Raw genomic sequence first — 288358 nt, forward strand, 5'->3', positions numbered from 1 at the left:
CTTAGAACTGTAAACTTGCAACTTAATAAATTCCCCCTTTTAAAGACCATTCTGTTTGTTATATTGCATTTTGGCAGCTAGTAAGCTAGAACACCATCGTAAGTGTACAGTCAATGGCTCTTGGTTTAAGCACAAAGTTATACAATTCACCATTATAGTTAATATGAGAACATTCTCATTTCTTCTGAAAAACAGTCCCATACCCCTTAAATCCCCCATTATTGACATTTAGCTCTTGTATAGTACCTTTGTTACAAGTAATGAAAGAATATTGCAATGCTACTGTTAATTATAGACCGTAGATTATACTAATTATATTTTCCCATAAACACCCTATTATTAGCACCTTGTAATAGTGACGTGTGTTTGTTCTAGTTCATGTAAGAACTTTCTTATATTTGTAGAGTTAACCACCATCATTGTCCACTCTAAGTTTCGCTAAGTTATGCAATCCTAGTTTTTATCCTCTACCTGTCCTTCTGGTGACATACACAGTCCCAGCCTTCCTCTTTTAATCATACTCAGACTCAGCTTTGTTAATTACATTTAGAGTATTGTGCTACCATCACACAGTATTGTGTTCTCCATTTCTGAATCTTTACAATCAAGCTTATTGAATATTCTGTACTCCTTAGGCATTGATTGCCCAATCTCTGTCCTCTTTCTATTGCCTAATAACCTATGCTCTCGAGTTTAACTCTCAGAGTTTGCTCATTATAGTTAGTTCAGGTAAGTGAGACCACACAATATCGACTCTTTTGTTTTTGGCTTATTTCACTCAATATAATGTACTCAAGTATCATTTTCATCATTGCATGCCTCATGACTTCATTTCTTTCTGCAGTCACAATATTCCATCGTATGTATGGGCTACAGTTTGTTTTTCCACTCATCAGTCTATAGACCCTTAGGATACCTCCATCTGCTGACAATTGTGAATAATGCCATGATAAACAAAATGTGTAAATGTCTATTCATGTAACTGCTTTCAATTCTTCTGGGTATATATCTAGCAACAGGGTTGCAGGATCATATGGCAACCCCACCCTTAGCCTTGGGTGGAACCACCATACTGTCCTCCAGAGGGGCTGCACAGTTCAGTTCTATTTCCCTACCAACAGAGAATAGGTGTACCTCTTTCTCCACATTTTCCCCAGCAATTTTAGTTTTGTGTTTATTTTTTTTAAGTTTTACTTACATACTATATGTTCTAGTTTACTAGCTGCTGGAATGCAATATACCAGAAACAGAACAGCTTTTATAAAGGGGAATTTAATCAGGTGCTAGTTTACAGTTCTGAGGCCCAGAAAATGTCCCAATTAAAACAAGTCTATAGAAATATTCAATCAAAGGTATCCAGGGAAAGATACTTTCGTTCAAGAAGGCCGATGAAGTTCAGGGTTTCTCTCTCAAGTGAGAAGGCACATGGTGAACACAGTCAAGGCTTCTCTCTAGGCTGAAAGGGCACATGGGAACACGGCATCATCTGCTAGCTTTCTCTACTGGCTTCCTGTTTCATGAAGCTCCCGGGGAGGCATTTTCCTTCTTCATCTCCAAGGTCACTTGCCGGATATAATTTCGGCCCCGTTCCTCTAGCTCTCTGCCTAGCAACCCCTAACATCATATTCAAGCCATCCCATTAGGCCCTCTGCTCTCACCACACCCAATCCCTCGCTGCCACCCCTGGCCTCTTCACCAATCACGTGGCTCCCCTAGCCCCCACCAAATCCCCCCTCCCCCCCCCCAAGCTCCCTCTCTAGCGGCCTAATAAGGTCATAATTACCCCGCAGCCAATCAGCAAACCCCATCTGAATTCTCGCCCCTAACTCCGCCCTCCTAAACCTCTGTATATAAGCCTATGCACTTCCTCTAATAAACGTTCTGGTGCGCATGCCTTGCCAGCTCCGCCAGTACCCGCGAGTTGTCTTTTGTCTCGCGCGCCCTCCACACCTCTGAGCCCCCCCCCCCGGGAAACCGGCACGTTTTCCCCCCCATACCGCCATACCGCTGGAAAGAAGACCCCAGGCGGGAGACCCCATACGCAGGACTCCCGCAGTCACTGGCTTGTAGGCTCTCTGCTTCATGCTACTGCAGCATTCTCTGCTCTCTCCAAATCTTTTATTCTCCAAAATGTTTCCTGTTTTATAGGACTCCAGAAACTTATCAAGACCCACCCAAATGGGTAGAGACATGTTGTCACCTAATCCATCTTAACAACCACTCTTGATCAAATCACATCTCCAGGGAGATGATCTGATTACAGTTTCAAACATACAATATTGAATAGGAATTTTTCTGCCTTTATGAAATGGGATTTAGATTAAAACATGGCTTTTCCAGGGGACATACATCCTTTCAAACCAGCGCACCATATAACCCATCCTAAGTGTACAATCAATGGCCCCAGGTAAAATCATATAGTTTTGCATCCACCACTACAATCTATATGAGAATATTCCCATTTCTTCTGAAAAGAACAAAAAATTTCCATACCCTTCCCTTATAATCTCCTTTTATTGACATTTAACTTTGGTATAGTCTTTTGTTGCAATTAATGAAAGCATATTACAATGTTACTGTGAACTAGACCATAATTTACATTAATTGTATTTTTCCCATATAATACCTTATTATTAATACCTTGTAATAGTGATTTATGTTTGTTCTAGTTCATATAAGAACTTTGTTATATTTTTACAATTAATCACCATCATTGTTCCACTCTAGGTTTCACTCAGTTGTACAGTCCCAGTTTTTATCCTCTAGCTTTTCTTCTGGTGAAATATATGCACCTAGCCTTCCACAAAATTTCCCATTTTATCCATATTTAGAATAAATTTAACTAAAGAGACAAAAGACCTATACAAAGAAAACTACAAGAAATTGTCAAAAGAAATCACAGAAGACCTAAATAGATGGAAGGGCATACCGTGTTCATGGATTGGGAGACTAAATATAGTGAAGATGTCAATTCTACCTAAATTGATTTACAGATTCAATGCAATACCAATTAAAATCCCAAGAAACTTACTTTTCAGAACTAGAAAAATCAATAACCAAATTTATCTGGAAGGGCAGGGTGGCCTGAATTGCTAAAAGTATCCTGAGAAAAATAAATGAAGTCAGAGGTCTCATGCTACCTGACTTTAAGGCATATTGTGAAGCTACAGTGGTCAAAACAGCATGGTATAGGCATAAAGATAGATATATTGACCAATGGACTCGAATGGAGTGTTCAAATATAGACCCTCTCATCTATGGACAATTGATCTTTGATAAGGCAGTCAAGCCAACTCACCTGGGACAGAACAGTCTCTTCAATAAATGGTGCCTAGAGAACTGTATATCCATATGCAAAAGAATGAAAGAGGACCCATATCTCACACCCTATACAAAAGTTAACTCAAAATGGATCAAAGACCTAAACATTAGATCTAAGACTAAAAACTGTTAGAAGAAAATGTAGGGAAATATCTTATACTGGCAGGCAGTTTTCTAGATCTTACACCCAAAGCAAGAACATTGAAGAAAGAAAGAAAGAAATGGGAACTCCTCAAAATTAAACACTTTTGTACATCAAGGAACTTCGTCAAGAAAGTAAGAAGACAGCCTACACAATGGGGGACAATATTTGGAAATGACATATCAGATAAAGGTCTAGTATCCAGAATTTATAAAGAAATTGTTCAATTCAATAACAAAAAGACAAACAACTCTATTACAAAAGGTGCAAAAGAATTGAACAGACACTTCTCAGAAGAGGAAATACAAATGTCCAAAAGGCACATGAAGAGATGCTCAACTTCCCTGGCTATTAGAGAATGCAAATCCAAACCACAATGAGATATCATGTCATACCCACCAGAATGACCATTATCAAAAAACAGAAAATGACAAGTGCTGGAGAGGATGTGGAGAAAGAGGTATACTTATCCACTGTTGGTGGGAATGTCAAAGGATACCGCTGTGGAAAGCAGTTTGGCAGTTCCTCAAAAAGCTAAATATAGAATTGCCATATGACCCAGCAATACCATTGTCAGGTTGTCAGGTATCTACTCAGAGGACATGAGGGCAAGAACACAAACAGACATTTGCACACCAATGTTTATAGTAGCATTATTTACAATTGTGAAGAGATGGAAACAGCCAAAATGTCCGTCAACAGACGAGTGGCTAAACAAACTGTGGTATATACATACGATGGAATATTATGCAGCCATAAGGCAGAATAAAGTTATGAAGTATGTAACAACATGGATGGACCTTAAGGACATTATACTGAGTGAGATTAGCCAGAAATAAAAGGACAAATACTGTATGGTCTCACTGATATGAACTGATATTAGTGAATAGACTTGGAGAATTTCATTGGTAACAGAGACCATCTGGAGATAGAAATAGGGTAAGATATTGGGTAATTGGAGCTGAAGAGATACAGATTGTGCAACAGGAATGTAAAATGTAAAAACTCAGAAATGGATAGCACAATACTATGTAACTGTAATATAATTATGTTAAAACACTGAATGAAGCTGAATGTGAGAATGATAGAGGGTGGAGGGCTGGGGGCACAAATGAAATCAGAAAGAAAGATAGACAATAAAGACTGAGATGGTATAATCTAGGAATGCCTAGAGTGCATAATGATAGTGACTAAATGTACAAATTTTAAAAACGTCATTGCATGAGGAAGAACAAAAGAATGTCATTACTATAGGGTGCTGAAATTAGGTGGTAATTAATATTTAAAAATTTCAACTTATATGTGAGACTAAAGCAAAAAATGTCTATTTGGTACAAAATTTATATTTTGACTAGTAATTTCCTAATATAACTTATGTAGACAGCTTAATTGAACATCATAAGTACATGAAAACTTGAGTAGGACATGAGATTTTGTGGATTTGTCCAGACTGATGCCCCAATAAATCCCAGAGTGATTTGAACAGTGAATAAAAAAGTATTTGCAAAGTCCCCTTCAGGGAATGCTGAGAAAGGGGAAAAATTCAACTTCCCCAAGATGAATTCTTGATATTATCACAAGCAGTGTGGACAACCAAAGCTATAGGCTGAGCCCCCAGTCCTGGGGTTTGTTCACATGAAACTTAACCCAACAATGGATAGGTGAAGCCTACTTAAAATTAGGCCTAAGAGTCACCCCCAAGAGAACCTCTTTTGTTGCTCAGATGTGGCCTCTCTCTCCAACGAATACAACAAGCAAACTCACCACCCTCCCCCTGTCTCCATGGGACATGACTTTCAGGGGTGTGGACCTTCCTGATAACGTGGGACAGAAATGCTAGAATGAGCTGAGACTCAGCATCAAGGGGTTGTGAAAAACCTTAGAATGAGCTGAGACTCAGCATCAAGGGATTCAGAAAACCTTCTCGACCAAAAGGGAGATGAGCGAAATGAGACAAATAAACTGTCAATGGCTGAGAGATTCCAAACAGAGTCGAGAGGTTATCCTCGAGGTTGTTACGCATTAAGTAGATATCACCTTGTTAGTCAAGATGTAATGGAGAGGGTGGTGGGAACTGCCTGAAAATGTAGAGTTGTGTTCCAGTAGCCATGTTTCTTGAAGATGATTGTATATGATATAGCTTTCACAATGTGACTGTGTGATTGTGAAAACCTTGTGTCTGATGCTCCTTTTATCTACCTTGTCAACAGACGAGTAGAACATTTGGAATAAAAATGAATAATAGGGGGAACAAATGTTAAAATAAATTTAATTTGAAATGCTAGTGATCAATGAAAGGAAGGGATAAGGGGTATTGTATGTATAATTTTTTTTCTGTTTTATTTTTATTTCTTTTTCTGAATAGATGCAAATGTTCCAAGAAATGGTCACGATGGTATGTATGCAACTATGTGATGATATTGTGAATTACTGATTATATATGTAGAATGGAATGATCAAAAGTTAAGAATGTTTGCGTTTGTTTGGTATTTTTTGGTATTAATAAAATAATTAAATTTTTTTTTTTAAATTTCCCATTTTATCCACTTTCAAATACACAATTCAGTGGCATTAGTTACATTCATAATGCGCTACTATCACCACCATCCATTACCAAAACTTTTCTATCACCTCAAAGAGAAACTCTGTACCCATTAAGTATGACATCCATTTCCCTTCATTGACCCCTTGGTAACTGCTAATCTACTTTCTGTTGTTATTAATTTGCATATTCTAGTTATTTCATATAAGTGGAATCATATCATATCTGTCCTTTTGTGTCTGGATTATTTCACTCAACATGATGTCTTCAAGATTCATCCATTGTTCTAGCATGCATCAGAACTTCAGACCTTTTTATTGAGGAATAATATTCCATCATGTGCATATTCCACATTTTGTTTATCCATTCGTCTGTTGATGGATACCTGGATTGCTTCCACCTTTTGGCTATGGTGAATAATGCTGCCATGAATATTGGTGTATGAATATCTGTTTGCATCCTTGCTTTCATTTCTTTGAGGTATATACCTAGAAGTTGATTACTAAGACATATGGTAATTGTATACTTTCTGAGTAACTGTGAAACTGTTTTTCTCGATGGCTATACCATTTGACATTCCCATCAACAATATATAAGTTTTCCTATTTCTTTACATCCTCACCAGCACTGCTATTTTCTGCTTCTTTAAAATAATTGACATTCTAATGTATGTGAGTTGGTATCACCATGCGCTTATGGTTTGCATTTCCCTGATGGCTAATGATGTTGAGCATGTTTTCATATGTTTATTGGTCATTGGTATATCTTCTTTGGAGAAATGTCTATTCAAGTATTTTGCAAATTTTTTTAATGGGTTGTTTCTTTGTGTTGCCTTTTTACTTTCATAATGTTCTTTGAGGCACAAAAACTTTAATTTTGATGAAGTATGATTTATTTTATTTTTATTTTGTTGCCTGTTCTTTTGTTGTAAAGCCAAGAATATAGTTTTAAAAAGTGTTAACAGTCACATGCATTTCTTCATCTTTGAATCTTATTAGAGTCCTACAAGTTTGGCTAATGGGAATCAGGCCTAGAAGCCTGAATGAGTCTGGATATGCTGCCAAGATGGAATTTCCAAAGCTCAGTGTTGAGGCTGAGTTTCCTGATCCAGGATCATTGCACAGAGGCACTGCTACCCAGAAGGCCCTTCTTTTTGATATTTCTATCCTTCCATCTCAGTCCATCAGCTGGGTATAGAATTCCCCTATTCATCTAGTGGTTGGAATCTACCTTCTACTCAGGTGTGCTTTCCCAAAACATCCCCAGGGACTGGAAAACAAGATTATCCTCTTTTGGGTGGTTGAATGATTTACTCAGTCTCCTGTAATCTTGTTCTGTGTAGGTTCTAGAACATGTTAGAGTCTCTGTGAGCCATTCAGTACAAATACTTTTTTAAAAGAGCCTCAGACATCACAGAATTCTAACAGTAATTTGAGGTAATGTTTTGTAAAAAAGGGAAAGCATTTCAATTAGTAAACATTTAGAAAATATTTATTAATTGGTAATATGGAATTTGGAGTCACAAGTGTGGAATTTGAGAAGAGAGTTTGGGATATCAGAGAATTGATATAGACTAAGAGTGGGTGCCTCTTGGTTATTGGGAGTTTTTTGTTTTTTTTTAAAAAAAGAGGCTTTCTCTCCAGAACATCAGCTAGTTCCACCCCCCCATCCCATTGTATTGACAGCCCCTTCCAACATGAAAAAGTTAGAATGGGCATAGCTCAAATAACCCTAAAGATTGGGAGAAAGATCAAGGAGAGGGTGGAGTTATGCAGAGAAAGTAGGGTTTAACAAAATATGTATGATTGCTGAATCATTATATTGACACATCTTTGAGTCTTCAGTATCTTGGAGCAGCTATAAGCAAAAACCTAAAATTGTATAATTGTAACCCATACCAAACTGAAACCTGTTCTATGATTAACTGATGCGATGTGCTTTGAAATGTATTGCTTTTTTTGTACATATGTTACTTTTCACAATTAAAATAATAATAATAAAATAATAAAAAGAGGCCTTGTAAACTAAACTAAATATGCCCTTTGGGGTGTGAAAGTGCCTCTTGGGGAGCCGAGAAGGCTCCTGATGCCCTGTTCTCCAGCAAGACTGTCTCAAGTGGCCAGAGGGATACCTGGCCATGGAACTAAGCAAAGGGATTTATTATTTTTATTTTGAGAGTTCCTGGTACCGCAGGAAAAAGGAAAAACTACTTCCTGAAGTCTACAGGTCACGGGTCAGATGTCCTTGAGTATTTGTCCTTCTGGCTTCACACCAACTTGACCTCCTCCCAGCTGCACCACAATGGCAGATCTGGATCTCCCACTCCCCAGATCCTGCCCCATCCACTTTGAGCTCCTGAGGCTTGCTCTTTGATTTATTTTCAAATTCAGGCTGAAAGGGGCTGCTAAAAGCCAGGGTGTTGACTCTCAATGATTCCAGGGCCAGCTACTCTAGTTTGGGAGAAATCGTACTGGAGATTATTTTTTATAATATTTTTATTACAGAGTTGATTTTTATACTCTCATAAAATGGGGTAAGAATTAAGCCACTGAGAACTCATGCTTGTGCTTTCAGATTAACTCGGAATCCAAATTTCAATGAGAACAATGAGAAATGTCCTTATCTCCATGCTGGAAAGCATCCCATCCATTTCTCCAGGCTTAACAGAATCTGAGAAATGCTGGGATCACCAACTATTGCCAATCATGCAAGTTCCTAAAAAGTGTGAAAATTGAAAACTTAAAGATAATTCTTCCTACTGGTTGGTTTAGGCCTCATCAATAGTGCCTTCTGAAAGCATTCCTGCACGTCTGCTTTTGACCAATTCTCAATCCTAAACTGCACTTTTTTGTTAAAGTTGTTAGATGACAAAATTCTTTACAGTGATTTGGTATATTTGGCATTCTTCCCAGGTCTTTTTCAGGGTCTGGTTTTAGGTTGACGTTCAGGACTGTATAAATATGACCTCAGCCCATGAGTTAGTTTATCTCCAGCTAGATACCAAATAAATTCTGGGCCTGATCACACTATTTACTCACTGTTCCTTCCCTTTCTGAGATCCCAGTTGAATTGATAACGATCTTTAAGAACACTGGAGCACAGCTTCTCAAAGTCTGGTTTCCTGACCAGCTGTGTCAGCAGCATCAGGGAATTTGCTAAAAATGCAAACTCTTAGGCCCCACCCCAGACCTATTCAATTAGAAACTCTGGGGGTGGCACCCAGCAACACCTGTTTTTAAAAGCCTTCCAGGTGATTCTGATTCACCCTGAACCACTGACAAGAAATGTGAGAGAAGGGCCTGGATCAAAAAATATTCTCTTCATTTTAAAAAAAAGAGTAAAATAATCATAACCATAAGAAATATTATTATGCCAGATGCGTCTTGCTTTAATTTTACAAGGTAATAGGTCGATAGGCCAGGAGAATGGCACAGAAATAGAGTACCAAAATTGAAGCATTTAAGTAGCTGATCCTTGTGTTTGTTGAACTGGTTAAACACAGTTTGAATGGCAGTTAAAGTGGACTGACAGCTCTTTGAACGAACTTAGCTGGAAACAGTGATGTCAACTTGGAGAAGTGTTTCTCAGAATAGGGTGTAAGCAAACAATGAACTCTAAGTTAAACCATGAACTATAGATAATAGTGCAATTACAAAAATGTGCTTTCATCAATTGTAACAAATGTACCACACCAATGCTAAGTGTTAATAACAGGGTGGTATATGAGAATCCTGTATGTTATGCATGACGGTTCTGTACATTCACAATTTCTTTAATAATAAAAAAATTTAACTGCACGCATTAAAAAGAATGAGTAGTTGTATATGTATTCATATGGAAATACATTCACAATAATCATTGAAAGAAACAGACAAGATAAATTACAATATATATAGCATTATCCTGATTTTGGCCAAGACCAAACCGTTCAAACTGTATAGCATATGCAAATATGTTTGTGTGTTTATAAATGCATGGAGAAAAGCCTCAAAAGATAACACACGATATTGCTGACGGCTGTTACATCTAGGGTACAGGAAGGGAACTGTGACACTTCACCACTGTTTGTATGTTTTGCTATGAGCATTTATTATTTCAAAAACTGCTAACAGTTTTAAACAGGTAAAATGCCTGGCAGTTAGGTGGGCAATAGATGTCAGATTTGTTTTATAAATATGTAAGTAGCAAGCATGAACTATTACTAGGAAAAACAGGTACTCTAGTTCAGTATCATGCATACGAAGACTTTAGAAAAGTCAATTTGGTGATGATAGTGATAATATCAGTAACTCCGAAAAAACTTATAAACTTTAGGGAGAAAAATGTGACTTAACTTATTATTCCCTACCCAAAATGTTGCCCTTTTTATAAATTATAAACAAGACTCAGAATTATCTCTTTTGGCAGATAGTCTACTGCCGAGCTTGAGTGTTGGCCAGGCACCTTCTGAGTCAAAATCACCTGATATGTGCATCAGAGAAATTACTATCAGCATTTTGGTGCAGTCATTTCTTTCCAGGTTTCTTTCTGTGCATGCATATATACTTTCTATTATTGATTTGGGATCATATTGCTTTTTTTTTTCACTTATGCTTGGGTTATAAAGATATATTATTTCTTCAAATATTCTTTGAAAATAATTATTAATGACTACCTAATAGCCTATCACAGGGATGGCCATAACAAAATTTATTTGATACTCCCCATATTGTAAGGTCAAGGTTATTTTCAAATTTCACTATTAAAAATGAAAATGTGACAATTATCTTACAGTATATTCTTCTTAGAATTATCAGTCTATGAACTCCATCCAATTTTTCTAACGTGGTGTGTTGCTCTTACCGATTCGATCTGTCTTACATCAAATTTTTAACACTTACTAGAGCCTGTTTCTAGACTGCTATAGTAATCAGAACATTGTTTCACTTATTCCTTATAATATAGTTTTATGTTAGATTACTTTCCTTTTTAAAAATTTTCTTCTCTTGCTTTTTTATTATTCTAAATATATTTTAGAATAGTTTAATAATGATACTCCCCAAGAAGAAAGCTCATGGAATTTTGATTGGCTATAGGGTTTAAAGCCTTGATATAGAAAGAGCTCTTAGAAATCAGGAAGTTTGCTTTGTCACTTTAAGATTCTGAACCCATTGTATGACATATATATTATAAATATTTTTACCAGTTTGTCATTTCTCTTTTTTTATGGTGTTTTCTATTTTTGTAAATTCAAATATACAAATATGTATTTATCTTTTTAGTACTTGGTGTTTGCAACATTGTTAGAAATGCTTAGCCCATCCAAAGATTATACAAGTATTGCCTATATTTTTTAGTACACTTATGGTTTCATTTTAAAAATATAATTCTCTAATATACCTAGAATTTATTTTTATAAAAGGTGTGAGTAAGGGATCAATTTTATTTTTTATGATTTACCAGTTATTTGAATGGAGTATCCCATATTCTTGTAACTAATTTGAAATGCTGCATTAATTATAAAAGAAGAAGAAGAAGAAGAAGAATGGGGTGTAAGACCAAATGAGAGTCTTGAGATTCTGAGCTTTCATTTTCATAATTAAAAATTTTACTTATTGTGAAGATAAAACTCTTTCGCAATGTTCATTTACCACTAAAAGAGAGCATCATAGTGTTTCTGAGATTGGCTTTTGTGGACCTTTGGGAAACCATAGAAAAATTCTTGGGGTTCTAGGAGAATTTTTTCCTTTAAAAACAATGTTTGCTTTGTTCAAATTTGAGAAACCTTGGCAAGGGAGGAAGTCTGTTCTTCCCAAGGTGTTGTCAATACAGTTATTTTTCAATCACTTAGACTTTGACTATCTGTACATCAGATCAATGGATGTCATAAAGACGGGAGGGATAATTCACAAAATAGATGAGAAATATTTTAAATTTTGAGGATTTAGAGTACAGGGGTTGAAAGGTTTAAGATGAAACCTAATAAGGACAATTTAAATACTATATTAAAGTTAAAAAATAAAATCTGTTCAATAGTATAAAAAGGAAGAATCCTGAATTGGTAGCTGTTTCTATGGGAAAAAACCCAACACTCATAAACTCACTTGCAGGCTGTGGTTGCTTGTCTTCATGTGTTAGCAGAGGTAGAGGTCAGAATCCAGTTTCCTTGAGCTCTTTTTAGGCCCAAATAATATTGTATCATTTTGTTCAAATCTCAGGAAAAACAGCAAAGCAAAACAGCAGTATTTCCCAATGTGTGTTTCTCGAAACCTTCATTTTAGAAGCTGTTAATTCATGTCACAAGAACAGCTAGTAAGGTTTGAAATGCTTTATCTAAATGTTTGATAATTCAGAATAACGAGAGGAAATATGCCCTAACACAGAGTAAAACATACAAGTCTTTTACACATTGTGTGGGATATAGGCAGCCTAGACAGATACATAACGGAACAACCTAGAATCAAGACATACATCCAGGCCTGTCTCTCTAAGCCAATTTAGCAGGTGAACTCACTGCCCTACCTCCTACATGAGACATGACTTCCAGGGGTATAAATCTCCCTGGCAACGTGGGACAGAAATCGTGGGATAAGCTGGGACATGGCATCAAGAGACTGAGAAGGCCTATTGACCAAAAGAGGGAAGAGAGAAATGAGACCAAGTTTCAGTGGCTAAGAAATTTCAGAGTCGAGAGGTTATCCTGGAGGTTATTCTTATGCTATATAGATATCCCTCTAAGTACCTGAAACTGCTGAGCTGTGTTCTAGTAGCCATATTTCTTGAAGATGATTGTATAATGATATAGCTTTTACAGTGTGACTGTGTGATTGTGAAAACCTTGTGTCCGATGCTCCTTTTATCTAAGGTATGGACAGATGAGTAAAAATATGGATAAAAAATCAATAAATGGGCGGGCCACGGTGGCTCAGCAGGCAAGAATGCTTGCCTGCCATGCCAGAGGACCTGGGTTCGATTCCTGGTGCCTGCCCATGTTAAAAATAAATAAATAAATAAATAAATAATAGGGGGACAAAGGTTAAAATATATTGGGTAGATGGAAATACTAGTGGTCAATGAGAGGGAGGGGTAAGGAGTATGGTATATATGAATATTTTCTTTTTTCTTTTTATTTCTTTTTCTGGAGTGATGCAAATGTTCAAAAAATGATCATGGGATGAATACACAACTATGTGATGATGTTATGAGCCATTGATTGTACACCATGTATGGAATATTTCTATATTAAGAATGCTTGTATGTTAAAATTTAGCAATAAAAATAAAAATAAAAAAGAAATACACCCAAATTCACATAGGAATTTCACATATGATAAGTGCAGCATTTTAAATTAGTGAAAGAAAAATATTGAGATAAGTAGCTAACCATTTAGAAAAGAATAAAACTGACTCTGTGACTCCCTCCTTACTTTAAAATAAATTCCAGATTGAGCAACACTTTAAATAAAGACTTAAAGCCATGAAAACATAGTGTATATTTTAATCATCTTCAGGTAGATTTTTCTAAGAGTTACATGAAAATTAGAATCATTAAGAAAAAACTTGATGAATTTGACTACTTAACTTAAAAATTAAGAACTTCTCCATGGAGACAGGTGGTGGGGAATTGATATGAAAAGAAAAGAAAAAAACTGATGGGAACCAGCAAAGTGTTAATATTTGTTATAGAAAAAGAGCTCTTGTAAATGTTACAGAGAAAGAACACTTGCTTATTATGAAATGAATATCCCAATTGACAAAGGAGCAAAGGAACTCACCACCAAGTACAAAAATATATAGGTAATAAACATGTGAAAAAATGTTTAATCTCACTAAATATAAAACAAATATAGTAAAACAACCCAAGTGATTTTTTTTTCACCTCTCAAATTGACAGAGATTAAAGTCAACATAATTGAATATTGACAAGGGTGAGAGGTCATAAGTTTTTCCACCCACTGTTTTGTATGTTTAAATTAGATAAATTTGGGGGAGAAGGTAATCTGACAGTATGTATTAAAATAGAAAATATGTATATTTTTGCTCCCAGCTTTAGGAATTTATCCTAAGGCAACAGACGGTAGATAAAAGATAGTTTTTAAAAGGGATATAATTATGGTTCTCATAAAGACATAAAATGAACACATCTTAGATTTTATTTAACTCATTAATTAATGAAGCAACCAGTAAAATGTTAAAATTGATTCAAAAAAGAACCGCATGCATTATTGGAGTAAGGAATTCTAAAATTTACCAATAGAGACAAATAAGTCTATCCACAGCACAGTATTCAATTGCCTTCCACTGGGCATAATTTGCATTTGGAAGGGTGAGAATCATTTGCGTTGTCATTGTCTTACAATCACAGAGTTGTAAAATTGTTCAACAAGGAAATAACTTTGATGTAAGCTACAGAGAACACTCAATAATTTTTTTTTACCCATTAAAAGTTTACTGTAAGATCCAACCAAGCTTGCCATGCCGGAGAACGTGGCTCCCCGGAGTGGGGCGCCTGCTGGGGCTGCCGGCGGCCGCGGGAAGGGCGCCTATCAAGACCGCGACAAACCGGCCCAGATACGTTTCAGCAACATTTCCGCGGCCAAAGCTGTTGCTGATGCTATTAGAACAAGCCTTGGACCAAAAGGAATGGATAAAATGATTCAAGATGGAAAAGGTGATGTGACCATTACAAATGATGGTGCCACGATTCTGAAACAAATGCAAGTTTTACATCCAGCAGCCAGAATGCTGGTGGAGCTAAGGCTCAAGATATAGAAGCAGGAGATGGCACTACATCAGTTGTCATCATTGCTGGCTCTCTCTTGGATTCCTGTACCAAGCTTCTTCAGAAAGGGATTCATCCAACCATCATTTTGGAGTCATTCCAGAAGGCTTTGGAAAAGGGTATTGAGATCCTGACTGACATGTCTCGACCTGTGGAACTGAGTGACAGAGAAACTTTGTTAAATAGTGCAACCACTTCATTGAACTCAAAGGTTGTCTCTCAGTATTCAAGTCTCCTTTCTCCAATGAGTGTAAATGCAGTGATGAAAGTGATTGACCTAGCCACAGCTTCTAGTGTAGATCTTAGAGATATTAAAATAGTTAAGAAACTTGGTGGAACAATTGACGACTGTGAATTGGTGGAAGGGCTGGTTCTTACCCAAAAAGTGGCAAATTCTGGCATAACTAGAGTTGAAAAGGCTAAAATTGGGCTTATTCAGTTTTGCTTATCTGCTCCAAAAACAGACATGGATAACCAAATAGTGGTTTCTGACTATGCCCAGATGGACCGAGTACTGCGAGAGGAAAGATCCTATATTTTAAATTTAGTGAAGCAAATTAAAAAAACAGGCTGTAATGTTCTTCTCATACAGAAATCTATTCTCAGAGATGCGCTTAGTGATCTTGCATTACATTTCCTCAATAAAATGAAAATTATGGTGGTTAAAGATATTGAAAGAGAAGACATTGAATTCATTTGTAAGACAATTGGAACCAAGCCAGTTGCTCATATTGACCAGTTCACTACTGACATGCTGGGTTCTGCTGAGCTAGCAGAGGAAGTCAATTTAAATGGTTCTGGCAAACTGCTAAAGATTACAGGTTGTGCAAGCCCCGGAAAAACAGTTACAATTGTTGTTCGTGGTTCTAACAAATTAGTGATTGAAGAAGCTGAGCGCTCCATTCATGATGCCCTATGTGTTATTCGCTGTTTAGTGAAGAAGAGAGCTCTTATTGCAGGAGGTGGTGCTCCAGAAATAGAGTTGGCCCTGCGGTTAACTGAATATTCATGAACTTTGAGTGGTATGGAGTCCTACTGTGTTTGGGCTTTTGCAGATGCTATGGAGGTCATTCCATCTACACTAGCTGAAAATGCAGGCCTGAATCCCATTTCTACAGTAACAGAACTAAGAAACCGGCATGCTCAAGGAGAAAAAACTACAGGCATTAATGTCCGAAAGGGTGGAATCTCCAACATTTTGGAGGAACTGGTTGTCCAGCCTCTGTTGGTATCAGTCAGTGCCCTGACCCTAGCAACTGAAACTGTCCGGAGCATTCTGAAGATTGACGATGTGGTGAACACTCGATAATCTGGATAAACTGGCTGACTGGCCAGTGTTAGTAGAGCTGGAGTGGAAGAAGATGACCTTGATCTTCCTTGTTATTTGAAAGATTGTTTCCTCTATGAAATCCTGGGCTTGGGCTTCCAGTTGACATTTGGTTTTGGAATTGTATTGACACATTTAATGAAAATATTAAATATTTGGTTTCAAACGGAAAAAAAAAGTTTACTGTATTTTTTTTTACATATCCTCATAAGCTTAGAAGGCTGGATATAGAACATATTGAAATAGGAAGAATTTAGAAACAACTTTAATACCCTGGTTTAATAAATTTTAGTTTGTACAAGCAATCGAATACTCTGCAGCCATTAAAATACATGATGTCATAAAAGCAATTGCTATTAGTTATTGAGCATTTGCTATGTGCTAGGTATGTTCCTATATTATCTCATTTAATCTTCATGACAAACTGTGAGGTTCCGTATTTGCAATTTTGAAACCCAAAAGCTATGAAAAGCACAAGTGTTTTTCATAACTTATTGGCTGTTAAAACCGATCCAAACTGACCAGAGAATAATTATAGTCAGTGTGGGATGTTCATACATTTTATTGCAGAAATATTATAGGGTAACCCTTCCGGGCTATGATGTAACATATTGAAATTAGGATTAAGGGATAATTTTGATTACTGAATCATTATATAGATATTCCTTTTTGCTTTCTGGTATATTGGAGTACACAGATGGAAATTCCTGAAATCTCTAAATTGTAATCCAGCTGCCTTGATCTCTGATAATGATCGTATAACCCTTATCTTCAGCCCCTGAGATTGTAAACCTAGTGACTAATCTTCATTTGTACCCAGGTATCCAGTCTTGTAATCACTAAAGACAGCCCCTAATGTTTATTAATGAAAGGTCTGGGGTCAGCCCAGAACTAACCCACCCCCAAATCCAAAGCTTATCTTGATAACTGGGACTGGATCTAACCCAAGTGGGCCTGCCTGACATGCCCAGTAGCTTAGTCTTTAACCTACAAGTCACTAGCGCATCATTCTGCCATTTTCTTACATACCTTCTCTAAGAATGTAATCAATCTGCACATGCTCAGTAATCAGATCACCTCTAATTATATATTCTGGGGCCATTGTGCTCATTATCCTAAAACCTGCCCATCTTTTTCTCTAATAAAACTATAAGAATTATTGCAGTTCGAGGGGACAGATTTTGGGCCGGTAAGCAGTCTGCTTTCCTACTACGCACCTAGCAATAAACTATTTCTCTCTTTGAAACCCCAGTATCTCAGGAATTGGTTATTGAACACATCAGGCAAAAGAACCCTCAACTTTTGTCCAATAACAAAAGCATATTATGGCGCATCATAGAACTTATAGCTCATGTGTATGGAGAGGAACTGGGAGGATTGTGCACCAGGAGGTTATGGTAGTTATCTTTGGTATGATTTTAGATAAATGTTTGTTTTCCTCTTTGTATTGTTTTGTGTTTGAATTTTTAAAATTAAATGTCCTAAGTGAAGGGAAATTTTAGTCCTTGGAGATGAGAATATGTCAGGAGGTTTCTGAAGACATTTAAATGAAGTTGACAAAGGTCAATTCGAAGATGAAGTAGAGCAGGTTTGTGAAGATGACCTTGGTGGAATTTGGCTGTTACTTCAGAATTAGTTAAATAAAGCTATTTTTATGTAGCCTTATAATTTGTTTCATGGATAGCCTTAAAGCATGTGTTATTTAAAGTTTGGACTTTTTTTTAACTCATTCTTGAAATTTCAACACTTTATTAGGTTGCATCACATAATATTGCCAACTTTTGACCTCTAAAATAGCAAATTTACAGATTTTGACTAATATTTCACAGTTTCTGATCTACAAAAATGACAATTGCATGTGGTTTAAATGTGCCTGTTATAAAAATCTTGAGCCTGTGTTTATATCTCAGCAGGGGAGTTTTATTTTTTGTATTTTTTTGCAGATTTTATTTATATATTCACATATCATATATTCCATTCAACGTATACAATCGCAGTATCACTCCTCAGTTGTGCAATCATCATTACACTCAATTTTATACCCTTTTCATTGCTCCAAAGAGAAAAATAACAAATAGACACACAAAAAGAAAACCCAAACACCCTTTATCCCAATCCCCCCTCCCATTACTGAACCCTAATATTGCTGTGGTGATCTGTTACTGTTAAGGAAAGACATCAAGGTATTATTGTTAACTATAGTACATAGCTTGCAATAGGTAATTTTACCCATATACCACTCTGTTATGAACTCTTTTGTAGAAGTGTTGTACCTTTCATGTAAGAACTTATTTATATTTGTAGTGTTAATCAGTGACTCATGTGACTTTAAACAATCCCTTTCAACTAAATGCAGCTACAATATGGCACTATTTACTTATAATCCCAATAATGAGCTACCCTCACCTCTATTCATTCCCGAACATTTAAGTTCAACTTCATTAACTATTTGTACATATTAGGTAGCTACTCCCCTTTCTCTAGCTTCTCTAGGTACCCCATATTCTATGTTTTAAGACTCTGAGTTCATATATTTTAGTTCACATTAGCAAAATCAGACAATATCTGTCCTTTTGTGTCTGACTTACTTCACTCACTATTATTCATCCATGTTGTCATATGCTTCAGGACCTTCTTACTGCCACATAATATTCTATTGTATGTATATGCCACACTTTATCCACTTATCTGTTGATGAATTTCTTCCATCTTTTGGCAATTATGAATATGCCGCTCTGAACATCGGTGTGTGTGCCAGTTTGAAACTGTGTACTCCAGAAAAGCCATGTTTCTTGATCCTCATTCAATCTTGTTGAGTGGCATCTTTTTGATTAAGTTATTTCCATGGAGTTGTGACTCACTGTGTTAGTTTGCAAGCCGACGGAACGCGATATACCAGACCTGGAATGGCTTTTCCGAAGGGAAATTTAATAAGTTACAAATTTACAGTTCAAAGGAAGTGAAAGTGTCCAAACTAAGGCACCAACAAGAGGTTAGCTTCACTCAAGAAAGACTGATGGATCTGGAACACCTCTGTCAGCTGGGAAGTCACATGGCTGCTATCTGCTGGTCCTTTGCTTCTAGGCTCTGATGCTTTCAGCCTCTGTTCCTGTGGGGGTTCCTCACTTTGCTTCCGTATGGCTGGCTTTCATCTCTTGGCTTCCCGTGGCTCTCTCCAGGTTCTGGCTTGCTTAACATCTCATGGGAGGGCACTCAGCTATGTCTGCTAGGCTCTAAGCATCTCTGAACATCCCTGTCTCTGCTCTCTTTGTCAGCTCTGTCATTTCTGGCTCCCTCCAAAATGTTTCCTCTTTTAAAGGATTCCAGTAAACTAATCAAGACCCACCTGGAACAGGTGGAATCACACCTCCATCTAATCAAAGATCACACCCACAAAATTGGGCATGCCACATCTCTGGGGAGACAGTCTAATCAAGTTTCCAGCCTATGCGGATTAAAAGAAATGCTGCCTCCACAAGATTGGATCAGGATTCAAACATGGCTTTTCTGGGGTAATAATACTTCACACTGGCACACCTACCCAATTGTGCGTGGTACCTTTTGATTAGGTGGTTTCCATGAAGATGTATCTCCACCTATTCAAGGGGGTTTGCTTATTGGGGCACTTTAAGAGGGAACCATTTTGGAAAAAGCCTCAGAATCAACAGAGCCCACACAGCCAGAGACCTTTGGAGATGCAGGAAAAAAACACCCCTAGGGAAGCCATTTTGAAATGAGAGAAAGCTAGCAGACATCACCATGTGCCTTCCCAGCAGAACAAAGAAAGCCAAGACATGAAACCCAGCCCCAGAGAAGCCAAATGAAGCACCTCCACAGGAAACAGAGGCTGAAAGCAATGGATCCCAGGAGCAAGGGACCAACCAATGCCAGCCACGTGCCTTCCCCGCTGATAGAGGTGTTCCAAATGACATCAGTCTTCCTTGAGGGAAGGTACTGTCTTGCTGGTGCCTTAATTTGGACTTTTTCATGGCCTTAGAACAGTAAACTTGCAACTTAATAAATTCCTTTTTTAAAAACCGTTCCATTTCTGGTATACTGCATTCCAGCAACTTTGACAAACTAAAACAGTGTGCAAATGTCTCTTTGTGTCCCTGCTTTCAGATCTTCTGGATATATACCAAGTAGTGTGTGCTGGTTTGAAAGGAAGCATGTCCCCTAAGAAAAGCCATGTTTTAATATAAATCCCATTTCATAAAGGTAGAATAATCTCTATTAAATACTGTATATTTGAAACTGTAATGAGATCATCTCCCTGGGTGATGTGATTTAGTCAAGAGTGGTTGTTAAATTGGATTAGGTGACGTCATGTCTCCACCCATTTGGGTGGGTCTTGATTGGTTTATTGGAGTCCTATAAAAGAGGAAATATTTTGGAGAATGAGAGATTCAGAGAGAGCAGAGAATGCTGCAGCACCACGAAGCAGAGAGTCCATTGGAGATGGAGAAGGAAAACGCCTCCCGGGGAGCTTCATGAAACCAGAAGCCAGGAGAGTAAACTAGCAGATGATGCCGTATTCGCCATATGCCCTTCCAGACGAGAGAGAAGCCCTGACTGTGTTCGCCATGTGCCTTCTCATTTGAAAGAGAAACCCTGAACTTCATTGGCCTTCTTGAACCAAGGTATCTTTCCCTGGATGCCTTTGATTGGACTTTTCTATAGACTTGTTTTCATTCTTGGCCTTAGAACTGTAAACTAGCAACTCATTAAATTCCCCTTGTTAAAAGCCATTCCGTTTCTGGTATATTGCATTCCAGCAGCTAGCAAACTAGAACATAGTGTGTTCCAGTTTGCTAGCTGTCTATACCAGATGCAATATACCAGAAACGGAATGGCTTAAATGGGGGAATTTATTAAGTTGCAAGTCCACAGTTCTAAGGCTGTGAAAATGTCCCAACTAAAGTTAAGCTATAGAAATGTCCAATCTAAGACATCCAGGGAGAGATACCTTGGTTCAAGATGGCCAATGATGCTCAGGGTTTCTGTCTCATCTGTCCATCCTTTTGACTATTCCAACTGAGGTTGGATATTAAGATAAGTGGAAAGTCCATAAAATATCATGTTCTGTTGCCCAAGCCTGAGTCAACATCCAGGGGTCCCACTATCACTGTCCACATAGGCAGAGACCCCTAAGAAGGCACTTATTTGCTCTAGGTTTCATATCATAGCCATTTGGTTAGTCTTTCCAACTGGGAAGGCCAGCAGTATCCCTGTAGCTGTATCGATTGCTGTGAAGGTGTATGCTGCCCCTTCAAACAGAGGCAGAGGTCCTAGATAGTCTACTTGCCACTAGGTGACTAGAAGCTGCTCCTGTCCAATGCAACCAAATTGATACAGAAGCATCCTAGGCTGCTGTAGCAAGCACTAATGGCAAGCATCTACTACCTCTTCTATCTGCTATCATGGTATAGGCAGCTGTATTTTGGGGCAGTTGCCAGAAGGTCTGATACCCTTGATGTCCTGTTTTCTGGTGCAGCCACTCAGCAGCCTCGTGTGTTGCAGGCACTAAACTGCAGATTCTTGCCAAAGCATCCACCTCAACATTGCCTGGTAATAATTAGCATTATGGGCAGAAACATGGAAAAGAGTTACCTTGCATTTATGGCATGCTGTCCAGATATCTTCCCTCATCTCTTTCTCTCATAGAGGACAACCAACCACTCTCCATTGCTCTTGTTTCCATGTGGACATCCATACTGTTAAGCCTCAGTATACAGCCCAATGTCTGTGTAAATTGTCAGTGCATCCCTGGCTTCATGGAACATGACCATCCACACAGTTCTTAGTTTAGCCCACAGCCTGCTTTGCATAGTACCAGTCTCCCACCAGATGGTATTAGTGCTAGGTTGAACAGCCACAGCTGTCCAAGTGGCAGGCTGCCCATGTGCCAACCCATCAGTGTACCAGGTAGAGTCAGGAATCCTCCCACTCCCACCAATTGTGGACATGGGAACAGCCATTTCCAGGAGGCCAGTGGAAGAGTGCAGCACTGTTCTTACACTGTGCCATTTGGAATCTGTAGTGGAACCCAGAAAAGCCATGTCCTTTAATCCTCATTCAATATTGCTGGGTGGGAGCATTTTGATTGTTCCCATGGAGACGTGACCCACTCAATTGTGGGTGGTAACTTTTGATAAGATGATTTCCTTGGAGGTGTGTCTCCACCCACTGAAGGTGGAGTTGCTTACTGGAATCCTTTAAAAGAGGAAACATTTTGGAGAGAGTTCCTTTTGTAGAGCCATAAGAAAGCCAGCAGATGCTGCCGTGTTCACCACGTGCCCTTCCAGCTGAGAGAAATGTTGAACACCATCGGCTTTCTTGTACCAAGGTATCTTTCCCTGGATGCCCTAAGTTGGACATTTCTATAGACTTGTTTTAATTGTGACATTTTCTCAGCATTAGAACTGTAAACTAGCAACTTATTCAATTCCTCTTTTTAAAAGCCATTTTGTTTCTGGTATATTGCATTCTGGCAGCTAGCAAACTGGAACATCCACAAAGAGACTGGTCCCAAGATGTCATGCATCGCTGCACTTAACAGGCTGTTTCTTACAGTGTATTTCTACACTGTAAGAAATAGGCCTTCCACTTTGTCAGTGTGCTAAGCTGAGCACTCCTGGAACAACAGTTATTGGTGTCACATACCCACCCCTGTATGGGGATGGTGGTTCGCAGAGTCACTGGTCATTTTTGAGTTAGTCCTTCCATTTGCAGCAAGGACTTATAGGCTGCTCACAACTGTTTTTCTAAAGAATTGTATCTCAACTCTGCTCCTTTCCACAATTGAGAGAAGAATATAATAGGTAAATGTTTTGTCTGCTGCTGTCACCACAAGCCACACCAAAAGCCAACATCAGTACTGGCCACGTCCAATTCACAAGGCACATCTGGATTCACTCCCCTTAGGGCTTATGCCTGTGGTACAGCCCATTAGGACTTTTCAAAGACAGCCTGCTGAGTGATATCCCATTCCCAAGCTTTCCCCTTTCGAACTAATGCATATAGAGGTTTTAGGATTTGCGCTAAGTGTGGTATGAATGGGCCTCCAATATCCTAACAAACCCAGGAATGTCATTGATTACTTGGGAGTACAGGGATGGGATAATTTTGTCCTCTGTCAACAACAGCGGAGGAAATAATTTTAGTCTTTTCTAGTAAAACAACACTCCAAATTTTTTTTTTTAACCAAAGAGTTCTCAATTTTATTTGATCAACAATATACTCTTGCACAGCCATTTAAAAGAGGGTTAGTTAAGTCATTTAATTGTCAACTCTTAGTTCTATCAATTTCTTTCTTTTATTTTTTATTAATTAAAAAAATTACAAGAAACACAAATATTCCCAACACATACACTCAGCAATTTACAATATCATCACATAGTTGCATATTCATCATCATGATCATTTCCCAGAACATTAGCATCAATTCCGAAAAAGAAATAAAAAGACAACAGAAAAATATAACAAATAGAAAAAAAAAATTTTACAGGCCATACCCCTTACTGATCCCTTTCATTGATCACTAGCATTTCAAACTAAATCTATTTTAATATTTGTTCCCCCTATTATTTATTTTTATTCCATATGTTCCTCTCATCTGTTGACAAGGTAGATAAAAGGAGCATCAGACACAAGGTTTTCACAATCACACAGTCACATTGTGAAAGCTATATCATTATACAATCATCATCAAGAAACATGGCTACTGGAACACAGCTCTACATTTTCAGGCAGTTCCCTCCAGCCTCTCCATTACATCTTGGATAACAAGGTGATATCTACTTAATGCATAAGAATAACCTCCTCAGGATAACCTCTCGACTCTGGAATCTCTCAGTCATTGACACTTTGTCTCATTTCACTCTTCCCCCTTTTGGTCGAGAAGGTTTTCTCAATCCCTTGATGCTGGGTCTCAACACTCCAAAATTTGACAGAGCATCCAGGTCCTTGCAATTTGTCTCAATTTATTTGCCATCCTCAGCTTTCCAGGTGGGTCACCATGGCATTAGCAGCAGTTTCTAATTCTGGAAGAGAATTACTGGTTAGCATGACATCTTCAATGTAATGAAACAGTAACGTTTTCAGATGTTTTCTATGCCATTAGGTCTTGTGCCACCAGTCCATGGTAAATAGTGGGACTGTGAAGATACTCCTGGAGTAGCAAGATAAATGTCCATTGCTGTCCTCCTCATGTGAATGTGAATGCAGGCTGGCTGGAGGGATCTAAAGAAATAATGAAGAAAGCATTAACGAAGTCCAATACACAAAGAAATTGGCCTAAACTTAGAATTTATGTCTTGTAACAGAGTGGCAATATTTGGCACAGCTACAAACAAAGGAGGAGTCACTTTATTTTAGTTCTCTATAGCCAACTGTCATCTACCAAATTCCATCTGGTTTCTTTACTGGCCGAACAGGGTGAGAGGACTTTGAGTTGGGATAATAATGCCTAGTTTTTCTGGCTTTTGAATGGTGGCAGTGATTTCCTGATGGCCTCTGGGTAGTTTGTGTTGGCGTACTGCTGCTATGTGTCTAGGAGAAGTTACTTACACTGGTGACCATTTAGCATGGCCTCTCATGCCACCCAGCACCAGAGGCAGAATTCACCTATAGTAGTTTGCAAAGTAATGTTTTGTGATATATCAATACCTTAACATATACCAGATCTGGGATGGGGGGCAACTGACCAATCTATATTAACAGCTGATGTTATCTGGCTTTAATTCCCTGGTACCCATATCCTGCTATGGACAATGTGGGGTCTCTGGTCCATGGCTGTGTTCCACATAATAAGGTGCATTCTGATCTGGTATCTACCAATGCTAAAACCCTACGTTCATTGTTGGGGACCAAAAGATGGTTAGCTTTATATGTGGCCTTCAATCCCTAGGGTCCCCCCAAACTGCTTTTATATGGGTATCTTGACCTGTCCTCTATTCAAGGGGAAATGGGGTTTCCCAGATCTCCTCAATCAGTGGAACAGAGGGCTCATTCTGGTGCATCAGTCGAGCTTTCTGGCCCATATCATCATTCTCCTCTAATGCCCTGGTCTGAAGCTTAATAAACCTTTGTTTTTGGGAAGCTTACTCCATAATTTGACCAGCACTGCATTTGGCTAACCATCAATATCCTCAGTCTTAGTCCCTGTGGCTCCCAGATCTGCTCACATCTGCCAATGTGACACCCAGTTTGAGCCATTGTGTCCCTTTGGCACATGTCCCATGCCCCTAAATCCTACCCAGTTGTGCCATAGGCAGTCTATCTTTCCCAGATGAGCTATTATCTGAGCAACAACTGAGATGGGTTGCTAAAAGGTGGTAATAAAGCCCCTTACCACTGATTAGGGTGGTCTACAGGATTGCATCACATATTCCTGCAGTGAAATTTACACTATTGGGTCCAGCAAAGTTTGGTGCATAAATTGCTTGCTTCATACCTAATCCCTGTAGCATATCTTGGAGCTTGTTAACAGTGCTCCACTGAGGGACTGGGTGTAGTAAATCTCTCTTGCTGGGCCTTCCTCACATAGGAGTACAAGCCAATACAGTAATGAGCATGCTTCCTGGTTATCATCTGCCACATGCAAGCACTGATGCAGCATGGGGTGAGTAGTGAGAGAAGCTAATTTGCTTAATCATACCCTGAGAACAATATGCCAACAGCACCCATGCCCCATAATTGCAACAGCCAATTTGCTAAAGTTTTGTTGGGCTTTTGCCTATATTGAAAGCCCATTTCTCTCAATTCAGAGGTAGTGAAGTCTTATGAGGTAATATGTACCTTGTGTTTGGCCTGGAAGTCCTCATTGCCTCCCCCTGGGACAGCAGCAGGTTCATACTTGACCTTCTTTCATACTAAAGGGAAAACTAACGTGCACTTTCCCACTTTCTGTTCCCAGTCCTATTGTTGAGCTTCCTCAACTGAAGAAAAGTCCGCGGTGTCCCATACCTTGGGATACCACTTAGGGGAAGCAAGGATGGGCCTTTCTTGGAATTTATGCAATTTTTGCCCCTTTATTCTAGTATAAAGACATGCCAAAGTCTCCAAGTTTTCATCCACTTGCTTTAAACTCACATTCAAGACATCTTTCAGTTCTGTTTGTGCTATTGACATATCTCTTTCTAACTTAAGCTCCTCTTCTAGGCAGTGGGCCATTGCTTCAGTCTTCAATGCCTTCTCAGGAGTGGTGCGTGCCACTTCCAGCAATGTGTGCCACTTCTCCTTATGATATTCTAACTGTCCTGTGGCCTGTTGTAGGAGGGCTATTAGTACAGCAGGGGAGTGACAGGCATCTCCATATTTTCTCAATGGACCCCATTTATCTAGAAGGGTAGCCACCCTTCCTGAAATAGGCCACCCCACTATCCCCCCCAGGGAATCTCCCTTTCCCAAATTCAGGCCATCAGAGCTAGGGGCTTCTTTGGCCTCCTAGCTGGCTTGTCAATTGACCTAGCCCACAGGCGATTTTCCAGCCAAGAGACTAATGAAAGTGCTAGGTACAGATTGAGACATGAACTTTATTATAGGAATTTACTTACAAGAGTAAAGAAGAAAGCTAATCAGGGACTTATGCTCCTCAAAAGGGCAGTCAATTCATACTGATAATATATGTAGAGTGGAATGATCAAAAGTTAGAATTTTGTGTTTGTTTGTTTGTTTTTTTGGTATTTTAAAAAAATTAATAAAAAAACAAAGGCAGTCAATTCAGAGCTCAGGTGAAGGCACTATGCACTTAGGTAGGAATCAACAAGGCTAGTTAAAGGAGCCCTGAAACAAAGACATTCCACTGAATTTGAGAATGTGGGTACAGCAGAGGGGTCTCATGACACTACGGTAGGATTGATTATAGTTTGCATACAATGGTAGGATTGATTATAGTTTGTGTGCACAAGGAAAGGATTATAGGTTACTTTGTAGATGACAGTAAATACGATAACTTCACAAGGACTTCAGGAAGGAGGCAGGATATAGATTAACATCCTATGCAGAGAAAAGTCTGGTCTCTTACATACGTTGACCTTCTGCATATTCCTCCTTCCATAGGGAGGTTAGCTTAAACCCTAACCGACCCAGGTCATACAAGTGGCTGTTTGCTTTCAAGTTTTACAACTTGAATTGCTCAGTCCCTAGGTCCCCACACCTTCCTTTGCCAACATGCTGGCCTTCTTTGATGCATGGTGGAAACAGAGCTGTAGTTTCCCTCTGATACCTGGCACCCTTCAGCCAGTAATAGCACTCCTGCAATCGCTGTCATATTCACCCTTTAGGGGCAAATTCTCACCTATCATTGGAAGCCAAAGGCCTAAGAAACTGATCACTTTTTATCCAGAACCACCATGTAATTTTGCTGCCCAGGAACTGAACTCAACCCAGATCTCATGTTAGGGTCAGTGCCAGGATCCACTGTTCTACCCCACACTCCACATCATTTGGGCTGTATCCCACCCTCAGTTGGGGTCTATCAGGTTAACTGCTGGGCAATTTCTGCCACAGACTATGGCCCTGCTTGCCTGTCTCTATAGCCTTGGACTCAAGAACAAATTCCTGGGAATCAGCAGCAGTGCTCTCTTCTCCTCTTTCTTCTTCTCTGTGTTGTCCCCTGACATCCCTGGGAGTCCTCTGCTCTACATAACCACAATACAACCTTGCTATAATCTCTATACATTTGTTGAATCAAACAAAATGGAAGTGAACAGATTTGAATTAAGCTTACTTATTTCTGCAAGTTTCAGTCACATTATATAGCCTTGTGGGGAAACTGACCTTTTATAAAGGAATCCTTATATTTTTAATGCCACGAAAATGATAAAGTTTTATTCTGGGACGCACATTGTTTGTCTACATATTTTCTATGACAGCTTTCCTGCTACAGTGGCAGAGTTGAGTAGTTGTAACAGAGGCTCTATAGCTCACAAATGTTTGCTAAATAGCACTTTACAGAAAAAGTTTTCTGACCCTGGAGTAAAGGTTAAGGTAAATAGTTAAGGATTGTGGAGCCAGACTGCTGGACTCAAATCCTGCAGTGGACTTGTGTGGTCCTGGGCAGGATGCAGCTCTCTGTTTCCTCATCTGTAAAATGGGAATAGTAATAATGCTGATTATTAGGGTGGTTGTGAGGGTGAAGTAAGCTAATATGTAATTGTGTGTGAAATATTTTAAGGGCTGTAAGCTTCTGTTGTTATTGTCATTACAGTAAAAGGCATTTAATGCCACTTTTAAAAGAGATTTATCTACACATTTAGATTGTAGGACTAATCTTGAAATAAGTACATTTGTATAGTATTTTTCATTAAAGAGGAGAATTTATTTTTCAGAACAATCAATGAGTAGTCATAGAAATTTCAGCTTAAATGATGTGAATCTAAGAAGAATTTACTAGCTCTCTGGAAAGTAAAGATCATCTGTGGAAATGGAAGATTTCAGAAGATTTACTGAATGATAGGTTTTGATGAGCTGGATGTGAAAGGAGCTTCTATTCTGGAGTTAAGAGTGAATATATACCTAAGCGGCTATGCCTTTGTCAAAAAAACAAATTTGCCTACAGAAAGCAAAGGACTTGTGTGTTCTGGGGAATAGCTTTCAGAGGATGGCGTCTTCGACAGTGGGGAAGCATTCTGAGCCAATAAAGAGTATGTAGGTCAACTATGATTCTCACTAGCCAAACTCAGTCAATTCTTCTCTATCTTTGTTTTTTTTCACTTCTCAGCAGCATTTAACAGGGTTGCCCATTGCCTCCGTAGAACACCCTCCTTTCTTGGCTTCCAGGACCCCAGAACCTCCTACTTTAGTAGCTGCTATTCTCAGTCTTCTTTCTTGGCTTCTTTTTTGACCCCATCTTAATGGGGTGCATAAGAGCTCATATGAGGGCCGTTCATCTCCATCTCTAATTAGACGAAAATTATCCAGCCCCAAGGTTTTAAACAGCTTCAAAATGGTGAGGATTTCCAAAATATATGCGTCTAGTTCCAGAGTCCTATATCTAATTGCCTACTTGACATTTCTACTCGGGTACATTAAAATATTCCCAATACAACTTGTCCAAAACAGATCTCTTGAATTCCCCTTCTTCTCCCATGCCCCAGTTTTTTCCATCTCAGTAATAAGCACAACTGAATTTCAAGCCCAAAACTTAGAAGTCGTGGTTTATTCTTTCATTTCCCTTGCTATCAGCCAATCTCTTCTAATACTACCCAATCCTGTGTATACTCTTCAGTTCTGTATGTTTTACCCCAGTCTCAACAACCCTCATCATCTTATCTCTCTTTTGAACTACTGCAATGACCTCATTACCTGTGCCCCAACAGCATTCACAGATTCGAGTTATTTTATCACTTCTATTCTTAATCCTAACTTTTCTTGAAATTACTTTATTAATTAGGATTGAGTCAGTGGTGAGTAATAGAAACTCATAATAACAGTGATTTAAACAGGGTAGCAGTGTCTCACTCATGCAGAAGTCTGGGTATAGGCAGACTTCTAGTGAGGTGGCTCCATTCCCTTAAGATCCATGGACTCAGGCTCTTCCAGGTCATTGCTGTATAATTCCCAAAATATACAACAATAGAGGCTAGAGCTTCAGTCATAAAGTCTATAATCCAGGTGGCCAGATAGGAAAGAACCAACGAAGAAAAAGGGAGCTATGTCTATACACAACTATCTTTTTAAAAATCCTGGAAATCTGCCACATTACACTTCCATTACACAAAGTGGCCTAAGCTCCATTACATGGTCATACCTCACTGCAAGAAATGCTGGAATGTAGTATTTATTTTGAATGGCCAAGAGCCTACACCTAGGGGATTTAGTCCTTTGGAACAAAGGGAAAATGGACATGGAGGGACACTGATAGTTTATATTACAGTCACAATGAAAACAGTTATGTCTTCCTACTCAAGTAAGTTGACGTTTCTATCCCAGGGCCCTGAGTTCTTTAATGACCAGAAAAATTCTTGGTCAGAACACAGAAGCATCTCAATGGGGCACATTAATGAAGATTTCAATTCTCCCAATTATTCCTGGAATTCTAATTCTGCAGTCACCACAAAGATTATAGTTGACTTCCTTCACAGCTTTAGCTGTATTTGTAACTCTTTGGCTCTTAAGTTATTTAAATATCTTCCAGTAGGATTTTGCATCTTTCTCCCATTTCCATATGACTCTATTGTCATGACCTTTAAGCTATGCTAATGAATAAATATTTGCCAAATGAATGAGGTGAGGCATTTAGGAAACCTGAGGATGTTATAGCTAGTGTAGGAGAAGGCTGAGACTCACACAGAAAATTATAATTATAGACATGAAAGAAAAGGAATGTAGAATTAGTCCAAGGGTCAAAATTCTGTAACTTGGCATAATGAGAGCAAAACAATGACATTGGTTTTCTGGCTGGCTGGTACTTAATAATGACGTTGTCACCCCAGGCCAAGTAGAATGGGAGCCATTGTTACATTTTCATTAACCAGAAAAAAAGAAACATGTGGCGCCATTGGCAAAATAACAGTGAGAACATTATGATTTCATTTCTTATGAATGAGAAACATAATTGCTGTGACTTTCCAACTTTAAAACTATTTTTCACTCTGAAGTTTTAAAAAAGTGCCAGATTAAAAAAAATAAGTTTTGTTAATTTTCAGTCTTACTTTAAAATGCAGCCATCCTAAATGGTAATATATTTTGTTCAACAATGTCAGTTTTTGATATAATGTTTTCTGATGAACTATCAGTGAAATTAATTTATTATGCCGGGATAATAATTTGATTAAAAGATTCTTTTCAGAATTGCTCTACAAGTTCCACAATATTCTAAATAATGAAAACAATGTTGATAAGTACTTTCCATACCCTTTCTATTTCTAGAAATAACAAGCCCTTGGAAATAAATATCTAATACATTTTATATTAAGCACAACAAAATGTCTATCAAGCTAACAGAGTATGTTAAGTAATACTTCGTAAGTAAGTTTTTCCCTAGTATGTGTCTTGATTGCTTGCACCATGAGTGGGGTTTATGCAACCCCAACTAGTGAAGCCATTTGTTAAACATCTCTGAGGAAGCCGATTGTCAATTCCCCCCCCCCCCCAACCCACCCGAATAGGAGCATCTTTAGCATTCTTCCACAAGGATAAAACAACCAAAGGCTACTGGGAAGGTTGCAATTACTGGTATTTGAATTCTTTGAATTAGAAAATGAATAGGAGGAAAGTTGAAAGGAGAGAATAGAAAAAAACAAAGCACTCCTGGAAGTGGGTCCTCAAGGAAAATGTCTGTGCTTTGTCTGCTGTCTACTGGCACTCAGCTTTTTCTGTTCATATTACAGACACTGGTGCCAAGGAGCCAATGGGGATTCAGGACTGCAGAACACTGTGCCATTCTGGGGCAACATAACTGTTGGAAAATGACTTTTTATATCGAATTCACACTAGCATCCCTAGGACCTTCACCCAGGGATCAAGTTCTGCCTGTACAGCCCCACGGGACCATCATCTCCCTCTCACGTAGGCTGCCCGTGGGATATTTGAAGTTTTGTTACCCAAGTCTTCTTTTCCAGGTTAAACAAACTGAATCCCTCCCCCATCCGGGCCTTCTTTCCTATCACAGTGTTCTAGAACCCATCCTAGGACACATGCTATTAGTGTTTCTTAGGTTCTAGAACACTGGTAGGAAGGAAGCCTGGGGCAGGAGGTACCAAGCAGTCAGGGGAGTACCATGCCTTCGGTACTTGTCTAAAAAAAATCATTCTAGTGTATCCAAATTGAGCTAAGCCACTGTCCAAAAATATATTAGTTCATTCAATCATTCCCTTTTTTATCTCATAAATATTTTTTGAGCACCTATTATGTGTCTAAGATTGTGATGAGCATTGAAATTTCAATAGTGAACCAAGTGGATATGCTCTCTTAAAGAGTTTTAACTTTGCTGGGTAGATGATTGGAAAGCACTGTGTAGGGTTAGTGCCATAGGATACAAAAGAAGCACCCGATATCAGTCAGAGTCTCATAAGGAAATAGCACACTCAAATCAGGATAATCTGAAGAGGATTATTTAGAATAGTACTAATTACTAAATTTTAGGCTGGGTACAGGAGTAATGCAGAAATCCAGAGTTAGCAGCAGCTCAGCTGTTACACTCTCTGGCCCACAGAGACAAAGAAATGGAGAAGGAACTGGCACCCTGAAGAGCAACCACTCTGATGAGGGTAGTGATATTTTACCAAGGGACACAGTCAACTTGAGGTGACCTTATTCAAGAAGGGACTAAGAAAGTGAATATCCTGCCTTTCTCTTCTCTTTCAATACACATCCCACCACCACCACCACCACTGACTGGATCCAGGGGGTTCATCTTCCTTTTCCTCCACTTTGTCCTCTTCTTCCTCCTTTCTTGTCTTGTTGAAGAATTTTAAGCTTTTTTTCAAACTATAAAACAATACATATTCATTGCTGAAGGTCTAGAAAATACCATTTAAAAAAAGCAAGAAAGGAAATAAAATCAGCTGTAATCTCACCACTCAAAACTTTCAACAGTTAGTACTATGGTACAGATCCTTTCCGTCTTTCTCTAGACATCTTTCATGTATATTTACTTTTTAATTTTCATATTATAGACTAAAAACTCCATGAGCTACCACTTTCAATCAACAATCCTACCGATATGTATTTCAAATGCTTTGCTGTTATTTCAACATGTTACCTCTCTGATTGCTTATTTATTACAAAGGCAAAGATAAACGTTTACAATTGAAAAAATCTGGCAGTCATCACCCTAACCAAGGGATAACACTTAGGGTCATTAGTAATGGCAGAGCCAAATATATGCCCCCTGATGTGATGCAATACTATACAACGTAATCTATATACTCTTTTTGCCAAACAATGTAAATGGGACATTCTTCAAGATGACTTATCTGGATCCTTGGGAAAAGTCAATGTCATGAAAAACAAGGGTGTAGGGTATGGGAGGGTGGTGGTGGTGGTGGACTAATGTAGAAAAGGAAGGAAGAAAGGAAAGGGAGGGAAGGAGGGAAGAAAGGAAGGAAGGGAGGAAGGAAGGAAGGAAGGAAAGAAGGAAGGAAGGAAGGAAGGAAGGAAAGAAGGAAGGAAGGAAGGAAGGAAGGAAGACACAGATGAGTTCAGGGAGTCTGAAGCTTAACTTTAACAAACAACAGACAACTTTATTCTTAACCAGATACTGCTTATATTCTGCAGGGTGACAAAAGGTATGCATGCATTTCCTGAGGGAACAAAGTTCTCATCTTTCAGGGCTCTTCCTTCATACTTAAAATAACCATTTGGGGTAAACAAATATTCTCTTCCTCCCAGACTGATCTACATAAATCAGATAACATAAAGCAGTTTACTGCCACCACCACCCCAATGCCATCTACTCCCAACTAGTTCCGCAGGTCTTATGTTAATCCTATCTCCTACAGTTTTGTTTTCAGAATTTGCATGTACTTTGCTTGGCTTATTCTCAAGGGTCAAAAACTAATGCAATAGTTAACTGTTTACTAAGACCAGTAGATTCCACTTTCTTTCTTATTCTCAGGTGAATATTCTTTGTAAAATTAGCTGGCATCTTAAACTCTGAAGAGACAGAACAAAAGAACTCTTACTCTTTTGGGTAGAAAGTAATTTTCTGATGAAGTCCTCACTTGCATGCCTCTTCACCTCTACTCTACATCGTTCCAATTCTGAGAGAGAGTTGAGAAGAAACCACCTACAGATTCCCTTTGTCTATATCCTTGAACTTCAGTTTCCTCATCTATAAAATGAAATATCTGGATTTGATGCTCTCTAAGGCCCCTTCTTGCTTAAAATCTGATTGATGCTGTGTCAGGTTGGGCCAATGGGAAGAAAGTGAAAGGAGCAGTTTAGGAACTTGGTATGCTTGTAGCACTCTTATTAATATTATGTTATAGGTATTTGTAAATAAATTTCCTTCAGAAATATTTCCAAAGATATAGAGAAGACAACTTATTCAGAGACAACTTTAGCACATGATATATAGGGGAGAGTCAGAAGAGAAATCCTACTTAGTATATGGTCCTTAAGCATGGTGACTTGGTAGGGGTACATAAAATTAATATAAAAACTGAGGATTTTCCATAAATGCTAGAGATATCTTCCCAAAAGTTAAATCTGAGCAATTTGTTTAAACAAAGCCCTTAAAATACTTCTGTGATTACCATCATTTGTAGAATGACTTGCAAATTCTTCATATTGTATAAAGGTCCTTTATGATCTGTTCAAATCTGTCATTCATTGGTTCTGAATTTCTTGGCAAACAATAAATGCTCAATAAATGTTGATTGAATAAAGAAATGAATAAATGACCGAAAGGAAAGGCAATCAAATTCACTGTCTCTTGGATTTATCTGAATACATCATTGATATTTAGAGACACATACAATTTTTTAAATTGATTTTTTAAATTAATTAATTTATTTTTTTAAATACCAAAAAACACCAAACAAATGCAAACATTCATAGTTTTTGATCATTCCGTTCTACATATATAATCAGTAATTCACAATATCATCACATAGTTGCATATTCATCATCATGATCATTTCTTGGAACATTTGCATCTATTCAGAAAAAGAAACAAAAAGAAAACAGAAAAAAATTTATATATACCATACCCCTTCCTCTTCCCCTCACCAATCACCAGCATTTCACTCTAAATTTATTTTAACATTTGTTCCCCTTGTTATTTATTTTTATTCCATATGTTTTACTCGTCTGTTGATAAGGTAGATAAAAGGAGCTTCAGACACAAGGTTTTCACAATCACACAGTCACATTGTGAAAGTTATATCATTATACAATCATCTTCAAGAAACATGACTACTGGAACACAGCTCCACATTTTGAGGCAGTTTCCTCCAGCCTCTCTACTATATCTTGACTAACAAGGTGATATCTATTTAATGCGTAATAATAACCTCCAGGATAATCTCTCAACTCTGTTTGGAATCTCTCAGCCATTGACACTTTATTTTGCCTCACTTCACTCGAGAAAGTTTTCTCAATCCCTTGATGCTGAGTCTCAGCTCATTCTAGGAGTTTTCTCAATCTCTTGATGCTGAGTCTCAGCTCATTCCAGGATTTCTGTCCCACATTGCCAGGAAGGTCCACACCCCTGGGAGTCATGTCCCACATAGACAAGGGGAGGGTGGTGAGTTTGCTTGTTGTATTGGCTGGAGAGAGGCCACATCTGAGCAACAAAAGAGGTTCTCTTGGGGGTGACTCTTAGGCCTAATTTTAAGTAGGCTTGACCTATCCTTTATGGGGTTAAGTTTCATATGAACAAACCCCACAATAGGGGGCTCAGCCTATAGCTTTGATTGTCCACACTGCTAGTGAGAATATCAAGAATTCAACTTGGGGAAGTTGAATTTTCCCCCTTTTTCACCATTCCCCGAAGGGGACTTTGTAAATACTTTTTTATTCACTGTTCAAATCACTCTGGGATTTTTTTTGGCATTACTCTGGACAAACCAACAAAATCTCATGTCCTACTCAAGGTTCCATGTACTTATGGTGTTCAATTAAGCTGTCTACATAAGTTATATTAGGAAATGCACTAGTCAAAATATAAATTTTGTACCAAATAAGCATTTTTTGCTTTAGTCTCACACACAAGGTAAAATTTTAAAATACTATTTTAAATTTTTTTTAAAAAATTGCAGTAATGACATTCCTTTGTTCTTCCTCATGCAAAAACATTTTTTAAATTTGTACATTTAGTCACTATCATTATATACTCTAGGCATTCCTAGATTATACTATCTCAGTCTTTATCGTCTATCTTTCTTTCTGATTTCATTTGTGGACCCAACCCTCTTCCCTCTATCATTCTCACATTCAGCTTCATTCAGTGTTCTAACATTATTGACATATGATTTTTTAATTGGCAGGATGTAATTGTAGGGTCAGTAATGACTGTCAGAGATAACACTTCCTGAGACTTGGAACAGATAACAGGTTCCTAAACTTGGAACCTGTAAATGTTACCTTGTTTTGAAAAAAGGGTCTTTATAGATATGATTAAGTTAAGGATCTGGAGTTGGGGAGATTATCCCAGATTTTCCAGGTGGACACCATATGCCATCACAAATGTCCTTATAAGAGAGCGGCAGAGAGAGATTTGACACAGAGAGAAGGATATGTGAAGTCATGGGCAGAAATCAAAACCATTTGGTCACAGCCAAGGGAAGCAACAGGTCACCAGAAGTTGGAAAAGGCAAGGAATAGATTCTCTGCTAGATGTCAAGAGGGAAAGAGGGAAAGCAGGTGTGCTTTCCATGATTTTGGCACAATGAAACTGATTTCAGACTTCTGGACTCAAGACCTGTGAGAAACTAAAATTTTGTTGTTTTAAGCTATGGAGTTTGTGGTAATTTGTTATAGCAACCACAGGAAACGAATACAACAGTCCTCTAGTGCAAAACACTTTGCTAGAATTTCCTCTAAAATATCACTGACAAACATTAGTTCACTCTTTGCCTGAACAGCTCCAGTGATAGGGATCTCATTACCTCATAAGCCAACCCATTTCATTTTGGGGAGGTTTTGACAGTATTTGCTAGAATGTCTAAAAATTAGTTTGTTCCAATAGCTTAGTTTTTTGTTAAAACGCCCTACCTATTTTTGTTATGGTTGCTAATTTCTAATGGACTAAAATTTTAAAATATTTCCTATCCTTTTCTGGAATATCTTTGACCAAATCATGATTTTGTTGAGAAGTAAATAAATATATTCTTTAAGCTCAAGGCCATGCTGGGATTTTTCTTTTGCCAATTGAAAACTCAATTGATCATGCCTATAAATAATTTTATATTTCACATGTTTTCAAAATTGGTATTCAATGTGACTTCAATAGTCATTAATGATAGTAATAGTGTTACTAAGATTATAAAGAGGTTGAGTGCATTTTTTTAAAACTAATTTCAATGAAATTAATTAGGATTTAAACAAAAATTATATTTCATTTTTAAAAACTAAATATGTAATTAAAGTTGAAGATCTAACAAAGGTAAGGCATTCAATATATTTCTAGTGAGGATAAAGGTTTTCAAGAAACAACGACCTTGAAAGAGATTTTGTCTACAAAAGGAACGATAAGAAGCCTTGTATGGTTTTACTTGGCTCCATTTGCAATTTTTGTTTTCTTTCATGTCTTAAATTCCAGGTTCTCTTCTATTTATAAATGAGTATTGCACCAGAAATGAATGTATTATTCAGGGGGTTGTAAGTAGACTTCTTTCCTTTTCTCTTTTAAGAAAGCCTGGTTCCTAAAAATAATTGTTAGAAATCAATGCAGAAAACAAATAAACCCTACTTGAAATGGAACTTTGTTCTAAAGTTTTAGGAACAGTTCATTACCCTAGAGTGTTTCTTTTAACAACAACAACAACAATAATAGTGATATTCTTATTATTCTCATTTGGCATATGATGAAAAAGAGGTAGGTAACTTCCAGAAGGACATCAAGCTAGTACACGGCACAACTACTGGAAATATGAAAAACTATATGTAAAATTTAAAAAGGCAACAACAACAATTTTCCTCACTGAACTAGTTTCTATAATTGGGGTTTTAGGCATAAGCAAATATGGGTCTACCTGGGTTTTCCCAAGTACAAGGCAGAATTTAATAGTGAGTTTTGTTATAATGTTTATATCATACTGTATGGTATCTATATTTGATGTCATTACTTCTTGAGAACATCGTAACAGAAGCAAATAATCCATGGTTATCTTGGGGAGTATCACATATAGATGATATAAGGGAAATAATAATCTCTGTGATGTGAAGAAGCACCAATCAGAGAAGAGCCCAGTAAGCAAGCAAGCAAAAAAAAAACACAAATTATAAATGAAACATTCACCATGAACATGAAAAATCATCAATGGATCAAGCTGGTGGATTGAGAAGCTCTAGGGTTCTTCTCCTTCTCACCCACAGAAATTTTAAACAATAAGCAAAACCAGGCAGAACATCTTCCTCAAAGCTCTGGAAAATGGGTAAAGGGTCTCAGTGACTGGAAGAGCACTGAATCAACAAAAAAGGCAACTTAAAAGTGGCAGAAAACCTTGTAGCACCTTAGCTGGCCTAGATTCTCAGTGTAGGGCCCTGGCAGCAGAGTAACCATTATGTACATACTAGGGTGTCTGTATGTTCATACCAATCTGTCTTGTGGCAGCCTGAAAGATTGAATGAGGACATTTGTCACAGGATAGCCATCTCAAACTTGTCCAGCACATAGAAGCAGCTGCTGTACTACAAGAAAACAATCAAATTGCAGATGATTGAGGCAAAGGATTGTGAACTTTAATACACAACATAACACTAGTGACTTGGAGGAAAGCCTTTCCCAGGGGAAATGGATAGAGGAAAGACTATTTTTTTAGGGGAAAAGAGGTATTTGGAACCCTCTAATTGGGGGGATCTTGAAGCCATGCACATATGCCGAGGACAAGATGCATGCTCAGAATGAAAAGAGACCAGAAGAACTCCAAGCTTTTACCATGGGCTGTTCTTTAGATCCATTATTAGGATGGCTAAACTCTAAAGGGAACATTCATACAGGTTAATCTGTAAAGACAGGTAAAGGTATTTCCTTCTTTCCTTCTTTGTTTCCTTCATTTTTTTCTTTCTTTTTTTTCTCCTCCTTTTTCTTCTTTTTGTTTAACTCCTGGCATTCAAGGAAATTTCTGTCATAAGCTTAGACATAAACCTAAGGAAAAGAACCCCAGTGACTAAATTTCAAAAATAATACATGAAAATATTAAAATATTCTGTTAGTTTCTCAGCTGCTAAAACAAATAACATACAGTGGATTCGCTTAACAATAGAAATTTATTAGTACACTTTTTTATTCAGAGACTAGAAGGCTTGCTTCCTCCCAGGGTCAGTATCTTTTGTGTTTCCTAGGTTTTCCTGTCACATGATAATTCATGTGGTGGCATCTTCTCCTTTCCCTTCAGGCTGCTTGCTGTGGTTTCTCTTCTGTGTCCAATTTCCTTTGCTTATATGATCTTCAGCCATCTTAGATTAAGGGTCATTTTCATTCAGTTTGGCACACCTTAATAATAACACAACATAAAAAGGTCATATTTACAAATGGGTTCAGATTCACAGGACCAGGGATTGGAATCTGAACATGCCTTTGGTGGAGGACATGAGTCAATCTTCAATAAATATCTAGTGTGCAACAAAGATTATAAGGAATGTGAAGAAACAGGAAATGATGGCCCTTGCAAAAAGCAAGATAAGGCATTAGAAACCATCAATGGGGAAGAACAGACTATGACCATACCAACCAAATACTTAGAAAAAATGATCTTAAATATGCTCAAAGAGCTAAAGGAAAATATGGACAAAAACTAAACGAAATCAGGAAAATGATACATAAATACAAAGAAAATATCAATAGAGAGATAAAATTATGAAAAAGAATCAAACACAGACGAAGACCACAACAAAATTCTCTAGAGGGGTTCAAAAGCAGATTGAAGCTTGCAGGATAAAGAATCAGTGAACTTGAAGATAAGACTCTTGAAATCATGCATTCTGGGGTGCAGATAGAGAAAAGAATAAAGAAAAGTCAATAGAGCCTGAGGAAATCATGGGACACCGTTAAGCTTACCAATATAAGCAATATGGGAGTCCCAGAAAGAGAAGAAAGAAAGAAAGAAAGGGTAGTAAAGAAAATTTGAAGAAATAATGGCTGAAATTTTCCCAAATTTAAATGAAGACATTAATATATAATCTTAACCAAACGATTCTTGCCAATCCTGGTGTATTAGTTAGGATTTTCTAGAGAAAAAGAACTGTGCTGGTTTAAAAGGATGTATGCCCCCTAGAAAAGCCATATTTTAATCAAAATCCCATTTCATAAAGGTAGAATAACCCCTATTCAATACTGCATGTTTGAAACTGTAATCAGATCATCTCCCTTGATGATGTGATTTAGTCAAGAGTGGTTGCTAAGCTGGATTAGGTGACAACATGTCTCCACCCATTTGGGTGGGTCTTGATTGGTTTGGTTTATTGGGGTCCTATAGAAGAGAAAACATTTTGGAGAAGGGGAGATTTGGAGAGAGCAGAGAAGAACGACATAGCCACGAGAAGCAGAGTTCACTAGCCAGTGACCTTTGGAGATGAAGAAGGAAAAAGCCTCCCAGGGAGTTTCATGAAACAAGAAGCCAGGAGAAGAAGTTAGCAGATGACGCTGTGTTCACCACGTGCCCTTCCAGATGAGAGAGGAGCCCTGAACTTCATTGGCCTTCTTGAACCGAGGTATCTTTCCCTGGATGCCTTTGATTGGACATTTCTATAGACTTGTTTTAATTGGGATGTTTTCTCGGCCTTAGAACTGGAAACTAGCAACTTATTAAATTCCCCTTTTAAAAAGCCATTCCATTTCTGGAATATTGCATTCTGGCAGCTAGCAAACAAGAACAAGAACCAACAGGAAATATCTGTAAATATGAAATTTATAAAGGTCTCTCATGGAATCATGAGACTGGAAGAGTCCAAAATCTGTACGGCAGGCTGTGAAGCTGGCCACTCTGATGAAGGGTCTCGACAAATTCCACAGGAGAGGTTAGCTAGCTGAAGAAGTAGTGAAAATGTCTCTCTTCTTCATTGAAAGTCTTCAAGATTATCTCATCTGTGGGATGCACTCCTTAGTTAATTGCAGATGTAATCAACCATAGCTGCAGTCAACTGACTGACAATTTAGTAAACCAGCCTTCCAGTTTGCAATAACTTTGCAGCAATGATCAAGCCAGTGCTTGCCTGACCAGACAGCTGGGCATCATCACCTGGCCAAGTTGACACCAGAATCTAACTATCACACCTGGGGAATGCCTAGGGCTTTATCTGAGATTCTACAAATGTTCCATGTACTATGATTGCTTTCCAGAAACCTACAATGGCCAGATGTGTTCCTAGGCCAGATAAGCCCTGCAACCCAGAGGAGCCAGTCTTTTCAGAACATCAACTAGTTCCATCTCCCTTTCCCATATTATCAATTGCCTTTCCCAATATGGAAAAGTTGGAATCAGCACAGCCCAAATAACCCTAAAGACTGGGAGAAAGATCGAAGGAGAAGGTGGAATTATAACAGAAGATAGAATTTAACAAATGAGGATGACTGCTGAACCATCATATTGATATTTCTTTTATTCTCCAGTGTCATGGAGCAGCTGGAAGGAAAAACCTAAAATTGTGGAACTGTAATTCATACCAAAGTCTCAAATTTGTTCTATAACAAATTGTTGCAGTGTGCTTTGAAATTTATTGCCTTTTTTTTTTTTGGTATATATGTTATTTTTCATGACAAAATTCTTTAAGGATAATTAAAAAGAAAACATGATATCAATTGATGCAGAAAGGCATTTGACAAAATTCAACATCCTTTCCTGTTGAAAACACTTCAAAGGATAGGAATAGAAGGGAATGTCCTCAAAATGATAAAGGGAATATATGAAAAACCCACAGCTAGCATCATCCTCAATGGGGAAAAACTGAAAACTTTCCCCTTAAGATCAGGAACAACACAAGAATCATCACTTTTATTCAACATTGTGTTGGGAGTTCTAGCCAGAGCAATTAGATAAGAAAAGAAACACAAGGCATCAAAATTGGAAAGGAAGAAGTAAAACTCTCACTGTTCGCAGATGATATGATACTATATGTTGAAAACCTCGAAAAATCTGAATATTTCGGAAAAATCCGAAAAATTTACTAGAGCTAATAAATGAGTACTGCAAAGTGGCGGGTTACAAGATCAACACTCAAAAATCTGTAGTGTTTCTATACACCAGTAATAAACAATCTGAGGGGGAAATCAAGAAAAAAATTCCATTTACAGTTGCAACCAAAAGAATAAAATATTTAGGAATAAATTTAATGAAAGAGACAAAAGACCTATACAAAGAAAACTACAAGAAATCATTAAAAGAAATCACAGAAGACCTAAATAAATGGAAGGGCATACCATGTTCATGGAATTGGAGACTAAATATAGTTAAGATGTCAATTCTACCTAAATTGATTTACAGATTCAATGCAATACCAATGAAAATCCCAAAAAACTTACTTTTCAGAACTAGAAAAAACAATATCCAAATTTATCTGGAAGGGCAGGGTGCCCTGAATAGATAAAAGTATCCTGAGAAAAAAAAATGAAGTTGGAGGTCTCATGCTACCTGACTTTAAGGCATATTATGAAGCTACAGTGCTCAAAACAGCATGGTACTGGCATAAAGATAGATATACTGACCAATGGAATTGAATGGAGTGTTCAGATATAGACCCTCTCATCTATGGACAATTGATCATTGATAAGGCAGTCAAGCCAACTCACTTGGGACAGAACAATCTCTTCAATAAATGGTGCCTAGCAAACTGGATACCCATATCCAAAAGAATGAAAGAGGACCCATATCTCACACCCTATACAAAAGTTAACTCAAAATGGATCAAAGACCTAAACATTAGATCTAAGACCATAAAACTGTTAGAAGAAAATGTAGGGATATATCTTATAAATCTTATACTAGGAGGTGGTTTCCTAGACCTTACACCCAAAGCAAGAGCTTCGGCGAAAGAAAGAACTGGGAACTCCTCAAAATTAAACACTTTTGTGCATCAAAGAACTTCACCAAGAAAGCAAAAAGACAGCCTACACGATGGGAGATAATGTTTGGAAATGATATATCAGATAAAGGTATAGTATCCAGAATATATAAAGAGATTTTTCAACTCAACTACAAAAAGACAGACAACTCTATTACAAAATGGGCAAAAGACTTGAACAGACACTTCTCAGAAGAGGAAATACAAATGGCCAAAAGGCATATGAAAAGATGCTCAACTTTCCTGGCTATTAGGGAAATGCAAATCAAAACCACAATGAGATATCATCTCACAACCACCAGAATGGCCATTATCAATAAAATAGAAAATGACAAGTGCTGCAGAGGATGTGGAGAAAGAGGCACACTTATCCACAGTTGGTGGGAATGCCAAATGATACAATTGCTGTGGAAGGCAGTTTGGCGGTTCCTCAAAAAGCTAAATATAGGATTGCCATATGACCCAGCAACACCATTGTTAGGTATCTACTTGGAAGACATAAGGACAAGTACACAAACGGACATTTGCACACCAATGTTTATAGCAGCATTATTTACAATTGCCAAGAGATGGAAACAGCCAAAATGTCCATCAACAGATGAGTGGCTAAACAAGCTGTGGTATATACATACGATGGAATATTATGCAGCCATAAGACAGAATAAAGTTATGAAGTATGTATCAACATGGATGGACTTTAAGGACATATGGTGAGTGAGATTAGCAGAAACAAAAGGACAAATACTGTATGATCTCACTGATATGAACTGACATTAGTGAATAAACTTGAAGAATTTCATTGGTAACAGAGAACATCAGGAGATAGAAATAGGATAAGATATTGGGTAATTGAAGCTGAAGGGATGCAGATTGTGCAACAGGACTGATTGTAGAAACTCAGAAATGGATAGCACAATACTACCTAACTGTAACACAATTATGTTCAAACACTGAATGAAGCTGAATGTGAGAATAATAGAGGGAGGAGGGCTGGGGGCACAAATGAAATCAGAAAAAAAGATAGACAATAAAGACTGAGATGGTATAATCTAGGAATGCCTAGAGTGCATAATGATAGTGACTAAATGTACAAATAAAAAAAATGTTTTTGCATGAGGAAGATCAAAGGAATATCATTACTGCAGGGTGTTAAAAATAGATAGTAATCAATATTTTTAAATTTTGACTTGTGTGGTCGAGAAGGTTTTCTCAATTCCTTGATGCTGAGTCTCAGCTCATTCTAGGATTTCTGTCCCACATTGCCAGGAAGGTCTACACTCCTGGGAGTCATGTCCCACGTAGACAGTGGGAGGGCAGTGAGTTTGTTTGTTGTGTTGGCTGGAGGGAGAGGCCACATCTGAGCAACAAAAGAGGTTCTCTTGGGGGTGACTCTTAGGCCTAATTTTAAGTAGGCTTGACCTATCCTTTGTAGGGTTAAGTTTCATATGAACAAACCCCAAGATTGGGGACTCAGCCTATTGCTTCGGTTGTCTGCACTGCTTCTGAGAATATCAAGAATTCCCCACTTGGGGAAGTTGAATTCTCCCCCTTTCTCACCATTCTCCCAAGGAGATTTTGCAAATATATTTTTACTCATTATTCAAATCCTTCTGGTACTTATTGGTGTATCACTCTGGACAAATCTACAAAATCTCATGTCCTACTCAAGGTTCCATGTCCTTATGGTGTTCAGTTAAGCTGTACACATAAGTTATATTAGGAAATGCATTAGTCAAAATACAAATTTTGTACCAAATAAACATTTTTTGCTTTAGTCTCACACATAAGGTAAAACTTTAAAATATTAATTACCATCCAATTTCAACACCCTACAGTAATGACATTCCTTTGTTCTTCCTCATGCAAAAACATTTTTAAATTTGTAAATTTAGTCACTATTATTATACACTTTACGCATTCCTAGATTATACCATCTCAGTCTTTATTGTCTATCAGAAAAAGCAACCTTCATGGACCAGCTAGGAGAAGGTCCTAAATACTGTAAACCCAATTATCTTAGAGTAAATTCCCATAAAAATCAAACCAGGAAAGAATAAAGAAAAGAAAAAGGTTTTTTTTTCTTAAAAAGAATATTTATTGAGCACCTGCTGAGAAAGTTACTGTTTCTACAAGCATTGTGCAGATCAATTGCTCAGCAAGATGAACTAAATAAGGAAACCATTTTATGGATATTTGTATCATTTAAGTTACTGTAATGGAAGGTATGGTGATGTGATTGCCATGGTATTGGTCAACTATTTAGGGATCAATGAGAAGTATTTGGAATGTATAACAACATAAACTTTTAGCACTGAGCCCATTCTTTTGTTTGCAGATGTTGGAATATGGTTTCTTGCTATAGCTATTCTACAGGAAATGCTGAATGTTTTAAGAATACCTATATTAAAAGTCTTTACAAAGAAACATTACAATTAATTTGTAAAGTGATCAGTTAATATTATACATATTTAATATTTGTCTCTAATTATGCACAAATCTTCAGAGACCAGGAAGAGACTGTCCTAGGATTTTATCCTAGGATTCAGGCCCACTGGTTATTTACTGCCAGGAAGTGAAACTTTTCCAAGAGACTGGAATGGTCACTTTATTTGCCATGGAACTAGTGAAAAGAGTTAGTGAGAAGCTAGACCTTTTGATGTGAGCAGAGTTTGTTGAAGTGGGGTTGCATATTTAATTTCATTGCTCAGGTGGGATATTCCCATTCATGAAGAAATGAGAGAATGCAAGCCGTAAAAAGCAAAATATAATGGCTCAATTAATGTTTGGAAAATTATTATTAATTCTTAGTAAAGTGTGATGAATAAGTTTGAAGCTGCACAGCATCTAACAATAAATACGTGACTTACTCACTTTCAAGGTCAAGCAGACAAAATACATTTTTTTACCTGAATCAGGAGCTATGCAGCAAATAACTAACATCTAGCAAATGTTGTCCAGGTATTGGACACATCACAAGGTGTTTTACAAACATCTCTTTCCCTAGTTCTATTCAACTTTTTCTTGGTCTATTTAGTCTATATGTGAATATTTTCTTATTGTACAAGATTCAAACAATTCAGAAATATATTAAGCAAAATGTATAAATTTCCCTTCACTTTACCAAATTTACTCTGCTTCCCAAGGCTAAGTTGTTTTTTTTTTTTAATTTAAAAGTCTTTTGAAAACACAACAACACACAAACACGAACATTCTTACCATAGGATCATTCCATTCTTGGTATAAAATCAATAATTCCTCATATCATCACATAGTTGCATATTCTTCACCATGATAATTTCTTAGAACATTTGCATCTATTCAGAGAAAGAAATAAAAAGAAAAAAGAAAAAAACCTCATAGTTTTTTTTTGTTTCCCTTTTTTTTTCTATACCCAACACTCTTTCATTAATCACTAGCATTTCAATCCACTAAATTTATTTTAACATTTGTTCCCCCTATTTACTTTTTTATTTTCCCCCTATTTATTTTTAATCCATATGTTTGACTCATCTGTCCATACTGTAGATAAAAGGAGCATCAGACACAAGTTTTCACAATCACACAGTCACATTATGAAAGCTATACCATTATACAATCATCTTCAAGAAACATGACTACTGGAACACAGCTCTACATTTTCAGGCACAGCCAAGGCTAAATTTTAAATAGATTTTTTACTCTTTCATGTCCCTCCTGTTAGGTCAGGGGAATGGGGACGGGCACTGCAACCTGAGCTGAGGAGTCTGTGTCGCCCCTCCCAACATGACTTCCAGAACTGATGACCCGCCCCTTCCAGATGTCACCTGACCTCCATCCTTAAAAGCTGCCTGTGCCAAAGCCAGCGCCTGGACTCACCTTACTCCATCTTGGGTTCCTTGAGCTCTGCCCCGGAGCACAGAAATAAACCTGTCCACTTCAAATTTCCTGGTCTACCTTCCTTCTTTCTCACCCTTTTGCCCCCGAAACCTTTCACCACCCCCCACCATTTTTGTTGCTGTTGAAAAAATTTGCAAAGCTACAGAAAATTTACAAGAATAGTAGGACGAAGATCTACTTTTCACCAGATCCATCAATTATTAGCATTTTGCCACATTTCCTCTTCCTCTTCCACCTGCCTTCTCTATATATGATTTGAAATAAACTGCAAACATCATGACATTCCACCTCTGGCATGCATTGCCAAAAATGAGGGCATTCTTCTAAACCACACTACTATTATCAGATTCAAGATTTAATAATATTATCTCATATACTGACAACATTCAAATTTCCTAATTGTCCTAACAATGACTTTTATGGCTTTTTTTTTCCTTTAACCTAGGATGATAGTTTCTCTGTGTTTTTGCCTTTCATAACATTGATATTTTGTAGAATGTACCTCAATTTGTATTTGTCTGTCAATTTTCAACTCCTAATCTCTATAGAACTGTCTTCATTAACATAGTATTAGCCTAAGAAACCTGGAAGAAATGCATAATTAAGATGATTTTTTGAATCCATTAAAAAAATACAGATTCAAAATTCAAAGTATCTAAGTATAAATAGTAAAACCCCCTCTCTTTCCACAGAAATTTGTATACACTTTTTTTTAGTACACAAACTCATACTATACATCCTTTTCTGAGCTAAACAGTATAAGCTGGAGTTCTCTCCTTGTCTTTACCTATGGACCTACCTCCTTGGTTTTTTATGTTTAATTTTTTAATTTTTTCTTCTTCTTTTTTTTTTTACATGGGCAGGCACCGGGAATCAAACCTGGGTCCTCTGGCATGGCAGGCAAGCATTCTTGCCTGCTGAGCCACCATGGCCCGCCCTAATTTTTAAATTTTTGAATAAATAACATATTCACATAGTTCAAAATTTAAAACAACAGAAAAATATTCTGTGAACCATTTCATTTGTACCTCTGTCCAGTTCTTCCTGTAATCTCTTCTTCCCTAGTGCTTTGGATATAATTCCAGAGTTTCATACGCAAATACAAGGTATTTTTATTCTTCCCACCTTTTTACATAAAAGGTAGCACAATATACAACCTGTTCCTCCCTTTTTTTTTTATTTAGGAATTTATCTTGATAATAAGATAAAATGATTTCTAAAAATATATGTGTAGCTAGAACTGAATAATCTATAATACACTAAAGTTCTTGTTGTTATGTTTGACTAATCAGGAACTAAACTGACATTTTTAGTACAAACTCTGGGCAATTTGTTTTGAAGGCAGGAACCTAAAGTAAAGCACATATATATGTAAGATTCTTCAAAGGTCATGACATCTTGGATATTCTTTGAGATTTTTGATTTACATATATTCCTTTGAGGCTTTGAAGGCAGAATATTCATTTGAGAAACATATATGTATGTGAAATATCCCATTTCTCATATAATATAATGCCCTGTGCTTTCATGATACCTTTTATCTGAGGAGCTCAAAGAACTAATTATTTCCAACGCCTATATAGGTTACGTTAAGTATCATTATTTCTAATTTACAGATGGGGAAACTGAGGCTTGTTAGCTCGGTTAAAATCATAGCAACATCAACATTAAAGTTTTACTGGTCATTTAGGATGCATGGCACAAAAATAAATTCATGCACCACATCAACGTGGTAATTACTTAAAAACACCTATTTTTATTCTCTGGCCTCTGAACAAAAACTGTTCTTTTTCCACTCACCTGAAGAAGAAAAATATTCTATGAGCAATGTAAGTATTTGAAGTGTTAATGAAATTTTTCTCTACTCCTTTTTTCTTTTGAGAAGTCTAAACAATCTTCTCTAGTGCTTCACCTTTTAAAATTTAACTATGTATTTTAATCCCTAACACTCCCCACAATTGTTCTTCCAAATTCATCCATTTTCTCAAGGCCTCCCATATTGAGAAAATCTTGGCCATTAGAATTTCCACATCTTATCTGTTCTCTATCTTTTCTTTTTTCCTGTTTTTTTTAAAATTTTTTATTAATTAAAAAAATTACAAGAAACAAACATTCCCAACACATACAATCAGCAATTCACAATATCATCACATAGTTGCATATTCATCATCATGATCATTTCTCAGAACATTAGCATCAATTCAGAAAAAGAAATAAAAAGACAACAGAAAAATATAACAAACAGAAAAAAAAAAATTTACAGGCCATACCCCTTACTGATCCCTTTCATTTTCCTGTTTTGAAAGAAGAAGTGTAAATCCTCTTTTTCAAAGTTAGTTCCTCTATCCCTGTACCTGGTTCCATATCTTCATGCCTACTCTGGGACTTAACTCCTTTAACTATTGCTTGCTCTCCAGCATCTTCAATTCCATCTCTTCCACTGGGTCCTTTGATCAGAAATATGCACAAATATCTTAATGATAAAAACACATAGACAAAAAAACAGAAACAACAAAATAAAACCGCATAAACCAAACCAAACCAACCTAAACTCTAAGCTCCTGGAGAGAAAGAGTCATGTTTCTTTGATTTATGCCTAAAGTCCAGCAAAATGCTGGAATATAGTAGGTATTCAATAAATGAATAAATGAAAACATATTTCTCTTGCTTGTCCCACAATTTCATTTCAACTTCGTACCACCTCACATACTACATAGGCCTCTTGGATGGACTTTTGTCACTCATAGTACTTTTATAAAAATTATTCTTAATGGTTTGAAAAATAATAAAATAAAAAGTTCAAACACAAGAATCACAAGGAAAGGAAGAACTATCTGAAATCTCACTATCTAGTATAAGCATTTTCAGCAATTTGCTGAATATTCTTCCCAGTTTAATGCATGTGTATGCATATATATATATGCATAAATGAACACAATTTTGCAAAAATGGGATACTATACAAGCTCTGTTTCAGTAATGTATTTTAGATATGTTTTATGTCAATAAATATAACCACATTTTTTTAAAGGGCTGAGTGGTATTTTGCGGTAAGGTGGTACTGATTATTTGCAAAGTTGTAATCAACTTTGCAAATAAAAAAGACACCTTGTGTCTTTTTTCAAAAGCACATTTCAGTTTAAAAATCACCAAGCTGCAATTCAGAATGCTTACCCGGGGTCCCGAGACTGATGGATCCCCTCATATTGCCTATTTTTCTGGGGAGAGTCTATAATTTTTATCAGTTTTTCGGAGGCCTGGAACATAGAATGATTATTATTTAGAGTATTACTATGTTCCAGGAACTAAGTTAAGCACATACAATTAATCTTCACATCAAGCCAATTATCCCCATTTTACAGATTAGGAAACAAAGCCATGGAGAATGACTGGTCTCTACTTTTCTACACATTTTGCAAATCACAGATTTGTCATTGTTTGACTTCGATCATCTCATACCCTTGCTTCAACCTCTTCTATGTTTTCCCATCGTCTAGATGGTTCTCAGTTTTTATAACTTTCAATCTCTGTCTTTCACTATTCCTGTTTAGATGCTTTGCTTCAAAGCAGCTTGCTCACTTTGCACCTTGTTTCCTTAAGGTCACCAATTTCTTTTCACCCCATTTTAAATCCTTCCTCTCATAGGACTGCCCTACCTCAGAGTGATCATCTCCCTCTAAACTTAGTTTCCCACTAGCACCACCATTTGGCTTAGTGTTAATGTGAGAATAAAACCTTGACGCTGTAAGATCTTCTCCTTTGTTTTGCAAAGAGCTATTTAAATATTGCCATGTTATTTAATTTTGAAGGTGTTTACACCTGTTCTCTTCATCTACCATGTGAATTCCAGATTCCATTAGAGATGAGGCCTTGTTTTATACCAGTTGTTTTTTCTCATAATACAGTTCACTGCGTTAACAAGTGTTTTAATAAATTTTTGATTTTTTGGGGGGGGGGAGGGAGGATGTTATTTGTGGTTAGCCTGCACTTACTATTTAAAATTCACGTCTCTGTGCTGTCTGCATTTTAAGATTATCTCACACTTGCTGTAAGGAATTTATTTAAATGTGAAGTGTCAGATGATAATACTGTCAACACTTGAAGAAAAATAAAAGTTCATCAACTTGCTGTGGCAGACATGTTTACATGTGACAGTGCCAAACTGTTCATATATCTGAATGAAATTCCAGTTTCTGCTAAGATTATCTTAGGCTTTATCATGAGATGTCCAAACTAAATCAAATGTATTACTCATTTCTTTTGATTGGGAATCATAACCTACTAAAAAAACAGAGAATTGACTTTGATAAAAATATAAATATATTTTGATGATCATTTGCTAAAAACTACATATCAGGTAATACAATAAAGGCTTAGCAAAAACAAAAAATGAACAAAGAATATAAAGCAATCTTTTGTGAAATAGAAAAAGTAGAACCATGCCTACTTAACAGTTAAGTGTTCCAGATTCCTAAAACGGGTCATTAAGCAGCTATTATCAATGGAAAGTATAAAAAAAAAGTGCCTTTCCTCCAAGTATTTAAAGAACATAGGTGAAGGAGAATTCAGCATGTTGTTCAGTGTGTCTGAAAAACTGGCCACTGGAAATCAACACTAGCATATCTGTAGCACTTTAAGTTTGTGAAGTACATGGCAAAGAGCTTTTTTTATTTTCAAAGGAAACAATTAAGTGGACTAGGACAAAGACACCGAGGTATGAGACAAAGGTTTGGCTTGATATTATAGAGTAAAAACAGAAATCTGGACTAGGATTCATGGATTTAACTGCTCGTGGGCCTCACTGAACCTTGGATTTGTGGAGACTTTTTTCAGTACTTGAGACCACAGCATTTTTTATTCTTACAGGAATACTAATCAATAACTAATCATTAACTTCAAACTTCTTGTGTTGGGTTTTACCCTTAGAATCAGATTCCTTGCTGATGCAGGAAAGGCTTAGTCATGGCGGGACAGCCATAAATGCTCAGCTATCAAAACACACCAAATTGTCTGTAAACTTCAAAAAAATTTAAAAACTGCCCCTTATTATTTTGGGCCACAGCTTGCTTTCATTTCTTTCAGCCGCTTACTCCTTCGAGAAGCTTATAGGTTTTACTGCTTGCAAATCAATGAGTTAGGTTTCAAAGGGAATTTTAAGAAGTAATTAAGGTGATTCTCAGGAAGGTGACCGCAGCTTGACCCAGAAGGTCTGTGCCTAGTTATTCAACTTCTAACCGTGGCCATGGCCTGATTTTTTGTGTCCTTGACATGACAACACTAGGTTCTAGGTTTTTGCCTATATAACTTATTTCTGCTTTAGAGAAGAGTAACAGGGAAGGAGGCTGGTTAATAGTATTTGCACAATTTAAAATGAAGATTATCGGTAAAGACGGAAAAGTAAAATAACTATATCTTCACTGTTTTCAGGATACGGGCTCCTTATTTACTGCTAGACGGTTCCACTCTCACGTAGGTGCCGCATGACCTTTTAACAATACAGACTCTCAGGTGTCACGTCCAGGAATCTGATTCAGTAGCTCTGGGGGTGAAACCTCCCTGAACATGCATTTTTAAAAAGCACCCAGGAGGTTCAGACGCTGGAGCTGCATGCCCACGAGGGAAAAACCAGCGAGAAAGATCCCTTGTTTCTTCTATTCTAACCAAGACACCTTTCAACTTGGGGCTGGGTACTGTCATCAAGTTTCCTCTGGCCTTGCTTAGCTCACGATTTCAGTTTCGGCTCTAAAGGCACTCAGTGCTGGGACCTCAAATAGTTTTTCTTTTCCCTTCTTCCCCAATTACATATTCATTGCTCTTATTAAATTATAATCTCTTTGTGGGAGACTGTCCCTGGTGGTAACCCCATCCGAGTAATGAGCTCAGTGGCTCTCCCAACAATCGGTCAATGAATAAAGCACAGGGTACTTCAGCACAGCTGCCGGGTTCTCTCAATCAGACGCGGGTGAGGGCGACTGGTTTCCCGCACCCCACACCGTCACCTTGCAGAAGTGCGCCAACTTCCAATGTCCGTCTCCGCTTGCCCGCCGCCCTTAACCGTCACTGATTCCTCCGTGAAGTTAGAAGTGGGGAGAGGCCGTCCCAATTGGGGCGGTGCGTCCTCCTGAGCTTCTCAGAGAGGCCTTTCAGTGGCCCACCAGACTGAGGACACGAACCATGTACTCAAATCCGCTGTGGCGTTCCTCCAAGTCCACCGCATTGCAAAGCGTGAGACCCCCCCAGCACGACTCCCAAACCGGCAGATGGCGCTCGCTGGGGAAAGCACGAAGAATTTTCGGGAAGGCACCGGGAGGGGGGACAGGGAACGAGGCAGAAGAGGTTTTTAACCTCGTGGCAGCAACCGCAGCTGCGGCTGCCTCCGCACATTAATGGTCGGGCGGAAGTCGAGCGTCGCCGCGCTGCCCGACGCCTGACGTACTTCCTGTTTGTTGTTGGAGAAAGGGAGAGAAAGAAAAGCGCGAGGAATCGCTGCCACCGCCTCCAGCAGTACCAGCCGTGACGGAGCTGAGGGGAGACCACGGGCCTCGCCGCCCAGCTTCTCTTCCTTCCTGCCGCTGGCTGCCAACCTCCTCTGGTAAGGGAACGACCTCCCAGGCTGCGGGGGAGGTTTGGGGACGAGGGCACTGCCTCTGAGCCCCGGCTAGTGGCTGACTTGACCCGGCGCCTTAGCAACAGCATGTGTGTGGTGGATGACCCAGGTGTCGCGGCGCTGGCTGGCCTTTGGGAGTAGGGTGGGTTGAGGGAAAGGAATAAAGGCCTGACGATTCGTACTCGTTTCGAAGCAGTGAGCTGGGATGACCGCCCCGGAGTCGAGTCGGCGCCGCTTCTCCCTTCTCGGCCGGCGCTGCGGGCCTCTGGTGTCCTTGCTCCATACAGGGCTCCCTTCCTCCTCGGGGTTGGCGGTTGGGGGTGGGGCCCGTGCGAGGGACACCCGGGCGACGGCGGCGAGGGCCTGGGCTCCTGTTTCAGGCTTTTCTCTCTTATCCCTGTTGTGCGGAAACGTTGTCTCTCTCGACTTCTCTTTCTTTTCTCTTTTTTATCAATGGAAAGGGGTTGAAGGGCGAGGAGCTTTTTAATTTCCTTTTAAGCTCTTTTGTAGTTGACTCTGAAGCCAAAATCAGCCAATCTTTATCGGTTCGGAAAAGAGCAGAATTCATATGGTAGATAGTGCTGCCAAGTATGGAGCACAGGAAGCGGGTGGTGGGGATGCGAAAGCCCCCTTTATAGAACTACCGACTGATTTTTCCGTTTCTTGGTCAGCAAACGGCCTTTCAACTCACAGAAGAGGTTTATTTGCTTTGTTTCACTTAAAAACAAACAACAAACCCGTACTGTAGTTTTTATAAGGATAGCAGCTTTTGCCCAAGTAAGGAAAGAAGTTTCGTTGACACAAGAAGTGGTAATTGCAAACTTTTTATTATCTCGAAAAAGGTTTTTGGAGTAGTGTCTTTTTTTGTTGTTTTAAAAGATAATTTGATAGTAAACTTCATTACGCAGTTATATGGGGTTCTCATATAAACTAGAGGAAAGGAAATAGTGTAGAAGACTACTCTTGTCACCAAGAGGGACTAACGATAGAACTGAAGATTCCGGTATGTATGGAAAGAGCAGGCTAGCAACTGTTTGTATTTTCAGCATTTTATTTGAATTGTGAATTTGTAGTAAACTTCTATGGGTAGGATCTTTGAGGACAACTGATTGATTAGAGAAGTTAGACTAATCGGCACATACAAAAGAAGTTGAAAAACCTTGACTATTTGAATTTTGCTTGCTCTGTTCGCATGTAATCACAACTTTCTAAGGTACAAATCGGAAATGATAATGGCTTCTGAAAGGAATTAATTTGTTAATTGGCTCTGCATCTACTGCTCTACTACACTTCATTCTCTCTGGAAAGTTTAATCCATACTTTTTTCTTGTTTCTGCTATTGAGAATCTTCATCTCCTGTGGGGTCAGGAACTGTCTTTTATTTTAGGGGTCTGTAATAAGAAAATGAGTGTTCTTTAGACATACACTTCCTTTAATCCAGTCTAGAATTGTTTGGATTATGCAGAGTATGAAATTTGGGGAGTAAATTGACTTGATGTAGTAGCTTGTAGGTGTGGATGACTTGACAGGAAGTGGGAGGAGAACAAAAGGGATTGAGAAGGTGGTTTTTAAAAAAAGTCCTAGCTGGGCTTAGTGTGTTCCTGTAGGCAATGAGAAAGTTGGAAATTTAAGAGTATTGAGAGCATTTAAAGAATTTGAGATGACTTCAGCCCCTCTTCAAAACATCCATGTTTTAAAGTTTATTTTCTTTTGGATTTCAAAGTGTATGATTTGTGGGGTATTTCTAGTTTCTGGACAGAGACTGAACCTGGAGGGTTCGGGTGGGAAATATTGTTTGAGTAATAAAGTGAAGGCTAAATCATGGATATGAAATTACAGTATGATACTTGCAACTAGGTGGAATACAATAGCTTTCCTTTTTAAGTACACCCATTTTTTTTTAAGTGTTTAGAGCCAAAAGTGGATCCATTCTCCCATGCATTAACTTTATTTTGCACTGTTTCAAACAAATGTGATCGTACCCATCACTCCATTGACAGTTTAGTGGGTGGGATGATAAGCATTTTTTAAAGTTACCACATTCTCATAAAAGAGCACTTCAAAATACAGTAGGTCGTCGTCGTCGTTGTTGTTTAACTTGAACCTCACACATAGAGCAGAGCCATTTATTTGGTTTTCTGTAGAGCTCTGACTTAATTGAGATTTAAAAATTTTTTTTTATTGTATAGTATGACATATATACAAAGCAAAGAAAGAAAGGTAAATTGTTTTTAAATCCAACTTTTCAAGTTTGCATCTATATTTCAACATAAGGAATGCCATGTAAAGTATGATTGATATGATAGTACATATTCAACACCTTATTCTATTTTAAAGTTTTTAAATTCATCCAGGACACCCATCTAGTGGTGAAAGGCAGGTAATTGCAGGCTATTAGTGAATTAAGATAGGATTAGAGTGACAAGATAATAACAAATACTGTAGTTCTTCCTATGTCGGTAAATAGACCTTGAGAGCATTTCAGACTAAAAAAATTAAGGCTAATGGTGGTTATATGTGTTTTGTAAACTTATTTAGGGGGTGCTCATAAAATCACAGTTGAACCTTTTCGTGTGAATATCCTGCATGAGAGTGAAGTAAATTTTAAAAAGCCTTTTCTAAAGTCTGGGAAAATTAATCTCTAGAAAAATAATAAAAGTATACAAATTCCTAAAGGAATGCAATATCAAAGGAAAGAAGGCTCTGTGTTATTTATATTTCACATCTATTTCAAAAAGGATTTGGTCATAGCTTGGTTTTCTCATAAAATTTTTACTATGTCTATGTAAAATTCATAAGCAACCATAAGCTTAAATGTTTGTCTATCAAAAGACTCCTAGTAAGGAGTGGTATTTTAGGATTCTTAAGTTCAGTGACGAAGATAAATTTGTTGAAGGGTGATTTCCATACAGGGAATGTGATCTTACCCCCTTTAAAATTCTCTTACTGCCTTTTACCCCCCCCCCCCGCCCCAAAGCACTTATACCTTGTTTAATATTTTGTTGTGTGTATGTGTGTGCACATGCATGCATGCTTAAGTTCTTAATGCCCTTCTACCACCTTCAGATGGCATAATCCTCCAGGGTAGACCTTGAATCTATTGTAATATTGTGTGCCTACAGCAGTGTCCATGAATCAGTGTTCAGGACATACTGGTTGAAGTAGTCTGTGTTCTAATTACTCTTCTATGAGTAATAATGGAATTCAGAGTTTAGGAAAATTGGGGGAAAAAATGTATATGCAGTTTTACAGTTTCAGTTCACTAGTATTTGAAACTGAATACTTGACATAGAATGTGTTCTATTTAGTTTTTAATTGAAGGAAGTTAGTCAAGCCTGGAAGTATCTAATAGATGATGATTGCCAGTCAAAGGAATGGTCTCTAATCTTGAGAATAATGGAGGAAATAACTTCCTGTGCTTGCTTCAAGAACAAATATGTAAGTAGATATAATCTTTGATAAGGGTGGACAGTTCATTACTATGTTTTTTTCTACCTATGAATTTGTTCTGGGAATTCAGATGATTAAATGATACTTAGGTAACTTCTCCATTTTTATAATTTCTTTTTAAACCTCTTGTCTGCTTGCATTCCATTAAGCAAATAGTATTGTACTCAGTTTGCCGCAGTATGAAATAAACTTCCATTTTAGAGAATGTTTTATTTAAAATTACTTTTTTTTGGTATGACCATGTTTATTTTTTTAAGTTCTTGGTTTAGTAACATAAATACAGCCTAAAATTTTACTTTTTTAAAAAAATTTTTGAATTAATTTTTTAAAAAAAATTGCAAGAAAGAAACACAAGCATTCTTAATATGTGATCATCCCATTCTACATATATAATCAGTAATTCACAATATCATCACATAGTTGCATATTCATCATCATGATCATTTCTTAGAACATTTGCCTCAGTTCAGAAAAGAAATAAAAAAGACAACAGAAAATGTCAACAGATCTAGACAAGCAATTCACAGGAAATGAAATTCTATATGTTCTAAAACATGAAAAGATGCTTATTTTATAGGGATAAAACATTGAGAGATCTGGTTTCATTCACTTAATAGGTTGGCACAAACCAAATAGTTGAGTAGTTTCTGAAAGTCTGGGAAAACTCACGGCACTCATTACTAGTGGAAAAATTGGTAAACATCTATGGAAGGCAGTTAATAACTTTTTATAAAGAAGTATAAATAATTTGCAGAAATTTCTGCAACTTAGAGATTTACTTCTCTGAGAAACAGAGTAGTAGGAAAGACTGCTGGCTTTTGAGCTGTAGTGTCTGGATTTGAGTCTTGATTCCTTGCTCCTCCTTTTCAGTGTGGAACCGTTCTAGTTTCCTACCTGTGGGAATGTGCAATTCCACAAATGACTTTTAAAAGGGGGAATTTATTAAGTTGCAAATGTACATGTAAAAATGTCCAAATTAAAGCATAACTATAGAAATGTCCACTCTAATGCATCCAGAGAGAGATGGTGTCATGGTCAGGTTCATGTGTCAACTTGGCAGGTGGTGTGTGCTCTGAATCAGCATCCAGTATATGATGCTGTTTCTACCATAGCCAGGATCCATGGGTCCAGGAATCAAGGGGTGAAATTAGGAGGGGCACCACTCACTATTACCCCTTCTGATCCACTAGGAAAATTTTTGCGTCCTGTCCGTGCGACCTTGAGCTCTTCTGATCTACAGATTTTGGTTTCAGAAGGGGAAGTGCTTCCACCAGGAGAAACAACAATGATTCCATTGAACTGGAAACTAAGACTGCCACCTGGTTGCTTTGGGCTACTCATGCCCCTGGATCAACCAGCCAAGAAGGGGGTTACTTTACTGCCTGGGGTGATTGACCCTGACTATCAGGAGAAAATAGGACTGCAACTACACAATGGAGGTAAAGAATAGGTAAAGAAGAATTTTCCTGGAATCCAGAAACCTAGGGCATCTCTAGGTACTACCATGCCCTGTGATTAAAATCAATGGAAAACTGTAATAAATCCCAATCCAGGCAGGACTACCAATGGCTCTGAACATTCAGGAATGAAGGTTTGGTTCATCCCACCGGGCAAAGAACCACAGCCATCTATCTGAAATGCTTGCTGAAGCTAAAGGAAACATGGAATGGGTAGTGGAAGAAGGTGGTGATAAATATGAACTATGACCACATGATCAGTTGCAGAAACAAGTACTGTAATGGTTTGAATATTTCTTCTTTGCTTTGTAATTAGTATCCGTATTTATACATAAATCAAATATCTTTGTTATCCTCTTTATTTTTTTCCCTTCATCATATGACATAAGCTGTTTTGTTCATGTTATAGTATTTAAGTTGTAAGATACTAAGTTTAAGAGTGAGTATTACCCAAGGACTTTTACCCTGTTCTGGAGAGGTTTAATGTGTTTCCAGTTAATTGTATGTGGGACAGTTGAGTATTGTTAGACGAGGGAAAAAATGTATCTGTTGTTTTCTGTTTAGAGATTAAGTATGGTTTAAGAAGATGTGTATAGCAGCCAAGTTGACAGGGGTGGACTGTCATGGTCAGGTTCATGTGTCAACTTGTTCAGGTGGTGGTACCCGGTTGCCTTGTGGGGCAAGCACTGGCCTGTCTGTTGCTATGAAGACAATTCATGGACTCAAATCATGACCATGTTGGCTGCATCCACAGCTTATTGCATTTTTGTTTTTTTTTGTGCATGGACAGACACTGGGAATCGAACCCAGGTCTCCAGCACAGTACAGCTGATTGCATTTGTAGTCAGCTAAGGGAAGTGTCTTCTGCAGTGAGTAATGTTTAATTTAATCACAGGAAGACTTTTAATTTTTTAATATTTCTTACTCTATTTTTAAATTAAAAAAATATATAAGAAACGCAAACATTCTTAACATGATCATTCCGTTCTACATATATAAGCAGTAATTCACAATATCGTCACACAGTTGCATATTCATCATCATGATCATTTCTTAGAAAATTTGCATAAGTTCAGGAAAAAAAGACGACAGAAAAGCATTCATACATATCATACCCCTTACCCCTCCGTTTCATTGATCACTAGCATTTCAATCTAAGTTTATTTTAACATTTGTCCTGCGTATTATTTATTTTTATTCCATATGTTTTACTCATCTGTTGATAAGGTAGAAAGGAGCATCAGACACAAGGTGAGGCTTTTAATTTTAGGGAGGATTCGGAAGAGACAATCATTCTTACCGCTTCAGCCAGCCAGCCAGCTTCTTCTGAGCTGCCTTTGTTGGAGCTGCCAGCTCACAGCCTGCCCTACATACAGATCTTGAACTCTTATATCCCCATGGTTGCCCAGCCACCCTTTCCGGAGAGTTTGTTGAGGGCCTTCATTGGAGCTGCCAGCTTACAACCTGCTCTGCAGAGCTTGGACCCTACATCCCCACAGTTAACGTGAGGCACTTTTATAAATTTTATATTCGCAGATATCTTCTGCTGATTCTGTTTCTCTGGAGTAGCCTAGCTAATAAAGATACCTTGGTTCAAGAAGGCTGATGACATTTAGGGTTTCTCTCTCAACTGGAAAGGCACATAGCAAACATGGCAATGCCTGCTAGCTTTCTCGCCAGGCTTCTTGTTTCATGAAGCTTCCCCTGGAGCGTTTTTGTTCTTCATCTCCAAAGGTCTCTGGCTACATGGGCTCTGAAGCTTTTTCTAAAATGTTTCCTCTTTTAAAGTATTTCAGTAAACTAATCAGAAATCGACCTGGAATGGGTAGGGTCACATCTCCCTCTAATCAAAGGTTAATATACTCACAATGGGTCACCTCATATCTCCGAGGAGATAATCTGATCAAGTTTCCAACCTACAGAGTTGAATAGGGATTAAAAGAAACGGCTGCCTCCACAAGATGGATCAGAATTAAAACGTGGCTTTTCTAAGGTACTTACTCCTTTGAAACTGGCACAGTAGTCATAGACAGTTAACTGTTTTAGGTCCCTAGCTGCTAAAATAAATACCATACAGTGGATTGGCTTAAACAACGGGAATTTATTGGCTCACAATTTTGAGGGTAGGAGAAATCCAAAATCTAGGCATTGGCAAGGTGATGACTGACATTCAATGACCAAGATCCTTGGTCCATTTTGTCACATGGCAGTGCACAGAATGGTGTCCTCTTATTTCTCTTTCAGGTTCTGTTGACTTTCTAGATTCTGGTTGCTACCCCTCCCCCCCCCCGGCTTCATTTATGTCTTGAATTTCATTCTGCTTATAAAGAACTTCAGTAATATGGATTAAAACCCAACCTGATTCAGTTGAGTCACACCTTAACTGAAGTAACATCTTGAGGAGACCTTATTTACAATGGGTCCACACCCACCAGAATGCGAATCAAGACCAAGAAGATTCCAAGTGCACATATTTCATTCCATTGCAGTCCCTGTCTGGATTCCAGATACTAACAACGTATTTTTAGAGTCCAGGTATCATCCTTTTGGTGCCTTGAATTGGACATTTTCATGGCCGAAGAAGTGTAAGTTGTAAGTTAATAACTCCCCATTGTAATAGCCAACCTAATTCTGGTATATTGCATTCTGACAGCTTTAGCAAACTGAAACAAGTCCCATATAAGTCCCAAACCCAGCAGGGTTAACTCCATTAGATTTCAAGGTCTGAGAGTCACCTGTGGCTTGATACTTTGTCCTCTGGGCCTCATAGAGTGGTAGCCCTTCCGTTTGCAAGCACTTGGCCACAGCTGTACAATCCTTTCACTCTCAGGTATAGACCCTACCCTCTCCCAGGATTGGAGTGGTAGCCAGGCACAACCTGAATGCTGGAGCATAGGCCCCACTATCTCTGAGCCCATTGGGTTGGCAGCATTCTCCCTGAACAACAGGATGCAAGGCTGTTGCATTCAAGTGCACGGGTGGACTGCTTTTCGTACATATAGGTGGGCCCTATTCTCTTGGTTTGAAGAGATTTTTTGGTCCCAAACCTTTGCTTCCATGATTCTGCCCTTGAAGTCATTCTTCCTTTAGTTCATCCTTTCTCTGTCCCTTTCAGTCTATGTTGGCAGTGATTCTTTGCAAGAATCTTGTTGGCTTTGTGTGTAATGTCCAAACCATTGATCAATAGAGTTTCCATAGACCCTTCCTGGATACCGTCATTTCCAATCCTGATGTCTGCTAGAATGATATATTGGATCCATGTTCAGCCACCCTTCTTTAGCCGAGGGGGTTATTCAGTTAAATCCTGTAAAACTTGTCTTGGGGAGTCATACCTCAAAGCTGAAGTTGCTCCTTGTTAGAGCTGCTGGCCCTATTCTTAGAGTACATTATACAGATAGCCTGAGAATTTTCCAAATCATCAATTTCTGGTTTCTCTGTGCTTAAGAGTTCAGTTCCCAGCTTATCCCTTTCTTTTCACTCATTTTACTGTAAACTTCAAGGAGAAACCCTGCTCCACCTTCCACACTTAGCTTGAAAATGTCTTCAGCTAAATATCCAGGTGCTTTGCTTGCAAGTTCTGGCTTCCATCTGACATCAGAACAGAGTTTTGCCAAGTTCTCTGCCCCTTTATAGCAAGAATCACCTTCCAATTTCCAAGAACATAATTTCCTTCTAAAGCCTCATTGGAAGTACCTTTAATGTCTGTATTTCTACCAACAGTTTCTTCAGAGCAACTGCTTTTTCTATCAAACACCTCATAGTTCTTCCAGCCTCTTTCTGTTACCCAATTCCAAAGCTATTTCCACATTTTGGGTATTTGTTATAGCAGCTTTCCAGTATCAATAATTGTTTTAGTTTTTAAACAGTTACTTAAACTTTTTGTGCCTCAGTTTTCCCATCTGAGAAATAAGTAAAATAGTAGTAAATATCTTGTGTTTCAGTTTGCTAAAGCTGTGGAATACCGTATAGTAGAAATGGGTTGGCTTTTACAGTGAAGATTTATTAACTTGCAAATTACGGTTCTAAGACCATGAAAATATCCCAGTTAAGGCATCAACAGGATGATACTTTCTCTGAAGACAAGCTACTGGCATCCGGGGTTCCTGTGTCAATTGGGAAGCACATGGCTGCTGTCTACTAGGTTCTTCTCCCTGGGTTCCGTTGCTTTCAGCTTCCATGTGTCCTTGCTTGCTTCTCCTGGCTTTTCTTTTTTTTCTCTCCCTGGGTGTTTCAGTCTGAGCTCTCTGATTATTCTCTGTCTGAGCTTTCTGGACTTTTTCTGTCTTTTATCCTCATTAAGGACCTCCAGTAAAGGATAAGACCCACCTTAAATGGGCTGAGTCACATCTCAACTGAAGTAGCCTAATGAAAAGGTCCCACCCACAATAGATCTGCCTTGGTAGAAATGGGTTAAAAGAACATGGCCTTTTCTAGGGTACATAACCAAGTTTTTAACCAGCACAGCTTGTAATGCTGTTTTGTGAGGATTCCATGAATTTTCAGATTGTTTGACACAGAAGAAGCTCATATATTAGCTATTTTAGCTATTACATTTGTTTGGGTGCATGGTTGAGGGGAATTGAACGTGTGTCTCCCACATGGAAAGCAAACATTCTACCACTGAACCCCTAGCCATTACTTTTGAATGTATAAGTATATTCATTGCAGTGTGTTTTGAGAAGAATGTATAAGGATATTCATGCAGTGTGGTTGTGCTTGTTTGAAATCTATGTAGACCCCAGATAAGTCATGTCCTTTAATCCTCATTCAATATTGCTGGGTGGGAGCATTTTGATTGTTCCCATGGAGACGTGACCCACCCAATTATGGGTGGTAACTTGATTAGATGATTTCCATGGAGGTGTGAGTCTACCACTGAAGGTTGAGTTCCTTACCGGAATCCTTTAAAAGAAGAAACATTTTGGAGAGAGTCCTGACCTTTTGTAGAGCCACGAGAAAGCCAGCAGATGCCGCCATGTTCACCCTGTGCCCTTCCAGCTAAGAGAAACGTTGAATATCATTGGCCTTCTTGAACCAAGGTATCTTTCCCTGGATGCCTTAAATTGGGTATTTCTATAGACTTGTTTTAATTGTGACATTTTCTTGGCCTTGGAACTGTAAACTAGCAGCTTATTCAATTCCCCTTTTTAAAAGCCATTCAGTTTCTGGTATATTGCATTCAGGCAGCTAGCAAACTAGAGTGGTGGTTTTGAATATATAAAGATATTCATTGCAGTGTGGTTTGGATGGACATTTGTTGTTTCCATTAGAAGACCTCTTAAAAATAAGAGCCTATGGGGATACTGTGTAGACTTTAGAGAATATGGCAGCTCTTTGGGTACTGGTAGGAATTTTTCCCAAGATTTGTTATGAAGGGGTGGGTTGCAGGAAGTCAGGCATAAGCACTCTGGGAGGATCTTCTGAGAGGGCTAGAGAAAACAACCAGGCAGCTGGTTAAGGGAGTGTCTTTTTTTTTTTTTTTTTTTAACTGTTTTTGCATGTCTTCTGCTACATCTAGCTCAAGGAAGGAGTACTACTATATCAGTAGTTCTCAGCTAGCAGCAGTTTTGCCTTCCACGGGACGTTTGGCACTGTCTGGGGACTTTTTTGATAGTCATAAGTGGAGGGTTGTTACTGGCACCTAGTGGGTAGAGGCCAGGAGGGATGGTGTTAAACATCTCACAATGCTCAGAACAGCTCCCCACAACAAAGAATTGTCAGTTATCAAATGTCAGTAGTGACAGGGTTGAGATCCCTCACCTATAGATTACAGAAGAAAGGGACACACCCATCTTTTACCTTTTCAGGTCAGTAAATATTACAGTGAATGAAATATTTTCTGGATGTGTTTGAGACACTATGAGACCCTGAAAAAGTCTCTACTCTGAGCCAAAGTTTCCCCATCTATATAGTAAAGATGATAGTTCTTAAGGGTTATCATTTCACTGAAATTCTTTTTTATAAAGTGGGCAATTTAATTGTAAGAATAGAATTTAGCCTGTTTACCTCATTTCAAAAGAGAAAAGTGGCTAAATTCACTCTGCCAGTTCCTAAATGTTTTAAGATGTTCTTCAGTGTAAATTGGTTGCTTCTTAGCGTTCCCTGTGCCTAGACGTTGTATTCTCCTTTTCATCGGACAAAATTGCTGTCATCTATCTGTGTTCTCATTTTTTGTCCTTGTATTTCTAAGAAGAATATTTTAGATGTATTTCAGGAAGAGGGGAAATAAATGCCTCTTTTGGGTTTACTATGTTAATCATAAGATTTACATATTTATCTTTAAAAAAGTTGAACTTTAATATGTGGATTGATCTTGACACCCTCTCCTCGCCGTTAGGATGAGGTAGGCTGATGGCAGATTGAATTACTACTTTTTGGGATTTACAGCGGTGATCTGAACTTTCAGTTTCAGGATTTTAGTATCCTGCAGTAGTGTGTATGTGCTAGGATGAGGGGATTTCCAGATTATAAGGTTTTAACTATACATAAAATAGATAAGGGAGTAAAAAGATTATCCAAAGACTGTGTTAGAGCTGGTCTTATACTTAATTAGTACCTCTTTGTCAATCACAAGAAAGACTATTTAAACTACCGTGAACAGTGAGCCTCTTCCAATTACATTGTACCTTGAAATATTTGTTAATGGTATGAAAGCGTGCTTGGAGAGCATATACAAATATTATGGGCTTCATCATTACAATTTTATTTTTTGTTTTAATGTCAGTAGTACAGATATATAATTTATAAACCTATGTGTTGAGGTATGTGCCCTTAATTTTTTTTTTTTTTTTTTTTACTGATACGGTACCCACATGAGTTTAGATACCACTGATGTATATGTGATATGTTTCCTAAAGGTCCTAAGGTTGAAGATCATTAAATTAATTGGAGAATGTAGTTATTTTTGTTTAATGAGGAGTAGTTTAATTATCTCTTAGGGGCTCTACTAAAGAGATTGAATTAAGCTGTTTGACTTGATTAAACCTATTTTTTTTCCTCACGTTAATAGACGGATTTTTATTGTATCTTTAAAATATTACAAATAGGTGTAGCATCTTATTTCCATAGGTGGACAGCTGTTCGATCTTATACATCTGCATGCTGAACTGTTCTCTTGTAGTCGTAGATATCATCCAAAAAGTTTCTGATATCCTTGTGGCTTGTTGAGTCAAAGCAACTGAATTTGGCACAAGGTCAGTGTCATTTCCTTCAAGAATTAACTCATCTTCTGGGCTTGAGATACTAAACAAGTAACACCTAGTCTCATCTGGACTGGACAGTTATGTCTGAACCTTGCAGACAGATCTTTCACCCAAGAAACCTCAGATTTTCACAGGAGACCCATTCTCCTCAATAATGGTATTGATGAGGAAGTGAACACCCAACTTTGATATTGTAATGGAAGCCAGGTGTAGTATCCTTGATAGTGTTCTGTATGTGACTGCAGATAGCGTGCCAACTGCAACTAGTTCCTTTCTATTTCCCCACCATTTGTCTCCCTGAAGTCTCTTTTTTCCTTTTCAAGGGAACTTGAGTTCTCTATTGATAGGATTGAAGTTCCTCCGCAGGGTTCCTCTGGGAACCTTTCACAATGACTGAGTCCCTTCAGTGTGATGTGGCCGTTTTCTGAACAGTCTGGCTGCTGAAAATGAACTTCATTTGTAGGAGATGCAGCAAAGAAAGGAGACTTTTTACTTTTGTTGGAAATTGCATAAATTGCCAAACCAGTTTTCCTAAGAAATATTTTTTCTTCATTGAAAGAATATGAAGTATTAATTTTTGTATAGCTTTTTTTTTTTCCACATGTGCAGGCATTGGGAATCGAACCCAGGTCTCTGGCATGGCAGGCGAGAACTCTGCCTGCAGAGCTACTGTCGCCCGCCCTTCTATAGCTTTTAAAACATACAGTAGGCCCCTTATTGGAAAATGAGAGAAGTTCCGCAATTGCTATTAGAAATGTCGATATGTAGATAGAGTATCTTCTCCTTTCTCACTCTAGTTCCTTGCAAGCCTGAATTGATTCTAAACAGCTAAACAGCACTGTCACTGCTTTAGAGTTTTGTAATGATGTGAGTGTTCTGTATCTACACCATCTAAGTTGATAGTCACTAGTTTTTTATTTGTTTGGGTGCATGGTCTGGGAATCGAACCTGGGTCAAGCATTCTGCCACTAAACCACCTGTGCACCCTCACTAGCTTTAAAATGTAGCTATTGAAGACTTGAAATGTGACTAGTGTGACTGAAAGACTGCATCTTTAATTTTAAATAATTTAAATTTAAATAGCTACACCTGGCTAGTAGATATTATATTGGACAGCATAGTTTGAGGTATGTTTCTGAGTATAGTTTTCACTCGCTTGGGATTCTTGTGGGCGTCTATGCTTTTACATTTATGTGTCTGATCTTTATTTTGAATGTTCTATCATAGAAATTACTTTTTTTTATTGTGAAATATAACATACATACAAACAATAACTTTCCGAGTACATTTTAACAGTAGTTACAGAACAGATTTTAAAGTTTGGTATGGCTTACAGTTCCATGATTTTTCATTTTTTCTTCTAGCTGCTCCAAGACACTGGAGACTAGTAGAAATATCAATATAATAATTCAGAAGTCATGCGCATTTTTAAAATCCTATCTTCTCTGTTATACTCCTCTTTAAATAACATATATATATATAAAAGCAATAAATTTCAAATTCACAGCAGTTAGTTGTACAACAAATTTCAGAGTTTGGTATGGTTTAACAATTCCACAATTTTAGGTTTTAATTTCTAGCTGCTCTAAGGTACTGGAGGCTGAAAGAAATATCAGTATAGTGAATCAGCACTCATATTCATTTGTTAAATCTGACCTTCTCTGTATAACTTCACCATCAGCTTTGATCTTTCTTCCACCCTTTAGGGATATTTTGGCTATTCCCATTCTAACCTTTTCATGTTGAAAGGGGCTATCGATCATATAGGATAGGGGAATGGAGCTAGTTGATGTTCTGGAAGGGCTGGCCCCTCTGCATTTCAGGGCTTATCTGATCCAGCAACCCATCTGGAGGTCTGTAGGTTTTGGAGAGTCACCTTAGTGCAAGGAACCTTTGTAGAATCTTATATAATACCCGAGGTAATCTTTAGGATTGGCAGGAATGGTTTTGATTGGGGGTTTGGCAAGATATGATACATAGCAGTGTCTAACTAAAGCATGCGTAAATATGATCTCCAGTGTAGCCTCTTGACTCTTTGAATTTTCTCAGCCACTGATACCTTATTTTTTCCATTTCTTTCCCCCGTTTTTGTCAGGATTGCATTGATTCCACGGTGCCAGGGCCAGGCTCATCCCTGGGAGTCATCTCCCACTGCTGCCAGAATGTCCTACGTAGGGGGGAGGGCAATGATTTCATTTGTAGAGCTGGCCTTAGAGAGAGGCCACAGCTGAGCAACAAGAGATCCTCTAGAGGTGACTCTTAGGCATACCTACAGGTAGGCGTGGCTTCTCTGCTACCTACATAAGCTTCACAAGAATAAGCCTCAAGATCAAGAGCTTGACCTATTGATTTGGGTGTCCCTAATGTTTGGCACAGTATCTGGGGTTTCCCTGGTGGTAAAATTTAATAGTTCCATAATTTTTCTCCCATCCCTCAAGGGTCTTTGTCAATACTTTTTGACTATCTGCTTAATATACTCTGGGATCTATCCAGACATTACATTAAGCTATACAGGATTAAAGGCTCTCATTCTTATTCTGGTGTCCCCGTGTTTGGATTGTTTAAGTGATCTATCCAGAAAGGTTGAGTTAGATTATATGCTACAGAAAACCTAGATTCTGGACATAATAAACTTTCTTCCTCTGCTCTCAGAGTAGGTTAAGTTCTAAAATACAGGCAATGTCTTCCTTACTCCTGTATTTTGAATTACTTTAATCCTGACCTGCTCAGTTTCCTTCTTATCTCTAAATACCAGATTATACATATATAAAACAGCACCTCAAAATTCGGAATTAACAGTTACTACTCTGGGCTAAATGTGACTGCTGTAAGAGTTTACAAACTAGACCCCAGTTTTCATATAAATATTTTCTAAATGAGTTCATTCAATATTTGCCCTTTTATTTCTGGCTTATTTTGCCTTACCAAATGTCCCACAGGTTCATTCACATTGTTGCATGCCTCACAACTTCATTCCTTTTGCACACCTCACAACTTCATTCCTTTTAGAAATTACTCTCTTTGATTAATATATTGTTGGCAAAATGCTATGGGGAAAGCTGCTTTGGTTTCTGGATGAAGGAGAGAAGAAGGCAGTCTTTGCTAATAGCACTTCTAGATAACGGGAGGCGGTGACTACAGTAATCTTATGTTGTTTCCTTAATTTCAGGGTATAGTTGAGAAGGGAAGCTTAATTTGCCTCCCAATCCTACTGAGCACTAATATTTTTCTGGTATTGCCTATTCCCTAAAACCTAAATTGAATAAATGATATGAGGAGAGGAATGTATGTCAAAAGAAATTGCCCCTTAAGGAGGTTTCTTTTTGTTGGTGTGACAATCATGAGTATAGTTTAATTTTAGGATTCTGACTGTAGCAGAGAACTGAAGCACTAGTCTTATTTACCCTTACAGTCTTATCTGCAGTGATAGGTGGAGAGCAGGGGTGGGCTGGCTAATCTTAGGAGGTAGGTGAAGTTTGTTTTGAATTTTTTGTTGTCACAGATGGCACCTTTTTGGAAATATTTCAAAAAAATTGTGTTAAAGATAGCTTAGGTTTTTTTTTTTTTAATCTGTGATTAAGGAAACATTCCAAGTGTGTATAAAGTAATGCTCAGTTATACCTGCCTGTTTATCTATTAAGTAGCAGTTTGCATAAAATTGTTTTAGAATGGGATAGTAGTTCTAAAATTTCATGCTGCTTTTATCATCTAGTATACAATAAGTCAGGCATTTAATATATAATTTTATCAGTTTTTTTGAGTTTATGCTGATAACATTGAGAAATAATCAAGTTTTATAGGAAAATTACTGATGCAAATATATAAATGACCTGTTACAAAGTTCTGGGATTAATCATAAATAATTTGAATGCAGTCAATTTTTTGTGGATTATGTCAGATTTTAAATTGTTTCTTTTATCCCTGATTACTTTGAAGAAATTAGGAGTCATTTAACCTCTGGCTAATACTATATGGTGTTTGTTGTGGTATACTGAAGCCAACTTTTCAGGTTTATGAGGTCTTTGGTACCTTTCTTGGATCTTTGTTTTTGAACCTAAAGATACTTACATTTATTGTCCTTATGTATAGCATGTTTTTTATTTGAGCTTATATATTTGAAGTTTGTTAATCTTCCTTATTGGTATTTGTTAAAAATGAGAAATGTAGTATTGAATTTTAAAAGTAATGATAAGGAGGGCAGGCTCAAGTGGTTCAGTGGTAGAATTCTTGTCTGCCATGCAGGAGGCAGGTATAACTGAGCAGGCTCAATTCCCAGAGTCTGCCATGTCAAAAAAAAAAGAAATGATAAAGAGTGCATGGGGCGGGCCGCGGTGGCTCAGCGGGCAAAGTGCTTGCCTGCTATGCCGGAGGACCTCGGTTCGATTCCCGGCCCCAGCCCATGTACCAAAAACGGAGAAACAGAATACAATAAAACAAGCAAATGTTTAAAAAAGATGTTTCCCTTTCTTCCTTCCTTCCTTCCTTCTATCCTTCCTTCCTTCTCTCTGTCTTTCCTTTAAAAAAAAAAAAAAAAAAAAAAAAAAAAGAGTGCATGGGTAGTTCAGTGGCAGAAATCTCACAGGCTGTGTGGTAGACCCAGGTTTGATTCCTGACCTTTGCCTGCCCCCCCCCCCCCCCCCCCAAAAAGGTGAAGTGTTCTGTAGCCCTGAGCATTTGAATCCTTTACATTTGCAGTATAGCTTAATATGGTACAGGCTAGCTCTGAGTTCTGTAGTCATACTTGGAATTTGAATTTGGTTCTGCCAGACCTTCGCTAAATTTAGCTAAGTCTCATTTCCCCCTGTCTAACAGAATGAATGTGACATAATACACACTGATCATAGTGACTGGTACATGAGTGATTAAACTAAATATAATGTAACTAATAGTTCACTTTTACATGAACACCTTTTATTAGTTGTTTCAACATCTGTGTCTCCTCTGGTGTTTTAATGTGAATGTTAGGCAGGGCTGTATCTGACTGCATTGCAATATGCTTAGTGATCTTCTCTTCTCATTGCATGTAAATATCTTGATTGATTTACTTTGGTAGTTGATTTCTTTCAGTAGTCTAAGTGTTTGCGGGATGGATGTGCCACTGGGAGCAGGGTATGGGGTGGGGCACAACAGTGTGTTGATTCATTTCTGGGCAGGTATAGGCGCAGGTTGGGGATGTTACGCTGTTGCTTTTGAACATGGGCGTCCAGCAGCCAGGGAGGATGTAGCTGTGTGGGTGCACCAGGCTGGGGGGAGTGTAACCCTGGTGTGAGGTGGTCTAGGGCGCAGGGCCCTTTGTGCGCATGCATAGAGCTGTGGCAGCAGGTTGGTGTTAATGCCTTCGTGTGGTGGGGGCAGATGTGACCCAGCAGTGCAGTTCAGTACTTTCTCAGAGCTGAAAGATGTGACTGGGAGCCATGCACATGTGTGGGTCTAAGAGTGCCATAGATTGATGCGCAGAGCTCAGGGTGCTGGGTGAGACTGTGCAACACTATGGGCTGGGGGTGGGGGGGTGGCACGTGGCGGGGGTAGCCTGGATATGGAGGCTGGTGCCCATAACCTTTATGTGCTGGCAACAGCCTGCAGGAAACAGGGACCCGGAAGTAGTGCTTGGGAGTGGTACAGAGAGGGGGAGGGCAGTGAATTTGTTTGTCATGTTGGCTGAGTGAGAGAGAGGCCACATCTGAGCAACAAAAGAGGTTCTCTTGGGGGTGATTCTTAGGCTGAATTTTAAGTAGGCTTAGCCTGTCCTTTGCGGGGTTGTTTGAACACAATCTTGTTTACATCACCTCACTGCCCCTTTTTGCTTATAGTTGAAAATTTCTAATTACATAGCATGTTCTAAAGTTATTCTTGAGTTGGACCATGTTCTCTCTTTGTCATCCCCACAAGCTTCATACTTAAGTTCTGCCCTACTAATTTCCTGCTCCTACGTGGACAGTGTTCTTTCATAATGTTGTCTGCATATGCAGTTACTTTGTCTGAAATACTTTCACATTGCTTCCTGTCCTCTTGTTTTTCAGTTCTTCAGTAAAATGTCAAAGTGCCCTTTTTTTTCCAAATGTAATTTTATTGAGATATATTCGAAGATTATGTGGTTGTTTCTGTTCTTGGATCTTTGATAGAATGTTAAAGACCAAGTTATTGGAATCAAATAATTAATGGACTTTTGCCATTTAAAAAACTTTTAACTCTAAGCAATTCAGCACTGTTTAACTATGAAGTGTGTTTTATTGTGGATTATTTATCATAAGCCGAGCTTCTCACTATTTATTTAGCAAAATGGGGATTGGTATTTTTGAAGAAAATGTTTAAGGTGGTTATGAATAGGGTGGGGTTGATTGAGAGCCACAAACTTCTGAATGCCTTGCCTGGATCACTTGTGAGAAATTGGGATCTCTGCAAATTCGGTATTGTGCAGAAACCCAGTACATCTTCCTCACACTATCGTCCATCAAACCATATGGAATGGATGTAATCCTCATTTAACAGGTGAAGGAAAGAGCCATAAAGAAGTTAACTAATTTTCCCAAGGACCCACAGCTAAGCCATCCATGCAAGGTTTACACATTCAGTCATGCCTTATATTTTTCACACTGTGAAAATTACTAATTTAATTAGGCATTAAATTAATTTAGTAAGAAAACATCAACTTCATGTGCCCCCTCTCCATTATTGTTAAGACTTACTGTTCCAACCCAGCCTAACCCCAAGACCAAAGAAAGGTTTTTTTCCTCTTCTCCTAAGAGAGGGCGTCCTGACCCTTGGGATGCCCTTATCCATGTGCATATCCTCATTTTACTCCTCTCTTGTTTCCTTGATGAGATGTTAGTTGTCTGACATATTTATATGTATGTGATACACTCTTGTTTTTGTTTTTTCATATTAGAGAAGATGGGGTTTACAGAACAATGATTCATAAAATACAGGATTACTATATACCATTCTGTTATTAACACTTTGCATTGGTGTGGCACATTTGTTACAGTTGATGAAAGCACATTTTAAAAAGTATTTTTTATTGTTAAATATAACATATATACAAAGAGAAGAAAGAAAAAGCAATGGTTTTCAAAGTACACTTCAACAAGTAGTTACAGAACAGATTTCAGAGTTTGTTATGGGTTACCATTCTACTATTTCAGATTTTTCCTTCTAGCTGTTCCAAAACACTGGAGGCTAGAAGAAATATTTTTCTCTTCTGTGAAAAATAACATATTTACAAAAAAGCAATAAATTTCAAAGCATGTCAAAACAATTAGTTGTAGAACAGATTTCAGAGTTTACTATGGGTTACAATCCTACAATTTTAGGTTTTTACTATCTGTGAAAGCACATTTTTATAATTATACTGTTAACTGTAGTCCATAGTTTAACTTAGGGTCCACTGTTTTGTTTTTTAATTTTTCTATTACCATATGTGCAATCTAACATTTTTCCTTTTAAGCACATTCAAATATATGTTTCAGTGTTAATTATGTCCACGGTGTTGTGTGTAGTCGTTTTTTTAAATTATTGATCTTTAGCATTCCATTTCAGTATTTCAAAATTAAAATATTACAGAAATTTTCAAAGATAAACAGTTGACATTACATTATAATGAGTCCTCTACCTACCCATCACTTGGTTTAAAAAATTATCACCATTTTGCGGTTCTTGTTTCATTCCCCCCCCCCCTTTTTTTTAATTTGCTAGAATATTTAAAAATATATCCTGGATATTTCATCTGTAAATACTTGAGTATGTAACTCTAACAGATAAAGTCTTAAAAATCATATGCACAATACCATAATTACACCTAAATAAAAGTAATAGTAATTTCTCAAAAAAAATCTTAATAGCAAGTCTGTATTAAAATTTCCTTTATATCCATGTCTTATAATCTTATCAGTGAAGCTTAAAAACATTATACTGGAAAAAATGTTCGATACAAAATTTATATTTTGACTAGTGCATTTCCTAATATAACTTATGTAGACAGCTTAATTGAACACCTTAAGTACATGAAACTTTGAGTAGGACATGAGATTTTGGTTTGTCCAGAGTGACACCCAGATAAATCCCAGAGTGATTTGATACCAGTGAATAAAAAAGTATTTGCAAAGTCCCCTTTGGGGAATGGTGAGAACGGGGGAAAATTCAACCTACCCAAGTTGAATTCTTGATATTCTCACAAGCGGTGTGGACAATCAAAGCTAAAGGCTGAGCCCCCAGTCTTGGGGTTTGTTCATATGAAACTTAACCCCACAAAGAATAGGTCAAGCCTACTTAAAATTAGGCCTAAGAGTCATCCCCAAGAGAACCTCTTTTGTTGCTCAGATGTGGCCTCTCCCTCCAGCCAACACAACAAGCAAACTCACGGTCCTCCCCTTGTCTATGTGGAACAGACTCCCAGGGATGTGGTCCTTCCTGGAAACATGGGACAGAAATCCTAGAATGAGCTGAGACTCAGCATCAAGGGATTGAGAAAACCCCTAGAACGAGCTGAGACTCAGCATCAGGGGATTGAGAAAACCTTCTCAACCAAAAGGGGGAAGAGTGAAATGAGACAAAGTAAGTGTCAATGGCTGAGAGATTTCAGACAGAGTCAGGAGGTTATCCTGGAGGTTATTCTTATGCATTAAATAGATATCACCTTGTTAGTCAAGATGTAGTGGAGAGGCTGGAGGGAACTGCCTGAAAATGTGGAGCTGTGTTCTAGTAGCCATGTTTCTTGAAGATGATTGTATAATGATATAGCTTTCACAATGTGACTGTGTGATTGTGAAAACCTTGTGTCTGATCCTCCTTTTATCTGCCTTATCAACAGACGAGTTAAACATATAGAGTAAAGATGAATAATAGGGGGAACAAATGTTAAAATGAATTTAGAGTGAAATGCTGGTGATCGGGGAGGGGTAGGGGTAAGGAGTATGGTATGTATGACTTTTTGTTATCTTTTTATTTCTTTTTCTGAATAGATGCAAATGTTCCAAGAAATGATCATGATGATGAATATGCCACTATGTGATGATATTGTGAATTACTGATTATATATGTAGAACAGAATGATCAAAAGTTACGAATGTTTGCGTTTGTTTGGTGTTTTTTGGTATTTTAAAAAAAATTTAAAAATTAAGAAAAAAAAACAACACGTTATTCTGCGTGAATGAAGCCAGACATAAAAGACTATATATTGAATGATTTCATTTTTTATCAAGTGTCCAAAAAAAGAGAAATCTACAGAGACAGAAAGTAGATGAGAGGATGAGAGTTGGGGGTGGGAATGGAGGTTTCTTTTTTGGGTAATGGAAATGTTTTGAAATTTTGTGGCAATCATTGTACAGTTCCTTAAAATACTAAAAAATCATTGAATTTCACACTTAAAATGGTTAATTTTAAAATATTGAGTTATACTTCAGTGAAGCTGTTATAAAAATCTTAAAATGGACTTGTTGGAATCAGTATCCATACAAGGCTTACACATTCTGTTTGGTTGCTATGTCTCTTAAGTCTCTTGTCTGTTGCAGTCTCTACATCCCAGTGCTTAATGCTATTTATTGAGGAAATCAGATCATTTGCTGCTTCATATTCTGGAATTCTGAATTTGGCAGACTTCATCTTTGCTGTGTCAGTTAGTGTGGTCCTCTGACCCCTGTATTTCTTGTACACTTGAGAAGTATGATGAAATTTCAACAAGTATACTTCACAGACTGAGAATATCTTGTTTCTCTGTGATATGATTGATCACAACTTTCAGGAGTCGTCAGCCTGACAGTCTTTTATGTAATGATTTAACATTAATGATCTCTGTTTAAATCTGTTAATTCATTTAGGCAGTGGTTCTCAATTTTTTAGCCTGCGTCACAACCATCTGCAGGCCTTGTTAACACATAGTGCACAGCCCCACCCCAGAATTTCTGATTGAGTGGGGCAGAGATTAAGTTCCCAAGTGATAATGCTGCTGCTAGTGGCTCAAGTCTGTGCTGTGTCTGTCTACATTAGGCTTTTAAAATAGCAGTTTTCTAATTCTAGCATTTTATCTGCATTTGTTAGCTGAAATTCTTCTATGAAAGAGAATTCATGAAAAAGAATGTTCAGCTGTTTGATTACAAATATAGTCTGTACTGGAGAAGCAGGGTGGTAAATCTTGGCTTCTTAATTACTTGTTGGCTTTTAGAGTAGTAACATTATAAACGCAAAGAATTTTTTTATGTATATCTTTCAAGTCATTGCAATCATAATTAAAAATATGCATTTTATTGTGGTTATGTGTTATATATGTAGCCACATATATAATGCATTGCAGTTTTAACCATCTTTAAGTGTATAGTTCAGTGGCATTACATTTATAATGAGTTTTCATCACTGCTTTCCTTTACCAAATCTTTTTCATCACCCCAAAACAGAAACTCTGTACCTATTATGCAATAACTCGTTTCCTCTCCCCCACCCCCCCACCCCCAGCCTCTGGTAACCTGTAATCTACTTTCTGTCTCCATGAATTTGCTTATCCTAGATAGTTCATATAAGTGGAATCTTATAATATTTACCCTTTGTGTCTGACTTATTTCACTTAACATAATGTTTTCAAGGTTCATTCATGTTCAGGCATGTATCAGAACTTCATGTCTTTTTATGGCTAGTTTGCATTCCAATGTATGTATATACATTCATCTGTTGGTGGACACTTGGATTGTTCCCATCTAATTATTCTTTTCAGTGCTCAGATTCTTTGCTTTTAGGTCAATGAGAGCTCTGATATTTGGTTCCTATATCCTTTTGACATGACTGTACTTCTCTCTTGGGTTAAATTTTTTGTAATTTTTTATTTTCAAATAATTTTAGATTTATTGAGGAGTTATAAAGGTAGTATAAGTTTCATGTATACCTTTCACCTAGCTTTCTGTAATATAACATCTTATGTAACCATGGTACGTTTATCAAAGCTAAGAAATTAACATTGGTACATGTGCTGGTTTGAAAGGAAGTATGCCCCCTAAGAAAAGCCATGTTTTGATATAAATCCCATTTATTAAAGGTGGAATAATTCTTATTCAATACTGTATATTTGAAACTGTAATGAGATCATCTTCCTGGTTGATGTGATTTAGTCAAGAATGGTTGTTAAACTGGATTAGGGGATGACATGTCTCCACCCATTTGAGTGGGTCTTGATTGGTTTACTGGAGTCCTATAAAAGAGAAAACATTTTGGAGAAAGAGATTCAGAGAGAGTAACACTACGAAGCAGACAGTCCACCAGCCAGCGACCTTTGGAGATGAAGAAAGGAAGACGCCTCCCAGGGAGCTTCAGGAAACCGGAAGCCAGGAGAGAAAGCTAGCAGATGACGCCGTATTTGCCATGTGCCCTTCCAGCCAAGAGAGAAGCCCTGACTATGTTCACCATGTGCCTTCTCACTTGAGAGAGAAACCCTGAACTTCCTCGGCCTTCTTGAACCAAGGTATCTTTCCCTGGATGCCTCAGATTGGACATTTCTATAGACTTGTTTTAATTGGAACACTTTCTCGGCCTTAGAACTGTAAACTAGCAACTTATTAAATACCCCTTGTTAAAAGCCATTCTATTTCTGGTATATTGCATTCCAGCAGCTAGCAAACTAGAACAGTACAATTCTAAAGTACAGACTTTATTCACATTTTATCAGTTTTTCCACTAATGTCCTTTTTCTATTCCAGAAACAAATACAGGAACCTGTGTTGAATTTAGTTGTCATTTGTTCTTAATCTCCTCCAATCTGTTAGAGTTTCTCATTCTTTCCTTGTTTTTCATGCTCGCAAGTATAATTTTTTTATGGCTTTTTTACTTTTCTTGTTTGACATCATGTACATTTCTTGCCTTGATCTAACAACATTGGCCAGTATGGTAAATTTTCAAATTCATGTCAGGTTAATCTCTAGTTAACCTGACAATGTCCTTTATAACTGGCTTTATCCAACACAGGACTGTGTATTGTACTGATTGTAATAGTTGTATTGACTATTCATAGAAATGGGTGTGATTTAATTAGGAGATTATTGCAGTAGTTTTAGGTGGGAGATGATGGTACCATTGAAAATAGTGAAAAGTCAATGGAGTTTACATATTTAGAAGGTAGGTTGGCCAGGACTGGGTTGATTCATTTGATGAAGTATTTGTGGGGAGAGTGGTGATATTGGTGAGGATGAAGGTTCCAGAATCAAGCACCTTGAAAGCTTTACGTAGAATTTATTAAGGAAAGACCAGGTGTAGGAAGCAGGAAGGATCAAGAGTTAAGTTTTGGTCATGTTATATTTGGGATGTTAGACATCCAAGTGGCTGTGTCAAGTAGTCATCTCTATTTGTGTCTGAAGCTCAAAGAGAGACCTAGGATTGAAGATTAATTTGGGAATAGTTTCTAAATAGATGTTATTTAAATAATGGGAAAAGATGAAAACACATGAGTGTAGAATGAGAAGAGGGCTGGTTCTAGAGCCCTTAGATACCTTAATATATATTTTCAGGGCTAATTGAGGGAAGCTGGCAGTTAGAAGGGAAACCAGGAGACTAAGATGTGATGAAAGCCCAAGTGTGTTTAGGATTTCTGAGAAGTCAGGGTGAGGACTGAAAAATGTCTGCTGGGTAGAAGTCTTTATTATTTATGTTAAATAAGAATAAGTTTCCAGTTGTAGGCTGGAAGCTGAAGATGACTTGAGGGGTGGGTGTGGTTGAATCAAAGGGAGAAAATAGAGAAGGTAAGCACAAACACTTATTTGCAGAAGGATAGGCAAAGGTTGAAGTTTTTGGCTCTTCAGGTGACTGCTCTCATTTATTACATTTTAGTTTTCCTCAGGATAATTTATATTAAAAAAGAAACTTCACTGAATACAAAACAAAAAGAAATCGTTAACAGTTGAGTGTTGTTTGTGTACCAACTCTGTTAATTGGCATGCATGTATTACCTTAGTTAACACCAATGATTATCCTATAGCATAGGTAGATTTTTTTCACCCAGCTGGCAAGTTTGACTTCCTGGAGTCAAACCCCCTTTTCTGTCTGTTAAACTTCCTTTCAGTATCTTGCCATGAAACCACAATCACTTTCATTCACAACACAGGTACATTTGTGAAAATATAAGACAAACTGTTTGGACTTGCAAGAAAACATGTGTTTTGAATTGACAGCAAAGGATATCTAAATAGCATTATCTCTGAAACATTGAATGATCTGTAGCTATATATAGTTCAGAAGTGATGGTTCAAATGTATGGAAATGGAAGATTAGTCCTGAGATTTCTGACCTTTTCTGTTAAGAACAGTTGGTTGGCATAGTTTTATTTTTCTGTGTTCAGTATTTACAGTGACTTTGCTTTGTAAACTGCTGCTAGGTATGGCAGTTGGCAATCCTAATAGAATGCCCCTTCAGGTCTTTTGCAGCAGTAATAACTGGAGCTCAAGAATGAAAATTACCTTGAATTTTAAATTATTTAGCCCTTTAAACTAGAGCTGAAGGAATGCTGATTTTTCTATTTTGTTTCTTTTGCTGTTTTGTGATTGTTCACATGAATGTCTCAAATACATTGCATTTTCATGTCATGCCCTCCACTGCCAGCAGTGGATGCACTCACAACATCAGCAAAGGTTCAAAATTTACAAACTGATTTTTAAAGGAAACAGTCTTTTGTCCTTTGGCTATATTTTAATATTCCACAAGAGTGATTCTCAGGACTTGGGGAGAAAAAGAGCATATCCTCCAAAGAGGGTGAGTCTGAATCCCCAGCAATTGTGAATATTGCCTTCTGGGGACAACCTGTCCTCAAACCCCAAATGAATCACACAGCTATCAACCAGTGGTTACTGGTAGTAATGCATTGTTTGGGGGGAGCATGGAAAACATAGCTGACAACCACTGCTACATTAAACAGGAGAGCTACGTTTGTGAGTCACTAGGAAAAATAACTTGCCACATAATATTGATAGGCTGCATCCAAATTGATGAAAATTACAAAAGGAGAATTGTTTCAACAACTGTTCAGCATGATGTTTAAGGATAATATATATATATATAATATACTTTAGATTATATATGTTTGTATCACATACTGAGTAAGGAATGCCGAGGTGTTTAATCCATTCAATAAATTGAAAATAGGAGCTTAAATTTCTCTATTTCTCAGTATACTCAGGATTCTGGTTGCAGTTGTGAATGGAATTTTTTTTTCTTGATTTCCCTCTCAGATTGTTCATTACTAGTGTATAGAAGCACTACGGATTTTTGAGTGTTGATCTTGTAACTTGCCACTTTGCTGTAGTATACAGGATTCTGAAGGTAAATCTTGAACTGAGAATGACATTAATTTTCAGGGAAAGCTACGTCATTGGTCAATCTGGCTAACTGCTGTTAATTGAGGATTGGTGGGACTGGGGCAGGCTGTAATAAGGGGATAAACCGGTTAAAGGAAATATCCAGGACCCCTGCAGCCAGCTTTTTTTTTTGGCATAACCATTCTTGTGATGGTGTTCAGCTTGCCATCCTTATTGTAAAGTACCCTTCACAGCCTTTTCTACAGGGAAGCTTGTCAGAGGGTACAATCAGCAATTATGGAGGTATATGCTTGAGACAGGTGAAAGCTCGTTTCCTTGTTGCATCTTTTAGTGTTTCCATGATTGGCTGGACCCATTTCAGACCTCTGGTGGACACTGATGGTTGCATAGACCGAGGGAAACCTCTGCCAGATTCTCTGTCCTACTAACCAAATTCCCCCAGGTTCAGAATTGTCAGATTTTATAGCAGGTGGTATTCTTTTCCAAAGATACTGCATTCATGTCATTATGGAGTAGATTTATAGTTAGAAGCTAGCAGTGTATGGGGGTGTAGCAGTTCCCCCAGGAGTCTCGAGCTCCTGATTCTCGTGTTGATCCAGCAACTTGTTGAAACTGAAGGCATTTTCTGCCATCAGCACCACTGGCATCTTCCTCACCTTCCCAAAAGCCAGACCCCAGACTTGGCCTTGCAGTGTTTTTCCACTGTTTTTGTAAACATTCCAAACTGTGATGTGCGTAAGTATGCTTGACTATATGTGTAGAAGCTTGACTGTTCTAGTTTGCTAGCTGCTGGAATGCAATATACCAGAAACAGAATGGCTTTTAAAAAGGGGAATTTAATAAGTTGCTAGTTTACAGTTCTAAGGCCGAGAAAATGCCCCCAATTAAAGCAAGTCTATAGAAATGTCCAATTTAAGGCACCCCACGAAAAATACCTTGGTTCAAAAAGGCCGATGACATTCAATGTCTGTCTCTTAGCTGGAAGGGCACGTGGCAAAGTGAACATGGTGGCGTCTGCTGGCTTTCTCGTGGCTCTTTTAAAGGATTCCGGTAAGCAACTCCATCTTCAATGGGTGGAGACACACCTCCATGGAAATCATTTAATCAGAAGTTACCACCCACAATTGGGTGGGTCACATCTCCACGGAAACAATCAAAATGCTCCTACCCAGCAATATTGAATGAGATTAAAGGGCATGGCTTTTCTGGGGTCCACCACAGATTCAAATCGGCACATTGACAAAAACTTCTATTTTCTAATTGTTAGTTGCAGGAGCCTATTTTGTATCCTTACATGAATTCATTAAATGTTCTCAAATCTTAAAAGGCTTGCTTTCTGTCTGCTAAGCACTACGATTGTGATTGTAACCCTTTTGCCTTATAATAGTTCTGTTTTTGCTTTGTTTTTTAGACTTAGGTTCAGAATTCCATATTTTATCATGTTGTGAAGTAATTTTTCCTGATAATGCTGTTATATTCAGGTATGTTCTTCCTGGGAGTACTATTCCTTACACAAGCTTTTAAAAATACTTGTCTGTATTTTTTACATGTACAGACAAAATACATCCCATCGCCTTGAAATTTTTGTGTCTTTTGGAAACAATGTAGTTTTAAAAACAACTTTGAGAATGTCTTTAATCTTTATGTACAGTTACTGTGTTTATTGAAGTGTTCACATTAAATGAGTTCATGTTTGTAGAGCCCTTAGAATTGGGTCTGGCTGCTATATACAGTTTTGATAATGTTTTTTAATGTCCTATTTTATTATGCTTTTCCATGTTACCCCTAACTTCCCTGTCCCCTCCTATGGAAGCTACATTTTGTTTTATATTAGTGTTTATTCTTTTTAGCATGGAATCCATATTTCTCCCTCTTGTCTTCAAAATGATATAAGAACCTTAGAATGTGTTGACCCTGTCCTTTATTTAAATCTCTAGAACTTGGTTTAATCTTGTTTTTTTGCGGTCTCAAGTTATCATTTCACATTTTTAAAAATCACTTTAATAGTCAGAGGTTACCCAGGTTTACCTATCTGTTGAACAGTTTTTTTTTTTTTTTTTTTTTGACCAGTGCTATGTGTGTTCTTCTTCCGTCTGAAGTACCTTATGAAGCACATTCATTGTAGTTCTTTCAGTGAGGATTAGACTGTATCTTTGTTTATCTTAAAGCACTATATTTGTTCTTACTCCTGATGATGATTTATCTGAGTACAGAGTTCTGTGTTGGTAAATATCCAGGTTGATAGCATTTTCTTTCCATACTTTTGAAGGCTCTTCCTTTGTCTTTGGCCAGTTTGTCTTATCTAATTAACAGTCTTAAAAGTAATTAGTCTTTTTTACTGGTTATTTATTTATTATACAGGAGATGCATTATTTAAAATTTATTTATTAATAAAAAAAGTTAATGACAGATGAACTAAAACATTAACATATGATCATTCCGTTCTACATATATAATCATTTGCTGGTAATTTTTTACTTTTTTATAATTTTTTATTAATTAAAAAAAATTACAAGAAAGAAACACAAATATCCTTAATATATGCTCATTCTCTTCTACATATATAATCAGTAATTCACAATATCATCACATAGTTTGCATATTCATCATCATGATCATTTCTTAGAACATTTGCATCAATTCAGAAAAAGAAATAAAAAGACAACAGAAAAATAAAACGAAAACAGAAAAAAAATTTTTTACATACCATACCCCTTACCCCTCCCTTTCATTGATCCCTAGCATTTCAAACTAAATTTATTTTAACATTTGTTCCCCTATTAATTATTTTTTGCTCGTCTGTTCACAAGGTAGATAAAAGGAGCATCAGACACAAGGTTTTCACAATCAGTCACATTGTGAAAGCTGTATCATTATACAATCATCATCAAGAAACATGGCTACTGGAACACAGCTCCACATTTTCAGGCAGTTCCCTCCAGCCTCTCCACTACATCTTGGATAACAAGGTGATATCTATTTAATGAGTAAGAATAACCTCCAGGATAACCTCTTGACTCTGTTTGGAATCTCACAGCTATTGACACTCTGTCTCATTTCCCTCTTCCCCCTTTTGGTTGAGAAGGTTTTCTCAATCCCTTGATGCTGGGTCTCAGCTCATTCTAGAGTTTTTCTCAATACCTTGATGCTGAGTCTCAGATCATTTTAGGATTTCTGTCCCATGTTGCCAAGAAGGTCCACACCCCTGGGAGTCATGTCGCACGTAGACAGGGGGAGGTTGGTGAGTCTGCTTGTTGTATTGACTGGAGACAGAGGCCACATCTGAGCAACAAAAGAGGACCTCTTGGGGATGACTCTTAGGCCTAATTTTAAGTAGGCTTGACCTATCCTTTGTTGCTCAGATGTGGCCTCTGTTAAGGTTTCATGTGAGCAAACCCCAAGACTGGGGGGCTCAGCCTATATATAGCTTTGGTTATTTGCACTGCTTGTGAGAATATCAATAATTCAACTTGGGGAGATTGAATTTTCCCCCATTCTCATCATTCCCCGAAGGGGACTTTGCAAATACTTTTCCACTCACTGATCAAATCACTCTGGGATTCATGGGGGCATCACTGTGGACAAATCAACAAAATCTAATGTCCTACCCAAGGTTTCATGTACTAATGTTGTTCAACCAACTATCTACATAAATTATATTAGGAGATGCACTACTCAAAATATAAATTTTGTACCAAATAAACATTTTTTTGCTTTAGTCTCACACATAAGTTGAAATTTTTAAATATTGATTACTATCTATTTTCAGCACCCTGCAGTAATGACATTCCTTTGTTCTTCCTCATGCAAAAACATTTTTAAATTTGTACATTTAGTCACTATCGTTATACACTCTAGGCATTTTTAGATTGTATCATCTCAAATCTTTATGTCTGTCTTTCTTTGTGATTTCATTTATCCCCCCAGCCGTCCTCCCTCTGTCATTCTCACATTCAACTTCATTCCGTGTTTGAACATAATTGTATTACAGTTAGATAATATTGTGCTGTCCATTTCTGAGTTTTTATATTCAGTCCTGTTGCACAATCTGTATCCCTTTGGCTCCAGTTACCCAATATGTTACCCTATTTCTATGTCCTGATGGTCTCTGTTACCAACGAAATATTCCAAGTTTGTTCACTAATGTCAGTTCATATCAGTGAGACCATACAGTATTTATCCTTTTGTTTTTGGCTAATCACACTCAGCATAATGTCCTTAACATCCATCCATGTTGTTACATACCTCATAACTTTATTCTGTCTTACAGCTACATAATATTCCGTTGTATGTATATGCCACAGTTTGTTTAGCCACCCATCCGTTGATGGACATTTTGGCTGTTTCTGTCTCTTGGTAATCGTAAATAATGCTGCTATAAACATTGGTGTGCAAATGTATGTTTGTGTCCTTGCTCTCATGTCCTTTGAGTAGAGACAGCGTATAGATGGGTCTTGTTTTTTAATCCATTCTGCCAGTTTATGTCTTTTGATTTGGAAGTTTAATCCATTAACATTTAGTGTATTACTGCACAGATGATACTTTCTTCTACTGTTTTGCCTTCTGGATTTTATATGTCATACCTAATTTTCCTTCTTTTTACCTTTACTCATGGTCTTCCTTTCTACACTCTTCTCCACACCTCTCTCTTCTGTCTTTTCTTATCTGTCTCTAGTACTCCCTGTAGTATTTCTTGCAGAACTGGTCTCTTGGTCACAAATTCTCTCAGTGATTTTTTTGTTGGAAAATGTTTTAATTTCTCCCTCATTTTTGAAGGACAGTTTTGCCGGATATAGAATTCTTAGTTGGCAGTTTTTCTCTTTTAATAATTTAAATATATCATCCCACTGTCTTCTCGCCTCCATGGTTTATGCTGAGAAATCTTGCTGAGAAATCTACACGTAGTCTTATTGGGCTTCCCTTGTACGTGATGGTTTGCTTTTCTCTTGCTGCTTTAAAGATTCTCTTTCTCTTTGACCTCTGACATTCTGATTAGTAAATGTCTTGGAGTATGTCTATTTGGGTCTGTTCTCTTTGGGGTACGCTGCACTTCTTGGATCTGTAATTTTAAGTCTTTTATAAGAGTTGGGAAATTTTCAGTGATAATTTCCTCCATTAGTTTTTCTCCTCCCTTTCCCTTCTCTTCTCCTTCTGGGACACCCACAACACATATATTCATGAGCTTCAAATTGTATTTAGTTCCCTGAGTCCCTGCTCATATTTTTCCATTTTTTTCCCTATATTTTCTTTTTCTTGCTGGATTTCAGATATTCCGTCCTCCAGTTCACTAATCCTGTGTTCTGCCTCTCGAAATCTACCATTGTAGGTTTCCATTGTTTTTTTCATCTCTTCTACCTTGCCTTTCATTGCCATAAGTTCTGTGACTTGTTTTTTCAGACTTTTGATTTCTTCTTTTTGTTCATCCCTTGCCTTCTTTATATGCTCCCTCAACTCATTGATTTGGTTTTTGATGAGGTTTTCCATGTCTGTTAGTATATTCTGAATTAATTGTTTCAGCTCCTGTATCTCATTTGAATTGTTGGTTTGTTCCTTTGACTGGGCCATATCTTCAGTTTTCCTAGTGTGATTTGTTATTTTTTGCTGGCGTCTAGGCATTTAATTACCTTAATTAGTTTATTCTGGAGGTTGCTTGCACTTCTTTTACCTAGGGTTTTCTTGCTGGATGAATTTCTTGTCTGTCTGTTCTTTGACATTCAGTTCAGCTGTATCTGGACCTCTAGCTTAGGTTTTGTTTAACAGAGGGGACTTTTTCAGTTCTTGTTTCTTGCCCCGCTTGTATGGTGCCTTCCCCCCTCAACACTTAGGAGGGTCTACTTAGATATTATAGACCCCAGCTGGATTTTCCCAGACCAAACTGGCCTCCTATCAGGAGGAAAGAGTCACCTGTGTCGGTTTTCCCTGAAAGTGAGACCCAGCAGGTCGAAAGACTTTCCTGTGAAGTCTCTGGGCTCTGTTTTTCTTACCCTGCCCAGTATGTGGTGCTTGTCTGCCTACAGGTCCCACCGATATAAGATGGTGTGGTACCTTTAACTTTGGCTGGGGGCGTGATGGAGACAGAGGAGAGGTTGTAGGCTGGCTTTAATGGCTTCAAATTACCAAGCCCTGGTGTCTGAATTCCTTGAGGGAGGGATTCCACCTGAGTTGGGCTTCACCTCTCCCATGGTGAAGTCACAGGTTCCAGACAAACCCTCAAACGAACTTGCCTGGGGCGGTTGCAGCCTAGGTTCCCTGCCGCTGTATGCAAAGGCAGTCAAACCTTTGTAGAAACACAACCACAAAAACCTCTGTTTTGTTCTTTTTTTTTTTTCCTTTTTCCATCAGCCCTGCCCCCTTAGCGCCGGGGCAAAAATGAGCGATCTCCACTTTGACCAGGTTTACCTGAGCTGGGGGCCTGTTTTTAGTAGTCAGAATTTGTTAATTAATTCCACAATTGGCGATTGGTTGGGCTTAGCCCTTGCTGCTTGTAAAGTCTCCTTCCTTTCCCCTCTGGGAAGAAGCCTGTGGGGGATGGGTGCCAGTCGCCACGGCTTGGGGAACTCACAGTTTTGGGAGGGCTCGCAGCCAGTCCAGGTGGTCCAGATAGGGGTACACTGTGTGTCTGGTCACTGACATGGCCCCAGGAGCTGTTCTGTACTGTGTCTGGTTATTTAGTAGTTGTTCTGGAGGATGAACTCAAACGTGCACATTGTTAAGCCGCCATCTTGGCCCTGAAGTCCTTAGTGGTTATTTTTAATGTCTCTAATATAGAGATACTTAATTTTCCTCAGTATTGTGCTTTTTTGATCTGCCGATTTGTGTCTTTCATCAGCTCTGGAATGTTTACTAGTCAGTTTCAATATCACTTCTCTATTTTCTCTCTGATCTTGCCTTCTGTGTATCTTTAGATTTATGTTGAACCTTGTTGTCATTCTATTTTTATGTTTCATTACTCTCTGTACTATCCTAGATAATTTCCTCAGGTCTAACTTGTTGATCAACAAATCTCTCTCTCTCTTTAGCTGTATCTAATCTGCTTTTAAATTTCAATGGCTGTAATAATCATATCTCTTCCAAATTAGAAGAATGTTTTTCCATTCCTTCCCCAATGGGGTTTCCTTTCCTTTTATTTAACAAAATACTTATTATGTATTATGTTCTCTTTCAGGTTCTTTGGGGTGCTCTTACTCATCCTGGATTCTTTCCTTGTATGTTAGCTCATTTTGGCAGTGATTGTGTTTTCTGTGGGAATCTTTGTGACCTGGATTTTTGTGATATTTTTCTCATGTAACTTTGTTTTATTGACCATTCTGGGATTAATCTCTTAATTTTGGAGATCATGGATTGTTGAAACATAATAAAGATAGTGATAAGATTCAGTTCTGCCATGTCTGAGGCTTTTGGAGTTTAGGTTCTCAGTGGTGCTTCTCTTCCCTCTTCCCTTTGCAGTTCAGTGGAAAGTTTTTCTTGACCCCTTTTCTTGAAATTACAGCCTTTGAGGAGCTACAGGTTACGTAAGGATCTTGAATCCTCCTTCCTGAAAATTTGTCTCATAATGACTGTTCTTGTAATTCCTTGTTTGTTTCTGGCACCTGAAACCATTCTCTCTGTCTGGGGAGCTCAGTTGTCTCTTCAAAATGACTTAAAATTTTTTATTTTTTTCAATTTTTATTAATAAAACCAATCAACATACAATATGAACATTCTTTTTTTCACATAGTTGTATATTCATCATCATGATCATTTCTTAGAACATTTGCATCAATTCAGAAAAAAAAAACAGAAAAAAATTCATATATACCATACCCCTTACCCCTCCTTTTCGTTGATCACTAACATTTCAATCTACTAAATTTATTTTAACATTTATTCCCCCATCGTTTACTTCTTTTTGATCCATATGTTTTACTCATCTGTCCATAAGATAGATAAAAGAAGCATCAGACACAAGGTTTTCACAGTCACACAGTCACACTGAAAAAGCTGTATCATTATACAAGCATCTTGAAAAAACATGGCTACTGGAACACAGCTCTACATTTTCAAGCAGTTCCCTCCAGCCTCTCTGTTACACCTTAACTAAAAAGGTGACATCTGTATAATGCGTAAGAATAACCTTCAGGATAACCTCTTGACTCTGTTTTTGGAATCCCTTAGCCATTGACACTTTATTTTGTCTCATTTCTCACTTCCCCCTTTTAGTTGAGAAGGTTTTCTCAATCCCTTGGTGCTGAGTCCCAGCTCATTCTAGGATTTCTGTCCCATATTGCCAGAGAGGTCCACACCCCTGGGAGTCATGTCCCACGTAGAGAGGGGGAAGGCGGTGAGTTTGCTTGTCGTGGTGGGTGAGAGAGAGAGAGGCCACATCTGAGCAGCAAAAGTGGTTTTCTTGGGGGTGACTGTTAGGCCGAATTTTAAGTAGGCTAACCTATCCTGTGCGGGGTTAAGTTTCATATGAACAACCCCCAAGATTGGGGGCGCAGCCTATTGCTTTAGTTGTCCCCACTGCTTGTGAGAATATCAAGAATTCTCCACTTGGGAAAATTGAATTTTCCCCCTTTCTCACTATTCCCCCCAAGGGGACTTTGCAAATACTTTTTTTATTCACTGTTCAAGTCCTTTTGGGATTTATTGAGGCATCACTCTGGACAAACCTACAAAATCTCATGCCCTAGTCAAGGTTCCATGTTCTTATGGTGTTCAATTAAGCTCTCCACATAAGTTATATTAGGAAATGCACTAGTCAAAATATAAGCAAAATGACTTAAAATTTATCTAACATTTCTAGGTATTTTATCTTAGGAAGTTCTGTGTTAGATCTTTGTGCAATGTTTTTTAATTAACTCGTGGTTTTGATTATAAACTCCTGGACTGGTAACAAGCAGGTTTCGTCTTGGTATGCTTTTTCTTAACCCTTTTTTTTTTTTTTTTAACATGGGCAGGCACCAGGAATCGAACCCAGGTCCTCTGGCATGGTTTTCACAATCACACAGTCACATTGTGAAAGCTATATCATTATACAGTCATCTTCAAGAAACATGGCTACTGGAACACAGCTCCACATTTTCAGCCACCGTGGCCCGCCCTCTTAACCCTTTTTATATAGTGGTTGCTTTGTAAATGTTTAATGATTGTTGCACAGACAAAGCAAGTACTCACATTCATGCTGAGTCATGATGTAAAGTGTTTTTTTTTTTTGGTATGGATTTGTCCCCAAAATTAGAAAGTATAAATATAATAAAACTATATCGTATGAAAAATGGAGTAACTCATAGTTGTGGCATTATTTAATCTCAGCATTGTTCAACCTCAGCAACAGGGTGTGTTTGCCTTCAGAATGGTTTACAGCATTGTTCACCGTCAGCAACAGGGTGTGCTTGCCTTAAGAGTGGGTTATCATCTTATGTATTCTTTTACATTATCAAAATATTCCTTCAGAAAATATCTGAAAATAGGGTTTCTGGGAAGACCGTAGATAACACAACTTCAGTTTTTGGCATACTGGCTTTTAGGAGAACTTCCTTTATTGAATGAAGTTACTTTGCATTGTATGGAATAGGTCTGTTCTATGCAATTTCTTTTTTTTTTTTTTTTTTTTTTTATTAATTAAAAAAAGAATTAACAAAACAATTAGAAATCATTCCAATCTACATGTACAATCAGTAATTCTTAATAACATCACATAGTTGCATATTCATCATTTCTTAGTACATTTGCATCAATTTAGAAAAAGAAATAAAAAGACAACAGAATAAGAATTAAAACAATAATAGAAAGAAAAAAAAACAAAAAAAACAAAAACAAAAAACCTATACCTCACATGCAGCTTCATTCAGTGTTTTAACATAATTGCATTACAATTGGGTAGTATTGTGCTGTCCATTTCTGAGTTTTTATATCCAGTCCCGTTGTACAGTCTGTATCCCTTCATCTCCAATTATCCCTTCTCTTTTTTTTTTTTTATAATTAACGGAAAAAAAGAAATTAACCCAACATTTAGAGATCATACCATTCTACACATGCAATCATTAATTCTTAACATCATCACATAGATGCATGATCATCATTTCTTAGTACATTTGCATTGGTTTAGAAGAACTAGCAACATAACCGAAAAAGATATAGAATGTTAATATAGAAAAAAAAATAAAAGTAATAATAGTAAAATCAAATCAAAACAAAACAAAACAAAACAAAACAAAAACCTATAGCTCAGATGCAGCTTCATTCAGTGTTTTAACATGATTACTTTACAATTAGGTATTATTGTGCTGTCCATTTTTGAGTTTTTGTATCTAGTCCTGTTGCACAGTCTGTATCCCTTCAGCTTCAATTACCCATTGTCTTACCCTGTTTCTAACTCCTGCTGAACTCTGTTACCAATGACATATATCAAGTTTATTCTCGAATGTCCGTTCACATCAGTGGGACCATACAGTATTTGTCCTTTAGTTTTTGGCTGGATTCACTCAGCATAATATTCTCTAGGTCCATCCATGTTATTACATGGTTCATAAGTTTATCTTGTCTTAAAGCTGCATAATATTCCATCGTATGTATATACCACAGTTTGTTTAGCCATTCTTCTGTTGATGGAGATTTTGGCTGTTTCCATCTCTTTGCAATTGTAAATAATGCTGCTATAAACATTGGTGTGCAAATGTCCGTTTGTGTCTTTGCCCTTAAGTCCTTTGAGTAGATACCTAGCAATGGTATTGCTGGGTTGTATGGCAATTCTATATTCAGCTTTTTGAGGAACCGCCAGACTGCCTTCCACAGCGATTGCACCATTTGACATTCCCACCAACAGTGGATAAGTGTGCCTCTTTCTCCGCATCCTCTCCAGCACTTGTCATTTTCTGTTTTGTTGATAATGGCCATTCTGGTGGGTATGAGATGATATCTCATTGTGGTTTTGATTTGCATTTCTCTAATGGCCAGGGACATTGAGCATCTCTTCATGTGCCTCTTGGCCATCCGTATTTCCTCTTCTGAGAGGTGTCTGTTCAAGTCTTTTTCCCATTTTGTAATTGGGTTGGCTGTCTTTTTGTTGTTGAGATGAACAATCTCTTTATAAATTCTGGATACTAGACCTTTATCTGATATATCATTTCCAAATATTGTCTCCCATTGTGAAGGCTGTCTTTCTACTTTCTTGATGAAGTTCTTTGATGCACAAAAGTGTTTAATTTTGAGGAGTTCCCATTTATTTATTTCCTTCTTCAGTGCTCTTGCTTTAGGTTTAAGGTCCATAAAACCGCCTCCAGTTGTAAGATCCATAAGATATCTCCCAACATTTTCCTCTAACTGTTTTATGGTCTTAGACCTAATGTTTAGATCTTTGACCCATTTTGAGTTAACTTTTGTATAGGGTGTGAGAGATGGGTCTTCTTTCATTCTTCTGCATATGGATATCCAGTTCTCTAGGCACCATTTATTGAAGAGACTGCTCTGTCCCAGGTGAGTTGGCTTGACTGCCTTATCAAAGATCAAATGTCCATAGATGAGAGGGTCTATATCTGAGCACTCTATTCGATTCCATTGGTCGATATATCTATCTTTATGCCAATACCATGCTGTTTTGACCACTGTGGCTTCATAATATGCCTTAAAGTCAGGCAGCGCGAGACCTCCAGCTTCGTTTTTTTTCCTCAAGATGTTTTTAGCAATTCGGGGCACCCTGCCCTTCCAGATAAATTTGCTTATTGGTTTTTCTATTTCTGAAAAATAAGTTGTTGGGATTTTGATTGGTATTGCATTGAATCTGTAGATCAATTTAGGTAGGATTGACATCTTAACTATATTTAGTCTTCCAATCCATGAACACGGTATGCCCTTCCATCTATTTAGGTCTTCTGTGATTTCTTTTAGCAGTTTTTTGTAGTTTTCTTTATATAGGTTTTTTGTCTCTTTAGTTAAATTTATTCCTAGGTATTTTATTCTTTTAGTTGCAATTGTAAATGGGATTCGTTTCTTGATTTCCCCCTCAGCTTGTTCATTACTAGTGTATAGAAATGCTACAGATTTTTGAATGTTGATCTTGTAACCTGCTACTTTGCTGTACTCATTTATTAGCTCTAGTAGTTTTGTTGTGGATTTTTCCGGGTTTTCGACGTATAGTATCATATCGTCTGCAAACAGTGATAGTTTTACTTCTTCCTTTCCAATTTTGATGCCTTGTATTTCTTTTTCTTGTCTAATTGCTCTGGCTAGAACCTCCAACACAATGTTGAATAATAGTGGTGATAGTGGACATCCTTGTCTTGTTCCTGATCTTAGGGGGAAAGTTTTCAATTTTTCCCCATTGAGGATGATATTAGCTGTGGGTTTTTCATATATTCCCTCTATCATTTTAAGGAAGTTCCCTTGTGTTCCTGTCTTTTGAAGTGTTTTCAACAGGAAAGGATGTTGAATCTTGTCGAATGCCTTCTCTGCATCAATTGAGATGATCATGTGATTTTTCTGCTTTGATTTGTTGATATGGTGTATTACATTAATTGATTTTCTTATGTTGAACCATCCTTGCATACCTGGGATGAATCCTGCTTGGTCATGATGTATAATTCTTTTAATGTGTTGTTGGATACGATTTGCTAGAATTTTATTGAGGATTTTTGCATCTGTATTCATTAGAGAGATTGGTCTGTAGTTTTCTTTTTTTGTCATATCTTTGCCTGGTTTTGGTATGAGGGTGATGTTGGCTTCATAGAATGAATTAGGTAGTTTTCCCTCCACTTCGATTTTTTTGAAGAGTTTGAAGAGAATTGCTACTAATTCTTTCTGGAACGTTTGGTAGAATTCACATGTGAAGCCATCTGGTCCTGGATTTTTCTTTTTAGGAAGCTTTTGAATGACTAATTCAATTTCTTTACTTGTGATTGGTTTGTTGAGGTCATCTATGTCTTCTTGAGTCAAAGTTGGTTGTTCATGTCTTTCCAGGAACCCGTCCATTTCCTCTAAATTGTTGTATTTATTAGCGTAAAGTTGTTCATAGTATCCTGTTATTACCTCCTTTATTTCTGTGAGGTCAGTAGTTATGTCTCCTCTTCCATTTCTGATCTTATTTATTTGCATCCTCTCTCTTCTTCTTTTTGTCAATCTTGCTAAGGGCCCATCAGTCTTATTGATTTTCTCATAGAACCAACTTCTGGCCTTATTGATTTTCTCTGTTGTTTTCATGTTTTCAATTTCATTTATTTGTGCTCTAATCTTTGTTATTTCTTTCCTTTTGCTTGCTTTGGGGTTAGCTTGCTGTTCTTTCTCCAGTTCTTCCAAATGGATAGTTAATTCCTGAATTTTTGCCTTTTCTTCTTTTCTGATATAGGCATTTAGAGCAATAAATTTCCCTCTTAGCACTGCCTTTGCTGCGTCCCATAAGTTTTGATATGTTGTGTTTTCATTTTCATTCGCCTCGAGGTATTTGCTAATTTCTCTTGCAATTTCTTCTTTGACCCACTCGTTGTTTAGGAGTGTGTTGTTGAGCCTCCACGTATTTGTGAATTTTCTGGCACTCTGCCTATTATTGATTTCCGACATCATTCCTTTATGGTCCGAGAAAGTGTTGTGTAAGATTTCAATCTTTTTAAATTTGTTGAGACTTGCTTTGTGACCCAGCATATGGTCTATCTTTGAGAATGATCCATGAGCACTTGAGAAAAAGGTGTATCCTGCTGTTGTGGGATGTAATGTCCTATAAATGTCTATTAAGTCTAGTTCATTTATAGTAATATTCAGATTCTCTATTTCTTTGTTGATCCTCTGTCTAGATGTTCTGTCCCTTGATGAGAGTGGTGAGTTGAAGTCTCCAACTATTATGGTATATGAGTCTATTTCCCTTTTCAGTGTTTGCAGTATATTCCTCACGTATTTTGGGGCATTCTGATTCGGTGCGTAAATATTTATGATTGTTATGTCTTCTTGTTTAATTGTTCCTTTTATTAGTATATAGTGTCCTTCTTTGTCTCTTTTAACTGTTTTACATTTGAAGTCTAATTTGTTGGATATTAGTATAGCCACTCCTGCTCTTTTCTGGTTGTTATTTGCATGAAATATCTTTTCCCAACCTTTCACTTTCAACCTATGTTTATCTTTGGGTCTAAGATGTGTTTCCTGTAGACAGCATATAGAAGGATCCTGTTTTTTAATCCATTCTGCCAATCTATGTCTTTTGATTGGGGAATTCAGTCCATTGACATTTAGTGTTATTACTGTTTGGATAATATTTTCCTCTAACATTTTGCCTTTTGTATTATATATATCATATCTGATTTTCCTTCTTTCTACACTCTTTTCCATATCTCTCTCTTCTGTCTTTTTGTATCTGACTCTAGTGCTCCCTTTAGTATTTCTTGCAGAGCTGGTCTCTTGGTCACAAATTCTTTCAGTGACTTTTTGTCTGAGAATGTTTTAATTTCTCCCTTATTTTTGAAGGATAATTTTGCTGGATATAGGAGTCTTGGTTGGCAGTTTTTCTCTTTTAGTATTTTAAATATATCATCCCACTGTCTTCTAGCTTCCATGGTTTCTGCTGAGAAATCTACACAAAGTCTTATTGGGTTTCCCTTGTATGTAATGGATTGTTTTTCTCTTGCTGCTTTCAAGATCTTCTCTTTCTCTTTGACCTCTGACATTCTAACTAGTAAGTGTCTTGGAGAACGCCTATTTGGGTCTAATCTCTTTGGGGTGCGCTGCACTTCTTGGATCTGTAATTTTAGGTCTTTCATAAGAGTTGGGAAATTTTCAGTGATAATTTCTTCCATTAGTTTTTCTCCTCCTTTTCCCTTCTCTTCTCCTTCTGGGACACCCACAACACGTATATTTGTGCGGTTCATATTGTCCTTGAGTTCCCTGATACCCTGTTCAAATTTCTCCATTCTTTTCCCTATAGTTTCTGTTTCTTTTTGGAATTCAGATGTTCCATCCTCCAAATCACTAATTCTATCTTCTGTCTCTTTAAATCTATCATTGTAGCTATCCATTATTTTTTCTATGTTTGCTACTTTATCCTTCACTTCCATAAGTTCTGCGATTTGTTTTTTCAGTTTTTCTATTTCTTCTTTATGTTCAGCCCATGTCCTCTTCATGTCCTCCCTCAATTTATCGATTTCATTTTTGAAGAGGTTTTCCATTTCTGTTCGTATATTCAGCATTAGTTGTCTCAGCTCTTGTGTCTCATTTGAGCTATTGGTTTGTTCCTTTGACTGAGCCATATTCTCAATCTTTTGAGCGTGGACAGTTATCTTCTGCTGCTGGCGTCTGGGCATTTATTCAGATTTCTCTTGGTGTTGGACCCAGCAAGGTTGTAATATTTTTCTGTGAAATCTCTGGGTTCTGTTTTTCTTATCCTGCCCAGTAGGTGGCGCTCGTGGCACACATTTGTCTGCGGGTCCCACCAGTAAAAGGTGCTGTGGGACCTTAAACTTTGGAAACTCTCGCCGTCCTGGGGGTTCGCTAGCCGAAGCGGCTTGAGCCGGCCCGGGGTCCGAACGCAGGGAGGGTTGCTGGTCGCCGCAGCCAGGGAAAGAGCCCGTCCGAATTTCCTAGTCGGCCCTGGGCAACACGCGTGGCGGGAGGGCGCCAGCGGCAGCGGCCCGCCCGAGAGAGTGCACGTTCCCCGGAGTCACGGGGTCACCGTTCTCCGCGGCCTGGGGGTTTCCGATCCAATTCTCTCAGTTGGTCCGGGGGCTGTGCGTGGTGTGGGCGCCAGTCGCCTTGGTTTCAGGGGACCACCTCTCCAATTCTCCCAGCCGGCCGGGAAGGGGGAAGGGAGTATGCAATTTCTTTTGTTAAGTATTTTTATTGATAAATCTTAGGCAAACATTCTGTACATGGTATACTGTCAGTGGCTCACAATATTATCACCTAGTTGTATATTCATCACCATGATCATTTTTTAGAACGTTTGCATCACTCCAGAAAAAGAAATAAAAAGAAAAAGCTCACACATACCACACTCCTTGCCCCTTTCTCTCATTGTCCACCAGTATTTCCATCTACCCAATTTATTTTTTTAGTGATTTAAAAATTTTTTAAAAAAAAAAACAAGGGCAAACGTTCTTAACTTATGATTATTCCATTCTCCATATATAATCAGTAATTCACAATATCATCACATAGTGGCATATTCATCATCATGATCATTCCTTAGAGCATTTGCATCAATTCAGAAAAAGAAATAACACAAAAACAGAAAAAAATTCATACGTTCCATACTCCTTACCCCTCCCTTTCATTGATCTCTGGGATTTCAATCCAAATTTATTTTAACGTTTGTTCCCCCTATTACTTATTTTTATTCCATATGGTTTACTCATCTGTTAATAAGGTAGATAAAAGGAGCATCAGACACAAGGTTTTCACAATCACACAGTCACATTGTGAAAGCTATATCATTATACAGTCATCTTCAAGAAACATGGCTACTGGAACACAGCTCCACATTTTCAGGCAGTTCCCTCCAGCCTCTCAATTACATCTTGACTAACAAGGTGATATCTATTTAATGCGTAAGAATAACCTCCAGGATAACCTCTTGACTCTGTTTGGAATCTCTCAGCCATTGACACTTTATTTTGTCTCATTTCACTCTTCCCCCTTTTGGCCAAGAAGGTTTTCTCAATCCCTTGATGCTGAGTTTCAGCTCATTCTAGGATTTCTGTCCCACGTTGCCAGGAACGTCCACACCCCTAGGAGTCATGTCCCATGTAGACAGGGGGAGGGTGGTGAATTTGCTTGTTGCGTTGGCTGGAAGGAGAGGCCACATCTATGAGCAACAAAAGAGGTTCTCTTGGGGGTGACTCTTAGGCCTCATTTTAAGTAGGCTTGACCTATTCTTTGTGGGGTTAAGTTTCATATGAACAAACCCTAAGACTGGGGGCTCCACCTATAGCTTTGATTGTCCGCACTGCTTGTGATAGTATCAAGAATTCAACTTGGGAAGGTTGAATTTTCTCCACTTCTCACCATTCCGCAAAAGGGACTTTGCAAATACTTGATCATTCACTCTTCAAATCACTCTGGGATTTACCGGGGCATCACTCTGGACAAACCAACAAAATCTGTCTTATAGCTGCATAATATTCCATCACATGTATATACCACGATTTGTTCAGTCACTCGTCTGTTGATGGACCTTTTGGCTGTTTCCATCTCTTTGCAATTGTAAATAATGCTGCTATAAACATTGGTGTGCAAATGTCCGTTTGTGTCATTGCCCTTATGTCCTCTGAGTAGATAACTAACAATGGTATTGCTGATTCATATGGCAATTATATATTTAGCTTTTTGAGGAACCACCAAACTGCCTTCCACAGCGGTTGTACCATTTGACATTCCTACCAACAGTGGATAAGGGTGCCTCTTTCTCCACATCCTCTCCAGCACTTGTCATTTTCTGTTTTATTGATAATGGCTATTCTCTACCCATTTATTTTAACCCTTGTCCCCCTATTATTTGTTTTTACTTTTATCCATATTTTTTGCTCATCTATCCATACCCTAGATAAGAGGAACATCAGACACAGTTTACAAAAATTATATGTATTTATTTTTATCCATATTTTTGCTCATCTAATCCATACCCTATATAAGAGGAACATCAGACACAAGGTTTTCACAGTCACATTGTAAAAGGTATATCATTCTACAATTGTCTTCAGAAATCAAGGGTACTGGAACACAACTCAACAGTTTCACGTACTTCCCTCTAGCCACTTCAGTACACCATAAACTAAAAAGGGGTATCTATATAATGCTGAAGAATAACCACCAGGATAACTTTTATATCATTATACAATCATCTTCAAGAAACCTGGCTACTGGAACACAGCTCTGCAGTTTCAGGCATTTCCCTCTAGCGTAACACACCTTAATCTAAAAAGAGGATATCTATATAATGCGTAAGAATAACCTCCAGGATAACCTCTTGACTCTGAAATCTCTCAGCCACTGAAACTTTATTTGGTCTCGTTTCTTCCCCCTGTTGGTCAAGAAGGCTTTCTCAGTCCCTTGATGCTGGATCCCGGCTCATCCCGGGATTTCTGTCCCATATTGTCAGGGAGATTTATATCGCTGGGAGTCATGTCGCACATAGTGAGGGAGGACAGTTTGTTCACTTGCCACATCAGCTAAGAGAGAGAGGCCACATCTGAGCAACAAAGAAGGTTCTCTGGGGCTGACTCTTAGGTCTAATTTTAAGTAGGCTTACCTTTTCCTTTGCAGGAATAAGTGTCATAGGGGCAAACCCCAAGATCGAGGCGTTGGCCTATTGGTTTGGTTGTTTCCACTGCTTGTGAGAATATCAGAAATTCTCCAAATGTGGAAATTGAATATTTCCTCATTTCTCCCCAGAATTGTAAGAGGACCTTTGTTCACTGCCCAATATCTGGAATATATCAAGGCATCATACTAACCTGGACAAACCAACGAAGTCTCAAGATTCCATGTTGTTCAACTAAACTGACCATTCAAGTTAAATTAGATAATGCACTACCAAAAATATAAATTTTGCACCAAATAAACATCTCTCCCTTTGGTCTCACACAGAAGTTGAAGTTTTGAAATATGGACAGAATCATCCTTTACCCTGTATTCTGATTTATGTTAGTCCTATCCAGATCAACTTCCTTCATATTGAAGTCAGATCCCTTTTTCAACTTTTTAAACAGTTCCTGTATGGGGTGCTGCTGATTTTCGTAACTTCTGAGGTCTAACTCTGAGTCTCAGTTGTCACATAAATATCTGAAGTTTGTAGAAACAACCAGGTTATAAACAAACAGATCTCAGAATTTAGAAATAAGTTAAGCACTTACAATTTAGGACTCTTTATGCTCCAGCGTTATAACCCAGGCTCTCAACTTAAGTTTTTATATTATAGTTAGTCCATATGAATGAGGCGTGATAATATTTGTCTTTTTGTTTCTGACGTTTCATTCAGCGTATGGTCTTTAAGGTTCATTCACCTAGTTGCATACCTCACCAACTTCATGCCTTCTTGCACAGCCCCTCAATAGTTTGTTGTATGTATACACCATAGTTCCCCCTTCCATTCCTCTATACTTGGACCCGTAAGCCACCTCCATTCATTGTGATTGTGAACACTGCCACCATAGACACCAGTGTGCAAATGTCTATTTTTGCCCCTGCTCTCAGTTCCTCCAGGTCCCTGTGAATCCCAGGAGTTCTGTCCCATATTGCCAGGGAGATTTGCTCCCCTGGGAGTTGTGTCCCACATAGGGGGGTAGGGCAGTGAGTTCACCTGCCAAGTTCTTAGAGATGCCACATCTGAGCAACAAACGAGGTTCTCTGGGTAACTCTCAGTCGTAATTATAAGTAGGCTTTCCCTATCCTTTGTAGGAATAAGTTTCATAGGGTCGGACTCCAGGATTGAGTTGCCAGTATTTTTTTTTTTTTAATGCTTTAAAAATTTTTTTCAAGTGCATAGGCTGGGATTCAAATCTGGGTCCCCACATGGCAGGTGAACATTTTGCCACTGAACCACCTGTGCACCCCAAAGGTGAGAGTCTGCTGCGTGGGCTGGGAACCGAACCTGGGCCTTTGTGTAATAGGCGAGAATTCCACCACTGACCCACCTGTGTGGTGTTAGAGTTGCCAGTACTTTTTAATTAGCTGTTCTACATAGTCTGGAATGTATCTGGGCATTCCCATTAAGCCATATAGAATTATAAGACCTTATTCCCATTCTCGGCTCCATATGTTTGTCTTATTTAAATGATCTGTCCAGATAAATTGAATTAGATTATATGCTACAGAAAATTTAGATTTTGAATAAGATAAATCTCTGTTCCTTTGGTGTCATAATGCAGGTGAATTCTAAAATACAGGCAACATCCTCCTTACTCCTGTATTCTGATTTACCTTAGCCCTGACCCGATTGACTTTGTACTTATCTAATTTTCAGTTTCTTTAATAGTTGTATGTGGCAATGCTGACTTCACACAGGTACCCAGAGTTTCAAGGAAATAACAGGTTATGCCTATATAGCACAGCCTCTCAAAATCTAGAAATAACATTTACAACCCCAGACTAAATGTACTGCTGAAAGAGCTTACAATCTAGGCCTAATTTTCTTACAACTGTTTTCTAAATACAGTATTCGCTCTTTTGTTTCTGGCTTACTTTGTATCAAATAGCGTCCCCCAAGTTCATTCACATCGTTGCATGCCTCATGACTGTTCCTTTCTGTAGCAGCACAGTATTTGCTCATATGTATACACCACTGTTCACCATTCCACTTCTCAGTTAATGTATCCTTCAGCCACCTCCATCCATTGGGCATCTTGTATAATTTCTAAAGTCAACAGTCCGGGTCTCACATCTATCCTCACTTAGTTGTATAATCATCAGCACTCTCAATTTTAGAGTTTTCTTTGCTCCTAGGAAAAAAAATAACCAATAAACATGCCTTTGCCAAATAGAAAATCCAGACCTCCCCTTAACTCTTGCCTATCTCACCCCCACCCTCAATTATTTACTCTTTGGCATTGCTGTGGTACTGTTGATGTCTTCCCGTTAAACAGCCTATAGTGTGCAATAGTAGTTTTACCTTTATACCTTGATATTACTTACAGAGTAATAGTTTTGTAGTGAAAGAAATTTCTAATTTTTTTCTGCCAGAAGAGGGAGGGGGATGACTGGGAGGTCTTTTTGCTGTTTGTTAGCGAGAGCTACAGAAATTTGGAAGAGTGGCTCTATGTTGTTCCCTGTTCCCATTTTGTTTCTTGAGAGCAGGGACAGTTTGTCTGTCCTTGTTATCTTAGGTCTCGCATAATACTTGGCACATGGAATGCAGTGAACGGGTAACTGAAGATCTCAACACCGTCTGTGTCTTAAGAAACGATACTCAGAATGAATGAGCCTTTCACATAGTGATCAAGTGGGCAATGAGTCTCTGTGCCTGAGTCACTTGTTAGTTTTATTTAATTTAGACCATCATTAGGCTATTTCAGAGCTTTCTTTTTTTTTTTTTTAAATGTTAAAAAGGGGGCTTGAAGAGAACGAGAACTGGAACCTTTTCCTAGACAAGGCCCCACCCTGACAGAGCTGGTGGTTGACTAAACAAGAATTATTTCTCATGTAGACAGACCAGTAAGTGCTGAGATGTGTTGACACTCCTAACTCCTCCCTTTTGCTCTGTTCCCAGCCTCCATTATTGACTCAGACTTGGCAGTCTTGTCACTTGACAAAATTTTTTTAATTACAGGACCTGTTCCAATAATCTGTTGAAACATGGTGGATTACTATGAAGTTCTAGGTGTGCAGAGACATGCCTCACCCGAGGATATTAAAAAGGCGTAAGTAATTTTACTTTTTGGAGTAATAGATCTGTGAAGTTCATTGGTAGTTAAATACTAATATGTATACGTATTACCTATTGAAATGGTTTTTAATATATTTTTACAGTCTTTGAATAAAGCGTAATTTATTTATTTATTTATTTATTTTTGGGTGCATGGTCCGGGAATTGAACCTGGGTCCCCCTCATGGAAGGCGGGCATTCTAACCACTGAACTACACGTGCACCCCAGCATAACCAGCATAATTTAATTTTAACTTTAGCCAGAGCAATTAACAGATTAACGTTTGCATTCTCAAGCCTAAGCATCATCCTTTACTTGTCAGTTGGAGAGGGGAAGGTTACTTAGTTTAGTCTGTTACTTTGCTTTTGGGACAGTGGATTCTGTTTCTTTTTGAAGAGATCAAAATAGTTACTGATCATATGAAATAAGGTAAAAATAAGAAACTTTTACATGAGATAATAATTGACTTGCCACTCTAAAGCATTGTTTCTCATAGTAGGGGCCAGAGTATGGCATCCAAACTTCCTGGGTATTGTTTACAAATTCAGATTGCTGAACTTCATCCTAGAGCATTTGAATGACTACAGAGCCATATTAAAGTGTGAGGATATTTTGTGCCTATTCTACGTTAATCATTGTGATGTGGGACCAGACTGACCTGAGGCTGGCAAAGTACAGGTTAGAGGCTATAGCTGCCACTCCCAAGCCCCCATTTTTCCTGAGACCCTGAGAGTTTTATATAAATCTGAACCATAGATTATAGGCTTTCCTTTCATTTGAGTAATACTCTTAACCTCCTGATGCTAAGTACTGGAATATGAAGTCAAAACTTGCGTCTAAAGGCTAAGATTAAAACAGGTTTGATATTATCTACATATTTATTTATATGTTTTACTTTATATATTATGCCTTGTTTTTTTTAAAATTTTAATAGCCTAACACAAGGAGCAGCATATACAGTTGAAATTTATCTTGGTTTCTCATGCATATCTTACGTTTCACGTAAGCATACTAGATGATTAGTTCTTGTACGAATTAACAGTTATTTCCCTTTAGTCTTTTATATTGCTTGTCATTTTTGACAGGATTCATGACACTTTTAGGGTTTTTTTTCTGTTACATGTTTAAATCCATAGAGATATAAAAATAAAATACTATTTTAGCATTAGAGACTCCAGTTTTAATCAGTGTAGCTTCTATTCAGAAGCAAAGGTTTTCTTGTAAAATTTGAAAATTAAATTGAATCATACCAGCTTTACAAGTCAGGTTCTTAATTCTTATCCTGGGTTTTGAGGGACATGACCTTCTTTTTGCAGCGGACCTCTCCCCTTAGGAGTATGTGTCTTATGTTTTGCTAAATAAAATATTTCTTTTTTGTATTTGCAAAGCTTTCAAATGTTATTGAAAACCTTGAGACAGAGTATGACCTTGGTCATAGGATCTTTGCAAAAGTCTTTTAGATGCTAAAGTATGACTCTTCTTGATTACAGAACAGAGATGACTTTTTAAAAAATATTCTTTGATGCTTGACAGTGTTCTGGCAGGTGATTTACATTTGTCACATTGCTATATTAAATAATGCAGTGTATTAGGACATAACATTCCTGGAAATCAGGATGAATATCATGGTTGGAGCCTTTTGGAGATCTTGTTTCTCCATATGCTCCATAGGCTAAGAAAAGCCTAATCACTGTATGAATTCATGTTATAGATAATTTGGTCCCTCAAGAATTTTAACATTCTTTTATCTCTGGAGGCTGGTTTTTTCATATTATCCTGTCTGGAGCTTAGAGCTTGTTTGTGTCATTCTTGAGGGAAAGGGCAATTTTACAGTTAAAGTTTATTAATTTTTTCAGCAGAGGCCATTTTCTTGTTTAACTGTGTTTCAGAAGTCCAGTTGGTTTCCGTAATTTGAATATGTCAACACTTTTTATTCTTTTTAAGATATCGTAAATTGGCACTCAAGTGGCACCCTGATAAAAATCCTGAAAATAAAGAAGAAGCAGAGAGAAAATTCAAACAAGTAGCTGAGGCATATGAGGTGTTATCAGATGGTAAGTAATATTGGATTTGTTAAGCACTCTAAATGGGTTGAGGAGAATAGCAAAGGTATTAGAATTATCCTAAAGACTAGCAGAATATATGCAAGCCTTTTTTTTTTTTTAAAAATCTTTCCCATTTATTTATTTTAAAAAATATTTTTACTGAGATATCTTCTCGTACCAAACAATTCATCCAAGTATGCAATCACTGGCTGACAATATTGTTGCATAGTTGCGTATTCACCATGGTGATCATTTTTAGAACACTTGCATCACTCCAGAAAAAGAAATAAAAAGACAAAAGAAAAAAACCCATACATCCCATACCTCTTTCCCCTCCCTGTCATTGACCACAAGTATAATCTATCCAACTTTTTTTTACCCCTTATTCCCGACCCCCATTATTTATTTATTTTTTTGTCCTTAATTTTTTTTTACTCATCTGTGTATATCCTGGATAAAGGGAGCGTCAGACACAAAGTTTTCACAATCACAGTTACACTGTAAAAGCTATATTAATTATACAACCATAAATCAAGACTACTGGAATACATTTTTAAAATTTCGGGTACTTCCCTCTAACCACTCCAATACACCATAAACCAAAACAGGATATCTGTATTATGCATAATAATAATCTCCAGGATAACCTCCTTACTCTGTTGGAAATCTCTCAGCTACTGAAACTTTATTTCTCTTCCCCCTTTTTGTCAAGAATGCTTTCTCAATCCCATGATGCCAGGTCCCAGCAAATACCAGGAATTCTGTCCCACATTGCCAGGTAGATTTACACTCCCAGGAGTCATGTTCCGCACAGGGAGGGGAGTGCAGTGAGTTCACCTGCTAAATTGGCTTAGAGGGAGAGGCCATGTCTGCGCAACAAAAGAGGTTCTCTGGAGGTGACCCTTAGGCATAATCGTAAGTAGGCTTACCTTTTCCTTTGCAGGAATAAGTTCCATAAGGGCAAACCCCAAGATCTAGCGCTCAGCCTATTGAATTGGTTGTTCCCACTGCTTGCGAGAATATCAGGAATTCTTGAAGTGGGGAAGTTTCCTCCTTTCTCCCCAGTCCCCCTAGGGAACTTTGCAAATACATTTTTTATTCTCTGTCCAAATTACTCTGGGATGTATCGGACTATCACACTAGCCTGTACAAACCAACAGGATCTCACTCCTATTTATAATTCCATGTAATTATAGTGTTCAAGTAAGCTGACATAACGTGTTACCAAAAATATAAATTTTGCCCTGATTAAACCTCCCTTCTTTTGGTCTCACACTGAAGTTAAAATATAGACCATGTCATCCTTTACCCTGTATTCCGATTTATCTTAGTTCTGTCCAGATCAGCTTCATTCATGTCTCTAGTCAAAGTCTGATCACTTTTATAGCTTTAGAACTACCTCTGAATCTCAGATGTCATGTAAATACCAGAAGTTCCAGGGAACGACCAGGTTATACACAAATAGTTCAGCATCTCAGAATTTAGAAATTACAATTACATCTCTGGTACAGATGTGGCTGCTGTAAGAACTTACAATGTAGGAATCTTTACAGTAGATCCTGACCTGATAACCCATTTCTTGACTCCAAGTTTATATATTACAGTTACTGCATATGAGTGAGGCATGGTAATATTTGTCTTTTTCAGTACATTGTCCTCATTCACCTAGTTAGTTGCATGCCTCACAACGTCATTCCTTCTTGCTAGCCGCTCAGTAGTCTGTTGTATGTTTATAGCACAGACCACCCTTCCCTTCCTCAGTCCATCCATTGCAAATTATAAACCCTGCTGCCATAAATACCAGTGTGCAAATGTCTATTTGTGTCCCACTCTCAGTTCCTCTAAGTATATACTTTGAAGTGGGGTTTCAGGATCATATGGCAGTTCCACCCCTAGTCTCCTGTGGAGCCCCCACTGCCTTCCAGTGGAGCTGCACCACTCTGCTTCCCTACCAACAGTGGGGCACATCTACAATCCAACCTAAGTAAAAAGTCAATGATTTCCTGGTATAATTACATAGTCATGTCTTTGCTACCACAGTCTACATGAGGACATTTCCTTTTCTTCCACAAGGAATCCCATGCCCCTCCATCATAGCCTCTGCTTATTGACATTTAGTTTTGGCATATTGCCTGTACAAAAGTCTTTTGACTTACCTTTTTCCCGGCAGGATTTTGGGACTACTGAGGAAGAAAGTGTTTTATTTTACTTTTGAAGATTTGAATTTCATATTCCTGCTATCCATTCAATACAGTTATCCATGAATGTAGTGGAACAACTTAATTTCCAACACTTTTTCTTAGAAATAGCTATTTAAAAAAAAACAGTGCTTGATACCCTTTGGTTTGAGGAACTAAGGAAGAGATAAGATCACGTTTTAAATTGGTGGTAGTTCATGCTCACCTCCTGCCTCTTCTTTGGCAATATGTCATCATCTAACCCATTATCTCCATTGCCCTACTTAAACAATACTTTGCTAATGTATTTTTTTTTTATTGTTTAAAGGAGTCTCTTAATTTCTTTTCTCTCATTTCCATCCTTTATTCTCTATAGCAGTAGTATCTCTTGTGTTTTCAGTAAATATGTGGAAATACTTGACTGGAATTTCATTGACAGCTAAAATGATTACCCATAGCAAGTACTCAGTGCAAATTACAAGTACTAAGAATCAAGGACCTTACATATGAGACCTGGTTCTATAATAAATTTTAGAGGATGTGCATATCATATCGTAATCACACTGAGAACATAAAATGTTTCATAAAATGCATCATTACCAATTTATTCTAACAAATTTCAATTACTACTAACCCAAAGCTTTTTAACCTTATGTAATTGAAAGGTAAGAGAGGGAGGGCCACGGTGGCTCAGCAGGCAAGAACACTTGCCTGCCATGCCAGAGGACCCGGGTTCGATTCCCGGTGCCTGCCCATGTTTTTTAAAAAGAAACGTAAGAGAAAACTACCTAAAAGTATGGTTTTAAACTATGTGTTATTCTACTATGTGTTATTCTAAGACCACTGGTAGGGCTAAAGACAAAAATAGGGAATAAAGTTCATGAAATAAAAGGAAGTAGGACGTTGAAAAAGCCAAAACATGAATTGATCCAGTGGTGATATGCCAGAAAGGTTTTTGAAAACATCAACCCTCATTCCTATGCCTAAGTTCCTCAAACATTGAAGCTCAACTTCACCTGTTCTTAAACATCACAGAATTAAATGAGATTGTGTGGTACTTTTCAGGCTTTGAATTACATTTCTTTTTCTTCTTTTTTTTTAATGATTAACTATGAAAGCAACAATTTATTGAGAGTTTACTGTGTACCTGACACTATTCGAACACTTTATATTTTCCCATTAAATGTCATAACTGTGACATAGCACTCATTATTCCCATTGTACGGCTATGAAAACTAAAGCTCAAAGAAGAAAAAAAATTGTCCACGCTGCTTATTTATTAAGGGATCAAAGCCAGAATTCAAACCCAGGCCCATCCAATTTTTTTTTTTCTTCTTCCCCCCATTCATGTCTTTATTACTCAGCTAGCCATACATCGTATAAAGGGAGTGTCATTCACAAGGTTTTTACAATGACAGTAGTCACAGGTTAAAAGCTATATAGTTATATAATCATCATTGGGGATCAAGGCTATTGGGCTATATAGTTTAGCAGTTTCAGGTATTTTCTTCTGGCTATATTCAGTAGTCATTATCATTTGTTAAATCCTAACTTCTCTGTTACAACTTCTCTGTCTCATTTGATCATTCTCTTAATCTTCAGTGATATGTGTGTAGTGACTATTCTAACTTCTTCATGCTAAAAAGGTATGTTGATATTATGGGTTAGAGGAATACAACTGGTTGATTGAGCTAGCCTTCTTTTTTTTAGTTGTGAAAAATTACATATATACAAAAAGGCATTACATTTGAAAACACACCACAACAATTAGTTATAGAACAGATTTCAGAGTTTGTTATGGGTTGCACTTACACAGTTTTAGGCTTTTTCTTCTAGCTACTTCAAGACAGTAGAGACTAATAGAAATATCAGTGTAATGATACAGCAGTCATACTCATTTGTTAAGTCCTGTCTTCTCTGTTAAAACTCCATCTTCTCCTTTGATCTTTCTCCCAATCTTTAGGGGTATTTGGGCTGTGCCCGTTCTAACTTTTTCATGTTGGAGAGGGGTGTCAGTAATGTGGGACAGGGGGATGGAACTAGCTGACATTCTGGAGAGGCTGGTCTCTCTGGATTTCAGGACTTATCTGGGCTAGGAACCCATCTGGAGGTTGTAGGTTTATGGAAAGTAATCATAGTGCATGGAACCTTTGTAGAATCTCAGATAAAGCCTAGGTGTTCTTTAGGGTTGGCAGGAATGGCTTTCGTTGGGGTTTGGCAAACTGTGGTATGTAGCAGTGTTTAGCTGAACCTTCCATAAGGGTACTGTATAGAGCAGCCTCTTGACTCTATTTTAAATTTCTCAGTCACTGACACCTTATTTGTTACATTTCTTTTCCCCTTTTTTGGTCAGGAAGGCATTGTTGATCCCATGATGCCAGGGGCTAGACACATCCCTGGAAGTCATATCCCATGGTGCCAGGGAGACTTTCACCTTTGGATGTCATGTCCAACATAGGGGTAGGATAATGATTATACTTGCAGAGTTGGGCTTAGAGAGAGAGGCCACATCTGGGCAACAAAAGTGGTCCTCTGGATGTAATGCTTTGGCATAACTATAGGTAGGCTAAGCTTCTCTGCTATATAAATAAGCCTCACAGGAGCAAGGTGCAGGAGCAAGTCTCAAGATCAAGGGCTTAGCCTGTTGACCTGGGATTCCCTAATATTTGCGATAGTATTAGGAGTTTCCTGGATGGTAAAGATTAATAGTTCTGTTTTTTTTTCTCTCTTGTCCGTCAAGTGACTTTGCCAGTGCGGTTTTTTTTTTTTTTTGCATGGGCAGGCACAGGAATCGAACCTGCATATCCTGCATGGCAGGTGAGAACTCTGCCTGCTGAGCCACTGTGGCCCACCTTGCCAGTGCTTTTTTTTTTTAACTTTCTTTTTATTAATTAAAAAAAAAATTAACAAACAAAACCTTTAGATATCATTCCATTCTACATATACAATCAGTAATTCTTAATATCATCACATAGTTGCATATTCATCATTTCTTAGTACGTTTGCATCGATTTAGAAAAAGAAATAAAAAAGACAACAGAAAAAGAAATAAAATGATAACAGAGAAAAAAAACTATACGTACCATATCCCTTACCCCTCGCTTTCATTTACCACTATTTCAAACTAAATTTATTTTAACATTTGTTCTCCCTATTATTTATTTTTATTCCATATGTTCTACTCTTCTGTTGATATAGTAGCTAAAAGGAGCATCAGACATAAGGTTTTCACATTCACAGAGTCTCATTGTGAAAGCTATATCATTGTTCAATCATCATCAAGAAACATGGCTACTGGAACACAGCACTACATTTTCATTGCCAGTGCTTTTTAATTATCTGCTCAGCATACTCTGTGATGTATCTAGGCATGACATTAAGCTGTTATTCCCGTTCTGGGTTCCCTGTTTTTGGGTTGTTTAAAAGATCTGTTCAGGCAGGTTAAGTTAGATTATTTGCTACAGGAAATTAGGTTTTGGACAACATTAACCTTTCTTCATTTGGTCTCTATAGTAGATGAAGTTCTAAAGTAGTGAGAATGTCCTCCTTATCCCTGTATCCTGATTTACCTGAGTCCCAACTAGATTGGCTTCATTCTTATCTAATTGAAGCCTGATCTCTTTTTTTTTTAACAGTTGTATGTAGCAATGTTGACTCTCAGCATTAAGTTGTCATACAGTCCAGCTGTGGACCATTTAGAATTTCAAAGTTTGATACATGCCATTTTCTTTTTATCCGTACTAAGTAATCATCAATATACCATTGATACTTTGAATGCACCTAAAACTTAAAAGTTTATCTTTTATGAAAGTAGTTTTTTTTAAAAAAACTTCACTGTTGTAGCAAATATACAACTCAGAATTTCCCACTTTAACCATTTACAGGTGTATAATTCACTAGTATTAATTAATATTGACAATACTGTGTTGCTATCACCAATATTCATCACCTCAACAACTCACTAAGCAATTCCCGCCCCCCCCCCACCGTAACCTTATGAAATAGCTTCTTCTAGGTAATTTACGTACACTATTCATCTTTTTGTGTTAGGTTTATTTGATTCAACTCGTTGTCTTTGAGGTTTATTTATATTGTGTAGCGTTTATCAGAACTTCATTCTTTTTACAACTGAATACTCGATAGTGTGTATATATTCCACATTTTGTTTATCTATTTATCTGTCTATGGATAATTTGGTTCCTTCTACCCTTTGGCTTTTGTGAAAAATGTTGTTATGAACATTGGTATACAAATATCTGAGTTCCTGCTTTCAGTTCTTTAGGGTATATGGTAAGAAGTGGGATTGCTGGGTCATATGATAGTTCTATTTTCTACTTTCTGAAGAACTGCCAAACTGATTTATGTGGTGGTTGCATCATGTATGTATTTTTATATTAATAAAGACATCTGTTGATTAAATGACGGAGATTGAGAGGCAGCACAGCAGCATGATAAGGAAGGTGGGGAATACAATATTTTTAACTTTTAGTAGTTCACCTAACCTGTGACCTTTGTTCCTTTGATTATAAAATGGAAATTATACCATGCAATCCCATGAAAGATTGTAAGAATGAAAAGAGCTGCCATATACAAGAGATCTAAAAAAGTGCCTGACATCTAATACAGACTCAATCCTGGAAGTACTTCATCCTTCGTTTTAATCTTTTCTTAGAAAAGTCTGTTTCTCAAATTTTAAAAAAAGGGCTTTTATTTTAGTGTTCAACCATATCCAAAATAAAGTATTTCAACATATTAACTGAAAAGATTAACGTTATACTACTTCTGTCGGAGAGATAGGTAAAGAATTTAAAACAGTCCTTTAAAGTAGTGGTATGAAAAATCACTATGTTATCAAGTTATTGTAAGTAAGGTGATGGGGATGACTGCATTTTGAACTATATAAAATTCTGTATTCTGTATACTTTCCTTCAAATAGTAGATAAGAAAATTATAAGGTGGAGCACCACTCTGTTGCCTGTACTCTCTAGTGCCATAATTTGAATGAAGTCTTTTCTATCTGTAGAAGAAATTGAAACACTGGCAATTCTAAGTAACCTCTTGCTTTCAGGCCTTAAATGTACTTTAAGGTGGTTACTCCTTAAGGTCAACATTTGTGAGAGCTTTGTTAGGCTTTTTGGGGAAATGGTTTATTTTAAATAAAGGTAAGTTTTATCCTAGCTATGAGATGGATTATCATAGCTAAAACTTGTCATAATGACACAATTCATTTAGGTGTACACACATCTACCTCCTTCCAAAAAAGCTTTGAGGTAATTGTTAGGTTATCTATTTTGCATATGGCAAAAAATACCAAAAAATATTGAAAGTTTGGTGAAATTCACCCTGGGTACAGAGTAGAGGAATCAATATGTCATATAAAACCTTACGCGTCTCTTCTGCTGTAGAGGTGTTCTGGGGTGATGTGCAGTTATCATTCACTTGCAAAAGTAGTCTGTGTCTTGACAAGCTTCCTTATTATGACAGAGTGCTCACTATATGCCATATATTATGATAAGTGCTTTATAAGCACTTACTTAGCCCATTTAAAATTGTTCAAGCAATCCACTATGATCCTTATTCTCCGTGTTATATAGTTAGGTAAAATGACGCAGAGTAATTTTCCAAAGTTACATACTTAATAAATAATAGGGCTGGGTGAATCAGGCCAACATGCCTCTTAAAGTAATGTTTTTCTGTTTTATGTCAACCAGCCTTCAATTAGAAATTCTCACTGATCTGAGTTAACTGGTGCTGTTAATGATTATGTTGCCTTTCCCCTCTTTATTTATTTATTTTTGTAACTTCTGCTGATTGTTTTTTAAAAATTTTTATTAACAAAACCAATCAACGTGCTCTATGAACATTCTTTTTTTAATCACATAGCTGTATATTCATCATTGTGATCATTTCTTAGAACATTTGCATCAAATCAGAAAAAGAAGTAAAAAGAAAACAAAAAAATTCATACATACCATACGTCTTATCCCTCCCTTCTTTGATCACTAGCATTTCAATCTACTGAATTTATATTAACATTTGTTCTCCCTATTATTTATTTATTTTTAATGCATATGTTTTACTCATCTGTCCATAGGTAGATAAAAGAAACATCAGACACAAGGTTTTCACAACCACACAGTCATGCTGCGAAAGCTATATCATTATATAATCATCTTCAAGAAACATAACTAACGGAACACAGCTGTACATTTTCAGGCAGTTCCCTCCAGCCTCTCTGTTAGGCCTTAACTAAAAAGGTGATATCTATTTAATGCATAAGAATAACCTCCAGGATAACCTCTTGACTCTGTTTGGAATCTCTCAGCCATTGACACTTTATTTTGTCTCATTTCTCGCTTCCCCCTTTTGGTTGAGAAGGTTTTCTCAATCCCTTGGTGCTGAGTTTCAACTCATTCTAGTATTTCTGTCCTATGTGCCAGGAAGGTCCATACCCCTGGGAGTCATGTCCCATGTAGAAAGGTTTCCCCTCTTTATTGATGTGCCGTTACATGAGGGAGTAAATCACATAAAAACTAATGCATATTTTGTTTTGAAAGTCAGGAAATAAGAAATTGAACATCAAGTTAGGATTAGGATTTAAGGTCTTTTAGGTGTTTTCCCCATCATTAGGCCTAGAGCAATGAATGTTAAAGTCGGATCTGCCAGCCTGATTCCATGAAATAGGTAAAGATTTAGCTGTTAGCTAGATATAAATCAGCAGTTTCATGGTAAAGAAAGAACTGTATATGGGTCGTGGGTTAGGGAGAACTGTGAGAAACTCTGAAAAACTACTGGCAGTGCCTTGGTAAGAAGTAGTACTAGATGACATAAATTGAGTAAAAGCAGAGGTGTTTAAAAGATTAGAGACTGACTGATTACAGGGAGTAGACACTTGATCCAAATATATCTATCTGCATATAGTCAGGTAGTTCACTATTTTACAAATGTTTTGTTTTTATAAGGAATGCCCTGTAACTACCAGCCAGCTTCAACAGTTATTAATGCATGACCAACCTTGTTTTATGTATTATAACATTGCCCCCCATCATTATTTAAAAGGAAATCCCAGTCATCATACTTCATAAGTTGTTATGCAAATAGTATTCATTCTAAACACATAACCACTGATATTTGAAATGTCTTGAAAATGTGCGCTTTAAGGTCTGAAATTCTTGAGCTTCTACTTATAACTCACATTTTAAAGAATATCTTCTCAGGTTTTTGAAGACCATTGAAGCTCAGTGTTAATCTCTTATTGGTTCTTATTTGTTGCATGTTAAGACAGTATTCCCAGATTTAAGGATTTCATACACCAATAATATTTAAAAAACTGAGACTTAAACCAAAGCATCATATTTGGCAGAGAAAGAACCTTTTATAAACTATCATAAAAATAGTTTTTCTTTATTTGTGTCTCAAAAATTTTTTTTTGGAGGGGAAGACTTTTTTTGCACAGTCTAACCTCATCTGAACTGTTCCAAGTTCTCTTCAGAGGTACAATTACTGTTTTATAAGGGCTCTGGTTATCAAAAATTGGGTTTAAATGGTTTTGCCTCTAAACACCCTCCCCCACCACCATAAATCCTTATAGTGCAGGATGTTGCGAAACACGAAGTTTGGGGGAAACACATGGTATTATATTAAAAATATGTATGTCTAAAGAGGGGTACATTTTAGTTATTTTCAATCTAAAATGTAAATAGCAAGACTGCTAATGGACAATAGCATATCATCATCAAATTTGCATCTGGCTGTCAGCTATTAGAGAGTGATTAAGTTTATAGGGTTAATGGTTGGCTCCTTTTCTGACTTTTAGTGTATTTATTTACTTTTCACTCTTATCTAGGTCTTGTGGTATTCTTTCTGTGCAGCAAACCTTATTCTCTGCTTGGACTTTGTAACAAGAAGATAAACTTCCAGGGCTAGGATAGTTTTGAATCTCTGTAATGTGGTATGCCTGGACTCTGGGTGGTATAGTGAAATGGTTTAATATTTATAATAGCTTTTAAAAATGTTTAAAAAAAAAAAACACCTCAAATTTTTTTCTGAAGTTTTTGAGAGGTGCATAAGGGCCCCTCTACTACCTTTCCTATGTAATTTTTAAGGTTAAGGGTTAACCTAACTCCTTAAAAGTTACTTCTAAACTACCCCCATCCCCCCAAAAAAAGTTACTTCTAAAAAACTTAAAGATTGTATTAGTTCTTTGAATTACAACTTAGTAAGAACCTTCATTGAATTTTGAAGAAAAAAACTTAATTTTGCCCTATCAACTTTTTTTTTTTAATTTTTAGCTAAAAAACGGGACATCTATGACAAATATGGCAAAGAAGGATTAAATGGTGGCGGTGGAGGTATGTAACTACAGTAAAGATAAAGTTGGGTTTCTCTTTGCACTTGAGTTATGAGAGGAAGTGGTCTGGAGATAAATCAGTCTTGGCAAATCAGTTGAATTTGTCCCATAATTTATTTATTTATGAATTGTGGATTAGTGAGTTCTCTTGGATATAGTTGTTGCAGTAACTGTAGGTGCGTATAGAATATGGTTTGAACCGATAGAGGGAACAATAACATTTTAAACACCTGTTGTGAATCTTGAAAGTATGCACTGATGTACTTTCTATAGATTTGAAATAATGTGTAGCTTTACTACATTATCATTTTGTGAGTTTATACCCCTAGATCAGTATCTGATGTTATTTCAAAATAACTTTAAGGTTTAAAAAACAGATTCCTAGGCCCCACCTCTAGTGATTAAGATTGTGGTGGTAGGGCCTGAACATGCATATTTGTTTTGTCGTGTGAAGTTTCCTTAATCTGATACCCAGTCAGCCCCATAATAGACATTTGGAAATTACTGCTCTGAAATATTACTGTAGCAAAGTTGCAACTTTGCTGCTGTTGTTGGAAAGTTGTATGAATGAATATTTATATGCTTCATTTTTCTAAGGCCTTCATAACAATTTTGTTTTGAGTGTAATATCATATGCTAATTGCAAATTTACATACTATGAAAAGATATTAACTGACAGGAATTGGCTTCTGTAAAATTGAGGAACTTTGAAATCTAACCCCAGGCACGGATGTTTTAATCAAAGCAAGCTCATATTTTGCATTTTAGAGAGCTTCAGATTTATGAAATAATTTCTTTCTTTTAGGTAGTGATTTATATAATGTTCTGAAATAATTGCCAACAGAACATCAGAATACATAAGCTAAAATTTATGCTCTGTTTGTGTAGGTGGAAGTCATTTTGACAGTCCATTTCAGTTCGTCTTTACATTCCGTAATCCAGATGATGTCTTCAGGGAATGTTTTGGTGGACAGGACCCATTTTCATTTGATCTGTTTGGTAAGTTGTCTGTGTAGTTACTTCCTTATTGTGTATAATGTGTCCATGACATATGTAAGGGCTGCTACTGATTTTTTAAGTATCATTGTATCTTGTCATTAAACTTTCTCTTTAAGCAGTCCAAGAGTTCTAAAATTCTTTCTTACCCTTCCTTTTGAAAATTTTTCTGAAGTTAACTTCCACATTGAAAACAGTAACAGTTTTAAAATTGAAAACAATAACGGTTTTAATATATTCTTGCTAGTTGTATTGTATTCTCTATCTTTGCTATGTATTTGGCCTTAATTTAACTTCTTTTTACAACCTTTGATTAGGAAGTGGTAAGGACATGAATGCTCCAGGCTAAGTTTCCTGCTGAACGTAGATTTCTATATGAATTTGCCATGTAATCTTACTAAAATATTAAAAGTATCATAACAGGTATTGTTTACAATACATTTACTCCATAAACCTGCTTTTCTCTCTTTGTAATTGTGTTATGATTATTTTTTTATTTTTTATTTTTTTTCTGTATCCCTTCAGCTCCAATTACCCAATATCTTACCGTATTTCTATCTCCTGAGGGTCTTTGTTACTAATGAAATTCTCCAAGTTTATTCACTAATGCCAGTTCATATCAGTGAGACCATACAGTATTTGTCCTTTTGTTTCTGGCTAATCTCACTCAGCATAATGTCCTTAAGTTCCACCCATGTTGTTACATACTTCATAACGTTATTCTGTCTTACAGCTGCATAATATTCCATTGTATGTATATACCCCAGTTTGTTTAGCCATTCGTTTGTTGATGGACATTTTTGCTGTTTCCATCTCTTTGCAATTGTAAATAATGCTGCTATAAACATTGGTGTGCAAATGTCTGTTTATGTCGTTGCCCTCATGTCCTCTGAGTAGATACCTAGCAATGGTATTGCTGGGTCATGTGGCAATTCTATATTTAGCTTTTTGGGGAACCACCAAACTGCCTTCTGCAGTGGTTGTACCATTTGGCATTCCCACCAACAGTGGATAAATGTGCCTCTTTCTCCACATCCTGTCCAGCACTTGTCGTTTTCTGTTTTACTGATAATGGCCTTTCTGGTGGGTGTGAGATGATGTTGCATTGTGGTTTTGATTTGCATTTCTCTAATAGCCAGGAAAGTTGAGCATCTCTTCACGTGCCTTTTGGCCATTTATATATCCTCTTCTGAGAAGTGTCTGTTCAAGTCTTTTGCCCATTTTGTAATTGGGTTGTCTGTCTTTTTGTTGTTGAGTTGAGCAATCTCTTTATAAATTCTGGATACTAGACCTTTATCTGATATGTCATTTCCAAATATTGTCTCCTATTGTGTAGGCTGTCTTCTTACTTTCTTGACGAAGTTCCTTGATGCGCAGAAGTGTTAATTTTGAGGTTTCTTTCTTTCTTCAATGCTCTTGCTTTGGATGTAAGGTCTAGAAAACCACCTCCTAGTATAAGATACTTCCCTCCATTTTCTTCTAACAGTTTTATGGTCTTAGATCTAATGTTTAGGTCTTTGATCCAAATTTTTTTTTTTTACATGGGCAGGCACCAGGAAGCGAACCTGGGTCCTCTGGCATGGCAAGCGAGCATTCTTGCCTGCTGAGCCCCTGTGGCCCCTTTGATCCAATTTGAGTTAACTTTTGTATGGGGTGTGAGATATGGGTCCTTTTTCATTCTTTTGCATATGGACATCCAGTTCTCTAGGCACCATGTATTGAAGATACTGTTCTGTCCCAGGTGAGTTGGCTTGATAAGGCTTGACTGCCTTATCAAAGATCAGTTGTCCATAGATGAGAGGGTCTATATCTGAACACTCCATTCGATTCCATTGGTCAATATATCTATCTTTATGCCAGTACCATGCTGTTTGGACCACTGTAGCTTCACAATATGCCTTAAAAGTCAGGTAGCGTGAGACCTCCAACTTCATTTTTCCTTCTCAGGATATTTTTAGCTATTTGGGGCACCCTGCCCTTCCAGATAAATTTGGCTATTGGTTTTTCTAGTTCTGAAAAGTAAGTTTTTTGGGATTTTAATTGGTATTGCATTGAATCTGTAAATCAATTTAGGTAGAATTGACATATTCACTATATTTAGTCTTCCAGTCCATGAACATGGTATGCCCTTCCATCTATTTAGGTCTTCTGTGACTTCTTTTAACAATTTCGCACTATGGTTATTGTGCACTATGATATTGAACTCACAACTTACAAAAAGAATGGACAGATCTGGAACAAGTTATCAGAAATATTCTTTTATATGAATGTAGTTTTGTTAATGGAGATAGTGTTTTATTAGCTGCTGTTTCATGGGTAGGAAAATGGATTCTCTTATCAACTAGATCTCATTTCTAATGCCTAATAATACTAAGTTGTTATATATGACTCAGATATAAGCTGAATGTCAGGAACTCTTGTTACCTGTTCTGGTGTTAGAGCTTCCTTTCTTGTTTTCCTCTTGACTATTGGAACTATCAGTGTGTTTAAGGTACTGAATGATTAATGGAAGGCCAGGGTTAAAATATATCCTGCTGTAGCCATTTTTTGTCTTGGCTCATTGAAAGGGAAACACATCCTGTGTTTACCTTCTTCATATCCTGGAGCCTGATTGAAGCGATTCAACACCATCTGTCTGCAACCCCTCAGAAGGAAATAAAAAAGAGCAATTTTGCCTACAGAGATTACAGGGGAAACAAGTGGAACCCCCTCCCACCTATCTTAGGCACAAAGAATAATTAAGTCATGACTGTATCTGGTAGGTATTAGGTTTTTAAAACAGTGCAGTCTTTGAGCTTATCTCATGATGGGGAAAGACAGCTAGTATATATTAACTTTTTTCATTGACAAATATAACCTTTATAGCCAAGTAGGAAACATCCAAATTAGGGAGCAGAAAGATTGTAATATTTTCATAGATGAAGACGTTTTTGTTTAATTCCAGCTGCAATACACACAGCAATATGTGTTGTGAAGTGTCCTTGTGAATATTAACATGATATAAAATGTAACCATATTTGTAGCCTTTATTAATTGGCTTTTATGGATTGATCTTTCTTGTCATAAAAATTACCTCTTTGTCTTATAATCTTTAGCAAACTTCAGATTCGTTGTTTTAGGGGTATGTAAGAGAGGAATTGGTGGTATTGAAAATCCCATGTGTGGATAGTATGATTCTCATGGTGGCCAATGAAGAATTCCTATCTTCTTTTTTCTAACCTGGGCTTCAATTTTAGGTACACACCTACTTAGGAATGGGGTCAATAAAGAGCTATGAAGCAGGCTAGTTTGTCAGAAGCTATTTACCAGTGAAGCTGAGACCAGCTGTTTTGAATATGTTTTATATGATTTTTAAAACAAGAATAAGGCCGTGCAATGGTGGCTTAATGGAAGAATTCTAACCTGCCATGCCGGAGACCTGGTTCGATTCCTGGAGTCTGCCCGTGCCAAAAACAAAACATAGCAGAACACATAAAACAAGTATAAAGGAAAGTGTCACTTAATGACTGATTTAGTCACTGCCATTTTTTTGTTTCCTCTGGAAACAGATATGACAGGCCAACTTTCCTTATCAAAAATGAATTTCTTTGAGCAAATCTTTCTAGAGTAAAGTGGTCTGTAATTAGTACTAAATTAATAAGTGTATTTTTACCTACTCTAAGTTGTTAAACACTGTACTTTATATTTAAAACTTTCCCATTTATTAAATAAGTGAAATTTGTGTATATAAAGGAATCTTTGTGTTCATATATATTTTGCTTAGAAGGATTATAGATTGCAGACATTAAGGTACATTTTAGTGGAGAGTTATTTTATACCTTCTCAGAGTCTTACTGTAATTCTAGGGTAGTAGGCACTCAGTTTTAGGTACTTGAGAAAACTCAGATTTCACATTTTTAAAAATAGGCATTTCCCTATTTTGAATTAGTTTGGTGGTGATACTTCTTTAATCCATTCTTATAGGTGTTCTAGGTGACTTCCATTTTCAGGCACTAAGGATTTACACACAGGAAAAGAAGCTGCTCCATGGCTACTACATGTATGAAGTAACTGTACAGCCTGCTGGTGGTATGTTTAGTGTAGATTTTAGTGAATTTAGGGCTGGGGGATTTCTTCTTTATCATTTTTTAGTTTATTAGCACCCCTCTCATTTTTATTCAGCCCTTTTATATAATGCCCAGGTATTGTAGCACATTTTTTTAGTTTTAATTTGTAATAATTCCAAGTGCTTTTCCTCCTTCATGTTCTGTTTTCCAAAAAAAGTTGATTTAAATCTATCATAAAAAATATTTCAGAGCTCTGTTTTATAGTTACCAGAGTATAGAATCCTGGCTCTATTTCAGATTCCCCAAATGAAATGGGAAGAAAAGTCCAAAAGAACTAAGGAAAGAATTTAGCTGTGAAAGATGTTGTGCAGACTGTAAGCAGTTCTATGTCTGAGTACCAATTTTTGTAGAATTGTTACATTCTGTAAAGAGTCTCACATTCCTTCTAATGTTAAACCCATCATTGATGTTCAGAAAACTCCCTGGATATATAGTAGCAGTTTGTTCTAAAACTAGCACTGAACACTGGCTCCTGAAATATTGTGTGGATATAATCAAAACTTTGAGGGTAGCTGCCTTTTATTAACTTCTTTCAGCATATATGAATCACATAAAAATGATCAGAAAAAAAAATGATCAGAAAAATTTAACTGATAGGGATGCTCTCTTTGTTTATATTTATAGGAACCCTTCTCAGTTAGTAAAAATGATGCTCTGAGATAGAAGAGTAACCTAATATTAGTAACTTTGATCCCATTAGAGATATTAACTGAATTATGGTTTGGGAAAATTGTATTGGGCATAACTTTAAAAAAGTTCATGTCTTTAATGGGCTCAAAGCCAAAATGTGATTTAAAGTTTCCAAAGAGCCTTTTCATTCTAACATTTTTCCTTCATAAAGGCAATAAAATAATCTTAAACCTTCATGAATGAACAATTAATGTAGCACTGGAGAAATGTTATGGTATATAGACCAAAGGAAAGCAGAATTTTGAAGGAAAGTATAATTTTATTAGGAGTGATAATAGTTTTAAGTTTTTCTGAGCCATGATTAAAATTTAACATACTCTCCCAGGGTTCGAAGAAGTGACGAGTGAGGAGTTGGATCCTAGTGAAGAATTAGATCAGCCCGTTTTTGAGGAAACAGTGGAAGACATTTCAAGTGAAGATAACAGTGAGGTTTTGGATGTGATATCCAGTGAGGAGCTTGATATCTTTAGTGAAGATGAGCCAAGTGAAGTCAGTAACCAGGGACAGGGTGAAGTTCTTCTTAGTGAGGAATTGGAACTTATATCCAGTGAAGATGAAGCAAGTCATGGGGATGTGGACGAACTCAGCGAAGAATATGAAGAACTGCTTAGTGAGGAAGAATACAGCGGGGCGGAACTTGAGGCACTACTTGTTTAACAATAAATTTTAAAAGAAACTACTCTGCTTCTTTGTGTTATAAGAAGTTTTAACTTCCATAAAGTTTATCTAGAATAAAAAAAATTTCTTGTTCTAGTGCATTGATACTTACTTGATCAGATAATCGCTGCGATCTTGGCTCCAAGAAAGAAAAGACTGGGGGAATCCCTTCACACATTAAATCAAGCATCCTATAGATTGCCTTTGACTTATAAGCGAGAGCTTAACATTCCTTAAATGGTTTAGTCTTTTGGTCCTTCTAACATAGTTACTTATATTTTTTCCCCTAGTCTGTACATTTAGAAGCAGCAAATTTTGAAGAAGAAAGAAGGGAAAACCTTTAAATGGAGATGTGCTAAGAAAAGTTAGGAGTTAGAAAAAATATAAGGCATAATGATTTACATGTGAGCCTGAAGTTGACACATATTAGTGCTACAGTGATTCATGTTTGTAATAGATGTTTCTTGATTAAGGACCAAGTTTTTTTATCCATCCATACATGTACACATAATTAAAAGAATGCAAGGAATAAGACTTAATAGCAATATACAAATACATTAGACTGGTTTATAGCTGAAGTCATTAAAATGAAATCAGTTTTGTATGTAACCTTTAAAAGTTGATTACAAAACATGGTAGTGAGTGAATGAAGAAGGCTGGTAAGTATTTCTTTCACTTATTTTTTTTTTTTCCCCTCACAGTTTGACTCTAATGAGATTTTCTTGGAAAATTATAAACCAAGTTAAGATATGGTTCTTTGGACATTTGCAAGCCATATCATTGAAATATCAAGATGGTATTTGTAAATACCTTATTTTCACTTAAAATTATTTTGGCTAATGAGGGTGGGATACTGTATTAGTGGCTCTCAGGTGTTTTTGTTTTTGTGTTTTTCCTTCAGTTTTTCAGTATATGCTTAACTGATTTAAAGGTAATTGTTTCCCCTGACATCCTACCTTTCCAACTCCCTCGAATAGACAGAGGAAATGGTTTCTTGAAAAGATAATAGTGAGAATCGTTTTCTTGGCACTGGGAACTGTGTTTTTGGCCACTCCTGTAGCAATCTAAATTTTTCATGGTGTGTGTGTGTGTGTGCGCATGTGTGTTGCATGTAGTTTTTGAAGCCAAGCTTTTCCTGATTGTTATTCTTTTTTCCCCCACAGTAAAGGAAGCACCTTGTCTAGTGGTTGATTAATACAGATTTAATGGAGTTTGCGTAGTAGTTAGTCCTTGAATGAGACTGTAGATTTTATAGAGTCCTCTGTAGATTTTGCTTTATCATCTATTTTTCTTGTGGAATTTTGGTGTCCTTGGTAAACTTGTGGGTAATGTAAAACAAGAATAGCTTAGTTCAGCCTACAAACTTGAGAAAGTCATGTACTTGAAAGTTAGATAAGATATCTTGTGTATCTATTTTACATACACAGTATGTGTGAAAGTAGGCTAAACCTCAGAACCCAGGAACCTTTTACATTGTATTAGGACTTAACAAGTTTTGGTGAACACTTGTATTCATCTTTAATTCTTCTTGTGTATCTATTATAATTCCAGGTAGGTTTAGTGTATGTGAAGGAAATGATAAGGTAGGAGATAGGATGTTGGAAAGAATGAAAAAAAAATAGTGGCATTCTTAGAGTAGGGAGACAGAAAGGACACAAATGAAAGATATCATCTTAGTTGTTTTCCTTCTGTGAGAACAAGTTATTTGTTTTGGGAATGAAGATTCTAATTCTTCCTGATTGCAAGGTTCTTCATCTAAAAACCAGACTTCTTTTGATAATCAAAATAAGATAATTGGTGCATCCTGCATGTTTTGGATCCTTGGCTTTGGATATATTTTTGCAACTTTAGAAAACACATCTTACAAGTTTTAGGATGTGGATAAAAATCATGCTTTAAAACCAAATATAATTGCATGATGTTGGAAAATATTTTAATTAAGCAGATAATTTGTTACTATCTGCTATTTAGTGCCAGGCACTATTCTAAACACTGATTGAGTATTGGGGAAGTACTAAAACAACAATAAAAACAATATCCAAACAACCTTTTTCTCCCGAGGTTTGCATTTTAGTATGTGCTATTGCTTGTTTTTTTTGTTTGTTTTTTTCCCCCGCGTGGGCAGGTACGGCAAATCCAACCCAGGTCTCTGGCATGGCAGACAAGAACTCTGCCACTGAGCCACCATTTCCTGCCCTCCTTTTGACATTTTTTTTGTGAAATTAAACATATATACAAAAAAGCAATATGTTTCAAAGTACATTGTAACAAGTAGTTATAGAGCAGATTTCAGAGTTTGTTATGGTTTACAGTTCCTCAATTTTAGCTTTTTCCTTCTAGCTGCTTCTAATCGATCCACTGGCAACTGAAAGAAATATCAATTTAGCAGTCATACTCATTTGTTAAGTCCCATCTTCTCTGTTATAACTCCACCTTCTCCTTTGATCTTTCTTTCTATCCTTAGGGGTATTTGGGCTATGCCCATTCTAACTTTTTCATGTTGGGAAGGGTGTCAATATTATGGCTTAGGGGGATGAAATTAATTTATGTTCTAGAAGAGTCTGCCCCCAGGATTTCAGGACTTGACGGGCCTAGGAACCATCTGGAGGTTGTAGGTTTTTGGAAAGTAATCTTAGTATGTGAAACTTCTGTAGCACCTCACGTAAAGCCCTAGGTGTGTTCTTTAGAGTTGAAAGAAATGGTTTTGATTGCGGGTTGGCAAACCATGGTAGTTAGCAATATCTAGCTGAAGCTAGTGTAAGGGTAACCTCCATAATAGCCTCTCAACTCTATTTGAACTCTCTTAGTTACTGATAACCTTATTTTGTTACATTTCTTTTTTCCCTTTTGGTTAGGAAGGCTTCATCGATCCCATACCAAGTTCATCCCTGGGAGTCATCTCCTGCATTGCCAGGGAGACATTCACCCCTGGTTGTTATGTCCCACATAAGAAGGAGGGTAATGATTTTCCTTACAGAGTTGGGCGTAGAGAGAGGCTGCATCTGAGCAAAAAGAGGTTTTCTGAAAATAACTCTTAATTAAATATGGGTAGACTTAGCTTCTCTACTGCAGAAATAAGCTTCATAAGAGCAAGCCTCAAGATCCAGGGCTTGGCTTATTTATTGACTTGAGAGTTCCTGATGTTTGAGACAGTATCAGGGGTTTCCCCAGTGGTTAAGCATAATAGTTGCATATTTTTCCTCCTGTTCCTCAAGGGTCTTTGCCAGCGATTTTTAATTATCTGCTCAGTATACTCAGGGATGTATCAGGGTATTACATTAAGCTATACAAGCTTACAAGCTCTCATTCCCATTCTAGGCTCCGTATGTTTGGGTTGTTTAAATGAGTTATCCAGACAAGTTGTGTTAGATTATGTGCTATAGAAAATTTAGGTTTTGGACAACATAAACTTCTCTTACTTTTCTTTCATACGGTAGGTGAAGTTCTAAAATACGGAGTATGTCTTCCGTTCTACATTCTTATCTCTAAATGAAGCTTGATCTCATTTTTGGTTTCATTAACAGTTGTGGTATGTAGCAATGCTGATTTTCAGAGCTGCAAAACGCCACTAGTTTTTTATTTATTTTTATTTTTACTTAATTTTTCATGTACCTCAACAAATATTTTGAAGTTATAGTGTCTTTATTAATGTAAACACATCTTTTAAAATGCTTTTTATTTATTTAATTAAAGAAAAAAATGGCATAGTGGAAAGATCATAGACTGGATTCAGATCAATTTTGGATTCAAGTTCCAACATTATGTGATTATTTCATTCATTTCCATGTATCGTATACCTAATTATTATTTCTTTGTTATTTTTAAAAATGCTTTAGATCATCATGAAACATTTACTGAGTACTTGTTACGTATAAGTTGTTAAGGATTCAAAATAATATTTCCCAGGGATTCAAGGAACTTATAGCCTGGTTAGTACCCTAACTCCAAGTCTCTCAGCCTTTTTCCAAATTAAGCCTTTTATAGGAATCCTTTTCCTAAATCAATACTTCTAATCCATCAAAATAGTTAACTTAATAAAGTTCATTATTTTAAGGCTAGCTAACATTATTAAATTAGTGTCCTACATTATACTATCTATTTCTAAATTCAGCTAAATTTCTAAATAGCAAGTGATGACTTAATCTAACTGTGATGTAATCCAGCTGTGTTATTTATTTCATACTAGGTATGTATTTGTTAAAGAATGATGAGCGGAAAAAATGAAAGAAATACATACTTAACTCCCAAGTCTCTGATACTTTTTTTTTTGTAATGTTTTTAATCGTATAGTATAGCATATGTACAAAGCAAAGAAATAGAAAAGCAATAGTTTTTAAAGCAATCTTCAACAAGTAGTTACAGGACAGATCCCAGAGTTTATCATGGGCTACCATGTGATCCCCTCAGATTTTTCCCTCTAGCTGCTCCAGAATGTAGGAGGCTAGAGGGCTTAATTATTTTTTTTATTATCACAATTGACTTTTTATTTTTTTGTGAAAATAACATATATACAAAAAAGCTATAAATTTCAAAGTACAACACCACAATTAGTTGTAGAACATATTTCAGTGTTTGACATGGGTTACAATTTCACAAGTTTAGGTTTTTACTTCTAGGTGCTCTAAAATACTGGAGACTAAAAGAGATATCAGTTTAATGATTCAGCATTCATATTCATTTGTTAAATCCTATCTTCTCTGTATAATTGCACTATCACCTTTGATCTTTTCCATCCCTCTCTTTAGGGGTATTTGGAAGGGTCTGTCGCTAGTATAGGGTAGGGAGATGAAACTATTTGATGTTCTGGAGAGGCTGTGCCCTCTAGGGTTCAGGACTTATCTGGTCCAGGGACCCATCTGCAGGTTGTAGGTTTCTGGAAAGTTAAACAAGTGCATGGAACCCTTGTAGAATCTTATTTATTGCTGTAGATGTTCTTTTTTTTTTTTAATTTAATTTAATTTAATTTTTTTAAATACCAAAAAACACCAAATGCAAGCATTCCTAGTTTGATCATTCTGTTCTTCATATATAATCAATAATTCACAGTATCATCACATAGTGGCATATTCATCATCATGATCATTTCTTAGAACATTTGCATCAATTCAGAAAAAGAAATAAAATGAAAACAGAAAAAAAACTTGTACATACCCCTCCCTTTCATTGGTCACTAGCATTTCAAACTAAATTTATTTTAACATTTGTTCCCCCTATTATTTATTTTTATTCCATATGTTCTACTTGTCTGTTGACAAGGTAGATGAAAGAAGCATCAAACCCAAGGTTTTCACAATCACACAGTCACATTGTGAAAGCTGTATCATTATATCATCTTCAAGAAACATGGCTACTGGAACATAGCTCTACATTTTCAGGCAGTTCTCTCCAGCCTCTCTGTTATATCTTGAATAACAAGGTGATATCTACTTAATGCATAAGAATAACCTCCAGGATAACCTCTCGACTCTGTTTGGAATCTTTCAGCCATTGACACTTTGTCTCATTTCCCTCTTCCCCCTTTTGGTCGAGAAGGTTTTCTCAATCTCTTGACGCTGTGTCTCAGCTCATTCTAGAGTTTTTCTCAATCCTTTGATGCTGAGTCTCAGCTCATTCTTGCCCTAGGTGTTCTTTAGGATTGCCTGGAATGGTCCTGATTGGGATTTGGTAGGTTATGATAGGTGCCAGTGTCTGACTGAAGCTTGCATGAGAGCAACCTCCAGAGTAGCCTCTCGACTCTATTTGAATTCTCTCTGCCACTGATACTTTGTTAGTTACACTTTTCTCCCTTTTGGTCAGGATGAAATTGTTGATCCCACAGTGCAAGGGCCGGATCCCACGTTGCCAGGGAAACTTTCACCCCCGGATGTCATGCCCCACGTAGGGATGTGGGGACAATGATTTCACTAGTAGAGTCGAACTTAGAGAGAGTGAGGCCACATCTGAGCAACAAAATAGCCTGAAGATCAAGAGCATGGCTTATTAATTTGGGTGTCCCTAAAGTTTGACGCAGTTTCAGGGGATTCCCTGATGGTAAAGGAAAACTACAGGTCAGTCTCCCTAATGAACATAGATGGAAAAATTCTCAACAAAATACTCGCAAATTGAATCCAACAACACTTGAAAAGAATTATACACCGCGACCAAGTTGGGTTTATACCAGAAATGGAAAGATGGTTCAACATGAGTGGGTTTTTTTTTTTTAAATAGCTCTAATACAGAGAAAACTTTTAAACCACTGGCAGAATTGGTGTGTAGTGTTCATTTCTGGCCATAGAGTGTTTTGACTTTATTAGAATAGCCTCTGAAGACTTTTTTTTTTTTATTCACTAGCTTTGGATATAATTTATGATGCGATGTCTTTCTCCTATTGTTTCTTTAAAATATGGCAGTATACCAGGAAGACTTGCTTTTAAAGTAGCTTATATATAAAATTTTAAATTTTATTTATTTATTTTTTTGTGGGTCAGTTTTTAAAAAAATTTTTTATTAATTAGAAAAAAAAATTACAAGAAGCACAAACATTCCCAACACATATAAATTTTATTTTTTAAAGGGTGGAATTTACTGTGGAGTGTGGAATTTGCTAACAGTAACAATTTTCATCATCTTTCTCTGTTATTTGTTAAAAAATCTCCATGAATGGAGTTACTATAGTAGATTTTTATTTCTACATTAAATGTTGTTGTTGTTGTTTTTAAAGTTTTATTTCCTTTTTTTTTTTCCCCAGAAACTAGTTTTTTCGGTCTTTAAGGTCTCAGATCCTTACATGGGCTTTGGTGGAAGTCTTGAGGCAGTCACTTCAGGCTTTAGGAAAATGGTTCATTTCCTTGCTGTGAATGGGGCACCTCACCCAATGATGTAGTTTTACTTACAGTTAGAGAAGCGTATAGGCCTCAAAGATGTTCCTTCCTTCCATGTGGTCTCTGTTGTGTTCCTAATGACAGCTTCTCAAAGGCCTTATATTGGGCACCCAGTGGGTACAGTTCATGCAGTGAATAGGCCTTCTTTGGTCGAGGCCTTTTTTGGCACAGTTTTTTTTTCTTGGTCATCTTGGAAGCGAGTTTTCAAGTGATGCACTAACTTTCTCCTTCCTTTCAATACTTTCTCTTTTCCACCTCTTTTAATTATCTTATTAATGACCATTTTTTTCTAAATAGTTCTATCTTCACGCACCATTTTCCTTGGCTTAGCTTTAGATGTGTCTCCAATTGTTATTCAGAATAGCTCTCTTTCAAGGGCCAAATTTATACCACTTCTCATTCTCTGCCCCTGTTCTGAGCTTTGCTTAAGCTTCTACAGCCTTTGAGCTTTCTTCATTATTGTTCAAGGTTCCTATAAGACTAATGTTTTAAACTATGAACGTTTATAAATAAATGAACGTTAAATAAATCTAAATGGTAGATCATATTTGGCATACTCCAACCTTGCTTGCCCCCAGGCTTGAATCCCTCTACCTAGTTCTTCTTTACTTTTCACGTGACTGCCAGAATTAACATTTAAGTACTATTATCCTTCTGTAACTTTTGTTTATAAAGTTCTGAATCTTAGTTTTATTTGGCTTCCAGTGCTGTGTGTTAACCGGTTTTATTTAGGCCATTATTTTCTTGACTAGTCAAATGTGGGTAATAACTCTTTTCAGAAAGTACTTGTTGATTGATATCAACAACAAAGAGATTAGACTGTCGGTGCTAATCCTGTTTTTCTTTTCAGGACCGTTTTGGTATCCAGTGGCAATGGTATTTACTTGTGTTAGTAATTTTCTGTTACAATAGCTTAAAGCAAAATATTATGTTCAACAGTTAACATTTGTTCAGATTTGTCCTCATATAATACTTAGCAAACCTGCAGAAAAGAGGGACTCTCAAACATCTTTGACCCATATTTGCCAATTATATACAGTTTACTTCTCTTGTTATCCCATTCTCTCTGTATGTTTATATATATGCACTTTAGACTAATCCATTTTTATGTTTATTTCTGAATTACTTTGGAGAAGACAGTTCAGAGTTAGTGAACTACAGTATGTTAAGTGTGCAACCATTTCAAATGTTATCAGGAATAGAATCTAAGAATGCTTTAAATGAAAAGTTAAATTAAAATGTCTCTTACCAGGGTGGTGCAGCAGTGGCTCAGTGGCAGAATTCTCACCTGCCATTCCAGAAACCCAGGTTTGATTCCTGGAGCCTGCCCATACCAAAAAAAGAAAATATTTCATATTTGTATGTAAACTGTCTTTTTTTTGTGTGTGAACTGTCTTTTAACAGTGTGGTTATTTTATGATATATTCTAACTTTATCTTAATTAATCTAGGAAATAAAACCTGGAAGGTGATTTTTCATGTACTTTGTAAAAAAGGTACTTAATTTTAACTTTTTGATAACTTGTGCTGAAGAAAATAGTATAAGACATTAACCTGTTTTCCTTATCTCAGATCCCCAATGAAATAAAATAACCTTGAATGAAGATATTACAGTATATCATTTTTGTTTCTAGAAGACCCATTTGAGGAGTTTTTTGGAAATCCAAGAGGCCTCCGTGGAACCAGAAATAGGAACACAGGATCTTTTTTCTCTGCCTTCAGTGGGTTTCCATCTTTTGGAGGTGGATTTCCTTCTTTTGATACAGGTATTAAATCTGAATACCTATATCTGAATAGATATTTGTGCTTATAACCAGAATATTCTTTTAGTTACAGCAGATTTGAAGTATGTATTTTCATCTCAGTAGAATACCTTTATAGATTTGCCAGTTTTATTTGTATAGGTACTGATATGTGTGTGACAACCTACATTTCTTCCTGATCTTCCCAAGAATGTTTTTACTATTAAAGGGTAATATTAAAATGAATTCTTTATTAAAATGAGTAACGTGTATTTTGAGTAAATAAATGCAAAAAAAAAACCTGCCTAGGTAATCTCACTACATCCTTCTAACCTCCTTTGCTGTTAAAAAAGAAATAAATATGTACACACATGTAGTATTCTAGGAGGAATATAGTACAAAAACACAACTTACTGGAATCAGAAGGTTAGGCTTCAGTACTGCCTACATGATTTAAGTGCTGACTTCTGAATCTCAATTTTCCTCATTAGTGAATAGTGACTATTAATAATTGCCTTGCCATGCATGTAGTTGTTAATATTTAATTTATGTGAAGACAGGTTATAAACTAGAGTGATAAGCATATGTCATGATGTAATTGTGTGTATTACCTAAAGAATTAGAATCTTAACTCTATTTCTTTGAAACCAATCCACTTCCCTATTTAGTAGAAGAACTATTATGTTTTTTTCCTTGATCCTCTCATTTTTATTAAGCCCCTGGTAAGATTTGGCAGTGCTTGTTATACAGGATGCTGTCAAAATACAGCTCAGAATTTTATTACCCTCCTAACAGCATAATTTGTAGAAAAGGTACTAATATGTAGTCCGTTTGATTGATTTTAATACAAAGAGCAGTTTTTGTCATTTTTCCCCAACAAATTCTCCCATTAGATAGCATGTAATATTCTAGCAGCCAGTTAAGGGAGAGTAAAAGAAAGGATGATTTCCTGATGCCAGCATAATTAATTGAATTTATCTGTTTAAAAATATCAGGGCAATAGTATTTCATTTAAGAAATGATTGCTAGCAAATGGGGCATGGGGGCCAAGCTTACTTTTAGGCCTGCATGGGCAAATGCCATAGCCACTAAGTTACATGTGGCTCTTGAGTACTTGGAATGTGGTTGGTCCAAATTAAGGTGTATTATAAACTGTAAGATACACGCTGGATTTCAAATACACAGTATGAAAAAGTTTAAATACCTCAATTTTTAAAATACGTTACATGTTGAAGTTATAATATTTTGAGAATATTGGGTTAAATTATATATAAAAATTAATCTCACCTACTTAAATTTTTTAAAAAGTGAGACCATTAGTGAACTTAAAATTACAGGGCGGTGCAATGACGGCTCAGTGGCAGAATTCTCTCCTGCCATGCTAGAGACCAGGGTTCAATTCCTGGTGCTTGCCCATGAGAAAAAAACAACAACTGCATATGTGGCTTACATTGTAATTCTTCTAGACATCACTTGCCCTAGACAATATTAAAGCCCAGGTGATTAATCATTTTAGGGTGTGTGGGTTGTTAATTTTACATATGGGTATTTTGTAAACAGTGTAAGTATTAAGCTCTTTTAACAAGCCATCAAAAAAGTCTCAGAATATCAAAGATGGGTTTGATTTACTGAGAAATGGCAGTAATTGGTGGTTTGTGAAAGTTAATGTTTGTTAACATTTGTAGTTTGATAGCCATGAGATTGAAATGGTCTCCATGAACTATATAATGCATAATTTTTTTCCAGATGATTATTTACAACATTCTTTATAAAATTCGTTGAGCATTTAATAATTTTTATCCCCTGGGGTTATAATGCAAAGAGAGAGTAAGCAAGTTGAGTTTACTGTTAAATGGTGGTGAAGTCAGTCTGTTTCTCATAAAGATAAATGTGGTCATGCTGCTTCCTCTGTGATGGGGCAAGGTAGATTACCCATAAATAGGGCAAATTTTTTGCATGTTGAAAATGCCATTAAGGTCCCAGAAAACACTGTGACAAGGAGAGAGAGAATATGACTCAAAAGAAAAAGCTAGTTATTCTCCTCTTCTGATCCCACACAGCACACATTTAGTGATTCAAAGCAAAGTGAAAATCTTCCTTTCCTTTGGATAATTATACATTGTCTGTTATGCAGTTTGATACATTTTTGTATGGTTTATTACTCATTTCTTGTATCAGATTATTATTCTGAAACTCAGTGATTTTTTTGCATTACATTAATATTTTGATAAATTAATCTTTAATCTTTTCTGTTTTCCTTTAGGATTTACTTCATTTGGTTCACTGGGGCATGGAAGCCTTACTTCATTTTCTTCAACATCCTTTGGTGGTAATAGGATGGGCAACTTCAAATCTATATCAACTTCTACTAAAATAGTTAATGGCAGAAAAATCACTACAAAGAGGTACGGTGGTTTTTATATATTTAAAAAAAATAGGTGTAATGGTACATTGATGCTACCTTTACTCTGCATATCTGCCAGTGTCAAATTTAAGGTATACATTAAATCTTGACATCATGAGAAAATTCTATTTAAAATCTCAATTAGCCAGAGCAAAAACCTTTTGGACATTTTAGTGTTATTTATTAGAAATGATCTTTATTTAGATCCATGTTTAATGTGTAATTTTTTTTGGCATTGTTAGATTGGTAAAATGGAACTTTTAAAACATTGTTACTGTTTTTTATGAACAGCATCTCTGCGTGTATTTAGTATTCATCTGTATAGTATTTGAGACAGAGTTTATTTCTGTTATAATACATCTGTTTCATGAAAGGAAGGTCCACTGTCAATGGGTTGTCTTCAGTTGTGTTCATTAGCTGTGGAGTTTATTTCGCTTGTGGCTATGTCTTTTAAAAATATTTATATATATTCGCACATATATTTACTTTCCAAAAAAAAAAGGTTTTTACGTGAATTTTATCCTACAGGATTTCTGAGAATGGTCAAGAAAGAGTAGAAGTTGAAGAAGATGGCCAGTTAAAGTCCTTAACAATAAATGGTAAGGAGCAGCCGCTACGCTTGGATAACAAGTAATTCAACGCACGCATTTAACAGAAATGTTAAACTATAACAAGCACCATTTGAGGATTAACAGGAACATTTTTTTGAAGATTACAAACGAACTCAACTTTCAGTATAACTGTACCTAATCTAAAGTATTTATAAACAGCTCATCGAAGCACCTATTTGTCATAGACTTTTGAGTTTATTGTTGGGACCACGTTAATAGGACCATTTTTTTTCATTTTTGTCTTTAAAAATTGTTGTAAATTTCTGTATGCACTTTGCTTTTTTATTAAACTTAATCCAAGGTGAACCGTGATTCTCTAGTAGTGCTAGGACAAAATTGTACACTAACACCAGCATGAATCTTGCTCTTTCTGTTTTGTTTGAAATGTGAGCCAAGTAGTTTGTTTGCTGTGAAGTTAACATTGCCAGGATGAATCTTCTACAAAAATAATTTCATTTTTTTTCCAGTATTTAGTAGTGAAAGATATTAATACATTAATGGTGATACATTTCTGGTTTAATATAAATTAAGGATGTTTTCTAGTCATGCATGAATGCTGGCAACTTAGTAGGTTTTGAGAATTGTTTAAATATGTAATGTTAAGCTTAGGTTTATAAAAAGTAAAGCTGGTAAACTGGGTCTTTGTCATTTGCTTACAAAAAAAGAAAATAAATGCTAATGTGTTTGGTGCATTCTTTCATGAATGGGATTTGTAGCCTTCTTGTGTCTGTGTATGATTTTTGTGCCTTGGGTTCCAGTGTCATAACTTAGCATTTTATTCTATTCATTATAGGTGGATACAGAATTTCATTTACATGTAGACATTTTCTTCGGTAATTTGGAGAGTATATGAAAAATTTCCTATTTATGTTAAGTAATTTAGCAATTTATTGAATATTTAATTATGGTAATATTTGTACAGGGAAAGGAAGAAACAGTTATACAGATTTTCATTTTTAAAAGTATGTTGTTTTTTAGTATATATTAATTGATGTAAGCTCTTTCAAGGACAGTATGCATGGTTCATGGATTGATTTAGATATAGACCAAAATAAAGGTATTTCTTTTGTTTTTCAGTCTGTAAAATCTTTCATAATTACCAATGTTAACTAGAATTCCAGCTGTTAAAAAAATAATCAACCAGACTTGTATTTAAACTACTCCAGTTTTTTTCATTGTTTTAAAAATAAGCAGGGTGAAAAACTGTTAGAAGGATGGAAGATTCCTACAGGGTTATTTCATCATAAAGAAATTTCTGTCAACTCAGAATTAGTTGAAAAGGATCTAGATGTTGCCCTTGGTAACTTAGTATCTTTCAAGAACCTGATGTATATTTAGAAACTGAATATAAGTAGAAGGTATTTTAAGAAGTCTCCTTAGAGGTTTAAAAAAAAAGGGTTAGGGAAAGTTATTTTAAGTATTTGAAGGCAATTGAACTAAAACAACAATGAATGACATGCTTAAATGTGTTGTATTTTGAAGTCACTTATCTCACAGCTTTCCATATCTTTGAATAAGGTAGGTATTTAGCTGCGAAATAAAATGGAAAGAGCTGGAAGTTTTGGGTTTTTTTGTTTGTTGTTTTTGGTTTGTTTTGTTTTTTTTTGTCTAGTGATGTAAAATCTAGCTTCACAACTCATTCTAATCCTATAAAGTCGCCTCTCATTTATGTTAGGATAGATTAATTCTTTTTTGCTAAGTGAGAAATGCAAGTAGAAACTTTTGGAATTGAGTTTTATATTTCTCATTAGAGGCCATAAAACAGTGTTAATAGTGTATTGTTGGGATTTTTCCAACTCAGAACAGGTAAATGAAAAAAAGTGTTTTGAAGGCTAAAGAAGTCTGGTGTAGCTTATAGTTGTTAAAAGTATATCAAGAAGCATTTTGCTTTGGTTTTGATTTTTTTAGCATTTTTTTAAACATACTTAGATGTTCATACTTGGAAGTGCTTAATGAAATTGTAGCTATAAACAGTTTACCCATCTTGATGTCATTGGTAAATTTGTTTGAATCTAAGGAGTGCTCTTTGGTGTAAATTTTTTAAGGGGAGTGGCAATCAGAATCATATATCATTTGCATATGAGAAAATTTGTTTTTGTCTCTTCTGCTCTTCTATTATAGGCTTGGTAATATAATTAACCTGCTGATTTTAGTGGGGGAAGGTATGGGGTGAAGTCGCGTTTCATGTGCCATACCTGAGGTTTAAAACATTTTATACTTCTGTTAATATTTTCTATTCTTCCCTGCATTTTACTCACCTTATGGGTTACTTCAAATAGTTTTTAACTTAGCATTTATTTACGACTATTACTTAAGAAAACATGTATCAGTTTTAAAATGTAAGAGGAATGTTTATAATACTTATCAAGAGAAACAACGTATTTCATCACTGTTTCCATGCTCAAAAGATGGCAATTTGATATTCCTCTTGTCAAAATTTGTTCTTTTGATTTATTTTTAAATAAAAAATTTCTAGGGAATTGGGTCGAGTGCTCTGAAAGTTTTTGAAAAGTTAAGAAATTGTTTTGAGCTGACTGCAGCATTGAAATAAGTATTGAATTCATACAGCAGTCTTTAATTTAAATGAAAGTTCCTGATAAATTTTTAGATTCCTTTAATCTGTGTTTTTTATAAATTTTTTGTCGTCATGAATGTCTCTGAAAATAGCTCTGGAAATGCTTGCCCCACAACCGTTTATCCAAGTATGGACAGTTTTCCAGGATTTCAGTGCCATCCCTTATTATGAATGGTCTGCTCTGTTTTGTTTTTTTTTAACTTTTCCTTTATGAAATTTTATTGAGATATATTCACACATCTGAAATATACAACCCCTGGCATAATTGTGCATACATCCCCATGATCAGGTTTAGAATATTGTCATTATTCCAGAAAATAAATATAAATTAAAAACTCAATATGCTTGATTTTTTAGTTCAGCTTTCTTATTTAGGAGAAGGAACAAACCTTTATGTTCATTAAAGTTGAGAAATCTGTTTTAATTCCTGAAAACAAAGTTTTGAGGGAATCTCAAGTCTGCTGCGTTTTTCTCACCTTTTCCCTAATTCCCTTTTCCCTGTAGTTCTTCCCAGTTCATATGCAGTAGTTACCTGAAAGTACAGTTTGTTGCCAAGAATTTTGTGACTGTTCTTACATTTAGACTTTAAAATGAAATGTACATTCTCAAGTTAAACCCCTTCCCAATTGCTTTATATTCATAAATTAGTTCGAGGAGAATTTGACATTCAAGGAATAATAATGGTATAAATTACTCTTTTTTAAAATCTTGTTTTACTGTATATGTTATAAAGTTAATACTATCTTCATGTAGGTGTGTACATTACTAGATGAATTTGGAAACTTTCTGTATAGTTTGTTTCCTTTTCTATTTATGATTGATAACCACTAAGGAAGTAAGTCTTTATAATCACTTTACTGTACTCTTGGATGACTGATTTTGGGGGCATGGTAGATATCATGTTTTTTTTAGAAATAGGAAATGCTGTGAATTTTTTACCCCCTATTATTTCTTACCTATTCATTAATATTGGTATCGAGCAATAGTTTCTTACTCTCCAGTAGGCTGATTTTAATATTGTATTCTGTCTTTTGTCTCCGAGAAAGATTGCGATTATTACTGTTAGAACTAACAGTCTTTTGTAATTTTAATTTGAAATATTTGCTGAAATTTATGCATTGACTCTCTGAGACCTTTTTCAAAGTAATAATTTACATTCTTTTTTAGCATCGCAATTGACTTTTTTCTTTTTTTGTGAAAAATACATATACAAAAATGGAATAAACTTCCAAGCACATTGCAACAATTAGTCATAGAACAGATTTCCGAGCTTCATATGGGTTACAATTCCACACTTTTAGGTTTTTATTTCTAGCTGCTGTAAAATATTGGCGACTAAAAGAAATATCAATATAATGATTCAGCAGTCATACTAATTTGTTAAATCTTACCTTCTCTGTATAACTCAACCATCACTTATGTGATCTTTCCCCCACTTTTTAGGGATATTTGGGCTATGCCCATTCTAGTTTTGTCACCTTATATTCTTATTTATTTCAGATTTACCAAGATTACTTTGTTAGTCCCTCTTGAGGAACAAGCTTTTAATATTAATCAAGTCTTTTTATGAATATCTAATTTTTATTTTAACTTCTGTTTCCTATTCTGTGCTAAAATGGCATTTTGCAGAATGTGTATTTATTTTCAGTCTTTTTCTGTATAAATTTAAGACTTAATTTGCTTTTGAGTTTGGCTTTGGCTTTATCCCATAGATTTTGATATAGAAACATGCTTATTTTTGCAAATTACTAAATCATTTGTATTTATTATATTTTATATTTAAAACATAGCCTGTAAAATATGTATTTTTTTTTTTTTAATCACGACTTCAGATCGAGTTTTTACCTTGTTGATTATTTTACTCTGCAGGGCTTTTCCCTATCTTGGTTCTAAAGTTCTGCAGATATATGCACACACCTACCTTTTAAAAAATACGTGAAATATTAATTTCATCGTAAAATGAATATTGCGATGCTAAAAAAAAGAATGTAAAGAATAAGAACTATAAAAACAGATTGAACTAAAAGATGAAATACTAAGATGAAATATTAATCCATCTAAAATTTTTGTGTAAGGTGTAGTAGGTTCCCCCTGTTCTCATGGATAGCCATTTCATACTTTTTCTACTCTGAAATGTGATTTAATTCTTAATAATTTTAAATTTTGGCATTTTGTGAAGGGGGGGTTATTGGGATTCCTCTGTAGTGGGTAAATATAACTTTTAAGGACTAATGCAGTTTAGCTATTTTAAAGGAGAGAGAAACAAAAAAACACCTTGGCCCTGAACGCAGCCCAGGAAAAAACAAATTTCATCTTCACCTCTAGAGTATAAATGTAAACATACAGAAAACAAGGGTTTAGCTGTGTGTCTTCCCAAGAGTTATACTAGTATTGGAGATGTAATTTAAAGTATTAAGCTTTTTTGGGCAACTTTTTTTATTTTTTGGTTGTCTTTGTACTATTAGTGGAGTCTTTGAAATATTTTGGTTAAAATAGCTACTACAAAAGTTCCTTGGTACCCTTCATCTTTTATTTTTGTTTAATAACAGCTGGAGATATAATTCACAAGCATACAATTCATACATTTAAAGTGTACAATTCAGTGTTTTTTTATTATTATTCTATTCATATACTTGTGCAGCCTTCACCATATTCAACTTTAAGACACTTTTATCACCCTAAAGAAGAAATCTTGTACTCACTAGCAGTTACTCCCCACCCCACCACACCTCCTGCCCGCACCCACATCCTAGGCAAGCACTAATCTACCTTCTCTAGCTAAATCTATATTTACCTATTCTGGACATTTACTATAAATGGAGTCGTACAATACTGTGGTCTTTTATGACAGGCTTCTTTCACTAGCGTGGTTCAAGGTTCTTCCATGTTGTGGCATGTATCAGAACTTCATTCCTTTTTATGGTTGAATCATATTGTATGGGTATACCACATTTTATTTATCCATTCACCAGTTGATGGGTGTTTAATTTGTTCCCATTTGGGGTCTCTTATGAATAATGCTGTGGACATTCTTGCATAAATTTTCGTGTGGACATATTTTCATTTTTCCTGGAATGGAATTGCTGGGTCATGGTAATTCTGTGTTTAATCTTTTGAGAAACTACAGAATTGTTTTCCAAAACAGCTGTACCAGTTTACTTCCCATCAGCAGTGTATGAGAGTTTTTTCTTTTTCTTAGTTTCTTCTTTTCAGCACCTTTTATTTTATATGACTTATTGATTATAGCTATCCTAGTGGATATGAAGTGGTAGTATATGAAATAGTGTTTTGATTTGCTTTTACCTGATGGTTAATGATGTTGAGTATCTTTTCATGTGCTTATTGACCTTTATATGTCTTCTTTGGAGAAATATCTATTCAGATTCTTTGCCTATTTTAAAATTAGGTTGTCTTTTTATTATTGATGTAAGAATACTTTGTATGTTTTGGTTACAGGTCCCTTATCAGATAGCAGATATTTTCTCCCATTCTGTGGATTGTCTTCATTTTTTTCTTAATGGCATCCTTTTCTTTCCTTTTGCTTGCTTTGGGATTAGTTTGCTGTTCTTTCTCCAGTTCTTCCAAGTGGACAGTTAATTCTTGAATTTTTGCCTTTTCTTCTTTTCTGATATAGGCATTTAGGGCAATAAATTTCCCTCTTAGCACTGCCTTTGCTGCGTCCCATAAGTTTTGATATGTTGTGTTTTCATTTTCATTCGCCAATGGCATCCTTTTGAAGCACAATAGTTTTTAATGTCAGTGATGTCCAGTTTGTCTATTTTATTGTTGTTGCAACAACAAAAAAGATTTTTGTAACAGCAAAGAAGTGGTAAAACTATTGCCTAATCCAAAGTCTTGAGGATTTGTCTGTTTTCGTGTAATAGTTTCATAGTTTTAGTTTCTTGTATTTAGGTTGTTAATCCATTTTGTGTTCATTTTTGTATGTGGTGTGAGGTTTGGTTATAACTTCTTTCTTTTGCCTATGGATATTCAGTTGTCTAAATAGGTTTTTAAAGAATATAGTCATTTTTGCATTTTTTAAATTGTGAGATATATACAAAAAAGCAATAAATTTCAAAGTACATTGTAACAAGTAGTTGTGGAACCAATTTCAAAGTTTGGTATGGGTTAGTGTTCAGCAATTTTAGGGTTTTCCTTCTAGCTGCTTACAACACTGGAGACTAAAAGAAATATCAATATAATGATTCAGCAGTTTTACTTATTTGTTAAATCCTATCTTGCTTGTTGTAACCCCTCTTTCTCCTTAATCCTTCTCCTAATCTTTAGGGGTATTTGGACTATACCCATTCTAAGTTTTTCACATTGCAAAGTGGGATGGGGGGTGAAACTAGTTGGTGTTCTTGGAGAAGCTGGGTTTCACGACTTAACTGGACTAGAAACTCATTTGGAAGTTGTAGGTTTTTGAAAGTAATCATAGTGCATGAAATTTTTGTAAAATTACAGATAGAGCTCTAGTTGTTCTTTAGAGTTGGCAAGAATGATTTTGGTTGAGGGTTGGCAAACCATATCTAGCTGAAAGTTTGGTAAGGGTAGCCTCCAGAATAGCTTCTCAAATCTACTTGAACTCTCAGCCACTGATACCTTATTTTGTTATGTTTCTTTTCCTCATTTTGGTCAGGAAGACACTGTCAAACCCATGGTGCCAGGGCCAGGCTCTTCCTCAGGATTCAGGTACCATGTTGCCAGGGAAACTTCATCCCTGATTATCATGTCCCACATAGAGAGAGAGAAAGAGAGAGGTCATACCTGAGCAACAAAAGAGGTCCTCTGAAAGTAACTCTTAGGCATAACTGTAGGTAGGTAGCTTCTCTGCTACATAAATAAGGTTCACAAGAGCAAGCCACAGGATCAACGCCTTGGTCTATTGACTTAGGGGTCCCTGATGTTTGAAATAGTATCAGGGGTTTCCCCGATGGTAGAGCTTAACACTTAATAGTTCCATATTTTTTTCTCCTCTCCCTCAAGGTACTCGCCAATGCTTTCTAATTATCATGATGCTCAGCATATCCTGGGATATATTAAACTATACAGAATTACCAGTCCTCATTCCCATTCTGGGCTCCATGTGTTTGGATTGTTTAAATGAGCTATTCGGACAGGTTGAGTTAGATTTTGTGCTACAGAAAATTTAGGTTTTGGACAACTCCAACTTCTCTTTCTTTGGTCTCATACAGTAGGTGAACTAAAATAACAACAATGTTCTCCTTACCCCTGTATTCTGATTTACCTTAGTCCCAACCAAATCAGCTCTTATCTCCAATTAGAGATAAGCCTAATCTCAGTTTCTTTTGCAGTTGTATATGGCAGTGCTGTCTTTCAGGGCTACAGAAGTAAATACACACAGGTATTCGATGTTCTAAGGAAATACCAGCTTTTACATATATAGCACAACATCTCAAAATCTAGAAATAGCAAATACGCCTCCAGACTAAATGTAACTGCTATAAGAGCTTACAGTCTAGGCCCCAAATTTCTTATATATAGTTTCCAAAAGAGACCATACAATATTTGTTCTTTTGTTTCTGGTTTATTTAAAACATGTAATCATTTTTGAGATCAGAATATCTCAAAGAAAACTAAAGAACTTTGAGAAGAAATTAGGATTGTTATTAATTTTTTGTGTGTGAAATCAGGTGTGTTTTTAGAAGAGTCACATTTTCGAAATATGTGACCTTCAACATGAAAACATACATTCTAGTTTATGATGTGCCTCTTAAAGTTTTATCTCAACTATCCTTAATGATGGTAATTTTCATCCACTTTATAAAACCAATGCTTCAGACATATGGTTCTTTTCTTTGAGACATATAGTTAAATTACAACAGCAGAGAAGCCTGATTAGGAAAGCAACACAGTATTCTAACTTAGAATAAATTGGTTTCCTGTGTATAAGGTATACAGAATTCCATTCCATTTATAAAGACATAGTTTATGTAGTTGGCAGTTATAAATGAAGAATTTTTTAATTTTACCGATTTGCCTTCAACAAAATACACACAACACACACACCTTTATATACTTGTAAACTGATCTTCTCTCAGGCCTGTGTTTCAGCTGATAAGGGATATGTGGCACCCTAGTCACCACATAAAATTAACTTGTGGTAAGAAGATGAGCGGCATGAACTAATAATAATGTCTTTTATGTGGTTGTTAGTTGATGTTGAGAATGAACTGATTGAAATCTGGGCCCTTCCAGAGGTTCCAGCCCTACCTAGATTCTCTTCCCTCCCTAACATATTGTTCCAACATATTATCATTCTATATCCTCTGCTGTTTTCCGGGTGGTATATTCAGTGTCAATGACTATTATGAAATCTTACTGTGTGAGAGTGTGAGAATAGGGTTCTAAATGTGTTTGGAGGCTGAGGTTTCATATGTCATATAGCATATTATTAATTCCTAGTAAATAGAAGCATTTTAAAGAGGAGCAGCTCTGAGAAGGGAGATTGAGTACTATCTCCTGAGGCTGTGGGGCCCCGGACAGATCAGTTCTAAGGGGCTTACCTGAAATAAACTGTATCCATGCCTTCTACCTCCTTTTACACATAAGAAAATAAAGGCCGAGTTTGCCTCTACTTTCCTTGATTTCTATCTTACAGTTGTTCTCAAACCCTGCCATACTCTCCCTAGGACAGATGATGATTACAGCTAATAGTGCCATGTTCCAGACAGTACTACATTATCACAGCAGCATTCAAAATCAGAACAACCTAGTGGGCAAATCCATCTTTACCCTAATTTCATTTGATACAGAGTTATTAAATGGAATCCAGGCAAGTCTGCCTACAAAGTCTATGTTCTTAATGTCAACATGCTGTTTTCCTTGATGAAGCCTGTGACTGAAACTGGCCATGTGCTTCATGAAATAACCCTCTAAGGAAACTGTAGGTCAGTGTTTGTCACTAAACTGCATCATCTTTTAGTAACTAACAGAGCATTTGGCCTAAACCACAAATGAACATTTGGAGTTTTAAAACGTACCCATTTATGCCAGCCCCTGCAAGCTCCTGAAAATACGGAGTCCTACTCTCTGAGGGTTATTTGTTTATAAATAATATAATCTGTATGTAAATGTTTACGTTGTGAAGAAGCGTGTGCAAAATGCTACAAGAACAGAGTTAGGAAGTTCAATTCTGGGTTTTTAACAGAATTATACTTTTTCTTCCAAGCTGCAATAAAGGTGGGGAAACTAATCCCATTTAGGTTTGTAGGATTCCTTTGGCCTTCTGTAGATTGCTTGCTAATGTGCCCCATAAGTGGAGTTTCTGTGCTGCTTCAACTTTGTAGAGTTTTAAAATTCCTTTTTAAATTATCAGAGAGTCTCACATGAGTCTCTCCTGTTCCCCTTAATTTCACCTTTCATCATCAACCCAATTTTCCTCTTGTATTCTGCATTGCTGCTTTCAACATTTCTGTCCATCTCCCATTCCAGATCCTGTGGCTCTGGGTTTTGTTCATGTAATCAGTCATCTTTCCCTTTTACCTCCTACTTATTTTAATAATCTGGGTCCTTATACTCCACTCTCAAATGCCACTAACTCAAAAGTTAACCATTAAAATGTAATTGTAGGGGGGACCACAGTGGCTCCCTGGCAGAGTTCTCACCTGCCATGCCAGAGACCGTGGTTTGATTTCCAGTGTCTTCCCATGTTTAAAAAAAAATGTAACTGTGGTGCTTGTAGGATCTAACTCTTTTCTTGCTCCTGAAAGACCATCCTGCACTGCCTTCTCAATTCATCTTCCACGTTGTCTGTCACCAGTGAAATTGTTTCGATGTGTTCTATGATATGATAGGTAGAAATAAGTCTCTTATTTAATATCAATCAGTGTCTTGACTTATTAGACACTGTATAAATAAGCTTTAGGCTATTTTTTTCTATGTACTGTTCCATCACTCTATGCTATATCCAAATTTGAGTAATAGTACATGGCATTCCTCTTAACTGATCATTATCATCTGTGCCTTTTCACATGGTTTTCCCATATTCTTTAAGGTATTACTTTTCTACCCCATCTGGGCAAATGAATACTTCTTCATCTATGCTTTTGCTCACATGTTAGGTCTTTATCTTGTAGCAGTATATCCTCCACCTGTGTGGTTGCATAGCTTTAGGTAAATAGCACTTCTTCCCTTGTATTGCAGTTTTTTGTTTTGTTTTAATTCATCTTTGTCCACAAGAATAGTACCTCACTTTCATATCCCTAGTGCCTGACACATATTTGGCACTAAATACCTAAATAACTAAGTCTACAAATGGGCTGGTGATGCATTTGGGGATATAATCTCAAATTATGTTATATTATTCATGGCTTGAAAATATGTGGAATTAACTCCCTCTCCCCCTTTTCTCTCCCAACCCCCCCCAAAAAAAGAGACAGACAGAAAAAAAGAAAAGCAGCAGCTAGGTCCTCTTGAAATATGCATATTTGGGAAAAGTGATTCTGTTTTTATCTATGTGAGTTTGTTTTCATTTGCATATTATCAGTGAGACTTTTATACTGTATTCGAACTCCATCTCGGGAAGGAACTGAAGCATTTGATATGACAGTTGTGCACATGTAACAGCTGGTGTTACATTCCTTTAATAGTTTCTAGATGATTTCAGTGTTTTTTGGCTTGGGGGATACTGGTAGATCTTGTCTTGTTTTTAAAATGTATTTAATTTATTGTTACAGGAAGGAAGTTTTTTTGAGTATATTTAACTCCCCAAATGAGAAAGATGTTTGAACTAGAGTAACAAACCTAAACTTCAGTAATTTACAAGTTTTAAAAGGTACTTTATGTAAATGAGACTAGTAGAAATTATACCAAAGCAGCAATTTATCTGTGTTGTAGAATTAGAAATGATTTCTTTTTTCTACAGTTAACATGTATTTATATATGTTAACCTTTATAGAACAAAAAACTAAACTAAAAATGTTTAACCAAATAGTGATAAATTTCTAAAACGAAGAATGGTTAAGTAAAGAAATAGATTATTATGGGAAGTTTGGAAATATAGAGAAGCAAAATTGTGGTTAGTTACAGTGGATAAAGAGGTGATATTGGGTATTGGGGGAGGAGACAATTTTATTTTTTATCGGGTGAATTTTAGGTTATACCACAAGGAACCTTGTGAAATATTTACTTAATATTTTTATATACATTTGATGATAGTCCATTGATAAGTTAGGTTGTAAGTTCTTTAAGAACTGACAAAAAATGTCATGACTAGGACATTTCTTAAATTTGCAGCAGTGTATTCATAAGATGTTTACTACTTGATCAAGATAATTTGCCTTCTGTGAACAGTGATTGAAAGACTTGGCTAAACTTTTTTCCAATCTGGAGAAACAGATCTATTAAGAATGTAAATATGGGTCAAATGAGATAGGTTCTTGTTCTCTAAAGCTGTCATATTATTGTAAAGAAAGCCCATACCTCCACCCTGGGTAATTAATAACATGGTACTACCATGGTGGTAACATGTAAACATAGTAGTAAACCATAGTACTATTAAAGTTTTAATTCTAAGTGGTTTCCATGGTTTTAAATATTTTTGTCAAGAGGATATTGATGTGTTTAATTCGTAATATGTGTTTTTTAAGTTCTTGTTCACTTACAAAATACTACAATTTTCTATATTTCCCAGGAAAGCCTTTGTAAAGCTAAAATATTAAATACATTGATTGCTGATAAGATTTTAATAAAATGGGTTTTTCCTTGTATTGGCTTCATTGTCAAATGAATTAAAGTGAAAGCAAAACACATTTTAATAGACACTCAGTTGTTTACTGCTTAATATGGTTGTGAACTCTGAAATGGACCTGATGATAGTAAATATTCACGGGTTTTTTGTTTTGTTTGAGGAAAAAGCTATTTATCTTTTCTTTCATATAGCAATTAACTTGATTCTGTTAATCTTCACCTTTTTTCCTAGTGGCTTTTTGCCCTTTCAGGTACCTGGGGCCAGCCATGACTTATTTCTAACCTCTCAACACTTAGTGCTTTTCAGATAGCAATATTAGATGCCTTTTCTACATAGGCTAAGTTGTTAGCAGTTTCATTAGAAGTTTAAATTGATTATGAAAGACATTGGAAAAAATGTGATCGTGTTATTCTGCATTGGATTTTCAAGGTTTTATGATTTATTCTAGAGTCCCTCTTGGCACCCTTTACCTCCTTTCTTTTATAGGCCCATAGTAATTTTGTAGCTAATCTAGTGGTTTATTTCATTGTTTTTAAAGGACAAAAACAGGTTCTCTGCTGCAGAGGTATTGAGTTTTCTGTACGCTTGTCATCTTTTGTGATAATTTTCTGGATGGAGACTGAATGGAAAATAATGGATTTTCATGAGTCAGAATCAGCATTTTGAAAGCCTAAGATCTAACACTTCAAATAGACATTTAACTGACTAGATAAGATGTAAGTTGAACATAAGATAATCTTTCAACTTGATAAATCACACAAGAAATTATATAATCATGGTGAGCTCTTCTGAAGAGTTATTAGTACTTCCTTCAGATCACACAGGTACATGGTGGCATATCTACTGTTAGAACCCAATCCCTTCACCTTTTTTTTTTTAAGCAGTTTTATTGAGATAAACTTATATGCCATACAGTCCATCTAAAGTGTACAGTCACTGTCTTCTAGTATAATCACACAGTTGTATATATATCACCACAATCAATTCTAAAACATTTTCACCCTGAAGAGGGTCCACTATGTTTTGCAGAAACATGTTTCATCCTCCAGCTTTCCTTTACTCACCATACACAATTACATGACCCTAAACTTTCCTTTTCAACCACAATTGCACCCACATATCACTGTGGTTAGTTATACTAACATAATGTGCTCCCATCACCTCCATCTATTTCCAAACATTTACAATCAACCTTATTAAATAATCTGCAAAAATTAAGTACCAGCTCCGCATTCTCTGCCATCATTGTATCTTCTGGTGCCCTGTGTTCTAGACCTTTACTCCATGAGTTTGCTAGATATATTTAGTTCATTTTGGTGAGACGCTCCAATATTTGTCCTTTCGTGTTGGACTTGTTTCACGAGACATAATGTCTTCAAGTTTCATCTATGTAGTCTTGCAACAGCATAATATTCCATCGTATGTATAGAACAAATCTTAACCATTCATTAGTTGATGGATACCTGGGTTGTGTCCAGTCCTTCCAACACTTGGTTCAGTTGTTGTTTCTCTAGTGTGTGGTACTGTGGCTACCATGATACTTTTTTAGGAAGTTAAAAAAGTTTGATAACCATTGTGTTTTAAAATTGAGGTAAAGTAAAACTGATTTTGAGCATAGACTAATGTCTTTGATTGCCATAGCATGTTAAAAATATATAGTAGGATCCTGTTCCCTTTATTATATGATTTATCATAACACATTGTAAATAAATTTTTTCTTCATAGCTTAGATTTTATTTACTGTTATTTGGATTCCCTTTTATTATACAAAAGATTTTTTGTTTAATCGTTTTGCAGTAGATTATTCTTAAATTGTGTAAATTATTTTTATATAATTTATAATCATGGAACCAACACAACAAGAAACTAGATCCATTTTGAGAAAATATATAGTCTGTCTTTTGAAATATTAACGCTATCATTCCATATGCTTTTTATATCCTTTTTTCATTGTTTATCTGTAAGTGAACCCTCTTCCCCATCCATATTTAGTCACTAGCCAGCTCCTAGTATCTACTTGTAATTTACTGCCAATTCTCACATAGATCCCTCTATTAAAAAAAGGTTGATTTACATTCAGTCCAAGCCTCTCTTTTTCTTTACAAGGAATGATAAAAAATGCCTATCTTCCTGAATATGGGCTCACACTGGAAGGACATGTGGAGTGAGAGCTGGAAGACTTCTATGTCAAAGCTCTGCTTCTTATGTTGGTTATGTATTTGTAGACTGTGAAATTGCAGAATCCTCAATTTTTCTTTTTGTGTGCTGTATGGCAGGGTCACATTTTCATTATTTTACCATGTGAGTATCCCTTTGTTGCAGCACCATTTGCTGAATTTTTGTATGTTTTGTTTGCTTGCTTGTTTGTTTTTTGGGAAGTGCATGAACTGGGAACTGAACCCGGGTCTCCTGCATGGCAGGTGAGAATTCTGTCACTGAACTACCCTTGCAACCTTGGCATATATTTTAAGGCAAGATTTAATCATGGATAAGACTAAGATACTCAAGAAGTTGATGTTTACCCTGACTTTTGACCTCCTCTGTTACTACGATTCCTGTATTTCAGGGACCATGGTTTCCTCAGCTCTCTTCTACCAGCAGTGTCCTCTCCTGCCATCTCCAGTGCTTTTCAGCATAGACTTCCACAAGCCCTCAGTTAAATTGTACTTTTCTTATGCCAAAATCATAGTGACTGGCAAACACTTTATTTCCAGTAAAAATTTCCTTCTGTTTTTTTTTTTTTTTTTTAACATTTTTGGAAGCTATTCTGCCTTAACCCAAGGGAATAGTTTGAATGGGATGGAGTGTTCTTTTACTAATGGTATATATTGATCCAATAATATCCTTTGAGAAAATGACCTTAAGGAACAGACATGTGAGCCAAGATTTTTTTATAGAAATGTCTATTGTAAAGTTTAGGAGGCAAAGGAGAGAAGAGGCAGACCCAAAAAAACCTGAGAGTGAGTGAGTTTATTCCTGCGCTCCGGGGCAGAGTTCACAGAACTCCAGGTAGGGAGTTGGGAGCTTGCCGCTGGGTCCTGGTACGGGCAGTTTTTTTTTTTTTTAATTTTTTATTAATTAAAAAAAATTATAAGAAACAAACATTCTCAACACATACACTCAGCAATTCACAATATCATCACATAGTTGCATATTCATCATCATGATCATTTCCCAGAACATTAGCATCAATTCAGAGAAAGAAATTTAAGGAAAATATTACAACCAGGGAAAAAAAAAATTTTACAGGCCATACCCCTTACTGATCCCTTTCATTGATCACTAGCATTTAAAACTAAATCTATTTTAACATTTGTCCCCCTATTATTTATTTTTATTCTATATGTTCCTCTCTTCTGTTGACAAGGTAGATAAAAGCATCAGACACAAGGTTTTCACAATCACACAGTCACATTGTGAAAGCTATGTCATTATACAATCATCATCAAGAAACATGGCTACTGGAACACAGCTCTACATTTTCAGGCAGTTCCCTCCAGCCTCTCCATTACATCTCGGATAGCAAGGTGATATCTACTTAATGCATAAGAATAACCTCCAGGATAACCTCTCGACTCTGTTTGGAATCTCTCAGCCATTGACACTTTGTCTCATTTTACTCTTCCCCCTTTTGGTCGAGAAGGTTTTCTCAATCCCTTGATGCTGAATCTCAGCTCATTCTGGGATTTCTGTCCCACACTGCCAGGAAGATCTACACCCCTGGTAGTCATGTCCCACGTAGACGGGGAGGTTGGTGAGTCTGCTTGTTGTGTTGGCTGGAGAGAGAGGCCACATCTGAGCAACAAAAGAGGTTCTCTTGGGGGTGACTCTTAGGCTTAATTTTAAGTAGGCTGGACCTATCCCCTGTGGGGTTAAGTTTTATATAAACAACCCCCAAGACTGGGGGCTCAGCCTATAGCTTTGGTTGTCCACACTGCTTGTGAGAATATCAAGAATTCAACTTCGGGAAGTTGAATTTCTCCCTGTTCTCACCATTCCCCGAAGGGGACTTTGCAAATACTTCTCCACTCACTGATCAAATCACTCCGGGATTCATCAGGGCATCACCTGGACAAACCAACAAAATCTCATATCCTATACAAAGTTCCATGTACTTAAGGTGTTCAATCAACTATCTACATAAATTATATCAGGAGATGCACTAGTCAAAGTATAGGTTTGTACCAAATAAACATTTTTTGCTTTAGTCTCACACATTAGTTGAAATTTTAAAATATTAAGTACCATCTATTTTCAGCACACCGCAGTAATGACATTCTTTTGTTCTTCCTCATGCAAAAACATCTTTTAAATTTGTACATTTAGTCACTATCACTATACACTCTAGGCATTCCTAGATTACACCATCTCAATCTTTATCGTCTATTTTTGTAATTTCATTTATGCCCCAGCCCTCCTCCCTCTATCATTCTCATATGCAGCCTCATTCAGTGTTTTAACATAATTGTATTACAGTTAGATAATATTGTGCTGTCCATTTCTGAGTTTTTATATTCAGTCCTGTTGCACAATCTGTATCCCTTCAGCTCCAGTTACCCAATATCTTACCCTATTTCTATCTCCTGATGGTCTCTGTTACCAACAAAATATTCCAAGTTTATTCACTAATGTCAGTTCATATCAGTGAGACCATACAGTATTTGTCCTTTTGTTTCTGGTTAATCACACTCAGCATAATGTCCTTAAGGTCCATTCATGTTGTTACATACTTAATAATTTTATTCTGTCTTACACCTGCATAATATTCCATTTTATGTAAATGTCGCAGTTTGTTTAGTCAACTGTTGATGGACATTTTGGCTGTTTCCATCTCTTGGTAATTGTTAATAATGCTGCTATAAACATTGGTGTGTTAATGTCCATTTGTGTCCTTGGCCTCATGTCCTTTGAGTAGAGACAGCATATAGATGGGTCCTGTTTTTTAATCCATTCTGCCAGACTATGTCTTTTGATTGGAGAGTTTTAATCCATTAACATTCAGTGTTATTACTGCATGGGTAGTACTTTCTTCTACTATTTTGCCTTCTGGATTTTATATGTCATATCTAATTTTCATTCTTTTTACCTTTACTCATAGTCTTCCTTTCTACACTCTTCTCCACACCGCTCTCTTCTGTCTTCGTATCTGTCTCTAGTGTTCCCTTTGGTATTGCTTGCAGAGCTGGTCTCTTGGTCACAAATTCTCTCAGTGATTTTTTGTCTGAAAATGTTTTAATTTCTCCCTCATTTTTGGAGGACAATTTTGCTGGATATAGAATTCTTGGTTGGCACTTTTTCTCTTTTAATAATTTAAATATATTATCCCACTGTCTTCTCGTCTCCATGGTTTCTGCTGAGAGATCTGCACATAGTCTTATTGGGCTTCCCTTGTATGTGATGGATTGCTTTTCTCTTGCTGCTTTCAAGATCCTCTCTTTCTCTTTGACCTCTGACAGTCTGATTATTAAATGTCTTTGGAGTATGTCTATTTGGATCTATTCTCTTTGGGGTACTCTGCTCTTCTTGGATCTGTAATTTTAAGTCTTTCATAAGAGTTGGGAAATTTTCAGTGATAATTTTCTCCATTAGTTTTTCTCCTCCTTTCCCCTTCTCTTCTCCTTCTGGGACACCCACAACACGTATATTCATGCGCTTAATGTTGTCTTTCAATTCCCTGAGTCCCTGCTCATATTTTTCCTTTTTTTCCCCTACAGTTTCTGTTTCTTGTCGGATTCAGATGTTCCGTCCTCCAGTTCAGAAATCCTATGTTCTGTCTCTCGAAATCTACCATTGTAGGTTTCCGTTGTTTTTTCATCTCTTCTACTGTGTCTTTCATTCCCATAAGTTCTGTGATTTGTTTTTTCAGACTTTCAGTTTCTTTTTTTGTTCTTGTCTTGCCTTTTTTATATCCTCCCTCAATTCATTGATTTGGTTTTTGATGAGGTTTTCCATGTCTGTTCGTACATTCTGAATTAATTGTTTCAGCTCCTGTATATCTTTGAATTGTTGGTTTGTTCCTTTGACTGGGCCATATCTTCAATTTTCCTAGTGTGACTTGTTTTTTTTGCTGGCGTCTAGGCATTTAATTACCTTAATTAGTTTATTCTGGAGATTGCTTTCACTTCTTTCATCTAGGATTTTCTTGCTGGATGAATTTGTTGTCTATCTGTTCTTTGACATTCCGTCTATCTGTTCTTTGACATTCCGTTCAGTTTTATCTGGACCTTTAGCTTGAGTTTTGTTTAACAGAGAAGAATTTTTCAGTTCTTGTTTTCTTGTTTCTTGCCCTGCTTGTGTGGTGCCTTTCCCCCCCACACACTTAGAAGGGTCTACTTAGATATTATAGACCCCAGCCAGATTTTCCCAGACCAAACTGGCCTCCTATCAGGAGGAAAGAGTCACCTGTGTCAGTTTTCCCTGAGGGTGGGACCCAACAGTTTGAAAGACTTCCCTGTGAAGTCTCTGGACTCTGTTTTTCTTATCCTGCCCAGTATGTGGCGCTTGTCTGACTGCAGGTCCCACCAGCATAAGATGATGCGGTACCTTTAACCTTGGCAGACTCTCCCTGCTGGGGGCGTGGTGGAGACAGAGGAGAGGTTGTAGGCTGGTTTTAATGGCTTCAAATTACCAAGCCCTGGTGTCTGAATTCCTTGATGGAGGGATTCCATCTGGGTGAGGCTTCACCCCTCCCCTTGGGAAGGCACAAGCTCCAGATAAGCCCCCAAAAGAGCTCACTTCTGCCTGTGCCTGGGGCAGTTGCAGCCTGAAAAGTCCTGCCGCTGTATCCAGAGGCAGTCAAGCCTTTGTAGATACACAGCCACAAAAACCTCTGTTTCCTTCTTTTTTTTCCCCCCCTTTTTCTGTCAGTGCTGCCCCCTTGGCACTGGGGCAAAAATGAGCAACCTCCGCTTTGATCAGGTTCACCTAAGCTGGGGGCCTATTTTTAGTAGTCAGAATTTGTTAATTAGTTCCACAATTGGCGTTTGATTGTGCCCAGTCCCTGCTGCTGGTAAAGTCCTTTCCTTTCCCCTCTGGGAAGTGGTCTGTGGGGGAGGGGTGCTGGCCGCCACAGCTTTGGGAACTCACAGTTCTGGGGGGTGCTCGCAGCCGGTCCAGCTGGTCCAGACTGGGGTACGCTGTGTGTCTGGTCACTATCATGGCTCCGGCAGCTGTTCTGTACTGTTTCTGGTTATTTAGTAGTTGTTCTGGAGGACGAACTAAAATGCGCACGTTGTTAATCCACCATCTTGACCCGGAAGTCCTACGGGCGGTTTTTAAGCAAGGGGTTAGGTGACATCTGGAAGGGGTGGCACATTTTACACAGCTTGAGTCATGGTGACCTTCCCTGTTCCCCCGACCTAACATCTATCAAAAGGCTATATTTAGAAATGGCTCTTGACTTTCACAAGGTATAAGGATCCTCAAATTTTAAAGAAAAAAAGATATTGAGGTATCGTCTCATGTTGCCATGAAAATCCAATGTTTCTCTTCTTTTTTAATGGGGCTTTTATGTACATTGTCACATTCGACCTTGTTTGGGTTTTATTCTCATTTTAATGGTGAGGAAAGTGAAAGCTCAAAGAAATATGGTACTTTTCCAATTCACACAACTGACCCTGTTATGAGGCCAGTGTAGTTTGACCATATAACTACCTATGATCATTTACGTTGGCATGCAGCAAGCAATGGGCATACATGCTGAGGCTGGTTGTCCTGAATCAGCGTTGCTGTTATTTGTGCCATGCAGCTGCATTCTTTTACACTCTTGTCCTGCCTATACATGCCATTTCATGTTCAGTTGTGTATAACGCCTCCATTACTGTTAAACTTAGCCTGTTTAGAAATTGGTTATAACTTGGGCAGGTGATAAATTTAATAGGCCTAAAGTGGTGAAAGTGATATATGTACTTTTTTGTTTGCTTTTTTACATGAGCAGGCACTGGGAATCAAACCCCGGTCTCCGGCAGGCGAGAACTCTGCCACTGAGCCACCCTTGCCCACCCTTGATACGTGTACTTTTAATTCCAGAAGGAAATGAACCGATGATACGTGGGAGTTAAGCTAGATATTATTGCTAGGTGAAAGAATACCGTCTGTTTTTATTTAGAAAATGGCAAATTCTTCAGAAGCCCCACCGTTGTCATGGTGATTGAAAGGCATCATCATTTAAAATAATGGGATAGAAAAAATGTATAGAGGCATATATAGGAATTTTTTGAGCTCTGAAAATAATGAGGCAAGAAGCTAGTGTTCAGTAAAAGTTCATAAGATTTGTTTCATTAGGGAGATCTGTTTTAAAAACAAATGTTTGTAATGTTTCTTGAAGGAATCAACATTGCCAGTTCATTTCTTAAGTTACAGGTGACCTTATTTTTAAAAATACATGACACAGAACCTGTGACTGCTTGTTTAAAGTACTTTGACTAAATAAATTTTTTTAGGGTAGGGTGAATGGGTATATTGTCTAGGTCTAAAGGACTCATTTTCCCTTGTGCAACACCCTGGTACTCCCCTCCCTTCTTTTTTTTTTCAATTTATTTATTAATTAAAAATAAACAAACAACATACATAATCAGTAATTTACAATATCATAACTTAGTTGCATATTCATCATTTCTTAGAACATTTGCGTTAATTCAGAAAAAGAAATAATAAGGCAATAGAAGAAGAAATAAAACGAACACAGGAAAAAAAAAGATTATACCTACCATACCCCTTACCCCTTACTTTCATTGATCACTGGCATTTCAAACTATATTTATTTTAGCATTTGTTCCCCCTATTATTTATTTTTATCCCATATGTTCTACTCCTTTGTTGACAGGGTAGATAAAAGGAGCATCAGACACAAGGTTTTCACAATCACACAGTCACATTGTGGCAGCTGTATCATTATTCAATCATCCTCAAGAAACATGGCTTCCCCTCCCTTCTTGATCACTCTTTTGGTCTAATATAATATGTAGCACTTTGCTATCCAAATTAGCCACCAAATAGAGTCAGGGTTTTTTTAATTGGGCCACACAGAGGGAAATGGTCTGTTCTTTGAACTCTCTACTGCTTATCTGAAACTCAAACTGAACCAAACTGATTGTGATACTATGGTATTCCTCACTATCTGAACTCAGAAACTGAAACATGTAGATGCCTCTGAAGAGGAATCTTTTATTTTCTCCCTCTTTTCTTGGATATGCACTATTTACTACTCTGGCCTTGCCCCCTGCTCCTGAATGGTTCTTACTAGTTTATTTTCTCTGCTGGAAAATTAAGGGAAATTGCATTGGTTTGCAGGGAATCCTGGCAAAAGCTCAGAGTCGGGCATGATGATAGCAGCTAATGGGGTCTGCTGCTTCAAAAAATTTTAAGAGCCTTTGCTGGATGCTTGGATAGGAAGTGTATGAGAGCGCAGAAGAATATATCAAAGGTAGGTTTTAACTCAGTGGCTAAGTTCTCTAAGCTTATGAGAAAGTTTGAACTTGTAGATGTAAGAGTTAATGATTTTTAGTTACTACCATTATTATTTTTAGTTAATCACAATATGAGAGCCTGATCTGGAATCTGATAGCAACACACTCTAACAAAACTACTCCAGTATGAAACAGTTGGAAATTTGAACATTTGAGTACTAGACATTAAGGAAGCATAGTCAGTTCTTAGCTGTGATAGTTGTCCTGTGGTTATGTTTAAAAAATAAATAGTACTTATTTTTAAGAGATACAGTCTGTGGAAATATTTGCATATGAATTGATAGGATGTTTGAACTTAGCTTCAAAATCTCAGAGGAAATAAGTTGAGTCTTGAGTTGATAATTGTAGTATAGTAAGATGAGGCTTGAATGATGGGTACATGGGGAGTGTTCTTTCACTATTCTGACTACTCCAGGTATGTTGATTCCCCCCCCCCCGCATTATTTTTAAGAGTAATAGTTTAGTGGTTACTTATTTAAATATAAAATGATACAGTTTCCTGTAACTCCATGATTTTGAGCTCTTTCTCAACATAAGACAAACTACGTCCTGGAAACTTAAGAATAAATCCACCAAACTGTGGTGCAGATACATTGGGTCATGGACAGACCTAGCCCTTGTCCAGTGAAACAGACAAGGATGTATCATGGAGCAGAATGAAATTTGCATAAATTAAAGCAAGATATTTAAGAGAAATTTTATTTGAGCTGTTTGAAGTTCTGCCCATACTGTTCTTTGCAACTAGAAGTATATCTATAGAAAAGCTTGAGTGAATTCCTTATGGCCTGTTGTACATACTGTTAAGTCTCATTTTAGGGTTTGTATAGGGTTGTTTTGTTTTGCTTTCAAATCCTAGTCCAGCAAACAGAAGCTTAGTCTATGGATCCACATATACTCTTTGAGATTTATTTTCTAGCATAAGCAGACCAGCTCCTTCTTTCATCATGGTGAGTTAGAGGAGGATAGGCAAGGATAAAAGTACTCTAATGATAGCCCAAGTTACTCTCTGGAGACTATAAAATTAATTCTGTCATTTGTTGTCCTACATGCCTTCTCTGTAGCTCTGTCTGCCTAGATGACATGGCTTTGGCTTTGTGTCACTTGCCTGGTTGAACGTTTAGGTTTGAAATATTTAGAGGCCCTAACAGGTGGTGTATTACTGAGTCTGTATTAGGTGTATGTGGAATAGTAGTTCATAACTTGAGGTGCATGTTATAGTCACCTAATAATCTTTACAGAATATCCATACAAAGCTGCATCCTTGATCAGTGAAATTAAAGTCTCTGCAAGTGGGACTCAGGCATCAGTATTTCTAGGGTTCCTTGGGGATTCCAAGATTGATAATGGATTTAAGATGTCAACTGGATTGGGGGTGTGGGGGTGGGTGGGGGTGGAATTGGAGGCAGGGAAGCATGGTTGGTGGAAGAAGAGTTATTAGGTAGATGTTCTAAGATGTTTTCACAATTCCCCTTCCCACATCTTTCCTTTCTCTTCATTTCACTTTGCTTAAAAGCAGTAGGAGACAGTGAGGCTAGATAAGTCTGATTCATTCACACTTTTATCAAATGAAAACTTAGGATGCAACAGGACTTTTCTGATGTTGCAATTGTGAGAGAACTAGAGTCTTTTCACCAGTGTGACAAAAGCATAGGAGGCAGAGGCTGCTGCAGCAGGGGGTGAATGGCCAGTGCTCTTGGTCTTGAAAAATTAAAATGATTGAAGCTGTTCTTGGTGACAATCCTTATTGATACATACAGTTATATTCCTTTTTTCATGCATTAAAAACCAAACAGTTTTAAAAAGTAGTACATATGTCACCAACATCTAGACTATTAGTTTGGGGGATGGAGACTAAATTTCTGTCAATATTTAGTGGTATGCCGTGTGCATAGTAGGTTTAAGGAGAGTCCTTGAACAAATGGATATCAAGTGATTCTTTGCAGTAATTATCCTGGAAGATTTTGGGTAAGGAGAGAAGTTAGTCTTTGGTTTTCATTTTCCCACCTTTTTTTCTTTTCTTCGAATCAGCCTTTGTGGTGCATCAGAAATTATGGGGAAACTTGACTTAATCATCTTTGAATAAAATGTGCCCATCCTCAAAAAGTAAAGATTACTGACTTTGGGTAAGAAATTCCCAGTACTCACAAGCATAATGTGGTGGTGATGGTCCTGCATGGGGTTTGAAGTGATGCACAGAGATCATATTTGTCCTCCTTAAGGAGCAGTCTACTTGGGTAAATGAGGCAAAGCACGTGAAATGGGGTACTAAACTCTGAATGTTCCTACCACTTGTTTCAAAAAGGATTTGCTGTGAAGTCTTAACTAGAGTTAAGTGCAAAAGGAGTTAGGAGTAAGGAAGGCTCCACAGAGGTTAGTTCTGCAGCTTGAATACCGAATAGGAGTGGGGAAGGAATGCTTTCCCAGTGAGAGCAGCAACACAGGTAAGTGTGAACATGGAATGTTCCAAGACCTAAAAAGTTTTGAGCTTTCCATTGGGCAGTAAAGGGAAATAAGTTTGGAATAGGGAAGCTGAGGTTTTGATGATAGTAAATACAAAAACTGCAATCTGGGTTAATCTGTAAAGCCTTTGGCCCCACCCCACCCCTCCAGGAGATGGAATAAAATACTGTTCCGCAGTTACCATGAATTTTAAGATTTAATAGTCTCTCCAGTTATTTGAATACCTTCTTAGTGCTGAATGTATCACAGAGCCCAAAATGTACCTTTTCCCAGAACTGCTTTCCATCGAATTTGGGGAGATAACAAGAAGTTAATCCTAACTTCAAGTGTGTATGTTTTGTATATGTGGTATATTTGGTTTCAAAATATCATGTGTAGCTTCCTAGTAACTATTTTCTAAGCAAACAGTGAGTGAACACAATACTCTTGTAAAGCAGTTCTGAAAATGAGTTTGTTTCTTTACATCTTAGATATGGGAAAGAAAGGTGGCTTAGTAAACAAAACACTGTTGATAGTCTGTCCATATTGAAACCCTGACTTTTCTTGTCTAGATTATGACTTGTTTATGGTCCAGCAAAACTCTGAAATACATGAAACTGTGAAACATTTGTCCAACAGTATTGTTTCAACTTGTAAGCTAGCTCCACTAAACACCCAAAATGATAAAAGCAGATGATAGCTCTCAATAAGCTCCCCATGATGAAAATCAAAACTCAGCAGTTACCTATTCAGATAAATTATTGTTCTTGAAGTAGGGGAGCAGAAGTCTTGTTTGTAGTTGCAGCTGTTGTATGTACAGAATTATAAGTGACAAATTGTTTTTAGAGATTCAGTTTCCCTAAAGCAGAATGGGTGGGGAAAATAAAACCTCTTTTCTCTCAGAAGACATGTCTCTGAATTTACTTGAAACATTCGAAGCTTCATGGCTGCTAGTGAGGTAAGTGAAAAAAGGCAAAGAGTTTTCCCCCAGCTCTAAAGTAAGTAATATTCATGGATTATAATCCTCAACCCTGTACTTAAATCAAAAGGCATCACTATTTATAAAAGCAAAAGGTATTTTTAAAATACTGATGTTAATACAGCATGTTACATACCTAAAGGGTTTTGCTCAAATGTTACACTTTAGTAGGCAAAGTTTTTTTAAAAAAATCATGTCAAAATTATTGTGTCATTCTGCCTAGAGGCAGGGGATGGGCTAGCTGATTTTCAAGGGTTGAACCCAAGGGATCCTAATATTTTGAGTCCTCATTTGACATTTCGTGCTTTTATTTACGTGGGATTCAATTTCTTTTTCCTTCCAAGATGGAAAGAAGCTGAACAAATACATTGGGAATGTCTAATGCTAAAAGAATTTCTCCTTGGTTTCTAGGGTGACTGTGTTTGCCAACAGTAGGGAGCCCCAGTGATGGGGCTGTGACTAATCACCAGGGGGATGGAATGAATCATAGGATCCCAGCCAGGTGAACTTACAGAGAACTTGTGGCCTAATTTCTCTCCCATTCCTCTCCCCTTTCAATTTCATAATAAAATTTTGAAGTAAAATCCCAATGGTCAGTCTGAAGCTTCAGCAGTAAATTTAACAGTAAATTGCATAACACTGTTTATATAGATTCCACTCCCTTAAAGGTCACCAAGAAGCTGTAAAACATGCTTATGTTTTATTTACCATAAAGCTTAATGCTGGGTTTTATATTTCATAGAAGCCTCTTGCTGTGAGGCAAAACTATTTTTTAATTACTATCTCAACTTTTGACTTGGAATTGGACTTTATGCAGGAAATCCCTGGTTAATTTGAGTTTTCCCTTAAGCAGTGTTCTATTCTGTTCTGTGTGGTTCAAAGCTTATTGCACAGTCATTTGTTTTCTTTTAATAAAGTCATAGAATTTTAGATCTGTAAGTGTCTTAGAAACCACCCAGCCAGATTGTTCATTTTGCAGGTGATGAACTGAGTCCATGACTGAAGTACTTTTCAAGACCAAAAATAGGTCCAGGTCTAGGGCTTTAGTTTCTTCTCTGCTAAGTAATTAGATTTGATTTTGTGAGAAATGCAGTGAGATTCTCTTTTCTTTGTGCAGTGTGTCATGTCCAGGATTCTCCCAGGAGTGCATGAAAAGATGTGGGATGGAGTTTTAGAAATGGGGTTAATGATATTCTAAACATTTGATGGTCATGACATCTGTGAATATCATGTGAATAGGATCATCAATCATTTTTGCCTTGCTTGTATAATTTTGCACTTAACTGAAAATAATTTACAGTTGCTTGGTTAAATCCTCCCAAAATAACATTTGTCTGTTCCAAGGGTAGAGAGGTGTGATTTGTATTGAAGATGAACATTTGAGACCTGCTACTTAGTCTTTTTCTTCAGTGGTTGAATGTCTGAATTCCAGAAAACAATTCAACACCTATTTTGAGCACCTACTGTGCTCAGTGCCGTAGGAGATTCAAAGGTTTTAAAAGGCTTACATCTTCCTCCAGTGAATCTGAGACTTAATTTGGAAAACCTCTAAAATAAAAGCCCCAGGATATAAGTTACACAAAGTCTTAGTATTTTCAAAAATGAATTTCTGTATGTGGTTGGGTGAGATTCTCTTAACTGTTTTTAGCTTACCATCACAGTCTTGATTGCCAGTGGCTAATTCTTTCATTTGAGGAGGAACGCCTGAGAGCTATTACCTGTGAGCAGGGTTGGGGGTCTAGTCTGTTCAGTTCAAACACAATTGTATTGATGAGATATAGTTTAATGTAATGATAGTAAAAACTTATTTCAGCTAGGTTCCTTGAGAACAGGCTCTATGTATCTATTTTGCCAGCTCTGTATATCTGGCACTTATGTACTTATTATAAATGGTATTGAAGTAATTATAATTTAAAAAATCACTTAAATTATATTTATTAACTTTAGGAGTATTTAAATAAGCAAATGCTCCTTAATGGCTCAGGGAAATGTGGGAATGAATGAAAAGCCAATATATTGGTTAAACTGTATTGTGCATGAATAAGGATGCCATGGTTCGATGTCCTACCTTAACATTAAAAGGAAACCAGCTTTTCAGATCACTTTCTTAGGGCTCAGAATCTTACATATAATGATCTAGTATTTAAAAGATATTTTATGGTTATTGCACATTAAAAGACAAATGGGCATTTCCTTGTTGCTCCTAACGCACAGAGTTTTTAAAAACTTACAAGGAAATTTTATGTTTGGAGTTTTAGCAGTGCTTTTTTTATTATATATTCTTGAAGTGACTGCCAATAAGAGACTTACAGAGAATCAAACTGGAATCATTCAATAAATATCATTTGTATTTTATTTTATTCCTAGTATCCACCCAATCTGTAAAACTTTTTTATTCTTCAAAAGATTAATAAAATTGCATCTTTCACAATCAAAATTAAGGCGTTTTGAATGCATTTTTGATGCTATTGATTACACGTGTGTGGAAGGATTCAGCTCAGCTGAGAACTTCTAGTATTTTTGCAAGGAGGGTTTGGGAAGCAGATACTGTAATTTGATAGGACGGCTTTGATGGGTATACTTGATTCTTGTAGTAGTAGTTTTCTTATAGGTCACCACCTCTATTAAAACATTTATTTTAACATTAGGTGGAGAGGTAATAAATGTCTTCTGTGTCAGTGACTGTGCACAAATTGTGCATGAAAGTTGCAGGAAAATGAATTCAGTGACGATCCAATGCCTTTTCTTTTCAGAATAATAGCATGAGACTGATTTTGCACAAAGAATTTGTCAAAGATAGTCAGCATTTGGTTTCACTAATCCATAATTGCTCTAGGAAAAAATGCTTCAATTGTGATTTCAAAAATCATTAATCTGCCATAAAGTGTGGGTTTGGGGAGCTCCTTATTTCTGTAGCAGAAATACATTTGTTTTATATATGGCTCTTTTTTTCCTCTTTTCTTCTCCTGGAAGATTGAGTTCAGGCCCCAAAAATACCGTTGATGAAATGAGATTAATTCTTTCTCCTATTCCTACTCCAAAAATATGGTAGCTATAGTAGATGGGATCATCTAGGAATGTGTGATTACCTTATGACTTTGAACTAAGAGAAGTGTATATTCCATTGATTTTGAGTAGAATGACACCCTTTTCCCAGGATGCCAAGATCACTTTCTCTCTTGAATTATATGCTTTCAGGTGTGGCAGATGAAGAAGCCTTTGCAGAAGAATGCAGGCGAAGAGGACAAAGTGCCCTGCCTTCCCAGCCAGCCAGTGTCCATTCGCTGAAGTCTCACAGACCTACCACTTTACCCAAACATGTATCTAACTATATTTGTGAGGATGATGATGAGCAAGATAAACCTCAGGTCACCAGCAACTGGGATCCCTCCATTTATTCAGCAGGTGTGCAAAGGGAGACTAATATGGAGCATACCAAGAATGATACTTCCATTAATCCAGAAAGAAAAAGAGAGACAAAAACATCCCTATGCTGTTGTGTTCTGACCTGAACAGAATGAGGTTGGGGGAAACTTAGGGAGGAAGAGCTGGTGAAAGCTGTTAAGAGCAAAATACTGAATAGGAAGTTTGTATGTTCTTTGCTTAGCTCCCAGGATATCTTGCAAGAGATTTTTAACTTCAGTGGCTCAAAGCTTCCCCCATAATTAAAACGGGGTCACAGTTTTATGTGTATGAAGTGTATTGTTGTCATAGGCAAAGGATAAAAAGTACCACATAATTGCAAGGTACTTAAAATACATGCTCCAAGTTTTTGACCTTTTAGAGCTTTCAATTTAGTGTTGGAGATCTCTTTAAATTAATACCTGACACATGCCCCAGAGACCAAGCACTAAACTGTTGATAGCTTATCCAAGAGAGGGGATGCAAGTGGAAGAGGATTCTTCGTAAGACGGTGCCTGGATTAGACTCTAAGTGGAAATCTTGTAACTAGGGCATTTTGTGCCAAAGTTTTTTGTCTTTCTTTAATACCCTTCTTATCCTTAGGTAATCAGCATTACCATTCTGTGCCTTCACTTGTGTTTTTAAGAAAATTACCACCGCAGTCAGATCCTATGGAAAAAGTTTGATCTATGCTATTCTCCCTTCAATCACAGATGAAGTTTGAAACCTTAGGTCTCTTTCTACCTCTTAGAGCTGCTACAGGTGTTAATGACCTCATTTATCTAGAGTGCAGGTTATATCCTCTTCAAGGTTCTTGACTTAAGTTTTCTTATCTGGATGGGTCTGTGAAATGAATCCACCATAGTCAGTTCTTAATGGTGTTTGAGGGTGTGGCTGTGCATATAGGTTTGACCATGACTGAGTTCTATCTAAGCCAACTATAACTTTTGCTTGAGTTACTCATAAGATTGAAGATTTATGCCCATCCTTGTAAGTAGCTGAGTTGTCTATTAGTTTTTGTTTGGAGGAGTGTGTTGATATTTGGTGTTCTGTATTAAGCTTACTTTTAAGTATATTTAATGAGATTAATTCTGTGGACTTAGGACAAAATTATATTATCTAAAATAGTATATCAACAGACTGAGGTTCTATTCATTTCCTTTCCCAGAACTTTATATTGGAAAATCAGTCCCGTAAAGTTTCTTACAATCAGTCTCTCCTGGCCCTTCTCTGATAAACCAGAGTTTGAATATCCTTTACCAAATTGTATGTTTAGGTGGACAAAAGAACTGTAACGTTAATAGCAATGATTTGCTCTAGTGACCCATTTTCCTCACTGAAGGTTATAGTGTTTTCCTGGGGCTTTGTGATGACTGACACTGCAGCCAACTGCAGTGATGCTGCCGGCACAACTAGGCTCTGTGGTGGAGAGTTGCCAACAAAAGCAGATGGATAATTTGGAGACATTAGCCTTTTCCTGTGTAATTGAATGAAAAATAGAGACAATTGCAAGGGCTGGATGAGTACAAAATGAATTAAATTCTGCATTGAATGGACTTCCCACAACTTAATGACAAATTGAACGGTTTGAAAGTAGATTGGGAGAGGTACTATTATATTTAGGTTTTAGCAAGGAACGGAAAAGAGTAGTAGATTGAGTTTCCCTAAACAGATGCCACTTTTAGTTATTTTAAAGAGCTAAATTCATTTGAGGTGGGAGAACACCATAAACCTGACAAACTATGTCATAATTTCTCAGATCCCAGGAATAAGGTGTGTTGAAACAGGACTATCTGCTGGAGTCTCCTTTAAATAAAATAAGCTTATTGGAAAGGAACAGTAAACGTTGCAAGCAGGTAGGGTCTGAAAGGGCATATACATATTTCAAAACTAAGCACATGCCTGCCTCTCAGTTATAGGCATCTATTTGCATAGATTCCCAACAACCATGCTTTGTTGGATGAAAGATACTTGCCCCCAGCAGAAGAATTTGGGCAAAGTAGGAATTAGTAAGTAAAAGTAGAAAAGTAATTCTCAAATCTAGTTGTTTTGTCTGTTTTTGTTCCCTTACTTCCAACTACAAATATATATATTTTTTTTTGAGTGGGGAAAACAACATTGACTTACGAATCCAAACACAAATCCTTATACAAAAAGAGGCAAATGATACACTTTATTTTTACTTGGCTATAGATCAGGTTGGAGGTTAACTTTGTATTCCTGGAATTTTGTCATTTCATGGGCCTATTGGGATGGAAGAGAGTACCTTTGAAGGTTTCTGAGTGCTATCAGAGTCAACCTTTTTTTTTTTTCTTTCTCTTTTTGGTTCTAGTTTCCCTTTTTCAATCATGTTATAAAGTCTTGGAAAGAGTAAAATCATCAGAGTTAAAAATATAATTTTCACACAAATATATAGTCATGCGTTAAAGATTATGTATTTGAGAAGTGGGTTTACAAAACAGTCATGCATAAAATACAGGTTTTTCATATATCTTATTAACACTTTGTATTGGTATGGTACACTTGTTACAATTGGTGAAAGCACATTTGTACAATTAATATTGTAACAATTGTCCATTGTTTAACTTAGGGTTCACTGTGTTGTGCAGTTCACGGAGTCTTAAAATTTTTATTCTAGTTCCATATACAGTGAAGGTTTTTGTTTTGTTTTAAACATCATTGAGGGATATAAAGCTGCTTCAAGGGAAGATTGAAAAAACTTAAAAAAGGAAAATTGGAATAAAATTGTGAACTTAGATACAAAACTGCTCTTTTGCCTTACCTAGCAATAAAACTTTGGGGATTATCTTTTTCCATAAGCAGAGTGATTTGCGTCTGTTCCACAACAGCATTATTCATTCCTTATTAATTAGCCTAGGTGCTAATCAATAAAGAATAAGTTGAAGAAAGTTCTGACACCTCCTGGAGACACATTAGGACTTTTCTGGTTTTTACACTTAATGTCTGATGTTCCAAGAAATCCCTGAGTCACAGAAAACCAAGGTGGTTCATCACCCCATATTCAGATTATACCTAGGCAAGTTTTTTTATGCTTTAGCATGACCTTGAAAGAGCATGCAATAATCTTTTTGCTTTCTTTCCATAGAAGGACATAGTAAGGAATTTACTCACTCAAGCATTGTTCAGTATCTCTGCTTTAGCATTTGACCAATCATTAAACTGTTATAGTACCTGTATGAAATATGTATACACAGCATCCTGTTTGTTTCTAGGAAGTTATTTTTCTAGGCTAAAAATTTGCTGTTACGTGAGATACACTAAAAGTGTTGACTATATTGCTTATGTGAGAATTTCCCACATTTATGGCTTGTCTAATATAATTCAGTATCAGGATATAATTGAAGTAATCTAAGAATGTTTACTAATAAAGACAGCAGTGAATGGCAATTTTATTTTCAGCTAGAATGATTTTATTGCTTAGGTAGCTTGTGTTAGTGTTATAAAGGTGGTGGGATGAAACATAACGCATATTTGACTTGCTGATATTTGCCATTTTGTTGAATGTGCTATTGTGTTAAATAATTAGGCTTTAAAACTTAATCCTGTTTTATTTTAGAGGGTACAGACATTTGGTTTCATAGTGGATGATACGGGAGCCAGTAATTCCTAAAATTTTGAAAGAGAATTAATATTCTTCATTTATGAATTCCACACATGCTATAAAGCTATCAAGAACTTACAGTTAAAAAGGAAAATTAAAATTATTCAACATGAAAAAAATTCATGAATAAAAGAATAAAGTTGATTGTTTAACTTTTTTTTAGTTTGAAGGAAGCACAACTAACCCAGAAATGTTGTAGAATGGTTCCCTTTTTGCAATAGCACAGCATGGAACTTATGAAACTGATTGGTATTTAATCCTATTTTTAGCCTTTGGCAATTCGAAGTTTGTTTTTTTAATGAAGCTAATTTATGAGTTTATACATGTTTCTCTTTTAAGAATCTTCAGCAGTGTTTTTTAAAAGTTCTTCTTGATGAAGGTCTTATTAAAAATTACTCATTTGGGCAAGAACTGTTACCAATTTGTTTAAAGAAGCCTGAAGTTAACAGTTGAATGAATGTCTGTCACTGTGTAATAAATTCTAGGCAGAGCAGGAGGTAGTGGAAAGAACCATCTATGTATTACTTAAATATATTTCATTTGTAGTAAATTCAGGTCAGAGAATGGTTCTTTTTCTTTTCTTTTTTTTAACTTAATATTGAAAAATTTTAATAATATACCTAAGTACATTATAGTGGACTTTATGAACCCCCTCCCACTTCTACAATTATCAACTCAGGGCCAATCTTGTTTCATTTGTTCTGTCACTTGCTGCCCCTGCTCCATATGATTTTTTTTTAATTAATTAATTTACTTATTAATTTTAAAAATTAAGAACAAAAACATTAACGTATCATTCCATTCTACATATATAATCAGTAATTGTCAATATCATCACATAGTTGCATATTCATCATTTCTTAGAATGTTTGTATCAGTTCAGAAAAAAATAAAAAGACAACAGAAGAAGAAATAAAACGATAACAGAGAAAAAAAAAGATTATACATACCATACCCCTTACCCCTTGCTTTCATTGATCACTAGCATTTCAAACTAAATTTATTTTAACATTTGTTCCCCCTATTATTTATTTTTATTCCATATGTTCTATTCATCTGTTGACAGGGTAGATAAAAGGAGCATCAGACACAAGGTTTTCACAATCACACAATCACATCATAAAAGCTTTATCATTATTCAATCTTCCTCAAGAAACATGGCTACTGGAACACCGCTCTACATTTTCAGGCAGTTCCCTCCAGCTTCTCCACTAAATCTTCAATAACAAGGTGATATCTACTTAATGCCTAAGAATAACCTCCAGGATAACCTCTTAACTCTGTTTGGAATTTCTCAGCCATTGACACTTTGTCTCATTTCACTCCTCCTGTTTTGGTCGAGAAAGTTTTCTCAATCCCTTGATGCTGAGTCTCAGCTCATTCCAGGATTTCTGTACTACGTTGCCAGGAAGGTCCACACCCCTGGGAGTCATCTCCCACGTCCCTATCCTTTGTGGGGTTAAGTTTCATATGAACAAACCCCATGACTGGAGGCTCAGCCTATAGCTTTGGTTGTCCACACTGCTTGTGAGAATATCAAGAATTCAACTTGGGGTAGTTGAATTTCTCCCTGTTCTCACCATTCCCCGAAGGGGACTATGCAAATACTTTTCCACTCACTGATCAAATCACTCTGGGATTCATCGGAGCATCACTCTGGACAAACCAACAAAATCTCATGTCCTACCCAAGGTTCCAAGTACTTATGGTGTTTAATCAACATATCTACATAAGTTATATTAGGAAGTGCACTAGTCAAAATATAAATTTTGTGCAAATATTTTTTGCGTTAGTCTCACACATAAGGTGACATTTTAGAGTATTAATTACCATCTATTTTCAGCACCCTGCAGTAATGACATTCCTTTGTTCTTCCTCATGCACAAACATTTTTAAAATTTGTACATTCAGTCACTATTATTATACACTCTAGGCATTCCTAGTTTACACCATCTCAATCTGTATCGTCTATCTTTCTTTCTGATTTCATTTGTGCACCCAGCCGTCCTCCCTCTATCATTCTCACATGTAGCTTCATTCAGTGTATTAACATAATTGTATTACAGTTAGGTAGTATTGTGCTGTCCATTTCTGAGTTTTTATATTCAGTCCTGTTGCACAATCTGTATCCCTTCAGCTCTAATTACCCAATATCTTACCCTATTTCTGTCTCCTGATAGTCTCTGTTACCAATGAAATATTCCAAGTTTATTCACTAATGTCAGTTCATATCAGTGAGACCATACAATATTTGTCCTTTTGTTTCTGGCTAATCTCACTCAGCATAATGTTCTCAAGGTCCATCCATGTTGTTACATACTTCATAACTTTATTCTGTCTTAAAGCTACATAATATTCCATCGTATGTATATACCACAGTTTGTTTAGCCACTCATCTGTTGATGGACATTTTGGCTGTTTCCATCTCTTTGCAATTGTAAATAATGCTGCTATAAACATTGGTGAGCAAATGTCCATTTGTGTCTTTGCCCTTATGTCCTCAGAGTAGATACCTAGCATTGGTATTGCCAGGTCACATGTCAATTCTATATTCAGCTTTTTGAGGAACCGCCAGACTGCCTTCCACAGCGATTGCACCATTTGACATTCCCACCAACAGTGAATAAGTGTGCCTCTTTCTCCACATCCTCTCCAGCACTTGTCATTTTCTGTTTTATTGATAATGGCCATTCTGGTGGGTGTGAGATGATACCTCATTGTGGTTTTGATTTGCATTTCTGTAATAGCCAGGGAAGTTGAGCATCTCTTCATGTGCCTTTTGGACATTTGTATTTCCTCTTCTGAGAAGTGTCTGTTCAAGTCTTTTTCCCATTTTGTAATTGGATTGGCTGTCTTTTTGTTGTTGAGTTGAACGATCTCTTTATATAAATTCTGGATACTAGACTTTTATCTGATATGTCGTTTCCAAATATTGTCTCCCATTGTGTAGGCTGTCTTTTTACTTTCTTGATGAAGTTCTTTGATGCGCAGAAGTGTTTCATTTTGAGGAGTTCCCATTTATTTATTTATTTATTTATTTTATTTCTTCAGTGCTCTTGCTTTGGGTGTAAGGTCTATAAAACCGCCTCCAAGTATAAGATTTATAAGATATTTCCCTACATTTTCCTCTAACTGTTTTATGGTCTTAGACCTAATGTTTAGATCTTTGATCCATTTTGAGTTAACTTTTGTATAGGGTGTGAGATATGGGTCCTCTTTCATTCTTTTGCATATGGATATCCAGTTCTCTAGGCACCATTTATTGAACAGACTGTTCTATCCCAAGTGAGTTGGCTTGACTGCCTTATCAAAGATCAGTTGTCCGTAGATGAGAGGGCCTATATCTGAACACTCTATTCGATTCCATTGGTCAATATATCTATCTTTATGCCAGTACCATGATGTTTTGACCACTATAGCTTCATAATATGCTTTTGAGTCAGGCATTGTGAGACTTCCAACTTCATGTTTTTTCCTCAGGATACTTTTAGCATTTTGGGGCACCCTGCCCTTCCAGATAAATTTGCTTATTGGTTTTTCTATTTCTGAAAAGTAAGTTGTTGGGATTTTTGATTGGTATTGCATTGAATCTGTAAATCAATTTAGGTAGAATTGACATCTTAACTATATTTAGTCTTCCAATCCATGAACACGGTATGCCCTTCCATCTATTTAGGTCTTCTGTGATTTCTTTTAACAATTTCTTGTAGTTTTCTTTGTATAAGCCTTTTGTCTCTTTAGTTAAATTTATTCCTAAATATTTTATTCTTTTGGTTGCATTTGTAAATGGAATTCATTTTTTTATTTCGCCCTCAGATTGTTCATTACTAGTGTATAGGAACACTACAGATTTTTGCGTGTTGATCTTGTAACCTGGCACTTTGCTGTACTCGTTTATTAACTCTAGCAGTTTTGCTGTGGATTTTTCAGGGTTTTCGACATACAGTATCATATCATCTGCAAACACTGAGAGTTTTACTTCTTCCTTTCCGATTTTGATGCCTTGTATTTCTTATTTTTTCTAATTGCTCTGGCTAGAACTTCCAGCACAATGTTGAATAACATTGGTGATAGTGGACATCCTTGTCTTGTTCCTGATCTTAGGGGGAAAGTTTTCAGTTTTTCCCCATTGAGGATGACATTAACTGTGGGTTTTTCATATATTCCCTTTATCATTTTAAGGAAGTTCCCTTCTATTCCTATCCTTTGTAGTGTTTTCAACGGAAAAGGATGTTGAATTTTGTCAAATGCCTTCTCTGCATCAGTCGAGATGATCATGCGGTTTTTCTGCTTTGATTTGTTGATATGATGTATTACAGTAATTGATTTTCTTATGTTGAACCATCCTTGCATACCTGGGATGAATCCTACTTGGTCATAATGTATAATTCTTTTAATGTGTTGCTGGATTCAATTTGCTAGAATTTTGTTGAGGATGTTTGCATCTATATTCATTAGAGAGATTGGTGTAGTTTTCTTTTTTTGTAATATCTTTGTCTGGTTTTGGTATGAGGTTGATGTTGGCTTCGTAGAATGAATTAGGTAGCTTTCCCCCTCTTCAATTTTTTTGAAGAGTTTGAGCAGGATTGGTAGTAATTCTTTCTGGAATGTTTGGTAGAATTCACATGTGAAGTCATCTGGTCCTGGACTTTTCTTTTTGGGAAGCTTCTTAATGACTGATTCAATCTGTACTTATAATTGGTTTGTTGGGGTTGTCTATTTCTTCTCAAGTCAAAGTTGGTTGTTCATGCCTTTCTAGGATGTTTTCCATTTCATCTACATTGTTGTATTTATTAGCATAAAGTTGTTCATAGTATCCTGTTATTACTTCCTTTGTTTCTGTGGGGTCAGTGTTTATGTCTCCTCTTCCATTTCTGATCTTATTTATTTGCATCCTCTCTCTTCTTCTTTTTGTCACTCTTACTAAGGGTCCATCAATCTTATTGATTTTCTCATAGAACCAGCTTCTGGTTTTATTGATTTTCTCAATTGTTTTCATGTTCTCAATTTCATTTATTTCTGCTCTAATCTTTGTTATTTCTTTCCTTTTACTTGCTTTGGGGTTAGTTTGCTGTTCTTTCTCTAGTTCTTCCAAGTGGACAGTTAATTCCTGAATTTTTGCCCTTTCTTCTTTTTTGATATAGGCATTTAGGGCAGTAAATTTCCCTCTTAGCACTGCCTTTGCTGCGTCCCATAAGTTTTGATATGTTGTGTTTTCATTTTCATTTGCCTCGAGATATTTACTAATTTCTCTTGTAATTTCTTCCTTGACCCACTGGTTGTTTAAGAGTGTGTTGTTGAGCCTCCAGATATTTGTGAATTTTCTGGTACTCTGCCTATTATTGATTTCCAGCTTCATTCCTTTATGATCTGAGAAAGTGTTTTGTATGATTTCAATCTTTTAAAATTTATTGAGACTTGCTCTGTGACCCAGCATATGGTCTATCTTTGAGAATGATCCATGAGCACTTGAGAAAAAGGTGTATCTTGCTGTTGTGGGGTGTAATGTCCTATAAATGTCTGTTAAGTCTAGCTCATTTATTGTAATATTCAAATTCTCTGTTTCTTTATTGATCCTCTGTCTAGATATTCTGTCCATTGATGAGAGTGGGAAATTAAAGTCTTCAGCTATTATGGTGGATGTGTCTGTTTCTCTTTTCAGTGTTTTCAGTGTTTGCCACATGTATTTTGGAGCATTCTGGTTTGGTGCATAAATATTTATGATTATTATGTCTTCCTGCTGAATTGTTCCTTTTATTAGTACATAGTATCCTTCTTAGTCTCTTTTAACTGTTTTACATTTGAAGTCTAATTTGTTGATATTATTATAGCTACTCCTGTCCTTTTCTGGTTGTTATTTGCATGAAATATCTTTTCCCAACCTTTCACTTTCAACCTCTGTTTATCTTTGGGTCTAAGATGTGTTTCCTGTAGACAGCAAATAGATGGGTCCTTCCATATGATTTTGAAGGGTTCATGGTGGAGGTTTCAGGAGTTGGACATAGAAACCCATACAAACTTCAAATTCGCTAAATCCTTTAAACTATCAGAGCCCTTTGAAGGGGTGAAAATGCCTGTGGATAAATGAAACAAGTAGGAATAATTTATTTTCATTTGTAAAAAAGATTCTTATAAGCCCCCATCCCAAATGCTATTAATTTTGTTTTTTAATTGAAATGAAGTTGTAATGCTTAGTTATTTGCCTCTAAAGTTAATGGCAATTTTAGAATCATACCCATGAGACTATTATTATATTAAAATTGAAATTCCTTAAAATCAGAAAAGGTATTTTGTTTTTAAATAAGCACATATTTCTTTCATTGAGGTTATGGGCCGTGTTTAAAGTTTGTTTTGCTGATTATTGGGATGTCAGATTACTGTACCTTTGAATGGAAATCAAGTAGATTTTGGATTTGAACTCATTTACCTCAAGATTTTTGAGAACATACTAAGATACAGTTTCTGAAAGACATCGTTTGAAAAAAAGGGATATGCTGGCTGCTTACGGCACTTTAAAAACCCCAGTTCTTTTTTTCCTTTCTAAGTAGTAGTTTCATTTCAGTTAATTCTCACACAGTTACTTACTTTGACTTTCTCTAACTTGCTTTATTCCTATTACACACAGTGTCCTAAATCTCTCCAGGTAAGGAACTCTTCTTATACCAATAGCACCGCCCACCCTCTTTAGAATATGATTAAATAATTTAGGGCTAAGTTCTTATGACTTGATTTGTCCATTCATCAGTTATGGAGGTCGGGGACTCAAGGAAACTTGTAGGATTTATATACCTTTCAAAACTTTCAAACTCAAGCTTATCCATTTTAGAGTTCTTATAGTCTTAATTCCTTCTATTTACCAGATAAGTATATTTTCATTTCTTTCCTCTCAATTTAAGACATATAACAAAAACTTAAGTATAGGGTCTGTTTGAATTAGATAGGGACAGAGATTTTCTGTTAAACTTCTGGTTTTTTTTTTTTAACTTTTTTTTATTGTGGAATATAACATATATACAAAAAAGCAAGAAATTTCCAAGTACATTTTAACAAGTATTTACAGAAAAGATTTTAAAATTTGGTATGGGTTACAATTCCATGATTTTTCTTTTCTTTCTTTTTTTTTTTTCTTCTAGCTATACCAAGACACTGGAGACCAAAGGAAATTTCAATATAATTATTCAGCAGTTATACTCATTTGTTAAATCTTACCTTCTCTGTTATACTCCTCCTTGTCTTTTTTGTGAAAAATAACATATATACAAAAAGCAGTAAATTTTAAAGTACGTCAGAACAATTAGTTGTAGAACAGATTTCAGAGTTTGGTATGGGTTTCATACAGTTCCACAATTTTAGCTTTTTGTACCTAGCTACTCTAAAGTGCTGGAGACTAAATGAAATATCAATATAATGATTCAGCACTAATACTCATTTGTTAAACCCTACCAAACTTATGTTTTTTATAAGACTTTGCACGGGATTTCCCAACCAGATAGAAACGGCTCTAAGGATAAATGAAAACTTTTTCTCAGTTCAGCCCCAAGAATTTGCTTCCATGGTGATGAGACAATTCTGTTCACTTATAGGTGCCTTATGAGGGTGTTGCTACTCTACTAAAACTGTTTGAAGTAGTCAGTTTTTTGGAAGGGGGGAAGAAAACATGGTAGAGAGTAATCATAGAAGGTCTGCATTGTCACTGCCTGAGGTCTCTTGATTGGTGTATGGGTTCTCTTAGGCAAACAGCAAACCTCTTTGAAGATGCTGCATTTTTTCACTTGTTCTAGCTTAATGATCCTAGTGTTTATATGTAACCATAAGCAGAGTTGATGTGACCCACATCCTGCCATGAGCAAAGGTCATATACCTGTGTGTGTTGTCCACCAAATGTTCCTTGTAATTTTGTCATTTGTGCTGGATGTTTTTTAGTTTGTCTGAAGTTCTTTTTCTGTGGTCTTCTTTTTCCGTTCTCCTCCTCAGCATGAGTCTTTTCAATTGTCTTATCCTTGCATTCACAGATTCTTCTGCCATCTCTAATCTGCTGTTGAAACCCTCTTGGAAATTTTTCATTCATTTATGGAGGTCTTCAACTTCAGTATTTGTTTAGTTCCTTCTTAAAATTTTGACCTCTTTATTGAGATTTTCATATTTTTCATTCACTGTCTTCCTGATATCTTTAGGTACTTTCTCTATGTTTTCTTTTATCTCAGTGAGCATATTGAAGATCTTTTATATACATATATATGTATATATATGTATGTATGTAGTTTTATGTATGTGTGTATGTATGTATGTGTGTATATATATATACACACACACACATATATGTATATGTATGTACGTATTTTTATTGAGAAATCTTCACACACATACATTCCATACCGAAGGTCATTTTTTAAGTCTTTGTCCAGGATATCCAAAGTCTGATTTTCTTCATTTATGGTTTCTGAATTTGTATCTTGTTCTTTTGATAGGGGCCACCATTTCCTGTTTCTTTCTCTTGTAGTCTTCTGTTGCACACTGTATGTTTTAATATTTTATTGTTAATTCTAGGATTTTATCCCTGAACCATCTGCTTCTAAAGTTTCTGTCAGAGATTTTCTTGAGTGCCGGGAACTAACAAGAACAAACCAACCAGTGAAAAACTCTTTTCACAGTCTTTGCAAATTAACTCTGAGCTAGTTGGTACTGTCCAGAGTTTAGCTCTCCTGTTATGAAAATCAGCTGGAGTAGAAAGTTAGTTCTTCTTTTCTGAGACTGTATCTTGTTCAGGGCTTGTCCTAGTTGTCTTAGGAAGTCTCCCATTCATTCTCCTCAAAATGTCCCCTGATTTCCCTAATGATTTACTTTTTTGACTCATTGGGTGTTTGAGAATGTTGTTTAATTTCCACATGTTTGTGAATTTCCAGTTCTCCCTTTGTTATTGATTTCTAGTTTCATTCTATTGTGGTCAGAGACGGTATATTTTATGATTTCAGTCTTTTAAAATTTATTGAGACTTGTTTTGTTCTTAACATATGGTCTATCCTGGAGAATGACCCTTGTGTACTAGAAGAATGTGTATTGTATTGAGGGTTGTTCTATATATGTCTGTTAGGTATAGTTGGTTTAAAGTATCATTCAAGTCTTCTGTTTCTTTATTGATCTTCTTCTTCCTAGACATTCTATCCATTATTGAAAGCGGTATATTAAAGTCTAATATTGATATAGTAGGAATATAGTCTATTTTTCCCTTTAAATCTGTCAGTGTTTGCCTTGTATATTTTGGAACTCTGTCATGAAGTGCATATACATTTATAATTGTTGCATCTTCTTATTGAATTGAACCCTTTATCAGTACACAGTGACCTTTGTCCCTCATAACAGTTTCTGCTAAATTATTAAAGTATTAAAGTAAAAAGATTTAGCTGATATTAATGTAGCTACATTAGTTCCCTTGGTTACTATTTGTATAGTATAGTTGTTTTTGGTTTTGTTTTTTTTTTTCATTTTCAACCTGTTTGTGTCTTTAAATTTAAGGTACAACTCTTATAAACAACATATATAGTTGGGTCATGCTTCTTTATCCATTTTGCCAGTTTCGCCTGAGAGTTTAATCTGTTTACAGTTTAAGTAACTACTGATAATGCAAGACTTTCTTCTGCTATTTGCTATTTGGTCTTTGTAAGTCTTATACCTTTTTTGCCCCTCAATTCTTCTGTTAATGCCTACTTTTGTATTAGATTTTTGTGGTGTACAGTTTTGAGTCCTTCTCATTTCCTTCTGTATATATTTTTCAGATATATCATTTGTGGTTATCATACCCCTTACCTCTTCCTCTCATTGACCACTAGTATTTCAATCTACCCGATTTTTTTATCCCTTATCCCCGCTATAATTTATTTATTTATCCCTATTTTTTTATTTGTCCATACCATGGATAAAAGGAGCACCAGATACAAGGTTTTCACAACTACACAGTCATATTGTAAAAGCTATGTCATTATATCATTGTCTTCAAGAATCAAGGCTACTAGAACACAGCTCAGCTGTTTCAGGTACTTCATTCTAACCACTTCAGTGCAATATAAACTAAAAAGGGATGTCTATATAATGCAGACGAATAACCTCCAGGATACCTCTCAACTCTGTTTAAAATCTCTCAGCCACTGAAACTTTATTTTGTCTCTCTTCCCCCTTTTGGTCAAGAAGACTTTGTTAATCCCATGATGCCAGGTTCAGGCTTATTCTGGGAGTTCTGTCCCACATTGCCAGCGAGATTTACACTCCTGGGAGACATGTCCCACATAGTGGGAAGGGCAGTGAGTTCACCTGTCAAGCTGCTTAGAGAGGCCACATCTAAGCAACAAAAGAGGTTCTCTGGGGGTGACTCTTAGGCATAATCTTAAGTAGGCTTAACTTTTCCTTAGAAATAAGTTTCATAAGGGTGAACCCCAAGGTCTAGGGCTCAGCCTATTGAATTGGTTATCCCCACTGCTTGCGAGAATATCAGAAATTCCCGAGATGGGGAAATTTAATATTTCCTCCTTTCTTCTCAGTCCCCCACGGGGACTTTGCAAATACTTTTTTATTCTCTGCCCAGATTACTCTGGTATATCAGGGCATCACACTAACCTGTACAGACCAACAAGATCTCACTCCCTTTTCAAGATTCCATGTACTTATGGTGTTCAACTAAACTGATCGTAACAAATTGAATTTGATAATGTGCTACCTAAAATATAACTTTGTACTAAATAAACATCTCTGCCTTTGGTCTCACACAGAAGGTGAAGTTTTAAAATATGGACCATGTCATCTGATTTACCTTAGTCCTATTCAGATCAGCTTCATTAAAATCTCTAGTTGAAGTCAAATTACTTTTTCAACTTTGTAAGTAGTTGCTGTATATTAACACTATTAAGGTATTAAAGTAAAAATATTTAGCTGATATTAATGTAGCTACATCAGTTCCCTTGGTTACTATTTGTTTGGTATATTTTTTCCCATCTTTTCACTTTCAACCTATTTCAGGGAGTAACTAGGTTATATACAAATAGCTCAGTATCTCAGAATCTAGAAATAATAGTTATAACTCCTGAACATATGTGGCTGCTATAAGAGCTTATAATCTAGGATACTTTACAGTAGACCCAACTTGATAACCCATGTTTTCAACTACAGTTCTCCAAGTCTGTTTTTGAAGTTATATTTTCTTGATTTGACACTTGCCCAGTGACTGTAACCCTTTAACCTTAGGAAGTTATGAGGAAGATTGGTTCTAACAGTTTTTGCTAGTTCAAAGTTTCTGTGGGGGAAGGGAACCCTGGATCATCTTACTCTGCCATCTTGGTCAAATTGACTGTGATCTTCTAAATACTCAAAATGGCTTCTGGGAGAAGTAAAATTTTGTAAGAAATTAATTCCTCAGCTTCTCTGTGCTGTGACAGTACGATGGTCTTCTGAGAAGGAGTCAGGGTAGTATGACTTGGTGGGCTGTGCTTAAAATCCTAATTTGGCTTTGCTTCTCTGTTTTCTTTTTCTAAAAGAACCCATTCTTTATTTCACCATTGTTTTTGAATATTATTTTTTCCTTCAAAATCTTATTGTCTGGTCTCTATTGGTTTCTTTTTCTTTTTTATTGAGAATATATTGTATAGTCACATATATGTAATCATCCAAAGTGTACAATCAGTGGTTCACATTATCACATATAGCTATGAATTCACCATCACAATCAAATTTTGAATATTTTCATTACTCCAAAAAGAATTTTTTTTGAATAAAAAGAAAAGCAAAATAGAACACCCAAAAATCCCATCCCCCTCATCCCCTCCTATGTTAATTTTTTGCCTTTATTTTTTCTTACTCCTCTGTCCATACACTAGATAAAGGGAGTGTCAGTTACAAGGTTTTCACAATCACATGGACATACCTTAGAAGCTCTATAGTTCATCTGTCATCTTGAAGAAGCTAGGCTATTGTATCACAGTTCAACAGATTCAGGTGTTTTCTGCTAGTTACTCCAATACACCAAAAACTGAAAAGGGCTATTTATATATTGCATACGAATAGCCTCCAGAATGATCTTTTGACTCTTTTTGAAATCTCTTAGCCACTAGAACTTTATTTTCTTTCATTTCTCTTCCTCTTTTGGTCAAGAAGCGTTTCTCTGTTGTGGCCAGGGCCAGGCTCTACCCTGGGAGTCATGTACCACAATTCCCCAGGAGATTTAAAACCCAGGGAGTCATGTCCCACCTCTTGGGGAGAGCAGTGGGTTCACCTGTAGAGTTGGCTTAGAGAGAGGGGCCACATCTAAGCAACAAGAGCATTCTCTAGGGGTGACTTTTTTTTTAAAGCATATTTTTAAATTGTGAAATATAACATATATACAAAAGAATAAAGTGCATTTTAACAAGTAGTTCTAGAACAAATTTCACAGTTTGGTATGGGTTTCAGTTCCACCATTTCAGGTTTTCCTTCTAGCTGCTCAATATACTGGAGACTCAATATAATGATTCAGCCATCATATTCATTTGTTAAATCCTACCTACTCTGTTATAATTCCTCCTCTTCCTTTGATGTTTCTCCCAGTCTTTAGGGATATTTCATCTATGCCCATTCTAACTTCTTCATGTTGAAAAGGGTTTTGACAATGTGGAATAGGGGGATGGAACTAGTTAATGTTCTGGAGATGTTGACCCCTCTGGGTTTCAGGACTTATCCTAGGTTGGTCTGGGAACCATCTGAAGGTTATAGGTTTCTAGAAAGTAAACTTAAGGTGTGAAACTTTTGTAGAATCTCAAATAGAGCACTAGATGTTCTTTAGGGTTAAAAGGAATGATGTTGGTTGGGGGTTGACAAACCGTGACAATTAGCAATATCTAGCTGAAGCTTGCATAAGAGTAGCCTGCAGAATAGCCTCTCAACTCTATTTCAACTCTCTTAGCCACTTGATACATTACTGTTTTGTTTTTAACTTGATTATTTGTGATTTTTTTTTAATTGTGAAAAATAGCATATATAAAGAAAAGCAATACATTTCAAAACACACTGCAACAATTAGTTGTAGGACAAATTTCAGAATTTGGTATGGGTTACAGTTACACAATTTCAGGTTTTTTCTTCTAGGTGCTCTAAGACACTGGAGACAAAAGAAATACCAATATTGTGATAAAGTGGTCATACTCATTTGTTAAATCCTATCTTCTCTGTTATAAATAACTCTACCTTCTCTTTTGATCTTTCCCCCAATCTTTAGGGGTTGGGACTCTGCCCATTCTATATTTTTAATGTTGTAAAGAGCTATTAATAATACGGGATGGGGCATAGAATAGAAGTAGTTGATGTTCTGGAGAGACCAGTCCCTCTGGATTTCAGGACTTATCTGGCCTAGGAACCTATCTGGAAGTTGTAGATTTCTAGAAGTAATCATAGTGCATGGTACCTTTGTAGTATCTACCCAACATATTCTGGGTTGTTTCCAGATATTATATTCAGCTATATAGAATAACAAGCCCTAGTTACTATTCTGGGCTCCATATGTTTGGGTTGTTTAAATGATCTATCCGGACAAGTTGAGTTAAATTATATGCTATAGAAAATTTAGATTTTGAACAAATAAACCTCTCTGCCTTTGGTATCATACAGTAGGTGAAGCTCTAAAATACAGACAATATCATCTTTAGCCCTGTATTCTTATTTACCTTAGTGCCAACCAGATCAGTTCTAACTGAAGCCTCATCTCCTTTTCTTTTTTTGGTTTCTTTAACAGTTTTATGTAGCAATGCTGACTTCCAGAGTGGTAGAGATACAACTTTGAGTCTTAGCTGTCACACAGGTGCCCAAAGTTCCAGGGAGTTAACCTGATTATACACATATAGCACAAAATCTCAGAATTTAGAAATAGCACTTAAAACTGTGGACTAAATGTGGCTGCGAGCTAACAGTCTAGGCACTGGGGCTTTTTCTTAGCATAATTATAAGTAAGCTTAGCTTCTCTTCTGTAGGAATAAGATTCATAAGGGTAAGCCCCAAGATCAAGGGCCTGGCCCATCAAATTGTCAGTCTGCAGAGCTTGCAAGAATATCAGGTCTTCCCCTGGTGGGGAAGTTTAGTATTTCCCCCTTTATCCCCAGTCCCTCAAGGAACTTTTTGGCTTTTCTTGATGTGTGCTCTGAGGTAAATTACTTTGCCTCTTTGAATGTGATATATGGATATTATGGGGGAATGTTGGTGGAAAGAACTTTGATTCTCTTACTTCCACTTGGATTGACTTCTTGAGCCTCAGAGGATATAGATGGAGTTAAAAATCAATTGGTGGTAGATTAGACAGTTTTTTTTTCTTTTTGGCTTATTTTATATGTAATTGTAATTGAGTCTGATGGGAGGAAAAGAGGGCATCCTCAACTCCCCTGCATGAAAAACCTTTAAAAAAAACACTGCAACTAAGATGAGTCATAAAGCCAGGAAGCCATTTTTTAATATCTCCATTTCTCATCTCCTAGTTCATGGCATCAGCACCGTAATCAGCTGCATTTCCAGATAACTAACACATGAGGGCTTTTTAATTTAATTCACTATTAATGTTAATGGAGTCATCAGTATCCTTAGCTTGCCATAATTTATAAACTTCTTCCCTGCTTTGAAAACCACTCACTTTCACATGCATGACTCAAAACTGAACTTGGGAACTAATTACAGAAGCAGTTCATTTTGGAGATTTTCTCTACTTAAGACCAATCTGGGACCAAATATGGACCTTCCTTGATGTCACCCTCCGTCTGTACCTCTATCCTTTAATCAATAGATTTTAATTTGTGGAAGTAGCTTTCATTTGAGTACCTGAAATCTTCATAATTTTTGTGATTTAATAATGCATGAGCCTAAAATGTAAAACCCAGCAAGATGTTTCCTCAGGATCACACCCAGGTATAGAATATAGAGGAGTACACCTACGTATACACAAACCAGGTCTGTCTTATCAAGCACTTTGAAAGTTAAAGTCGTTCTATGTTTTCACATTGAAGGATATTATTTCTTCATTATTCTTCCCTTTTCTTTTCCTTCATTGATTTAAAGAATCATTGTCTTTTCTGAAGTACACAATCTTTTTAGCCCTTAAGTTCTATTCTAAAATCAGTTAGAAAAAGCTGAGTTGTATAAACAACCAAAAATTGAGTCCTTTGAAATTTTGAAGCTGACATTTTGAAACTACCGATTGGATGTATAGCGAGGAATATTTCTCAGGCTAGCTTCTGTTTTAGGTTTGGGAAGTGTTACTAGGAAGAAAGGACAAGAAAAAGCTTCTTTTCCCAAATTTATCATGGACATTTGCTTCAAGTCAAGATATTTCCTGCTGATCTTTTCCAGGGACATAGTATAGAACTATGGACCAGGAAATAGTATAAAACATTGCTTTTCAACTTTTGTCTTGGTAATAGAAGAAAGGACACTTGTTGGAGCCTCGAAATTCAGTGCTTAGAACCTGAGTTACTGTCCAATCCTTATTTTTTAGATGAGGTCAAGTCAGATTGCCTCCTAGGGTTGGTGCTTTGGAAAGCAAGATCCCTCAGTAGGCTTCTGCCCACAGCTAACCTTTCTACATTGCATGGTATCTGCTTAGTTTAGCTATTTGTCTTTTTTCTTTTTCAAAACTTTGAGGCAACTTTCATAAATCATGGCATTGATAGATTTAGCATTTTACAGAGTAAAATAACCTATTTTGCAGTTTTTAATAGGATGGCTAAAATATTTTGATTGCATGGGCACCTTGCTGCCTCAGATATACAAGGTTTATAAATAAATATAATGAATTATTGCTGAAGGACTGTTGAATGTGGAATAGATCTGCATTAGCTGGAAATTTAGGGGCTATTAAAAGCTTTTTTTTTTTTAAATTTGAGACACAGCACCTACATATAAAATAAGTCAGCAGAGTGTTTCCATTGTTTCTGAGTAAAGGGCTCAGAATACGGCTCCCTGCTTAAAAGCGTATGTATGTTTATTTCACTTCAGTCCTGTAATGTGAATAAAACACACTCCATACAGTTTCACCTGGTAAGAAAGGCAGATGTCCTTGCTTTTAAGCATGAGGGTCATTAGCCAAGCTTGGGACATCTGTCATGATTAAGTTATGGGTTAATTTTATGTGCTGCAGCTTACAAACCTATCTAATTAAAATAAGAAATCTGGCCTCTACCCAGTGATTGAAATTCTATAATAAGGTGAGCCTCCAGTAGGGGATGAATGAATAGTCATTTTCGGTAGTTCATCTTTTCTGTTGGGACAGTAGATGGTAGATGATTATGCTTTAAAATATCTGCTTATAAGACAGTGACTCCAAAATTTTAAATTTTGATAGTGCTTTTAGATTGGTTTTTTTTTTAGCATTTTCAGGATCCATGTATATTATATTGCAGGCCTGCAGTGACCTCTTAGTTTTGTAATGCATGTTCTGTTTCAGTCAAGATTTAAAAATTGATATCCAGTTCTTCCGTCACCCAAGTTAACATCTATCTGATTCCCTGGACTTGATATTGTGCATCTTCTCTACCCACATCAGTATGTACTGATTCAACAAAAAGTTCTAAGACAGTTATTACAGAATCGAAGTCAGAGTTTTTTATTTCTGGCTCTTTGGATAAAACCTTGAGAGGGTGAATGTGCTCACACATCTCCTTTCTCCCTTGGCTTCAGCTAGTTAGTCATGCATTTGTTGATTTTAAGCACATAATTCAGGGGGAAATGAAAGGTTATTTTCCTCAACTAAGAAACGGGAAATGTTTACCATGTTGCACACCACAGAACCCATGAAAATGATCATAATCCACATCAAGGCTCCTAACTACCTTTGTTCTAGTCAGACTGGGAGCCAGCCCAGTGAGATGCTTTTGAATTCCACCACTAGAGGTGGAAACAGCTTTGCCATAGATTAGTTTATAAGTAGGTTGTGCATTTTGAAGGTAGAACCAAGGATGAAGAGTCTGGGGATTGAAAAATGAAGACTAAGATTAATTCAGTTGAACTGGCATATTAAACTTGGTTGCTTGGGTGATAAAGGAACCTGTGCTACAAATGGTTGGTTATGCTTGCTCACTACAGAAAGTATGACTGATTTTGAATTTCTTTGAAAGTTTTTTAATGTTTTCAATGTGCAGTTTTCAAAAAGTTAATTCATGTTTTTATTTAGGTTTAGACACAAGAAAGATAGAAAATGAGATTTTGTTTTGTTGTTTTTTTTAACCTGGGAAAGTAATTAGAAAATGTATTTGCCTCTTAATGGAGAAAAAGTTGCTATTCTGAACAGTGTTTTACAAGCCATGTTTCCTTAGGATTCAAAGAAGGTGGCAAGAGGAAGAAGCAGAAGCAGAGAGAGGAGCAGAAGAAGAAGAAGTCGACCAAAGGGAAATACTAGACTGGACTTACCAGACACATGCACACTTTGGCACCAAATGCTCACATAACATTGGAGTACGGTCCTGTGTTCTGTGTGTTTTGGTTGTGCACACTCTAGATAGAAGACATCTTATTTAATATTATATGCCAAAATCACACTTATTTTTAATAGGTCTATGGACATTTGATCACTGTAATTAGGGATGTCAGAAGAAGTATTCACGATAATGGTTGGTTCATGATAGAAATTTGGAGTACAGCATAGACTTGACTTTGTTTTCCCCAGCACTAAATCTGTTAGTATTTTCCTTTACCATTGTTAAGACTCTAATTCATTTTTCCTAAAGCTCTATCTCATTCTTTTCAACTATTCAGCCACTATACAAACCGCTGAAATATTTATAGCTTTAGAAGTGTAATAGAATACAGGTATTGAGTATGTGTTCCTGAAATTACTCTTTTCCCAAATGATAGTAGAGTATTTTTAATTAGAATATAATTAAGTATAGCATAATTTAAAGATAATGTAAGTTACACATTGAATCATGAATATAAGGGTACTTTTTTTTTTTTTCACATGGGCAGGCACCGGGAATCGAACCCGGGTCCTCGGGCATGGCAGGCAAGCATTCTTACCTGCTGAGCCACCATGGCCCACCCAAGGGTACTTTTTTTATACATTTAATACCTGAGTTTGAATTCCTCAAAGCAATCTGACCTTATACATGGTGATTCACTTCAGATATAAAATCATTCTTCATATTTATTGTTTTGATTTTAATTCTCTCTAGTCCAAATTCTACTTCAAATATTATTTAATTGTTACTTAATCCCATCTTTATCCCCCTTTGTATCCATAATTGTTCTTTTAGCACATAGACAGCATTCTACAAACTTTGCTTTGCAATACCATGTCTGGCTCTTACAGTTTAGAGTCAGGCTGGGGAAAAAAAATAGATGAGATACACACACATTTAAACATGCATGTAGTCATTCACACATACATACATATCTGCACATAAGTTATAGGGCAATTAGGTTGAACTAAATATTTCGATTTGCAAACATTGACTCCTTTTTAAAAAATAATTTATACTAGCAAAATTCTCCTCAGCTTCCTGTAATTATTTCATTTGCATGCTATATTGCTTCTTAACCTTTTTTTAATTGAGCACTGAATAGAAATTGGTATTTCCTTAACTGGTTTCTTGCATGTTTCTTTTTGGTGAGTTTTTCCTTCCTTTTTAACATAGGGATCTGTTGTTCATAAAGCTTTTTCCTTTGTTCTCTTGGAAATGAGGGCATCATAAAAAACTTGGATGGGATTTTAAAATGCCAGCAATTTAACCTAGCAGTGTCAAAACCCAGGTATTTTTTGGCACGCTATAGTTTGGTACCATGTAGTCCCATGGGTTTTGAATCCAGAAAAAAGTGTAATCTTTGTGATTTTAAAATGACTGTTACATGAAAGTTTGTTTTGTTTCTTTGAATTTGGTGGGGAGGATTCTGTTGGGGAGATTTGCCCTGGTGTTGAATGTTTTTTGTGGGAAATGGAACCACAAAAGCATAGAGCATGTGAAGTGCCACATAAATAAAATGTAAGCTTTAATTTGGTACAATTCATTTGCTATTATTTATAAATAATAGTAAGTTGCACTACTATTAGTAATTAAAAATAAAAGCAATTTATCATCATTTAATTGTGCATACTTTAGAATCTTTTGTGATTATGAAAAATGGAGTGATATTTTGGGGGGCAAAAAAGTCTAGATTCTGAGGTGCACCCTATAAGATGATAATGTTATTATAAAGATAACATTCCCTTGACTGTATGTTGTTTAAAATCAACAGCCTATGCTCAAATTAATGAGAAACATATTGGAGAGAAACAAGTAGGGCATTTTTTAGACTCTTCTGGCTTTGAATAGTGATCATGATAAGACAAAACACATGTTCAATGTTCATGTCATGAGGTTATGGCCATTCTAATAAAGAAGAGTAAGGAGTTGTGATAAGATCATTTTTAGGAGTTAAAATTGTCTCCTACATAGTAAACCCACCACAGGTGATACTCATAATTTTTGGATTAAGAAAAGAGTTTGTTACCCTCAACTGCTCAAATGTCAGGATTTCAGTATTGTTGAAACTGTGACACAGGGAGGAAGGAGACAGCTCTTTAAAGAAGTATCATAACACTTTGAAGCTACAGTACTTTTCACTCTACTTATTCAAGGCCCACCACGCAAAAGCATGTACTTGGTTGCCCACAGTGTATTATGGGAGTACTTGGGTGGCTTCAAGCCTGTAACCAAAACCTATCAAGAATGTAATCAACTTTCATCAAAGCTGTTGGGTACACCACACATCCTCACATACTAAACTTAGACCTTGCACAAGGGTTCAGGTTACTTTCAAAGGTATCTTTTTCTAATGCTCCTTCCTTAAAAATGTCCACATGAATTTTCAAGTACATGGAAGAGGCTCCACTCACTGATCTTTCAGGAGAAGGCAGCATCTAACATTTATGGGTGCCCAGTATATACCAGGTCAACAAGGTAAGTACTTGAACTTTACAGGTGAAGAAATAAAGGCTCATAGTTACCAAGCAGAGAAGCCGATTTCAAACCTCAGTGTGCTTGCCACAGAAAACTCTTATCACAATGCTCCAGGCTTAGATTTGGGGATTATGATGTTTCTAATTTAAGTGTTTTAGTCACAGAGTTTGCTGTGTGTGAAGATTAAACAAATCTCAGTTTATACCAGTAGTAATAACATCCTGGATGAGATTGCTTGAAAGACTATGCTTGTTTATGTAATAAGCACAGTTTCTTCTTTTCTCCCACAGTAGAGACTGGTTTGGAAAGGGCAGTAGGGATTTTGAGGAGAGAACTGAAAATCCCAATGCATTATGCATATGGTCAATTTTCTTTGTCTAAATGACACAAGTTTTTGAAATGATTGTGAGGAGGGAGGGCATTAGTGCACTACGTGATTTTTCAGAAGATATTTCTTGAGGACTGGACAAAAATCCATGGAAGTGATCGATAAAGGGGAGGAGGGATGGATAGGGAAAAGGGAGGAAGAGGAAAGGAAGGGAGTTGGGCACTAGCCTCCAATTGCAATTTCTTCCAGTGGAGACAACTTGTGGGATTGCTGAGTAGGAGAAGGTGGCCCTGGGTGGTGTGCAGGACTTAAAGGAATCTTCTCTATAAGCTAAGTTCTGCGTACCACCTCAGACCATCCTGTAACTGTTTCCCATCTTTGTTATGAATATTAAGGGCTGTAAAATTTACTTTAAAAAAATTAATTTTTAACTTTTATTTGGGAATGCTTACACATTCACAGGAAATTACAAAAATAGAAAGATTCTTTGTACCCTTTACCCTGTCTCCCCCAATGCTAACATCTTATGTAACTGTAGTATAATATTCAAACCTGGAAAGTGACATCGGCAGAATCAAAGGGAAATTCTTTTCAACTACTCTTCGGAGCCTTAAAAATGTGAAACTGTGAAAATGAAATGAAATGAAAAATGTGAAATAAGATTATTTGTCTTAATAATCTGATTTTTTTTTTGGCTTTGCCAAAATAAGATTTAATTTTGAAAATCATTTGCAAGTAAGGAGAACCAAGAGTCATCTGATGTGGATCCCAAATTCATGTTTTTTCCACTCCTTGCCAATGATCTTTGTCTCTCCAAAAGGTTGCTTTCTTTGGCAACTCTAAATTTAGCTTCCTTGCAGAGAGATCTTTTCTCATGAGCCTTTTTTTTTTCCTTCCCTTTTTATAGATAGATCTGTATTTCCAGGAAACAATGAGTTGGGTGTTTGTTTTTAGACATCAAGGTAGAAAGTAATGTATGTGATTTGGGGGGAAGGGGGATGGGTGGCATTCAACTAGAGAAAGAGGAAACATTCACATTTGTTTACCTTGTGGCAATCAGAAACCCACATGTGGAAATGGCATCCAGAAATACATCCAAGAGGAAGCTCTTCCTCTTTGCATGGTGAACACCAAATCATTGTATTTCCTTTTGAAGCTCCAGCAATATGAGTGCAGCTCCTTCTATGGGCCTCAATCTTGAAGGGAAACTCTCAGGTGTTAATACTGGCAACTATTCTAAAAATTATTGGAAAGTAGTTTTCATTTAATTTTATCACACGTAATGCCACTAAATGAATGTCATCATCTTGTATGTCATTCAGTAAAAGGTTAATCAGTAAGTTTTTGTGACAACTGCCTGCCATCATTGATGTCCCCTGCTGGATATCATTTCAGTCCTCCGTATTTGTTGACCCTCATCCAGTGTGTCAAGCTGGTAGCCCCATTACCTGTGTGCCTGAGGATCATACAGTGTGAAAAGTGATCATCATGAGACCCCAGAATGAAAATGGAACCATTCTTTGGGCTGGTCACTGCAAGTTCTTTTGGCTTAATATACAGAAAACCATCTATATTCCCCACTTGAAAGATTTCAATCCCTTTCCTGCAGGGTGGGTGGGCTCAGATGAGGTCCTTGATGGGCTGTGGTAGCCACACTTTCTGCTCCTCCACTGGTAGTGGTGTAATGAGGGCCACCCGCAGAAGATACAGGGTAGCAGTGGCCTCTCCAGTTCCAGTATACCCTCTCCCTGCCCCTCAGGCCAGCCTTTATTTTTCCCACTTACTTTGATCACACGAGAGCTCCTCACCATGGTCTTCCAAGTCAGGGGCACTTCCTGATCATGGAGACTTCTTCCAAACACACATCACCAGACGGTACCACAGCTGTTCAGTTCTTGAGCAAAGGAATTAATAAGTGAATTAATGAAGCATCGAAGCTAGATAATTCTGACCAGAGCTGTTTAGTTAAAATTTGATCCCTGTAAAGAGCTTAATCCCCATCTTGTACCTATTTCCTAGCTGACCATTAAAGATGGTCAAGTGTTTTCCATTCTGTCTATTCAACTCTTTATCTCTCTTTATGGATGGAAGAGCAGATAATAAAACTGAACTAACAGTCCAGACCCAGTGCTTACACAACAGGAAGGAGATGGTACTTAACTAAAGGGTTTGTGTATGTGTATGTGCATGTGCACAAATGAAAGGGGAGGGAATGTTATAACTGGAGATCTGAGGATGCAAAGGCAACCCAGATATCAAAGGAAGGATCCTGATAGAAGCAGCACTATGTTAGTAATTGTCTCTAAGCAAATGGTTGGATTTGGAGGGTAATAACAACAAACTAGTAGAAAGAAAACCACAGCTAATTGTGTAGAAGTATGTCATGCAAAAAAAAAAAAAGTAAAAAGGCAAGTTAGAAAGTAAAGACCTGCTTATTCATCTGATATACAGGGAAGGACCCATTTAAACCAAATTTTTAGAACTAAAAGTCTAATAAGAGACTGCCTCCAGCAGTGCATCTGGCTTCTTTCTAGAAGGCAGCCAGCACTTTCCCTTGATTTGGTAGGATGAGATTATCCAGTGACTAAATGCTATGCCTTCCTGGCACTAAAATACCTTCCCAAAGCGTCCCTTATAGTCCCTGCCCAAGCATCTCTGGAAGCATTTTACATGCTCAAAATCAGTGCTGATCGAAGAGATGGCTGTGGTGAGGCAGAGGCTGGTTACAGCATTCCCTTTGCCAGTTGTTTGCTTTGAGGCTGGGCATAATATTGCTTTCTAGGTTATGGCTCAGTTTCCCTCAGAATGGGTGCAGCTAATAATATATCAGCTCTTTGCCAGCATCATATTTCTGGTTCCTGCCCACTTGAGTTCCTCATTCTACTCCCCTAAGAAAGTACCAGTTGGACCTGGCCTTATTTCCTCAGAGCCCTGCTTTATAGGAAAAGCTTCTCTGAGAGTGAATTTAGATACCTGGTCCAGCTAGCTGATGGGCAGATTGTGATTGTAGGGTAGGCCTAGATGAGGGCTGGCTGCTCACTGGCCCCATGCCCTCTTAATCCCTTCTGAGGCTGCCTTTGTTCTCATCCAATCTTACTCAAGCAAGGTCATTGAAGTTTGGAGAAAAATGAGACTTTGAAAGCGTCTCAGCCCAAAACTAAGAACAAAAGGTCCTAGGTATCTGAGAAGTTCAGAAACTGCCAGTGGCAGCTCTTTGGGCTAGCTCCTTCTCCATAGGGCTTGCCCAGAGGAATTTTCAGTGATTTTGCTCCACCATCCCATCCCACCCCTAGTAAAGAAGGCCAGATTCCATTTGGAGGTGCTTACTAGTCAAGGCCCAGCTACTGGACTGGTGGTCTCTGCTGGTTTCCTCTAAAGGGTGTGGTGTGAGCTACAAGAGATAGTGGAGCTGAAAGAAGGCTTATTGGAGGGGGTTGGGAGTGGGAATCCTATACCTCCTTTGTAAGGCAAGAATTTTGGATTTCTGAAAGGTCTGGCTGGCTTAGCCTGTCTTGCTGGTATCACTTGTGCCCCCAATACTGCTCTAAGGAAGCTGCAAGATTTAAGAAATGAATATCCTTGAAAGGTTGTGGGATTAGACTAATGAGCTGCCACTAAGTGTACCTGCTCCCAGTGAGAAAATTGAGGGTAGGAGATGATAGAACACAGTAATTATTGGGAAAAATAAAACCACCCCATGTTTACATCTCAGTGGACTGGCAGTCTTGAATCAGGCAATTTTATACACAGGTGCTGCTCTCAACTCTATAAACCTGGTCAAATTCTCCATACCGGGTGGAATGCAGTGGCTGTCCCAAAAGGAGGCAGAGTGGAAGTCACCCATTTACTTGGTATAACTTGAGAACCAGGAAATAGAGAACTCTGATGTCTAAAATGTATCTTTCCACCTGATGTCACCTCCCCCAGTACATGTCCCCATTGGATTCAATTATTGTCACTGTTACAATGCAAGTGACCTGGGGTGGCTTGAAACCACACACAGCTATTAACATCCTGGCTTACTTCTAGCTATTAGAGCTGGAAGGGACCTGACCTCCTTCACACCTCTGCCTAGGTGAGTGGTGCTAGAGCCAGGGCCCAGATCACCTCACCCCTAAAACCTACAGCTGGCTATGCCTTAATAATAGCATAGGGGATGCTGACCCATTTTTCATTGCCCATCCCCTCTACAACTGTCAAAGCAGCTCCCTTCCTAACTGGTTGCAAAATTGTCAATTTCTCTTCTCCATAATAACTATCTACATACCATGTAGATAAGTTCTTGTTTTAACAACTCTGGTCAGGCCTGTCTTAATTAGCTTTAACCAAGACCTGAATTTATGATCCCGGGACATAAAATACCCTGTGAACAAAATCCAAATCACGGAGACAATAGAAAGTAGAATGCTGGAGCTGAAAGAAAGGAAGAAGTCCGACCATAACAGAATCTGACAACATCACATGCCCGCTCCTCAAGATAACAGCACACATCAGCGAATGATAATAGCCAGCTTGCAGTCCTAAATTTGAATGCTTATAAGCCAATCCCAACGTGCCAATGGCTCTAACATTCCTAGCCCCACCTCCCTTTATTTAATCCAATAAATATCCCTCAGCTTGGGGAGGAGCTATTTATCCTCTTGGCTCCCCAAGGCTAGGCTTTGCTATATAAACTTTTCCTCTTCTCAAGATCCCAGTGTCCACTGATACCATCTGTGCACATTGGACAAGGGCTCACTTTTTAAAAAATTTTTTTATTAATTTAAAATTAAAAAAAAAATGACAAGAAACACATTCTTAACATATGATCATTCCGTTCTACATATATAATCAGTAATTCACAATATCATCACATAGTTGCATCTTCATCATCATGATCAGTTCTTAGAACATTTGCATCGATTTAGAAAAAAATAAAAAGACAACAGAAAAAGAAATAAAATGATAACAGAGAAAAAAAAGATTATACATACCATACCCTTTACCCCTTGCTTTCATTTATCACTAGCATTTCAAACTAAATTTATTTTAACATTTATTCCCCCTATTAATTATTTTTATTCCATATGTTTTACTCGTCTGTTCACAAGGTAGATAAAAGGAGCATCAGACACAAGGTTTTCACATTCACAGAGTCACATTGTGAAAGCTATATCATTGTTCAGTCATCATCAAGAAACATGGCTACTGGAACACAGCTCTACATTTTCAAGCAGTTCCCTCCAGCCTCTCCATTACATCTTGAATAACAAGGTGATATCTATTTAATGCGTAAGAATAACCTCCAGGATAACCTCTCAACTGTTTGGAATCTCTCAGCCATTGACACTTTGTCTCTCAGCCATTGACAGTTTGGAGGACTCACTTTTGAGCAGCAACAACAGAGGGTGGATTCTTGGCAAAGATAGAACTATGAATATCTAGCCCAATGCTGTGCGTGGAAGCTGGTAAACATGCCTGTTTTTAAGAAATGAATAACAAGGAGTGAATCACTTGCTTGGGAGAAGAGACTTAGGTGCAGGTAGTCCTGGGCAGCCCAAGGCTTCCAACCTTTGAAGGAGAAGTTCCCTGTCCACCTGTTTGGCAACTGTGCCCAGAGCGGCTTTTCACTAGGGTAATAAAACACAAGCAACAACAGTATTGGCTGCTCTTTTTTTTTTTGGTAACGCCCTATTTATTTTCTGTAGAAGCTCTGTATTGTATGCTTTATTTCCTGTCACCCTCTTCTCCCACTTTGGTGGCTAAAAGATCCCTCCTGCTGAACTGCCTGAAAATGTGGAGCTATGCTCCGGTGGCCATGTTTCTTGAAGATACTTGTATGATGATATGGCTGTCACAGTGTGACTGTGTGGTTGTGAGAGCCTTGTGTCTGATGCTCCTTTTGTCTCCCTTATAGACGGACAAGTAAAACATATGGATTAAAAATAATTAAATAATAGGGGGAACAAATGTTAAAATAAATTTAGTAGATTGAAATGCTGGTGATGTAAAGGGGAGGGGTAATGGATATGGTATGTATGAATTTCTTTCTGTTTTCTTTTTATTGCTTTTTCTGAATTGATGAAGATGTTCTAAGAAATGATCATGATGATGAATATAAAAAATAAAAATAAAATAAAATAAACGATCCCTCCTGCTGCCTTGGGGTCTGGCATGAGAGCAGGAGGGAGTAAGTTGTTTGGGTGGAGGGTCAAACAAGTGATGCTCAGGGTGCCTAATTCAGACTAGGTGGGGCGGGGCCCCCCTGCACCCCACCAAGTTCAATATGGTGTCTGAGCCTCTTGTGCTCTCTTTTGCCTGGGGCTGCCCCACCCACCACACCCAGCCCTGGTGAACACAGATAGCTGGAAAGAAAAGCTCTTCTTCCCCCCTGGTGCCCAGGTTGCAGGGGCAAGAACAAGGCTGTTGAGTGATGGACTTTTGCCTTCAGCCTGGGTTTCGGATAAAACGTCAAAGCAAGCCTTTGAGCATTGGCACCTGGTTTCTCCCAACTACTTGACCTCTCTTTCCACCTCCAAAGGCCGGATGTTCTCATATTACCCATTGTTGCCAAGAGCAATTAGATTTGGGTGAAAAAACACTTACTGCCTGTTGTAGTTTGCCAGCTGCTGGAAGGCAATATACCAGAAACGGAATGGCTTTTAAAGAGGGGAATTTAGTAAGTTGCTAGTTTACAGTTATAAGGCTGAGAAAATGTTCCAGTTACGACAAGTCTATAGAAATGTCCAATGTAAGGCAGCTGGGGAAAGATACCTTGGTTCAAGAAGGCCAATGAAGTTCAGGGTTTCTCTCTCAATTGAGATGGCACATGGTGAACACAGTCAGTTTCTCTCTCGGCTGGAAGGGCACATGGGGAGCAAGGCATCATCTGCTAGCTTTTTCTCCTGGCTTCCTGTTTCATGAAGTTCCCCGGGAGGCATTTACCTTCTTCATCTCCAAAGGTCACTGGCTGTGGACTCCCTGCTTTGTGGTGCTGCAGCATTCTCTGCTTTCTCTGAATCTCCCATTCTCCAAAACTTTTCCTTTTTTATAGGACTCCAATAAACCAATCAAGACCCACCCAAATGGGTGGAGACATGTCATCACCTAATCCAGTTTAACAACAACTCTCGACTAAATCACATCATCCAGGGAGATGATCTGATTACAGTTTCAAACATACAGTATTGAATAGGGATTATTCTACCTTATGAAATGGGATTTTGATTAAAGCATGGGTTTTCTAGGGGGTATACATCCTTTTAAACCAGCACACCGCCCCTCTCAGCCAGAGGGCAACATTTCCTCGCCCCCTCCACCTCTCATAGGCCCTATTTTCCACTGGTTACCCAAAAAAGTTCACCCCTGAGGCATTATATTCATACTTGCTTGCACCTGGGTCTTTGGTGCTCTCCATTTCCCACCCTTGCCATCCTCCCCACCCTGTTTTCCATCAAAGCTTTTCAGTCAGCATGGCTGTTCTCAGTCTTAGTGGGGGTAGGGGAAAGTGGATGGAAGGCTGATTAAAATGTGAGTGACCAAGAACTTCATCTCAGGGTCATTTGCAAATTAAAGAGATTTTCCCACTGTTGGAATTCGAATTTCTGTGACAGAATTTCTGGCTCCAGGATATATTATAAGGAACAATGATGGAGGTTCAAGAGGAATGCTAAGGAAAACTTCTATTTTGTTATGGTCATGACAAGGCTTTATTATATTTGTCATAGGTATGCATGCAAGGACAAAGACCTACCAGGACCATTCAAAGAAACACTTTTGGTAGAGGTGTTGCACAAAGAGAATTATAGAGATAATCACTGTTAGACCAGCTACATCGAGAAAAGAGTGTCTGGTTAAAAGTCACTGGTCTCTCACCTGACAGCTGGGTGGGGGAGTGACTAGTTTCTTCCATAAATATTTTTTATTTTATTGCGGCAACGTAAAATTTGCCATTTTAACCACTTTAAGGGTACACTTAAGTGGCTTTGATTACATCAAAATGGTGGCCATCATCACCATCCATTACCAAAATTGTTCATTGTCCCAAACAAACTCTACCTATTAAACAATAACTCCCCATTTCCCTTCCCTCCAACCCCTGATAATCTAGTTTCTGTCTCTGTGAATTTGTCTATTCTAGATATTGCATATAAGTGGAATCATACACCATGTGTCCTTTTGTGTGTGGCTTCTTTCACTTAACATAATGCTTTCACAATTTATTCATGTAGCATGTATCAGAATTTCATTCCCTTTTATTGCTGAATAGTAGTCCATTGTTTATGCATTTTGTTCATGCGCTCATCTGTTGTCAGCTAAATCTTAATTCCATCAATGTTTGTCAGAAAATCGCTTAAGCAAGAAATGCTCGTTTCCTTCCAGAAGAAAGTTGTGAACTAATCACACAAAAATGTCTGTCCCAGACAAGATTTGGAACAATTTTTATTTTTTTAGAAACAACTGGGCAGCACTAGGGTTTTAGTGGTAAAGTTATGTTACTTTAAACAATAACTATGAAAAGTTGACATATCAAGGGATAATTATTTGTTGTACTGAAGACGTCTGCCCTGAATTCCTTTTCATTTTAAGTCTCCTTATTTGATTTGATAACAGCCCTTGTCTGCTGTCCTTGTCCAGGCCGAGGAATGTAGCCTGGAGGCAGAGCAGCTCTGAACCCCTGTAGGCCTCTGAGGAATGACTTGGGCTTGTTCCCAGGAGAATGGGGTCTTGGGAATTAAGGCAAAAAGATGTTGCCATTTCTGAATGTCCAGTACCCTCAGAAATGAAGAAAGAACTGTTGCACCAGAGAGAGAAGGTTTAGGCTTTTCTTAGTGTTCTGAAATCCCTAATGGCAATTCTAAATATGGAAAGATGATCAGCGTAGGGAAGACAAGATACAGCTAGTCAGCCCTCTTGAACAGAATCCCAAATTCTGCAAAAGTTCTAGAAGTACTAAGAAGGGAGCTGGAGAGCAAAGAGAATAAACTAAAAGTGTAAATATAGATCTTCATGTGTATATGGATTTACAGTTTGCCTTCAGCGCTTCAAACACACTTCACATCTGTTCCTGTACTCGCCTGTAAAAAGCAGACTTTCTTTTTACTATTGAGTAGACTCTAGGATATTAAAAGGTCAGATGGTTTGCTCAGCTACTCTGAACTCAGATGACGCTAATAAGATGAGACAAACTCAGTTGCAGCCTGCTGGGGCTCTCAGTCCTGGGGAAGGGTTAAAGCTACCGCTACCTGTGCTGCAACGTGGAAGCCTTTCTAGAAAAAAATGAAGAAAGGGTTGTATGGCTGCACTAAAGCTGGAATGACCCCACCCTTCTCTGCAAAGGGAGAAATTTTTTCCTGTCCCAATGGCACATAATAGTCAGCATTCATTGTGGGCTGTTTGTCAGGAGCTATTCGAAGTGCTTTTACCTGTTGTATCTCTGCGAGTGGCAGAGCCAGGCCCTGTAACTCGAGAGAGAGCCCGCTCAACCCTCCCTGCCTTGGCTCCTCAGGCCAAGGGGGAGTGTTGTGCCTGCCTGTGGACTGAGCAGGCCGTAAATCCTCCCATTGGCTAATGGACATGGCTAATAAAAGGTCTGCCAGCAGCCAATACATCAAGCTTAATTCTCTGCCTTTTCTCTCTGGGGTGTTTTATAGGTTTTCGCTTGATCAACAGCATTCATTCTTAGTGAACAAACGAATTCGGTTTTTATGGCATAAAAATTATTGTTTCTCTGACTGACTAGCCATTATCCATTGACACCGGGTGGTGAGAGACTGTGAATCTTTCTATTACTAAGAAGTAAATTTGATTTATGGAAATGGTAATCGGTAGTCTGGATCTATATGGATGGGGCTGGGCTTGCTGAAATCCTGCCTTTTCCTTGGGTCAGGGAGAGAACTGGTTCGGGAAGGTCTTAGATTGGAAGAGGGCAGAGGCCCTGGGTAAGGGGTGTCAGACCTACAATTTCACCGTCCAGGCCTCTGAAATTCTGCACTCTCCTCCTGGTGGGGCTGCATCTGCTGGATCCTTTCCCCACTCCACCCCTGGTTTTTCCTTAGGCTCACCTGTGTCATGCAGCCCAGCCACCCTGGCCAGGGACAAGGCCCAGGGAATGGGACCACTTTGCAGCAGAGACTTTACACATGCTGAAAGGGCCGGGAAGAGGCTCTAAAACATGGGTGGTGGCAGGATCCGGCCCACCGGGAGGTGGAGCTTGTGTGAATCTAGCAGCGCCCCGAGCTTGGGCTCCCCTTGAGGGGTCCTGCAAGGGGCAGCACTAGCCATGTTTTCATGTCTTTTGGAGGTTCACTGTATGGGAGATGCCTTAGATGTTCCCATGTAATGTCACCACAATCCCATGAGGCCAACTTGACCATTCTCATTTTACAAACAAGAACATAGGTACCAAGACATCAAGAAAGCATTCCAAAATCCATAGATAGAAAGGATTGAAATGGGGATTTGAACTCAGGTCTGCTTTATGCTAAGGTCAGTGCTAAACACCTAATTTTACTATCATTCTCAGCTCTAGACTACTGTAATTTTACCAAAAAAGAAAAGAAAAGAACCCCCCCCACACACACACACACACATACAAAAATACCGGATGAAGATATTTTCTTTAATGTTTTTGTGGGGTGTGGTGGAGAGATGGAGCTGACTGGGATTTCACACTTTTAGCTTTGATCTTTACTTCAAATCACTTGGCAAGAATTGTTACATTCCAACTAAGTCCCTCAGTCAGAGCTGTAAGTCAGAGCACATGAAGGGGAGAGAGCTCTGTCAACAATTCACATTTATTAAGCACCTACTGTATGCCAGGTGCGCTGCTAGGTAAATAAATTACAACCTTTCCTGGCCCACTGCTGCATGGAAAGCCTGGCCGAGTTAACCTGAGCCCCCACCACTGTTAGTGAAAAAAGCCTATCAGATTCCTCTTGGAGCAGACTTTATTGCTCTGATTAGCTAACTTCCCCCTGGACTGTAAGAGCTAAATGCCCTTTTAAGTTTATTGGTCCCAAGAGGAAGGCTGAGCTGCTCCATTGAGTTTAATGCACTCCTCTCCATGCTCAGCCTTGGGAGCTCATAAATAAAGCAGCAGCCACGTGGAATCGGGTTCTCTGGTCTAGCATTTTGGGAGATTTCTTCTTAAGATGTTCAGCATTTCAGAGTCTGCACGTGTTGGAAGAAACGTCGATCATCTCTTCTTATGATTTCCTTTCAACTGAATGTGGTGCTAAAAGACAACAAGAAGCACAGACATTCATGGGCTCCCTTTAGCTCATGGGAAAGCAACTAGCAAATTATAGTATAACCCTTTCTGGCCTTTTTACCTGCTGGGAGAGATGCTGAAAATGAAACATGACATTCTCCCCCAAAAGGAAAGGAGAGGAGAAAGTAGCCTGCTAAGGGTGACCTCGAATTTGTCAACCAAAACTGGAATATTTTGAGGGTAAAAAGGGCACTGTTAAATAATTTTGCCAGGTCAACAGGTATACATGGGATGAAAGTTCACCATCATTTGGTAACTGCACACATCAGATTACCAGTAGACTGAGAAATTCTGAGTTAACGTCTACTAGGCTTTTATTTTTTCAATTTTGTATGATGGAAAATTTCAAGCATATTGAAAAACAGTATTTGCCTACCACCTAGATACAACAATTGTTAATAATTGTACATATATACAATACCATTATCATACCTAGTAAAACTAATAATAATTTCCCAATGTCAGCTAATTCTCAACCCATTTTCAAAAATGGACTTTGCAATTTTTTAAAACTATCTTAAATTAAGACCTTTTTTGCATTTGGTTATGTCTCTTTAGTCTCTGTACATTTTACCTTTTATTATGGAAAATTTTAAACATTTACTAAATTATGTTTTGGGATATATAGTGGCATAAAAGAATAGGGTAAGCAGCTTTTCCCCATCACCCAGCTTTAAGGATTATCGACACATGTCCAATCTTGTTTCATTTATACCCTCCCTTCCTCTGATATATTGAGACAAATCCCAGACATCATATAATTTCGTCTGTAAATATTCAAGATGTTATTCTGCATTTCTTAGTTGGAATTCTTCAATAAAGATGAATTTTCCCTCATTAACTATTTGGTTCCCTGAAGAACAGTTTATACAAAAAAAGACATGATAAGTGCTTGCTTCTTTCCCTTATTTACCAGTGTTCAGAGTAATTAGTTCATTCCCTGGCATTCTCCAAAGATATCCAGTGTGACCAATTAATTTCTCTCTCTCTCTTCTTCTTTAGTCCCACCATTTATTGTTCAGTCCAAAAAAGTCACTATTTTTTGATACTCAAATTGTCCCATCTTGGTCAGTAGATTCTCCTTCATGTTGATTCTTGAGTTCTTTTGGTTTGCTCATACAAAGTTTCCATAGCTCTCTAGTTCTCTGGTACAACAAGATGTTTCAGGTTAACCTTATATCTTTCTCTGGGCCCAGAATTAGTCACTTCTCCAGGGAGCCCTGGTTCCTTTTAATGGAAAATGGCTTTTAGAGACCACAGTTTGGGTGCTGGGACCTTTATAAACTTTTTCGTGGACAGAGGTAGAAAAAAAATTTTAAGAGAAAAATAAACAAATCATACTAATATTTCCAATTAAATTTAGGATTATAAAGGTTTTTGTTATTTTGATTTTATATTGGAATTTTTTCCCTTCCTCTGAAAATTTTTGGTTTCTAATACATTAATGTAATTACTTATTTGCTATGTCATATAGAACATAACAGTAATAATATGATTACTGTGGTAGTTCGATTCAGGTGTCAACTTGGCTAGGTGAAGGTGCCTAGTTCTGTTGCTGTGGACATGAGCCAGTGGCATGTGAACCTCATCTGTTGCTGATTACATCTGTAGTCAGCTAGGAGGCATGCCTGCTGCAATGAATGATGTTTGATTTAATTGGCGGGTGCTTAAATGAGAGACTCAATGTAGCACAGCCCAAGCAGCTCAGCATACGTCATCTCAGCACTCGCAGCTCAGCCCAGGCCTTTGGAGATGCAGAAAGGAATCATCCTGGGGAAAAATGTTGGAACCCAGAGGCCTGGAGAAAAGGCCAGCAGAAATCATTCTGTGCCTTCCCACGTAAGAAAGAACCTTAGTTGAAAGTGAGCTGCCTTTCCTCTGAAGAATTAATGAAATAAATCCCCTTTTATTAAAAGCCAGTCCATCTCTGGTGTGTTGCATTCTGGGAGCTAACAGACTAGAACAATTACTTAAAAATTTTAGGATTTTTCATCCTTTTATCCTTAGGGTATCACACTAAGAATATATAGTCAAATAACTGCTTATTAAAGTTGTTGAAATAGTTCATCTTGGTGGTTAAGACAGCAACTCAATATGCAGTTAGATCCATTTGTTTCCTTTTGCTTTCAATTTTTAGAATTAAAAAAAATGATTTAAACATGTACGTGGTTCCAAAGTGATATCTTCAAACAAAGGTATATTCAGAGTAGTATAGCTTTCATTCCCATCCCCTCTCTAACCCTATAGGAATTTGCTTCTATTAGTTTTTGATTTGTTCTTCCATTTAAATAGATATTTTAAATATATTTTGATGACAAATAAATGTGTTAAATATATGTGTATATATATATGTGTGTGTGTCCATCAATCTCTACTCCCACTGTTTGTTTCTTCTCTTTTCTTTTTTACATTGAAAAAACCAAGCCAGTTGTCTTGTACAATGTTTCACATTCTGCCTTTGTCTATCTCCTTGTAGTGTTCTTTAACTCTATCCTCCCTTTTCTTTATTTCTTGTAAAATGGAATTCTATCTAACAGCCCCACTACATTCAGAGTAAAGGTTTTTGGCAGCAGTGCTCCACATTGCATCATATCAGGAGATACTGTGTACCGTCCGTTGCATTGCATCAGGGGGTGCATACTGTCTGTTTTTTCTGTTGGAGATGCCAGGTGTGATCACTGGATTAAGTTGTTGGCAGCCGATGATTGCTCCATTGTAAAGCGAGGTTTTTTTCCCTTTACAGTGAGCAAGTCATCTGTGAGGTGATACTTTGGCTCCCCATGCATATCCATTAGCTCATTGATCCTTGTCAACACATTATCTGATGACGTCTTTTGGTATTATTCATTAGTGGCTACAAAATGTGTATTTCCTAATTCTGTTATTCATTCTGTATGCTTTCTTCTGGAAAGAAGAGTTTTCCCTCATTGACTGAGTATTTGGATATATTAAAATGTAGTTGCATGGACTTTGTGCCATACTAGTGTTATTATACCAACTGGTGTTACCAAAAAGCCACCCTAATTAGCTGGAAAGTATCAAAGGCCAAGTGCCCAGGAAAGAAAGCCATGCCACTAAGGAAAAGTTGAAGGAGCAGGTAAATTCAGCTTGGGGAGCAATCACCCACTTAGATAATTTTTTAAATACTTTATTTTGAAATTTTACATGATCATTGTAGAAAAATTGGAAATGCAGATATGAAAAAAAGAAGAAATTATTCCCACCACCTAAAGCCCATGTCTTGGTAAATATATTCCAGGCTGTATGTATTTTTGCTTAATAATACATTACAAAAGACTTCATCAGTAAACATAGATCTACATACTTGTTTTAATGGTAATACAGTATTCCATTGTATTAATATAACTTCATTATAGCCAAGCCTTCATTCTTATTCATATAAGACAACTTCCTTTTAATTTTATTATTTCCTACTATACACTAATCAGATGATATTTTTGCCTATCTGCTTATATTCCTTTGTCTTTTTGTACACTTGCCTATATTCTTAGTATAAATTTCTGGAGATGTGATTGCTAGGTCAAAGGTTAAATGTATGCTTTTTAAAACCTATTTCCAAATCATCCTCCAATAAGGATACATCCATTTACATTGAAACAGTTCTCTTCCCTACACCCTCACCCAAAATTCTCTACAGTTTATTTTACTTTAAAATTATTTTTATTTTTGATGGTCTGGTTTTTTATTTTAACATTGAATCTCCCGTTTTTAGTTTTTTAATGTGTGCTTCTAACTTTCATGCCATATGTTTAATTTGGTATCATTTAATTTTTCATCTTCTTACTTTTATTGATGTTACCCTAAATCATATTTTATATCACAATTTCTAAATGTTCACTTTTGGAGATTTAAAATTCTTATTTACAATAGTAAATCATTTAATTAAAAATAATTTAATTTCTTTTTCTTTTAATAAGCCCTTATTCTCAAATTTTAGTCTTTTCATAAATTTCCATCTCCCTTTATTTCACTTGTGGCTTCCTCGCCTCTTCTGTTACTACTGGCTTCATCATCCCTGTTATAATGGCCACAGGGTGGACAGCATGGAGCACCCACATCACAAATCAAGATCGAGGCCTCTTTTCTCTCAGCTATCTCTGCAGAGGCTTCTGTGACTCCCCAGTGGATCTTATAAGCATTTCAAGAATAAAACATGGGAAAGCCTGCCGAAGTGTGATAAACAGAGTCCCAAATCTTCAGCCGTGCTTGGAGACAGAAGAAGTGACCAGGTAAGCCTCGCCTGGAAGCAAGCTGGTAGTTCTGAGTCCTATAGTGGGGTCCCCGACCATCCTGTTCCCTGCAGCTATGTGGTACCACTGGGCAGCAACTGTCTGATTTGGTTTAAATATTGTTGATAATGATTCTGGGTCCTGCAGCTTTCTGCTGGATCAAGTTTAGGAACTTTAGCTAGATCTAGCAGAATTAGGGACTTACTCTGTCTACAATTAGGTAGTATTGTGCTGTCCATTTCTGAGTTTTTGTATCCAGTCTTTCTCCACTACGTCTTGAACAACAAGGTGATATCTACTTAATGCATAAGAATAACCTCCAGGATAACCTCTCGACTCTGTTTGGAATCTCTCAGCCATTGACACTTAGTCTCATTTCACTCTTCCCCCTTTTGGTCGAGAAGGTTCTCTCAATCCCTTGATGTTAATTCTCAGCTAATTCTAGGTTTTTTCTCAGTCCCTTGATGCTGAGTCTCAGCTTGTTCCAGGATCTCTGTCCCACATTGCCAGGAAGGTCCACACCCCTGGGAGTCATGTCCCACGCAGAGAGGGGTTCCAGAATTGGGATTCCTCTACTTGATCTTATCTAACCCATTAGTTCTCTATTCTCCTTTACTCACTGTAGTAGTTTACAGATTCTGCTGGAATACAATATACAAGAAATGGGTTGGCTTTTTAAAAATTTTTTTAAATTATTTTTTATTAATTAAAAAAATTAACAACAAACAAACAAAACAATAAGATATCATTCCATTCTACATATATACTCAGTAATTCTTAATGTCATCACATAGTTGCATATTCATCATTTCTTAGAACATTTGCATCGATTTAGAAAAAGAAATAAAAAGACAACAGAAAAAGAAATAAAATGATATTAGAGAAGAAAAAGTTATACATACCATACCCTTACCCCTTTCATTTACCTTGCTTTCATTTACCACTAGCATTTCAAACTAAATTTATTTTAACATTTATTCCCCCTATTATTTATTTTTATTCCATATGTTCTACTCTTTTGTTGATACAGTAGATAAAAGGAGCATCAGACACAAGGTTTTCACATTCATAGAGTCACATTGTGAAAGCTATATCATTGTTCAATCATCATCAAGAAACATGGCTACTGGAACACAGCTCTACATTTTCAGGCAGTTCCCTCCAGCCTCTCCACTACACCTTTTTTTTTAATTAATTAAAAAAATTAACTAACACAACATTTAGAAATCATCCCATTCTACATATACAATCAATAATTCTTAATATCATCACATAGATGCATATTCATCATTTCTTAGTACATTTGCATCAATTTAGAAAAAGAAATAGAAAGACAGCAGAAAAAGAAATAAAACGGTAATAGAGAGAAAAAATAAAAAAATAAAAAATATATAAAAAATAAAAATAATAAAAATAAAAAAACTATACCTCAGATGCAGCTTCATTCAGTGTTTTAACATAATTACATTACAATTAGGTAGTATTGTGCTGTCCATTTCTGAGTTTTTGTATCCAGTCTTTCTCCACTACGTCTTGAACAACAAGGTGATATCTACTTAATGCATAAGAATAACCTCCAGGATAACCTCTCGACTCTGTTTGGAATCTCTCAGCCATTGACACTTAGTCTCATTTCACTCTTCCCCCTTTTGGTCGAGAAGGTTCTCTCAATCCCTTGATGTTAATTCTCAGCTAATTCTAGGTTTTTTCTCAGTCCCTTGATGCTGAGTCTCAGCTTGTTCCAGGATCTCTGTCCCACATTGCCAGGAAGGTCCACACCCCTGGGAGTCATGTCCCACGCAGAGAGGGGGAGGGTGGTGAGACTGCTCGTCATGTTGGCTGGAGGGAGAGGCCACATCTGAGCAACAAAAGAGGCTCTCTTGGGGGTGACTCTCAGGCCTAAATTTTAAGTAGACTTGACCTATCCTTTGTGGGGTTAAGTTTCATATGAACAACCCCCAAGACTGGGGGCTCAGCCTATAGCTTTGGTTGTCCACACTGCTTGTGAGAATACCAAGAATTTGACTTGGGGAAGTTGAATTTCTCCCCGCTCTCAATTGGGTTGGCTTTTATAAAGGGGATTTATTAAGTTACAAGTTTACAGTTCTAGTCCATAAAAATGTCCAAACTAAGCCATCCAAAGAAAGATACCTTGGCTCAAGAAAGGTCAATGGTGTCCAGAACACCTCCATCAACTAGGAAGGCATGTGGCTATTGGCTACTGGTCCTTTGGCTTCTGGTTTCAAACAGCTTCCCTGAGAAGCTGGATTTTTCTTTCTTTCTGCATCAACTTTTTCCAGAAATGGTTCCCTTTTAAAGGACTCCAGTAAGCGGATTAAGACCCACCTTGAATAGGTGGAGACACATCTCCGTGGAAACCACCTAATCAAAAGGTCCCACCTACCCTGGAAACAACTTAATCAAATGGCTCCATCCTAAACAATAGGTCTGGCCCCATGAGACTGGACCAGGACCTAAAGAACATGGCTTTTCTAAGGTACACATAGCCTCAAAACAGCATACTCACCAAGGAGAGCAGAACTTCAGGCTGCCTTTGTTTGGAAACAGGCAGGAGCCAGGTGGGGAATGGGAGCCAGCCTCCAATTGGGTAATATTCAAATTCACTTATGTATGAATTCCCTTTATGGCAATTCTTGAGTGCCATATCATTGTAGGATTTTATGTAACCCCAAATCAGTTGATATAATAACCAACAATTCTGTACTGTTCCTGTTACATTTCTTTGTTTCTCTTGCTCATTGAGGTCTTTGTAAAGGTTGACTGGAAACATATCTCTCTGGCCTCAGACTAGGAATAGTTATGCTTCTCTGGAGTCCTTGGCTTGTTTTTGTCTTCAGAGCCATGTGTCATATGTGGCTGATGATGTTTTTCTTATTTCTTTTGGCTTCTAGGAAGCTCAGTACTATATTTGTTATCTACATCAAATCTACTGCATGTGTATTCCTGATTTTAGGATTTCTTTTCCCGTTCTTATTTCCATATATCCCTATTTCTTCACTCTTTTTAAAATCTCATTGTGTCTTTTGTTCTACATACTTTTGTGAGCCTCCTTAAAATATTGTGGGAGGGAGAAGATGAAATATAAATAAATGAGTACAGAGACAGCTAGATGGTGTGCTATCTACTCTTCCCAATTCTCTTCTCATTTGCCACCAATGTTTGGAATCCTTTCATCAGGGAACAAAATCTTTCAATCCACAAAGGAAGACAGAAAGCTAAATGTGTTAATGTGCCTGATTAGAAATAATTAACTTTAATTCACAGAAAGATGTAAATGGTCCATTTCAGATTCATTTCTCAAAGTAAGTATTCATAAGGAAAAGTGTGACAGAGACAGTAATGACCCCTAAATATTCCACTTACTCCCCTCTTTTCTTGGCCCCTTTTGTGGGGCCACAGGACTCGCTCTGGCTGGTGGAATATGAGCAGAAGTCACTGAGAATGATGCTGCTCCATTTGGCAGAGCTGCAGAATGGTGGCACCTTCATACACTTGAGCCCTCGAGAGACATGTGGGGAGCAGAGCCCCTTGCTAACCTATATGGGACACGCAGATTAAGCAAGAAATAAATTTTGTTGTACTAAGCACAGAGATTTTGGGGCTGTTTATTACTACAGCATAACCCAGTTTATTCTGATTAGCACAAAGCATACAGTTCACCTGAAGTGAGTATACAGAAGACAAAGTTTCCCACACGTCTCACGTTTTCGAAGCCAGCGCTCATGCCCAGACAGATTTCTTCTTGTTTCTTTGTCCATACGTTGGGACCTAAGCTCTGTCCCACTGATTTCCTTACTCTCTAAATATTTGACTCATGGCCAGCTTGTGACTGTCCACGTTAAATGTGTAGCAGGATGTCTGGGAAAGATAGTCTCCATAGACTTTTATTTTAGAGAGTGATCACTGGCAGTTTTTGATATTTGGTGAAGAAACTTTCAATTACATCTGGAGAAGCTCTTTATACACAGCACTGCCTACTGTTTTTGGAAAAAATTATGATATCACCAGCAATCTGGATGCTGACAGTGCAGACTGAGATTTCCCGTGTTCTGTTTTACCAGTGATGTCAAGTGGGCACATCAGTAGCTAGAACGTGCCATTGAAGCAGTTGAGGCATGTTTTTCTCACATATGTGTCTAGCCAGGAGAGTTGGCATCTCCATTTTCAGGTTCTTTAACATCACATACCTTGACAGGCGCCAGCCTGCTTTGCAACAGGGAAAGGGACTATGACCTTACTTGGGGGAATCTCGTAGAAGGGTGCAAGTGACCTGGAGAAGTGGACGGTGAGCAAGTGAGAGGTCCGAGAATTCTAGCACAGCAACTGCCCAATGTACAAATGGCCAGTGGAAGTGACAAGCAGTCATCAGGATAGATTTGAACACAGGTGAGCATAACATGGAATTCCAGGAAATTATGTGGGGATGGAGGCCTCTAAAGAGAGACTGGAATTCCTGCTAATTTGGGCAATTTGGGCTGTTATAATTTGAAAGCTGCCAGAATGCAATATACCAGAATGGAATGACTTTCAAAAAGGGAATTTATTAAGTTGCAAGTTTATAGTTCTAAGGCTATGAAAATGTCCAAATTAAGGCAAGGCTATAAGAATGTCCAATCTAAGGCATCCAGGGAAAGATACCTTGGTTCAAGAAGGCTGATGACATTCAGGGTTTCTCTTTCATCTGTAAAGGCACATGGAGAGTTCTACTAGCTTTCTCGTCAATGGCTTCCCGAGGGCTCTGTCAGTTCTGGTGGCTCTCATGGCTCTCCAGCTTTTTTCCAAAATGGTTCCTTCTTAAAGGACAGTAAGCAACCCAACTTTGAATGGGTGGAGACATATCTCCACGGAAACCATCTAATGAAAAGTTACTACCTACAATTGGTGGGTCACATCTCCATGGAAACAAAAAGATTCCACCCAGCAATACTGAATGAAGATTAAACAACATGACTTTTCTGGGGGTACACAACAGATTCAAACTGAAACAGGGCCCCAGTCATTATGGTTTGCACATTAAAAGAAATGATGTTCTTTTGTGCCCCAGGCTGGCGAAGAGGGAGGCAGAGTGGAAATGGAGAAATGGAGATGCATCCTACAAGCAGTGGGCCCTTTTCCATCACCAGGAAAATCTTCATGGATTTCTCCCTGGTCTGACTACTTTGTCTTTTTTTTACTACCAAGAACAAAAAAAGAATGTTGTTTTATGAAATTTTGGTCACTAGACAACACATTCCATATTTTTGCCTTAGCGGGGTTTACCTTTTACAATTTCACGTTGCATTTGTGTAGGCCTCGAACCATAGAAGTAGACCCACTAAATTGGATTAGGTGTAGCTCCACCCTGCCATCATCCTGAGGATGGGGTTGGGAGGGGACGGGTGGGGCATCAGCGTCAGCTCCCAAGATGAATCTGGGAATTGAATAAGATATTGGGAAAGCAGTGCCTGGTTGACAAAATCTAAAACCAAAATAGCAGCAAGACTTTCACATTAAGCTAGAAAAATCGACTTAAGTTCCATGCCAAGCACCTATCATTTCCTTACCTTACACTGCAACGGCTCCCAATAGGTGTGGCAACCTGGGCAAGGAGTTCTGAGGGAAGTTGGGGAATCTTCTTAAGGGCTGGCAACTCTGGGGGCCTCCTACTTGAGATTTCCCAGGCCTTTCCTCCAGGAGGGTGACAAGAAGAGCTGGGGGAAGGGGAAGAAGTGGAAAGAGTGAGGAGAGTGAGGGCGAGGGTGAGAGAGTGAAGACTGCAGTAATCCTGCCTCTGGCATGGGCGGTGGTGGCTTTGCAGAGATGTGGGTGGCCCTGGGGGCCAGCCAGAGTGACCTCAGCTGGCTCACACAGCCTGCTGGATGGCTTTTCTGCCTCAACACAAGGCTGGGCTGCAGCTGGAGAACTGCAGATTGGGGAACACTATGCAGCGGGCTCCTTGCTGAGCAGGAGAGGACAGAGGCGAAGGCAGAGGGATGGAAAGTGCGTCAGCCTGGAGCCGAGGCACCTGGGCTCTGAGGTCATCTGTGGGTCCCTGAGGCCAGGTCCCTCCTATTCCAGAGCAGGAGCTCAGAAATGATGGCCTTTGCTCTCAAAAATGACGCCCATGATTAGTGTGTCTTTTGTGTGAATGAGAAGGCCATATAAAGTCCACCTTGACTTAGCAAAGCAGGAAAGATGGAGAAAGGCATGCTTCTTAGGTGTGAAGTAGGTTTTGGAACACTGAGTCAACTCCAAGAACCCACATGTGCCCAGACTTCGCCTATCTGTGAGTCTCAGGCAAGTTGAATCAGCACTTGCACCCACATTTTCCTGGTTAAGGACTCAGCAGCTGGGGTGGCACGTTGCCCCCTTGCCCTGGCCTCCCACCCCCACTGCCCATGAGATTTCTCAGGGTCTACAGGAGCAACCTCATAGGAATGCCAGAGCTATCCCAGGCTGGCTGGTGGCCCCACTCTTCTGCAGGGCAAAACTGGGCCCCTGCTATGTCCACAGAATCCTCGCCACCTCCCACTGGGTGTCCCTTGTGTTCTGCGCTGCTTCTGCCCAGCTGTGGTTCTAACTTCTGGAGCTTCCAAACCCACAAATCTCCTTGGGGCCAAGATGGCCCTATGGTTCCTTCAACCCTCATTGCATTGGAGCAATACCTTGCATTTTGAAAACATTTCCTTTCAGGCTCTTCCTATCCCTGTTACCACTCCTTCCCATGGAACTTGAGTGACTCTCAAGTCACATCTCCATGGAAACAATCAAAAAGATTCCACCCAGCAGTATTGAATGAGGACTAAAGATATGGCTTTTCTGGGGTACACAACAGATTCAAACCAGCACAGGGCTCCAAGTCATTATGGTTTGAACATTAAAAGAAATGTTCTGTTTGGCTGGCCATGGCCCACATGCAGTGCCCACTCTCATTTTACCCACCCAGCGATCACTATCACCCTTGTTAGGCACTTCCTCTGTGCCTGGCCTTGGCCAAACATGTGCTGTCACTTCCTTCAAGCCTTATAACAACCTCATAAGGTCCTCTCCATTTTCCTGGAGAAGGAGCTGCAGCAAATAGAAGGTCCAGCATATGGACACACGAGGTTTAGTGCCAGTGAACACAAGAGTTTGGTTGATTTCAAGTTTGGCACACTCAACCATCCCATGATCCACCATCTCCAGAAAACAGACAGCAACCCAGTATGGAGAACCAGGGGGTTGCATTAGCTGGCAGGGTGCTATAAGGAGGAGGAGGGTCAGAAAACTCCCAAACAGCTGGCAAGCTGAGCAACATGGAGAAGTAATGCTTCTTGATTGGCAAAGATGAGTGTCTTTGGCTTGTTTATCAGACTGGCACGACCTCTTGGAGACGCTCCTGTGTTTGCCTGAGCTGGAATCTATCTGGAAGATAACAGATGTTAGGTGAGGTGAAGCACAGAGATGGAAGAATGCCCAATATTTAGAGGGGAAAAAAACTTGAGCATGTTGGCCTTCTACCTGAAGTCTTGACTTCACACGGGCCTCCCCTGTGACTAAGACCACGGGGGCTCTGCTCCCATCCCAGCCATCCCCAACTTTCTTTCAAGAAGGCTTATTTCCCTTTATCTGGTGTCTTACATGTGAAAAAGGGATGAGAAATGTCAGACCCAACCAAAGCCCAGCCCTTTCTCTGCCTTCTCTTTCTGCGTCTTCTCTCCCAGGTAGAACCAGCTCCTGCCAGGTCACCCTCCTCACATGGAGACTACTCCTTTCGCAGGGGGTCTGCTTCTCTTGCTGGGGGTCTCCCTGCCTTGCCAGTGATGGTGAAATCCCCTCCCTCCAGGGGTTTCTCCCTGAGCTGATTGCTGACACAGATCTCCAGATTGCCCAATCATTTAAACATGGTCTGTTCTTTGCACACAGAAGGTACGTGTTTTGAGTTGTTTGCAAGCAGGGGCTGACAGCCCTGAGTCATCCACACTCCCCCAGGTTCCCCACAGAGGCCTGCAGTATGTCTGCGGGCTTGGCAGGATCGGAGGTCACTTTCTTTTCTGGAGTTCATCCTCGCAGCCTGGCGTTGTCACCAAGGGCTCTGGGCTGGGGGTCTTGGCCACAGCTGTAGCAGATCATTTTCCTTCCCAGTGACATTTCCCCTCTCGTGTGGCTGTGCCTCGGGGCCGACCTCCTATCCCCACCCCCAAACATTCCCAACATTCCCGGACACACACCTGGGGGCAGATTCCTGCTGTGTCTTCACTTTCCTGCTCCTCACCCCGCGTCAGCCCAGCTCTGCGTAACTTGGCTTCTCAGCGCCTCTGCCGGCCCCTCTCTGTAATGAGGCAACAGAGCCAGCCCCATAGGCTGGCAGCCGGGATACTGAGGCAATGTGAGAGGGGGCCCAGCACAGCATTAAGGAGAGCGGTGCTCACGAAGGGGTCCTTTCTCTCACTCCTTAATTCCGTTTTCCAGAGCCAGGAGTCTCCACGTTGATAGACTGGTGCAGGATGGAAAGGGTTCCTGGGCATCCGACCAGTGGGAAGTCGACCCCCGGCAAAGAAGCTCACAGAGTTGGCTTCTGTGTCAGAGGCCTGGAGCTCCACTGACCAGGGCTGGGCAAGGTGGAAAGTTGGCTGAGCGGGGCTGCTAGCGGAGAAGTGGGGCTGCAACTTCCTGGCCCCCAAGGTGGGACTGGCTACACAATTTACAGGGCGCAATGCAAATGAAGCCCCTTTCCAAAATTATTCTGAATTTCAAGATGACAGCAACAGAGCATTATAGCCAGCATGGGGCCTTTCTGAATACTGGCTCTGGAAGACTGTGCAGGTTTCAGGCCCACTGGGGCTGGTGCTGCTCCAAAATATCTCCCCAGCCAGATGATGGTTTACAGCATGCCCGTGAGCAGGGTGGAGGTGGTGTGTGGTCAGATGAGTAATGATGATAATAATAATAGCTCATATTTATACATTTATTAGGGGTCTATAACGTGCCAAGAAACTGTGCTAGCTTATTAGTTTATTTTATTTTTTATTGCTACAACAACGTATAAGCACATACATTCTTAGCATGCAAACATTCCATACATGGTTGTGCTGGTTTGAAAGGAAGTATGCCCCCTAAGAAAAGCCATGTTTTAATATAAATCCCAGTTCATAAAGGTAGAATAATCTCTATTCAATACTGTGTTTGAAACTGTAATGAGATCATCTCCCTGGTTGATGTGATTTAGTTAAGAATGGTTGTTGAACTGGATTAGGTGACACAACATGTCTCCACCCATTTGAATGGGTCTTGATTGGTTTATTGAAGTCCTATAAAAGAGGAGAATGAGAAATTCAGAGAGATTCAGAGAGAGCAGAGAATGCTGCAACACTACAAAGCAGAGAGTCCACCAGCCAGCGACCTTTGGAGATGAAGAAGGAAGATGCCTCCTGGGGAGCTTCATGAAATAGGAAGCCAGGAGAGAAAGCTAGCAGATGATGCCGTGTTCGCCATGTGCCCTTCCAGCTGAGAGAGAAGCCCTGACTGTGTTCGCCATGTGCCTTCTCACTTGAAAGAGAAACCCTGAACTTCATCGGCCTTCTTGAACCAAGGTATCTTTCCCTAGATGCCTTTGATTGGACATTTGTTTAGACTTGTTTTAATTGGGACATTTTCTTGGCCTTAGAACTGTAAACTTGCCTCTCCCTTTTAAAAGCCATTCTGTTTCTGGTATATTGCATTCCAGCAGCTAGCAAACTAGAACAATGTTGTACAATCAATAGCTCACAATATCATCACATTGCTGTGTATTCATCACCATGATCATTTTTCTTAGAACACTTGCATCACTCCAGAAAAAGAAATAAAAAGAAAAAAGAAAAAACTCATACATACCATACCCCTTATCCCTCCCTTTCATTGACCCTCTAGTATTTCCATCTACCCAATATATACATTTTTTAATTTTAACATTTGTTCCCCCTATTATTTATTTACTTTTAATCCATATGTTTTACTCATCTGTCTATACCTTAGATAAAAGGAGCACCAGGCATGAGGTTTTCACAACCACACAGTCACACTGTGAAAAAGTTATCATCATACAATCATCTTCAAGAAACATGGCTACAGGAACACAGCTCTATAGTTTCAGGCACTTCCCTCTAGCCTAATACACCTTAATGTAAAAAGGGGATATCTATATAATGTGTAAGAATAACCTCCAGGATAACCTCTCGACTCTGAAATCTCTCAGCCACTGACACTTTGTCTCATTTCTCTCTTCCCCCTTTTGGTTGAGAAGGTTTTCTCAATCCCTTGATGCTGAGTCCCAGCTCATTCTAGGATTTCTGTCCCATGTTGCCGGGGAGGTCCACACCCCTGGGAGTCATGTCCCACGTACAGAAGCGGAGGGCAATGAGTTTGCTTGTCGTGTTGGCTGAGAGAGAAAGAAAGGCCACATGTGTAGCTCATTAATTTCTAGCAATGCTCTAGCAAGATGGGCTCTATTATTTCGCCCAGTTCACAGATGAGGAGGCCCAGGCCAGAGAGGTTAAATAATTTATCTGAGGTCACACAGTCAGTAGGCAGCCAGGCTTATGAGCACAGCCCTTGCTCCTAACCCCTATCTACTACTGTCCCTCTATTGAGTAGTGGCATCAATGAGGCTTGGTTTTTCAGTGTACTTTTCTCTTTGGAGGCTGTGAATCACACTGGATACCCTAAAGATATGACAAGACCCCAAAACTACCATCATTGTTATTTTGTTATTTATCCTTGTGTCAGCAGAATGGGCCTCTGCTGATTGCATCGCATCCATCTGGTTCTGTCCATGTGCTCAGGACTGCGCATGGCCCTGCTGGGCAGTGTGCTGGGTCAACAATAGACCAGAGGGAGGAAAACAGCCCCTGAGTTGGGTGGCCCCCTGTCAGGGGGTTCCTAACTGGAAGAGGAGAAGTATTTGGCAACTTCCCCGATTGGCAAAGGGAGAAATAGCCTCCAAGTTAATGGGTGTGTGAGATGACAATAGCCACAAACTCTAGGTGACTGGACTGGGTGAAGGGACAGGCAGATCTGCCAGGAGAAAGAGTTGATTCATGATACCCCCCAGCCCCTCACCTTCACTGAAGAGCAAGAAGTATCTGGGGGTAGGGAGGGTGGGTTAGGTCCCTTCTGTAAAGCCATGTTTAACATACCTGAAAGAGCCCATGGCTGGCTGGGGGGACTTTGAATCACGTGCTAACTCTATGTTGACCAATTTGAGGAACTGCTAAACTGTTTTCCAAAGTGGCTGTTTCATTTTATATCCCCCCTAACAGTTTATGAAGGTTTTGATTTCTCCATATCCTGGCCAACACTTGTTTTTATCTGTCTTTTTGGTGATAACCACTCTATGGGTGTGAAATGGTATCTCATAGCGGTTTTGATTTGCCCTTTCTTGGTGTCTAATAATGTTGAGCATCTATTCATGAGCTTATTGGCCATTTGTGTATCTTCTTTGGAGAAGTTTCTATATATATCCTTTTCCCATTTAAAAAGTGGGTTATTTGTCCTTTTGCTATTGAGTTGTAGAGTTCTTTATATAATCTAGATTCAAGTCATTTATCAGAGGTATGATTTGCAAACATTTTCTCCCATCCTGTGGATTGTCTTTTCACTTTCTTAATGGCATCATTTGCAGCATGAAAGTTTTTCATTTTGATGAAGCCCAGTTCATCTATTTGTTGTTACTGTTTGTGCCATGATTCAGATTTTATAAGCTCTTCCAGAGTATGAGGTTGAACAAATGCTGAGAGAACCCTAGAACTTTCTTTATTCTTCACATCTCCTCAAAAGGCTATCCATTAAGAAGCAGGCAGCCAGGGATGTTTGTAGTGTGAAGCTACGGACACGTAAGGTTCCTACATGGTGTGACAGATGAGAAGGTGGCTGAGACAGAGAGCAGAAGTGAGGCCAGGGAATTCGAACCAGTGGCCTGGGCTTGGCAAAGTGAAGAGCAAATATTCAAGAGGCAAGGATGCGCCACAATTAGCACCTTCACTGAGTCATCGCTGAGAATAGATGGGGCAGAGGGACCAAGGGCAGAGGAGAGAGGCCCAGGCAGAGCTGTGATAATATCCGGGCTTAGATAAGAGCTTCTCACTTGGGGGAGGGAGAAAAGTGCTTATGCATTTCAAAAGTTCACGTGCAAGTTGTTTGTCTGGGGCTCAGAAAACATTTCACCCATGCAAACAAAGATATATACTGTAGTTAGGATTCTGGATTGGCCTGAAAAGATGATCAAATCCCTTGGGGTCTATAGTCATTATTCCACAGAACTTACTGCCAACCTGAGAATGCTTCTGTTTGGGGTGAAGGAAAAGTTTTGGTATTTGGTGCTGACGGTACCAAATACCACTGTATTTGTGAACATAATTAACAGGACTGAATCATATATTTGAATGTGGTTAAAAGGGGGGAATTTTAGGTTGTGTATATGTTACTAGAATAAAACAAACAAACAAACCACAGACTGATCACACACAGAGTGAACTCTACTGTAAACTGTGGATTATAGTTAATCATAATTACAAGACTATTCTCTCATCATTGGTAAAAAGGTATGACACTAATGCAGGCTAATGAGAGAAGGATTTATGAGAAATCTGTTTTCTGCATGATTTTTCTATAAACCTACCACTTAAAAAAACTTTTTTTTTTAAGTAATGCTTCTGATAGGAAAATACCTTCAGTTGTATGTTGAGGTGCCACTGCAGTCTTGCTTAGTTTCACCTTTCTGGACAGAGGGAGGGTTATTTCCTTATCCCATGGAGAGGGTATGCTCATACTGAAAGAAAAAAAAAATCAACATTTGGGACCCAATTTTATTGTATATATACTATAACCAGGCACTGTCCCTGGGGTGTTGACAATTGTTATTTCGTTTAAACAACAAACTTTGGAAGGATAATCTGCTTGGCAGATTTTAAAATGTTGACTTCATCCAAAATCATATATTAGCAAGTATCTGAGCTAAGAGTTCAAGTGTAATTCTATTTGATTCCAAAGCTCAGTCTTTTCACCATGTCGTACACGCTGGAGGCAGTGCAGCACTTGGACTAGCTCTCATTTCAAAGCCAGTGTTCCTTTTACTTCACCAAACAGTCTCCCAAAGTCCCAGCTAAAATGTCCACGTACAATAATTTGGGGTATGATTTATTTGCAGAACTCATGGAGGGAGGTGCTGTCATGTCTCAGAGTTACAAAACTCAAGCAACTGAAATCCCCTGCGAACTGAGCTAGCTGCCCTTCCTCTTTTTCTGGAGCCATGCAGCCTCTCCTTTTTGTTCCTTTGAAGTCACCTTTCGCTGCCTCCCCTTGCACCGAGAACAAGATGGTCATCTGTGCAGTTCAGGGGAGTGACAGAGTATCTAGGGTCTCTCCCTAGCCCAGCCTGGGTCAACTGGGACCTTCCCCACATGCGGGCTGAGTTTTCCCAGACATTGGAGGGCCTGGGATTTGCCCGGCTCTCCCAGAGATCCTTGCCATGGGGTCCAAGCAGAGGAGGGTGGGGGTGAGGGATTGGTATGGTGGGAGCCCAGGGATGAGAGGACAGTGAATTGATGTATTCACTGATTTATTTGCCTGCCTAGCTTGCTTTTTCCCCTTCTTTTTGATAATTACTCTTATTATTATTTATTTAGAGGAATGCATTAGTTAAGATCAGGCTCAGCTGAGAGTACCGTAACATCCCCTATACAATCAAAGAAGGAAACAACAAAAACAAAGCAGTGGCTTAAACAAGATAGACAATATTTCCTTCTCACGTAGAAATCTTTAGGTGAAGAGTCCAGAGCTAAGCACTCCATGACCTAATCCTCCTGGGTCAGGGGCTCAGGGTCCTTCCACCCAAACATGCTTAGCTGCTCTGCTAAGCATAGCCTTGGTTACAAGGTCCTTGGACCACAAAAACCCTGCTCCTCCATCAATCCAGGGGACAGATTTGAGTTTTACCTTGTGTCCTTGCTCGGCTATCTTGCAATAAAACTCCTTTCTTAAAATCCTGGTGTCATGACATTGGCCTCTGTGCAATTTGGCAATGAACTCACTGCTCGGTAACCCCAGTAAATTCCTCTTTCACCCTTGATGGTCAGAGTGGCTTCTGTTGCTGAAACCCAATAAGTCCTGCCTAACATGGAGCCTGCCCATGTTCGATGGTGGTAGCAGGGCAGCTGGAAAGAGGTTGTGCCTACGCCGAGAGCACACAATCCAGTCCAGCATCCAGGGCGGCCGGGGATGGGCTGTGAGAGGGTCTTTATATAAACCTACAGTCTTCAACCACCTTAGTCCATGGGTGCTGTGCTGGTTTTAAACTGTCATGTACCTCCAGAAAAACCATGCTCTTTTAATCTAATCTTGTGAGTGCAGACTTATTTGGGGTGGGACCTTTTGATTAGGTTGTTTCCATGGAGATGTGACCCACCCAATTCAAGGTAGGTCTTAATCCCTTCCTGGAGCCCTTTATGAGAGAAAGCCAAGATAAACTTAAAAAAAGAAAATGTCCCAGAAGGAGCCAGAAGGACCCACAGGAGCTGATTTTGAAACCAATCCAGAAGAGAAGGGACAGCAGATGTCAGCATGTGCCTTCCCATGTGACAGAGCAACCCCAGATGCCAGATTCCTTTCCTCTGAGAAAGTATCCTCTTATTGATGCCTTAATTTGGACATTTTTACAGCCTTAGAGTTGTAACATGTAACTTAATAGATCCCCTTTGTAAAAGTCAATCCATTTCTTGTATATTGCATTCTGGCAGTTTTAGCAAACTGAAACAGTTACCTTTTGTAAATCTTTATCTCTCCACTGATCTTGAACAACAGTAGGTATCCTATAACATCCCACAGTGATACAGACTCCTACAGCAATCCAGAGGCTGGCGATATGGGTTGAATTACGTCCCCCAAAAGATATGTTGAAGTCCGAGCTCCCAGTACCTTAAAATGTGACCTTATTTGGAAATAAGGATGTAGATGATGTAACTAGTTGCAATGAGGTCACAGTGGGCTGGTATCCTTATAGAAGGTGTCCTTATGCACAGAGAGAAAAGACGGCCATGTGACAGGAGGTAGAGATTGAGTTATGCCACAGGCCAAAGAACAAGGATCGTGGCCACAGCCAAAAGCCAGAGTAGAAGTATGGAACCAACTCTAAGCTACAGGCTTTGAAGGGAGCACAGCCCTGTTAACTCCTTGATTTTCGACTTCTAGCCTCTAGAAAGGGGAAAGAATGAATATCTGTTGCTTAGAGCCACCTACTCTGTGGTACTTTGTTTCCGCAGCCCTAGGAAACTAAGATTGCGCAGATGAGGGATTTGCTTGAGTTGGGGGAATGTGGCTGGCAGGAAGCCATGGGTTTCTGGCCCTCACCTCCCCTTACCCACTCTGGGAAAGCCCTCTCCATGCTGCCTCTAATCAGTGCCTGTAATCACCATTTCCTTGGCCTGCACCCTCCCTGGAAAATGACAAAATCTTATCTCATGTAGGTTTATTGGGGCAAATAACCATTATAAGGGATGATTAAAAGGTGATGATTTTGTATTGTTTTGCCCCAGATTCAAAGCAGCAGTGGGAACCACACTTCCTGTCCACCTCACCCCTGAAAGAGTTAACCATTTGTTGGTGTAACTTGCTGTGGGAATCAGCTTGAGGACTGACCCTGTTTCCTGTGCTCTCCCTCCTAGTCTGGCAATGGAAATAACTGGACTTACTGGCTGAGACCTGGGTTTGCCCCTGACTGCTGTCCTGCAGAAGCAAAAGAGGTGGTAGGGAGTGAGGATGGGGCTTTGGGGACTTCAATGGGACCTCAATGAAGAGGGAAGGCAGGATCAGGCTGAGCAAATCCCCGGGTTCCCTATCCCACCCAGGAGAGTCCTTAGGGTTTGATTGCGAAACAGGAAATGCTCGAGCATTCAGAACAGAGGAATGCAGGGAAGGGATGGGCATGGAAGGAAGTGCAGAGAAGATCAGCAGAGGACTGTGAAAGCAGCGACCAAAGGAAACCACAGCCAGCCCTCGGCAGTGTCAGGGGGAAGAAGTGGTGTTCCCAAACCCCGGGCTCAGCATCTCCCAGAAAAAGCTGGAATCCTGGGAAGTTTGACTGGTGGAACCTCCCAGAAGACCAGAGGCAAGAGGGAAAGGTTTCTCAGTGGTTGGACCCATCAGGAAGGCCGATGAGGAAGGAGCTAGAGCCAAGTGAAGCCTTTGTGATAATGGGGCAAGCAGCTAGGGGCGGGGGCAGGGCAGAGAATGGATCTAAGGGCCACAGCGGGACCTGCCCAATGGGTTAGCCCATCCATGCTGGAAGAAGATGCTGTGGAAGGAAGAGGGAGGAGTGAGTGGGATGTTAGAAGGCATTTTGGTTCCCAGAAATAAAGAACGAGGAAGGGATTTCCTCGCATGCCCAGCTCTTTTCTGTCAAGTCTTCCTTAGTTAGCAGGTGCCGTGAGATAGTGGTGCTTGACCTTCTCCAACACACATTCCAGTGGGATGGCTCCAGGTCTCATCTGAGGCAGAAACAAGCTACTAAACAGAATGTGGTGCCAGCCGGTGACCCAAAGGGCAGGAAACAGGACCCATGGGCATCTTGGCTGGTCTTGACAACAACAAGCCTGGATGGGAACCACTGCTCTGACCCTGCACTGCTACTGTTTTCACCTTGGAAGCCTTGGATGCCCAAAAGTCAGGCCGGCCATGGGAACCACCCAGAGGCTGGAGCGTACTTTGGTGTGGGGGCGGGTGATGGCCTGGAGAGGGCGGGCCCCCACCATCAGGCTACAGCTGCAGGCAGTCATTCGAGGACTGGATGTTTGATGCCTGTAATTGCCACAGAGGAAAGAATGACAATGGTAATTACTGTAAAATGTTTCTAGCTTGCATAGTCCTATAGTGTGTTGCTCTGCTCTAATGACTGGTAAGGCTGCAAGTGGCACAAATGCTCATTGCTTTCTCCTTGGAGAACACAGAGGCTGCCGTTTGGTATGTAGAGAGTGTGAAGGTGCAACTGCTGGGCTCAGCACGTTCAGAGAGGCCCTCAGTGGCCCAATGACTGGATCATTTCGCAACGAGCCGGAAAGTTCCTTCCCCTTAGGTCCCTCTCCTGACCTCCAGGATCTTGGCATACCAAGATCTGCCCAGGAGTCTCCAGATGGGCGTCCATCTGCCTGATCTATGCCCTATCTCCACGGGGGCTTGGGGCAATGACACAGTATGGAAGGTTTTCCATCCCTGCCCTCATTATCGAGCTGTGAGAACCCAGCCTCTTTTGGGGGTACCTCCTGGCCCCAGGCATGCACCTCTTCAACTTGCTAAAGGAGGGAACAAGGAGTGAGGTCTTACCCTGAGACGGTGGGAGAAGGTCCCGTGGGCTGTAGGCCACAGAGGGGAGCAGATTGGAACCTGCAGGTAAGGGTCCTCAGGGAGGATGGGGACAGCACAGCCAAGCACTGCTCAGGAACTTGGGCTCACTCTGCAGCAGAGACACAGATGTGCTGAGCACATGTGGGGCCATCGCAGTTCTTCTCTGGGCCCCAATCTCTTACCTGCCCAAAGGGGATGACAATATGGACGTCTGTGAGGAATAATGCATTTAACAAAGATTTATTCCCAATCTTTTGGAGCAATCCTGGGGCCTGGGCTGGGCCTACTCTGTGTGTGTGTATCCATGCGTGCGTGAGTGTGTGTGTGTGTGTGCGCGCACGCACGCGCGTGCATGTACGCAAAATAGTAGGGGTGGAGAGGAGGTGAGATGCAGAGGTACAGGCAGAAAGCTCCAGCCTGAGGGAGCTTCCTCTTAGGGGGAGGGCAAGACACCCCAGGAACAACCCCACACAGGGTGGAACATTTATTCCATGAGAGGGGGGCATAAATTTGCTCTCTGAGCTCAGAGGATATTAAAATCCTCTGTCACAAACTCACAGGGCTGTACAAATAGAATGCAAAACAAACAAAATTTCCCAACATTACAAATTTAACAGGGTAATGGAGGGCCCAGAAAAGGCCCAAGACATTGCAGATCGGATTTCCAGCTGACTAACCAAGTCCCAAAGCCCAGGCTGCTTTCCTGTCCGCTTCTGCTGCAGCCTGTTCCTGAACTCGGTTTAATGAAGGTGGCATCCTTGGCTCATTTGGTAACACCGGGCGCTGTGAGTTGGAGAGAGGGTCGGAGCCGGATCTCTGGGGTCCGACGCCCCCTGACGCCCAGAGCTAGGAAGTGCGGGTCCCAGAGCCCGCGCTCAGGGCACGCAACCTCAACTCCAAGCGCTGCGTGCAGGAAAAAAACAGATCTTAAATTGTATTCTACCGAGCCCTGTTCCCAACTTAATTAAAGCTTCACGCAGTTGCCAGCTCATCATGTTGTTCGTATAATAATATAACGAATTAGACATGGTAATGTGAGGACCACTCAATTAAAACCACCAGCTATTAACCTTTACAAAATGGATGTCTGCTGGCCTGCTGCAAGCTTACTAGGAGGTCTGATGGCTGGGGGCTGCTCACGGTGGGGCAGGTGGGAGGGAGGGGTGGAAGTAAGGCTGTGGGGGGCTCTGGAGACTGAGGCTGGGGATGGGTTATGGGATGGTAGAGGCAACTCATTTCCAAGCTGGTCTTGGAAACTGGGCCATCTAGCCTCCCAGAAGTGGCCACTGGCATATATGCCTGGCCTACCTGGTCGGTCTCTGGAGAGACACTGCTGGAAAAGATACAGGTAGCTCTGGGGGAGCCTGTAAGTCAGCCTAAGAGGGACTGGAAGACAGGGCTTAGCTGGAGAACAGGGTATGATGGACAAGCTGCGGCCTCTTGATTTCTAGAGACTGGGATTCAAATTCTGGCTGCATGGTTTACACACCCAAGACCTTGGGAAAGTCACTGGGCCCCTCCAAGCCTTCCTCTTCTTGTTCGTAAAAAAGGAGTGCCCACCACATTGGGTTGTTAAGGGGATTAGATGAAGGAGTGAATGCAAAGTGTGATGCTTGGCACAAAGTAATTTTTCAATAACCAAAACCAAAGCAAGTGAGGTGGTTTTGGTTGAATTATGGCGCTCAAAGTAGATGTATTGGGTTAGACAACGTCCTCCAAAAATTCATGTTCACCCAGAGCCTCAGAATGGGAACTTATTTGGAATAGAGTCTTTGCAGATCTACTTAGTTAAGATGAGACCATGCTGGATCAGGACGGGCCCTAAGTCTGATTGTTTCCAACCCTCTCCCATCACTGTTGCTGGCATCAACAGAACGAAATCAGCTTCGATAAAGCAAAGCAGCACTTTATTCTTTGGCCAAAGAATGTGTGGACTTGTGTCCAAAAGGTATCTTTTCCCTGAAGGGAGGTATCATGGTCAGGTTCATGTGTCAACTTGGCCAAGTGGTGGTAACTGTTTGTCTGGTTGGGCAAGTACTGGCCTGTCTGTTGCAATGAGGACATTTCAGAGAATTAAATCATGATCATGTCAGCTGCATCCACAGCTGATTCCATTAGTAATCAGCCAAAGGGGAGTGTCTTCTGCAATGAGTAATGCTTAATCTGATCACTGGAAGCCTTTTAAGGAGGATTCAGAAGACACAGGCTCTTCCTGCTTCGGCTGATGAGCCTCCTCTCTAGAGTTCGTCCAGACCCTCCATCGGAATCGTTGGCTTCACAACCTGCGCTGCGGATTTTGGACTCTGTGTTCCCGCGGTCACGTGAGACACTTTTATAAATTTTATATTTGCGAGTGTTTCCTGTTGATTCTGTTTCTCTAGAGAGCCGTAACTAATACAGGAGGTGAATGGAATTTTTTCTTTTTTTGTAGAAGTCAGGGGATGCGCCTGCAAATGGGTAAGAGAATTTCCAAAGAATTCAAGGGTTTTTTTTGAAGAGTTAGTTTTGAGCATGCCAGTCTTTGCTTATGCTAGAACATGCTTCTACATACATTGCATATTCAGAAAATAGTGTCTAAATCCCAACCAGAGGCGGAGAATTTTCTATTATAATGAGCAAAGGTAACATGAGGTCAGGGTTGGGGTCTTCGTGTGTGGGCTCCAGGGAGGGGCCTTTCCTGCTGAGGTTAAGCATTGAGACATGTTCTTGCTTTTTCATTGGCTGGGGGCTTTGTGGTTCACCGCAGGACAAGGGGGCTGTGGCTGAAGGAGCTGGAGTTTTTAGCTGCTTAGCGTCTTTGTAGGTGTTTGCAGTTATCTGTTTTTGGAAATAAGCACAACTCAAGTCAAGACAGGAGTTAAATAGAAGTTTCGATGAGCAACCTTCCTGGTCAGACTTCACCCTAGTGACGCAATGATTGGTGTCCTTCTAAGAAGGCCATATGAAGACATGCAGACACCCACGGGGGAAAAGTCAAGTGAAGATGGAGGTAGAGATTGGAGATGTTAACTATAAGTCATGGAAAGCCAAGGATGGTTGGCAACCTCCAGGATTTAGACTAGGCAGAGACAGATTTTCCTCTATAGGTTTCAGAGGGCACTTGGCCCTACCGACACCTTGATGTTGAGTTTTTAGCCTCCAGACTTGTGAGGCAATACATTTCCGTGGTTATAAGCAGCCAGTTCATGGTAATTTGTTATGGCAGTCCGAGGGAACTGGGAGTAAAGTAAGAATTTACCAGTTTTTACTGGCAGAACAAGAGCGGCAGGGAAAGGCCATTGTTAAGCATTGGGCTCAAGAGTCAGGCTGATGCTTGGGCTTTGGACAGACTGCTGAACTTTTCTGTGCCTTATTTCTCTTGGACATAAAATGGGTCCTTTACTAGCACCCACCTAGGGTTGTTGTGAGTTTAAATGCGTTAACACAGGTAACAGCACTAATAATTTCTGGAACATAAGAAGATGCGCTGAATTTCAGTTTCGTTATCAACAGCATTAGCATTTTCTTGTAAAACAGAGGAGTCAAATAATGTTCAATGTTTATGGTTTAAATCTTATGTTGTAGAACAACAAATTAATCTCATGAAGATAGTTCATAAGGCTGCACTAACACAAATGCTGCCATGAAAAAACCCTGAGAAACAAAAAACAAAAACAAGAATAGGCAGGGTGTTAGAAACACCTCGTAACTAAAAGAAGGGCTGTTTTCCTGTCCTTTCAGACCCAGGTGGCTGGATGTGCCTGTAGCCAAGACTCAGGATAAACACAGGAAAGCATTTTATTGAGTATGAAAGAGGGCTCTCCACTCTTGGAGTCACTCTTTTTTAGCCCCCTGTATCTATTAATCTTAGTGCTTGGGGAGAAGGGAACATCCTCGCTCTGACCTGCTCAGAGCTGGTAACAGTATGTTGCTCTCCTTCCTCAGTTTCTGTATTAGCCAGGGTAGACTAACTGCTATAATAAATAATCCCGATTCTCAGCAGCTTAGAATAAGTACTTCTCCTGCATGCCATAGTTCAGTGTGGCTTGAGTGAGGAGGGGTGAGGAGAAGTAGAGGTTTTCTGCACTGTACAGTGATTCAGGGACTCAGGCTTCTTTGTCTGTACTGTCCCCTACGACTTCAGAGTCCACCCAGATTCTCTGCATCTGGCTGGCTAGAGAGATTAGAGGGTCCTAAGGCCTTCCCAGGAGGTATTTTAGACGCCAAACCTGGAACCGGAGTATATTACTTCCCCCCCCCCCCCCATTGGCCAGAATACAGTCACATGACCGCACCCACCCACAAGGGAGACTGGGATATGTAGTGTAACCATGTACCAAAGGAGGAAAGGGAACCGGGATACAGACAGCAGTAACAATCTCTGTCACCTCCTGCCTCCAGTTCCATCTGTCCTTCAAGGGCCTGAGTGCAAAAGGACAAGAGGCATCTCACACTGACTCAAGAAGAGCAGAGAAGCAAGTATACGCCACCTGTTCTGTTCTTCACAGGATTGAGCTTGGGCTCCCCACAAGCTGAATCTGGTGATAAAAGTTGGAGTATCATTTTATTTGATTCTGGGGAAGAAAATCAAGAAGATTGTTATTTCTCACACATCCAAATTTGAAATACAAAAGTCATTCCTCCGAAATCTTCTCATGTAGTGTAAAACCAGAAGTGAGGTTCTGCAGAGCCTCCAGGAACGTTACTCGAAAACGGGACTGGAGTGGGTAACCTGGAATGAGGCTGCAAGCCTCCAGGAATGTTATGCGAAAACAGAACGAACTGGGATCTAGGCTCTGAAGTGTCAACAAGTAGGTTTTATTAGTCTGTGGCCACAGGGCTCAGCCAAGTAGCCTCTGAAAGTTAAGCCCCAACCAGGGACTGATACAAGGTCATAGACAGAACCCGGGCTAGCATCTTCCTACTATGGCAACTGGCTACACTTGAGGGAGGTGATTGGCTCCTTGCTGGTGAGAGATGATTGGCTGCTTGCTGGTGAGAGGTGGTTGGCTGCTTGTTGGTGAGAGGTGATTGGCTGCTTGCTGGTGAGAGGTGGTTGACTGCTTGCTGGTGAGAGGTGATTGGCTGCTTGCTGGTGAGAGGTGGTTGGCTGCTCACTGGTGGGCAGAACCTGGAAAGGTTGCAAAAGAGCGGTTTTGAGCGAAGGGGCCTTCTTGCTACCAGGAACTTGCTTGCTACATTTTCCCCTTTGATGCTTGTTCACGCTAGTGAGCAATCGCATCACTTATATCTCATCTTCCTGTTGTGTTAGGTAGAGGTATTTCCACACTACCAGAACCTGGGCCATTGTTTACTTTTCTACCAGAGCCTCTATGGAGCCGCAGACCGCCTGTCAGGAGCAGTAAGTGGCGTGACACAAGGAGGTATATGCCTAGCAGGCCTAGGACAGTGATGATCAGGGTTTTGAATCCCCTAAAGGCAGAAAACTACCCTCCACATCTGGGTTCCAACCTTTCCATGTCTGTACAGGCACATGGACTGGTTCCCTCATTGATCAGTTAGCTCCCTCATGACTTTCCCTCCATCTATTTGGAGGCAACAGTCAGTCTAATTAAATTTTCCACAAACCCCTCCCTCGTTGTGCTAGGAAATAGTCTAGAGCCAGCCTATTCTGATAGGTTTCAGCTGGAATTCTGTCCTATCAGAATAGGACAGGGGAGTTTAGGGCTGTTGTCGTCCTGTTGGCTATTAAGTCCAACATAGCTTGAAGAGGGATGACGCGATTAAGTATATAAATGGGGTTTCTGTAGCCCCAGGAACCATCTTTGGCCTGGGTTGCAGGTCCATAATACTGGGTTATTCGTTCTGGGGGCCACTCGTTATCCTTCCAATCCCCAGTGGTTATTCCAACACTTACACTTCTCTTCTGTCTGGGGCTCACTCGCATAGGGTATCCTAGCTGTCCTCTCCATGCCAGGGGGCTAGAAAAAAGGCTGGTCTGATGGTTCCTACTGCACATGACCCAGTCCACCCTGCGGGTCACTGCCTGTAGGCTGTCTCCCCACATATCCAATACAGCTCACATCCTCCAAATATGTAGTCAGATTAAGTGCAGGAAAAGCAGATGATAGGCTGTCGTGTTTTTCCCCTTTCCAGGTAGTTTTCCTGGTGCTGGTGTTGTATACTTGCTGTCCTAGACATGGGAACTCACCGACTGGTATGGTGAATGATGAGCCCCATCACAACACGCAATATTTACCTACCGTAGCAGTGGCAAGACTCCACTGGCTGCCCTGAGGCTCGGGGAATTCAGGGAGAGTGATGCTTAGGTTTGCGGGCACTTCCCATTCCTGGGCTTCCCACAGCCTCTGATCTCCTATTCCCATTCTTCCTCAGACATAACATGAGGGGATATTGAGAGAGGAAGCTATCTGCTCAGCCAGCTGTACCACAGGTTCTGGGTGGGTCTGGGCAGGTCTGACTCCTGTCTGAAGTAAGTGGAGTAAGGGACCCTGTGTAGAACTGGTTGGTGAGCCTGTGTTTCACAGGGTAGCAGGATGGGACCTGGTGCCATGCATTGGCATGTTGGCCCCAACTCCCAGTTAGGGAATCCTCAGGACTGTGTACACTTGTCTACCAGGTGGACTTGGAGTGGTGAGCTCCTTAAGCTGGTGGGGTTAAAACTGTACTGAACCTGGGTGCAAGGGGAAAGTGTCCTGAATGTCCCTGAAACCTATGCTGGCGGCTGAAGCTGACTGCCAAGCTCTCTATCCTGCAAGCTTATGATCAGGTGTATAAAGCCCAGCATCATGCAGGTGTACAGGTGTGGAAGGTTAGACAGGCTGCGGGGCTTCCTTCACGGGCCAGTCTTTCCTTGGTAGACCAATGAGTATAGGATTACTTGACCTGGTGAGGTGGAGTTATACCATATCGGGGCACCTTCCTTTAGGGTGCATACAGAATATTTGGCTCCGGTAAGAATACAGGTCTGAGAACTGCCCTGGCATGAATACCGGTTATAGAAAACTATGGTGGTTTCCACCCTTTTCCCAACATAGGTGGTCTTGAGCCATGCCTAGCATGCATCATTCCCCTTGGAAGGGCTTAACAGAGCAGAAACAGAGGCTTGAGGTGCAGGGTGCTGGCTATGGGGAGTGCCATCATAGGAACATACAATTAGCCTAAGGGAAGAAATGGAGACACACACTCTGGGCAGCGGCTAGGAAAACCAGGAGGAACCTGATTAGCAAGAACAGGGGGCTAAAGGGAGCACTCGTGGCACAGGAGCACTTATAGGGAAGGGAAAGGGGACATTTAAGTTGGTTCACAGTTCTTTAAGCTTCGGCCGTGCAAAGACCAGTCAGCTTCCGGGGTGACTGAAGCAGGACTTGAAGGTCTTCTCAGGCTTCAGCCGTGTGTTGACTAGCTCCCTTCCACTTAGAGCAGGGCAACGATGATCACTCAGGCTTCAGCCGTGAGTTGGTCAGTTGACTTTGGCGGCGTAGGAGAGGGGCCCAGTGGCTTCCGGAGAATGATGTGCATCAGGTGTTCAGGATCAGGGGTGCACTCCCAGGGGCTGTCTGCGGAGGCCCTCTTGACCCGAGAGTGGTGAATCCACAGGCTGATCTCCGCAACTCTGACAGCTGTTGGGGTTGCTAAAACAATACGGTAAGGACCTCTCCATTGAGGCTGGAGGGAGACTTTTTTCCCAGTCCTTTACACATACCAAATCCCCTGGTTCAAATTCATGTAGGTGGGTAGATGCTGAAAGGCTCAGGCACTGCTTCTAATATTTTCCCTTTCGGCTCACTTAGAACCCATCCTAGCTGAACCAAATGTTGGGCTAGGCTTAAGTTTCCAATTTCCCTGCAAACTTCTGGTGAAGGGTGGTGGCCTCCCATACACTAGTTCAAAAGGGGGAGAAGTCTGTTTTCTTCGTAGGGGCAGATCTAATTCTAAATAGAGCTATAGGGAGCACCTGTGCCCAGGTCAGTTTTGTTTCTTGACAGATTTTCTTCAGTTATCCCTTTAGAGTTTGAGTCATCTGTTCCAGCTTTCTGCTGCTTTGAGGCTGATAGGCAGTGTGGAGCTTCCAACTTATCTGCAAGACTTTTGCTAGGTTTTGTAGGGTTTTGGTTACAAAAGTGGGGCATTGTCAGAGCCGATGGTGAGCGGCATTCTATATTGAGAAATGATGTCTTTTAGGAGGGTTTGCACCCCTTCTGGGTTGTTTCTGAGAGGGTGGGGTATGCTTCTACCCAACCTGAGAAGGTACAGATGAATACCAAGAGATAGCAATATCCCTGGGCCTGCGGCAGTTCTGTGAAATCTACCTGTAAATCTTCAAATGAACTTCGACCTGATAACTGATTGTTCAGACCTCCCATCCTGGCACTGTGCTGCTTGGTGTTGTTTCTCTGGCAGGTGACACACCTCTTACATGCTAGCTTCATCCAAGAGGGGAGCTTGGGTATGTAGAGGTGAGTGCCCAAACTAGCAGTGAGGGCCTTTTCCCCAAAATGAGTTTGATAGTGAATGTTTTTCACTAGGGGCCAGACTAGGCTTTCAGGGATGGCAATACATCCGTCATGTAGTACCCTCCATCCATCATGGCATTTCTTCCCTTCCCTCGCTAGCTAGTCACCCTCTGACTTGGAATAGCTTGGCTTTTCTCTCCACTGCTGAAATGGATGGGGGATGAGGGGAACAAAGAGCAGTTTGGGCTCTGGAGTGAACAACAGCTGCCCTAGTGCCACTTGTTTGGCAGCCGAGTCCATCTTGCAGTTTCCTATTGCAATTAAAGAGTTTCCCTTCTGGTGGCCATGGCAATGGATGACAGCCATGGTGGAGGGGGCCCAGGCTGCCCCCAGCAAGGTCAGGATTTCTGAGACACGCTTGATGTGCTTTCCCCCTGCCGTTATCAGCCCTCATTCTTTGCCCCCTGCACACGTAGGGTTGTGAATGCATACTTTGAGTCAGTGCAGATGTTGACTTCTTGTCCTGCCCCCAACTGCGGAACCCTGGTGAGTGCTATAAGCTCGGCCTTTTGGGCTGATGTTCCTGAGGGTAGGGTCTCTGCCTCTAGTATGTCTACTAGGGTGACAAACTGCATACCTAGCATAGCGCATCCCATCCTTCACCATACTTCTCCCATCGGTGAACAGTTCGATGCCGGGATATTTTAATGGTTGGTCTTTCAGGTCTGGGCTACTGGAGTAGACTTCACCCACAGTCTCTATGCAGTTGTGTTTTGGGGCCTCCGACCCAACAGGCAGCAGGGTGGCAGGGTTCAGGGTTTGTCAGACACCGAGATGCAAGTTTGGGTTTTCACACAAGGTGGTCTGGTACTTGGTAAGCCTTGCATTTGACAGCCAGATGTGCCCCTCTTTGCTCCATAAGGCTGGTGATCGACTGGGGAACCAACAAAGTCAGTTCCTGCCCAAATGTGAGCTTTCTAGCTTCATGAACTAGGAGGGCAGTGGCGGTGACAGCTTTTAGGCAGGTAGGCTATCCCAGTGCTAAATTATCCAGTTGCCCAGAGAGGTACACTACAGACCTTTTCCATAATCCAAGGGTCTGGGTTAAGACCCTGATGGCTTTCTCTTCTCATTCATGGACGTATAGGGTGAAGGGTTTTTCTAAGTCTGGGAGGCCTAGACTCAGGGCCTGTGTGAGTGCCATCTTTAGACGCTGAAAGGTGTGTTCTTGCTCGATCCCCCACTGGAATGGGTCCTTGTCACCCCACTTCATGACTTTATAGAGGGGTCTCGCTAGGAGTACATAGTTTGGGATCCAAACTCTGCAGAACCCAGTGTCCCTAGAAACTCCCTGGCCTGTTTTCTGGAAGTTGGTGTGGGGATGGCACAAACTACTCATATGCACTCCGGTCCCAGGCTCCGAGCCCCTTGCTGTAGGTAAAAACCCAGATATTTGATGTGCTGCTGGCAGATTTGGGCCTTCTTCCGGGACACGTGGTACCCTGCCTGCTCCAGGTGATGGAGAAGGCACTCTGTCCCCCGCTTGCAGTCACTGAGGGATTCGGCAGCAAGCAGGAGGTCATCTACCTATTGTAGGATGGTGCAGTTGTAATCTTTGGCTGGGAGTATTGCAGGTCCTTCTCTAATGCGTGCCCAAAAATAGTAGGGGAGTTTTTGAACCCCTGAGGCAACCAAGTCCAGGTATAGTGTCTTCTGGTTCCCATGGAGGGTCTTTCCCATTCGAAGGCAAATATTTCCTGGCTTACTGGGGCTACCTGGATGCAGAAGAAGGCGTCCTTCAAGTCCAAGCATGAGAACCATCTGGCTTTCCCTGGGACCAGGCTGGGGAGGGTACACAGGTTGGGAACCAGGGGGTGAACAGTTTCCATGGCTGCATTGACTGCTCACAGGTCTTGGACTGGGCAAAATTCCTGTTTGAGCTTTCTTCACAGGTGGCAGTGAGGTGTTCCATGGGGAGTTGCATATGGGGGTTCCATGGGGATAATCAGGGTCTTTTGAGGAATCTGGTACTGTTGTACTGCCGCAGGGCATGCCATGGGCTTCAGGGCACTTACCACTGGGGGGCAGTGTTTGGCTAGGCCTGCTGGGTTGTGTTCAGCCCAGACACTTGGAAAGTCCAGAAATGGCAGGCTAGGGCAGACCTCCCCTCCTGCTTTGGGCTTCTCATGCAGCAGCCACTCTTCACCCACTGGTGTGGTTAGGAGTAGGTTCTTTTGCAGGCCATCAGTTTTTAAAGAGGCTCCCCCTTCGGGGCCCAAAGTAATCTGGGCATGCAGTTTCCTGAGGAGGTCCCATCCCAGCAGTGGCAATGGGCACTCGGGCATGTATAAGAACTGGTGCGACACAGAGTGGCCCCCAATACTGCATTCTCTGACCTTCAGAAATGGCTTCTTCTGCACTATACTGGTGGCACCCACTATATCTATCGTCTGGCTGGAAAATGGGTGAGCATCCCCCAGGGGCTGGGTTATCACTGAGTGTTCAGCACTGGTATCCACCATGAAGTCTATTGTTTGGTCCCCCAATTTTACTTTGACCATGGGTTCTTGGGGCCCTAAAAATATGGAACCCTGTCTGTCCTAGTCAGAATGTTCATCGGCAGCCAAGGTGATGGGGTTGGGATCCAGACGAGGCCTGGGGCCGGTGTCCCATCTTCCTCGGCCTGTTAATGGGACGGCTTTATTGGGACACTCGTTCTTCCAGTGCCCTTCCTCCTTGCAGAAAAAAAACACTGGTTTCACCCCAGGGGCGCTCAGGCTTCTTGGGTTGTCTTTGGCCGGGGCCCTTGGTCCCACTTCTCAAAGGTGGCAGCAATTATCTGAGCCTTTTGCCTGAATTCTCATTTCTTTTCCTTGGTCCCCACGTGATCCCAATTGACGAACACCCTCATGGCCAACTCTATCAGCTGGCTCGTGTTCATGCCTGCAAATCCGTCTAGTTTCTGGAGCTCACGTCGAATTCAGGGGCTGCTTGTCCCATAGAGGCAGCGTTTCCCAATGTCTGGCTCTCTGGGACCTCAGGATTGAACGGTGCGTATTGGTGGAAGGTTTCCATCAATAGCTCAAGAAATTTGCTCAGGGGCTTATCTGGCTTCTGCCAGACCTCTTTGATCTTGGTCTTGTTGGAGGCTTTTCGGCTGCCTATTCTGAGGCCCTGGAGCAGGACCTCGCGGGACCGTTGAAGGGACTGCAACCCTGCTTCAGTGTTCAGGTCCCACCCTGGATCTCTCTGGGAAAACTGTGGGCGGCATATTGGTCTGGGTCTAAGGTGCCACCGAGGGGCGCTCTCCTCCAGGTGCTTTTCGGTGTGGAGGAGGGTTGTGAGCGGCTGGTTGCAGTCAGGCCAGGTGGGCTGATGCGTCTGGGTAACAGACTGGAAGGGGTCGATCATTGCCTGGGGCCTCTCTGTGTAGGACGGCGTATGATTCTTCCATTTTAGCAGGTCAGTAGAAGTGAGTGGAATATACACGAAGGTTCTTCTCCCCTCCTGAAAGTCCCCCTGGGCACTGACTTAGGGTGGTCCTCGGGTTTCTCTCAGGGGCATCATGGGTGTGGCCGCGGGTGGAGCGGTCGCACCCAGCCGGGGTGGTAGTTGTCGCTGCTCAGGGAGTTCAGGGACTTCCGGGATCAGGGGAGCCCCAGGCGATGTTTCTAGGCTGCTGGGTGCCGTGGGGGTGGGGGGGGGAGCTTGCTGTGGAGGAGCTTGGCAGGGCCAGAGATGTTGTGGCACGAAATAAGGCAGGGGTTTTCTTTTTCTTCTGGTGTACTGGGTAGATCCGGGACCTTGGGCTTGCCTTTTGGCTTCTTGCGTGACTCATCTGCCACTTGGATGAGGAACCCTTTATCCACCCTGGCTTCTTCTTTGTGACTTCCTGCCAAGTGGCAATGAAGGGAAACCGAGCTGGGTGTCTAGGTGCCCCTGCCACTACACTATAAACTGCCTTCACCTTTTCTAATTCAAAAGTTTCCTCGGGTGGCCAATCCACACCAAAGGTGGTCCATTCTAATTCATACAACTTCCTGAGTCGCTTGCGGGTCAGCTTGATTCCCCAGTCATCAGAAAAAGCTTTCTTAAAGTTGGACATCCTGCACCATAATGGTGTCTTACTGACCTCCCCTCCCATACTGGCAGAGCCAACAGATAGGGAGGGAGTTACTATTCGTACACAGAGGGTTTCAAATAGACAGTCACTTTGTTTGTTCTGGCCTGGCCCTTAGCAGGGTCATAGGAATTGCAGCGTACAAACTCAATCGCGGCCTGGAACACACAGTCACACACACACACACACACACTCTAACACCCCTCCTTTACCACCCTTCCCAATGCCAAACTTGAAGACTTCCGTTTCCCCTGGTCCTCTGGACAGAGACTGGTACTTACATAGTCTAACTGAACCTGAAGACTCCCATTTCCCCTGATCCCCTGGGCGGAGACCAGTACTCAGGTAGTCTTTGGGAGGTGACCAGGCTCCCCGTCCACTCAGGCTCCCTTAGCCTTTTCCGAGTGGGCTGATACTGAATACACCCAGATGCTTATCAGTCAGACGGATGGTGCTCTCTGGTACCTAGTTCCTGAAACTGTACCCGATCCATTGCCACTCTGGCAGTGACAAGCACCCCAGCCAGTGAAGTCAGGAGTCCAAAGGATGGGGAAAAGCCCTGCTGCCCGCACTGGATTCCGTCGAGTCTTTGGGTGACATCGCCACCACAGGCGAGGGAGGTGAGACTATCACAGCCTCTCAGTCCCAGATGAGCCCCCAGAAATGTAGCACGAAACCAAGCATAAGGCTCTGCAAGAGCCTCCAGGAATGTTACGTGAGAACAGGACTGGAGCGCATAACCAGGAACGAGGCTGCAAGCCTCCTGGAGTGTGTAACCAGGAACAAGTTCACAAGCCTCCAGGAACTACGTGGAAACAGAACGAACTGGGATCAAGGCTCTGAGGTTTCAGGAAGTAGGTTTTTTTAGTCTATGGCCATAGGACTCAGCCCAGTAGCCTCCGAAAGCCTAACCCCTGACCAGGGACTGATACAAGGTATTTATAGACAGAATGGCTGCTAGCATCTTCCTAATATGGTAACTGGCTACACTTGAGGGAGGTGATTGGCTGCTTGCTGGTGGGCAGAACCAGGAAGGGTTGTGAAGGAGTGGTTACAGGGGAAGGGGCCTGCCTGCTCTCAGGAACTTGCTTCCTACATTCAGATGCATTCAACCTCTTCCAAACTCCTAAAAGCACCTCAAGTCTGCTCCACAGTGCCATTTACAGGTGGATTATAAGCATCTCTAAACATGGGTTGTTTTGAAGCTTTGTGGTAGACAGAATAGTACAATGCACATAGTAGGTGCTTAAGGAACAATGTTGAACAACTTCTGGATGGTAAGAAAGAAAGGAGCCAACACATAATGGATATGCTGGTTTAAAAGTATCATGTACCCCAGAAAAGTTGTTTTTTAATCCTAATTCAATCTTGTGGGGGGTGGCCATTTCTTTTAATCCTGATTCAATACTGTAGGGTGGGATCTTTTGATTAGATTATCTTCACAGAGAGGTGATGCACACAATTGTGGGCATGACCTTTGATTAGATGGAGATGTGACTCCACCCATTCCAGATGGTTCTTGATTAGTTTACTGGAATCCTTTAAAAGAAGAAACATTTTGGAGGGAGTCAGAAATGACAGAGCCAACAGGAACTTCAGAGCACAGCTTACACAGATGCCAACACTTGGAGAACAGAGACACAGATGTTTGGAGGTGCTTGGAGCCTGGTAGAAATTGTCATGAGAGATGTTAATTAAGCAAGCAAGAACCTGGAGAGAGCCAGCCTATCCTGGAGAAGCAAAGTGAGGAACCCCCACAGCAACAGAGGTTGAAAGCAACAGGAGCCCAGGAGCAAGGGACCAGCAGATGCCAACTATGTGACTTCCCAGATGACAGAGGTATTCCTGATCCCTCAGCCTTCCTTGAATTAAGGTGTCTTTTCCTATATGCCTTGGTTTGGACATTTTTATAGGCCTAGAACCATAAACTTGTAACTTATTAAATTCCCCTTTTTAAAAGCCGTTTCACTTCTGTTATATCACATTCTGGCAGCTTGCAAACTAACACAGTGGATAACTGGATTATTAAATAAACCCCAGTGTGTTTCCTCCTCCCCCTGCAGCCCAAGAAGGAGATTCAATCTTGACTTCATTTCCTCTCCTGCAAGTGGCCTGTGCATACAGGATTGAGGCAGACACTGGTTCTCACTCTGACCGCCCTATAGCTGAGGGCAGAAAAGACTTGGGCAGGAGAGGGCACTCAGCATTTCACCTGGCCTCAAACATAACAGAAGACTTGCAAGTCCTTTGCACTGCATTATTGTTCAGAGAACTCAGATCACAGACTTCACTCTTGGACAGATCTGAGTGTCAACAGAGTAGGATGCTATTGGCAAAAAGGCAGATGAATTGGTAAGGGTTCAGTAGTCATGAATTTAAGTAATTATTTTATGAGCTCATCCAAATATTTATTGAGGACCTGCAGTATGTTACGTTATGACCAAAATGGATAAAAATCCCTGCCCTAATGTAGTTTATATTTTAATGGGGTGAGGCTGACAGTGTGTTAAAAAGACGTCTAAGAAATCAAACAGTGACTTGTATGGCCATCAATGCAAAAGAGAAAAAAGTACTGCAAGGAAATGTGGTGTACAGAGTGCTGGGGAGGGGGCAGATAATGCCTCAGTGATGAGGTGGTAGATGAATAGAGACCCAAAGGAAATGAGGAGAGAGTGTTGTGGATGTGGGGGAAGAGCAGGCAAGGGAAGATGCAAAGGTCCTGGGGCGAGAGTGTGTCTGGGAGGAGGATGCTGTGAAGAGGGACTCAGGTCAATAAATAGGGTGCATAGCTCAGAGAAGACATGGGAGCAATATAAAAGCTATCACATCAGAAAGGAAGTGACCATATTCTCCAGAGGATGAACATGGAAAGGAGGCCTGGCCAGGCTGATTTGGACTCAACAGGAGCAAGATGGGACAATTGGAGCTGGTGACGGTGGAAGCCAGGAGGCCCCTGTCATGGGATCCTTCTTAGGAGTGAGCATCAAGCTTGGAGGCTGTGGAAGTTTTCTGACCTGAGGGGAAAACAGAACTGCTGTCCACCTCCAAGACTGGACTCAGCATCCATGGCTTTGAGAGGAGACTGATGCTTTCCTCATGGGCCACATCAGCATCCTGGAAGGCGCCCTTGGGTCATAGGGTCTTTTCTGTAAGCGTAGGAAACTGCTTAAAAAGAGCTTGAGAGGACGTGCTGTAATTGTGGTTCCACCCAGCCTGTGTCTGAGGACCTTAGGTTTTCTATTGGTAAAAGCCCTTGAGTAGAATCTTCTATCAGGTTCTTGAAAGAAGACATTTTAGCAGGAAGAACAAACCATAACAGAAACCCACCTGACTTCTAAATGCATGTACAATGCCTGACTAAAGAAGCGGGTGTTCGTTGTCACTCCTGGAACTGTGGCAATCAACCCATGCATTTTTTTCTTGTATGCTGTATGACGGGGTCGTATTTTTTTCTTTTTCCATGTGAGTATCTGCTTATTGCAGCACCATTTGAATTTTTGTTTTTTTGTTTGGCTTTTTGTTTGTTTGCTTGCTTGTTTGTTTTGTTTTGGGAAGTGCATGGACTGGACATCAAACCCGAGTCTCCCACGTGGCAGGCGGGAATTCTACCATTGAACTACCTTTGCACCCCCAATCCATGTATTTTACTAAGTGCTTACTATGGGCCCAGGACTGTTTGACTTTTTAAAGCAGTATTTGTGATTTTCACTCTTGGAACTTTTCCCCTTAAATGCATGTTGTCAACATATTTGGTGAGAGGGTAAAGTTCATTATCAAGATACTAAAGTAAGAACTGAATCTTTCATTTTCTCCTTGACGTCTTACTTGATGTCAGAAAGGTCAGCCCCTACCCCACCCCCCGCCTCCCTGACTGTACCATCTGCCTTTGCTGTGGGTGTAAGACACCTTAGCTTGGAAAGCTGCATTTTCTAAGAAGGAGCTTGGTTAGATGGTGGGTTTCCATGCCTTTTTGCCATGGGAATCTCAACAGAGACACCCTGGGGAATAGGGAGGAGGATCTGGGTCCCTTTCCCCTCCTCTTCCCCTGCACCCAGCCAGGTGGGGAGAGGCCCTCCCTTCTGGTGAGGTTGGAGTGGAGCTGGGTAGTTTCCCTGGGGTGAAGCTGCTCCTGATCCGTAGAATGAAGAGATTTAGGTTGTGGTTTCTTTCTAGCTGGTTCAAAGTGTTTTGCTATTTTCTCATCCATCAATCTTCATTAGCAACAAAAAAACACTAATAAGTCAAGGCACTAGGGCTTTATTCAATACCTGTCCTGCGCCTGTGGCTGTGCCTGGTCCTACCAGAGTATACAGGTAAGTTTCATGTCTACATGAGTGAGCCTTCCTGTGGGGCATTCAAGAGTGACTTCCTGCTCCCAAGCAGTAGAAATCATATTAGGGAGAGAATACACATGAAGAAGTTAGAGAGACCCAGCCTCTGACATAGGGGTTTCCAAGTCCTGGACTGGATGAGAGAGAGTTCAGGGGTCAACAGACCTTAGTTTAAATCTTGCTTCTGAGATTCATTGCTTATGTTGAACTTTCTGAGCCTTGATGACCTCATCTGTAAAATGGGGTTACAAAAACTTACTGTGAGACTTGAGATGATGCATAGAAAGCAAGCTCTACTTCAGGGTCTGGCACATAGTAGGTATTCAGTCCATGGTAATAATATCCACTCTAATAAATAGCATTATGGTGTTAGTATTTTTAATAATACTGTAATAATAATAATAGGGTAATAATGGTCACTGTAATCCACTGTGATACCATCCAACATTTATCACCCTATTTTATTCTCTCACTGAGAATGGAGGTTCAAAGTTGGGAAAAATCACTGTGGTGGGATGATTACAGTGGGGTCAAGGAAGACAGACGTCAGAGACTAATTTTGAGGAATGGGGAGAATTTGAGAGGGAAAAGCATTCCAGGCAATGTGAACAGAAGGAACCACAGCATTGAATGTCTCATTCTCTGTGGGTTTCTCCCAAGAGAATCATCCAGCCCTGTATGCATGGAACTAGGCCACATACCCTCTTGCAGACTCTGCTCACATTTTTCTGTGTTGAGAGATGCCATGCCATATCTACACAATGCCATGCCATATCTCCACAAGCCTGCTTGTTTTGTGTCAGAAGAAAGGGAGCAGTTGTTTCTTCCACATGGCTAGGCTGTGGCCCAGGACCAAGGAAGTAAAGTAGAATCATGTTCTGATGCCAGAGCTGGGCAAAGTCAGCATTCTATCTTAGCTAAAGTTTATGTCACTTGGCTAAAGTTTATGTCAGCATTTTACAATCCATGGGCCCTATGTGGGGAAAGACATTAAATTAGAGTTCTTCTGAAAATAATGAGCCACTCATGTGAACCCCTGGAAAAAACATGTTTCTGTTTGATCTGGTTATATTCAAATAGACATGGCCCAAGGGCTGTGTTTAAATATGATAACTGGCCATTAGCTCTTTCATTCATTCAATGCATATTTATTGTGTGCTTAATATATGCCTGCACTGTTGGGGATACCAAGCTGTACATCAGTTGCATTCACACCGTGCAGTAGATTGTAACTTAGTGGAGGGGCTAAGCTATGTCCACAAGTCATTTCAACAAGAGGCAGGATCCTCCATCTCCTTGCTAGATCCACTTGAGTTTTCCTGCGGGCAGACGTTTTGGTGTTGGCAGTTAGTGCTGTAGGAATTCTGAGGAGGGGACTATCTACTGGCTACAGGGATCAGGGACAGCTTCATGAATGGGTTTCAGTGGGTTAAGGTGGGAAGCAAAGGCTTGGGCTCTCCCCAGGAAAGGGGAACTGGGTTGTTTTCCTTGTCTGCCTTGCTTCGTGCTTCCTGTGTATGTGAGTGAAGTTGACTGGGCCAGGGACTGGGCAGTCTGGAGGCCTCCACATGAGGGGACCACAGCCTCTGGGGGTTAGGATAGTCCATGCTGAGCAATGACTGGCTGACCCCATAAAACCCTCCCTTCCAGTGGGAAGGAAATGCAGCTACTGAACACAAAGAAGCAGGTCTCTTTAACTCAGGTCTGAGAGCTGAGCAACGGAAGTGGCAGAAACCAAAGAGAGTAGGGAGCTGGTAGTTGACATCCCAAGTGACCTTGTGTGTCCTTGTGATAAGTCCCCCTTGTTTTGGGACATGTGGTATCTGTGTCCTCCTTGCAGGCTTGATGGGGTCACCTGTGCCCCTTGGTTCCAGGAGGCCATGGAGGCTGTTGAGTGAGAGTCTATGCTGGTTTGAAACTGTTGTGTACTCCAGAAAAGCCATGTTCTTTAATCCTGATTCAATATTGCTGAGTGGGATCTTTTTGATTAAGTTGTTTCTATGGAGATGTGACCCACCTAGTTGTGGCGGGACCTTTTGATTTGGTGGTTTCTGTGGAGATGTGCCTACCCATTCAAGGTGGGTCACTTAGTGGAGTCCTTTAAGAGGGAACCATTTTGGAAAAAGCTTCAGAGTTGACACAGACAGAGACATTTAGAGATGCAGAAAGAAAATGCCCCCAGGGAAGCTGTTTGCAGGCAGGAGCCAAAGGACCAGCAGATGCCAGCCATGTGACTTCCCAGATCGGCCTTCCTGGAGTCAATGTATCTTTCTCTGGATGCCTTTGTTTGGACTTTTTATGGCCTTAGAACTTTAAATTTGTAACTTCGTACATTCCCTCAGCCAACCCATTTCTGGTATATTGCTCTTCAGACAGCATTAACAAACCGAAACAGGGCCTTTCCCTTGGGGTAGCTTTCTTGTAGTTAAGATGTAGCTGCGTCCATCCCCTCTCATCCCTCATCCCCCATGACGCCTTTAGGGCCCAGTCCTGAGCCATGAGCTGGCCTGTGGGGAGGAAACCCTAAACCAACTTCATTAGCATCTCACTAATCTCTCAACCAGGACAGAAAGTTACCTGCTGCTGAGGAGTTCCGGTCTTCCCCTGTCATGCCCTTCTCCTTGCTTTATGGTAACTACCTGCCTGGTGTCTGCTGCCTGCCCTTGCTGGGGCTGGGGACCAACTGATCTTTCTCAGTCAGTCGGTGCCCAGCACTGGGCCTGCCGTACAGCAGGGACCCCAATAGAGATGAGTTAAAGGAGTGCATCATGGAGAGGGTGAGAAATCCTAGGCTCTTAGGTTGAGGCTGTAATGTCCAGAATCCTGACAAAAGAAGCATTAAAGGATTTTTTGTTTGTTTTTTAGACACCCTCTGAAATTAGAATAAGCTGAGGTACAAATAAGTCAGTTTCTTGAGCAAAGGATGTGAGAAGTTACGTTTAGTTCATCTTTAAGTCCAGTTGAGCCAAGATAGGGAAAATACATGCCGCACAAGGGCCTTGCCATGCCCCACCCTTAGCGAATCCCATGAAGCACAGAGCGTGGACTATTGTGGGCCCAGCTTTTGTGTATCATTCTCCTGCATCCACTCTACATAAATGACCACTCACCACCATCCAGGCCCCTTCCCAAGACACTCACACCAGCCAACCATATCCGTTGGGCGTGTGGACACACTTACTTTTAGATATTTGGCATAGGATATGATTTCTGTGTGTGAATAGTTAAGCATCCCAGCTTCTAAAACACAAGATTAAATACTCTCTAAAGCAATTGTCATGTATCTATGTTTCTTAGTGGCACTTTTCATTTATCCAATTGAAAATCTAAGTCCTCCATATACATCACATTGTATGATGAAAAATAGCAATATAAATATACGTGGCAGTGCGGGCGACAATGATATTTTATAATGCTTTCTTTTTAGTGACCACGGGAGGGCGCCTCCATAAAAGAAAACAGGACTGTGCAAAGGCGACCCTTCTCCCATCTCCACCCCCACCCGACCACACACGCACACAGATGGAGTCTTACTTTAATTATGTTCAAGTTAATCAAGGCTAAAATTGAGTGGAAAGGGGGAGGGGACCCGAGTAGATGGCAGACATTGTCCCCTTGGTAGAATAAAATAATTAGTTTTACTGTAGATTGGGGAGTTTTCCTTGTTCAAAATTTACCATTTAGTCTCATAACCTTATAAATAACACATCAAAGGATTCACAACAATACAAATTTAAAGGGAGAAACGGGGCTCTACCAAAAGTTTAGAATCAGCCTTTTTCTCCCTATATTTGCGCGCCGAGAACATTTCCGCATCTTTTACTTAAATAATATCCGACAAATGGTCATTTGTGTTTTCCTGGACTAACAGAGAGAAATAACATCTATTGTTAATATTTCCAGTACCTTTTAGCTAAAATCATACCAGAATCCTCTGAATCCTGTACCGGCTTCCCAATAAGTGGCAATAGGAAGGAAATGTCAGACCTGACCAAAAGCTGCACCCGAGCTGTTAAAAAGTCAGATTAGCCTCACTGCTTGAGGGCACAGGGGAGGCACTTCATCTTTGTCTTGACAAAATCTGCCTTTGAGTTGCTTTCTGAAACTCTTTGTGGGAACCTGGCTGCTTCATTAATCTAGAATTTTATGATTAGCAATTTCTCCAAAGTGCAGTTTAACATATTCATAAGTAATGCTGACATGGAGAGACACGAGGTCTTGATTTTCCCCTCTGTGATGTGGTTCTTTGTACCCTAAGTTCATGATGTAATAGTCTTTCACCGCTGGGACTCAAACTAGCACAGAAGTATGTGACATATTGTGTCCTCAAATTGTCCTTTACTTCCTTCCAAATTGTTATTGAAGTCAAGGTAGGAAAAACAACAACAACAAAACTTGAGCTAATGGAAGAAGTCAAATAAAGGGGAAAAAGGCAAAAGTCAAAACCCAAACAAATTCCAACCTTGATAATAATTTTGAGAAGTCATCAACCTCCTCCTCTTCACATGATGCCCTCCACTTCCTATTAAAAGTGTACCCAGTACTTTGAAATATATTGTGTGACTGAATGTCAGCCTCTTTCCCCTGAAACAAAATCACTGGACCAAAACCCAACAAAACCATTGCAACTTCAAAACTTCAGAAAACCTACTGTCGTTACTAACACATCTAGGGAAAGAAATCATTTGTGTATAGACTGGTTTCAGTTTTGATGCAAGTCCATTGATTTATGTGACTCTTTTGTTAACTTAAATCTTACTCTTAAAGGGCTCATTGTTTGAAATGAGGTTAACAATATGCGATAGCAACAGTAGGATTTCAAGGGTTCTTCTGTGTAGTTGTAAAAACTACGCTTCATTTGGGAGAGGCAAGCCCTCTACAATATGTCCACTCCCAGCTAAGCCTCCCCAAATTGACATCTTTATTACCTAAATGGGTTAGATATTAAAGAGGCCACCATAGCTACATTTTGCCCTATCATCTAGATTTAGGAAGTAGAGAAAAATGGATAGTCTAGAAAGAAATTAATCATTTCACTCCTTTTGTGTGCTCTTAAATTTAGTCTAATATTTAGCTGCATTGACAAATACTTAGCTATAAGTATGAAGCATCTTGGGAGAATATAAAAATAAGAGTCAGATTTGCCAGCTAAGTAAATTCAGATGTGCCTTTGATACATTTCATTTATAGCTAGGTGACCAGCTACATTTCAAATTAAGAGGCTGCCTGAGGAATTCTGGTATCTTATTTTTATACACAATCTCTATAGTTTACATATTTTTATATGCAGTGCCTATAGGCAAATCAGAATCCCAACACTGATTACTCTAGCAGAGGTGCGAATTTCCTTCTGTGTGTAGCTCAACCTTTGGCTGTGCTATAGATTTACCAAAAGTGACATTATAATCTCCTCAGTCCAGGTTATATGAATCACAGCTGGTTTAGACAGAGTTTGGATTAATTAGGGAATGTCTCAAATGTCAGATCATTAAATGAAACTGTAAAAAGTAAATTGTAGTCTTTGGCAAGCAAGTATTTCATAAAATAAGATCTCTTGAATGAAACAGTAATTGCTCTGAAATATATACTTTTATTACCACTTTTAGGGACACAGATTAACAATCTAAAGGTTTTACATTTGCGATGAATAGCAACATAATACAGCTGCCCCAAGAAATCATGGAATTTGATGTCTACAATATTACCAAAGACTGATTGAGTAGTCAATTAGAAAATAATATTTTTAAAGGTATGTGTGTGTAACACCTGTCAGTTGTTTTTTGAATTTTAAGAGCTGCTTATAAAGAGTTAAGTGTGATAGATAATGTGGAAAATATTGAAAGCTGAAGTTAAAAAATACAGGAAGCTCCTTTGAAATAAATGATCAAACTGATATCGAGTGACCCAGGGGCAGTCAGTTCCGAGAAATGCAGCCTTGAAAACCCAGCTTGTTTTCCCTTTGTCACATACCATCTGTGATGACTAATGAGGAAAACGATTACCAACAATTTCAGAAATTTCCCCAAACTGAGAATGTTGCCTTCTTTCTATATTTGATTTTGATGACACAGAAACAGTTTCTGTTTCGATGTGTTACTGTTACATTAAACAAACTGTGACAAATGAGTCTGGAATGGTGCATGTGGGTGAGCACTTGAAATTTTTCCTTTTTTTTTTTTCAGTTGTTTTTGCTTGAAAACACTTTTTCTTTCCAGCATGGAAGGAATTTCCATAGAAGGTATAAGAAACATGTGTCTAGAAAAGTATCTGCTAATTTTGAAGCATTGAGTAAATAACAGTAATGTGATGGATTGTGCAATGCATGTCATTCAAGGAGTAAAAAATAACCATTGAGTGTGTATTGTCTTTCAGTAGTCTAAAAATATTGGACATCTCTCACCCATCTCCAGATGATCTGGAGCCTATTCATGAATATGTAGACAATTGTGATATTAAGAGTCCATTCTCATAATCAGAGAGAAGAGTTTTTGTTCCTGGGTGGAAAAGTCTGCAAACTTTTATATGGAAACTATAAAGCCCAAGTTTGTAATCAGGGTGATATCAAATCTGCCTTGTTTGTAGAAGCTGTTGGTAGCCAATTGACATAAGAGCAAAGGTTGCTTTTATGTACAATATTCTCTCACTCCTCGGGTGTCAACATTTGTAGCCTGGCAGTTTATCAACACAACGTGAGTATTATAGGAAAGGTGCTGCAAACAACATGTCATTATTAAGTTAATCTATCATAATATAATAATCACCATGGGGGGAGGAATGGTGAATGCTGTGCAAGTCTGAGAGATGGTCTAATAATATGCTGGTCTTGAGGAATTCTCTTTAGTGTGAAATAGCAAGATTGTGTTAATCCAAATGGCTTTTTTTTTTTTTTTTTGTATTTTGGGGGTAATCATTATGCTACATTGTTGTCCAAATACAAGACACATGTTTCAGACTAGTAAAGGAGAAGCATCTTGGGGGAGTGTTTTCTACAGCATCCCTAGAGAGCATACTAGGCTTATTCAAACACATCTACCAAAACCAAATTCTGTGTATCCAATTTCATGTATTGCAGCTATAGTATGCTCTTCTTCTCTCATGCACAACAGAGAGTGTAACTCTAAGAAAGCACTACCCTTGTTTTGAGACCAAAATTACTTACTCAAGTGCATGGGCCCCTTCAAAGGTGGTAACCTTGGAAGGGGATGTTTTTCTCCCATGATAAGCCTGCCAAACCTTCTTTTGAATGGGATTAGTAGGGGGAGATCTTTGTTCTTTGATGCAAATGTATTTGATTTTTGGAAACAGCCAGAAGCAAATTGGAAGGCAAGGCTGGTGAATAGAGTGAAAGGATTCTTGTTTGCCAAACGCAGTGCCTTGGTGTGCCTGGGCACTTACTGGTCATACAGACAATGTCTAGTTGCATTACTGCAGGACAAACTGCCCTGTGCCAGTTGAGGGAGGATGGTGGGAGAGAAGAATGTATGTGTGTGTGTGTGTGTGTGTGTGTGTGAGAGAGAGAGAGAGAGAGAGAGAGAGAGAGAGAGAGAGAGAGAGAGAGAGAGAGAAGAAGATTTTAATTTAAAGCGCTTTAACAATGAGATTTGTTTTTCTAAAGACAGTGCCCCAAAGAGGAGTTCCAAAAATGTCCTGGCCAATGACAGCGTCATTAGAATTAATGAGTAGGCATCCAAGTATGAAGTAACCAAACTTTTATGGACGAAAGTGGTTTGGTGAATGCATTGAAAACACCAAGTTAATATTTTATAGTCATAGCTCAAGCATTCTAATGTGTAACACACAGTCACACATAATGTCTTCCCAACTAATATCCTATATCCCTTCTTCCCCACCCCTCAGGGATCTCTCTCTCTCTCCTTTGTCTGTTAGTTCCTGTTTTGGTCTCTGACTCTAGTTCTCTGTCTCTCACACACCTATATAGATAAGCACTTCCAGTAACAATGATTTTTCTGGGGACAGGATCTGAAATCAACTCTGCCTACCAGGAAGCTTCATTATCTTACCTTGTTAATTTACAGCAACCTTTCTTTTGTTTCCAGTCTTACCTGAATTCTTTCTATCCTTTCAGACCTGTCTTTTCATGGAAAGAAAAAAAAGTCATCTGTGAAGATGACTATGTGAATTTGTTCCTTGGATTTTGTCCTTGAATTTTCCTTTGTTAATGACTGAATGGCTTTTCGAAGATGGAAATGCCTTTCATGGGTAACTCCAGCCTCTCTCTCTTTGCTCTTTGAGAAGTAGAGGTCATGATGATGGAATCTATGCTATTTTCCATATCTGAATCAGAGCTATTGGTTGGTTTCTCAAGGAATAATTTGAATTAAAGAATCAATTTTTTAGAGCTAGAAATGATCTGATGTACTATCTTCCTAGTTCAACTGAGGTTGAGGTCAGAGGTGTTCTCCAACCCACCGGGTGTGTTATGTGCTTGTCTTTCCCAGGAATGGGATTGTTGGATTGTTGGCTGTAAGACCAGACAGATCTCAAGTGGCCAACTACCAGACAAGTGTAGGGGCTGCAATAGATCTCATGTAGTCACCACCCTAAGTTTGTCCTCATGTGTCAGATCAGTGATGTGGTAACCTAATTTGGCCTGATCGGCTGCAGGTTTGGGTCATTGTCATGGTTCAGAGTCTCTCCAGTTTCAGTAAGAGCATCTTTGCTGCTGGGTGAGTGTCCTAGAAATGGCATCAAACTCTGTTCTAGTTTGCTAAAGCTGCTGAAATGCAGTATACCAGAAATGGATTGGCTTTTACAAAGGGGATTTATTAAGTTACAAGTTTCAATTTTAAGGCCATGAAAATGTCCAAATTAAGGCTTCAACAAGAGGATACCTTCACTCTAGAAAGGCCAATTCTCGTTCAGGGTTTCTCTGGCAAATGGGAAAACACATGGTAATGTCTGCTGGCTCTGTGTTGCATTTTGCAGTGTTAGGGACCAGTTTCCTTCCATTTCCAAACCTGGAAGGTTTCATTGCTTTCTGCTTCTGATTCCAGTGGCCTCTTCTCTGAGTTTCTGTCTGTCTCCTAGCCTCTCCAAATGTCTGTGTCTATGTCGGCTCTCCAAGCATTTCCAAATGTCTGGACCTGAGCTTTCTCCGAAATGTTCCCCTCTTAAAGGACTCCAGTAAACTAATCAAAACATACTTTGAATGGATGCGGGCCACACCTCTATGAAAATAATTTAATCAAAAGGTCATACCCACATTTGGGTGTGTATATCTCCATAAAAACAATCTAATCAAAAGGCTCCACCCTAAACAATAGACCTGCCCCCATGAGATTAGTTTAGTAATAAAAGAACGTTAGTTTATGGGGGTACATAACAGTTTAAAACCAGCACAAACTCCTTTGCTTTACATACGTTGCTTATTTTCCAACATTGGGCTGTTTTATTATTGCTTTTTCCTTGATGCTCATGTTGATGTGAATTGTTTTTTGCCCCCTCCTCAGCCCATGCTCTGGAGAAAGTGCTGGGTGGAAATGAAAAACGAATAGGAACTGAGCAACTGTACATTTTGGACTCAGGGACCATAATTTTGAGAGAATAGGATTGCTTTGTGGGTTAGTCAGTCCAGACAGACAAGTCTATCAAATGTGCAAGGTGTCATGTCCAGATTTCTGTTTAGTGGACTCTGTCCGCCCAGCCTCCACATTTATCATTGTCTCCTTGACAGAACTTTGGCCCTGTTATCCTTTCACACAATCTTGTATGTCATTTATCAGTGTTAAGTACAACAAAGGAGCATCTCTTTAAGGCCCCTTTCCCCTTTCGTGGGCTTCAACCCCTGAATAAATGTATCTGTTTCTGAGACTGCAAATATTCTACTTCATCTCTTTCTTGATGCCCCTTTACTTGCTCACTGTCCGATTAAAGTGACGTGAGAAAGAGTTTAAAATGAAAATGACTGTATTCGTGATTGAGTTGGAAATCAAATATAAAGGAGTACGAATTACCTCTCTCTGACCCCTATACCTGTCAGAGAGAAAAACGTTTACTTTGAGTTTGCAGAGCTCCAAACCACAAAGCAACCTCAGCTTTTGAACCGTAGGGTTTTCACTTGTCCTCCAATTATATGACTTCAGAGTTAAGGAAATGTTTATTATCTAGAGGCATAGCCCCCATTTCCCCCAACTCCAAAAACCCGCCTCAGGTGGGGATCCATTACAGATGTGTTTTTGGCTATTAGTAATTCCTGAATATTATACACAATCTGTTCTGGCAGGCATTATTGCTTCTGCTCTATTTATGGCCAACATGATGTTGCACTAAATGCCAGAAAATTAAAGGGGAAGGATTTATTTTCAGCACAAAGAATGGTGGATGCTGTTTCTGTAAGATGGTGACTAACCATTTCCAACCCCCCCCCCCCCCCACCGAATATCACATACACACATTATCTTGTTTTCTTGGGTTGTTATTTATTTATTTTTTACATGTGTATATGTATTATCTCCTTTCTAGAGGTCAGAAGATGTAGAAAGACCACAGTATATGAAACTGGCCACTCGGGTTTTAATCTTGCTTTTCCACTTTTTAACAGCATGATGCTAGGTAGGTTAGTAAATTATGCTGAACTTCAGGCCTCCCTCTCAGGATAGTGATAATAACATCTACCTCCTAGAGATTTGTGGAAATTCAATAAGACCAAGTAGGGGCAAGGGATAGGCACAGAATAGGAGCTCAATAAGTAACTGGATTTTTTTCCTGATGTTTTCCCCTTTCTATTCTTCCCTCTTTCTCTTGTTTCTTCTTTCCTCCCTTTAACTCCCCAGCAAGATGTAAGCTTCCTGAAGATAGAACTGTGCCATACTTTCTGCTCTTCTCAGCACTTATTAAAAATATATTTCTCAAAGTGTACTTGAATTAGCTAGGGTTAGGTTTGGCTGCAAGTAATAGAAAAACTCCAAATAAGAGTGACTAAATCAATGTAGAAGTTTATTTATTTCCACATATAAGAAACTCAGAGGTAGTCAGTCCTGCCTGGTGTTGAACTTTGCAGTGTCAGGGAACAGTTTCCTTCCATTTCCAAGGTCATCTGTGGCCCAAGGTGGCTCCTAGAGCACCTACCATTACATCAGCATTCTACCCACAGGAAAGATGATGGGATGAAGGACGGTGCGCTTCCCTTCATTGAAGGCATTCTTTAAATCTTGTGCGTATCACTTCTACTCATATCCTATTACCAGAAGTTTCTTGATCTAACCCATTTGAAAGAGGGGCTGGGAGATGTAGTCTTTATTCTAGGCAGCCATCACTCACTGTTAAATCAGAGGTTCTTTTACTCTGGTAAAAGGGGAGAGTAGATAAGGGCGATGACCTGCAGTCATCATTCACTAGCATGGCCCCCTAAGAAGGAAAACAGGCATAAGATCTGTTTATTCATTTGTCCATCCTCTTTCTCTCCACCTTATTCCAAATAAATTATTTGAAAAAAAAAAAAAAAGAAAGAAATAGCAGGAAGAGGCATGGAGAGTTCTGGGTCTGTGACTCGGAAGCCTTGGATTTTGGGTTGGGCTCATCCATTTTCTTGTAGTTGAGCAAGTTTCAATTTTCTCATCTGGGCACTTAATACTGCTGTGACTTGAATTCTATGCCAAATATATTATAACATTTCCCTCATTTAATCCTCACAACAAGACTAAAAGGTCACTCCTGTTATTATCATCTCTATTTTATAGATGATGAAATTAGGACCCAGAAATATTAATAAGCTCATCCAAATTCTCACAGCTGGCCACATGGCTAAGGTTCAGGATGTAGCTGAGGAGAGATCTCAGTCTTCTAATGGTGTGGTGTGGGCAGGGGTGGTAGAAAATGGGGGTTGGAGTTGCCAGGACAGGATTGGGAGGAAGAGTAGAGGGTTGGATTAGCCAGCGTGGGGAATATAAAGCAGAAGACAACTCCCTATCTCTTTCTAGGCCAAGGAGTATTTCATGACCTCCTCAGAAGCCTGAGCCCCCAGCTGCTCTGGTCTTGGGGTAAAGGGAGCCCTGGGAATCCACTCTTTGTGGTCTTACTTGCCTGGAACTCCCTAGAACCTCTGTTGGCTTCAGGAGGTACCTGTGGAGAGAACCTGGAGCTGGGGACCACCGAACCCTTTCTGCTGCATTTCAGCTTTTAGGAAGTATTTAGGGAGCTCTAGAGAAGTGAGACCCTGCCAGGCAAGACCCACAGGACTCCAAAATCAGGAACTAGAAAGTGGGTGTCCAGAAGCTCTTGACTCAGGATGGGGAAATGCCAACAGTTGGACTGAGAAACTCCAAGTAGAGGGAGAGTATTTGGGAAGGGATGGAAATTTAGAAAAACCCTGGGAAGCATGCCAAGTGTATTCATCCTGAATAAAATGGTCAAGTTGACGTTGGGAACTTGTTCATTTTCCTTTCCATAACATGCCGTCCTTGTCTTTGGCACTTACTGGGCCTACAGCCTAGAGGGTCTTCTAGATGAGTAGATCTGGCCTTTTAGGAGGCACCCCCCCTGCCTGGGAGACTCTGATGTGGGGAGATACATGAAAGAGGCTGGTCAAGGGGACATTCAAATGGCATTTGGGGTTTTAGGACAATGGTTCTCAAACTTTAGCTGCCTCAGGATTCCCTAGAAGGTTTGTTAAAACAGATTGGTGAGCCCCACCCCCAGAGCGTCTCATTGGGTAGGTCTGGGGTGAGACCTGAGAGTCTGCATTTCCAGCTAGTTCCCAGGTAGACTGATGCTGCTGGTCTGGGGACCACATTTTAAGAATCTCTGGTTTAGAGTCAGCTACATGTGGCTCTCTAAAGCCTCCTCGGCTGGGTCAGGCATGGGGAGGAGGCCAGACAGTCAGTTACACTGTACTTTAGACACAAACGAGAGCTGCTGCTAATGCTAATTAGTTTTACCAAGAAAGTATCTGTTTGTGGGCTGGCATCAGGTTATAATACAAAGCAGAGAAAATGAACTTTTTAGGAAATTCAAGTTTAAGACAGTGGTGCTGCAACTTCAGCGATTTGTAAAAGTACCTGAGTAAAAAATATATGTAGGTTGAAAATAAGGACTTGTGAAGAATATGTGTGAAAATGGAGGCTCACTGAAGATTTTTGTTTTTAAATAAAAATCTATCTCCATTTTCAGATCACTCTAACTCATGTCTGAACTGCGTGTTATGCTATTTTATTATGCCAGGATGTTTTGGTTAAAGGCAGAAAATGTGTTACACTTTGATGGGAGAAAAAGGGGAGATTGTTTGTTTATAGGACAATTTTGTCACATTTGGGCTTAATATTTGCTCATTCCATTACTCACCTGGAGATAAACAAAGCCTAGTAGCATCTGCCAATAGTATTCCAAATGCCTTGAATTGTAGTCTTATAGCTAACTTTGATATTTATAAAAATTCATTTGGCTTTCAGAGCCAGATGATAGGTTATTTCTCTAAATCTCAAATAAACTTTGATGATGAGAAGAGGTAAGATAATTAAAAAATATCACACCTCTTAGATCTTCGTCAGGTTCTAAGTTTCAATTTACTTAGAAACAGAAATGAAACACATATTTCCCAAGCATCGGACACTGTTCTAATTGCTTAACATACATCAGGAGCCAAATGGCCCAAGGCCCCACCTGTGTGAAATTTACACTCTGATCAGGTGTGTGATTGTGCAAGTGCATGCATTTTTTTTTTAATTGACAAATCTCCACAAACATACATGGTGTATAATCAGTGGCTTACAATATCATCAGAGAGTTGTGTATTCATCACCATTATCATTTTCCTGCAAAAACATTTTTTAATTAGTACATTTAGTTACTTTCATTATACACTCTAGGCATTCCTAGATTATACCATCTCAGTCTGTATCATCTATCTTTCCTTCTGGTTTCATTTGTGCCCCCAGCCCTCCTCCCTCTATCATTCTCACATTCAGCTTCATTCAGTGTACCAATACTGTGCTACAATTAGGTAATATTGTGCTATCCATTTCTGAATTTTTACAATCAGTCCTGTTGCACAATCTGTATCCCTTCAGCTCCAATTATGCAATATCTACCCTATTTCTATCTCCTGATGGTCTCTCTTCTTAACTGAAATTCTCCAAGTTCACTCATTAATGTTAGTTCATATCAGTGAGACCATACAGTATTTGTCCTTTTGTTTCTGGCTAATCTCACTGAGCATAAAGTCCTCAAGGTCCATCCATGTTGTTACATGCTTCATGCATGTTTGAGTTGCATTGCATGCATGTTTGAGTTGAGAAGAAATCAGCGTAAGAAAAACAGAAGTCGTATAGGTTTTAGAAAGTCGTAAGACCTTGAGGAAAAAAAATAGCACAAGTGTGGTGGATTGAATTGTGTACCCCAGTTTGAACGTGTTCTTGGCTTTGGTCCACATTCTGGTGGGTGTGGACCCATTGTTAGTGAGATCTCTTCAGCACTTTGTTAAGGTGTGGCCCCACTGAATCAGGTTGGGCTTTAATCCAGATTACTGGAGCTCTTTATTGGCAGAGTGAAAGTCAGATGGGGAGAGAAGCCAGGAGAGACCACCATGTGCATTGCCACATGAGAGAAAAGCCAAAGATCTCTGGCAGCCAGCCCCCAGAATGCCACAGTCTTCAGGGAGAAAGCATCATCTTAGTGGTGCATTGATTTTGGATGTTTCCTAGCCTCAAAACAATGAGCCGAAATATTTCCATTGTTTAAGCCAATCCATTGTATAACATTTGTTATGTTAACCATGGAACTAAAAGGACAAGGGAAGAAGAGTGTGAAATGCCTGGGTGAGAGGTGGTCAGGCAGAGGTAATCTTTGAGTAGACTTGAAGGAGGCAAAGGTATTAGCCATGGGGATACCTGGAGGAATACCATACTTTATCTTTAAAATGGGGGTGGCGATGATGATAGCAATAGCAGCTCATTTATTAGCCATGTGCACTAGACCTACATTGTCTCATTGACTTAGAATACCAAACAATTGATTCGTGTTTGGAGGAAGTGACCTTCATCCTCCCTGTTTTAATCACACTCCAGTCTTCTCTTTGCCCATCTACTCACTCCTCTCTACAGGTTCAGCTTGGCTCAAGCTCTATTCATTTTAGCAGAAAGAGCATATTTCTTGCTTTTGGCAATTGGTTCAAGGTTTTCTGGGGCTATCTGAGCTTGGACTGATTACTTAAAATTAAAGGGAGACTTATCAGCAGGATTATTAGCCTGCAGACCAAAAACCTGTCCTCTAATCTAGACTTCATCAGTGATAAAGTAATATTTGATTCCCATTGGCTGATTGCTTATGTATGTGATGTATATCTTTCCACCTCCAAAATTTGTGAGGAAAAGAGAGGGGATATTTATTAGGCCCTCAAAAATCCTAGATATTTCTATTTTATTGATGAGGTACTGAGACTTTGGAGTGAAGAAAGGACTTGTCCAAAGTCACACAGGTAGTAGCATATGGTAGATTTGGGGTTCTCCCCTTTGGTAGGCAAAATAATGGCCCCCTAAAGATGCCCTCGTCCTAGTCCTCAGAACCTGCAGATATGTTAGGTTAGGTAAAGGAGAATTAAAGTTGGATTTGGAATCAAAGCTGTTGACCAAATGACCTTGAGGTGGTGAGATTGTCCTTGATTATCTGGATAGGATCAAAGTAATCTCAAGGGTTGTTCAGTGGAAGAATGAGGCAGAAGAGAGCAAGTGTCAGTGTGTTGCAGTATGAGAAAGACAAGAAGAGTCAACTGGCCTTTGCTGGTTTTGAAGATGGAAGAGGAGGCTTTGCGCCAAAGAATGTGGGTGGCCTCAGGAAGCTGGAAAAGACAAGGAATGGATCCTTTGTAGAGCCTCCAGAAGGAACACAGCTCTGTCCAAAACTCGATTTTAGCCCATTGAGACCCATTTCAGACTTCTGATTTTCAGAATTGTAAGATGATAAATTTGTATTGTTTTAAGCCTCAAAGGTAATTCGTTATAGAAACTAATGAACTCCTCCCCTACTCCCACCCCCCACCAATTTTGTTCTGTTCCAGAGACCTCACTCTTAGCCACCACACTGTGTGGCTATAATATATCATTTGCACAGAGGCTGTGGAGTTCAGCAGTGTTTTAGGTAAGGTACAAAACTCATGTTGTAACCCCAGAGAAACCTGGCTCTTTCAGATTATTACTGGCCCCTCCAATTTCTTCAAGGGACTAGATGGTTTCTTGCTGACTCTCCATCAGGGTCTATGGGTGCCTTGACTCTCCCCCTTCCTGGTGAATTACTTCTTCTTCCTGTGGAGTGCTCCAGAGGCTTTGGACTCTTAGTTCTGCAGGAGAACAGGACATTATGGCTCTTCCAAGGCTCTTCTCATCCTCACACAAATGGAGTTTCCTCCGTACATTCTCCTGCAACCAACTCCTAGACTGGGGATTGGTTGGCAGCTTAGACCTATGCCCAGACTCAAGGACCAGGGCCTATGCATTTAGTTTCTCTCATGTGGCTCTTAATGGCTGTCACTCCACATGTAATAACTCTGCTTTCTGAATAAGGAGACATACTTGAGAATTGAAGGGAACGCACTACCCTTAAAGCTATTTAGATTTTCTGAAATTAATATTAAACTTCAAAGTGGTTGTCGGAATGGAGCAGGATAAAACTTATTTAAAAAAAGATAGGGGTGCAAGGGTAGTTCACTGGTAGAATTCTTGCCTGCCATGTGGGAGACCTGGGTTTGATTCCTGGCCCATGAACTTCCCAAAAACCAAACCAACAAGCAAAAGGAAGAAACAAACAAACAACAAAAATTCAACAAATGGTGCTGCAATAATGGGATACTCACATGGAAAAAGAATGAAATCTGACGCCTGTCATACAGCATACAAAACATAAAAAAAATTAAAATTAAAATTAAAAAAAGGTAAACAAGTAAAGGACAAATAGAATGTATTGAATATTCACTTTTTTAGTGGTCATTTAAACAGGCCATTATAGTTCTTATAGTAAGAAAAACCAAACTGGATGATTTTCATTTTTGGTTTTAACTTAAAAATTTTAGTTAAAAAATGAAATAATATATCTTCAGTAGGTCATCAGGAAAGCTGAACAAGACAAAATTTGGTGCAATGCAATCAGTCCTCTGAAAGAGAAGTATAGAAAGTTCTCTGGGTCCCCAGAGGAAGAAGGGAGGAGTTCACCTCACCTGGGAGGTTGGGGAAGGCTGACCAGAAATTGTGAGGAGCATTAATTTGGATCTCAAATGGGCAAGAGCTCGTGAATCAAAGAAGGAATTTCAAAGAGAAGATGCAGAGACGTGTGGCTTAGAGGTAGATTGGGGATGGATCAGACTTCTCTGGAAGGAACTGTCAAGGGGTAGAGGTGGAGGTGAAGCTGGAAGTCAGGAAGGGCCTTCTGCCCAAGCATCTGCCTGGAACCCTGCAGGAAGCCCAGCAAAGCGGGAAGAATGAGCTTTGCATTCAGGCATGGATGTGTTGGAATCCCGGGCTCTGGCACTTCCTGGTCTTGGGCAAGCCAAGCAACTTCTTGAAGCCTGAGTTTCTCTTCACAGTGGGGCTTATAATTATGGTTTATGTGGGAGAAATACATGTAAAGAGACTGGCGTATAGTACTCAATAAAGGAAGATTCTGTTAATAAGCAATGAAAGGTTTGATTCCCGGTGCCTGCCTGTGGAAGAATAAAAGCAATGAGAGACTACTGGAATTTTAAGGCCGAGGACTAATATGATCATATTTGCATTTTTGAAAGTTTACTTTGGAAACACTAAGGAGAATGCATTGGTGGAGAGACCAGTCGGAAGAATGTTGCAAGCATTCAGGTGAGGTAGAAAAGGGCGAGAGGCAGTATTAGAGGCATAGGGATAGATTCTGGAGATGGTATGAAGATACAGTTAGCTGACTTTGTGACTGCTTGGACTTTGAAGAACAAGTTCATTAAGTCATTCAATAAATATTTAATGTCTACTACCAGTATTCTAGGCTCTAGGGATACAGATATAAAATGTATAGTCCCTCTTCTTGAGAATTACAGAGTCTAGTGGGGAGAGCAATATGGAAATAGACAGTTGCAATGCAGAGTGGTTAGAGGTATGAGTGAAGAGAGCAGGGTATCCTGGGGGCACATGGAGGACAGTACCTGGAAACTTTGAATCCCAGGAATAAATGGCTGGGTGACTTGTGAGATGAAGTTTGAAGAATGAGTTGGAGCTAGCCAGGGGAACAAGAGAGAAAAAGGCATCTTTTCCAGAAAGTTGGGCATCTTTCCCTACCTGATAGACTCTATATACACACACACACTTTAAAAAAGAATCAAGTATTATCCTCCAAGAGTGAGGGGAGTAGAGAGGGAGAGTGAGCTTGGAAAAAGATAGAGATATGGATTTGGGACTGGATTGCAATCTGGAGGAAGGACTAACAGAAGAGTGGATTGAGCAGGCCAGCCCAGATGGGACTCCATACATTGCATGTGGGAGCAGGTTTTTGTTCTCTGTTGAGCATATGGCTTACTTCTTCCAGAGCTCATGGCTGGTAGGACAGGCAGAAGGGCCAGGAGGCCCTTCTGTGACCTCTAGTAAGAACAAAGAATGTCATTGAAATAACTGGCCAGGTGGGCATGCTCCAAACTAAGAGAATGGAGGCTGCAGGGAGCAGGGGATGCTAAGGGCCTGGAAGTCAGAGGACGGAGAGCAAGCAGCCTTGCTGGTCGCACAGTGGTGGGAAAGTAGGGAGATGTGGGAAGTGGAGGTGAAAGAACAGAGAAGGCCAAGAAATGGCATGTCTGGGGAGCTGGGTGGATGGGACCAGGCGATAACAAGGAGAACCTGATTCTTATTGGAACGCTTATCCATGCTGTTTTGGACTTATCACCTAATTAGACAGAAAGGACCTTTCAAAATGTCAAACTGGCAGTGCCTCCTGTTCTTTCTGTGCAGCAACTTTGCTGATGCAAGCAGAGAATCTTTGTCCTAAAAATAATCTTATAGGTCCACCTACTTAGTACTAGTTTACTTCGTGTTTATTGCTGACTAGAAGATTGAGAAAGGGCTATTCATACTAGAAAGAGTGATGTTGTAAGTAGTTGGACTAAGAGTTACCTGCTCCCCTTACATTCAGTAAGCTAGTTTCAGTACATCATTCTACCAAACAAAGAAATTCCAACAGCATCACCAATAATAAAGATTTTTATTGCTGGTTTCATGATTGATGGAAAAGGTAGATAATAGGGTAGCTAACATCTTACCTAACTTTGCAAAACTTCCTCCTAATCTTCTTTAAATATCTCTGCGTTTTCCTCCTGCATCTTCCTTATCCCTCAAGGTTTCTCCCAGATTTTGAAGCCACCTGGCTCCAGAGTTTTCCCCCCTCATCTCTCCAATTCCCTCAGCTTGCAAACCCCACTCAGCATATCTAACTCCCAACCCAGTGTTCTTCAAGTGAACTCTTGGGGGCCCTCGATCCATTCCTCCAAGAATATATCCATGGCTCCACTTGGAATGGCTTCACAAATGAATTGTATCTCTTTTATTTGGAAATTTTTAAGTTGGCGTTTCATGAGTGCTTTTTTTTAAACGTAAGAGACTTTATTTTCTAAAGCTCTTGTAAATTTACAGAAAAATCTTGTAAATTTACAGAAAAATCTCAATGTTAGTACAGAGAATTCCCATATACCCCACACCCAGTTTCCCCAACTATTAGCATCTTATATTAGTATGGTACATTTATTACAATTAATGAAACAATACTAATACATTCTTATTATTAACTAAAGTCCAGACTTTATTCAAATTTCCTTAGTTTTGACTAGTGCCTTTTTCTGTTGCAGGATTCCAATCATTTAGGATTAACATTACATTTAGTTGTCATGTCTCCTGAGGCTCCTTTTGGCTATCGCAATTTTTCAGACCTTCTTTGTTTTTGACGAACTTGACAGTTTTGAGGAGTACTTGGCAAGTATTTTATAGAATGTCCCTCTGTTGGGATTTTTCTGATGCTTTTCTCAAGCATCGACTAGGGATATGGGGTTTGGGTAAAATGCCATTCTCATCACATTATATCACTCATGACTGCTTTTAAAAAAAGTTTTGACCCTTTGGGAAAACTGTTGGTTTCTGGATGCCTTTAGTATGAGGAGTAAGCCTGAGACACCAAATCAGGTGTTTGGGATCTGATTTCCACTTGGGCTCCCAGACTGTTAGAACAAGAAGGGAGTTTAGGGAACATCCATCCAAACCCCTCCTTTTACAGATGAGGAAACTGAGGCTCAGAGAGGGTAGTCACAAGCATTTCCAGATCGATGGCTTAAGAACGCTGAATGGTTCATTTCTGTATGTGGAACAGACTGAAGGTTTGCATGTGCCCAGTGGAAATAATGAGTTCACTGCCCTTGTTATTATGCCTTTATTGTGGTTGGGAATAACAGAAAATCACTTCAGTTTAAACAGAAAAGAGACATGTGTTGTAAGAATCTAGAGGTGATGCTTAGAACCAAGCACAGGGATGGTTCAAAATCAGGAACTGAAAGTCTAGGGGACTGTGCTGGTTTGAAATTATTATGTACTCTAGAAAAGCCATGTTTTAGTCTTGATCCAATTTTATGGGGCAGCCTTTTCTTTTAATCCTTATTTTAATCCTGATTCAACATTGTAGGGATTACCTCCACGGTGATGTGACATACCCAATTGTGGGTGTGAACTTTTGATTAGATGGAGATGTGACCCCACTCATTCAAGGTGGGGCTTGATTAGTTTACTGGAGTCCTTCAAAAGATGAGACATTTTGGAGAAACCTCAAATGCAGACTCTTTTTTAAAAAAATTTTATTAATAAAATCAATTAACCTACAACATGCACATTCTTAACATATGAACGTTCCATACTTGGTGTGTAATCAGTGGCTCACAATATCATCACATAGTTGTATATGCATTACCATGATCATTTCTCAGAACATTTACATCACTCCAGAAAAAGAAATAAGAAGAAAAAAACAAACTCATACATACCATACTCCTTACCCCTCACTCTCATTGACCAGTACTATTTCATTCTACGCAATTTATTTTAACATTTGTTCCCCGTATTACTTATTTATTTTTAATCCATATTTTTTACTCATTTGTCCATACTGTAGATAAAAGGAGCATCAGAACAAGGTTTTTACAATCACAGAGTCACTTGTGAAAGCTAATATCATTATACAATCATCTTAAACACAGCTCTACAGTTTCAGGCATTTACCTCTAGCCTCTATAAAACACCTTAAAGTAAAAATGGGTTATCTCTATAATGTGTAAGAATAACCTCCAGGATAACCTCTCAACTCTATTTGAAATTTCCCAGCCACTGACTCTTTATTTTGTCTCATTTCTCTCTTTCCCCTTTCAATCAAGAAGGTTTCCTCAATTCCTTGATGCTGAGTCCCAGCTCATTCTAGGATTTCTGTCCATGTTGCCAGGGAGGTTTACACCTCTGGGAGTCATGTCCCACGTAGAGAAGGGGAGGGCAGTGAGTTTGCTTGCCATGTTGGCTGATAGGCCACATCTGAACAACAAAAGAGGTTCTCTGGGGATGACTCTTAGGCCTAATTTTAAGTAGGCTTAGTCTATCCTTTGCAGGGATATATTTCATATTAAAAAAAACCCAAGATTGAGGGTTCAGCCTATTTATTTTGTTGTCCTCACTGCTTGAGAGAATATCAGGCCTTCTCTATGTAGGAAAGTTGAATTTTCCCTCTTTCTCCCATTCCCTCAAGGGGACTGTGGTAGTTAGATTCAGTTGTCAAATGGTCGGGTGAGCGTACCTAGTTTTGTTGCTACGGACATGAGCCAATGGTAGGTGGATCTCATCCGTTGCTAATTACATCTGCAGTCAGCTAGGAGGCGTGTGTGCTGCAATGAGTGACGTTTGACTTAATTGGCTGGTGCTTAAATGAGAGAGCGCAAAGTAGCACAGCCTAGCAGCTCGGCATTCCTCATCTCAGTACTCGCAGCTCAGCGCAGGCCTTTGGAGATGCAGAAAAAAGTCACCCCAGGGGAAAGTTGTAGGAACCCAGGGGCCTGGAGAGAAGGCTAGCAGAAACCATCCTGTGCCTTCCCACATAAGAAAGAACCTCAGTGGAAAGTTAACTGCCTTTCCTCTGAAGAACTATATAAAATAAATCCCCTTTTATTAAAAGCCAATCTGTCTCTGGTGTGTTGCATTCCGCAGCAAGCAAACTAGAACAGGGACTTTTCAAATACTTTTTTATTCACTGTTCAAATAACTCTGGGATTTATCAGGGCATCACTCTGGACAAGCCTATGAAATCTCATGCCCTAGACAGGGTTCCATGTACTCATGGTGTTCAATTAAACTGTCCATATAAGTTATATTAGGAGGTACACTAGTCAAAATATAAATTTTGTACCAAATAAACATTTTTTTGCTTTAGTCTCACACATAAGTTAAAATTTTAAAATATGAATTACCATTTATTTTTGACACCCTGCAATATTGATATTCCTTTGTTCTTCCTCATACAAAAACATTTTTTAGTTTGTACATTTAATCACTATACTTGTACACTGCATCTAGTCATTCCTAGATTATACCATCTCAGTCTTTATCGTCTATCTTTCCTTCTGATTTCATTTGTGCCCCCAGCCCTCTTCCCTCTATCATTCTCACATTCAGTTTCATTCAGTGTACTAACATTATTGTATTACAGTTAGACAGCATTGTGCTATCCATTTCTGAATTTTTACAATCGGTCCTGTTGCACAATCTGTATCCCTTCAGCTCCAATTACCCAATATATACCCTATTTCTATCTCCTGATGGTCTCTGTTCTTAACTGAAATTCTCCAAGTTCATTCATTAATGTTAGTTCCTATCAGTGAGACCATACAGTATTTGTCCTTTTGTTTCTGGCTGATCTCACTGAGCAATAACGTCCTCAAGGTCCATCCATGTTGCTACATACTTCATAACTTTATTCTGTCTTATAGCTGCATAATATTCCATCATATGCATATACCACAGCTTGTTTAGCCACTTGTCCATTGATGGACATTTTGGCTGTTTCCATTTCTTCGCAATTGTAAATAATGCTGCTATAAACATTGGTGTGCAAATGTTCATTTGTGTTCTTGCCCTCATGTCCTTTAAGTAGATACCTACCAATGGTATTGCCGGGTCATATGGCAATTCTATATTTAGCTTCCTGTGGAACTACCAAACTGCCTTCTACAGCAGTTGTACCATTTTATATTCCCACCAACAGTGGATAAGGGTGCCTCTTTCTCCACATCCTCTCCAGCACTGGTCATTTTCTGTTTTATTGATAATGGCCATTCTGGTAGGTGTGAGATGATATCTCATTGTGGTTTTGATTTGCATTTCCCTAATAGCCCGGGAAGTTGAGCATCTTTTCATGTGCCTTTGGTCATTTGTATTTCCTCTTCTAAGAAGTGTCTGTTCATGTCTTTTGCCCATTTTGTAATTGGGTTTTTGTCTTTTTGTTGTTGAGTTGAACAACTCTTTATATATTCTGGATATTAGGACTTTATCTGATATACTGTTTGTGGCATATTTCTCAGGGACTGGAGCCTAGCCATGCTTAAAATTTTTTAATCCTTCTCTCCCTCTCTACATTCACTCTCTGTCCTCCGTACCTGTAACCCCCCTCTCTGTTCCCCCCTTCCCCCTCTTGTTGTAGACCGCCCATTTCCGTAGCTCACCACTAAACCACAAGCCTTCCTGTTATTCTCTTCACTCCTCTATACCTAACCTAAGCCCTCAGCCTAGCAACTGCCTCCTGCCTTGTGTGATTGGCTGTCCCTTCCTGACGTGTGCGCCCAAGACTCCACCCCTCCCCGAGAGTACTTAAGCCCCACGCTTACCCCGCTCTGGGTCATCCGAGCCCCGGGGTCTTAGGACCCCAGACGTCTCACTCCTCGGGTTCCCGGGTGGCCCATCCCGGAGTGTAACAATAAAAGCTTAAAACCCGCATCTGGCCTGAGTGACGACTTCTCGCGACCGCCGGCTGGGGAAAGCGCCGGCTCCAGCTTACCCAGGTTAATTCCTGCGAGCTCGCCCCAAACCCACCCAGTGTACCGGTCGCGTGGCCCGGCTGAAGCTATCAGTGGCACTGTTTCCAAATATTGTCTCCTATGTGTAGGCTGTCTTTTTACTTCCTTGACAAAGTTCTTTGATGTAAAAAAGTGTTTAACTTGAGGAGTTTCCATTTATCTGCTTCTTTCTTCAATGCTCACGCTTTGGGTGTAAGATCTAGGAAACCACTTCCTATTATAAGATTTATAAGATATTTCCCTATATTTTCTACTAAAAGATTTATGGTCTTAGATCTAATGTTCATGTCTTTGATCCATTTTGAGTTAATTTTTGTATAAGGTGTGACCTATAGATTCTCATTCATTCTTTTGCATATGGATATCCAGTTCTCTGGGCATCATTTATTGAAAAGACTGTTCTGTCCGAGGTGAGTTGACTTGACTGCCTTATCAAAGATCAATTGTCCATGGATGAAAGGGTCTACATCTGAACACTCTATTCAACTCCATTGTCAGTATATCTATCTTTATGCCAGTACCATGCTATTTTGACCACCATAGCTTTGTAATATGCCTTAAAGTCAGGTACTATGAGACTTCTGACTTCATTTTTCTTTCTCAGGATACTTTTAACTATTTGGGGCACCCTGCCCTTCCAGATAAATTTGGTTGTTGGTTTTTCTATTTCTGAAAAGTAAGTTTTTTGGGATTTTAATTGGTATTGTATTGAATCTATAAATCGATTTAGGTAGAATTGATATTTTAACTATATTTAGTCTTCCAGTCCATGAACACAGTATGCCCTTGCATTTATTTAGGTCTTCTGTGATTTATTTTACAATTTCTTGTCATTTTCTTTGAATCAGTCTTTTGTATCCTTAGGTAAATTTATTCCTAAATATTTTATTCTTTTGGTTGCAATTGTAAATGGAATTTTTTTCTTGATTTCCTCCTCAGATTGTTCATTACTTGTGTATAGAAACACTACAGATCTTTGAGTGTTGATCTTGTAACCTGCCACTTTTATACTTATTTATTAGCTCTAGTAGTTTTGCTGCGGATTTTTCAGGGTTTTCAACATATAGTATCATATCACCTGCAAACAGTGAGAGTTTACTTCTTCCTTTCCAATTTTGATACTTGTATTTTTTTCTTGTCTAATTGCTCTGGCTAGAACTTCCAACACAATGTTGAATAACAATGGTGAATAGTGACCATCCTTGTCTTGTTTCTGATCTTAAGGGGAAAGTTTTCAGTTTTTCCCTGTTGAGGATGATTTTAGCTGTGGGTTTTTCATATATTCCCTTTATCACATTGAAGAAGTTCCCTTCTATTCCTATCCTTTGAAGTGTTTTCAACAAGAAAGAATGTTGACTTTTGTTAAATGCCTTTTCTGCATCAATCAAAAAGATCATGTGGTTTTTCTGCTTTGATTTGTTGATATGGTGTATTACATTAATTGATTTTCTTATGTTGAACCATCCTTGCATACCTGAGATGAATCCTACTTGGTCATGGGTATAATTCTTTTAATGTGTTGCTGGATTCGATTTGCAAGAATGAACAGTTAATTCCTCGATTTTTGCTCTTTCTTCTTTTTTGATATAGTCATTTAGGGCAATAAATTTCTCTCTTAGCATTGCCTTTGCTGCATCCCATAAGTTTTGATATGTTGTGTTTCCATTTTCATTTGCCTCAAGATTTTTACTGATTCTCTTGTAACTTCTTCCCTGACCTACTGGTTGTTTAACAGTGTGTTATTGATCCTCCATATATTTGTGAATTTTCTGGCCCTCTTCCTATTATTGATTTCCAACTTCATTCCTTTATGATCTGAGAAAGTGTTTTGTATGATTTCAATCTTCAAATTTATTGAGACTTGCTTTGTGACCCAGCATATGGTCTATCCTTGAGAATGATCCATGAGCACTTGAGAAAAAGTGTATCCTGCTGTTGTGGGGTATAATGTTCTATAAATATCTGTTAAGTCTAGTTCATTTATTATATTATTCAAATTATCTGTTTCTTTATTGATCCTCTGTCTAGATGTTCTGTCCATTGATGAGAGCATGGAATTGAAGTCTCCAATTATTATGGTAGATGTGTCTATTTCCCTTTTCAGTGTTTGCCTCATGTATTTTGGAGCACTCTGGCTCAGTGCATAGATATTTATGATTGTTATATCTTCTTGTTGAATTGTTCCTTTTATTAATACGTAGTGTCCTTCTTAGTCTCTTTTAACTGTTTTACATTTGAAGTCTAATTTGTTGGATATTAGTATAGCTACTCCTGTTCTTTCTGATTGTTGTTTGCATGGAATATCTTTTCCCAACCTTTCACTTTCAACCTATGTTTATCCATGGGTCTAAAATGTGTCTCCTGTGGACAGCATATAGATGGGTCCTGTTTTTTAATCCATTCTGCCAGTCTGTGTCTTTTGATTGGGGAGTTTAATCCATTAACATTTAGTGTTATTACTGTAAGGGCAGTACTTTCTAATAACATTTTGCCTTTTGGATTTTAGATGTCATATCTCGTTTTTCTTCTTTTTACCTTTACTGATAGTCTTCATTTCTATACTCTTTTCCACACCTCTCTCTCCTGTCTTTTTCTATCTGTGTCTAGTGCTCCCTTTAGTATTTCTTACAGAACCATCTCTTGGTCACAAATTCTCTCAGTGATTTTTTTTCTGAAAATGTTTTAATTTCCCCCTCATTTTTGAAGGACAGTTTTGCTGGATATAGAATTCTTGGTTGGCAGTTTTTCTTTTTTAGTGTCTTAAATATATCATACCTCTGTCTTCTCACCTCCATGGTTTCTGCTGAGAAATCTATGCATAGTCTTATTGGGCTTGCCTTGTATGTGATGGATTGCTTTTCTCTTGCTGCTTTCAAAATTCTCTCTTTCTCTTTGACCTCTGACATTCTGATTAGTAAGTGTCTTGGAGTACGTCTATTTGGATCAATTCTGTTTGGGGTTTGCTGCACTTCTTGGATCTGTAATTTTAAGTCTTTCATAAGAGTTGAGAAATTTTCAGTGATAATTTCCTCCATTAGTTTTTCTCCTCCTTTTCCCTTCTCTTTTCCTTCTGGGACACCCACAACATGAATCATGTGCTTCAGGTTGTCATTCAATTCCCTGAGTCCCTGCTCATATTTTTCATTCTTTTCCCTATATTTCCTTTTGCTTATCAGATTTCAGTTCACTAATACTGTCTTCTGCCTCTTGAAATCTAACATTGTAGGTTTCCATTGTTTTTTTCATCTCTTCTACTGTGACTTTCATTCCTATAAGTTCTGTATTTGTTTTTTTCAGACTTTTGATTTCTTCTTTTTGTTCATGCTTTGCCTTCTTTAGATCCTCCCTCAGTTCACTGATTTGATTTTTGATGAGGTTTTCCATGTCTGTTTGAACATTCTGAATTAATTGTTTCAACTCTTGTACCTCATTTGAATTGTTGGTCTGTTCCTTTGACTGGGCCATATCTTCAATTTTCTTAGCATGATTCATTATTTTTGCTAGCTTCTAGGCATTTAATGACCTTAATTAGTTTATTCTGGAGATCGTTTTCATTCTTTTACCTAGGATTTTCTTGCTCTATGGCTTTGTTGTCTATCTGTTCTTTGACATTCAGTTCAGCTTATTCTAGACCTCTAGCTTAGGTTTTGTTTAACAGGTCAGAATTTTTTAGTTCTTATTTTCTTGTTTCTTGCTCTGCCTGTATGGTGTTTTTTTTTTCCCCTTAGGAGGGTCTACTTAGGTATCATAGACCCCAGTCAGTGTTTCCTAGACCAAACTGCCCTCCTCTCAGGAGGAAAGCGTCACCTGTGTCAGTTTTCCCTGAGGGTGAGACCCAGCAGGTTGAACGACTTTCCTGTGAAGCCTCTAGACTCTGTGTTTTTCCTATCCTGTCCAGTATGTGATGCTTCTCTGCCTGCAGGTCCCCCCAGCATAAGGTGTTAACTTAACTTCAGCAGACTCTCCCTGCAGGGGGTGTGGTCAAGACAGAGGAGCAGTTGTAGGATGGCTTTAATGGCTTCAGTTTTCCAGACCTTGGGGTCTAGAATTCGTTGAGGGAGTGAATCCACCTGATCTTGGCCCCACCCCTCTCCTGGGAAAGGCACAGCCTCCAGACAAGCTCTCAGATAAGCCTAATTTCACCCTTGCCTGGGGCAGTTGGAGCCTGAGAAGCCTTGCAGGTGTATCCAAAGAACAGTCAACGGTAGAAACACAGCCATGAAAAAAAAAAAAGATCCTTTTCAGAGCAGCACCTCCATTCCTCAGGTTTGCCAATCAAGAGCTTAAGTTGGTAAGTTGCTCTGTGTATCTCCAGGTCCTATGTACCTCCTCCTTTCTTTCAGGGCCCAGACCCTTTCAAGTATTTTGTGCTGTCTGATCCCAAAAAACCTCTCTCTTTTATTATTATTATTTTTTTACATCAGCCCTGCTCCCTCTGCACTGGGGCAAAAACCAGCAACCTCAGCTTTTACTCGAGGTTCAGCTAGCTGGGGGCCTATTTTTTTTTAATTTGTTAATTTTAAAAAAATATAACAACAAACAAAAACATTCTTAACATATGATCATTCCGTTCTTGTTATATAATTAATAACTCACAATATCATCACATAGTTGTATATTCATCATAATGATCATTTCTTAGAACACTTGCATCAATTCAGAAAAAGAAATAAAAAGAAAACAAAAAAAATTCATACATACCATACCCCTTATCCCTCCTAGCATTTCAATCTACTAAATTTATTTTAGCCTTTGTTCCCCCTATTATTTATTTTTATTCCATATGTTTTACTCATCTGTCGATAAGGTAGATAAAAGGAGCATCAGACACAAGGTTTTCACAATTATACAGTCAGAGTGAGAAAGCTATATCATTATATGATCATCTTCAAGAAACATGGCTACTGGAATACAGCTCTACATTTTCAGGCAGTTCCCTCCAGCCTCTCCATTATATCTTAACTAACAAGGTGATATCTATTTAATGTGTAAGAATAACCTCCAGGATAACCTCTCAACTCTGTTTGGAATCTCTCAGCCATTGATACTTTATTTTGTCTCATTTTGCTCTTCCCCCTTTTGGTCAAGAAAGTTTTCTCAATCCCTTGATGCTGAGTCCCAGCTCATTCTAGCATTTCTGTTCCATGTTGCCAGGAAGGTCCACACCTCTGGGAGTCATGTCCCACATAGAGAGGGGGAGCGTGGTGTGTTTGCTTGTTGTGTTGGCTGGAGAGAGAGGCCACATCTGAGCAACAAAAGAGGTTCTCTTGGGGGTGACTCTTAGGCCTAATTTTAAGTAGGCTTAAACTATCCTTTGTGGGGTTAAGTTTCATTTCTGCAAATTCCAAGATTAGGGGCTCAGTCTATTGGTTTGGTTGTCCCCACTGCTTGTGAGAATGTCATGAATTCTCCACTTGGGGAAGTTGATTTTCATCCTTTCTCACTATTCCCACAAGGGGACCTTTGAAATACTTTTTTATTCACTGTTCGAATCACTCTGGGATTTATCGGGCATCACTCTGGACAAACCTACAAGATCTTATACCCTACTTAAGGTTCCATGTACTTACGGTGTTCAATTAAGCTGTCCACATAAGTTATATTAGAAACTGCACTAGTCAAAATATAAATTTGTACCAAATAAATATTTTTTGCTTTAGTCTCGCACATCAGTTAAAAATTTTAAATATTAATTACCATCTATTTTCCATACCCTGCAGTATTGACATTCCTTTGTTCTTCCTCGTGCAGAAACATTTTTTAATTTGTACATTTGGTCACTATCATTATACACTCTAGGCATTCTTAAATTATACCATGTCAGTCTTTATCATCTATCTTTCTTTCTGATTTCATTTGTGTGTGGGCCTATTTATAGTAGTTACAATTTGTTAATTAATTCCACAAATCGGAATGTGTTGGAGCTCAGTCCCTTACTACTAGTAAAGTCTCTTTCCTTTCCCCTCTGGGAAGCAGCCTGTGGGGGAGGGGCACCAGCTGTGGTGGCTTGGGGAACTCACAGTTCTGGGTGGGATTGCAGCTGGTCCAGCTTGTTCAGACTGGTATACATTGTGTATCCGGTCACTGATGTGGCCCCAGCAGTTGTTTTGTACTGTTCCTGGCTATTTACTAGCTGCTTTGGAGGATGAAGTAAATCCCACACCTCACTAAACTGCCATCTTGGCTCCCCAGTCCTAGATGCAGACTCTTGGAGAACAGTTCCTTCAGAGCTGACAGAGACACAGATGTTTAGAGATGCTTGGAGTGCTGACAGAGAAAGCAGATGCCTAGATATGGGCGGAGCCCAGCAGGCATCACCGTGTGCCTTCCCATGGGATGGTGAGCAAGCCAGAATCCAGAGTTTTATCCCATCGGCACTAAAGTGAAGGCCCACAGACACTCAGGGAGGAAACCGCTGGCATCCGAAGCCAGGAGCAGCACACCAGGAACAAGGACTAGCAGATGCCAGCCACATGCATTTCCATGTGACAGAAATAGGCTTTTCTTGAGCCAAGGTATCTTTCTCTGGATGCTTTAGTTTGAAAATATTTATGGCCTTAGAGCTGTGAACTTGCTATTAATAAATTCCTTTTATAAAAGCTGTTTCATTCTGGCAGATTGCATTTTGACAGGTTTAGAAAACTAATACGGGGACCCAGGACTGTTCCTCCAATCTTCATTCCTTCCCTGTTCTCATCTGCAGACAAGTTTCCTGTGCACCCTGGTCATATCATGCCCCAAGATATTACTGCCATCAGTGCCTGAGTTTACATCTCTTTTCTTCCAAAGAGCAGCCAGATTGATGCTGGGATGGTAATCTCAAAGCAAACATTCTTGGGGAAGGATTCTGATTGACCAGTTTGGGCCAGGGACACACCCCTAACCACCTAAGCGTGGTTAGGGGCACAGGGTCAAGTTGCTAGAGCCAGGTCGATCTCATTTAGGAGTAATTTGAGCTCTAGAGATACCATTCAGTAGGGGAATTGATTTGCTAAGAGTTCCTTAACTTTGGAGTTTTTCTCTCTGCCTTATCTTTGGTATGGATGGTGGAGAGTGCCTTGACCAAAGGTTTGGGGAACTATAGCATGTTACTATAATCTCTCTAGTCAAAGTTTAAATAGAGAGGTATTTTAAATCGGCAGTTACTGCAAAAACCATGCATTGGCTGGATCTCATGGGTCATAAAATTGCCATTGAGCAAATGGGTCAACCAAAGTTGGGAGCAAATAGAAAAAGTTGTTAGTCCTCCAGTGGTGGTAACAGGAAGGGCATGGGTCAGTGGTAGGTTCAGGCCTCCACTATTTGGAACTCCCTCATTTCATTCCCACTGGTGGCTGAAGGCTGAGAACTCAGATGACAGTCAGTCCTGGGGCTCCCCTTGGAAGGCTTGGGAGTCCGGTGTCCAAGTATATGCTTGTTTGTGTTTTCAAATAACTTTTTGGGGAGTTTAACATACATGCAAGGAAGTTTGCATGTCGTCAGGGTAAAGCCCAGTGAATTTTCACCCCCATGTAACCAGCGCCCAGATCAACACACAGATCAGGATCCTGGAAACCACTCATGCCCCTTCCAGTCATCACTGTGCCACATCCCAAAGTGTAATCACTATTTTGAGATTAATTGCATAAATTAGCTTTGCCAGCTTTTAAATGTAAAATCATACATTATCATAGCCTTCTGTATCTGACTTTTTTTTAACACTACTTTTGTGAAATTCACCCATATTGTTTTGTGTAGTTGTAGTTTATTTATCGTATTGCTGTAATTTCAATGCTCCAGCAATTTTACTCTTGACTACCATTGAATATTGTATTAGTTTTTATTGCTGCCATAACAAATTAGCACACATTTAGTGGCTTAAGATAACATAAATTTATTATCTCATATTTTCTGAAGATCAGAAGTCCAGGTGGGCTCGCTGAGTCCTCTCTTGGCTCACGAGGCTGAAATCATTGCCAGGAGTACCTGTCTGTTAACTTCAGAGTTGAACCTTCTTCCAAGTTCATTCAGGCTATTGGCCCAATTCAATTCCTTGCTGTCGTAGGACTGAGGTTCCCACTTACTTCCTGGCTGTTGGTGGGGGTGAGAGTGGGGCTAGCTTTTGCTCTTAGAGGCTGCCAGCATTTCTTCTTCCATGTGCCCCCTACCAGCAATGACAGCTTGGAATCTCTCAGATTTCTTCTGCCGCATTTCTGTCTACAGCCTGGAGAAAGCACTCTTCTTCTAAGGGTTCATATAATTAGATTAGCCTCTTCTAGGTAATTCAAGATAATTTCTCTATCTTAAGATCTGTAACCATCACTATATCTGCAAAGTCCCTTTTGCCATGTAATGGAACATATTCATAGGTTCTGGGGATTAGGAAGTGGACATCTTTAGGGGACATTCTGTCCCCCCACAGGTAGTCTCCAGTGTTCAGCTATTACAAATGGTGCTGCTGTGAACATTCTAATAGGTGTCTTTTGGTGAAGACATGAATTCATTTCTGTTGAGTATATGCCTAGAAGTGCTGAGTCATAGAGTATGCATATATTCAACTTTCCCAGACACTGTCAAACATTTTTCCAAAACAGTTGCAAAAATTTATATTCCTATCCTGGCCAAAATTTTGATCAGGGTCTGGAAAGTCTGATTCAAGCAGTTTTCAGTATGTGTGACAGAATAAGAGAGGGCAAGCAGGAGAAAATAAGAAACTATGTCCTCTACCCCCAGCCCTCAACATGACTTTGCTGGTAAATTAGTATAAAACAAATAGCAAGCACTGTTTTATAGGGAAAAAAGTGGGAGAAGGTATAGCTAAAGGATTAAAACCAAGCCTCAGTGGAAGCTGGAAGCCCATAGGAAATGCTTCCTTGCCATCCCTTGTTGTGGGGCTGTATGCCCTCCATGATTTATGAGTGTCAGTGCTTTCTCAACAACAGCCTGGACCCCTAAGTGCAGTCCTGTTGATGATCATCCTGGGTTGCACCCCAGCAATGGCTCTGACTGACTCCTCCCATTTTGGCTTCTCATGTTTGCAAAAGGAAATCCACAAGGGATGGTTTCTGAGTGTCACCGACATCAACCTGTGCTGGCCGCAGGCAGTTAAGTGGTTTTGGTGACGATGATGTGAAGGTTATCAGTGCTGTAGCAGAACCATGGTGTTGAGGTGGTGGTTAAACTTTAAGCTGTTTCCTTTGACAAGTTTGAAAATCATAAAAAGAGAGAGACCAGCTCCAGCTTGCAGAAGAGGTAGTTTGTTGTTCTTGGTGCAAATCTAAATTTTGAGTTTCCCTAAATGGTTCTTTGCACTAGCATCAGCCCATCTGGTTATTTAAAGATGGGTGTACATATTTACCAATGGCCAGATTTCATCTATTTATCACTTTGTTGGCTTAACTGTAAATTTATTTATCTTTCATACCATGCCAACTTCTGAGAAAGACCTGGGGATGTGATTTACAGATAATCCTTAGGGTGCTGCTCCAGGGCAAGCCTTTTGGCTAAATTTACCCCTGTTATTCCCCAGCTGTCTCTGACTTGTTTAAATCCTGAGTTCGTTGCCTTGTCTGTAACATGGTCCTGCATGAGCAGCTCTGCTGTACAGAGAGATCATGAGGAGAGACAAAAATTAGGTCTGGATAGCCGAGACTTTTAATGAATACTGATCTGTATTGCTGCTAAGGAGAAAATGTAAAATTAACCACTGTCAAAATGAAGAGTCAGTTGCAATTTTCACTTTGATATCTGGAAGTTCAGTGCAGGGCAAGGATAATTGCTTAAGACTCAAGAGATCGTCATTTGCAAGGGCCGCCGTCATATATTTTCACTTTCTCAGAGGTGAGAGGAAACCGCTGAGGTTCAGTTCTGTCCTACATTAGAATCATGACTTCAGAGCCTTGTCTGATGTTGTTTGTGATTTGTGTATCTCCGTCAATTCATTTTGGGGGAGACAATGAATAATTACTTGCCTAGCATTGTGCGAAGTATAGTGGACAGAGTAAGAGGAACTCATAGGCTCATGAGTGGCTCATGAGTGGGAGGCAAGAAATGTGGTGCTATAGGAAAAGCCTGCTGGGTCTGGGCTAGGTAGACATGAGTTTGAACTCTAGCCCTGTCACTTGGTCTCTGTAATCTTGGGCTAATTGCTTGCTGGTTCTGTACCTCGGTAAATGATGACAATGCAGTCAGTCCAGAATTTTCTAAGGGTTCCATGAGCATATAAAGTGCCCTGCATCTTCTTTGGTACAGTGCTTATTGAGTATCAGTACCCTTCTTCTTTCTTTATGAAAAGGTAACCTCAACATAAAGCAAGTATTTGGTCACTTACTAATGGGCTGGGCAGATCAGTGTGATCTACAGAGATCAGAAACTTTTGGAAACACTTAAGAGTGAGGTTGCCTGAAGGATAAAAAGGATTTGGATAATGGAGAGGCTGGGGAATATATTGCTGGTGAAAATGGTGTAAGCAAAGGTATGGGGGTGATCAGTGCACAGTGCCCTGGGATACCCAGGGTCAACAACTGGGAACCCATTGGGTTGGAAGAGAGTGCCCCATAAAAAGGAGAGATGCTTAAAAAGATATAGAAATGATATGGCTTAAGCAGTAGAGGGGCTTGAATGCCAGGCAGAAAAGTTTGAAAGACAATGGAAAGCTGTTGATGATTTTAGAGCAGGGCTATAATTTGATTGCAATCCCTAGTTCTCACCCACCTGAGCCTGAATTTTAGTGGTCTAGATGAGCTTTGCAAGCTTTTCTACCATTCCTTTGCTTATGAATTGTGGATATCTCAATAAAACAGAGCCAATGCTTAAAGTTATAGCTGAGTTGTGTGTATGCAGTGTCCAGATAAGCAATCAAGGAAGGAGGCTAACAGTATGACGTACCTGCTAGGGCTCCTTATTTCCAAAGACTGATGATCCCTTCCTTACCCTAAAAGTATCCAGAAACCAAGCCTTTTTGCAAAGGGTCAAAACTGTAAAAAAGCAATTACAAGAAGCCAATTTAAGAATTTCCAAATGAAAGAGATCCAATTCATTTGTGAAGCTATTTTAGCAGAGTAGGGGAGTGTATCTCACTTGAAGAATATTGAGTAATAGTTGGTTAAGTTTCTGACTTACTGAGTGGGGTTCACAAGTTGAGGGGACTGGAGAGATGGGGAGTGGGCAATGGGACAAAGTCTGGAGCCAGAGATCTACTGAGTTGAGAGGAACCTTGAGGAGTAAGGAAGACATAGGACAGATGAAACAGCTGCTGTTTGGAAAGGAACTAGTTCCAATTTGTCTTTTTCTGATTTTTTTTTTCTTGCTTTGTACACCTTAAGACCCCAGGGGTGGGTGGAAGGAGAGATTTGAGTATTATTAATTATTTAAAATTTCCTTTTAAAAGCTGATGTTGTTCAATAATTAACTTTCTTTAGATCCTGCTGTGTTTTAAATGGAAAATTAAAGGCAAATGGAAGTATTGCAAAGAAAGTAAAATCATGAACAACAAGACAGCCCTCCACAAAACTCCAAAGCAGGTTATTGTCAGAATGAAATTTCCTAATCAAGTCTCAGCCATCTCAGAACAAGGTATAAGGGTTCAGGCCTGTATCAGGGGCTGCAGAGGACTTTGGGCATGTTGGAACTTCCAACTCTCAAGGCTAGAATGGCTGCCTTCCTGGGCTGAGTGAGAAACAAACCTTCTCAGAATTCACTTGGATTCTCTGTGTTCACATAGAGATTTCAGCTCTTAGGGGTTCCAGCTAGGGAGGAGGCTGCTTTTGATAGGGAAGCAAAGAATGCCCTTTCTGGGGAAAGGAGTTGCCCACTTTTAATAGGATAAACAGAAAAGGTAATTTAGGGGCCAATGGATGTCTTGTCTAGGTTTACTTCATCCAAAGCATTCATCTTCCAAGATTTCACCTAGTTTGTCTTGAAAAGTCAAGGTTCCCGAAGCCACTGATAGCTGCGGAAGTTGGAGTAGAAGAGGGGGCAGGAGCACCTCTGGGCCCACCAGGACTCTAAGTCATTGGCCATCTTAGCGTTCCCTGATCAGCTCAATCTATGTATGAGGCTTTAGAGGGGTCACCGAGGGGCTTCAGGAAAATTTCCCCTCCCATCCCATGCCCTACTCCCCTCAGTCTTGTATATGGCACAAGGTCTGTAAGTACATATAAAAACATGTCTATCATTAAGGCTGGACATACAATGGACAAATGTTGACTTTTCAGTATCTCTGCATTTAGTTTAAACTCTGTTACCACACTTAGATGTGTAAGCTAAGAGTTTCCATCCAATAGATTATGAAACTCAAGCCACTCACCATTTTTTTCAGAAGAGTCTCTCAGAGAGGGACCTTCTCCAAGGACTGCTGCTTGCCCTCAACACTATGATTTCAAGGATTTTGATGTATAAATATATTGCTTGCTTTTCCTAGAGAGGTTTGAAACTTCTAGTCTCAAAATATTGAATCCTCTTGCTATGGATCCAATATTTAATCATTAAAGTCAATATATTCAATGATTCAGGCAGACCTCTGTTCACTCAGATCTAGTGTATTTTGACCATCCACACAGGCCTTGGCATGTATGTAGTCAGGGTGCAATAAATGCTGGTGAATAAATAAGAAAAAATGAATGAAAAGCTCATGGAATAAATGGGCAAATAGGGCAGGAAATCTGGAAAAGTCAGGTAATGACTTTGAACATATGACCATGGGGCAGGGGTGACTTGTGTTACCCCATAAAGCACACTTCGTGAGCTTATTTACCATATACTCTCTGTTCTGGGCCCATTTTTCTGGCAATCCTCACATTTGGAGTTGGATTTTATAGTGGATGGCCTTCACTTCTCAGGGATGAACATATCCACTGCCATACTCCATTATGGAATTCATTCATCATCTCTCATTTATAAAAGCCTCCAAATTTGTCATCCGAATTATGGACTCCAGCCACTCTTCCAAAAGAGTAAAAATTATCATCTCAGTCCCCAGCTTGAAATTAATCAATGGCTCCCTTAACTACAAGATAACAAACGCTTTTGTATGGCAAACAAAGTGCTTCTTGAACTGATTCTTGTCTCCTGTTCTTAGCTTGTTTCTGGCCCTCGCTCCCACATACATATGTCTCCTGAAGATCCCACACTTTACTGTACATTATGCATGAGTGGTTCCCATTTTTTGGAAGTTCTTCTTATTTCATGTGCCTGGAAAACTCAACTCATCATTCAAATCTCATCTTAAATGCTACCTTCCTTCTGAAGCATCCCCTCATACCTCTGGTACTGCCTTCATGTTTGACCCCCTGCTGGACTGCAGTTCAACCTTTGAGGGGAGGCATTATATCATTTTTTTCTTTTCCAGTAGCAATGAGAAATTCTTGTGCCTCTCATAACTTTTTTTAAACATTTTTTATTGTGAAATATATATACAAAAAGTGGTAAATTTCAAAGTACATTTTAACAAATAGTTTTAAAACAAATTTCGATATATGATATGGGTTGCAGTTCCACAATTTCAGGTATTTCCTTCCAGCTGCTCTGAGATATTAGAAACTAAAAATAAATATCAATATAATGATTCAGTAGTCTTACTCATTTGTTAAATCCTATGTTCTCTATTAAAACTCCTCCTTTTCCTTTGACCCTTCTCCAAAGCTTTAGGGATATTTGGGCAATGACCATTCTAGCTTCTTCATGTTAAAAAGGGGTGTTGACATTATGCAGAAGAGGGTTGCAACAGGGTGATGCTCTTGAGGAGACTGGTACCTCGAGGTTTCAGGGCTTATCTGGCCTAAGACCATCTGGAGGTTTTAGGTTTCTGAAAAATAAACTTAGTGAGTAAAACTTTTATAGAGTCCCAAATAGAGCCCTGGGTATTCTTTAGGGTTTACAAGAATACCATTAGTTTGGGCTTGGCATACCACGGCAATTAGCAGTACCTTGCTGAAGCTTACAAAAGAGTAGCCTCCAGAATAGCCTTTTGATTCTCTTTGTAATCTCTTAGCCACTGATACCTTATTTTGTTACATTTCCTTTCCCCCTTTTGGTCAGATATGCATTGTTGATCTCACATTGCCAGGGCCAGGCTCATTCCTGGGAGTCATACCCCACGTTGCCAGGGAGACTTACATCCCTGAATATCATATCCTACGTAGCAGGGAGGGTATTGATTTTACTTGCAGAGTTGGGCTTAGAGAGAAAGAGACTACATTTGAGCAACAAAAGAGAGAAACCATATCTTTTCATTATTTATTTAGCATCGGACATAGAAGCTGGCACACAGTAGGAATTCAATAAATGTTTGATGAATGAATGAAAAGTTCTTCATGCCCAATAGCCTGCAGACTTATAGGCATTCTGTACTCTTTTATACTTTAGTTAAAAGCAGAAAAAAATTTTAAGGTCACTTGGTTCACCTTCTATGGTGTCTGTGGTTTCAAACAGGAGGTCAGACTCCTATTCGGTCTGTTACCTTTTCATTCTGTGTCTCAAGCCAACTAACACCTTCCCCCACCCCGCTGACCTCCAGTCTTTTTCACATGAAAAGCTGCCGGTCCAGGGTTCGGGTCTTCTCACTCCTATACTTGTGCTCTTCATTTTTTCAAAATCCATATGTAAGACATTTCATTTGCTCCTTTACATGCATTTTTGAGTGTTAAGATGACCAAAGATGTTAACTACATAATAAATTAAACCCCATCAGTAGGTACAATTGTGATCCAGGCTTGAAAGAATGATATTGAATCTGAGGTCTTGGGTTATGTTCTTGATTTCAAGTTTCTCATTCCTTGAACTAATATTATTGAATTTCTACTGGTGCAAGAAACTGGGACTAGGTGTCCTTTCCTTACAAAGTTCACATTCTAGTGGGAGGAATGACAGATGAAACAAATAAGTGTATAATAGGTCAGGTGTTAGTAAGTGCAGTGTTAAGGGGATAGAGTGTAACAGGGGGTTTTACTTCAGACAGGTTGCTGGGGGAGGAGTCTCCTGGAGGAGGCAATACCCAAGCAGAGCAGCGTAAAACAAGGGACCAGACATACTTTGCACAGCCAAGGAACTGCCAGCCTATGCTGCAGAGCACGTGCTGGGTTAAGTCCTCAGTGTCAGTTCTAGGACATGAGGTTAGACAGAGTCAGGGGCCAGATCCTGTGACCTTGTAAGCCAAGGCAGTTTTAAGAGGCCCTTGGCAGAGCAGAGTACTTTCAACATTGGTGGAAAACATCCCATACAAGAAGTGATGGAGGGCCATGTAATTTGGTGATGAAAACTCTTAGGAGGGACATGACACTTGTCTTGAGATGATTGAAGAGCAATCGTGAAGCAAGAAGGGGCCACAGTCCTGGTCTGTGTTAACACACAGCAGAACCAAAACCAACGAGATATTAGAGGAGCCAGTTTTTAAACTTAATTTGAAGAAGTTTCTAATTAGAGTTTTTCAACAGAACAATGTGGCATGATGAGCTGCTCACCCCAGAAAATATTCAAACTGTGTCTGGCAAAGTTTATGCAGAGAGTGTTTCTGTATAAGGTGGGACTCTAATCAGATTACCAGGCCTCTAGAATTCACTCTAAGATTCCAGGATTACATTATTTAAAAACCAATTAATTAATCCAACAAAGACTTCTTGAGCTCTTTTATGTGCACTGTTAGGCACTGGTGTGACAGTGGTGAAAAAGACTTCCAGTCCTACCCATGGAGCTTAGAGTCAGTGATGGGAGACAAGCTTTGAACAACTCAGCAGGAAAAATAAAGAATTATAAATTAAGAGAAGGTTTCTCTGAGAAAGTAAAATTTAAGCCAAGAACTAAAGCTTAAGAAAGAGCCAGGTGCACAAAAAGAATGAGGATGGGAGGGTCATGTTCTAGGTAGAAAGCAACAGTTTGTGCAAAGCTCTTCAGATGGGAGAGCTTCTAAAGGTCCCAGCCTCTCCAGAACATCAGCTAGTTCCATCTCCCTACCCCAAATTAATGACAGCCCCTTCCAACATGAAAAAGTTAGAATGGCCATAGCCCAAACACCCCTAAAGAGTGGGATAGAAAGATCAAAGGTGGTGGTGGAGTTATACAGAGAAGATAGGGTTTAAAAAATGAATGTGATTGCTGAATCATTAAATTGATATCTCTTTTAGTCTTCAGTATCTTAGAGCAGCTAGAAGTAAAACCTAAAATTCTGGAATCGTAACCCATGCCAAACTCTGAAATCTGTTCTACAACTAATTGTTGCACTGTGCTTTGAAATTTATAGCTTTTTTGTACGTATGTCATTTTTCACAGAAAATAAAGAAAAAGTCTATTGTGATGATAAAAAAATATTTGTTCCTTCTAGCCTCTTATGTTCTGGAGCAGCTAGAAGGAAAAAATCTGAGTTGATGGTATGGTAGCCCATGACAGATTCTGGGATCTGCCCTGTAACTACTTGTTGAAGAGTGCTTTGAAAACTTTTGCTTTTTTCTTTCTTTGCTTTGTATATATGTGACATTATACAATAAAAAAAGTTTTAAAAAAAAAAGATGGGAGTGCTTGGTGTGTGTGCTGGACTGAAAGAAGGTGAGTGGGGAGTGGGGTTGGACTAGAGTGAGTGGAAGACAGGAATGAAATCAAGTTAGGGGTTAGTAGAGGTCAGTTCACACCAGGACAGATGAGCCAGGGTAAGGAACTTGGATTTTGTTTTAAAAGCTAAGAAATCACCAATGTGATTCAAATCACTGTGAGTCTCAATTTGGCTAGCATTATTTGTTATCCAGCCTGCCTAGCTTCCCTGCTACTAAAATTTGGAGAAGAATGCCCTTTGTCTTCTTCCCAGTCATCCATAAAAGTCATCGTCAGAACTGGAATAAAGATAAAGCTTTGTGACTTTCCACCAGATATTTTCCTTCTGGGTGGCCCCAAACTTCTATCCAATGTACCAGGACTCCATCTATGCTGCAACATCTTCTTTATAAGGATACAAAGAGAGATTTTGTGAAACTGGTTCCTAAATCAAGATATCTTTTGTTATTGGACTGTTCCTCTTGTCACAGCTTAATAACTGTTATTAAAAAAGAATTGATTTAGCATTCTCTTTACAAGTTTCATATTCTGTTTTAAAAAGCTCCCAAACAATCATTTAATGAGGTGCTCTAAAATTTTACTAAAGGCCAACATGAAATTTGCTAGGCCTATAGTTATTAGACTCTCAAGGCCAGACTCACCAATTTTTGGCACTGAGACTTCATTTGCGAATTATTTTTGCTTTCTAGCAAAGGCTTCCAAAGTACATTTAAGCCGAAATATTAAGACTTTGACCTTTTGTCTTAGTTTCCCAGGATTTTCATTATAAAGTACCACAAACTGGATGGCTTAATACAACAGAAATTTATTGTCTCACAGTTCTGGAGGCTGGAAGTCTGAAATCGGGTCTGCGGGGCCACACTTCTTAAACGTGTGGGCAAGAATCTGTCCCTGCCTCTTCTAGCTTCTGATGACATGCAGGAAACCCATGGTGTTCTCCCTTCTGTCTTTGTCTAAAATTTCTCTTCTAAAAGGACTATCAGTCATATCGGACTAAAATCCCACCCTCTTCCAGTCAGACCATGCTTTAACTTGCCTCTGTTACAACCTTATTTCCAAACAAGGTCACATGCTGAGGTCTTGGAAGTTAAAACTTCAACATATCTTTTTTAGGGGAGACATAATTCAATCTGTAACAGTCTTGTAGGAGGACATGTTTCACCTCACGCTTAGTAAAATTTTCAGTTAACGAATTAATCAGTCCTCCTCCTCTGGAGACCCTCTTCACTGGGCCTGCTCTGCAAAGTCCAGAGCTCCACAGAACCCTGCTTACTCACTAGACTTTTGGAGGTTTCTCCAAACTAAAACTCCTTTAGCTGTTTCTGCTAGGTGCCTGATTTTTACATCATCATTAAAAAAAGAAAAGCCTAACGTTTGCTGAGCACCTGCAATTTGTGAAGCATCTCACACAGATAATCTCATCTGAGCTTCACAGAAACCTGTGCAGTGGGCATGTCTTTCACAATCTCCGCTTCATAGAGGGGGAAACTGAGGCTTAGAGCAAGAAGTAAATGGCTGTGAAGTCCCACCCGTGGTAACTGTCAGAGATTCCACCCTGGTCTGTCTGACTCTGGAGCCAGAGCTGGTAACCATCCCTCAGTCGTGCCTCTACCTCCCAAATATGCCTGTGCAGCCTGGTGTTACTTGGTCAGTTTCGGGGGCTTATGGGAGAGAGGTGCTGGCAGCTGCTTATTAAAATACGTACTTCAAGAAGGAAGGGGGTGGATGGCGGGAAGGTAGCTGCTCTCTCTTCCTTAATTTCCTCTAATCATTTTGTCATCCCCTTCAATCTGCCCTTGTTCAGTTTAGTGAGCTGCCAGGAAGAAAATCATGTCACTTAAAAAAAGGAAAAAGGAGAAGCTAGTTAAACTTACTTTGACAATTTGTTCTTTAATCAAAACCATTACAATTTGTGACTCAGAGTCTTGATTACGCCTCTCCAGCGGGCGCCCCTGATTTCATGCCACGTCCCTGATTTTTTTTATTTAATTTTTTTTTTCACTCTTCTTTTTGATTTCTAGGTCAGAGAGTTTGAGACTCATTCTGGCTTCAAATGGGCTTGGCGATTTTGTGTCTGGGGTGAGATTTTCCCTGGAAGAATGGGGGATGAAATGCCTTGCCTTTTCACAAGTGACTTGAAATTCTCCCTGATTCTTCATCTTCCTAGCCCCCATGGTGAAGGGGATGGGCCACTGGGCCATTCTTCTTGACCTCTCTTGAACCTTAACCCCCCACAGAGCCAAGGGTTAAGGGTCATTTTCTCAGCTTCCCTCTGCTGGAGAGAACCAAAGATTCAGTTTCCCCCTTTATGCACCCCTGAAAGCTCACATAGAATGAAAGGGTAAGTCATTTAAACCACTTGTGCGCGGGAAGGGTGGAGCCTGAGTTGCTGTGTGAATCAGCTTCTAGAATCATAGCTGTCTGCCTGTCTTAGAAGGAAAGACTTTCTAGGAGTCTCCTGATACAGCAAAGGCTTTTTTCTTGTTCTCCCAAGGTCACCTTGAGTTGGAAAGATGGAGAAGGAAGGGGGGCAGGTGCAAGGAAACAAGAATGATAAGAGAGAGACAAAGAATAAAGAAATGTTTTAGGGGTGGTTAATTCCTCCTTCATGCCTTGGAAGGGAAAGAAATCAGCATGTGTGGATGGTTGGTCACATCATCAGCCTGGATGAAGGAGAGGTCAGCAAGGGTCACTTCCCTTACTCCACCTCTCTTAGGAAGGGGACCCGGACGCTGTGTCATTGCCATGGCCCCCTGCGGAGGGGCACAATAACAGCCCTTTCTCCGATGGCCCTGCTCTCCCTTGAGCCAGACTGCAGAGGAGGGGAAGGGCGATTGTTCTGTTGATCCCTCTTTTTTTCTCTCCCTCTAGGAGGAAGAACTAACTGAAGATTATTCCCTAAACCTTTCCCCCAGTGGGGATAATACCCAAAGGCTACTTTTTCTTAGAAAACAAAATCTTGAGGGAGGCAGCAAGGCAGCAAAGAATTTTGATGGGCCCCATTGAAGAGAGAGAATCAAGGGACAACTTGATTTTAGGTTTTGCCGATCCTCCCGCCAGGAGCACCTGTGAATTTTTCTGTTGCACCTGTGACCCTCCTAACAGTTGTGACCGTGAGTCCCTGTTCCCAGATTTCCAGTTCTCTCCCTGACAAGTCCACCACCCACCAGACCCCGCCTTCGACTTTAGCCCCTGCTATAGTAGGGAATTATCACCCGCATTAGACATTTCTGAGGAATGGCAAGTTTCCTGAATTATAGCTCTTGACAACTGCACATTTCCCCCTGATTATAAAAATGCTCATTTAAGGAAAGTTGGAAAACACATAAAAGTTTAAAGATAGCAATAAGAATCACTAATAATCTCATCACCTAGAGATAGATATTGGAAAACATTTTTGTGCATTTTCCTTCTAGTGCTCTTAATATGCATATGTTGGGGATAGGCATATTTCATGCAAAGCAAAATTGAAATCATAGCATTTATACAGTTTTAAATCCTGCCTTTCTGTTTAAAATTATATTGTCGTGGACTTTTTCCATATCATTAAACCGTTTCCAATATAAAGCATCATTTAAAATAACTGTAGTGCTTTCCATCATTTGAAGGTACTATACTTTGTTTCATTCTTCATTAATCTTAAAGCTTGATGTTGAAAACTCTTTGAACACTGATAAACCTTATATAAACACATTTCTAAAATGTGAAGCTATTTCGCATCTCTCCAACAAAAATTAACGAGCATAAGCCCTGTTGGTCCAGTCTTTGGCCCAAAGGTTGGGAAAACAATAAACTTTAGGCATTAAATTATTAGTAGGTACAGAAATAAACCCGTGTGTGTCTGTGTGAGATCAGACACAAGATCTGGGACTGGAAACATCAGTATTCTTAGTAGACCTCCTTCCCACAAGGCTTGTGGTGAGCAGCACTGGCTGGGAGCATTCCATGCCTGATGGGAAGTAGGGGCTGGGCAGGGACTCCAGCAAGTGCTGCTACAGTCAGGAAAAACCCATCAAAGTGATGCAAAATGGAACACCAGAGAATCTCTCTTAGAATTGAGGCCATCAGGGATGTGCTCCAGCTTGGGGTAGGTGGTCAGGGAGAGCCTGGTGTGAGAAAGATGGGCCTATCTTCTGTAAGTGCTAATTACAGTTTGGAAATACAAATTGGGGAGCAATTGTGTTTACATAAAAATCTCCTGCAATTTTCTGTTTTCTCTCACCTGAATAGAAGGAAACAGTGGTGACTTTCGCTGCTAGTAATTTTAAGTATTATGTTTCACTTTGTCTGGGGAACTGGGGCCAATGTCTTTGAATGTTCATATTTTCTACAGTTTGTTATAAACTAAGCATGTTACAATTCTCTCTTCGTTATGGAGCTTTCGATATGCTTTTGGTTAGAAATTATGTTCCTGTGTGTTTTTTAGCATAAGCAGGCACCAGGAATTGAACCCAGTTCTCTGGCATGGCAGCCACTGTGGCCCGCCCAGCATTTTTTTTTTATAAGGGAAGAAATCTTGATAAAAGAAAAAAGAAATGTACAAAAATAAAATAGCAAATATCTTTTGACTCCTATTATAAACTTTTATAAACTTTTTGAGAGGAAAAGCAATGCATTAACCTAAATTGTGTGATCCCTTTAGCTTGTTAAAAGACTGAGTGCTCTTTCCTCAAAGGGTGTCTGTGTTGAAACTGTCCAAGTCAAAGAAGTCAAAGTGGGATCACCTATTAATCCTACAAGACTGCTTATGACTTTTTTAGACCATTGGGCTCATTTGGTTATTTTAAGAGTGGATCATAAATCTGGTGGCCAAATTCTTCAGTCCTTTGTGATTAATTGAGGGGTCAAAAAGCATGGTTAAATTCTCAATTTCCTAACATTCTCTGATGCGTCTTCCATTTCCATCGTAAGGACTATTGTCTGATGGTGTTTGTTTTTCTCTGTGTGCTTTGGTAAAAGCATCACGAGTCTTGTGGAGTCCATTTGCGCTCTGCAGAAATGTAAGAGGAGTTGTAAAATCCGAATTATTGCTGAACGTGACTTTCTCATTTGACTTGAACGAACTGTCCTTTTCAAACAATGAAAAAAAAATCCCACCAATTTTTCAGAGATAGGATAATTTTTCCCAGTAATATTAGGAGAAGCATTACCATGAATACAAGAGAGGGAATAATCTCTTATGAAACATCCTTTCCAGAAGGTTTAGAAAGTATTGTTCTGACCAAGCAAGTCCCCATCAGTCTTTGAGAGGATATTTAGGAATAAGAAGGTGGGGGCTATAAAGATACTGCATTTTCCTTTTCATTCCTGGCAGCTTGCCCAGGCCTTTGCTGATTTATTCGATTCAGTGAAGTTCAAAATAGGGCATTGGGTCCCAAAATATAGTTTGAAGCATCCATAAGAAATGTTCTAATCCTTGCTCTCACCACCTGAGCCCCTTATGCATGAGAATGGGATCCAGGCAGGGCTGGCTCGAGAGACCCAGGCATTGTCCCTATAACTTATTTCAGCTCCTTTAGGGTCTGTGCTGCTCCCAAATTCAGTGTAGATCAATGAGCCTCTCATTTATCTAGAAGATAAATGCAAAAGGTTTCCCTGGCGTTTATTCTACAAGCCAGCATATGTGTCTGGAAAACATCAATGCAGGTCTCCTCTTGTATATACAGGATTTTTACAGTATGCTGTCCGATGAGATGGTCGTCTTTGGAAATCTTCACGTGGCATGGATACACTACATACTCTGGCCATAATACACAAGAAATCATCTTAATACCTTCAGATTAAAGGAAGAAGGACTAGTATATGTGTGTGATGTAGGAGAAGTTCTGCAACCACAAGACTCTGCAGCAAAATTCAACTGTCAGCAAGAGATAATGCTTGGAAACATATTTTGGAGCTCAAGAATTTCATTAGCTTGTTATTGTTTGTGGATGCAAGCTTTATGGCTGGTGGTGGTGGTTTAAACAAAATAATCTGTTTTGCTTTCTAGAGAGCTGGTATAGATTGAATGATGTACGTTCAGCTCTAATTCCATCAAGAGGAAGTGAGAGATTAAACAATTACTGTTGCAGCAAAGGACCCTTTCTACAAGACAAAAGGAGCCCATTATTTCAAAAGCAAGACTTACCGGCTCTCTATTTGTGAAATGTCAATGGCTTTTAGTGGGGTTTAAATGGCTCCTTACCTGTGTGTTTTCTATAGTAGCAGAGTGAAGTATGAAACACATTCTTTTCATGTTGCCCACAAACCTAGTCAAGATAAAATGGTCAGAATAAAGTGGATTTTCGATTTGGCCATGAGGCTATCCAACAGTTAAAGCATGTCAAGAACACTTCACAGTAGAGTTCTAAAACCAGATTGTGGTTTTGAAGATGAAAAGTGAGGGTTAAAATGAGCTATTTTCACACAGCGGTCCCTTGAGTGTCAATACAAAGCTCCCTCTTAATTGTGCAGCCCTTAGCAACATTTGCTGAAAGTTACATTGCTATTATTTTGTTTTTTGCAAAAAGACTTGTTAGTGGGAGATGATGGTGTTTTAAATTTAGTAACCTGATGCTTTGTATTCACATACTCGAGACAAGCGTCGTAGCTATTGCGGCTCTGCATAAAACCCGCGCGTCTGGCCTCTCTGCCTTGAGCCAATATTCTGTGCCACTCGAATTTACCTCCCGAAGAGCAAAAGCGTGAGCCCACGTTTCTTCCTTTTCATCCCCATCCCGATCCATGTAATAGTTCATAAAAAGCCCGGGTGCAGATGTGTTGAAATCGGGCGTCACAGCATTCTTGCCATCCCCTTTTCTACGCCATTGGCTAAGCCGGATGAGAAAGCCCAGCCCTGGATTGGCGTGTTTGCTGCGGTTGCCATGACTCTGTTGCTAGGATCGCGGCTGCCTCCAGCCCCTGCAGGAAACATGTAATGAATTATGGATGGTTGATTTTCTCCGAGAGGCCTGATCTGTAATGCAGATGAGCTCCAAGGCCCCCCTTTTCTTTTGGCTTCTTAAGGGGAAAAAAAAATTCAGAGTTTTAAATCAGAATCTGGCATTTAGGTAGTCCCACTTGCCACTCGCACTGACTCCTGAATAGCGATGTTAATTCTTATGCAAAGAGAGGGCCAGAGGTCAGTGTCTGTTATTTGTTCTGGAAAAGCTTGTAGGATTTTCACTGAACTCTGTGACCCTTTGGGGGCCTTCCTTTTTTTGGGATCAGAGGCAAAATGGGATATAAACACTAGAAGTGGCATTTTCTAAATATTAAACACTTTTCTTCTCTCCAGCAATACCAGGAGTTTGGAGGATTAGATCTCTGGCTAATGTGAAATCAGTTAGTCTTTCTCTCTCTCTCCACTACAGCGAAAGATATACTTGCCCGAATGGGACTTGGGGCCTATAGATTGCAGACTACATACAATTTAAGCCTCTTTGATCGGCAGGCTTCAATAGGTTTCGTTTCGAAAGGGGTTTCACGTTCTTTCCTTCAGGGACTGTCACGCTTACAGAGTGGTCGCATTAAGGAGGGGAGCCCTGGGGTGCGATCCGCACGGTGGCAGCCAGCTGGTGCTCAGCGCACGGGCCACCGCGCTGTCCCACCGCTCTGAACGGGGAGAGCCTCAGACCCCCCCCACCCCCAACCCCCATCTGCCCCTTTCAGCGGAGCCTTCTCTCACCCAGCACTCCCTGGCAGACACCTAGAAAGGTAGAAATCAGAAAGGGATCTTTGCTAGGTCAGTTTCACCACTAAATTACAGAGCAGATTTTTTTCCTAGGGAAAGTTTGGCCTCTCACTGACAGCTCTCAAAGGAAGAGGAAACGGGGCATTCTAAGAGCCACGACTACTATTAATAAAGACAAGACTTTCAATCCTAAAAACAGGGCAAGTTAGAGAATAAACACCACAAAAATGTGGGAATCTGGCTAATGCTTGAAATTGAAGACAGCATCTAAAATGTACCTTACCAGAAGTAATCCAGCCTAGGAAATTAGACAACTATAAACGCTATACTCCGAGTTTAAAAAAACTTTCACTGACAATGTTCCTAATTGTTCCATAGTTCTTCAAAGACATATAAATGATTTCAATACTAGTGCCAACACAGAGAGACTCTAACCCAAACATCCATGAGATTCAAAGACACAAGCAGGCTTTCACTTTAGAACAGCATGGAGCACAATGTATTAGTTTTGAGACTCAACCGGCACTAAAAACAATAAGCCAACTTTCTGGAAAGGCACTGAACTCAGCATCAGCAATGTCTGAAAATACCTGTTGTTGCCTGCCTTAACCAGCTGGTAATCTACCACCATGATGGACAGAGCCACAATTACCAAAATAAAGAAAGGGGGAGAAAAGCAACTTGATTTCAGAGGCAAAGTCTTTATACTAGCATGACAAAAAAACAGTATAGGTGAAAATTACATTTGTCACCCCCATATTAGAGTGTTTATTGAATGGTGGCTAGGTGTTCAAGGAATTTCAGAGAGACACAGGACACGAAGGGACTAATGGAATAATCTAATGAAACTCCCTCCAGAAAACATTGTATTTGTCTAAAGTTTGATTCTTCTTTTCTTTCTTTTAATTGAAAGGATTGATATGACTGTTTAGCTTTTAGCATCTCAGGGACCATTTTAATGAAGAGCCGTGGGTCAAAATGTTATGCTCAGGGTCATGTAGAGATAACAATAATTGGTAATAGCAATTGTTTTCGAATTTAAGAGATAGTAAAATGGAAAGGGAACATTCCCCAGAGGATTGGGGTTCCTCTCCACTGTTTACCTATAGAGGGAAATGTGACAATGGAAACGATTAATTGAACGAAGCAGGCAAAATTCCAGGTAATTGAGGCAAAAATGGTTCTCATTGCTGCCTGAGTTTTTTAGCCAGTTTCCTCATCCTTCTGTCTGTGTGGATGTAACTAGGCCTCCCCCACTGTCAAATGGAGATAACCACAGCAACATAAGTCATCAGGGAATTCTGTGGCTCAGCGAATGATTGTGTGATGTGCTGACAATATGAAGTGTTAGATTAATGTTAAAGTGTTCTATTTTGGAACATCTGATACAGACACGGCTTGCAGGAAAATGATGTTTTAAAAAATATGCTTTGTGCCATCTAGTTTCTTTAAGTGAAAACAATTAGATGAATAAAGCCAAGGAAAAGCCAGCCAGGATGCCGTGAGTGGAAAAATAACACTTCCATCTAAAATAAAAATAAACCCTGTGACTCTGTTTCTATGTGTGGTAAAATAAACAAGCATCACTTCAAGGAACTATTGATTCTGTTATTAAAACACAGCCTGTTTGGTTTACTAGATCATAGTGGTTATTAATGCATTATTAATTCTATCTAGGCTTCGGGCTTGTCATATCCATTAAACAGTGGGATAATTGCTAGAAAGGATGAGGGTCAGAAAGTGCAATCACATTACATATTACAAATTAGAATGAGGGAAACACAGTAAGGAACTACACCGAACAAATAAAAGATAGCCTGGGCAAAGCAGTTAGTTTTTTGTTTATTTATATGGTCATCAATGATATTTTTGTGGTCAAAATGACCAAGTATATTTTTAGCAGGGCAGAAGGACACAAAAATTGGAAAAGGAGGATTTCCAATGGAGATTTTGGCTGGCTAGCTGCAGGGTAACCTGTATTTAGGGTCAATTTTGGTTGAATTTATGAAACTAAACATCCAAATGAAGATTGAGATATTTTGTCAACTACCCAAATGCTGTTTAAATGATCTTTGGAACACCTGGGAATCTGGAGGTATCTGGAAAACTGAGTGGACTTTTTAATATCAGGGAAACATTGCCTTTAAATAGGGTTAATAAGAAAAGAAAGACGGAACGGGGGCAGAGCAATTTACTTGGTTTAATTTTTCAGAGCTTCTTGAGTTTTCCACTGTCTTTTGGTAGATTCCATTTTCTAGGATTTAACAAGGGAAACAGGACTGACAGGAGAAGACCCTGCTGTATCCTCCAAGGCAAAACTGGTTTATCCTAACACAGTGGTAGAATGGGGACAAACAGGGTGCAATTCATAGGGTTGTAGGCTGAGTTAAACATGGTGATACATGGAAAGCATTCCAAACAGTGCTACATATGTGTTTACTACTCTTATTATTTCATTCTTCCATCTCAAATTTGTTTATCTAGACAGATTTGTTTAAGCTACCTCTGATATTTCTGCTGTGACTAAGAGGATCTGGATGAGGGTTGAGTGGTCATGGGTACTCTGGTTTTTGCACGATGGCACCCCATTTTCCAGCTACATTGTTTCCTTCAAAAGTCCATGTCTTTGATTCCCAGTGCCTGCCCATGTTTAAAAAAAAAAAAAAAAAGTCCATGTCCATGCTGCCCCAGGAGGCCATGGTGAGGGACGCCTTAAAGGCAGATGTCAGATACCCAAAGACTGACAAGAGGAGAGAGGATGGTGCTTGGGTTAAGCCAATATAAACCAAAACAGAATGACTGGAAAGCCTGAATAATATGCAGTTCTTGGGCCATATGGAGATTTATTTATTTACAATAAAGTTGTAAATAAATGGAAGTTGAGCAATGGATAATTGTGCACAGGAAGCATAAAATAACTCAGAACATTTCCTAGCATCTTCCTTGTGAGATTCTTCAGTTTGTACCCAATGTTACACACCAGTTTTTGATCCTCATTCAGGGAAAAGTAAGTTCATAATATTTTGAATTGATCAGAGACCCTGCAGAACTTATGAAAGCTGAAGAAAGATGCTTCATGCTCTAGATGTGGACTTCTAAGCTTTGGGACTTTGGAAAAGAAGAGGTGAGACTCAAGCACTTTCTCTTTCTCTTCTTGCATAAAATCAAATTTTTATTCAAGCTAATTTAACATACTCTTGCAAATAGTTTAAAAATCACTAGATATTCAAGAATTCAAAAGTCTTTAGTAATATTTACATTTAGAACCCTAGTAAATTATGTAAACTTTATGTCTACACATTGTATTAATAGAGTCAGGGGGAAAAGGTCGTTGAATAAGTCATCTAGTACCACTCAGAGCATGCTTTGTGGTTTGGTACTGGTCCACAAACTGCTACTGCCCCATGATAAGATAAATATAGATATAAGACATAAATAGTTAGAAGTCACTTGACAAGGCTGTGGTGTTCAAGTGTGTGATAATGTTTCTCATAATTTCATTTTATGAGTATTGACTGGAAATAAAATAAGTAATTTGAGAAGCACTGATCTCATTTATCTTTTTGTTTTAGGAGGAACCATTTCAGACTGAGGAGAATCAAGTCAGTTTTTCATCCTTCAACAAAGTTTTGGGTAATCTTGGGTCCAGAGTTTAACATTTCTTGCTAAAAAAGGCTGTGTCTCTGCCATTTTACCCTTCAACCTTGTCTTAGTTTTCCAGGACTGCTATGACAAATACCACAGACTAGTTGGTGTAAATAACAGCACGTTATTGTCTCATGATTTTCGAGGCTAGAAGTCCAAAATCAAGGTATCAGCAGGCCATACCTTGTCTGTTGCCTTCTGGGAGTGGCTTGCTGGCAGTCCTTAACTCAATATCTGCTTCTGTCACATGGTCTTCTGTCTCTTGTGGTCTCCTATGACTCTACTGATAGAAGTCCAAATTTCCTTCACTGATAAGGACTCCAGGCGTATTAGATTAAGGCCCACCCTTTTTCCATTTGGCCTCGCCTTTCTAGGATCTTCTAAGATCCCATTTACAAATGAGTTCACGTTCACAGGGGGTTAAGACTTGACTGTGTCTTTGTGGGGGCCATGATTCAACCTACCACAAACGTTATCACCAATGCTCAGATCCTTCTGCATTGTCTGGAAAAGACGAAGACCATCTGGACACCTTTTATTTCTTTATAGACCGTTGTCTAGACTCCGCTATTTTCTCTCTTTAGGAAGATTGTTTCCTTTATGTCAAAAGGCAGGCCACAGGGGAGGGATACCTTGAAGGCATGTGCAAGGCTAGCTTAACCAGACTGGAGAGAGTTAAGGGAGGCTGGTGCTTGGGTTATATCAGTCAACAAAATGTCCCCTTGGGACTTGAGCCAGAGCTTCTTTCTGCCTTACTTCCCTGTGGGAAAGTCCTACATTTAGCCAAAAGGCTCCACAGAAGTAAAAACCCTGTATGGGAAATGAGAGTGAGGATCATAGAATATAGACAAAGGGACCTACCTGGGTTATCTATTCTCCTGGTTCACCTGGACAATTTATGGACTTCTCAGGAATGCTAGGACTTTGAGGCTTGGATTTTTCCAGAAAGAGTGGCTATTTCTTTCCTGTTACACTTATGTATACCTCAGTAAAGTCTTTGGGCTTTCTAGGATTGTTTTTTAAATGAAGAATTGCTGATAGCTCAGAAATATTATTCCAGTTACCAGGACTTCTGTTACTCACCTTTTGGGCGCTTCACTCTCTGTTAACATTTCTGTAAAAGGGAGATTAAGCCAAACAGGGAAGGAGGAAAATCTTAAATCTAGCTCATTATGCACCACTGAGTTTAGTTAGTGGGAGACTTAACTAGTTTAGTTAGTGGGAGACAAAGGTGAGTGATCATCTAAATAGATTAACCAAAGACTTCTACCATTCTCTCAAATAACTGAGCTGATTCCAACAGTTTTAGAATAATAATATAGAATGGTAATTTGCAGTGTTAAAGTGTAGCTATTATTGATGGGAAAAACCAGGTAAGGAACAATGTCTTGTGCACAAGTGACTGTTGTCAGAATAGGATAGATCTCTGCCTGCCCTTCTGACCCTGCCTTCATTACATAACTAGTGATGGACACTTTATCAGCTTTGAAGACCTTTCAGCCAAACCTCTTTCAGGAAGGGCACAGGTGCTAAAATGAAGGCATGAAATCAGCATTTGTCTCTATTCGTCTGGAAAGATTTATACACACCCTGACTGAGAGGGCGAGTAGCTGTTTGCAAGGCTATATTTGCTCTCCAGCTGTTAGTATCCGCCTAAGGTGAAATGTTTCCAAAGGAGAGAGAACTCAAAGTAGAATTTTGTTGTGACAAAGGGGAAACATAAAGTCAAAATATTTACTTTGAGAGATTGCAGGCAGTTTGCCTAATTATACACTCTGTGCCAATGTGAGTTAATAATCTAACAATCGTCAATGGATAATGTGAATTCTGAGCAAGTGTCTGCATATTGACTTCAAGATGTAACAGGGACTTCTTTGCAAGGTATGCAAGCCCCCATGTGTTCTGGCCCCTGCTTACCTTTCCAGATTCACCTTCCGAAACCCCTTTCCACAGGTACTCTTGTGCCCCGAGCCCTGCCTCTTGCTATTCTCAAACACATCCCACTCTTTTACCCCCCAAGTCTTTGAACTTGTTGCTTCTCTCTGTTGGAGATACTTCCTTTTTTTTCACTTATCCATCTGCAAACTTATCCCCACTGTGAGACTCAGCCCCTGGAACACTTCCTCAGCAGAGCTCTTGCTGACCCTACCCTCTTTGGCAGTCCCGTGGAATCATTACGTATCTCTCTGGATAGATTGCTGAGCTTCTTGAAGTCTGGGGTTTCATAATATTTATCCATGTGTCCCAACCTCCTAGCAAAGGTATTCAAGGATAGGTTTAATACACCTGAAATTTTTTATGTATTTGAGTAAAACCTTGGACTAGGCACATTATTTGCTTATTATCTAATCTCATTAACATTATTAAGAGGATGTTAACCCATTTTACAGAGGAAATGGAAGCAGAGAGAGGAAAAGTAAATTGCAGAGAGGTAAAGTAAATTGCCCAAGGTCACACAATTGGCGATCAGGAAAACCTGGTTTTAATCAGGCAGTCTGCTCCACATTTTGTATTCCTATCTGCTATTCTATATTACCTCAATAAAAGGTAGGCGCTAGGACCTTTTATTTACATTCTATATTTATAATAAAGTATTTATTCGGGACACTGAATATATAATTTAGAGTGACACAAATTAGGCCGAATGGAAAAGTATGGTATAATTTCTGTGTGAAATAAAAAAAAACACAAAAGGAATTTGAAGTCAGAATGTCTCAGTCATACTAT

The 288358-nt window shown here is 38.9% G+C and overlaps 1 protein-coding gene, 2 long non-coding RNA genes and 2 pseudogenes across 17 annotated transcripts; 2 read left to right on the top strand and 3 right to left on the bottom strand.

Annotated features, from left to right (window-relative positions):
• The first annotated feature begins 14445 nt into the window (after positions 1-14445).
• On the top strand, positions 14446-16264 carry LOC143674973 (T-complex protein 1 subunit delta pseudogene; annotated as a pseudogene).
• A 22690-nt stretch (positions 16265-38954) lies between these two features.
• LOC143675000 (uncharacterized) lies at positions 38955-53052 on the bottom strand. 10 transcript variants are annotated; one of them, XR_013171321.1, is made up of 5 exons: positions 52637-53052; positions 49812-49894; positions 48909-49085; positions 45979-46076; positions 38955-39199 (listed from the first exon to the last, which is right to left on the bottom strand). It is a non-coding gene; the product is annotated as an uncharacterized LOC143675000 (long non-coding RNA). The 10 variants fall into 10 exon arrangements; XR_013171323.1 differs by having other exon boundaries at positions 48909-49111; XR_013171325.1 differs by lacking the exon at positions 49812-49894.
• On the top strand, positions 52968-182844 carry DNAJB6 (DnaJ heat shock protein family (Hsp40) member B6). 4 transcript variants are annotated; one of them, XM_077151471.1, is made up of 10 exons: positions 52976-53229; positions 100850-100940; positions 102891-103000; positions 113460-113519; positions 114407-114517; positions 128461-128592; positions 130832-130973; positions 131501-131571; positions 159954-160160; positions 181086-182844. In XM_077151471.1, exons 2-10 carry the CDS (start codon positions 100876-100878, stop codon positions 181166-181168), a joined length of 981 nt encoding a protein of 326 aa, XP_077007586.1. In that variant the 5' UTR covers positions 52976-53229; positions 100850-100875; the 3' UTR covers positions 181169-182844. The 4 variants fall into 4 exon arrangements, 3 of the variants coding, with proteins under 3 accessions (XP_077007579.1, XP_077007586.1, XP_077007594.1); XM_077151464.1 differs by lacking the exon at positions 181086-182844 and having other exon boundaries at positions 52968-53229; positions 159954-170689; XR_013171314.1 differs by lacking the exon at positions 181086-182844 and having other exon boundaries at positions 52991-53229; positions 131501-133101; positions 159954-160052.
• LOC143674978 (COP9 signalosome complex subunit 8 pseudogene) lies at positions 79661-80279 on the bottom strand (annotated as a pseudogene).
• Positions 182845-194951: 12107 nt separating the features above from the next.
• LOC143687906 (uncharacterized) lies at positions 194952-214487 on the bottom strand. Of its 3 annotated transcripts, XR_013177726.1 has the most exons (5): positions 214310-214487; positions 212220-212320; positions 205098-205244; positions 204814-204964; positions 194952-195247 (listed from the first exon to the last, which is right to left on the bottom strand). It is a non-coding gene; the product is annotated as an uncharacterized LOC143687906 (long non-coding RNA). The 3 variants fall into 3 exon arrangements; XR_013177725.1 differs by lacking the exon at positions 204814-204964; XR_013177727.1 differs by lacking the exons at positions 204814-204964; positions 205098-205244.
• Positions 214488-288358: the final 73871 nt, after the last annotated feature.

Source organism: Tamandua tetradactyla, chromosome 1 (assembly GCF_023851605.1).
Source record: "Tamandua tetradactyla isolate mTamTet1 chromosome 1, mTamTet1.pri, whole genome shotgun sequence".
In the NCBI taxonomy this organism is placed as follows: Eukaryota; Metazoa; Chordata; class Mammalia; order Pilosa; family Myrmecophagidae; genus Tamandua; species Tamandua tetradactyla.

What these genes read in the sequence shown, in the direction of transcription:
- DNAJB6 (XM_077151464.1), top strand. Translation starts at nt 100,876, where the DNA reads ATGGTGGATTACTATGAAGTTCTAGGTGTGCAGAGACATGCCTCACCC. An exon ending in ATATGAGGTGTTATCAGATG is followed by an intron (nt 103,001 to 113,459) that starts GTAAGTAATATT and finishes TTTAATTTTTAG; the next exon opens with CTAAAAAACGGGACATCTAT. An exon ending in ATTAAATGGTGGCGGTGGAG is followed by an intron (nt 113,520 to 114,406) that starts GTATGTAACTAC and finishes CTGTTTGTGTAG; the next exon opens with GTGGAAGTCATTTTGACAGT.